This window comes from Rhinoraja longicauda, chromosome 35 (assembly GCF_053455715.1).
Source record: "Rhinoraja longicauda isolate Sanriku21f chromosome 35, sRhiLon1.1, whole genome shotgun sequence".
Classification (NCBI taxonomy): domain Eukaryota; kingdom Metazoa; phylum Chordata; class Chondrichthyes; order Rajiformes; family Arhynchobatidae; genus Rhinoraja; species Rhinoraja longicauda.
In genome coordinates this window covers 12,559,412-12,846,006 of record NC_135987.1, presented here as the reverse complement: position 1 = coordinate 12,846,006, position 286,595 = coordinate 12,559,412, and the positions used below count along the sequence as shown (strand labels likewise).

Genomic DNA, 286,595 nt, shown 5'->3' with positions numbered 1-286,595 from the left:
CCAGAGACTCAGGTTCGATCCTGACTACGGGCGCTGTCTGTACGGAGTTTGTACGTTCTCCCCGTGACCTGCGTGGGTTTTCTCCGAGATCTTCGGTTTCCTCCCACACTCCAAAGACGTACAGGTATGTAGGTTAATTGACTGGGTAAATGAAAAAATTGTCCCTAGTGGGTGTAGGATAGTGTTAATGTGCGGGGATCGCTGGGCGGCGCGGACTCGGTGGTCCGAAGGGCCTGTTTCCGCGCTGTATATCTAAATCTAAATCTAAAAATTTCACTCATACTATTTTCCCTCCTCAAAAACTTTTCCATTTCATGTATATTTTTGATTACCCACTGACAATGTTATTGGATCTGCTTTAACTATCGCTCCTGGTGAACAAATATCTAAGATATCTAATACACTGTTTAAAAAAAACAAGCATGGGAAATAGCAGGGGTACAGGCAATAGCAATTCAATTGGGTCACAACTGATCTTCTCTTGGTCTTAGTTCCACTTCCCTGCCCAATCTTCTTATCCCATTGTCCAAATATCTATCTACCTTAGAGTCCAATGTATTGATTGACGGCCTTTGTGGTTGAGAGATTTGTGTGCGGTAGAAAAATTAGATTCTTCTGTGAGGTAGAATAATCCAAAGGATCACTTTGAGCGAAAACAAAATCCTCCTCTCCTCCATTCTAATGGATAACCCCACATTTTTGAACTATGCCTTTGTTCCAGATAAATTTCCTCTTCGCAGTCAATTCAGTCATACCCATGAGGAATCTTACATATATCAATAAAATTATTTTTATTCTTCTAAAGTCCAATAGAATTAGGCCCTACCTGCTCAACTCTTTCTCCAAAGACAATCATTTAACTCAAGAATCAACCCGGTGAAATTTCACTTCACAGTTTAAATATTTCCCAATTTAAATAAGGCTACAATTTTTCACAACGCCCCAGGTGTGGTCTCATCTTGTGTACCTAATAATAATAATAATAATAATAATATTCATTTATTGTCATTGCAACGAGTACAACGAAATTAAAAAATAGCCAATCCTGACGGTGCGTAAAAACATATATGCAATAAATGCAAAAACAAATAAATACAATTATATTAAGTACAAAAGTTTTAATAGTGTTGGCTAGTGCAGAAGGTAGTGTTCAGTTCTCGTATGGCCCTGGGGTAAAAACTGTTCTTAAGTCTGTTTGTTCGGGATTTGATCGACCTGAAACGTCGACCAGAGGGCAGATGAACAAACAGACGGTGGCCGGGGTGGGATGGATCTTTTATTATTTTGCCTGCTCTACTGAGGCAGCGTAGGCTGAAAAGGTGCTCCAGGGAGGGCAGTGAGCAGCCGATGATCTTCTGGGCCGTCGTGATGACCCTCTGAAGGGCCTTCCTGTCCTTTTCTGAGCAGCTGGCATACCATGTGGTTATACAGTATGCCAGCACACTCTCGATGGAGCAGCGATAGAAGGACATCATGAGCTTCTCCTGCAGGTTGGTCTTCCTGAGGATCCTCAGGAAGTGGAGTCTCTGCTGTGCCTTCTTCACTGTGGTGATGGTGTTGGTAGACCAGGTAAGATCCTCTGCGATGTGCATACCCAGGAACCTGAAAACGGGTACCCTTTCCACACAGACCCCATTGATGTAGAGTGGGTCGTATTCTGCACTGGTTTTCCTGAAGTCTATTATGAGTTCCTTTGTTTTGGAGGAGTTCAGGACAAGATTGTTCACTGAACACCATGCTGCCAGCCTTTGGATTTCATCCCTGTAGGCTGTCTCATCTCCTCCTGAGATGAGTCCAACCACAGTCGTGTCATCCGCGAACTTGATGATGGTGTTGGTGGGATGGGTGGGGGCGCAGTCGTGAGTGTAGAGGGAGTAAAGGATGGGGCTCAACACACAGCCCTGTGGTGAGCCGGTGCTCAGCGTAATGGTGGAGGAGAGGTGAGGGCCTATTTTGACGGTCTGGGGGCGGTTGGTCAGGAAGTCCTTGATCCATTGGCAGATGGTTTGGGAAAATCCAAGGTCAGAAAGTTTGGTGACCAGTCTGCTCGGGAGGAAGAGCATCCTCACATAGCTCCCCTGGTGTTCAAGGTGGGTCAGTGCAATGTGAAGAGCAGTGTCGATGGCATCCCCTGTAGACCTATTTGCTCTGTAGGCAAACTGGTATGGGTCGAAGGTGGGTGGGAGGCTGGCTTTGATGTGCTGCAGGACCAATCTCTCGAAGCACTTTGTGATGACCGGTGTGAGTGCTACCGGACGGTAGTCGTTAAGGCCACTGATGACAGACTTTTTCGGCAGTGGGATGATTATGGCGGACTTCAGGCAGGGAGGGATGGTGGATTTTAAAAGGGACAGGTTGAAGATTTTTGTGAAGACCTCAGATAATTGGTCTGCACATTCCCTCAGCACTCTGCCCGTCACACCATCGGGGCCTGAAGTAGATTTCCCAATTGTTATACTTTATACTTCTTGGAATACAGATCAACACTTAATTTGTCTTCCTGATTTTCATGCACAAGGATATCCTGATTCTTTTGTGCAGCAATGTATAGTCTTTCTCATTTAGACAATACGCAGCCTTTCAATTATCCCTATCAAAGCATGTATTCACAATTTCTCACATATTCCTTCTGCTATATCTTCGCCCACTCACCTTCCTCGATTTCTTTACAGACTCTCTACTCTCTTGCATTTCTTAATCTCTTAGTTTAAAAATACTAGATCCACTAGTTCCTCTTTATCCATCATCAAAGAATTGATTAATTAAAAATAATTTCCCTTTTAGAAATTCATGTTGACTCCACTCAAGTATATTATTTTCTAAGTGACTTAATTTACCCTTTATTATAAATTTTGGTACTGATGGCATTTAATAAGTGAATAGCCCTCTATATATTCCCACTCCTTTCTTTAATTGCAAGGTCACATTTCCACATTCATAAACTCTCCTGTGTCCAGGATCCAAATTTGCCCTCACTTTTTACATATCTATTGAAGCTATTACAATCTTTTTATATTTCTCACTAGTTTGCTCTCACATTCTTTCTTCCCCACTCTTCGTCAATTTCTTGTGCATCTTTTGCTGCTTTCCAAAACCCTCGCAATCTTTAAGCTCACTGCTTTACCTCGCAACTTCATAGACCAATCCCTTAGATTTAATATCTTTACATTCTCCGCTAATCTATGGTTCCACCACAACTCTCTTGTGTTTTCGTGCATTTAAAAAATGTATATTTGTTGCAAGTCATATATTCTTTCTTAAAAGCCTTGCTATTGCCTGTCCTCAATTGTACCTCTTGAAAGTAGTTTTCAAATATCCCCCAACCAACCTGCCTCTCCAGGCTTCATAATTATCTTTGTTTGGATTGATAATCTTGGTTTCAAATAAAATGGTATGGCGAGTCCGAAACTTGTTGGTTGTAGAAGAAGTTTATTGCAGCCGCAATATTCGAATACAGAGTTAAACAACAAGGTAAAGGACAACCATTACAAACTTACTGTCTTCCTTGAAGACTTCGCCGAACTGACTAAATCGGGCGCCAAACGCGCACATGACATCGCTGGCCAATCAGCGATGTCGCTCCCTGGACCAATCCACATGGTCGCGTTCCCACGTGACCTCGCTGGCCAATCCGAGGGTTCGACGACCTGGACCATTCTCTATGGTCGCTACATGACCCCCCCCAGAACCCGAGGTGCGGAACCTAGCAGGGAGCCGGATTTCGCGACCATAACGAGTACGGAGAGGGACAGCCTGAACCACAGGAGCCGGGGGTTCCGGACTTGGCGGAACAGCCGGAACGGGAGGTCCTGGAGGAACTACCGGAATGGGGGGTCCTGGAGGAGCTGCCGGAACGGGGGGTCCTGGAGGAGCTGCCGGAACGGGGGGTCCTGGAGGAACTGTCGGAACGGGGGGTCCTGGACTGAGCGGAACTAACGGAGGTCGGCCTCTCCTAGGGGTTTGACCGACCAGGACTGGTTGATCCGGATCCAAATGGGCAGGTTTTAGCCGGGACACCGAGACGAGCTCACTCTTGCCGCCCATGTCTAAGGTGAAGGTAGCCGTTCCCTTACGCAAAACCCGGAACGGCCCTTGATAGACCCTCTGCAACGGGGCGCGATGGGAATCTTTTCGCAGAAAAACGAACTCACAGTCCTTCAGGGAAGGCGGTTCATGTACCATGGGACACCCATGACGTGAAGTCGGAATTGGAGCCAGGGAGCCCACCCGTTCCCGGAGAGACGCTAACACTGATGGGACTGTAGGCAGCTGGTCTGAAGGGTCCGGAAACAGATCTCCGGGTACTCGAAGTGTCGAGCCATATACTAGCTCTGCGGACGACGCACCGAGATCTAGCTTGGGAGCAGTCCGGATGCCCAGCAGAACCCAAGGGAGCTGGTCTACCCAGTCCGGGCCTTCAAGCCTTGCACTGAGGGACGCCTTAAGTTGGCGGTGGAACCTTTCTACGAGTCCATTCGCCTGGGGGTGATATGCAGTCGTGGGTTGTAACTTGGACCCGTACAGTTCTGCAAGCGCGGCCCAGAGGGACGAAGTGAACTGTGGCCCTCTGTCAGTGGTAATAACTGCCGGGACCCCGAAACGAGCTACCCAATGAAGGGCCAAAGTCCTAGCACAAGACGCTGACGAAATATCAAACAATGGGAAAGCCTCTGGCCACCGGGTGAACCGATCCACCACCGTGAGGAGGTGGGTGTAGCCCCGGGAGGAAGGCAAGGGCCCGACCAAATCCACGTGGATGTGGAAAAAACGAACAGCCGGGACCTCGAAATCCTGTACGGGGGGCTGGACATGGCGCTGGACTTTAGCGGTCTGACAGGGCACGCAGGAACGTGCCCACCCCGCCACCTGTTTCCGTAGGCCATGCCAGACAAACCTCGCTCCTACCAAGGCAGAGGTGGAGCGGATGGACGGGTGCGCCAGCCCATGAATGGCATCGAAAACCCGGCGCTGAAGGGAGGGCGGTACTACCGGCCTGGGACGGGGAAGAGAAACATCGCACCAGACTTTCGTGCCCTCCGACCCACAAGCTACCTGGGCCAACTTCAATCCCGAAGTGGTGGACTGGTATGCCGAAGCGGTATCCGCCAGAAGCTGTGCCTCCGCAAGCTCCTGGGGATCCACTTCGCAGTCCACCGCCGAAATAGGGGAACAAGCAGGTCTAGACAGGGCGTCAGCAACGGCATTAAGCTTACCCGCGACATGACGGACATCGGTGGTAAATTCGGAGATAGCAGTCAGGTGCCGCTGCTGGCGGGCCGACCATGGGTCAGACAATTTCAAAAAAGCAAATGTTAATGGTTTGTGGTCCGTAAAGGCCACAAATGGGCGGCCCTCGAGGAAGTACCTGAAATGACGAACAGCTAAATAGAGAGCCAGAAGCTCTCGGTCAAATGCACTATACTTCAGCTCGGCCGAATTTAGTTGCCGGCTGAAAAACGCTAAAGGCTGCCAACGGCCACCGACCTGCTGCTCCAGAACCCCGCCCACCGCCACGTCAGAGGCGTCAACCGTCAGGGCCGTGGGGGCGGAGGGGCTCGGATGGACCAACATGGTGGCGTCTGCCAAGGCTGCCTTAGCTGCTGTAAAAGCCGACTCAGCGGTCGGGGACCACAATAACTCTACCGGATTCCCTGCCAGGCATTGGAAGAGTGGGCGCATGACTCGCGCAGCTGCCGGAACGAACCTATGGTAGAAATTAACCATGCCTACGAACTCCTGTAGCCCTTTTACTGTGGTGGGCCTAGGAAATGCCCGGATAGCCTCCACCTTTTCGGGCAAAGGGGAGGCGCCGGCAGGGGTAATTCTGTGCCCCAGAAAATCAAGAGCAGGAAGGCCGAATTGACATTTGGAGGGTTGGATTATGAGCCCGTGGTCTTGGAGCCGCTGGAACACGGTCCGCAAATGGGCCTGGTGTTCCTGCACGGAGGGGCTGGCTACCAGGATGTCGTCTAAATAAATAAACAAAAACGGTAAACCCCGTCCCACGCGGTCCATCAGTCGCTGGAAAGCCTGTGCCGCGTTCTTTAAACCGAAAGGCATACGCAACCATTCAAACAACCCGAACGGAGTAATTGTTGCAGTTTTCTGTATGTCCTCCGGTCGCACCGGAATTTGATGGTATCCTCGCACCAAATCGATTTTGGAAAACACCACCGCTCCTTCCAGCCCAGATGAAAAATCCTGTAGGTGCGGTATGGGGTAGCGATCAGCCGTGGTGACAGCATTGAGACGCCGATAATCGCCACATGGTCTCCACCCCCCAGATGCTTTGGAGACCATGTGTAACGGCGAGGCCCACGGGCTGTCAGACTGACGGACAATTCCCATTTCCTCCATTTTCCTGAACTCCGCCCTTGCCACCACCAGTTTGTCTGGCGGTAGTCTCCTGGCCCGAGCGAAAACGGGAGGGCCTTCGGTGCGGATGTGATGGACCACACCGTGCTTAGTCGAAGGTGTGTCAAAACGTTGGACGAGCAGCTCCGGAAACTCTGCCAGAATCGCAGCATACGAGTCGGGGGCCGCGACGATGGCCTGGACAGTAGGGCTGGGCGGGGAGGCGATTGTCGGAGCGACGTGCTCATCTTCGGCGGAGGGTCGGAGGTCATTACTGCGGACATCAGGAACCAGTGAAAAAGCCCAGAGAAAATCTGCGCCCAGGATCGCTTGGTTGACGTCGGCTATGATGAATGGCCATTCGTACGTGCGGAGGCCTAACACAAGGGACATCTTCCGTGTACCGAAAGTGCGAATTGGGCTACCATTAACCGCGATGAGGGTGGGACCTGTCTTACCCGATCTGGTTTCGAGGTCGGTCGGCGGCACTATGCTGACGATGGCTCCTGTGTCTACCAAAAATTCTGTGTCCGTGAATCGATCATGGACATAGAGGTGCCGGTTCTGGCCAATCGTAACTGCCCCTATGTACGATCGGCCGAGGCATTTCCCGCGAAGGTACAAGGCAAACGGCAGTTGCGGGATTCGTTACCCCATCGTAGGTGATAATAGCACCAGCCGCGCTTGTGCGGATCTTTTTGGCGGGCTTTCGGAGAATTGGCGGGAGACGTGGCGCCATCTTGCCGTCGCTGTGGCGTGGTCACTGATGTCGAGACTTTGTTGATCGAACCACTCGCCTTGTTTTTTGCCGCTATGAGCGCGTCCGCTTTCGCTGCATATGCTTCGGGGTCCTTAAAAGAACAATCCGTGAGCAGCAGTCGGACATCCTCGGGGAGTTTCTCGCGGAATGCCTGTTCGAACATAGGGCAATCCGTATGCTCACCGGCTAGCATCATCATTTCGGCCATGAGGACGGAAGGCAGTTGGTCTCCAAGATCTGGTAGGTGCAGAAGTTTTGCCGCACCACCATGCTTATTAAACCCGAAGGTTCGCAGTAATACCTTCTTCATGGCCTCGTACTTGTTTTCCGCAGGTAGATCCACGATGAACCGCATCACGCGCTTGGTTGTGTCCGGCGATAGAGCGCTGACGAGGTAGTAGTACTTCGTGGATTCGTCCGACACCTTCTTTATATGAAATTGAGCCTCGGTGTGGATAAACCAAGCTTGCGGTGCGTGCGTCCAAAACAACGGAAGATGAACGCTTCCGGCGCTTGACTCCGGTGTGCCCGGCTCGGTCATCGTCAACGAGGCGTCGGGTTCCTGCTCAGTCGGTGATCGTCCAGATCACGTCGGGGTCACCAATATGGCGAGTCCGAAACTTGTTGGTTGTAGAAGAAGTTTATTGCAGCCGCAATATTCGAATACAGAGTTAAACAACAAGGTAAAGGACAACCATTACAAACTTACTGTCTTCCTTGAAGACTTCGCCGAACTGACTAAATCGGGCGCCAAACGCGCACATGACATCGCTGGCCAATCAGCGATGTCGCTCCCTGGACCAATCCCCATGGTCGCGTTCCCACGTGACCTCGCTGGCCAATCCGAGGGTTCGACGACCTGGACCATTCTCTATGGTCGCTACAATGGCATTATTTTTTAACAGTGTAATTTTCCATTATATTGTGGGTTACTGTATCCTGGAGATTCTTTACTAACAATAGGATTCAATATTACACAGTGCTAGATCCAAAATAACATGTTCCCTTGTGGTTTCCCGAACATGCTGGTCTAGAAATCCATCTCACTTACATTCCAAGAATTTATCCTCTGTCATATTACTATTAATTTGATTTGCCCAGTCTGTATGTAATTTAAAGTCTCCAGGATCATGGCATCATATCTGTTCCATGCACCTCTAAATTCCTCATTATCCAAAGCCCTATATTTCTAATTTCCACTTGCAACTCCCGACTCCATTCATTGTTCCTAGCTGTTTTATCATATCATATATATACAGCCGGAAACAGGCCTTTTCGGCCCTCCAAGTCCGTGCCGCCCAGTGATCCCCGTACATTAACACTATCCTACACCCACTAGGGACAATTTTTTACATTTTCCCAGCCAATTAACCTACATACCTGTACGTCTTTGGGGTGTGGGAGGAAACCGAAGATCTCGGAGAAAACCCACGCAGGTCGCGGGGAGAACGTACAAACTCCTTACAGTGCAGCACCCGTAGTCAGGATCGAACCTGAGTCTCCGGCGCTGCATTCGCTGTAAAGCAGCAACTCTACCGCTGCGCTACCGTGCCGCCAACCCTCCACCAAAAGCACAAAGAGAAGAATAACACCTCTCAACACCTTCGCTCAGTCCGCCTTAAACAACCTGATCTCCCGGTGGCTCAGCACTTCAACTCCCCCTCCCACTCCCAGTCTGACCTTTCTGTCACGGGCCTCCTCCATTGTCATAGTGAGGCCCAGTGCAAATTGGAGGAACAGCATCTCATATTTTGCTTGGGCAGCTTACACCCCAGTGGTATGAACATTGACTTCTCTAACTTCAGATAGTTCCTCTATCCCTCTCTTTCCCCTCCCCTTTCTCAGTTCTCCCACTGCCTTCCGGTCTCCTACTACATCCTACCTTTGTCCCTCCCCTGACATCAGTCTGAAGAAGGGTCTCGACCAGAAATGTCACCCATTCCTTCTCTCCTGAGATGCTGCCTGACCCACTGAGTTACTCCAACATTCTAGCTTCGATTTGAACCGGCATCTGCAGTTATTTTGCAACACAAGAGAAGAATATTGGTCTGTCGGACTGGAGTGCAACGCACCCAGCTTCAATAGGTCCAGCCAACCTCAGAAACACTCTCTGAGTCACTGATATTAAAAATATATATTTTCCTCCGACCTCCACCATCTCTCCAGCCACACATTCAATTCTTGTACTCTTCTCTCTCTCTCTCTGTGCTCATTGACACCCAGTCCTCTGTTTACTCGCTTTGAGTTCATGCTTTTTAACTTCTTTCCAAGTTCCCTAAAATCTACTTGCAGGAGTCATTCCTCATTCTACCTCGGACACTGACACAAACAAGCAATATACTATCCGTGTTCAAAATGTACAGTCACTTCCTGCCTCCTCCTTAATGACTGCATTCTCTATCACTATTTCCCGCTCACTCTTCTTCCATCCGTGCCGTGCTGCTGAGCTATTCATGGCACCATGCACCCTACCCTGTCTGCACTCCCCAGAGCCACCAACACCATCACCAGCATCCAAATAGGGAAATCTCAGGAATGAAATGGTCTCACGGGACTCCTGGAATAGCTGTCTGTCCCTCCTTGCCTGCCTGGCATTCACCCATTCCCTCTCCATCAGCAGATCCTTAAGCTGTAGCCTTACCACTTCCCAAACACACCTCAGTGTATTCCCGAATTACGAAGGGGTTGCATTCCTAGAGGTTTCTCGGTATTATCACTTTCTATAAAGCGAACAACATAAATCTAAAGATGGGTCCCGACCCGACACATTGCTCTGTCTGTTTCCTTCCACACGCATTGTCTGATCTGCTGACTTCTTCCGACAGTTTGCATTTTGCCTAAAATTCCAGCAGCAGCAGTCTCTTTTATTTCTCTTGACTAACTTTGTTGTTTCTTTTGTGTTTCATGTTTATTTTGTTACTTTTTCCAACATAAATTCCATAAGAGCAAATCTTTATTAGATCCATAGAGATACAGCATGGAAACAGGCCTTCCGGCCCAATTCATCCAAGGCGACCAAGATGCCCCATCTAAGCTGGTATCATTTGCCTGCGTTTGACCCATGTCCCAATTTTATTATGGCAAATATAATTATTTATATATTAATTTATTGATATAAAGCACATTTTTATTTCGTATCTCAGTTTTTTTGGTGGTGATTTGTAAATTCCATTTGCAATGAATATCCTCTCCCAAACTGCTGCAATGTGGCGTCAACAAAATACTCAATCTTGTGGCTGCACCACGCTGTCTCCAGCCATCTCTCCAGCTCTGAAACCTGGAGTTGAAGCTGCTGCAAATGAAGACCCAGTTGTCCAACTTACCAAAGCTGGACACAAAATGCTGGAGTCACTCAGTGGGACAGGCAGCATCTCTGGAGAAAAGGAATAGGTGGTGTTTCGGGTCCAGACCCTTCATCAGAATGAGGGTGACTGTCTAACTCATCGGAAGAGTTTGCAACTTCCCACATGGCACAGGATGCTAATTGCCCTCAGCCGAGCTGCCCTACCATGCCTCTCCTTCAGAGATCATTAATAAATTACCAGGTCTTTATCCCATTGCATTTTTGTGCAACCATGCTGTGTGTAAATCGTTGCATTCCCCAGAATGTAAACATATCTAAATTATACCAATGACTACTTCACAAACGACTTCATTATCCATTGCTCAACAGGAGTATAGGGAAGACCAAGTTTACACAAGCAGTGGCCACAGTTCCAGTGACCTGCATTGAATCCTGCCCTCTGCTACTTCTGTGTGGACTTTGCACATTCTCCCTGTGACGGCATAGTTTCCTCTGAATGCTCCACATTCAAAAAGGAGGCAGATCGGGACGTTAATTGGCCATTTTAAATTATCCAATGTACGTAGATGAATGGTGGAATCTGGAGGGAGGTAACGAGAATGTGGGGAGAATAGATTGCTGTGTGATTGGTGTAGATGGGGCTTGATGGTCAGTGGGACTTGGTGAGCCAACAGCCTGTTTCTGTGCTCCATGACGCAGACACTAATCACCATGTGTTTGGGGTACATGAGAGCTCTGGAGTAGCAGCAGCAAGATCTACTATCCATATTCAAAATTCAGTTCTGAGGCACTGCTGACAGAATCTAGATTTATGGACAAGCATTTCCAGAACTTCCTCCTCAAGGGAAACATGAATAACAATGATACTGGAAGACCAGGTTAGATGGACCAAAAGGCTGTTGCATTTCTAAATCATACAACAGTAGCAAGAAGTTAAAAAATTGCCACAGTGTGTTGTGGGCCAGATCAACAATACAAGTCCATGCACCAGTTGCTGCCATTTGGGCCAATTCCAAATTAGCCTCATCAGGTGTTTCCTTGGATCTCATCATCCTTGATTATGAAACTTTGCCAAAGAATGATGGCTTCATTACCTGTTAAGTGCCCTGGAAAGCCTTCAGTTTGAAAAACCTCAATGTATATCTGTGTGTTTTCTTTATTTATTAGCCTATTCTTCATTCTTTGGAAACTCCTGGTTGTGTCTTAAGCTTTGCAGTCAGCAGATAATGCGCCCATGCAAGTCTGTCAGGGGGGGACTCATCGTCAGCCGCGTTTGCGGTTTCTTTACACCTCGTGTTCAGACCTTGCATCAGTTGGTGGGAGTGGCAAGCCTGGAGCTGTTGGGTCTGGTTTCAAAAGCTGTAATTCCATTTAAAATACTGACGGTAAAAGAATAGAACATCTGCACATTCCATCACTGCCACACCAAACCACATCAATGTCGCCAGTGTGTTCAATCGTGCTGTTGTTTTTAGCCGAGCACTACCAGATTCAATCCCTTTTTTGCTTTCCATTTGAGAAAGTGGAAAGTGTGAGTGCAGTCTAAATGTGCAATTAATATTAGAATTCATTGTCTATCACAGCACAAACTTCATTTCAATGTGAAACTAGTTTTAGAAATTCATGTTGACTCCACTCAAGTATATTATTTTCTAAGTGACTTAATTTAGCCTTTATTATAAATTTTGGTACTGATGGCGTTTAATAAGTGAATAGCCCTCTATATATTCCCACTCCTTTCTTTAATTGCAGGGTCACATTTGCCACATTCATAAACTCTCCTGTGTCCAGGATCCAAATTTGCCCTCACTTTTTGCATATCTATTGAAGCTATTACAATCTTTTTATATTTCTCACTAGTTTGCTCTCACATTCTCTCTTCGTCAATTTCTTGTGCATCTTTTGCGGCTTTCCAAAACCCTCACAATCTTTCTGCATGGAATGATTCACAACGATTTAATTCAGAGACTAGGGTCCTCATCCCGACGTGACAGTCGGCAGCGCCGACCGCGGGTGAACAAAGAGGAAGATGTTTAAACTATATTACCTCCCATCACAGTGAGGAATGTGGAGTCTGCTGTGGTGGATGTTTATATTAAATTTTATTTTATGGAGTTGTGTGTCTTGTTGCTTTTTACTTAGTATGGGACCAAGTGGACCCATTGGACCCAAACCTCTCCTGCATTGGTATAGCACCCTCTCCTCCTCCCTTCCCCTCTCCCCCCTACCTTCCCCCCTCCCCCTCCCTCCCCTCCCCTCCCCTTCCCCTCTTTCACTCCCCCTTCCCCTCCCCCCACGCCATCCCCGTCAACCCCCTTATCCTCCCTCCTCCCCCCTCCCTCCCTAGGAGATAGATTTAAACTTTAAAATGTGAATAACTTAAAAAATATAAGACCGATTTCAATGAAACTTCTTCCATTAGCACCAAAGGGACGATGGTGAGTAAGGTGGGCCAAAATTGTCGTGCTATCGTGTACCGTTTCGGCTGTAGTTCAGGAACAAACAAACAAATGAGTTTTAGTATATGGATGGCTGTATGGTAACTCTAATTTCACTGTACCTTAATTGGTACATGCGACAATTAAATTGAATCTTGAATCTTGAATCTTGAATCTTGAATCTTGAATCTGGAACTTAAAGAAAGGAGACTTTGAAGGTATGAGATGGGAATTGGCTCGGATAGACTAGCAAATTATACTTAAAGGGTTGACAGCAGAGATGCAATGGCAAAGATTTAAAGACCACATGGATGAACTCCAAAAATTGTTCATCCCTGTCTGGGCACACGGTAGCGCAGCAGTAGAGTTGCTGCTTTACAGCGAATGCAGCGCCGGAGACTCAGGTTCGATCCTGATTACGGGTGCTGTACTGTAAGGAGTTTGTACGTTCTCCCCGTGACCTGCGTGGGTTTTCTCCGAGATCTTCGGTTTCCTCCCACACTCCAAAGACGTACAGGTATGTAGGTTAATTGGCTGGGTAAATGTAAAAATTGTCCCTAGTGGGTGTAGGATAGTGTTAATGTACGGGGATCGCTGGGCGGCATGGACTTGGAGGGCCGAAAAGGCCTGTTTCCGGCTGTATATATATGATATGATATGAAAATGGGGAAGGCGGCTCAACCGTGGCTGACGAGGGAAATCAAGGATAGTGTTAAATCCAAGGAAAAGGGATATAAATTGGCCAGAGGAAACAGCAAACAGGAGGACTGGGAAAAAATTTAGAACTCAACAGAGGAGGACAAAGGGGTTAATTAAGAGGGGGGAAAGAGCATGAAAGAAAACATGCAGGGAATATAAAAACTGACTCTAAAAGACTCCTTAGATATGTAAAAAGGAAAAGATTAGTAAAGACAAATATAGGTCCCTTACAATCAGAGACAGGTGAATTTATAATGGGAAACAAAGAAATGGCAGAACAGTTAAACGACTACTTCTGTCTTCACTGAGGAAGACACAAACAATCGCCCAGAAATACTAGGGGACCGAGGATCTAGTGGGAGGGAGGAACTGAAGGGAATCCACATTAGTCAGGAAATGGTGTTCAGTAAACTGTTGGGACTGAAGGCAGATAAATCCCCAGGACATGATGGTCTGCATCCCGGAGTACTCAAGGAGGTGGCGCTAGAAATCGTGGATGCATTGGTGATCATTTTCCAAAGTTCTCTCGACTCTGGATCAGTTCCTGTGAACTGGAGGGTAGCCAATGTAACTCCACTTTTTAAGAAAGGAGAGAGAAAACGGGGAATTATAGACCGGTTAGCCTGGCATCGGTAATGGGGAAGATGCTTGAATCGATTGTTAAAGATGTTATAGCAGCGCATTTGGAAAGCAGAGACAGGATCGGTCAAAGTCAGCATGGATTTATGAAGGGGAAATCATGCTTGACTAATCTTCCGGAATGTTTTGAGGATGTAACAAGTAGAATGGATAAGGAAGATCTGGACTTTCAAAAAGCCTTTGATAAGGTCCCACACAAGAGATTAGTGTGCAAAATTAGAGCACATGGTATTGGGGATAGGGTGTTGGCATGGATAGAGAACTGGTTGACAGTCAGGAAGCAGAGTAGGAATTAACGGGTCCTTTTCAGAATGGCAGGTAGTGACTAGTGGGGTGCCACAACGCTCAGTGCTGGGACCCCAGTTATTTACAATATATATTAATGATTTAGACGAGGGAATTAAATGTGAGAACTCCAATTTTGCGGATGACACAAAGCTGTGTGGTAGTGTGAGCTGCGATGAGGATGCTATGAGGCTGCTGACTTGGATAGGTTGGGTGAGTGAGCAGATGCATGGCAGATGCAGCATAATGTTGATAAATGTGAGGTTATCCACTTTGGTGGCAAGAACAGGAGGGCAGATTGTTATCTGAATGGTACAAAAAGCTGGAGTAGCTCAGCAGCACAGGCAGCATCTCTGGAGAGAAGGAATGGGTGACGTTTCGGGTCGAGGCCCTTCTTCAGAGCTTTCTTCACTGCCTGCTGTATCTGCATGCTTACTTTCAGTTACCGATGTACAAGCATACCCAGGTCTCGTTGCCCTCCCCTTTTCCTAATCTGACACATAGAAACATAGAAACATAGAAAATAGGTGCAGGAGTAGGCCATTCGGCCCATCGAGCCTGCACCGCCATTCAATATGATCATGGCTGATCATCCAGCTCAGTAGCCTGTACCTGCCTTCTCTCCATACCCCCTGATCCCTTTAGCAAAAAGGGCCACATCTAACTCCATCTTAAATATAGCCAATGAACTGGCCTCAACTACCTTCTGTGGCAGAGAATTCCACAGACTCACCACTCTCTGTGTGAAGAAATGTTTTCTCATCTCGGTCCTAAAAGACTTCCCCCTTATCCTTAAGCTGTGACCCCTGGTTCTGGACTCCCCCAACATCGGGAACAATCTTCCCGCATCTAGCCTCTCCAACCCCTTAAGAATTTTATATGTTTCTATAAGATCCCCCCTCAGTCTTCTAAATTCCAGCGAGTACAAGCCCAGTCTATCCAGTCTTTCCTCATATGCAAGTCCCGCCATCCCAGGGATTAATCTGGTGAACCTTCTCTGTACTCCCTCTAAGGCAAGAATGTCTTTCCTCAGGTTAGGAGACCAAAACTGCACACAATACTCCAGGTGCGGTCTCACCAAGGCCCTGTACAACTGCAGCAGAACCTCCCTGCTCCTAAACTCAAATCCTCTTGCTATGAATGCCAACATACCATTCGCTTTCTTCACTGCCTGCTGCACCTGCATGCTTGCTTTCAATGACTGGTGCACCATGACACCCAGGTCACGTTGCATCTCCCCTTCTCCCAATCGGTCACCATTCAGGTAATACTCTGCTTTCCTGTTCTTGTCGCCAAAGTGGATAACCTCACATTTATCCACATTATATTGCATCTGCCATGCATTTGCCCACTCGCCTAATCTATCCAAGTCACTCTGCAGCCTCCTAGCATCCTCCTCGCAGCTAACACTGCCACCCAGCTTCGTGTCATCCGCAAACTTAGAGATGTTGCATTCAATTCCCTCGTCCAAATCATTAATATACACTGTAAATAACTGGGGTCCCAGCACTGAGCCTTGCGGTACCCCACTAGTCACTGCCTGCCATTCCGAAAAGGACCCGTTTATTCCTACTCTTTGCTTCCTGTCCGCCAACCAATTTTCTATCCACCTCAAAACTGAACCCTCAATACGGTGTGCTTTAAGTTTGTACACCAATCTCCTATGTGGGACCTTGTCGAAGGCCTTCTGAAAGTCCAGATATAACACATCGACTGGTTCTCCCTTATCCACTCTACTAGTTACATCCTCGAAAAATTCTATAAGATTCGTCAGACATGATTTGCCTTTGGTAAATCCATGTTGACTTTGTCCGATGATTTCACCACTTTCCAAATGTGATGCTATCACATCTTTAATAACTGAGGTCCCAGATAATGTGTAAGAAGAAACTGCAGATGCTGGTTTAAACAGAAGATAGACACAAAAAGCTGGAATAACTCAGCGGGGTAACTCTGAAGAAGGGTCTCGACCCGAAATGTCACCCATTCCTTCTCTCCAGAAATGCTGCCTGACCCGCTGAGTTACTCCAGCTTTTTGTGTCTACTTTGATTTAAACCAGCGTCTGCAGTTTATTTTCCTACACAACCTGCCGCCCGGCTCGGGCGGCCGCCATTGATGGAACGGGAACACGTGGCCGCTGGCTGGATGAGGTCACTTGGGGCACGGGGCAGTGACATCACCCTGTCCCGTATTTGAGAGTGCTATACTTGGCAACCCTAGTGGTCATGCACCTCAGCGTCATCTACCATCTCTGTTCCACACATCTTCATACTCTTATCTAAAATGGATGTAAAACCAGCATCAGTGTTCTCTATCTCTTTGGGTTCTACACCATTTGTAGGGTTTTGAGGCACAGGAAGGCACAGAGATGATTCACAAGGTGATTTCTTAGTCCAAGGAAATATCTCAGGATCGAACCTTGGTGTCTGGCACTGTAAGCCAGCAGTATCTGCAGCATCTATCATCTGCACCACTGTGCTAAATTAAAGGAGGGAAAAGAGCTTTCTGCCTTACTTAGATCGATTTAGTCACAGTGCCCTGTCAGGTCTTGCTGATTTAAATCTTATTTTCAGTTGCTATTTCCACTGTTCAATCATTTGAATGGTTGAAGCCATTTCTGATGGATCCCGCAATTTTGAAGTGCACTGTGCTCTTGTGAGTGACTTTAGTTCATATGAAGAAAGCCTGATAAAGTATGAATGGAAATGTATGTTAATTGTTTTATATGTCTCTACCTTCCTTGTGTTTGGGGCCTTTTTAGAAAACTGTTTGACCTCCCTGAGCATCATTTTTAGGTCAGGCATGAGAAAGGTCAAAGGTAATGTTGAGAAAATCCTGCACCTCACTGCCATTTCTGTGAAATGTTGAATTGGAAGAGTTAGCTTCTGGATTCAATTTATTTCTAATTGGTTACAGCTGTCCATGGTTGCAGATTATCATTCCCTTTTCCCAAGTGGCACCGCAGAGGAGCAAGTAGTTTCCTTATGGTTTCAGCAAAAGGGAGAAGATGTGGCCTTTTGACTATCGATCGGTGAAATGCACCATCTCACAGCTTGCCGAAGAAAGCTAATGACATGTTGGCCTTCATAACAAGAGGATTTGAGTATAGGAGTAAAGAGGTTCTTCTGCAGTTGTATAGGGCCCTGGTGAGACCACATCTGGAGTATTGTGTGTAGTTTTGGTCTCCTAATTTGAGGAAGGACGTCCTTGCTATTGAGGCAGTGCAGCGTAGGTTCACGAGGTTAATCCCCGGGGTGGCGGGACTGTCATATGAGGAAAGATTGGAAAGACTGGGCTTGTATTCACTGGAATTTAGAAGAATGAGAGGGGATCTTATAGAGACGTATGAAATTATAAAAGGACTGGACAAGCTAGATGCAGGATAAATGTTCCCAATGTTGGGGGAGTCCAGAACCAAGGGCCACAGTCTAAGAATAAAGGGAAGGTCATTTAAAACTGAGGTGAGAAGAAACTTTTTCACCCAGAGAGTTGTGAATTTGTGGAATTCTCTGCCACAGAAAGCAGAGGAGGCCAATTCGCTGGATTAATTTAAAAGAGAGTTAGATAGAGCTCTCGGGGCTAGTGAAATCAAGGGATATGGGAAGAAGGCAGGCACAGGTTACTGATTGTGGAGGATCAGCCGTGATCACAATGAATGGCGGTGCTGGCTCGAAGGGCCGAATGGCCTCCTCCTGCACCTATTTTCTATGTTTCCATGACTGCTCTGGCAATAAGAAGATACATCTCCAAGATCCACTGCAATAACTCTCCAGAGTTTCTCTAACAGCGCCGATGTCCCTCACCAACAAGGATAGCATCCGAAGGCTGATGGAAAAACCAACATCTTCAAGTTTCCTTCTCCCGGATGTCCTCGTAACTTGGATACATCTCACCCTTCCTCCACTGTCACTGGGTCAGAATGCTAGAGTTTCCTATTTTATAAAACTGAGGATGTAACGTTTCCAGATGAACCCCTGTGCTTTGAAAAGGTAGATCAGCTTCGTCAGGAAAATTAAGGATGGACATTAAGTGCCCATTTTGCATGAGGACAGCCTCTTTTATATGGGAAGGAAGGCTGGCTCCACTGCCCACAGTTACAATGTACTGTCTTGAGTACTGTCAGTGTAGAGTTTGCATGTTCCTTACCTGATCATTTGCTCGGGTTTTCTCCCCCATCCCAAAGACCTGCTGGTTGGTTAAATAGCTACAGAAAATTAGCCTTATCTTATGTAGCAAAGACTCAAAAAGACTCAATATGGAGAGAAAAATGGAGCTGAAGAAGTTGGCAGACTTCTTGAAAGGACTGCCAGCCTCTGATGAAAGCAATTTCAGCCAGTTTCACGCAGACCCTGTTTGCAAAGCTTCGATTAGACCATCTGTATACCTCCCAACATGACAGTACCCCATCGGAACAGGTCATTATGGCAGAGGAGACCAACATTTTGCTTCGATATCTCCATCAGCAACGGGACAAAAAGAATGCAGCAAAGATGCTGATGGATTGGGATTGCTCTACAGGGATCTGATGTGGAGCTGATGGGCTGTATGGTCTCCTTCGGTGTTAAACTAAGTAGGTAACATGAGCAAAAAGAGATCACTCAGCCTGTTGACCATATTCCAGCATTGAAAGAGATGTCACTAATCTGCCAGGATCTATGTACCTTTCTCAATCTGTCTCCGACCCATTTTTCCCAACCACATCCAATATAATATCATTGTCTCCATTCCATCTTCACCCCACCCCACCCCTCCCTATTCCTGTACTCTCCTCTCTTACTTCTTTCTCTCTCATTATCACCCCTTATTTACCAACATCTCTGTTCTCCTTTCTGCATTCTTTCCATCACTGCAGTGATTTATTTTCGCCTCTCTTTTCCAGTTTTCAACACAGCTAAAATTTAAAAGTAGAGTCCACTCAATGGAGAAAGGCTCCCACAAATACTCACCATTTTGGATCGTCCATGTAGATCTAAGAATGTGTCAGGTGAAGAACCGTAGTCAGACCCTTACATTGTGGTGTACCACAACACTCACATGAGTTCACTGTGTGCATATACATCATATCTCCAGCCCAGAGAGAATAACTTATTCTGCTGGAAGTAATTGAAATCAAGAGCACTTTCTTCAAAAGGATGTGTGGGTGCATGAGAACAAGTAAAAATTTTCAGGACTTCACCATTTTTTGGTGATTAATTATGCCAGGAGACGTCAGTCAAAGTTCGAAAGAATTACATGACAGATGAGGTATTTATTCACAAAATGCTGGAGTAACTCAGCAGGTCAGGCAGCATCTCGGGAGAGAAGGAATGGGTGACGTTTCGGGTCGAGACCCTTCTTCAGACTGATGAACCTGACAGATGAACCTGATGATCTTTCCTGGGCCCAGCACATTGATGAAATCACAAAGAAAGCTCTCCAACGCCTCTACTTCCTTGGACCTTTGAGGACATTTGCCATGTTGCCGCACTTCCACGGTGTGCAGTAGAGATCAAATGCCCAAGAATATAGGAGGCTGCTGATAGTGGCGGACATTGCCTGGTCCATCACAGATACAGACCTTCCCATATCGAAGGGACTACAAGGAAGCGCTGCCCAAAGAAGGCAGCTAATATCATCAGACCAACACTACCCTGGCTATGCTCATATACCATTCGGAGCCTGTGAACCGTGACCGCCAGGTCAAGAACAGCTTCTTCCCATCAACTATAAAGGCTTGTGATCCACACTGCATAACCTCAAGCACAACCCTCCCTCACCACCAAACTACTATAGACTTTGGAAAGGTCATACCACATACCTCAGGCTGCAACATTGTGGTCTGGATACCCAGCATAACTGATAACAATTGTATTATTGTTTATTTATTTGTCAGGCAGTTACATTAATATGCCTGTAAAATTGCAACAGGTAAGAATTTCATTGTTCCAGTCCCAATGCATATGACAACTAAACATCTTGGTTTATTCACAAAATGCTGGAGTAACTCAGCAGGTCAGGCAGCATAACAGGAATAACAGGTATAACAGAGCTTTATTTGTCGTTCGGTACCGAAGTACCGAACGAAACTACATAGCAGTCATAGAAAGAAAAAAAAGAACACAAGACACATGACCCCAACACAAACGTCCATCACAGTGACTCCAAACACCCCCTCACTGTGATGGAGGCAACAAAACTTCCACTCTCTTCCCCACGCCCACGGACAGACAGCTCGTCCCCGACCGACCCGCACAGTCCCCACACCGGGCGCTGAAACGTCTCGCGGCCGAACCGGGCGATGAAAGGCCCGCGACCAAGCCTTGCGTAGCTAAGTCCCGTGGTCGAGCCGCACCGGGCGATGTTAAGTCCGCAGCCGAGCCGCACCAGCGGTGAAAAGTCCCGCAGCCGAGCCGCACCGGGCGATGTAAAGCCCCGCGGCCGAGCCGCACCGGGCGATGTTAAGTCCCGCAGCCGAGCCGCACCAGCGATGTAAAGCCCCGCAGCCGAGTTGCACCGGGCGGTGTTCAGCCCCGCAGCCAAGCTGCACCGGGCGGTGTTAAGCCCCGCAGCCGAGCTGCACCGGGCGATGTTAAGCCCCGCAGCCGAGCTGCACCGGGCGATGTTAAGCCCCGCAGCCGAGCTGCACCGGGCACTGTTAAGTCCAGCGGCCAAGCCGCACCGGGCGATGTAAAGTCCAGCGGCCAACCCGCACCGGGGGATGTTAGGCCCCGCAGCCGAGCCGCACCCCGCGCCGTGAGGAAGAGAAAAGTTCCCCCCCCCCACACCCACCCACACTACCACCCCCTCCCACACATACACAACCAAAAAAATATATATAAAAACCATCCCAACACCGACACACAACAAAAAAAAGGAAAAAAAAAGACGGACAGACTGCTAGTCAGCCGCTGCCGTTAGGCGCCGCCATTAGAAGAGAGAAGGAATGGGTGACGTTTCGGGTCGAGACCCTTCTTCAGACTGATGTCGGGGGTTGTTGAACAATCTATTGAGTGGCCCCAACTAGTTTATGTCTTTTGTTCCTAAGTTTGGGAAAATAAATGTTTAGTTTAGTTTAGTTGAAAGGTACAACGTAGAAAAACAGGCCCTTCGGCCCACCGAGTCTGCACTGACCATCAATCCCCACATATGAACACTACCCTACACACACTCGGGATAATTTTACATTTATACATTTTTACTGAAGCCAATTAACCTACAAACCTGTACGTCTTTGGAGTGTGGGAGGAAACTGAAAATGTCGGAGACAACCCATGTAGGTCACGGGGAGAACGTACAACTCCGTACAGACAAGCACTCGTGGTCAGGATCGACCCAGGGTCTCTGGCGCTGTAAGGCAGTAGCTCTACCGCTGTGCCACTGTTATAAACTGGTAAGACATCGGGATGGAAGGGCTTGTTTTACAAACAGATCACAATAGCCAGTTCATAAAATAGTAGTTCAGAATATTCCCAAAGAAAAGTTGAACATCGACAGTAAATTTGAAAAGAACATTTCACGATTAAACACAATGTTGGCGCCGAAATATATCATCAAGTCTTGGAGTTTGACTTTCAAACATGCATATACAAAGCATCAATCTGAAGAAATGTCCCAACCCGAAATGTCGCCCATCTAGTCCCTCTATGGATGTTGCCTGACCCACTAAGTTCCACCAGCAGTTTGTTTCAAGATTGTAGCATCTGCAGTTTTTTGTGACTCCACATAAAAATCAGTGCAAACTGCCACCTGATGATGGAACATTGAGGTGATCGTATTCTGGAGAGGAGGTGATGTGGGTTGAGCAGTTGCAAACTTGTTTACCCTCATTCCAATGAGATGTTTGCTGGAGGTGAGCTGAAGAACTGAGGCCAAAACAAGTGAGAAAATTGTATGTCAATCTGTACTGAGTTTGGCTCTGTTGCGAGACCCATGATAGAGTAATCGAAAAATGCCATGGGCAATCAAGGGATACTTAAAGATGGCATTTTGAGATTAGAAAAAGGCCATATATAGTTGTCATAAGTGAGTAGGATTCGGCCCATCAAGTCTACTCTACCATTCAATCATGGATGATCTATCTCCCCTCCTAACCCCATTCTCCTGCCTTCTCACCATAACCCCTGACACCCGTACTAATCAAGATTCTATCTATCTCTGCCTTAAAAATATCCATTGAATGGACCTCTACAGTCTTCTGCGGCAAAGAATTCCACAGATTCACCTCCCTCTGACTTGAAGGAACACCCTTTAATTCTTCACCCTTTAATGACCTCGAGTCCTAGACTCTCCCACTTTTAGTGTTGCTCCACCCATTTCTATTGGAATTAACACATGGTGAAGATAATGTTCATTCGACCTCAAGGTAAAGGAAATCAATGTTGTGATTATGGGAGCAGCTCTGGGATGAGGTGGTTGAAATAGAAATGATTGTATTGCTTTCAGCTGGACAGAGTCGATGGAAGAACCAAAACTCCTTTAATTCTAATTATTTTCATTGCAATGTACCATCCCCCACTTCACGAGGGATTCAGATTTCTTGATGCTAACAAGATGAGTCTGCTTCTTCAAGTCCCCCGGGACCATTCAATCTATCTTCCACCTGTATGAAATTTAGAAAATTGATTTGAGACTAGCAGGTTAGGCTAATTAACAGAGGTGCAGTAAAAGGCATTCAATTGTAACACTACTTGTAACATTACTACAAAGTACTGCACGTTAAATGAAGCTTAGTCACCAAGAGTAAGCTGATCCATACAGGGCTGCCTTAAAATGTTTACTACTTTTGGCGTAGCTTTAAACTGCTAATATACCATCATTATACAACAACAGTTTGAACATAAATACTCCTCCACAAAGCCCTGGGTTTTTGAGTGAGGTCAAGGGCATAATTATATCGTTTCTGTAAATTGATGCATGCTTGAAAAATCCTACATTGTAGATTTGAGTCACAAGAGACCCAGATTGTTACAGGCAGAAGGGGGCATGCACAGCTATTCCACTTGGCTTTGCAAAGGTACATTGAATTTATACCAAATGTTGGAGGTGCAGCTACAAATGATCGTCTTGTCCTTGTAACGCCCTGCTGATCCAACATAAATGGGCCGATGCAGCGGTGACTTTAAATCTAGCTGTACTCTCATTCATCACAAGGAAGAATCTGCAGAGGCACAAACTTCGTCCATCCCCTGATCTTGATGCTTTTGAGCTATATTGAGTCCAGACGTGGGAGTCCAGAATTCTTCGATATATCTTTCATTCAAGGCGACATTATCTGAGCGCAAAAACTTGGAGACTTTCATCATCAGGACACAAAGTGCTGAGTAACTCAGCAGGTCAGGCCGCATCTCTGGAGAACATGGATAGGTGACGTTTCTGGTCGAGACCCTTCTTTAGACACGACCCGAAACATACCCTACCCATGTTCTCCCGTGATGTTGCCTGACTTGCTGAGTTACTCCAGGACTTTGTGTCCTTTTGTGTATTAATCAGCATCTGCAGTTCTTTGTTTCGAGACTTTCTTTGGTGCCTTCAGGTGGGAATAGATGAATATTTGGGTTCCCTGTGGCTCAGTGGCAGTTATGTTACAAATCTAGAGAACCAGAAAGTACTAAATTGATGTGTGCAAACTAAATTGCAAATTGGACTGTTTTGTCATTTGGGACCATTTTTCATTAGAACAGAGTGAATCATAAAATAATTCACAATTCAGAGTTGGAAGCAATCATCTCCCGGTGATTGGCAATAGAGCGACATAGATAAATGATTAAAGATAAGTGCTTTGACAAAGTATAATTCTTCAAAAGGTGAAGCGACAATGGCCCATTAATTTATGTATTTTGCCATGCAAAAGGCAGGGAACAAATATTGAGGAAAATAATCCCACTGAGCTTTGATGTTAAAGCATAAAACTGTTCACCTCCATGTGTGAGAGTTTAATGTCTCCAACAGTGCACAACTCTGTCAGGTGCAACTTTGCATTCTCCAACTAGAGGTGACTAGTTCTTTCCATCTGTATTAAACGAGTCGTTTATTATGTAAGTCGTCCATTCTGTGAGTGTGACAGTTTTGCTCCCTTTGTCCACGCTGCCCTGCGGGGTATGTCCCACAGCTCTGGTATGAGCAACACATAACACAAGGAATCATAATCACTCCATAAAAGTCCCATTCTTCCTTCTAATCCGGTCTCACCCATGACAGATTTTCTCTTTGTTATTTCCATCCCTCCCACAAACTTGGCGCAGCGGTACAGTTGCCGCCTTACAGCGAATGCAGCGCTGGAGACTCAGGTTCGATCCTGACTACGGGCGCCGTCTGTACGGAGTTTGTACGTTCTCCCCGTGACCTGCGTGGGGTTTCTCCGAGATCTTCGGTTTCCTCCCACACTCCAAAGACGTACAGGTTTGTAGGTTAATTGACCGGGTAAAATGTAAAAAATTGTCCCTAGTGTGTGTAGGATAGTGTTAATGTGTGGGGATCGCTGGGCGGCGCAGACTCGGTGGGCCGAAGGGCCTGTTTCCGCGCTGTATCTCTAAATCTAAATCTAAAACTTCTCAGCAACGTATACATTTTCCTTCTTTATCTTTCTTCCCCAGTTCTCACAAAGAAATATTAACGTTTTCCTCATTCCACAGATGCTGCCTGACCTGCTGCGTGTTTTTGGTCATTTCTGTTTTCAATTCAGCACCGTGAACACTGCATTGAGAGTGTAAACATTAGATTATTCAACTGAATATCCACAAATGTCTGACTCCCTCGGAAAAAAAAATCTGCCTCTTGAACGCCAACTGACAAGGAAGGAACTGCATGCTGAGAAAATGAGTGTAAGTTTAGTAGTTGGGGTTTGTCTATTCAGAGGACATCACAGTCTGTCTCAAAACTCCTTAATCTGAAGCTCATCCACAATTGGCTGTCAGCACAAATCTCACACATTCTTCTGTTGAAACCTTATCTGTATCTCTGCAATGCTCTGAGAATTCCCATGTTCTCCAGTGATGTTCCAATTCTGACCTCTTTTCCATCCAATGCAGGTGGTGACTAATCTTTAAGCTATCTAGTTCCCAAGCTCAGGAATTCTCATAACCTATTTGCCTTGTTCATCGGGATCGCTGTAAAACTCACCCCACAGGTACAGTATATCTCTGTTAACTATTGGCCGGCATTTGTTTTCATAGAATTATTTTTACAACATGGGGCATTTTGCTCTGCTCAAGGCAATGCAACAAGAAAAAACAAATTAGAGGTGCAATGAGGGAGAGCGCTTCAAAAGAAGCCATGAGTTCTTTGTGTTGACAAGGTTTTACTCACTGTGTTGGACCCCAGGTACCTGCCCATGGAAACAACAGTAGATCAGGCAGATAGCTGGCTTCTACATTAACCAGGGTAAGAGGTACTTCCTGGATAACAGCATGTCACTGATACTTTTGCTATTTCCAATCCAGCGTGACCAAATGCTTCAAATTTTAATGGATACAAATAAAATGGTAACAGCGGGAACTGTAAAGACCCCAGGACAGAGCACATATATTTTCTGACTTTATTGGTGAGAGCACATTGCCTTCATTTGATGACTCTTCAGAGTCATCTGAATGCAAGATTGTGTTACAGGGAAAAACTGAGTGCTGACCAGATGGTTTCGCAAAGGGTGATAATGTCGCATGCCTGTCATCAGATCGACCGCTGTTCCATTGGCGGAAAGTTTTACAGCAGACCTAAATTTCACCAGCCGCTAATTGCAGTAACGGTGCTGGGATCACGAGCTGAGGCTCATCGCTGACCCACACAAGCGTTCGCACAATATTGCTGGAGGAGCACCCACGGGCAATTAATCACTGTGAGGGATACTTGGAGCGAGTCTTTGGCCGTGAAAATATGGTCACCGCAGAAGAACAAGAAGAACATGAGGCCTTTCCATCCTCAAGCCACTTCTGCTATACAATAACACCTGAGCTAAACTGTTGCTTGACTCCATAAACCTGCCTTTTCCTCTTAATTAGAAAGAATCTGCCAACTCAGAATAAATAGTAACAAATGACCAAGGATCAATTTCTGGCCAAATGTTGACCAAACTCTACATGTCTAAAGAAAGAAAGAGTCAAGGACTCGTTTCTCCAGCATCTTTAATTGTCCTTTTGGTCCATGTCAAAGGACTTTACAACCAATGAAATAATTTCCATGTGTAAAGAGTTGTAATATAGGAAACACAATTGTGTCAATTTGCACAAAACAGTTTGCACGCTAAATAGCATTGGAATGATTATGTGTTTCAATGATGTTGATTGAAAAATAACTGTGAGCCAGCGAGAAGGTCGTGCGTTCCTTCCAAATTGTGCCATGACATCTTTTACTTTCACCTGAGAAAGCTGATGGATTTCCTCAGTCTTTCCTCTCCAGTAAGCCGCCTCTAAATGTGATGTTTTCAAATAAAAAAGCTGATTAAAATGAACAAAAACGCATCAACTTTTGCAAATAATTAAAAACATTTCAACAATTTTTTTTTTTTTTAAAACAAACTTTCGTTTTGCCTCCTAAACCTTTACCCTACAATCCCAATTGAAAATTAAGGGGGACAGGGAAAAGGTCTAGCTGGCACAGGATTCAAGAAGTAATTCCTCAACACAATGCACGGGATTCCAAGTAAGTCAATGCAAAGTCCAATCGCTGAGTGAAAAGACGTATTCGCCTCTCTCCGCCTCCTGCCCATCCCACCGGTCACTCAACTCTATCAGTAGATCTCAGACTTCCATCTTTCACAAGATACACACTGGCCAAGAGTGTTTGTTATATGTATTAACAATGGAACAGTGAAATCCTTACTTGCAGAAACATAACGGACCTGTAAACACAATGCTCATAGATAACCTAGAAGAAACAACAACAAAAAAATTAATTGATAATCCTAAAAAAATACAGTGCAAACAAAAGGCCAAAGTCCTTAGTTCCAGCAAGAGATTCCTTAGTTCATAGTTTAGTTAGTGTTTTCTGGTGTTAAAGAACTTGATGGTGGTCGGGTAGAAGCTGTTCTTGAACCTGGAGGTCATAGTTTTAGTTTAGGTTAGTTAGTTTTGTTTATTGTCTCGTGTACCGAGGTACAGTGAGAAGCTTTTAATGCACACGATCCAATCAGTAGAAAGACAATACATGATTATAATCGAGCCATTCAGACTCTTGTACCTTCTTCCCAATAGTTGGAGTGAAATGAGAGGTTAGCCAGGGTGGGATGGGTCTTAGATGATGCTGGCTCTCATTTTGAGGGAACGCCTCCTGTATATCTCTTTGATGGTGGGATGGTCAGCAATATTGGAAACTTGATGGCTTGAAAGATACAGAGAGAGAGAGAGAGAGAGATTATTTTTTGGTTGCCAGCACAAAATGTGCGAGAGGCTACCAGCCTTGGGCTATGGTCACCTTCACACATTTGCTTCCATAGACATCAACAGAACTCAAAGTGTGAGAGGTGAGTGCAACCAGTGTTCAAGACTCTTCCATGCACTTAGTATGACCAAGCAGAGCAACACTTCTTCCCAATTGTATTTATGGTTAATGCATCAATAAAAGAACAGTCTGTGTCATCTACCTACTTCCTCTACCATACTTGGAATTAGGTTCAATAGGGCAGGAGGCAAGTGAGCAATTCTATTCACCCTTGGGATATGGGAATTTCCTTCAACTGTCCCTGACCCATGGATTTTCCGACTGCACTGAAAACAAACAGCTCCCTGAAAGCAGGTCAAGTTAGAGCATGTTCCCTACCCCATATCTGAATTAATCATTCAACAATAAAGCTCAAATGTAAAAGCCGAGTAGCGCAGATCTGAATTCTGAAATAAGAACAGAAATGCTGGAAACAATGGAGAAACAGAGTTGATTATGTTTTCTGTTGAAGATGAAAGGTGTTTAATCTGAAAAGCAAAGCTGTAGGTTTAGTGCATCATTTGTACATTGCAATTTATCACTGCAGTGTTCCCGAAGATAAAATAGTATTCAACAAGCAACATCATTGTTCGGAACTGCATTTCTTTAGATCCACTAACACTCCTATCTATTTCACCAGCTTTGTTCAATAGAACAGTTCAGTAAGAGTCCCCCCCCCCCCCCAGTCGTCGTCGTCCCCCCCCCCCCCCCCCCCCCTCCCCCCCCCCACTTTCTCCAGCTTATAAATTTGCCCTTACCAGTGTCACTCAAATCCTGGGAAAGGATTAAAAAGAAACACTTCCCAATGACTGGAATGATACCAAAATAACATGCAGCGTTGCTAAACAACACACGCAAGCTCAGATAATAAATATAAACGCTTCTTGGTACAATATAAAGAATAAAAACAAGGCTGTCAAGGATACGAGGCACTAATTCAATCTACAAGTTCCAGTGACATTGAATACCACACGTGCTTTACCCTTGATTCATGACACCAGTGGAATCCTTTTGATTCATTCCTGTCAGTATCGCACCATAGGTCATCCATTATCTTGTACAAAGGATGCAGCCCCTCATTACATGGCAGGGACATCACACAGAGACAAGAAATTAACAGTAACTAATATTCTTTAATTTTTTTAAACCTCTGATTAACTGATGCTCTGTTGATGAGTTATGAAACTATTATTCCCAACAACATCACCCTCAGTCAGTGGATGATTTTATCACAATATTTTCAAATAGTATTTTCAGTCCAGTAGTTTAGAAATATGATTCTGTTGTAAGGGTCTGCTGTGTTGATATTGTAAAGGAAAGGAACAAAATGGTCAACGTTTAGAAAAACATGCATTTATCAGTAGGCAAGCACTCAGCAGGTCAGGCGATATCTGCGGAAAGCAACTGGGTTAATGCTTCAGGTCGATGATCATTTATCAGATCAACCTGATTTTTCACTGATCCTCTCTCTCCACAGACTTCAGATTGTTGTCAGCACCTTCCCGTTTTAAAATACAAAGTGCTGGAGGAACTCGGCGATTCAGACGGCCCTGTTGCTATCCAGAGATATTGCCAGGCCTGCAGAGAGTTTCAATGCAGATAAATTGGTGTTTGTCAAGTTGAATTTATTAAAGTTGTTCTAATTGTTGAAAGTTTTGTTCCTTTCCTTTGCAAAACTATCAGGGCACATGATATCATAAGAAGACTCTTATCACAATGATGTTCGCAAACTACAAGAGTGAAAATGATGCTTTATTAGGAAAACCCGCTGAATTCTTTCAATAATTAGTGTTTTCCTTAAGATTCCACCATCTGCAGTTTCTTGTGTCTCCATCTTTCTGTTTTAATTTAAGGTTTGCATCGACGATAATATTTTGCTTCTGCATTTATACACTGCTCTTTCATGTGGAAATTCATGGGGGTCAAAGGAAGTAATAGACCCTGAACCAAAGAGTAAAAGATTAGGAGAAATAACTAAAACATATGTGATCAAAGGGGAAGAGGTGGAGATTTTAGATTTAGATTTAGAGATACAGCGCAGAAACAGGCCCTTCGGCCCACCGGGTCCGCGCCACCCAGCGATCCTCGCACACTAACACTATCCTACACACACTAGGGACAATTGGTACATTTGCCCAGCCAATTAACCTACATACCTGTATGTCCTTGGAGTGTGGGAGGAAACCGAAGATCTCGGAGAAAACCCACGCAGGTCACGGGGGAACGTACAAACTCTGTACAGACAGCGCCCGTAGTCAGGATCGAACCTGAGTCTCCGGCGCTACATTCACTGTAAGGCAGCACCTCTACCGCTGCGCCACCGTGCCGCCCATTTTAGAAATAGAATTCCTATTGATAATTTGTGCAAGTATAATGCACACCAGCCATGGCTCTGAGATTGGGAGCAACGCTATCAAAATGAACACAAAGGCAAATTTCATTGAAATGTCTGCAAGTTTCACTTGAGTCCTTTCTTCAACTGGGAAGACGAGTAATCCCCTTGAAAATTGCATGGACCTGGTCCAATGCCTTAAAATGCTTTTAAATTGATCCATTTTACAAGCGGCTGAGGATATATGAATTCCACACTGAAAGAATTTTGTTGTAAATAAATAGAGCCTTCTATAAGATTTTTACATCAGATAGTTTGTACTTTCACAATTAACTAAATAGTACATGGCTGAGACCCAATTGAAACGTTACCTATCCAAGTTCTTCAGAGTTGCTGCCTGGCCCACTGAGTTACTCCAGCACTTTGTGCCTTTTTTTTCGTATCTCACTAACCTGAATTTGGAGTTAGTGGATCAGGTTTTTGTTTTCCTTGGACATATTTACCCAGCATCATTTGTCTGCCTCAAAGGAATTTATAATATAATTCCAGGGTCAGATCTGATCAGAGTCGAGCGATGTAAGTCAGGTCCTCCCCATTGCCACGGAGGCTATTCCCTAAACACCCATACGAGTGTCAAGGGTTATGGGGTGAAGGCAGGAGAATGGGATTAGGAGGGAGAGATAGATCAGCCATGAATGAATGGCAGAGTAGACTTGATGGGCCGAATAGCCAAATTGTGCTCCGATCACTTATGATCTTATGACCCAATTTCCTACTGGATCACATTTCTTGGGGTGTGTCAGATTTAAAGGTGTTTGGGTGGACTGCACATAGCAAAGCACATGGTCACAGCTACATTCTGGGCAGAGTGATCAATGACTAGGAACTGGAAATTCACGGGAAGTGATAGATGTATTAGAACGGAGTTTAATTCAGCCTGAACATAGTTGGGGGTGTGGAACACGCTGCAGAAAGTAGGGTGAATGTAGAGGGGGCATAGACAGTCACTTAGTGTGACATAACTGTTGCACTATAACTCAAAGGCAGGGAATTGAGGTCAGACTGAATGGTTTCTTTAGACTGGCATGGACACAAGGGGCCAAATGGTCCTTTCTGTGTTGCCAATGTCGTGTTTTTATGCGTAGGAAAGAACTGCAGACGCTGGTTTAAATCAAAGGTAGACACAAAATGCTGGAGTAACTCAGCAGGACAGGCAGCATCTCTGGAGAGAAGGAATGGGTGATGTTTCGGGTCGAGACCCTTCTTCAGATCAGATCTTAAAGAAGGGTCTCGACCCGAAATGTCACCCATTCCTTCTCTCCAGAGATGCTGCCTGTCCCGCTGAGTTACTCCAGCATTTTGTGCCTACCTTCTTGTGTTTCTATGATCTTTAAGTCTTATCAGCTGACTATCAGAGTCAAATTTTAAACCAGATATAAAAACAAGCTATAAATTAACTCCAGTGCAGATCTGAGATTGGCAGCCCGTATATAAGTAGTCTCTATAGAAGTACACAACAGCAAATTTAGTGCAATTCCTTATAAGATCGAAAGGATGTAAATTTCCATAAACATTGCACAGATTTAGGTGGATGTCTTTAAATGTCTTTGTGCGTTATTTCAAACCAAAGTCCGATCATTGGGGCTTCGGGATATGAAAATTCCAAAGTTCACTTTCTTAGTTCCTTTCTTGCTTTGTGTTTACAAAATTACAGCAAAGGAGCTTAACACCTTTTCGTGCCGTCCCATCTTCATGCCCTTCTCACACAGAAAGCCAACAGTAGGATTGTCTGCTTCCCTCTAATCCAGCTTGTCCTGACAAGCAACTCACTGCTGCCTGCATTATGCAGGACCACCCCAGAAAGACAAATGGTTTGAACAAGACAGTGACTTACCTAATCCCCAGAAAGTAACATAAACAGACTAATCCTCTCCCTATCTCTCCATCTACTAATGTACAATCTACCTGTTGTACATCGTCTACTGCATTTAACTCTTGTCTTATGACATTTTGGTTGAAAAGCTGAAAAAAAACACGCTGAAACATTTGAAAGCCTCACATCTCAATTATAAACCTATTGAACAAACTCAACCCAACATTAATAACTCATTTGAACTATTGGAATGTTGCATTAGCCGAATAACAGAATACCTGATCACACCATTGCAGGCAAGCTGAATCTTCTCACTCTTATGTATGTTGCTCCAACTCTTGTCATTTGTCCATCCTTCACTTCTTTAGCCCGAGATCCTAAGTTATGGAATTCAAACCTCTCTCTCCCCCCTTTAAAAGTGCTGAAAACATACCTCTGGCCAAAGATTTTGATATTTTCCACCAATTAACCTTTGGCCCATTTATTTTGTGCAGTGACTGGTCGTGCTTAGAAACATAGAAACATAGAAACATAGAAAATAGATGCAGGAGTAGGCCATTCGGCCCTTCGAGTCTGCACCGCCATTCAATATGATCATGGCTGATCATCCAGCTCAGTATCCCGTACCTGCCTTCTCTCCATACCCCCTGATCCCTTTAGCAAAAAGGGCCAAATCTAACTCCCTCTTAAATATAGCCAATGAACTGGCCTCAACTACCTTCTGTGGCAGAGAATTCCACAGACTCACCACTCTCTGTGTGAAGAAATGTTTTCTCATCTCGGTCCTAAAAGACTTCCCCCTTATCCTTAAGCTGTGACCCCTGGTTCTGGACTCCCCCAACATCGGGAACAATCTTCCCGCATCTAGCCTCTCCAACCCCTTAAGAATTTTATATGTTTCTATAAGATCATCAGATTAGGAGCCCAAAACTGCACACAATACTCCAGGTGCGGTCTCACCAAGGCCCTGTACAACTGCAGTAGAACCTCCCTGCTCCTAAACTCAAATTCTCTTGCTATGAATGCCAACATACCATTCGCTTTCTTCACTGCCTGCTGCACCTGCACGCTTGCTTTCAATGACTGGTGCACCATGACACCCAGGTCAGCTAGAATTTTTTACAGCATGAGAAGTATTGCACAAATGTAAGTTATCATCTAAGCTATCATCATTATATGACCAGCTGACCAAATGGATAAGCTCTTGGTTTTATTGAATGACTGTCTTGGTTGCAACAGGAGCCTTAGAGTGAAACTCCAAACCATGAGAAGGTGGATGAAGCTCGCACAACTACAAGTAAAGGCTCCTTTGGATGTAACCGTGTAAAGAAATGAATTACGAAGCCAAACATGACCCTGCCTGGTGTTTTATTTGCAACTGAGTTCTGCTTGTTTTAGTCTCTTGTAGACAGAGTGTTGGGCCTCGATGTTCAATTAAAAACCTGGCGAGTTCAGAGAGAGGAAGGGAGAGAGGGAAGAAGAAAAGAAGGGATTGCAAAATAGAGGAACAAAAGTAGAAAACCATGGGAAAAAATAAAGGGAGAAAGGAGAAACCACTTGTTGAAGACCAGGGAAAAAATGAGGGAGAGAATAAGCCATCTGATGAATCTCATGAGAACCAAAACAGTGCAGGGGAACCAACATCCAAAGAGCCATTTTGGATTTAATGTACTCAATCATAGCAAATTGTGCTTTTGTATGGGCAAATGGTTGCAGCACCAATAAATGGATATGGAATGAAACATATCCATGCAAATTATCAGCAGAACATTGAAGTCAATTGCAATTGACTGGACTCCCACAGATATGAACATCCTTATCCCAAATACTGGAAGGCAAAGCTTTTGTCACCTATTTCACTGATTACATTCCTGCAAACCTGATTAACCAATCCACCTGGATATGCCAGAATTGTGGTTCAAATCAAAGAAGCCAACATAAGAGAAACTCCAGTGATAAATCTTGATGAATGGTAGGGCAACAAGGAAAATCTAAATGAAACAATATAAATGGCCGAAACAAAAACTTCATTAGAAATCAATACTTCTACAGTACAGCTGTGACTTCAGAAACAAGAGTCAAACAAGGAAGCATATCATCAAGGGGATTAGACTGCCCCTCCAGTCATTAGTGACATTTTTCGCAGGTTCATCGGATCCATAGCTGTTTCCAAAAACTCGACATCAATGTGTAAGTTGTTCCCACTAGCATACAAGAAAAGTAAACAGGGTATCTCAAAGAGCTACAAAGGCAACCTAGTACCTCTCCTTTTGATCTATAGTCATTGTTTTCATATAATGAAAGGAAGTCACTTTGTACACAGCAAGCTCCAACAAAGAGCATTGAAGTAAACGGATAATTCAGAATTGTACTTGCTGTTTGAGAGCCAAATATCAGTTTAATCATTAGGAAATCACTGTGCTCATCTTCCAAGTTTGACATGGATATTTTACATTTGTCTGGGATGGCAGATGGGGCTTTAGTTCAACTCTCAGCCGTAAAATATCACCACCAACAGTGCAGTACTCCCAGAATAGAATAAAGTGGCGCTGGATTCTTAGTATATGACAGGGACCCGTTGACATTCAAAAATGAAAAGGATGCAAACCTCTGATGTTACTGCCCTAACACTTCACAAATGAGGTCGTGTCTGGTGTCAGCCGCATATCTATCAATGCTGATCTGAAATGTTATGTTCCATTGAGGTACAAGGTCATAATTTCTCAGTAAACTGTTCTAAATGGGAACCATGAAAGCACACAGAGATGACCTGAAACTGAATGAGTTAATGTGGGTTAGCAAGACATGAATGAGTACAGTTTCAAGTCTTTTCAGGGAATGCATTGGTATGAGTGTGTCTTAATGAATCCAGATGCTTTTTGTCTTCCAAATTGGATCTGACATTCATTGCACATTGAACTACTGGATAATTCAATTAGGGGTGGGGGGCAAGATTTGTTCAAAATAAATCATTTTAAAAGTAATTAACTATTGCATATACTCCATTTAATTGGTACAAAATTGGCGTACCATCCTGTGAAAAGATATATTGATCTTTAATTCAGGAGATTAAGTCCAAAGCTTACTTTTGTTGTGTCAATTTATAACAGGTTCTACTTCCAATTGTGTGCTGGTTATTAGTTGCAACTGCTGCTGGACATGAGGTGTATTAAAAAGGTTAGCAACCAGTACATCATGAAAAATAAGCACATTCTGGAGTAACCTAATGGACCTCAAGTGTACTGGGAAGACACTCAATCATCTGTCTTCTCACTAATCCTACTCCTCACCATTTTACCTCGCCTTTTGTGTATTGGATTGTCTAAATGCTCACAATTTGTTCGGCGATGCAGATAAACCAGGAGGAACTTCGAACGGCTGTCAAGTTAATTCAGGCCATCTGCATCCCAGTGACACACAGAGCGCTTTGCTCATCAATCAGGAATGGAAAGAAAGTAAAAGAGAAAAAAAAAAGGGAAACGCTAACATGACAATTTAAGAACAGAAACATTTGAGGAACCGTGCAACAGGCAAAAATCCCACGATTAGGAGAACGGAACAAGTGAAAGATAAAAAGACAGACTGCCTTGAAAGATTCAAAGCAAGGAATAGCAGAGACAAACAATGCATCGTGAGTAATAATCAGGACAAATTGTGGTCTGGACCACTGAATAAGATGAATTCCAACATGATTACAGGACTTCTATCACTCTTTTTGGGGTCATGTCACATGGTTCTCTTTATTTCTAAATATTTTCTTCAGCTGTGGTTGAGGATGGCTTGACTCTGTCACAGCTCAGGAGTGTCTGAGCTCGCTGATGAGTTTGATGCAAGAAATGCTGGTTTTGTCACAGCTGGGGCAGATGGAACAGCTGGAGCTTGCCGGATTAGGAGGATGGGCTACTCAGGATGTTGTGCTTTTTCTCTGACTTTTCTTGCACATGGTCTCTGCATCCTCCCATCAAAGATGGTCAAGTGGCCCAGTACCTCCCTGGTCCATCTGCATGGTCACAGGCCAGGAAATCCCACGAGACAGTGGGAGTTACATTTTATTCATGAGACTTTTAGAACACAAGCAGCACGGTGGCGCAGCGGTAGAGTCATTGCCTTACCTCGCTCGCAGAGCCGGAGACCCGGGTTCGATCCTGACTAAGGGTGCTGTCTGTACGGAGTTTGTATGTTCTCCCCGAGACCGCGTGGGTTTTCTCTCAGATCCAGTTTCCTCCCACGCTCCAAAGATGTACAGGTTTGTAGATTAATTGGCTTGGTATAAGTATAAATTGTTCCTAGTGTGTGTTGGATAGTGTTAATGTGCGGGTTTCGCTGGTCAGTGCGGACTAGGTGGGCCAAAGGTCCTATTTCCACGCTGTATGTCTCAACTAAACTAAAGTAAACATTTGGAGCATTTTCTCCACCATCTTATGTCACGTGTGCTTTCTTTAGGGGTCTTGTGTCAGACATCGGGATGGTGTACCTCACCAACCAATGCTGGTTGAACCTGATTAGAGGTCTTTGTTGACCTGGGAGAGGGTGCGGACTTGGTTTGCCTATGCTGGCATTGGAGTTAAAGGGATTTTGCTGAGCCAACATTGTTGAAACTTTTCCAGAGCTTTGAAGTGCCTATTCTACGTTATCCATGCCTCCAATGCGTACTGGAAGACTGCTTGGTAGACTGTGACCTTAGTATGTAGCAAGGGATCTCTGTGCTGTCTGCGATAGGGAAAGTTATCAGAAGGAGCATCTTCAACCATTTCTAAAGGAGCTCCACAATGGATATGGTCTTCACATGTGACTGACACATGAAAAATGTAAAGAGCCAGGAATTTTTTGATCTCACAAAAGCTCTTCACTCTGTCAACAATTCTTCTCAGCTTAAGAAAATAACTGCAGATGCTGGTACAAATCGATTTATTCACAAAATGCTGGAGTAAATCAGCAGGTCAGGCAGCATCTCGGGAGAGAAAGAATGGGTGACTTTTCGGGTCGAGACCCTTCTTCAGACTGATGTCAGGGGGGCGGGACAAAGGAAGGATATAGGTGGAGACAGGAAGACAGAGGGAGATCTGGGAAGGAGGAGGGGAAGGGAGGGACAGAGGGACTATCTAAAGTTGGAGAAGTCGACGTTCATACCACTGGGCTGCAAACTGCCCAGGCAAAATATGAGGTGCTGTTCCTACAATTTCCGGTGGGCCTCACTATGGCACTGGAGGAGGCCCATGACAGAAAGGTCAGACTGGGAATGGGAGGGGGAATTGAAGTGCTCGGCCACCGGGAGATCAGTTTTGTTTTGCGACCGAGCGGGGAGGTAAAGGGACAGGTGTTGCATCTCGTGCGGTTGCTCCTGGACTATCTCCAACATCTCCCTCCCGTTTCTGGACCTCACCATCTCCATCACAGGAGACAGACTAGTGACGGACATTTACTATAAACCCACTGACTCGCACAGCTATCTGGACTACACTTCTTCCCACCCGGTCCCCTGCAAAAAGTCTATCCCCTACTCCCAATTCCTCCGTCTGTGCCCGGGATGAGGTGTTTCACACTAGGGCTTCCGAGATGTCCTCGTTCTTCAGAAAACGGGGCTTCCCCTCCTCCATTATAGATGAGGCTCTCACTAGGGTCTCTTCTACATCCCGCAGCTCCGCTCTTGCTCCCCCTCCCCCCACTCGCAACAAGGACAGAATCCCCCTCGTTCTCACCTTCCACCCCACCAGCCAGCGGATCCAACATATCATCCACCAACATTTCCGTCACCTACAACGGGACCCCACCACTGGCCATATCTTCCCATCCCCTCCCCTCTCTGCGCTCCGCAGAGTCCGTTCCCTCCGTAACTCCCTGGTCCACTCGTCCCTTCCTACCCAAACCACCCCAACCCCGGGCACTTTCCCCTGCAACCGCACGAGATGCAACACCTGTCCCTTTACCTCCCCCCTCAACTCCATCCAAGGATCCAAACAGTCTTTCCATGTGAGACAAAGGTTCACCTGCACCTCCTCCAACCTCATCTATTGCATCCGCTGCTCTAGATGTCAACTTATTTACATCGGCGAAACCAAGCGCAGGCTCGGCGATCGCTTCGCTGAACACCTGCGCTCAGTCCGCATTAACAAAACTGATCTCCCGGTGGCCGAGCACTTCAACTCCCCCTCCCATTCCCAGTCTGATCTTTCTGTCATGGGCCTCCTCCAGTGCCATAGTGAGGCCCACCGGAAATTGGAGGAACAGCACCTCATATTTCGCCTGGGCAGTTTGCAGCCCAGTGGTATGAACGTCGACTTCTCCAACTTTAGATAGTCCCTCTGTCCCTCCCTTGCCCTCCCCCTTCCCAGATCTCCATCTATCTTCCTGTCTCCACCTATATCCTTCCTTTGTCCCGCCCCCCTGACATCAGTCTGAAGAAGAGTCTCGACCCGAAACGTCACCCATTCCTTCTCTCCCGAGATGCTGCTTGACCTGCTGAGTTACTCCAGCATTTTGTGAATAAATTCTTCTCAGCTTGTCTGTCTTCATAAATTTGTTGCTATTCATAATTATAAATGGTTCTGAGGTGGTTGAATAAATTGTTCCTGTTTTATTCTGTAAATTATGTGATTTTGGGCATCCTAATTCTTAATAAGTATCTTAACCATGAAGGATACAGTAGCAACTTGAATCATCCCATGTACAACCCCAAACATACGTTCATAACCACAAAGGCCAGTGTGCGAATGGGAGGGGGAGTTAGTGTTGAGCAACCGAGAGATCAGGTAGGTTTAGGCGGACTGAGCGGAGGTGTTCAGCGCAACGATCGCCGAGCCTGAGCTTGGTCTCGCCGATATACAGGAGTCCACACCTGGAACAGCGGATACAGTAGATGAGGTTGGAGGAGGTGCAAGTGAACCTTTGCCTCACGTGAAAAGACTGTCGGTACAGTCTGATAAGCTGCAGGCTGGTGAAGTCAAGTGTTAGACTAACTTATTTCAGAAAATACTGGAGTTGTCTCAAGTGGGTATACAACATATTTCTTATCAAGTGTGTAAACAAACTTCTGAATAACATGTCTCCACTTGAGGGATATGATTATTATGTGTGGGTTAAAAGACCAATAGACCATGATTGGTGGAGCAATCATAATTTTAGAACTTTGTATATGCATAGCTTAGAACTTTGTATATGCATAGCTTTGTACATTGAATCTGGTACATTCAGAAAGATTTAAATTCTTTAATGATTCATCACATATAAATCATCTGTACTTGGTTACCATGACAGTGAGTTTGAATATAACTAACCATTGGGGATAACTAATTGGAATAATAATATTCTTGCTTATTTTCTGTCTGAGGTCACAGAAACTTACCTGAAAGTCGTATAGTTTTCAACCTTGAAGTTATCCTTTCCACTGGCTAAATGATCTGATAAGATAATTACAGTTTCATTACCCATAGTCTTTGTGTTCAATCCCATTTGTCATTTCTTAGCCCACTTCCCCTGTTCAACCATATCCTGCAATGTCATTACACTGTCAAGTAAGTTCCATTTTCTTCTATTAGATGTTCCAAATTCCAGACTACAACCCATCTCAACTGCAATGATCCCCTTCCATCTACCTTGCAGCTCAATTCATTGATGATTAAATATTATCCCAAAAAATCTGTATTGTTCTAATGTAAAAATAACCAATACTTTTCCTTCTTCACGATTCTTAATATCTATCAGCATCATAGTGTATACTCTCTAACATCAAACTCATATTCACAGTATGAAGATTAACAGTATACCCATTGTGTGTACAGTATTCCTTCAAAACTGTGGCCTCATGGTTTTTAATCCTTACGGTCTCTCCTTTTTTATTTCTTTTCTTCAAAGCAGTGTAATTATGTAAAGTCCTGTTGGTACATCTACACCCATACTTCTCTATCTTGACTTGTCAAAGGTGTACCAAAGGCATGTTGAGTCTTTCCATCACTTGTTGCTTTTTAAAAAAAATTGTTGCATAATGTGTCTTAGCTGGTATTGCACGGGTGCTCAGGATAGATCATGATCCATCGGGAATCTCTGCTTCATTCCAATCTAAATCAAGATTCAGCATTTGAAGCCAAGGAAAGGGTTGGGATGTCATTATAGACCACTTGATTTGACACATGCAGTGTTGATCCAGGGTAGTTTGTAAAAGGCTGAAGAGACAGATTTTGGTCTGCCCTTAATGGTAATATTCAGACAGTAAGTATTCTTCACTTCTGTCTCATTTCCTAAGAATGCAGTCATGTTACATCTGTCATTGGTTTTTGCTTTCAGTCACATGGAGAAGTTATGGTGCATGTGCTGCTTTAATCCAACATCCAGGATTATAGCAAACTGTCAGCACATGGAGAAAAATTCTCCCTCAACTTCACAGCTGAGACCTTTCGCCGGCACCACCCTGACATCAAATGAGGTGAGCACCTGACTGACCAGCAGATGAGTTTAGACCCAGTCAAACCAAAATGGCTTCCTACTTATATTGGAGAGACACAATTGACTTTTATCTGATCTATCTGGGCCACTATCTAGACTTGCACAAAGCTCCTTTGGAAAACAAGCCTGTTATGATTCCAGCAGGAGGCAGCTGTGCAAATAGAGCTTGGCCTGGCGATAAAACTGAACTGCACCCCTTGGTCTCAGATCAAGAGCTGGAGATTAAATGCATGCAGTGATCATCAAATTTGCTGCAAAAATCTCAGCATTGCCTACCTTGAAGCAAACTGTACATCAAATGAATTATCCGCGTCATCTATTTACAAAAACCAGAGAGAATATGTTTAGCAAGAAATTTGTATTAAAATACCAGAAGGATGTAATCACAGGGCAATATTCCCTTCGGACACTTAAATGTTTAAATATTAGGAATAAACAGGCAATCAAAAAGCCTTGAGGTTTAAACAAATGCTCACATATATTGCAAAGATTGTGGTTCTCCACCCTCTGTCCAGAATGTAAATAAATTCATTGAGTGTGTTTGCTTTCAGCCAAATATGTCATGGTAGTTTACTCAGTCCAATATATTAACACAAAACATCTGAGCTATCGATTGTCTTAATCATGCCCAATCCCTTTCTTAAGGTCCGCACTTATTGATTATTGATGATTGAGTTATTGATTCATCAACTGCTTGAGTTCAACTTCATGTTATCACATGAACACCACAAACATCAAAGTTCTGGGTTACTAGCTATGTGCTTCTTTCCATTTATTTATTTTGTCCGCCATAATTAATTCATTTAAATTAACATGGACGTTAAAATTATTAATTAGCCTCCTTTCGTGCTTTGCCCTGCTTGGAAAGATCGACTAACTGTTTAATAGTGAATTTTGTTTCCTAAACTGCAAGCCAGAAGCTCAAATCAGACCCCATGTCGCTCAGAACTGCAAGGAACAGATTATTAAGGCATCTTAATCAATTCTGAAAGAATCACAGAGAATTTACAGCATAGAAATGGCCTCGTCATCAATCGTGTCCATGCCAGTCATTATTTACCTCACAGGATTACATTCTACTTTCTTCATCTCACCCTATTGGCATAACCATCGCCTCATATTTTTCTTACTTTGCTCAAATTTACCTAAGCTCACGTTGCCTGTGGTATAGAGGGAAAAAATTGTGTTTGCATAAAGCTGTTGGCATCTCTTTACAGGTTTGCTGTGGTTTGCTCTTTCATGCTTCCCTGATAACCCATATTCAGTCAACAAACATCGGCTGGTTGGAATCCAGAAGATCATATAGTGCGAATAGGCTCTTGATAGCTTTTACTGGAACATTTCTAAACTAATCCCACTGCCCGTCATAGCCTGCTACCTTACCGTTCTTCAAATATCCCTCCAGTTTTCTTCTCAGATGCAATGATCTCTCCCTCAACCACTCCCACTGAACTATTGTTGTACATTCTCAAAGGCAAGGGTATCCTTCCTCGAGAAAGAAACCAAACATCTCCATGGTCCTGTAGGAAAGTAACTGCAGATGTTGGTACAAATCGAAGGTATCACAAAATGCTGGAGTAACTCAACGGGTCAGGCAGCATCTCTGGAGAGAAGGAATGGGAGGGTCTCAACCCGAAACATCACCCATTCCTTCTCTCCAGAGTTGCTGCCTGACCCGTTGAGTTACTCCAGCATTTTTTGATATCTTCCATAGTCCAGTAATACTAAAATAAAAGAAGGGTCTCGACCCGAGACGTCACCCATTCCTTCTCTCCTGAGATGCTGCCTGACCTGCTGGGTTACTCCAGCATTTTGTGAAAAAATAAAATTGGCAAGTACTTTCTGTAACCAGGCCAGATTGCTAAATTTATAATGAAGCACTCAAATATAAACATTATTATTCATCATTTCTGAGTCATGCCAGTGTTCTGACACAATCCGAGCACCAGTTATTTGTGTCAATAATTTCTACGTGGGGGTAAGGTTTATCCGCCCTCCCCCGGATAGAAAGAACATTTCTTTTAACAGCAGCCAAGAAAAATAATTATTTCATTTGATGTTGCAGCAACATTTCATTTAGACTTTGCTCAACCGTAAATCACCCAGGCATACCACATTAAAAGCAAATATCAAAGATGATTTCCAAGCTAGTGTTACAAAAATAACTCATCCAACTATGTTATCCTGTTGAAAATAAACTCTGGTACAACCTACCACTGATCAAATTGCTTCTGAACTTGAGTTTCAGCGCATACAGAGCATTGCCTTAAGTATTCTTCAGATAGTTTATGGAAATTAATTTAATTCTATGATGAAACAATAAAATGGCTAAATAAAGAAAGATTTAAACATAACATAAACACGAACTGCTGGCGTAACTCAACATCTTTGGAGAAAATGGATAGGTGACCTTTCAGGTCGGGACCCATCTTCAGACAGATTGTGGGGGAGAGGGGGGGTGGGTGGGGGGGGTAACTGGAATCAAAGACCAGGACAAATCAGAGCCAGTAACAGATGACCTCAGGCTGGGACGGTGTGCTTCCAAGAGGGATACATCATTGAGAACTGTGAAACTGGTTAACTGACTTTTAGGGGAGGAAAGGGCCAAAGAGGAGGGTGGGGGTGGAGGTTGAGGGGAGGAGTGGGGAAAGATGAGTGAGGTGGAAGGGGAATGTTTGTAGAGGTTATCAAAAAGTAGAGAATCCAACATTCAAACCGCTGGGAAATAATTTACTTTGGCATTTGGGCCCATTTCCTTGAATAAGGACTGTTCGACATAACCAACAAAAAGGCAGGGGTAGCTGGGGCCCATGCAAGTGCTCACGGCTGTATCGTTAACTTGGATAAAGTGAGAGGAGTCAAAAGAGAAGTTGTTGAGGGTGAGGACAAGTTACGCAGGGTGGAGGAGCATGTTAGAAGAGGAAAATTGTCTCCTAATCCTTTCTTCAAGAGATGATGCCTGACCCGCTGAGTTACTCCAGCATTTTGTATCTATCTTCGGTGCAAACAAGCATCTGCAGTTCCTTCCTACACATGGTTACTTATATTCACTGATTGAGAAAGGGCAGGAGAATAGAGCAAAGTTAGTTGATTTATTGAGCACCAACATGAAACAGGTACAAAAAACATTTGTGAAGGTTAGAATATTAGGGTATTGCATCCAATTCTGAGGGACAGATTTTGGGAAAAAGCGTTAATATTTTGGTGAGGATAAACAGAATTTTTACTAGAATGGTACAGTTTGCTTCAAATAAATGAATCACTTCAATTACTTGGAGAGACTTCGGAATCAGGGATGGTTCTCCTACAGGTGGGGAAGGATCGATAGGTTCAAAACTGCAAAAGGTTTCGATAGAACAGGTGTTTCCACTGACAAAATGATTGGCACTCAAAAATTCCAAATTTGAAGCAATTAGCAAAAGAACTAACAGGTGACTTCAAAGAATGAAAATTCAGTATACTTGAGGAATAATTTCAATCTGAAATCTTCTGCTTGAATGGATGGTGGGGGCAGACTCACTGGTAACTTTCTAATAGGTTGAATGGGTGGCTCTGGAATTGATTCACTGTACCATTCTATGAAAAGGTTTTCGCTTACATTGCAATCTTTGAAGAATAACATTATTAATAACATAATGAAACAATCTGGGCTCATAATTAAATCAAGTTATCTTAACTATTACATTGAAACGGGGTTCCGACATTCAAATGAGACACTAAGCCTAGCCAAAATGCATGTGAAAGATCTCACAATGCCATCTTGGAGAAGGGAAGGGAAGTTCAACCATCCTTATTCAAAGAGATGAAAGCTCGGAAAACTGGAAATATTGAGGCAGATGACGTGGATAGATGAACAGAGTTATAGTTTCAGATCAATGCCCTTTCATCAGAGTTGGAAAAGTTAGAAACCATGCATATAGCAGATGCAGGTGTCGGAGGAGAGGTAGTTGAGGTAAAAAGAAATGTGTGTGAAGGATGGAAACCAAGAAACGGTGAATGATTCAAGTAAGATAACGATGTTGCTTGAAATCTCAGCTGATCATTCTGGGGAGATGTAAATAGGAAATGAATAAAAATTAAGGTAGAGAGGCAAAAGAAAACAAGATTGAAACAGTTAAATGCCACTGAATGTCACTTTAACTCTTTACCGTCTAGCTCTGACATCTCTGTCTTTGGCCTCTGACTCTGTTCCAACCAAACCCTGCACATTCTTAAAGAGCAACAATTCATCTCCTAATGTGGCATGTTACACAGCGATATAAACACTTTTGGAGCGGGAACAGTCTGTAAGTCCTACAGTGCTCAGGACTTAATATTGAGTTCAACAACTTCAGATACCTCGTCTTTGCAGTTGGTTTCACAGTTGGCCAGTTCAACTTGTTAACTTAACTCTGTTTTTCTCTCTCTGTGGATGCTGCCTGACTCCCTGAATATTACCTCCACCTTCTGTTTGAATTACAGTTTTGCTGCATCTGCAGTTTTATTTTGCTGAGATTCTAAAATTATTTTTTAAATCCCATCTTTAACTCAAAAGCGCTTCGGGGCACATAAAAGATGGCATAGAAGTGGAAGTTGTTTTTGCTTGGCTAAAGCCACAAAACCAAATATTATCATGCTTGATCTTTGTTTGGGCCTGTGTGATTTTAACACAAAACCAACCATGGGCGCATGTTGTGATAAAGCCAGAAATGAAGGCAGGGGATGAGAAAAAACAACCAGCTCAGTCCACTTCTCACTGTGACAGCTAATAAATGAAGCAACTAAATTATCACAATTACATTTGGACTTTTCTCTGCCTTACAGGATCATTCCAAACATTTGTCACTTTTTGGGTAAAGCAATTTTTTTTTTTTCTGGGTTTCTGTTCTAAATATACTTTCCATTTGTTTCCACTTACAGCCCCCAGGTTAATAAATTATCTGACAATATTTAAGATTGTTTAAGTAATCTGCCTGTTGTAACTAAACACTGAAATTAGTTAGGTCGACCTGCAATGGTAATGTGTGGCATAGTGTGAATTTCCTCCAGTAATAAGTCAACGGTAGGATGGAATAGATAAGTGCCTGGTGTAATCCTTGTCAGGGCACAGGTTGGTTCACATCACTCAAACAGAAGACTGTCCTTCACTAACCTATGTCAACATTATTATAAACTCCCTACATGTTTCTCGTCTGTTTTTACTACCATATTAAAATGGTGGCAGTGAACATTTGTGTCAAATCCAATTTACGTTGATGTTTGAATTAAATATACAGACTTATATACTACTGGAGTGCATGTAGCAAACATTATTAACTCTTTGCAGTCCCCTTAAGGCCCATTTTCTTTAAAAATGAACTGTGGAGTGATTTTATTTTGGATGGGGGTAGGATAAATTGGAGATTAAGAGGTAAACCTGATATGGGTCTTTAAAACCGTGTAGAGAGAAGAACTAATTCCATGTGCGTGAGACGGTGGTTAGGGGGGTTACTTCATAATCTTTGTAACCAGCAGAACGGAGGAGCACACCTCCAAAGACGTGCAGGTCTGCGGGTGAATTGACTTCTGTAAAATTGCCCCTCGTGTGTGGGATGCGAAAGTGGGATTAACTAGAAATTGGATACGGATGACGGATGGTCGGCGTGAACTCGGTGGACCAGAGGTCCCGTTTCTATCCTGTAAATTCAAAACAATTACAGAATATGGGAGCAAATCCCTGCGGTAGAGAGCGGCCAAGTGGAGTGTTCCGGTTAAAGGGGAAGCCACGCAAATAGAGGAATAATGTAGAAAAAAATACTCTGAGAAGCGAGGGTGTGAACACGAAACATCGCCAACTATGTGTCCCGCTTGTTGACCAGGGATTCTGTCACAATGTACGTGCGCGTCAAGATTGACACCCGTTCTGAGAGATTGACATGGTTTGGTCATGGGGGTCGTAGAGTTATACAGCACGCTTGCCTAACATGTTCATGCCAAGCGAGGTCCTTCCTGGAGGGTTTGGGCTGCAAGGAGAAGGTGGACCGACTGGATCACCAATGAACTGCCACTACATCGGTGACAACGCATTTGGGGAACTTGGGAAAAGAGATCATTCAGCGAGTGGTCAAGTTAAATGGAGAATGATATGGTTCAGTTCCATCCCAAGTCCCAGAGAGATTGTCAACAACGGAATAAACGGACGTCCGAAACTGCGACGAGTTCGAAAGCCAAGATTAAAAAAAGCTTTAAGGCGAGTGGAGCAAAATTTAAAAGAGATCTGTGGGCGAATGTTTTTACGCAGAGGGTAGTGGGCGCCTGAATCGCTTGCAGGGGTGATGCTGGAAACAGATACCATAATGGCATTTAAGAGACCTTTAGATCGGCACATGAATATGCAGGGGCTGGCGGAATATGGATCACGCCCAGGCAGAGGAGATTCGTTTAACTTGGCATTAAGTTCAGCACGGTGTGGGCCGAAGGGCCTGTTCCCGTGCTGTACTGTTCTGTGGTCCAGTGTTCCGTGTAATCTAACAGCAGCTTGTGTTATCTGATAGCAGTCTCTGGGATATTTAGAGACAATATTTGTTTAAAAAAGATCTTGCTGCATTACAGTCAAATGCCGTGTTGGTGGATAGGACATGTTTAGAGGGATATGGGCCAAACGCAGGCAGGTGGGACGAGGGTGGATGCACCATGTTCGTCAGTGCCGGCAAATTGGGCCGAAGGGCCTTTTTCCACGCTGTATGACTTTGAGACTCGAGTCATCAGCCGCGTTTCACTGGTTTAACAATACATCACAGACAGTCCGTCGGCTGTTCACCCGCAAGACGCATTGCAAACAAGCCTGATGCCACCTCCCCTGTGTTCGCCGTTGACTTGTGAGGTCTCGCTTCAGCTATCTTTTCCGTTGGCCCCGTTGGGATTGACAAATGTAGAGATATAAACCAGACAGTTAGCTTCTTGCAGCCAGTGTGCGCTTTTTGGCAACAGATCCAGCAGAAATCCAAGGACATTGTAAAAACAAAACTACAGCGATGAGTTCGATTCCAAAAAACGTTTTAGTCACAATGTACAAGCTGAGCCAAATTGGCTAATTTACACTCCTTTTTTAAAGCTTCGCGTCACAGGAATGAATTCCACTTCCATTCGACCCCGAACTTCTGAGAGAATCTGATATCCAACGATAATTAAAGAGGCCATTAGTCTGACACTACACAATGTTAACTCCCGCACTGCAGTCGGCCTATCAAAACAAAAACTACTTGGGGCATCGTTTCAACCTTCCGCAGACGTTATAAACAAATCGGTTTATTTATACGTTTTAAAAATGTTTTATTTTCCAGAAAAAATATCCTCCAATCAATTAAACAAAAACACTAAGTACAATAATAAATACGTTACTGCTAAACCTTTACAAATTACTGGTGAGGCATAAGCTCAATGTTGCAACGACGCTTTAGGATGGATGCAGAGGTTTAAAATGGTAGACACAAAATGCTGGGAGTACCTCAGCGGGACAGGCAGCATCTCCGCAGTAGTGCCATCAACAGAGGACAAAGTTTTCAAATTAGCAAGTGAACCAAAGGCAGCTTGGGAACCATTTTGGAAACTAGGAACTGCAGATGCTGGTTTACAAAAGAGTGCTGGAGTAGCTCAATGGGTCAGGCAGCATCTCAGGAGAACGCAGGAAGGCGACGTTTCGTGTCTTCTATGGGAACCAGTACTTCCACACAGTAGACTGTTATGATGTAGAATGCATGCCAGAAAAGGTAGTGGAAGCAGATTCAGTTAGAACTTTCCAAAGGGAATTTAATAAATATATGAAATACTTGAAAAAAAAACTGAAAATGCCGAGCAATGTGAAAGGAGATTGATGAACGGACCTAACTGGAGTTAGATACAAAATGCTGGAGTGATTCAGCGGGTAAGGCAGCATCTTTGGAGAGAAGGAATGGGTGGCGTTTCGGGTCGAGACCCTTCTTCAGACTGATGTCATGGGAGGGGGCGGGATAAAGATAGGATGTAGTCGGAGAAAGGAAGACTAGTGGGAGAACTGGGAAGGGGGGGGGGGATAGAGAGGGAAAGCAGGTATGGTTAGAGAAATCAATGTTCATACCGCTGGGGTGTAAACTGCCCAAGCGAAATATGAGGTGCTGTTCCTCCAATTTGCGCTGGGCCCCTCACTCTGACATTGGAGGAGGCCCAGGACAGAAAGGTCAGATTGGGAATGGGAGGGGGAGTTGAAGTGCTGAGCCACCGGGAGATCAGGTTGGTTGAGACGGACTGAGCGGACGTGTTGAGCGAAACGATCGCCGAGCCTGCGCTGGGGTAGCAGAGATATGATGGGTGGAACCCTACCCTCGTGCACAGAAAGGATGAACACGTTGCTGTCTTGAGATGTGACGAATAAATCCAAAGCTTTACATCAGTCTGAAGAAAGATCCCGACCCGAAACGTCACCCATTCCTTCTCTCCCGAGATGCTGCCTGACCCGCTGAGTTACTCCAGCATTTTGTGAAATAAATACCTTCGATTTGTACCAGCATCTGCAGTTATTTTATTACATTGGTTTTGCATGACCCTTGGTCAATGGCGCAGTCTAACTCGGGGGCTTGTGGCAGCTCCAGAATTCCCATTCCATTGAAAATTACCCAACAGTGAAGTGCTGGATAGAGTGCGTGTGCAAAGGGTGTTTCCACTAGTGAGAGAGTGGAGAATCAGAGGGCGATCCGAAACGTCACCCATCCTTTTTATCCAGAGATGCAGCCTGACCCGCTGTTACACCAGCATTTTGTATCTATCTTCGGTATAACCCACCACCTGCAACCACCACCACCACCTGTCTGTGCAAAATGGGTCACTCTGCCTGAAAGTGGGGGGAAAAAATTGCAGATGCTGAAAATCAGAAATATAAACAAAAAATGCTGGAAACGTTCGGCGGGTCGGGCAGCCACCGAGGAGAAAGAAACAGAGTTAATATTTTAAGTTCGTGAAAACTATGCATCGAAGAAGGTTCTCGACCAGAAACGTCACCCATTTCTTTCGTCCATAGATGCTGTCTGTCCCGCTGAGTTACTCCAGCATTTTGTGTCCATTCCGAAAGAGAAGTGGCAGCGAATTAAACAGAAATCTAAAGTCTTTATTTTTCAGAAAAACTCCAAATGCTGAAAATCTGGAGTGAAACCTCCAGATGTTTAATTTGAAGAGATGTCCTGGCAGAAATGTCTTGGGATGGGCTCAACTGGGGAGATCTCGAAAGAACGGCCAACAACTGAGTTGACATTTGTCAATGGCCTAAGCTGCCTTGAGGACCAAAGGGCTTAGGAAGAAGAGAGGAGTGTAAATTGAGAGCAAGAGACCGTGGGTGTGAGTCTGATCGTGAGTCTGATCGGTACAAAGCAACGATTCAGGCAGGCAATGTTGGGTATATTATCACTGATCTGAACGGGGAGTCCACTGTTTCACTCTCCACTGACCTGCTGCGTATCCACAACATGTTCAACTCTTCCTTCACGCTGGCTGAAGTAAGGCTTTCGTTCAGGGGGAAAAAAAGTCGACACTCAGGGAGCTTGAGACGTTACGCTTATTTGAGCGAATTTCACAGTGAAGAAAACTCAAAAATGCAGAGTATTGTTTTTTCCATTCGACCTGTTTCCCCGCTCTCCCCCCGTCTCAAGGCACAGAAAGGCACAGAATACCTGCAGAGGCTTTGTGACACCATTCGCAGGAACGATACCGATTTCAGAAGGATCCCGGGAGTGCAACATATCCACTGTGAGACCGCTAGACGATGCAGGGTCGAGCGTTCAATCAAGGCGAGAAGCTTTAAATGACCGAAGTAAGGATGCTGATGCCATATTCAATTAGTTGTTATCGCCGAAGCAACAATATTTTTGCTGGTCATCAAAGTGTTGAGGAATTTGAACTTCGGGGGGATTATCCAGTCCAAATATTTAAAGAACGACTAGAGATTTCACCGGACGCTGCCTGGTTAACCAAAGGCCAATTCCATGCTGAAAATTTCAAAGCAAAGAATCGAAGGTGGAGTTAGTTCTAATGGCTGAAGTATGGCCCCGACCAGAAACGTCGCCTGTCCGTTTCTTATACCGATGCTGCGTGACCCGAGTTACCCGAGCCCTTCGATTTTACGGTGGAGTTTTAACAATGGCCTCAGGTATGGAGCCCGAACAGATATAGTAGTTTCCAGTCGATACATGCACGCCTTAAGGGGTGATAGTCAGGTGCGGTGCCGCGGGAGGACTGCATCTCTGTGGGGTCTCGCTCTTGGATGAACGATGCTCCAGGAGTAATCATCCTCGGGCATTATTCAAAGAAGGCTGGACGTTTAGAAGAAGTTGAGACGAGGGACCGCGGATTCCTGTTTACAAAAATAAGACGCAAAAGGACGCAGTAACTCAGCAGGTCAGGCATCATCTCTGGAAAGCACGTATAGGTGACATTTCGGGTCGAGATCCTTCTTCAGACAAGACACACCTTTGACCCGTGGACTTGCCAAGCACGCCACAAACCAGATCATCCTCCTCGTTGCAATCAGTCGAATTCCGACCAGCACACCGCGTTTTCTCACACCGCCTTTCAGTCGTAACTAATTGGACGGGAAGTATTTGTTTCTATGATGTGACACCACTATCCAAATACAGTTGACACAAGAAACTGCAGGTGCTGGAATCCTGAGCATAAAACACAAAGCGCTGGAGTAATCCAGCATCTATGGACTGGCGATGTTTCGGGTCGGGACCTTTCCTGATACTTAGATAGAAGGATCCCGACTTGTAACGCCGTTTGCCCATTCCCTCCCCAGATGCTTCCTGACCCGCTGAGGTATTCCGGCACCATGTCAACAGAAAGACGTTATTTTCTTGTATAGGAAGGAACTGCAGATGCTGGTTTCAACCGAAGATAGACACAAAAAGCTGGAGTAACTCTGAAAAAGGGTCTCGACCCGAAACGTCACCCATTCCTTCTCTCCCAAGATGCTGCGTGTCCGGCTGAGTTACTCCAGCATTTTGTGTCTTATTTTCTTGTATAACGCTTCACCCTGATTGTCAAAGAACTTGTAGTTTGGCCCGGTTATATTTCAGCAATAGGGTGAGGATTAAAATCCTTAAACGAGCAATTATCGTGAAATCGTCGAAAAGCAATATCGTTGGTTTTCTGGGAAATGTAATATTTGATCTGTGACAGCTCTGATGATAAAATCGAGGTATGAATAGAACGGATAATGCATTGTTTCAATCAAAGATGGGGTATTCATATATTAGGTTGCTGACTGAGATTCTAAGAATTTGGCTCAGTTTAGTTTAGCGATACAGCGAGCCCACCCAGTCCTCAGCATCGACCAGCGACACCCACACATTAACACAAGCCTGCGCACACTAGGGACAATCTACACTTATACCAAGTATCTTTGGAGTGTGGGAGAATACCCACGCGGTCACGGGGAGAACATACAAACGCCGTACAGACAGCATCCGTAGTCGGGATCGAACCCGGGTCTCTGGCACCTTTACCGCTGTGCCACGCTTCTCTTAAAGTTTCCTCAGTTCAACGACTGTACAAAATGCTGTTCTCGTGCGTAGATTAACACTTGCTACTTCTTCCTTTATGTCACATGTTAGGACCTCAGCTCATTCAGCAAGCTATCTCATGTAACTTTCAACGTAGTGCGTCGGCACGTTGTGGCAGAGGGAATCCGCTGCGGATTGCTGGCCTTACTTCCTGAATTGTTCCAGTAAACAATGCAAACTGCTTGAAGCTGCTCCGTTTGTTTAGACACAAGACACATACAATATTTCCCATTTCACTTCAACGCGGACAACAAAGCGGGCGACTCAGAAAGATAGATAAATCTTTCCTAATGTTTCAGGTAAGAAGTGATTTCAGATCAGAACAATGTAAAACAAAAATCCAAACCCCAGGCATGATTGGTGTTTGCATGGGATTCGCAGTTTCTCATTTTGGGATTAGAACGATAGTTAACTTTGCGGCGGTTACATAAGAGATGACTTTTACGATATGGCGCCCTCTTCCTCCCATTGTTAATGAGTTGGAACTAAAATTAACAGGACATTTCCAGCAATATGTTTGGCCTCTTATTAAAATCCTTCACGAATTAAGGGTCCCAGCAAGAAAATAGCGTACACTGACATTGCAGAATCTGTTTATTAAGCATTAGACAGAGTGCAAATCAAGCTGTCTTTACTGTAAACTTTGGGCTTTTAGAGAAAGTTGCGCACAGTAGATTAGAATGAGAAACGCGATATAGCTGTCAGCTTCAAGCGACAAGGCACACCGTTACACATATGAGAATCCGACAGATTTAAATAAACCACAGAAAAAAATGATTATAAAAGCCTACAGGGGAGGGGGGGGGGGTGTCTGAGATCACGGATGGAGAGGCATTAAAGGGGATTCGGTCTAATGCCTCACGATTGATAATAAAAGATCTTGGTTCTTGAAGGGGAATGACGCCGACTGGTGGGCCATGAATGCAGGATGTAAGCATGTAGGGTGCAAGGGTATATAACAGTGAATATTCACCGCAGGTCATTCTGTACGTTCCTAATCTAACCAAGGCGCGCCAAATGCTCAGATATACTGTTAGAGGACATGCGTTATTTTTACATGTTAAAACACTATACAGATAATCAATTCACATACAAAAAGGAAAACAAGAAAAGTTCATTATATACATTATATCCCGCGTTACAACCTGTAAGCCGGAGTTGTAATGGTCATGCATATTTTGGATTGTATATTAACTGGATCAGCAAATATGTGTCTACAAGTTATGTGCCTAACACTTTTTCATGAAAGCTTTCGAAACAGGTCCAAATGAAAGGGGATTTTTTGTCTTCTCGTGTGAATGGGTATTGTTTTAGCCAGCTCTGCCAAGAAGCTGGTCGTATGTGTTGATGGTCATATTTAAGGTTAGTCGATTTTTTTTAAAAAGACATAAGGCTCATACGGGTCTGTCCACAGCATACTGACACGGATTTAGGTTGGACACTTGGTTCTGAACTCCCGGGTAACCGAAATTGGCGTGTTGCTTAGCCTTGAGCCTGAGACTGGCGAGACTGGAGTTACAGGTGTCCCGGTACATATATGGACTAGCATTCGATGCGTAAGGACAGGCGCCACCAGACATGGCCGAGTTGAGGGAGGGGCCGTTGAGATTATTCAGATTGCTTAAATTATTCAGGCTGGTCCCGGGCACCCCAGTCACAGCCGAAGGGACCATGGAGGTCGGCATGGTCATTGAGGAGATGGAGTTGGGGGGAGAGAACATGGGCGGCGTGGAAAGGGGACTAACGTTCATCGAGTTGAAGAATTGAAAGCTCTTGGCCGAGAGAGAGCTGGTCGTCAAACTCTTGGTGGCCCAGTTGTTGTAGGAATATCCCGAGTACATATCATCGTAAGGCTGCATGAGTCCATTAAACTGCGCGCCAAAGCCATTTTTACAAAACTCAGCCTGTTGGTTGCGTTCCCTCTTCCTCCACTTGGCTCTGCGATTCTTAAACCACACCTAGAACAGAAATACGTTATTAACTGCAGCCTTTCCCAGGTGTGTGTGTGTGTGTGTGTGTGTGTGTGTGTGTGTGTGTGTGTGTGTGTGTGTGTGTGTGTGTGTGTGTGTGTGGCTGTGTGTGTTTGAGTGTGAGTATGTTGTGTGTGTGTGTTTGTTTATGTGTGTTCATATGCGTGTTGTGTGTGTGTGTGTGTGTGTGTGTGTGTGTTTGTTGTATGTGTGTGTGTGATTGCCTGTGTGTGTGTTTGTTTGTGTGTGTGTGTGTGTTTGCGTGTGTGTGTGTGTGAGCGTGTGTGTCTGTGTGTGTATTCCTGTATCAAGTGGTCGTTAAACAGATCCTTACTTGTTTTACCCAAGGGATGATTATTATTCCCAATGAATTTTTACTAAAGGCTAACTCTCAGATTCAGATCTCAACTCTCATCTATCCACATATTGCTAAAGATTATCCGATATTTTATTATGCTTTAACAAAAAATGCGTCTATTTCAAAATAAAACCCAACTGAAAATGAATCACAATGTATAATTCATATATTAAAGACGGAGCCTATCAAGAAACGAACAGACAATTCGGACCACATTTTTCTTCTTACATTATATCCCTGCATTTTCTTTTCTTTTCAAGAATTTTGCCAATTTCCTTTGCACGCAAAGATTGAATCGTTTGTCACCTTCGTGCTCCTTGATCGCAGCTCTCTGCCTCAAAACGTAGCTGTTCCCTTCTCCCCGCATCTGTCTCTAATTCTACTCAAATCTGCCTTGCAACTTGGTTGTTAAAATAACCTGGTGATATTATGCTGCAACCCGAGTAATTTCTCAACTACGTGACTCCTTGCATGGAATTAACACGAGGTTTTCCTGCAACATATTAATTCTGAAAAATACTTTCGCACTCACATATTGGCCGCCACTGAGATAGACAGAGCCAAAACACAAAGAAACTAGGGGGGGGACTTCTCTCGTTTAAAGCACATAGCTGACAACACGTGCCCGGTGTTAATTGCTTACAGCAAATCTAAACAGTTAATCCAAGCTGCATATCTGTGATTGATGAGTAAATGCTTCAGAAAAACGAACATCGACGTCCTACAAGATATCCACGGCTACAAGATTCCCTTTCACGCGGCTATTGCTTTACTTATATTATTCTTTATCATATTAGAAGATTCTTATTCGTATATTACTCAACCTTGCAGTCATTCTTAACGGATTTTTGATGGCTCTCATGCTGGAGTTAGGTTTATAGAGATAGAAAATCAAATGCCGATTTACAGTATTATCAATGGTTTTAATTACTGCAGCTCTGAGAATTCGAAATCAAATGCAACGTCTGATATATTAACGGAAACTTGGTGAAATATGGAAAAAATGTATTTTCAGGACACAAGGTATCACAAAAAATAATGGGTTCCGCTTCTAATTGTGCTTCTCGGTAATGTGTAAAGATGGAATGTCTTTAGGTTTTACATTTTGTTTTGAACTCAAACTAGTGACAATAGTTTTGAGATCCAATATGAATCACTAGATGAATTGATCGATTGTGGAATACATTGTGTAGTTGGCATCGGTTTTTGCCGATGGGATCAGATATGTCTTTCGCATCAGGCATGCTGTTCTAATTGGGGATAAACTCAAAATGCTGGAGTAACTCAGCGGGTCAGGCAGCATCTCCGGAGAGAAGGAATGGGTGACGTTTCGGGTCGACACCTTCAGAATCCCCCTCTGTGATTCCTTGTTCTAATTGGGATCGCTCTCTTTTTCAGTCATTTGGCTCTGTGAGATATGAAACCCTCATTATAGTTTTAACGGAACAAAATTTGCAATTTGGGCGGCGATGGCAAAATAAATTAAATGTTTAGTTTCCATTCTGTGCCTGAAATTAGACCTTCACTCGAGACAACCTTTACTGTTAAAAAAAAAGGAGTTGGAGATACGAACCAGACTGGGGAAATGGTGCAGATGTTTAACAAGGCAGAAAGGACCATTTCAAGTTAATAACCTCCGGTCTTACCCGCACTCGTGCCTCCGTTAGGTTTGTCCACACAGCGATCTCCTCTCTGGTTGACATATCAGGGTACCGGTTTCTTTGAAAAGTTGCCTCCAGCTCCTGAAGTTGTTGGCTTGTGAAATGTGTGCGTTGGCGTCTCTGTTTCTTCTTGATTGTTGGGTCCTTTGAATCTGAATCGTCGGTCTGATTTTGCTGCGATTTCTCATTATCTGCAAAGTAAATACAAGGGTCGAAATTAATCTTCCACTTCTTTCCCCAAATCTCCGACCTTATAAACAGATATATTTCAAACACTTCCATAAATCCTGCTGTTTATTTTGTGGATTGTTGATAAACGCAATCACACTCACACTCGAACAGACACACACACTCACACTCGTACAGACACACACAAACACACACACACACACACACACACACACACACACACACACACACACACACACACATACACACACACACACACACACACACACACACACACACACACTCACACACTCATACTCTCTCACACACACACACACACTCACACACACACGCTCACACTCACACACACACTCACACACACACACGCTCATACTCACACACACGCTCACGCTCACACTCACACACACAGGCTCACACTCACACGCACACACACACTCACACTCACACACACACGCTCATACTCACACACACGCTCACACTCACACGCTCACACTCACACACACACACACACACGCTCATACTCACACACACGCTCACACTCACACGCTCACACTCACACACACACAGGCTCACACTCACACACACACACAGGCTCACACTCACACACACACACACACACACAGGCTCACACTCACACACACTCACACTCACACACACACACACGCTCACACTCACACACACAGGCTCACACTCACACACACGCTCACACACACACGCTCACACTCACACTCACACACAGGCTCACACTCACACACACACACATACACACACACGGTCACACTCACACACAGGCTCACACTCACACACACGCTCACACTCACACGCGCGCGCACACACACACACACACACACACACTCACACGCACACACACACACACACACACACACGGTAAATAAATAACAAAAGCTTTTCACTGTACCTCGGTACACGTGACAATAAACTGAACTGAACTAAATATCATTACCCACCCCGCTTTTCTCAGCAATATTCTGTTTCCATTCTGTATTTCGGACTGACTTCGAATTGTTCTTTCACAGTTTGATCGCTGCAAAATTTTGTTTTTAAAACATACGCTCAACTTTATCTTGCCGTGTTAAAGTTGAGCGAGTAAAACCGACAAGTTCAAGGGATTGCTTTGCAAAGACGCCCGGGCAGCGGCCAAGAAGCGACATTATTTCTTCTCTTTCCCCAAATATTGCCTCTAACGTGCCGCTGTTTTTACCTTTTTTTGTCTACCGATGCATTCCGAGCAGATCAAGAATGGTGTGTAATTTCTAAATATCTAAAAAAATATTTAACATCGCCTTGACGTCGTTTGGAGCACCGTGTTAAAGTAGATTAACAACGTTAAAACGTTAATTACCTTTCTCCTCGAGCCCCTTTCCCCTTCCCACGGTAGAATATTTAATCAGAGATACATAGAGGAAGGCGAAGGCCTCTTGATAAACAATCGAATATTCCTTAACAGATTTTGACACGTATTTTGTTTTCAATCCAGGATTGTATCGAGCGCCTACCTGGGCATTGACTGGTCGTGGTACCAGCCAGATCTCTCAGATGAGCGGCGTATTGTCCTTTCGGGACCCGAAGCATGTGGACATTAGATAACATTGCAGAGCTGAACACCAAGCAAATAAATCTCAAATCTAGTTGTTTTTTTAATCTCCCACCAAAACAGTCCGGGGGGGCAATTTGTCTTAGAACGCTCCCTGCGCTGTATATCTTCCCAAGCCAATAAGCCTCTCCCAATCCCCGGACCCCACAGAAAGCATCAATTTAGTTGCTGCTAAATCCCCAGCTCAGACAAGCTCACAAGACCAGGTATGAAGACCCCCTGGTCGTCACCTTGCCTTTAACTCTTGTTTGTTAAAGGCTTAGCTTTTGGGCGGTTATAAATGGGCAATAGATTAACTTTCGGACCCCTCCTTATTTAGAGGACAGTTACGTCTAGGCGGGTCCGCCTGTGATGCAGAATGTAAACTGACACAGGGAGGCCCGTCAGAACCCCCGTACATCCCCAACGTGCGAACAAAACAAAAAAAATACCACGCACGTCGGAAAAAAGGGCAGACAATTCCGAATAACCAGCTTTTTTTTGGAATCTGGGATGGGATTGAAAGAGAATGTAGGCAACACCGACTGGAGTTCAAGAACTATTTTATAAGTCAGGTTTTGGAGGCACACAGGAGTCTGAGAAACCTTCATAGTTTAGATTCTCCTGGGCAACGAGTAACTCTTGCTCCTTTACAATGTGTTCAATTATTCGAGGAAATGCAGCATTTAATTTTACATAGCAGCATTGGGTCTAACGCCCGACATTGTGAGGTTTGATCTTATTTCTTCGTATACTCATTCACACGAGTTCATTAAACTCGACCTGATATCATCAACTGGAATTAGTAGCCTTGAGTGCGCGGCCAATGATACTAATTTATGTTAAGCGATCGTAAATGCATAAAGATCTCTCTTAACCCGAGCCAAGAAGAGTCGTCAAGCAATATATTAATGGCATCCTTGTGGTTTATAAATCCAGAAGTCAAAGTGTAAAATATTACGGAATTAAAAGCTTCCTGAGGAGAAAAGTGTGTTCAGAATTTAGTGTTGAATTGGCGAGGAGGTGGTGAACTGCCTTCCTCTCGTGTTGTTTTTTACATAATTCGTTCATGCGGATACAAGGAAGCTCTTGTACGCAAACACTAAATACATATACGCCTTATTTGGGAAACAAATGTTATTCGACAGCACTTCAGGTACATCAACGTCGATTGGTAATAACATGGGCGGGGGTGGATAGGTGGATGTATACACGTCAAGTTAAAATTAACGTACGAAACTTCTGCTCGATATGTTCACACTTTGGATCTGTGCCGGCTGCTGGGCCGTTCAGTGTCGCGTTTAAGGAGTGGGAAACCCAATAGAAAAATGAACTTCTGTCTGTGGTGGAGAATGTCAATGACGACCGATTATAGGGCAGGAGGTTGGGCTTCCTGCCGATCAGTTGACCCTGTCCTGGTTAAAATTTAAACATAGAAACATAGAAAACATAGAAACATAGGCTCTTAGCCTCTTTGGCAAGTGGATTTTATGACATCAGAAGTCACACCCTATCAGTAAAAGGTGCGAAATCTCCCAGTGTGTATTAGCTTCCCAATAATTAATGGTGAAAGTCCTCGGTGCCGCGTAAAACATTTACAAGTTGGAAAGATAGCGATCTCTTGAGTTGATTCCATTTTTAAAAAAACATGAATTTCGCCAACACTAGACCGCCGCCCTCGTTGGCTCGATGTGTTTTATGGATGATTTTATTTTTTAATTAAGTGTGAGCACACCAAATTTCGTTTATTTTCCTTTGGAAAAAAAATACCCGACCCACAAGTTGAATTATCCGAGTACCTTGGGTGGAAACCTAGCTGTACGTGAGAGCAGAGCGCGAGTTAATATTCCCGGTGCTTAATTACAATACTTGGTGTGTGTATATGAATGGGAGGGAGGGAGAGGGGTGGGCACTTGTAAATATTCCGAAATGCCAATATCCCCGGGTTGTGACTATTTTTGCAAGCCGGCGCAAAATCTTCCCGTTCAATATTTGCTACTGTGTCTGTGAGTGTGTACTCACTCTCGAGACTGGTTTTGAGCATTTCTCTTAAACTGGAGGCTACCACTATACTCCATAATAGCCTTCACATTCCAACCTCTTGGTGGATGTATGTATACGGGCTATCAAACCACATGGAAAGCGTGACATGGAGAGCTGATATGTACAAGAAGCCAATGATAAAGTACGGGTAGCAGTGTGCGATCAAAAGAGGCCGGGTTTAATTGTTCCAGCCTCTGCTATCAGCAACAGACTTTGCATGTTGGTCTTCGCGTGAACATGACTACTATCTTATGTTTAATTTTGTTGAAAGTGAGGAATAAAATAATCAGCATAATTTATAATCACATTAAATTAAAATTTATAGTACGCAGTTAATATAAATTATCGCATAAAAGCTGTTATGTAGAGAAGTGTTTGGGACTAATCGTTGGGTGCTACTTGTGGAACAAATGACACCGAGTGCCAGGAATGAGCCGCGTTAATAAACGTTCATTAAACAAAATTGCAAAGATATAAACACGGCGTTTAAAAACGATAAGAATATATCCCTCAGGGATATTCAGTGTAAAATTGTCATTATTGAAAATAAATCCCTGCAGACAGGGTGCTTTACCAAACTGGAGTAAACGAAAGCATTTTAATCTTGTGATTGCAAGCGCACATTGAATAGCCAGAACAGATGAATAGTTATTATTTTTCTTAGGACCTGAAGGCATATAACTGCGATATTTGTAATGAAATGCCTGAATAATTCTCTCTCTTTCTCTCTTTCTCTCTTTCTTTCTCTCTCTCTCTCTCTCTCTCTCTCTCTCTCTCTCTCTCTCTCTCTCTCTCTCTCTCTCTCTCTCTCTCTCTCTCTCTCTCTCTCTCTCTCTCTCTCTCTCTCTCTCTCTCTCTCTTTTCCTCCCCCCTCTCTCTCCCACTCTCAACTCTCTCTCTCTCTCTCCCTCCCCCTCCTCCCTCCCTCTATCTCTCTCTCCCTCTCTCTCGCCCCTCTCCTATATGTCTCACAGAGGGGTCAGCATGATTACAGTGAAGAATTTGTTCACATTCATCAGGATTTAAAAGTTGGAATATATGGTTTATTAATGAAAGAACTCCCTACAATTACTGGAGCCATGCCTACGTTCTGATACTTTAAAAAACTCGTCTCGATAAACATTTATTGATATCTAGCCGTTGGAAGGATTACGTACGAAGGATTCTCTCCTTTTTTTACACGCAGCAATTTGTCGGTGCTATTTCTTTGTGCCAAATAATTGCATCCCATTTTACATTTCTGTAGGAATGTATGCATTGTCACTGTTTTTCAGCGTCATTTTATAAAAATATATCAATCAGCAGCGGTGCCCAAAACGTGAGAGATAATTTGAGACCAAAATGTGCTGTATTGAAAAAAATATTTACAAAATAATCCACATTGTTTCAGTTTTGTGAAATGCGTGTAAATAACTGTATTAAACTATTCATTGGCACATCTCTATCCATAATGTGATCAGTTTCTATCATTTGTATGACTCGTTCATGAATGTGGCGTACACAATAGATATTTACGCAGCTTTCAATGTTCGAGTACTGGTCCATAAATGTAAACAATGTTAACAACGCGTCCACACAATTTTCAAAAACACACACACAAACAGCCCAAATCCTCAACACAATTCCAGAATAAAAAAAATCATGCAAAGGAGTTAACGCAAGTCTTATTTATCTACCGTGCTCTGATTGATTTACAAATATAGTAAACTGGTCAATATTTCAAATGGCATTCACGAATAAAGACAAGTAAGCCATCAAATCAGCGCAAACGTAAGGGCCGATTGGCGGACTTTGATAAAATTGATTTAATGTGGAACATGTGACAGTCCGCCCCTTGTAACCCGGCCCCAGACCCTACATACACGCCCACTCCCTGTATGTTTTTTTTAGCACTTTTCGTTTTCTTTCCGTCTCACTTTTCTTTTTTTTTGTGTGTGCTCAGAAGTCCAACAAATAAAGATGTGACTGATCTGTCAGTGAAAGATTAGCTTTTGGAAAGTAAATATTTTGATGGTTTTTAAACAGAGATCCCGTTGCGTGCCAGATCGCGGCGCCGCCAATCCCTTTTTAATCAACTCGTTCCAATTCAATTAAATGTCCTCCTTCCAAAAGCCGGGAAGGACAGTATATGCACATTTCCCCTCACCTCACGGCTGGGCATTAGGGAGAGGAGGGGGAGGTGGGGTATCCAAAATGTGGTGCTATCTGTGTTTGCAAGCGGAAATTGTCCGCTCCGGTTTGATCTTTGTTGAAATGTATGCTTTATACTACTCACGAAGTCTGGTTAATCCCCAGTCAAACTCAGGAGACCATTCCCCCAAGACAAAACGAAAAGGCGCTCGGCTAGACCCCGCAAGCAAGTGTTCGGTATAAACTGATAATATGAAGGAGGTTTATATAATTTTATAAAACACTGCAAACTTTAACCTTCATTTAGTGGAAACCAACTGGTCACGTTGGGAATATGTTACTTTTGAACTCTTTAGGAGGGGGCAGCAATTATTTTACTTCCAATTTGCTCAAGAAAAACAGCGCCAATGGCTCTTTAAAAAGGAGAATCTACCCTTTCTCCGGGCAGTGAAGAACTTAAGTTTTCCAGTTATAGGAAAATCGTAATTACGTTGATTGAGTGCTCTCAATTGTTCTGAATGGGAATCCAGTTCGAACTTCGGAACGAAGTGCAGTTGTTTCAAAATATTTAGCTGTGTTTTTTTAAGTAGCACATGGACTTCTTTTTAAATTTGCATTGTTAGGGATGTAAACAAAATAGCCAGATGTATTTCCGACCTGGGGAAATATCGCTGCAAACTGTTAGCATGAACCATCGCCAGTCAGGAAATGTGACTTCGGTTTTTTGTATTATGGTCTGATTACCCATTGTTACTGATTATTGATTTATTGTATTATTAATTATTGTATGTTATTGAGTTCATGGGCCCGCGGAGCTGCAGCGTGTAGTACATGGAATAATTTCATTGTTCTATAGCTGGGCCGCATGCCAGTTAAAAAAACACTTCAGTCTCGTCTTTGGCGGTATTAACGCATGTGAGCGAAAACAACACTGGCGTGCTGGAAATTACCCCCAGAGAGGCCCGCGGACAGGCTGATAATACCGAGTAACGCACTGTGCAGTTACAATTAATTTGGCGGTTCTGGAGATTCTTTGGGGGAATTCGTGCGACTTAGACCGAGATTTACCCCCACTTTGTATTTGATGTCTTTATCCATATCCATTCCCGGGAGTGGGGATGGGAGGGGGAGGGGGAGGGGGAGGGGGAGGGGGTGGTGGCGCGGGTCAAGTTTAAACACATCTCGGCCACATTCCTCCTTGCTACATTATCGAGTAACAATATAAATTTAATCATGCTCGCTACAAAACTATCCAAAGATCTCCCGCGATTTATACTCTTTCTCGCTTAATTGAATATATTTACACGAATATATTTTGTTACGGTGCGTATTTATCAATATTTCTGTACATAAAAGGGCGATTGACCGGAAAATTCTGATCTTTGCAAATGTTTCGGTGCTCAATAGGTATCTCTATTTATCTGTAATAGTATCATCATATAACAGATATTGTTACAGTAATAATATTTATCATCCATAACGTGATAGTTACGATGTAGACACAAGCAACTGCAGATGCATGTCTGCCAAGTTGCGATTATGTTGTTATAGGAATAAACGATTTGGTGGCTTTTTTTCAAACGATTTTTAACGTTACGAACTTTGGTAAATCCAAAGTAATTTGTCCAAGAAACTACTTTGCACGGTTACTTGTCAACTGCTCACGAAAAACGTGCCCAGTTTACGTGCCAGGCATTTACAAAATAAATGTAAAGATATGGCCACTGGCATAACATATCAAGGAATGATGGTACCTGCACTAATAAGGTCCTGTTTTACTATTTGACAAAATGCGATTCACAAGCGGCCGACCAAATTAAAAAGCAGTTTCAATACGGACACTCAGGGCTATTTATTCCCTGAGTATGTGATCCAGCTCGGAAGTAATTAACCATGGGTGTTCTCGTTCTGCTTAATCGTGAATTACAAGAGTGTGATGGCGCGCTGAAATTGACCCCGGACAGATGTTTTGACGCGTCCAGACTAGGTAGCATGAAACCTAGCGTGACACGATGTTAAATTAATATTGTGATAAGGCACCAGCTCATCCTGTCTCCTAACCCTGCAGAATCTCCTCTTTCAATTTGCTGATTTTTAGTTGTAACGTGAATGAGTGAAGGGAATGCTCATTGCAGCCTTGTGTCAACCCGACTAGATTATCAAAACCTTTGTTTAAAACTTAGCAGTCAGGGGTAGGTCAGGGGGGGAAGTGACAGGCAGGGTTGGTAATATTCATTGAGAACAATGGACCTCCGTTTGTTGCTTCACTGAGGGTCCTTCATCGCCCGAACGACCACTAGATGTCGCGTGATCTAACATAATTGATTCTATTGCAATCATTGACTGTTAGACACATTTTTCTTCCAAATTGTCGCCCTCTCTGATTGCGATTTAGCATCTTCTTTATGGAGTTGCTCGTCTCTCGTCTTCTCCCCCCCCCCCCCCCCCCCTCCCTCTTCCCCTCACCCCTTCCAAACCTTGCCTCTGAGAAGTTGCATCCATTCGCAAGTCAGAAAACGACCAGCTTACCGCTGCTCTCCTGGTGTGCCTTGCAGATGGCTTCTCTTTGTGGGGTCCCGGAATCCGAAAGAGTCATAGGGCTGTGATCAGGAGCATCCGAGTCGGTCAGAACTCCGCTCGACAAGTTATATTCCATTCGATGCGTCTGTGCTGCAAAAGTAAAACGCGATGTGAAGTCAAGTCAACGTGTATTTGCAAACCTAACCTAAACAAAGACTCTCCCTTCTGTGATTCTCTCTGCGCCGGCTTACTGCCTTTGTTGGAACTGTGATTTTGTTTTTGATTGGGCAGCTACAATCTTCATCTGGGAATTCATCATTTAAAAAAAATTCTAACTCAAAATAAAGTTAATAACATACATCACGCCAAGTTCCTGGTTTGGAAATGTCATTAGATGCTCGAAACAGGATGGTTATAATATTATTTGTTATATAAATCCGAGCGCGGTTTTGTGGCATCCGTTTTCACTCTTTTTTTAATCTTAATCTTTCCCGTTCGATTTACAGTGATTTCGCAGCGGAGACACCATCTCATTGAAAGTTCAAACTGGATGGGTCTCCCATTCTATGCGAATCGTGACGAGAATTACTAATCGATTGCCCTCCTTGTCTATAAAAACTATCTTAATCGTCTTGCGATATTTTAGTAAAATACCACTTTCCTCACTCTTAAGAAGGATCCCGACCCGAAACATTGCCGTTCCATGTCCTCCAGAGATGCTACCTGGACCGCTGTTACTCCAGCACTTTGTGTTTTTTTAAACTCAATTTATCTTTCCTTAACAAAACAAAACTGCAAGCAACGCCCGGACTTACAGTTCACTCTAATGTGGGTTTCATTGGATCTTATTCAGCACTTCACAACAACACGATTGCACTAAAATCCGAGCAAACACACATTCTACTTGCAGTTAAATACGACATTAACTTTGATAAATTGTGGTCCTATAATTACATTGATGAAGAGAGTTGTGTATATTTCACTTTTTTACTGACTATCAAGAAAGCAGAGACTTATTTATTTTGCCACGGCGAATCTTATTTCCTAAGCACACATGTCTATAGTTTGTCTATATATTAGACAATAAATTCCGTGAAACAAGTTATTGACGATACAGCGTTTTGAGATGTCGCTCGAGACGTGATAAAAACGATGCAAATATATGTGATTTCTGCCAAGGTGTAAACCCAGACTACTGTCAAGGAGGTGTCACCAGGCAGATCCAATGTTTGAGGAGAAGCATTACTTACAAACAATGTGCAGGAAGGAACTGCAGATGCTGGTTTAAACCGAAGATAGACACAAAAAGCTGGAGTAACTCAACGAGACGGGCAGCATCTCTGGAGAGAAGGAATGGGTGACGTTTCGGGTCGAGATCTCGCCACGTTCCTGGTTTGGAAATGTCATTAGATCCTCGAAACAAGATGGTTATAATACCGTCGTTATTTGTTAAATAAATCCGAGCGCGGTTTTGTAACATCCGTTTTCACTCTTCTTCGAGAAAGAGGGGGAGTGAGAGAGGGATACAGAGAAAGAGAACGAGGGAGACAGAGAGAAGGGCAGAGACAGACAGAGAAAGAGGGAGAGAGTGATCTCGACCCGAAACGTCACCCATTCCTTCTCTCCAGTGATGATGCCTGTCTCGCTGAATTACTCCAGCTTTTTGTGTCTATCTTTACTTACAAACAATGCATTTCAACCATGGGAACTTTTGGTTCATTTAGTGAATTATGGGGGTCCGAAACATAGGCAAACGATGCGCCCTAACCCCCTAACCCCCTTCCCCCTGACAATGTATCCAGCAGCAACTTTGTTCTGTTCAGTGAAACTTTATTGCAAACGCAAGGACATTTAATTAACTTCTAAACAGATCGTAATTAAGTTTTATCGAACTCGTAGCTATGCGGCCCATTAAAGACTGAACGCGAGGCAAAGACGTGGATTTATTTCCTGCATATTCACAATTTCAGGCCGATTTCGAGCCGTTGGAGTCGTTAAGATTCGTCTCTTGCCATTGCTATTTTCATGGTCAGTCTTCTGCCTAACTTCGGTGACGTGAATTTTCTGGTTTTATTTTTGGGGTTTTTTGGTACAAAATTATGTTGATTCTACACTTCCCCTTCCCTCCAAACTCCGATCCAATTTTCAGTTGTGAAAATCAGCACATTCTATTCGTATCTCGAGCACAAACGTTGATGTTATTTAAATAAATCTCAAGAAAAGCCTATTGCACTGAAATTCTACATCACCATATCTGGCGCCTTAACTTCAGGCAAATGAATGAGAAGGGATTCTAAACGTGTTGTTTATAACCCAAGTTTAGCCCAGGCTTAACGCGCTAATTGCTAAAATCAAATCCACGCCCGTTAAATAATATATCCTCCAATTCATAAGTCAGATACCTCACTCTATGACGAAATACATATCTATGGTTTTATACAGTCTGATAACATTCTCCATGTAAGAGACAGAGAAAGATGGAGAGAGAGAGAGAGAGAGAGAGAGAGAGAGAGAGAGAGAGAGAGAGAGAGAGAGAGAGAGAGAGAGAGAGAGAGAGAGAGAGAGAGAGAGAGAGGGAGAGAGAGAGGGAGAGAAGGGGGGGGGGGAGACAGAGAACGAGAGAAAGACAGAGAGACATAAACGCGCTGTGAATTAATTTCTTGGATTAACATTTGATTAAGATGTGTGTCAATTTGCCGTCCCATAACTTATTAAGATGCGGCGGCTTCTCGTCAGTCCCTATATATACACAGATAGATATAGATATAGAGGGAAGCAGATGGAATTTTGACGGAATGTTTGTAGATGATAATTTCAGCTCTTCTGCCCCCATTTGCATCTGATTGCATCTGTCAGGCGCATTTCCTTTCTCAGCAACTGCCTGTCTTCGCGTGGAGCGGGTGGGAGTCGGGTCATGTAGATCAGCAACAGCTTCATTTAATGCCAAGTCACATTTATTATCCAATCTGTTTGGTCGCATTAATATTCAATATCAAGTCGAGTCGGAGCTTTATCCGTGTTACTGGGCGGTATGGAGTTAATTTAATGCACTAAAAGAAAAGAGCTTGTCCCAGTCGCCCTACCGTTGTGTTGGACGATAGTGAACACTTTTCAGGGTTCAAACAGGAACATCAGAATCTAGCTTTAAGGAAAGGCTTCTCCTCCTTTGCTCTATCGTGTCTTTGGAAGTACACTTTGATTTGAAAATAGAAGTTGATTTACTGACTGAATAATCAGTTAGTAATTTAATAGCAGTAAAACAGACAAATGATGGACATCAAAGGTGACCTTTTTTTCGTGGTTATCGCTCACCTTGGACATTTTCTCTGTAATGTTTTATTCCCATTCAGTGCTTTCTATCCGAGGACTGGTGGTATTATAGAGCGCCCTCCATATGCACACGATCACAGACCATGAACAAGCCCGATTTACCTCAATGCACAATATCTGGGCATCATTCGAATTTAACCGAACCACCGAGAGAGACTAATGTGACTGATTTCGGAATGTTACCATTTCATGCAATCTGCCCTCCCTTGCTGGTGTGACGTTCAAAACACCTTCGGGAACAGAAGAGGCCCAAAATTGACAAGTGGGGCCATGTGGATTTCCTAATTAATATCAATTTCATAATTCACGTTCATTTTTCTTATTAAATAGCGGGTGTCATGACGCATAGAACTAAGAAAATTCAGGTAGTTTGGCTTATCATTCAAGAGCATTTATCTTTTTTAAAGGAAAACATCTGCTTCTTGGTCGAAAGGTAACAAAATGCTTTCTAGTTTAAGGATGAAATGTTTCATCTCACGGCAGACTATGATTCATTAAAAAAAAATTATTATGCTGAAAAAATAACCCGCTTACATAACTATTCTGGCATTACATTTACGCGGGTGTTTCATTTCTTCCAACCGGCAGTTATTCGCAGTCAAAATAAAGGATAGCTCGTCGGAAAATAATTTGGAGAAATATTTTACATGCTGTTCATCCATTTCTTACTAGTGATCTCTTTAATCTGTATGGACAATTAATTTCGTTAAGTGTCGGGAGCACAATCTATCCGTTTAAACCTTTCCCGTGACAAGTTCGTTACAATTTTATATATATATTGTTTAGTTGCGTTCGTTTATGCCGTCATCTACTTCCAAATGTAGATTTTAATTTCTGCTTGTGCAGATATAAACTAGTACAAGACATACATTTCTTACCATAAACTGATCTTTTTATGCTTTAAGCTTTAGACACTAGCCTCTCAACATGTTTTGAGTCTATGCATGCAGAGCAATCGAACTGTGCCGAGATACCGTTTATGCTTGACAAAAATACAGCTTTACAATTAACTTAAAAACTACTTATATCTTCTCGTGAAAACACAGATATTGAGCACGCAGGATCATTGGAAAGTTTATTTAAAATTAGGACTGGCGGAGGCGTTCTATCGACCCCATCCTCCCCTTTATTTTAGAACAAATGCCCGTGTTTGTCTCTGGTACTTTTTCCAAGCTGAATGTTGCCGCTTGCAGTGAACGTGCGGAAAGTCTGCCGATCTTGTACAGGGGTCTCCAGTGGCTCGGGCGCACCTGCTAGCCATCAATTTTCCACCCGAACCCACCCGGCACAATCGTGAAAGATTTCTTTTGTTCGCCGTCCAGCCGCACCAGGACAGCGGGATATATTTGTACGTTATTTGAAGAATATCTTTCTCGGGCCTACCTGGACTGGATCTGAAGGTGAGTGTCAGGAACCTACCCGCCCTGACTCAGTTGTGTTCAGTGACACTTGGAATTCGTCCGAAATAAGGCAGCAGCTGCTTCTTCCACAGACAACCCCATTAATTGTTCGAAAGGAAGCAAAAATCTTTCACAACCGTTGAAGAATGCCAAACATTTTTTAAAGTATTTCAGCCCAATTTTTGTTCTCGGTGTCTTCACATTTAATTAATAGTTTTAAATTCCTGGGCCCAATGTCATTTTTTTTTTAGAAATCGAGATTTAGGTAAACTAATGTCAGGAAAGGGATAATCATTCAAATCCTGGTCGTGAGTTTGGCGGCTCTTGTTGTGTATGAGATGGAAGAATGCACACTGTTTGATTCGCAGCTGCCCAGTTACAGAGTGACATAATTTCAAGAGAATGTTACTTTTGAACAAACAGCACTCTCGTATTCCACTAAGTAATGGAACAGCAATGTAAATCGCTGCGTTTTACCATCACAAATGTTTTCATCCTTCTTCATCTCATCAGTTCTGACATATTTGTCGTATTTGTTATAACTTTTCATAACTCCGCGTCGAAGTTATTGGAGGCTAAGTTATTTCCTGATACATTGGTTTACTTCACGTAGATTCTGTACCTGGAAACCAAACAGATCCCAGAGTTCACATCGCCCCTTAGTTTTAAGAATAAGATGACAGTTCCCAATCTAAACCTGTTTCTGGTTATGTGCTCAATTAATTGGACGGGGTTCGTAAAATCGTTTCCTTCCTGCTGTCGCTATATCTCATTTTAAAAGATATTAGACTTGACACGCGGAACCGATCGCACCGGCCATGACAGTGTTAGGTAGTAAAAAGATGGGGCATGCAGTTAAATAAAAACAATCAACTTGGAAACCTTTTTAAAATGTTTACCCTGTTGCCAAGAGATGTAAATTTCGCTCCCAATCTAGATAGAGAGAGCGTTGTAAAAACCGTGCTTCATTAATCATTCTCAAAATATCCCCCTGTTAACACGCCTTCGATATCAAGCCCTGGGCAGAAGGGAATAGGTCATTCGGGCTTTACGGGGGGTAAATCAGGGACGATGTCGCGCAGTTGGATCACTGCTAACAGGGTCAGACTTCAAAAATAGAAGCGTAAGATCTCGCAAAAAAAACTGTGAATCCAAACACCGTTAAACCACACACACACACACACACAGACACACACACACACACACACACACACACACACACTGGCCCAAACATTAGCCTAAAATGCATTTAATGCGGGCTGCAGCTGAACTACATATCGTGGATTAAGGGGATTTCCTGTTTGAGAAATAACGCATTGTATTATATACATTATATAGATGCAAATATCAATTCTTGAGATGACAGTACAGGCACAGGGCAAGGCAACTCGGGAAAGAAAAACGAATCTCAAACATTCGAAGGTCGATACTGATAATCACTTACAGCAAATTCCTCTTTAAATGAATAAATCCAGGGATAGGATAAGTTTACCGAAGATTAAAGATTCCTGGAGCTGTCAGTATTAAGAGTTCCTTCGAAAACACGCGGCAGGTCCTTGCAGTTGCTCGGAGAGTCTCAGTGAAACCCAAGCTGTGCGATCCCATTTGCTGGAAGGATTGATTTTATGCCAATACCATCGGCTGCTGCGAAACGACGCGACCACTGTGCGAGCGGAGAGGTCCGGCCCACCGGAGTACGCTCCGTTCCAGCTACCACCCCCTTCTCTCCCCGCCCCCACCTTACCCATCCCCGATTCATTCAGAAGAGTTGAGGGAGATTGGATTGGATCTCTGAATATACATACACGGATCCACCGGGCTGAAAATTAACAAGTTCACAATAGGGGGAAAATGGCCACTTCTGGACTGAGCATCTTACATTTTGCAGATAAAGAAGCGTTTGATCTGCAAACTGTTCTACATCAGAAATCCAATGTCGAGCGGCGCTATGAAGATTTAAAACTAATTTAAAAACTGATTATTTAAAATTTAAACCATAAATTCTGGAAAGGCGGTAAAAGAAATTTGCATCGCAGTTAATCTCGCTGGGGACAACTGGTAGGCGTGTGTTAAATATTGCATGGTGCATATACCCAACACAAAGCACGAGGCAGTGGACAGAGTCAAAAGTTTCAAGTCAATGTTATTCTTAAATGTTCTTTGCAAACTTGATTTAAATTACTTTGAATTACGCTGTATTTTAACTGTGGGATAAAATGTAAACCAATCAACCTGGCGTTAACCTTTCAATTGATTTATTTTCAAATATCTATCTTGACATTTTCATTTCGGATTGTTCGAAAAATGGTCCACACCATCATAAAACCTTTTAGTATCAGACTGTGCCACGCTGTAAAGAATGGCTAGCATTTGCATGCCAACTTTCACATTACTTTGAAATGGTCGCGGAACATTTATTCAACTTATGAACAATATGTACACACAGCAAAGTCGCAAACCCGCGGGCCAATTTGCACACAGCAAGCTTCCTCGAATAGAAACATGGTCATGCCAAGATAATCAATTTTATGACAGTGGCTGGGTTTAAATAGTAACGCTGTTCATGTCCACTTTTTTTTCCCCCCAAGGCAGAACAAGGGAATCCGAAAGACAGGATCTGTGCCCTTTCTGGATTTTTGTGTACAAGAAGCTGGAATGGGGTTGAAGTCGGAGCGTTCAGATTACAGGATTCACTGAAGAGGTGAGCAGTGTTTGCAGTTGTTTAGATTGATTCCACCAATACGTCTTATGTTTATTGATTATTGCTTATATTGGTGCATTGCAAAAAAATGGCACGGGCAATATTTCATAATGTGCCACGTCATTCCCTAAAGTGCCAACATAGACTGCTCAGAGTTCAAGGTTCACTGTGGAGTGAACAGAGTTCACAGCTGGGGCATTGGATCAGACATAAACAAAACAAACAAAATAATGCAATGCAAGAGAAGTTCTAGGCAGTGAGTGCGCGGTCTGGTATGAGCTGGAGAGGTTGCACGATGCATTCTAAGATCCATGCCCGGGATCTGATCTTGTCCCAGTGTCTGGGCGAGTTTGAGGAAATACCAATTGAAGTGCCTTGTCCCAACGGCCTTTGCGAAGCGCTCTCGGGTCAATCAAACTTGATCCAAAGATCTCGCCTCCTCTCGGCGGTGATTGGTTACTACCGCCCGGTCCGCTGGCTGGGGCAGCGTTCGATTGGCTCGCCGGGCCGTCAGTCAGAGCGGCCGCCAGCAAGTTGGGTGGGTGTCCGCGCTACACGTCACGCAGGCCGTGCCGGTATCCCAGGCAGCCCGTCCGCCTAACCGGTCCTCACCAACCCTGCTGGGGCCAGGCGCTGAGGTTGGCAACGGCCCGCCGCTGCGCTGGGTTTAATGTCCGAGGCCGTCAGTGAGGTAGGGTGTCTCGGTGTGCCCGCTGCCCACCGGCAGCCGCTGCGGTATCCAGGCCGCCATTTTGGATGTGTTGGAAGCTGCCCTGGGGGGTAAGTCGGTCACTTTCACCCTCCTCGCCTTGTTATTCCAGCTGCTCTCCCCACTTGCCATCTCGCAACCCCTTGCACGGCGGCAGTGCCGGTTATACGGTTTAATTTGCCTCTCTGTTACTGTTTTCACCCGCCAGCAGCACCTCCATCCAAGGTAGAGAGGATTGGGAAGTGGCAAAGGCCTACTGACATCAGCTGAGAGTATTTCCTATATCTTGTAAGAGGCCCTAGTTGCTGTGGACGTGTAGAAAATGTTATGGGCTATTCTTTAAGGATGTGGGACTGCCTTTACAAGGAGAGAGTGGAGGTTTCAGTTGATCTCCAGCTCCTGATTTAAACTAATGGTCAGAGAAGCAACTTGGTTATTTCAAAGATGGAATGGGAAGGAAAGTCAATGCTGACTGTCCTTGTCATCTGTAGAGAATGAATCATAAAAGTTGTGAAGTGTGGGATTTAATAGATTTTCTTTGAAGCCATAAATGGTTTTGATAAGGTTAGGTGAAAAGGACCAATTCCTCTCGCTGAAGGGTCAGTAACTGCTAGTTAATTAATTGGTTTGGTTTATTGTCATGTGTACTGAGGTACAGTGAAAAGCTTTTGTTGTATGCTTTCCAGTCAGCTTTGACAGGAACTTTCTAACTGAATTGGACAGATATTTCAATGGGAAGAAATTGACATGTATTGGGGAAAGAGGAATAAAGTAGGGATAATTGGGTAATTTTATCAATAACAGTGGAATGTGCAGAATGGCATGCTGTTATTTGTTCTATTATGACAGCAACTTAAAGTTTATAATGTGCTATTAATGAAATGAAGCACCACAAGATTCTTGCCTAAAGTATGCTAACATTGTTTACAGTGCCACCTGATTTATACTTCAGACAAACTTCTTTTGCACTTTGCAGAGCCATAGAGTGATACGGTGTGGAAACAGGCCCTTCGGCCCAATTTGCCCGCACTGTCCAACATGTCGAAGCTACACTACTCCCACCTGCCTGAGCTTGGTGCATGTCCCTCCAAATCTGTCCTATCCACGTACCTGTCAACTGTTTCTTAAAAGTTGGGATAGTCCTAGCCTCAACTACCTACTCTGGCAGCTTGTTCCATACACCCACCACCCTTTGTGTGTAAAAGTTACCCTTCGGATTCCGATTAAACAATTTTGCCTTTAACCAATGTCCTCTGGTCCTTGATTCCCCTACTCTGGGCACGAGATTCTGTGCATATACCTGATCTATTCCTCTCATGACTTTATACACCAAATAGCACTTAATCACAATATCACTAGCTACTTAAAAAAATCAATCCAATCATTTAATCCACACATGTCAATGCAGAATAAACGATTGCTTTTAAAACTTAGATACAAAATGCTGGAGTAACTCAGCAGTTCTGGCAGCATCTCTGGAGAAAAAGAGTAGTTGATGTTTCGGGTTGGAACCCTTCTCCAGCATCTGAAGAAGGGTTCCAACCCGAAATGTCAAGTGTTCTTTTTCTGCAGAGATGCTGCCTCATCTGCTGTTAATCTTGCATTTTGTGTCTAACTTCAGAATAAACCAGCAATTGCAGTTCATTCTTTCACAGCTTTAAAAAGCTTGATAATTCATATTTATGTGTCCTCATGAATAGCTCTCCAGACAGCACCCTCGTCTTTGAGGCTGAACATTGTTCATTTAATACCCAGCACAAAATCTCGATTGACACTTTAATCTATGCCATCTAAGATAGGCCTTCAAATAAAACTTTCTCGGCTCTTGGCTCTATTTAAGGAAGAGTTGAGGAATTGTACTGGCATAGGCCAATATTGTTGTCTTATCAACGCTGCATTAACAAATTATTTGACTATTCGCACATGGACTTTGTACTTATTGAGGCTGCACCTTGTATTCTTTTACAGTTCAAAAGACTACCTTTGACTTAAGAGTTTTTTGCGACATGCTGAAAATGTAAAAGTTGTGAAATGTTATCTTGGCTACTATACAGCCCTGTATTTGTTATTTAGATAGATGGGGTTATCGTTGATTGCTTTTGGCTTTACCGACGAACATGGCAAGCTACCCTATGATTCTCAAGCTGAAGCATCTCCGCCCACTTAGACATGTAAACAGGGTGGAAAATGAGTGCATCCTGAAAGATGTGCCTTATGGAGAGGTCTTCAATGCACAGAGGCCAAGAGGACGACCAAAACTTTGCTACAAGGATATGATTAAAAGAGAGATGACAAATTTGAATATTGGCAGTGACAACTAGGAAGTGGCTGCTGAGGACCGGGGGACATTGAGGAAGGACTTCCACGAGGTTATGAAACATCAGTACAGCGTACAGTTCAAGATCCTGCTGGCTAGGTGTCAACGCCACAGAATAATCAATGGCAACATCAACACACTCCCCAATCCAACAGCCAGGTTCATCTTTATTTGTGGAAGCTATAGAAGGGTCTGCTTGTCAAGGATAGGCCTAGTCAGCCACAGCAGAAAATGCAACCATGGATGAGACATTCCCCTCCAAACCGGACGACATCAAAGCCGCACCATCGTCACTCGTAGATGGATGGATGCCCACAGAAGATCACCCTGAAGCTTCAGTTCAGTTCAATTCAGTTTAGTTTATTGTCATGTGTACCGAGGTACAGTCAAAAGTTTTTGTTGCGTGCTATCCAGCCAGCAGAAAGACGATACATGATTACAATCGAGCCCTTTACAGTGTATAGTTACATGATGTGGGAGTAACGTTTAGTGCAAGGTAAAGCCAGGAAAGTCTGATCAAGGAAAGTCCGAGAGTCAGGAAAGGGGTAGGTAGTAGTTCAGCACTGCTCTTTGGTTGTGGTAAAATGATTCAGTTGCTTGATAACAGACTGGCCCTGAATCTGGAGGTGTGTGTTTTCACACTTCTATATCTTTTGCCAGAGGGGAGATGAGGGAGTGGCCAGGGTGCAACTCGTTCTTGATTATGCTGCTGGCCTTGCTGAGGCAGCATGAGGTATAAATTTAGAGCTTCCTGTGATCTAAAGAATTAAATCTTAGCCCGCCTAACCTCTCCTTATAGCTTAGGGTCTTGTGTCCTGGCAATATCCTCGTAAGTCTTCTCTGCACTCTTTCCAGCTTTTTGGATTGTGTCTTTGCCCAATCTTTCCTCCTTCCTGAAGGAGCTATGCCACAAATTTTCATTTTTCAGATCTTGACTAACTGGCAAGGCCGCATTTATTATCCAACAGTTGTGATGGTGAGCTGTACCTCCAACCGCTGCAATTCTTTTGGGGAAGAATGACCGCAGTGCTAATGGGTAGGCAGTTCCAGGATTTAGACCCAAGAACGATGAAGGACTGACAATATATATTTCCATGTCAGGATGAAATGTAATTATCTTGTTTAATAAGTTTTGTTGGAATAGGCTGGGGAGAAATTGCAGCTCATTTTGTAGATAGCACACTGCACCCACTGCGGATGGTGGAGGAAACAAATTTTAGGGTTGTTGTGGCCTTGGAGAAGCAAACTACTTTGTCCTGCATCATGTAGAGCCTCTTGAGAATTGTTGGTGATGCAATTATCTGTTCAGAGTACAGTGTTTCAGCATTTGCTGATGTGCCTTATCGATGGTAGAAAAGCCCTGTAGGAAAATAACTGCAGATGCTGGTACAAATCGAAGGTATCACAAAATGCTGGTGTAACTCAGCAGGTGAGGCAGCATCTCAGGAGAGAAGGAATGGGTGACATTTCGGGTCTTCAGTCTGAAGAAGGGTCTCGACCCGAAACATCACCCATTCCTTCTCTCCTGAGATGCTGCCTCACCTGCTGAGTTACTCCAGCATTTTGTGATACCGTGGAAAAGCCTTGCTTCACTTGAGTCACTTGCCATTAGTACTTGTCCTCTGATCTGCTCTTTAGCCATAGTATTCTAGACCTGACCCAATTGAGTTTCTGGTGAATGGTGTTGATGATGGGAGAATTGGTGATCCTGATGCTGTTGAATGTCGAGGGTAGATGGTTCTAATTTTTTCTTGTTGATGGTTATTGTTTAGAACGTCTGTGGCATGAATGTTCTTTGCCATTGACCTGCCTTAGCTTGAATGTTGTTTAGTTCCTGCTGCATGCAACATGGGCTGCTTTATCTGTTGAGTTGAGAATGGAATTCAAGAATGGGCAATAATTTGATCATCAGCAAGCATGTTCCCACGGCTTTCACATGGTCTGAAGAATGTCATTGTTGAAGACACTGAAGATCTAAATGCTGCAATCATTTACAATTGCATTTAATTTTTAACTTGTCAGAGGTTGTTGTTCTGCCATTTACCGCAGTCTTTCCAAGGCATTTGTTGAAAGTTTGTGCATGATATGTGAAGGAGACTTCTCACCAGGTGAGCAATAGTAGACAATGTACAGAATGAACCTGAATACTTTGTCCAATTGATGTCAAGAACAACTATTCAAGGACATATTAAGCTGTGCCCAGAAGCTACAGTAACTGGAAAAAAAAACATCCATGCAAAAACCTTCCATGCAAAATCTCAGTGAAGATGTTTACTCAGTCATTGTGCATTTGAGTATTGCTGAAGTGGCACAACATGTATATAGTAGTTTAGTATTGAGATGCAGCGTGGAAACGTCTCCTTTAGCCCACTGAGTCCGCACCAATGTGTGTTCACCCGCACACCTGTTTTATTCTCCGCACTGGGGACAACTTGAAGAAGTCACTTACCAACAAACTGCACATCTTTGAAATGTGGGAGGAAACCGTAGCAACCAGAGAAGTCCCACGTGGTCATAAAGAGAACATACAAATTCTGTACAGACAGCACCCATAGTCATGATCGAACCCGGGTCTCTGGCATTGTAAGGCAGTAACTCTACTGCTGTGCCACTGTGTCGCCTCTGTGCCGTTTAGTAAGTTTAGGGCGAATGTTTGCACCAATGTCTAAATTTCAAAACTGGTAAACATTTATCTTTAAGAAGTGATTTGCAAATAGGTTGAAACAGAATAGGAATGTTGAAGATTTATCATTAACTTAAATTTAGCAAAAACCGTAGTAATTCACTACATTAAAATATTAAGAAATAACTAATTGCAGCCTAAAACTAAAGCATTTCAGTGTTGTTTACAAATAGATCTTTTGTTACATTTATCACTATGTTATTATAAGTTATAGAAACTGTAGGTAAAAATATCTTTAAAGGTGATAATGACACAAGGCTTAGACCCTAGCCTAGACCATGGAGTAAGTAGAAGAATACTAGTTTTAAAATTACTTGTTTCTAGCAGCACATTACATTTACCTTCATCAGAAAAATGACTGCTTGGAGAAATTATGTGACACAACCTTTCCTTTAAATAGCACCATTAATGGTGGGAGAAAAGGTCATAAGGCATCTACCCTTGGACTATTCTTGATCGGGCTTTGCTGGCTTTACCTTGCACTATACGTTATTCCCTTATGTATTTATACACTGTAAATGGGTCAATTGTAAGCATGAATTTATCTGCTGGCTGGATAGCACATAACAAAAGCTTTTCACTGTACCTTGGTATACGAGACAATAAATTAAACTAACTGCAGAACTTGTAATCAGTAAATACACACAATGCCTGCGGATTAAAAATAAATGTTAATGTTACTAATTCTTTTCAAAGAAACACAGTTTTTTAATTACCCAAAATTAACATTTTCCCCCAAGCTCCATGTGTTTGGTATAAAATTTGTGGAAGAATGTGCTTGGTGGTTAGATAACTTTGCTCCAAGAATTTTAGAAGCACTTCTTAGTAAGTTAATTACTTTTGAAGTTTAGTACCTAAAATGATTTAGTCGAACTTGGCGAGTTTGTCTAAGGATACTTGGAGCTCTCCCCTTTGGGTATCTCAGTGGAGGTTCACTGTTAATGGAGTGTTGGATAAGGAAAGGAGGAATGAAATCAAAAGCCAGAGGTGGGAACATGTGTGAAAGAGGAGGGAAAGGGGATGTCAAAGGGAAATATGGAGTCGGGGATGGGAGACGATCATACAGAGGAGGGCGAACAAGCGTGGTGACTAGCTTGGTGGGAGATCTGTGTGGAAAAAGTGCGGGAGGGTATATTACATGAAATTGGAAAATTCAATGATCATACTGTTGGACTGTAGTCTACCCAAGTGGGATACGAGGTGCTGTTCTTCTCAGTTTGTGTGTGACCTCACTCTGGCAATACAGAAGTACAAGGACTATGTTGTCTATAACAAGGTCGCTATGGAATTTGGAGTGTTAAACTGTTCTCAGAAAGAACCTGGCTTAATCTATAAATTGAAAGGGACAGAATGTTTTGACCTGTGACGATGGGCAATGTACTTTGCATTGGCAGGATAGGTGATCCAACAATTTACAAGGGCAGTAGTCCCATACATGAAGTTGTGTCACACTCAACTAGCTGTCGGGAGGGCTACATCATGGTAGGTGACACTACACTTTCAAAATGTGTTTCAACACAATAAGTGATTTAGAGGAAGATGGGAAAGTACATCAAGAGATTCTTCATGACTACTTGGAAAAACAAAGCGGATCTCTACAAATCTTGGGAACTCTGGCGTATGATTGTTCAAAACGGCTGTCAGACGTTATGGGGAGAAGGCAGGAGAATAGGGTTAGGAGGGAGCGATAGATCAGCCATGGGTGACTGGTGTAGACGATCGGCTGAATGGCCTAATTCTACTTCTGTCACTTATGATCTTCTGAAAATGGTAGAAAGAGCATCTAGCTGGCACTGTACAAACAGAAGCAACACGCCAAGCAGTCCTTGCGCCATCCCGATTAAGAACCACCAGCCCACCTGCATTAGATGCAACAGTGATGTCAGTAACCACATGAATGGATAAAATTCATCCTTGATCCTGAAGGTCTGCCTAAGAAGGAAGGTGGAAACTTAAAGATGCTTTCGTTGGCCTTATCATCTGAGGAGGAAAGTGAATGGTAGTAACTGCAACTTTCAAAACAGGTTAATCGTCATAATTTACAATGCCAGCTTGAAAACCATGTTCTTTTGAACTCGAAGGGATAGTAAAGAATCCATATTGAATTATTATCAATGGATGTTGTTGTATATCCTGTTTGAAGTAAAGTTAAATGATTCTCTTGGAATGCAGCAAGACATTTGGTTTATTACCGTTAATGGTGAAATGGGCAGTGGTGCTGAATTTTTTTTCCATCTTTGAAAGTGATTTTGAAATAATATATAATGAATAAAATTCTTATTTTGGGGTTTTCCTGCCAATTTACAACCTTGATTTTTTTTTTTTGCAGATTCATCACAATGATCGATAAAGGCATTTATGTTGTGCAAGGTGAAATAAATAGTGTTGTTGGTGCCATTAAACGAAATTCAAGATGGACTACGCATACTCCATTGGTAAGTTGTAGTATTATGTTTGCTGCTCTCATAGCTCATAAAAACAAAATGCACAAAACTATGCACTGTTGCAAACAACGTGAACTGATTATTGCGTGGGTGCTTATCCATGAATCTGATTTTAGGGTTGGCACTAGATTTGTTTTTGTCTGCTGGTCATTGTCTTGGGATTGTTTTGAGTCATAACTTTAGGTCTCTATGTAAAAGGTTGTGTCATGCTTAAATGGTCTGGTAGGCATTACTGGTCTGCTCTCAGGTCATTGACCTTAAAAGCCGAGACTATACTTCAGAACCAAACTTTATGATTCACCCCGTGTGAGAAATATTTTTGTTAACTGGGCAATTTATTCCCAATGTTGCATTTGACATTGAGCTCAAACGTTCACTTACCACCATCTCAGTAGGATGAGTGGAATGAGGAACCAGGAATAGTTGATTTTTTTTTTCCTTCTTGCCCAGTCCCAATGGATCTCTATGTGCTGTCCTGTGCTAGGTGAATTTAGTAATGTAGTTCACAACCACTGGGCATGACCAAAGAAGTAAAAGCTCTTATTTCCACCATCTGCTAACATATGCTCTTTAAACTTCAGAAAGAACCCCCAAACTGATCATCTATTTGGATGAAGTTGTTCTTATTTAAGTTCAGAGTTGTATGCCAATTTTAATTTTTGATATATTTATTCTTTTTCCTTGATGGCCATATACTTTGAATTGGTGCTGGGTTGTGAAGAGAGTAATTAATGTATTGTAACTGTAATAACATTGTCCAGCTGTGAGCAGCAATTTGTTTATTTAACACCTGAAATAAAAGGCTTCAACAGGGTGGTCCCTCATTTTTTAAAACACAGCACTCACTGCCCATTATCCCTTTTTCTCCCGCTGCCACTGTCTTCCATTCTTTCTGAAGGATACTGATGTCTGGGATTGTTGTACAGGTGTTGGCCATTATTGGCTATTTCATTTAAACACACTATTCATCATGAGCTCAGAAATGAAAGCTGTGACTGAGCCCATGTGCAATGACATTGAAACTTTACAACAGAAACAATTTGATAGAATAGTATTTTCTGCTTCTTGCTGGATCCTGAAGCTTTGGTTACTTTTGCTGTCCTTAATAGTGTCTAAGATTTTCATGAATAGCTTTTCATTGGGTTGAGAGAGAGTTTTTTTGTTTCTTTGGGTACTTGTACATCGCTGTTAATTCAGGAGCAAATAATTTGTTTGCTTATTTATTTGTGAATAAGCTCCATTTGACTGATAGTTAAATTTTATTTGTATATATTCAAAAGGATGTGTTGGGACAGGATGGGAGTCCCTCTTTATTGGCACATTTCTTTACTCAAAAGTCACATTGCTGATACAGTTGGAAGGTGCAAGCTTTTCCTGTTGTTCAAGCGGACTATGCAGCCATTATGACCACCGCAGTGGAAGATGCCAAGAGAAACTACATGCTTCCAAACTGGAAGAGGAAAATATATTGTCAGATATTTCATGGTCAAGGTTCCTGAGGGGCATAGGAAGCCATCCACTATTTGTCATTGTTGTTAAATGATGGATTTCACATTGGTATTTGAAGAAATGCAAACTGGGGGTATTCTTAAAGATGTGAATCATTTTGGTTTACTGATTTTTAATCTGAAAGTGGCAGATAATTGTAACAGGAAAATCCTGTATTCAAATCGACTGGAAGCTGTTCATTTTAAATTGGTTCTTTGATGTTTTTATGGAAATCATTAATGTAATTGCATCCAAAAATGTTCTTGATAGAGAAGTGAATTTGTATTTAAGGGGGACAGTCACTCAAACTCTGCAATTACAGAAATTGAAATGAAAAGATAATCTTGATGTTGCTGGTTAGAACTTCTATGTTATTTTAAAATGTAAAATCTGATCTTTAAGTTACAGCTCAAAGTGAGAGAAGGGACATGGTGTGAAACTGCACTAAATTAATTGAAAATTTTACTTCAGATAGGCAATTGTTAAACTTTGGTTTCATGATTTCATCTGCAAATTCAGTTTACAGTCATTGGAAAACGATCACTTGGTGGAATTGTTGAAAAGTAGAGTAAAACGTAATCAATTACAATTTAAATGTATCACTTTAGAATTTATTGATTATGGAGACCCCTTATGCTTTGATAGTAACCATATGTATTTAAGCAAGTTTCTGCCTTTTTGGAAGTCTGCACATTACCTGGAAATATTTTCATACGCAGTCACATTTGATCATATTTGGTTTTAACTGCATTTCAGTCTCTTAGCCGAGGATGCTTTTTTATTTTTTGTTGAACTTTTTACAACTGGCTTTGAATATTACATTTGAGTACCTGCTACACTGATATAACTGCTGTATGCAGCTTACTTTTATAGTTTTCCTACTGGTGAACGATATGTATTTTTAATACTTCCTTTCCTTATCTCAAGTATTTCCACATTAATGTTATGTTCTGTATTCTTTCCTCTTTGCTCTTTCGTGTGCGAGACAAGATCCCATTTGGTGCTGTTCCCTTGTAGCAGAAATTAGTCTTTTCCTTGATGTTTGCACAAGAATAGTTTCCATACAATTAGAAACAGGAATCCTGTCTTGTATTTTATTCCAACGGGAATCATGCCTTCTATTTTATTCCTCATTTCTTTGGAAGCATTTGAGGTCAATTAAGCTGTCCTTTTGGTTGTCTTGGATGTTATTAGCTCAGCTTAAAGAGGGTGACAATTGAAACCTCTGTGCCCAATGAGATCCAACTATGTGTTGGTTGGATTGAACAGAGTATATTAAATCCTTGGGTTCACAAAATCAGGATGAATGAGAAAGTGCTGGTGATATTGAAAGTGGTTCCTATGTGACTTCATTTCAAAGCTTGACAAACTGATGTGAGCTGGATGAGACCTGAGTGGATGTGACTGGTGCAAACAAAAGAATTGATTCCTCTGATTTGGATTGACCATGGCCAGGTTGGGATTTAATTTTTATATAAGTACACTTTGAAAACCTAAGTTCTTTTAGCTTGTCTTTAAAAAAAAAGTACATATAATATGTATGGCTAAATAACTTGCATGGTTTAGAAATGACTACCATCAGCTCTATCATGCGTTTTGTCTCTGATTTTGTTTTCACAGTAAAGATAACATTCATCTGGTCTCGCGTGTTCTTTTTGGATAGTCACACGTTATGTAAAAAACAATACTATTTTGTTTCTCAGGCAATCTGTCTAGCTCTTTGCTCCTGCCTTCTATTTTTTACTGCTTTGTCTTCCATTTCTTTTGCTGCTGCAGACTGTATTTCTGGGAGAGAGCAAACCAACCAGGCCGTATCAGGTATGTCATAGTATTTTTACTGTGATGTATCTGCTGCGTGCTTGTTACTTAAGTGTAGCATCAGGTGGGTGCCAGATGTTTGATGTAAAATTGCTTGTATGTTGCACTGTTATGTTCATGGCTGCAAGCTCTACATTGTGGGCCATTTTGAAGTTTAGACTTTATTTTTGTTGGAAGATGTGTTGAGCTAGCATGTTAAAACATGTTGTGCAAGAAGGTGACACTGGCAGATCAGGGACCGTACGTTTCGACTGGCAGTGTAAGTCAAAGTCTCGATTGGCACCAAATTCTTAACCAATAATTATACATTTTGGGAAGAATGTTTAGATTTCCTTGGAACCATTTATACCTTTTTTGTTTTGGAACTTGCTTTTTATGTGGCATTGATGATTTGTGATAAATGATGAGCTTGTACTGGTGCTCAGTTTTTAATATGTAGGAATTAATTGGAATAATGGAAGTCTTTGGGCCTGATCTGTTGTTCATTGGGATCATGGTTGATCTGTATATTAATTATATTTGTCTCATTGACTCTTTCACAATTTTATAAAAGGTATGGATAACCATATTTATTAACCTCTGATAAAATAAATTATTTGAAATCATTTTCACTACCTTTTGTGTGAGTGAGTTTAAATAGATTGGTTAAAAATTAATAATAGAGACAAAAAATTATTATTGCTCCATTTTTGACAGAGGTTATTCATCCTGGTTAGATTACCCAGCATTTTGGAATCCCTAGTTGCAGTTTAGTTTTTTAAAAAAAGCAGACTATGGAACATCTACGGCATTGACAGCCAGACATCATGATCAGAAGCCCATTCTGTGAATGAGCCATTGTCCGTAGAAGATAATAGATTTTATTTCTTTGTGACTGATTTTAAATTTGCTGATGTTGCCATGCAGTATAGTCTTTGGCTTATATACTATTCACTTTGAACTAGGATTTACCGTAACTACCCAGGAAAAAGTCTCAAGTGTAAACTAATGTAAAAAATTATAGAGCTAAATGGCACAGAAATAGACCTTTCGGCCCAAATCATCCATGACGACCAAGTTGACTAACCAAGCTAGTCCCACCTTGCCTGTGCCTGGCCCATTTCCCTTCAAACCTTCCCTATTCGTGGCTGTCCAAGTATTGTTTGAATGTCATAATTATACCTCCCTCTACCACTTCCTCAGGCAGCACGTTCCATCCTCCTGTGAGAAAGGTGCCCCTCACACCCTTTTTAAATCTTTCTACTCTTACCTTGAAACATTGTCCTCCAGTTTTCAGAATCACCTACCCTGGATAAAAGACTGTGTTTATTTACCTTGTTTATGCCCCTTGTGGTTTTGGAAACCTCTATATTAATCATCCCTCAGCCTGCTATGCTCCAGAGGAAAAAAGACACAGTCTCTCTCAGTAAGTCAATCCTGCCAAATCTGGCAACATCCCCATAAATCTCCTCCGCACTCTTTCCAGTTTATTGACATCCTTCCGATAGCAGAGTGATCAGAACTGTGTAGACTAATCCAAATGTGGGCATAACATCATACTGTAAGCTGTAACATGGCACCCCAACTCCTGTACTCTATACACTGTCTGATGAAAGCAAATGTGCCAAACAACACTCCATAGGGCTCTACAATTTACTGTGTCAGGCCAGTGCATCTACTTTCAATGGCCAAAAAAGCACACAAAAACCTCTACTTCCTAAGAAGGCTAAGGAAGTTTGGCATGTCCCCAACAACTCTCACCAGCTTCTATAAATGTACCGTAGAAATCATTTTATTGGGATGCATAGTTCGGGAACAATTTGAGAACGGTTCCATCGAAGACTGCAAGTAATTGCAGAGAATTGTGGATGTAGCCCAGACCATCAAACTGACCAGTCTCGCCTCCATTTACACCTCGTGCTACCTCAGCAAGGCCACCAGCATAATCAAGGACTAGTCACACCCCGGCCACTCTCCTCCCCTCTCCCATCAGGCAAGAGGTATAGAAGTGTGAAAACACACACCTCCAGCTTCAGGGATAGTTGCTTCCCAGCTGTTATCGGGCAACTGAACCATCCTACCAACAATTAGAGAGCAGCCCTGAACTACTATCTACCTCATTGGAGACCCTCGGACTATCTTTAAATGGACTTTACTGGACTTTATCTTGCACTAAATGTTATTCCCTTTATTGTGCATCTATACATTGTGGATGGTTCGATTGTAATCATGTACTGTCTTTCTGCTGACTGGTTAGCATGCAACAAAAGCTTTTCACTGTACTTCTGTACATGCGACAATAAACTAAGTCAAACGAAACATTTCTTGGTTTTAGTATATCCTTGCAGTTAATGCTCTTAACTTGGGAATAAATGTTATAATTTACATTGTTCTATTATCTGTTTTTACTTCAGGAAGAAGACCAAGATCCGCTTCTAAATTGTTTCAACCATCTTAAAGAAGTGCTGAACCATATAACAGGTACCGACTAGTTTGCTGCTGTATAAGATACCGTCATTTATTTTCAAGTAGGCCATTTTAAACATTTGACATCATGTGATGCAACCTAACCTTCCTAGTATTTTTAGTACTTCCTAGTAACCTAACATCAGTATTTTTTATAAAGAATTTAAGTTTAGGTAAAATAAATTGTTTGACAGAGGTATAATAGTAAACAAAGTTGCCTTTCAAGTAACTAAATAAATGTCAAAAATACTGGAAATACTCAGCAAGTCAGACCGAATCTGTGGAGAGAAACAGTCAACTTTACAGGTTGATTAACCTTTATCAGAACTAGACAAAGTTAGAAATCAAACATGCTAAGAACTAGGAGACTCCTTGAAAAATATAGACAGTACTGGCGAGTACTTAAAATGGGAATTAGAAGAGATTGCAGGGGCCCTGATAGATTGTTGCATCTTGATTAGCTGAGGTATAAGAAGACTGGAGGATAGTGAATGTTTCTTTCTTCAAGAAGGGCAGTATGGATATGCCAGGTAACTTAAAGGTAACATAAAGTCGTACAGTGTGGAACGTTGACCAAGCTTTATAGCTGAGCTGGTCTAATTTGCATCCGTTTAGCCCATATGCTCCTTTCCTATCCATGTTCCTGTCTATCTGTCTTGGACGTCAATGGTAGGCCGCTGGGAGTGTTGTAGATGTCAGAGTATAGGTCATACCTCCCAGAAAGTGGTGTCACAGGTAGATAGGATGGTCAAGAAAGCTTTTGGTGCATGTAGGAAGGAACTGCAGATGCTGGTTTAAACCAAAGAATGTCCTGTGGCTAGTCCGATATGTGGTTGACCTTGTTAAGGGACACAATGCACCACTTTGGAGTTATGTTTGTTGCCACTAAATCTCCTGTCTGTGCCCCCTAACTATAGAGTCCCCTATTACTCTTGCTAACCTAGTCTTTGCCCTTCCCTGCTTTACAATAGGAACAGAATGAAGATGCTGTTTCTGTGTTCTATGATTTAATTCTTGTTCAAGAAGATGTCCATAGCAGGGTGGAGAATGGGAGACTGAATGATGCAAGTGATATTGATGTTGGCTGAAAGAGGATGATTAATGCTTAATTGCAGAGTTTGTGATGAAGCAAATGAGAAGAAAAATTTGCTGGAAATGAGTTCCGAACCATTTCAGTTCCTGGAAATCTGAAATACATGACATTTCTGGTAATGACAGAAGGTCGCACAGCAGTTTACAGATAATTTTACAGATTGACCTTGCAATGAAACTGTCCTGATCTGATACAGACTGGGAAGTCTGATTATCTGAAGTTAATAGTTAAATAATACAGAATCATGAGAGCTGTAGCGTGTAATTTTGACAGTTTGTCTGCTGTTCCTTGAGCTCGCATTCGGCTTTGTTGGAACAGTGTAAGAGGTCAAACACTGAGGTCATTGTGGGCAGGAGAAATGTTAAAGAAGGCTAGAAATTCAGGGTCAACCTAGCAGTTATTGGAAGTGTCCGTTTTTTTAGTTTACTGGTGCTACTTCTTGCTCTTGTAAAGAACTCGAACATTTCAAAAGATTTGCCACCAGATTTTTAAATGCCTGATGATCATAATACATAGGAGAAGAATTAGGCCATTCAATCATGACTGATCTATTTTTCCCTCTCAACCCCATTCTCCCTGTAACCTTTTACGCCCTTACTGATGAAGGACCTATCAATTCCCACTTTTAAAATACTCAATGTCTTGGCCTCCACCACCATCTGTGGCAATGAATTCCACCAGTCTCTGGCTAAAGAAAATTTTCCTCAGCTCCATTCTAAAGGTACATCCTTTTATTCTGAGGTTGTGCCCTCTGGTTCTGGACTCTCCCGTTACTGGAAACAGTCTTTCCAAATTCAATGACACCTTCCGTTTGTGCTCTGAGTTGTCTTCCTGTTCCCTATCTACTGTGGTTGATAGGGCTTTGAAGAATGCCCATTCCTTTTCCCATATTTCAACTCTCACCCCTTCTGCTCAACATGGTTAGAATTTCCCATGTCCTTCCTTTATCCCGCCCTCAACCCCCTCCCCCCACATGCAGGATGTACGCTCAATATAATTTCAACCATCTTCCCTGTGTTGTCTCGTATTAGATATACAAAACAGGTTGGGTGACTGCCGTTCAGAATCTTTCTGTTAAGTCTGCAACGGTGATACAGAGGCTCAAATTGCCTTCCACTTTAATCATCCATTGCACTCTCCCTCTGAGTTTACCCTATTGCATTGTTACAAAAAGGTAAGCATTTCCATTGCACGAGTTATGGCACTCAGGATAAACATTTGAATTTAGCAATTGAAAAGCAAAAACCTGCATTTGTGAATATTGGAAATGTTCAGAATCAGGCAGTGTGCAGGGTGAGAAATAGAGTTGCTGTTTCAGGTCAATGACCATAGTTTTGATGAAAGCTCATTATACTGCAACATCAGCCATGCCTGTCATTCCCTTGGTACGACCTAACCTCCGAGCATTGCCTGATTTATGTCAAATTTATAGCAACTTTAGCAGTGTTTTGTAGCTAATTTCTTGCGTTGTTCCAGTATTGTATCTGCAGCATTTTCTTTGTAGAAAAATAGGTGTCAATAGGCATATCGTTGTCCCTGTTGATGTCTATGGTGGATCATCGTCCTGTAAATTGTTTAAGCTGTTTGGGAATCTGACTACCTAACCTAATCAACACATTTCATTTTAGTAATATTTTTTATTATAAAACTGATTGCATTAGAAAGTCTAGTTTTTAAACTTTGTCGAGGTGCTTCTACGCTATTCTGGCATGCACCGTTACAAAACTAGCACTGCTTATCTTTCTATTCACAAAATGCTGGAGTAACTCAGCAGGTCAGGCAGCATCTCGGGAGAGAAGGAATGGGTGACGTTTCGGGTCGAGACCCTTCTTCAGACTGATGTCAGGGGTGGGACAAAGGAAGGATATAGGTGGAGACAGGAAGATAGAGGGAGATCTGGGAAGGAGGAGGGGAAGGGAGGGACAGAGGAGCTATCTGAAGTTGGAGAAGTCGACGTTCATACCACCGGGCTGCAAACTGCCCAGGCGAAATATGAGGTGCTGCTCCTCCAATTTCCGGCGGGCCTCACTATGGCACTGGAGGAGGCCCATGACAGAGAGGTCAGACTGGGAATGGGAGGGGGAGTTGAAGTGCTGGGCCACCGGGAGATCAGTTGCGTTAATGCGGACCGAGCGCAGGTGTTCAGCGAAGCGATCGCCGAGCCTGCGCTTGGTTTCGCCGATATAAATAAGTTGACATCTAGAGCAGCGGATGCAATAGATGAGGTTGCAGGAGGTGCAGGTGAACCTCTGTCTCACCTGGAAAGACTGTTTGGGTCCTTTGATGGAGTTGAGGGGGGAGGTAAAGGGACAGGTGTTGCATCTCGTGCGGTTGCAAGGGAAAGTGCCCAGGGTTGGGGTGGTTTGGGTAGGAAGGGACGAGTGGACCAGGGAGTTACGGAGGGAACGGTCTCTGCGGAACGCAGAGAGGGGAGGGGATGGGAAGATATGGCCAGTGGTGGGGTCCCGTTGTACGTGACGGAAATGTTGGTGGATGATATATTGGATCCGGTGGGGTGGAAGGTGAGAACGAGGGGGATCCTGTCCTTGTTGCGAGTGGGGGGAGGGGGAGCAAGAGCGGAGCTGCGGGATGTAGAAGAGACCCTAGTGAGAGCCTCATCTATAATGGAGGAGGGGAAGCCCCGTTTTCTGAAGAACGAGGGCATCTCGGAAGCCCTAGTCTGAAACACCTCATCCCGGGCGCAGATGCGGCGTAGACGGAGGAATTGGGAGTAGGGGATAGACTTTTTGCAGGGGACCGGGTGGGAAGAAGTGTAGTCCAGATAGCTGTGCGAGTCGGTGGGCTTGTAGTAAATGTCCGTCACCAGTCTGTCTCCTGTGATGGAGATGGTGAGGTCCAGAAACGGGAGGGAGATGTCAGAGATAGTCCAGGTATATTTAAGGGCAGGATGGAAATTGGAGGTGAAGTGTATGAAGTCAGTGAGTTCTGCATGGGTGCAAGAGGTAGCACCAATGCAGTCGTCGATGTAGCGGAGGTAGAGTTCGGGGATGGGGCCAGTGTACGTCTGGAACAGGGATTGTTCGACGTACCCGACAAAGAGGCAGGCGTAGCTAGGGCCCATGCGAGTGCCCATAGCTACGCCTCTGGTTTGGAGGAAGTGGGAGGAGTCAAAGGAGAAGTTGTTGAGGGTAAGAACCAGCTCTGCTAGGCAGAGGAGAGTGTTGGTCGATGGGGATTGGCTGGTTCTACGGTCGAGGAAGAAACGGAGGGCTTCGAGATCATCCTTGCTCTTTCCCCTGTCCTTTGTTCTTATTCTTCTACCATTTATATTGCTTTGAGGCAGACAGTCTACAGAACCCTCCCGCAGCCAGCACCACCATTACTGATCATTCAATATATCTTGGCATATCTGTGATAGGGAAGAGATGCTTTGTTGTCTTCACCCTCCCAATTCCCAATCCTGACGGAAGGTCATTGATCTGAGATGTTAAATGTGATTTTTTTTTTTCCTCGTGGATGTTGCAATGTATCTGTTGGAAAATAACTGCAGATGGTGGTACAAATCGAAGGTATCACAAAATGCTGGAGTAACTCAGCGGGTCAGGCAGCAACTCTGGAGAGAAGGAATGGGTGACGTTTCGGGTCTGAAAAAGAGTCTCGACCTGAAATGTCACATATTCCTTCTCTCCAGAGATGCTGCCTTACCTGCTGAGTTACTCCAGCATTTTGCAATGTTCTAGTAATTTCTATTTTTCTTTTGGATTTCTTTAGTTTTTTCCCCCCATGATAATTAATTTGCAATCACTTCATGTTCATCACAACATGTTATCCATTGCATTGATGATTAACATGAAGGAACCAAAGGATGATATAACAGGTCTTTTTTGATATGACAAGCTTCAGTTGTTTAGATACCAGAATGAAAATGGAAACTAACAATTTGCATCGTGCAATTTGCAGTCTTCCAAAATGTTTTGATTACATAGAGCAAGGTGGAGAGAAATCAAGGAAATGGCATTGAAATATGGATACATTTTAACAAATGGTAACTTGTAAGATTTTCACTTGTACTATATTATGCATTTCTTGAAGGTTGACCAGTGTTCCTTTTGCAATTAAGGACATTGTGAAGAACCAGATCTATATTCCCGTATTTGGGTTATCTGCGTAAAACTGCAAAAATATTTATGGGGTTGACAGTTTAGCTGCAGGGAGATTTGTATGGGGTGGGGGGGGGGGGCAGGGTATTAGAATTACCTATTTGGAATAGTGAGTGCTGAGCATAAATTTCTTCAGAGCTGACCATCTTTACCATACTCAACTATTATGCATATTGGAAACAGTAAGTAATAGATTTTGGGTTACCAAGGGAATAAAGGGTATGAAAGCAAACACTGAATGGCTTACTGCTATGCTTATTTCATACATTCGTAGCAGTCAACATTTGATAAAGATTTTTTCAGCAAATAAATGGCATGATTTTAATGTACTTTTATATAGCATGTTAGTCAAGTTAATATTCTCTTGAAGGTTTGGTCTTTTTTAAGGTTGGTAGAATATAATTCAATAATTTTTTCTAATCAAATGAGCCGCATTGTAATAAATTCCAACATGGTTTGAAATGCTTTTTTTTTTGCACCAAGACTCTGAACTGAAATATTTGATCAGGTGTGGGAGAAATATCCATTGTGAAGCAGTGTTCTTTAGATTTGTCAATATTATCTCTTTTTCCCATTTTATGGATTTCAGAGTTTATTTATAATTTTCAGATTCCCTCAGGAAGTCATAACATGGTTTGTTCATTATTTAACCAAAAATTGTAATGAACTGAGTGAGGCAGTGTAAATGTTAAGCAGGGTTCCTGTAGTGCACAGTTTGCTCCTGTGTGTTGCCTCATGGTATCTCTGTGCAAAGTGCTTCCCGTAATCCCTGACCCACCTGCACAGAGCTGTGCTTCAGTGCTGCAAATTGTGGAACAGATGCTTACTGTAGCAGAGCACACATTTAATAGAGTTTATAATGTTTATGCTGGATAAACAAACCTGGTTAAAATAGATGTATTTTTCTGCAGATTACTCTTGCAGAACCCATTTTAATATTTTAAAATGTTAATTGTGGTTTGGGAAGTTTATTTTTTGTTGTCTTGAATGGTGGTGTTAAAAGATTAGGAGAAAACATTTTTGATATCTAGCACTTGTATTGTCTATGACGTTAAATATTGTTTAGTTCAACATCCTGTCTTTATGTAAAAAAAACAAGTTAACTGGTTTATTTATTTCCCAATTTGATCTGTCTTCAGTGATTTCAAACAATGTTCTGATCGGATACTTTCACTGACAATTACTCGTGTCCCTTTTCAATGATTTACAGTGATTACAATGCTTTGTTGCATCATTTTCCAGCTAGCTCTGCGAACATGCAGAAGGGCCTGTTCCTAAGGGCTTGTTGCCATACCATATCTCTAAACGAAACGTTACATTATAGAAATTAGTGTCATTAAAACAATTGTGTCAATGGGGAAAAGGGAAATTAGGGGCTTGAGAGTTTCAGACTTTGCAATTACAAAGTTATTTTTTCCCCCCCAATAATAAATATGCTTGTAATAGATACATTGAACTTGTTGCTGCAAGCTAAAAATACAAATGCTAAATGCATGTTTCATTGTTTTATAGTATAGTTATACAAGCATGAATAAAGTGATTAGTTGTCAATTTCCAAGTAACTCTCTAAAACCAGCCTCCTGGAGTGAAAGTGGCAGTCTGTGTTTCTTAAGAGGCAATGGTGGTTGATACTGTGGGGCTTGTTCATGATTGAAATTGTGTAACCAATTTGACCCACTTAATACCAGTGGTGTTCCCCAGATCATCAATGAGTTACATCCAATTTGTGTGGGGAAAATGTGCATTATAGCAGAACCACATGTTTAAATACAGGCGAGGAAAATAATATACTGTACCTCAAAGTCTAAATTTGAAGTTTCCTAGTTGATGTTAGCATACCATATTTTCAGTTGAGAAGAAGCTGAATGTTTTGCTGATAATATGACATCAATGTAGATTATATGCAAATATAATACGTTCTTAATCATTGGCTTCAGTACCATAAATAAGCTTCATTTTTATGCAGTTCTGATCAGGCCATTCACAGGAAGATGTGGAAACTTTGGAGAAGGAGCTGAAGAGATTAACCAGGATGCTGCCTGCATTAGAATATATTAGTTATGAGAAGTCGGATAAGCATGGAATGTTTTTTCCCCTGGAATATCTGAGGTTGAGGGAGACCTGATATAAGTATATAAAATTATGAGAGGCATTGATAGGGTAGACGGTCAAAATCTTTTTCCCAGAGTGGAAATGTCAAATGCTAGAGCGAGTAGCTTTAAAGACTGGCGATGTCATGGAATGAGACAGCATGGAAACCAACCCTTTGGCTCAACTCATCTAAGCTGACAAGATGCCTAATCTAAGCTGACAAGATGCCTCCATCTGTTGCATGTTCGATTCGCTGTCCGACCTGGGTGCAGTGGCAGTGGTAGAATTGCTATGTTATAGCGCCGGAATGGTTCGACCCTGACCAAGGCTGCTGTCTGTATGAAGTTTGCATGTTCTCTGGGTGCTCCAGTTTCCTTTCACTCTTGAAAGACATACAGATTCGTAGCTTAATTGGCTTGTGTAAAATTGTAAATTGTCCCGAGTGTATAGGATAGTGTTGGTGTACGGGTGATCGCTGGTCGGCATGGACTTGTGGGGCTGAAGGGCTTGTTTCTGCGCTGTATCTCTAAAGTCTGAGCTAGTCCTAGTTGCCCACATTTGGTTAATATCCCTCTAAACCTTTCCTATCCATGTACCTGAACAAATGCTTTTTAAATGTCGTAGTTGTGCTTGGCAATGGTTTTTTGATTTTCCAGTGTTTGGTGCCAGGAATGTGCCGCCAGAGGTAGTAGTGGTTTCTGCCTGGACTGCTTTATTTGTTTTAAGGCGTTGCAAATAGAATTGAAGGTTCCACATTATCTCCACTTCTGACTTTCTAGTGAAAAGACAATGAATGAAAGTGCTGAACATGATTGTCCCCAGGGTACTGCTCAGAAGAGCTGCTGCAATGATGTTTTGGGACTAGGATGATTAACCTTCAACAATTGCCGGCATGTTCCTTTGTGTGAGATGTGACTCAAACGAGTGGAATGCATTCCCCTTGATGTCCATTGAACTCTGCTTTAACAGAGCTGCAGTCAATCAAATGCTGTGTTAACGTAAAACACAATGACTTCCATGTTGTCTCTGAAATTCAGCGCTTTGGATCACATTGAGACAAACTTGAGACATTGTCGGTTTTAAAATCCAAATTGCGCATCGATCAGCAGGCTTCTGATGAGTGGGTACTGCTTGGTAGCACTACTTATCCCTTCCTCTGCTTTGCTGATGATTTAGAAATAGATTGATTTGGGCATTAATTATCTGGCTCCAGTGTTGGGTACGTTTGGGTGGAACTCAGAAATGAGAAAGGTTTAGCAACACTTATAGGGGTGTATTATAGACCGCCAAATAGGGAACGAGAAATGGAAGAGCAAATATGTAAGGAGATAGCAGATATTAGTAGTAAGCACAGAGTGGTGATTGTGGGTGATTTCAATTTTCCGTATATAGACTGGGAATCACATTCTGTTAAAGGGCTGGATGGTTTGGAGTTTGTAAAATGTGTGCAGGATAGTTTTTTGCAGCAATACGTAGAGGTGCCTACCAGAGAAGGGGCAGTGTTGGACCTCCTGTTAGGAAATGAGATGGGTCAGGTGACGGAGGTATGTGTTGAGGAGCACTTTGGGTCTAGTGATCATAATGCCATTAGTTTCAATATCATTATGGAGAAGGTCAAATCTGGACCAAGGGTTGAGATTTTGGATTGGAGAAAGGCTAATTTTGAGGAGATGAGAAAGGATTTAAAAGGAGTGAAATGGAAATTGTTGTTTTATGAAAAGGATATAATAGAGAAATGGAGGATATTTAAAGGTGAAATTTTGAGAGTACAGAGTCTTTATGTCCCTGTTCGGTGGAAGGGAAAGAATAATAATTTGAAAGAGCCGTGGTTTTCCAGGGAAATTGGACACTTGGTTCGGAAAAAGAGGGAGATATACAATAAATATAAGCGGCAGGGAGTAAATGAGGTTCTTGAGGAATATAAAGAATGTAAAAGGAATCTTAAAAAGGAAATTAGAAAAGCGAAAAAAAGATATGAGGCTGCTTTGGCAAGTAATGTAAAAGTAAACCCCAAGGGGTTCTACAGATATGTCAATAGCAAAAGGATAGTGAGGGATAAAATTGGTCCATTAGAGAGTCAGAGTGGACAGCTATGTGCTGAGCCGGAAGAAATGGGGGAGATATTAAACAATTTCTTTTCTTCGGTATTTACCGAGGAGAAGGATATTGAATTATGTGAGGTAAGCGAAACAAGTAGAGTAGTGATGGAAATTAGGAGGATTAAAGAAGAGGAGGTACGTACACTTTTGAAGAATATAAAAGTGGATAAGTCTCCAGGTCCTGATAGGATATTCCCTAGGACATTGAGGGAAGTTAGTGCAGAAATAGCAGGGGCTATGACGGAAATATTTCAAACGTCATTAGAAACAGGGATGGTGCCGGAAGATTGGCGCATTGCGCATGTTGTGCCTTTGTTTAAAAAAGGTTCTAAAAGTAAACCTAGCAATTATAGACCTATTAGTTTGACGTCTGTGGTGGGAAAATTAATGGAAAAGATACTTAGGGACAATATATATAATTATTTGGATAATCAAGGCCTGATTAGAAACAGTCAACATGGATTTGTGCCTGGAAGGTCATGTTTGACTAATCTTCTTGAATTTTTTGAAGAGGTTACCAGGGAAATTGATAAGGGCAAGGCTGTGGATGTTGTCTATATGGACTTCAGTAAGGCATTTGACAAGGTTCCACATGGAAGGTTGATTAAGAAGGTTAAATCGTTGGGTATTAATAGTGAGGTTGCAAGATGGATTCAACAATGGCTGAATGGGAGATACCAGAGGGTAACGGTTGACAATTGTATGTCATGTTGGAGGCCAGTGTCTAGTGGAGTGCCCCAAGGATCTGTGTTGGGTCCACTGTTGTTTGTCATTTATATTAATGATCTGGATGATGGTGTGGCAAATCGGATTAGTAAATATGCAGATGATACTAAGATAGGTGGAGTAGTTGATAGTGAGGTAGATTTTCAAAGTCTACAGAGAGACTTGGGCCTTTTGGAAGGGTGGGCTGAAAGATGGCAGATGGAGTTTAATGCTGATAAGTGTGAGGTGCTGCATTTTGGTAGGACAAATCAAAATAGGACGTACAGGGTAAATGGTAGGGAATTGAGGAATGCAGTGGAACAGAGGGATCTGGGAATAACTGCATTGTTCCCTGAAGGTGGAATCTCATGTGGATAGGGTGGTGAAGAAGGCGTTTGGTATGCTTGCCTTTATAAATCAGAGCATCGAGTATAGAAGTTGGGATGTAATGTTGAAATTGTACAGGGCATTGGTGAGGCCGAATCTGGAGTATGGTGTGCAGTTCTGGTCGCCAAATTATAGGAAGGATGTCGACAAAATGGAGAGGGTACAGAGGAGATTTACTAGAATGTTGCCTGGGTTTCAGCACTTAGGCTACAGAGAGAGGTTGAACAGGTTGGGTCTTTATTCTTTGGAGCGTAGAAGGTTGAGGGGGGACTTGATAGAGGTTTTTAAAATTTTGAGAGGGACGGACAGAGTTGACGTGGGTAGGCTTTTCCCTTTGAGAGTGGGGAAGATTCCAACAAGGGGACATAGCTTCAGAATTGAGGGACAAAGGTTTAGGGGTAACATGAGGGGGAACTTCTTTACTCAGAGGGTTGTGGCTGTATGGAATGGGCTTCCGGTGGAAGTGGTGGAGGCTGGCTCGATTTTATTATTTAAGAGTAAATTGGATAGGTATATGGATAAGAGGGGATTAGAGGGTTATGGTCTGAGTGCAGGTAGATGAGACTAGGTCAGGGAGAATGGTCGGCGTGGACTGGTAGGGCCGGACAGGCCTATTTCCATGCTGTAGTTGTTATATGTTATATTTCAGATTTAGCCATTTTGCAGCAGCTTCGCTTGAGCCAGCTAATGCAGGCGTTCAAGTCTCTTGCACACAGCTGGGATATTGGGATGCTGGGTGTAAAGTGGATGGAAACCATGGGATACATTGGATGGAGCTGGTGTAGCATGGTTGTATGTTAAGAAAGTATTTTTGTTGCGTGGTTCCTCTGCAGCACCTGCAAGTAGGATAGCTTCCTTTGATAGTCTATCTGTCTGCCTGATCAAAATTGCGGTAAGTTGTTTTCTGTGGCAGGCATGTGCAGACTACCAGTCAGTTAAATCATTGTTGCCTATTGGAGCGAAGGGAAAAGATCTAACCTCTGCTGCCTCGTAATCAAGTATATTTTAAAAGAACCAAAGTGTGCCCGATTTTGCAAAATCTGTTATTTAATGCAATGCAAGTGTATATGAGCGGCACGGTGGCGCAGCGGTAGAGTTGTTGCCTTACAGCGAATGCAGCGCCGGAGACTCGTGTTCGATCATGACTGCGGGTGCCATCTGTACGGAGTTTGTACGTTCTCCCCGTGACCTGCGTGGGTTTTCTCCGAGATCTTCGGTTTCCTCCCACACTCCAAAGACGTACAGATATGTAGGTTAATTGACTGGGTAAATGTAAAAATTGTCCCTAGTGTGTGTAGGATAGTGTTAATGTGCGGGGATCGCTGGGCGGCGCGGACTCGGTGGGCTGAAGGGCCTGTTTCCACGCTGTATCTCTAAATCTAAAATCTAAATCTAATAATTGTCTGCATAAACAGTCCAGTGTTTAATTGTCATGCACACCAGCAACGGAACATTGAAATTCTTGCTTGTTGCAGCTTACAGGCTGCTTAATGCAATAACAAATCAATAAATAGCCTCCTCCATCCCCATTCCCCAACGCCTTTCCCTTTTTAATACAAGAAATGCTGTACGAATAGAAATAAGAAATTGATTATGACTGGATGAATGAAAAGGGAAGACTCATTTCTAAGTGCATTCAAGCCAATCAAAAAACATATAAGGAAATTTTACATTTAGTTTGTTTGATCCATTTTTGATGTAAACGGCAGAAGTTTCCTCCAACTTAATGATTTGAAATACAGATAAATGTGCTGTTGCATAATTAAACCAATATGTTTATTGTAGTAGGCAACTGGATTGCCTCTTGTGGATTGCTTTGCACCATGTTCAGCACAGCTGGCTCCACAGGAAAGGCATTAGATGGACAAGCACTTGTGGCAGTGACAAGCCAGGCATCCTACAATAGAGTCTTATTCAACAGCAAAATCCTTGCTATTCTGAAGAATTGCCACATGTGTACAACTCTGGACTGTTTCTCTTTTATTTTTTGCTCATGTAATGATAGCCATCAATTGCTCGTGTCCGTCATTTCTACGGCAGAATGTTAATATTTCACAGTGAAGAATTGCTGCTGTATGTAGAATCTATGCATTCATGAATTTTTATTTTATTTTTGATGGAGTGGGCGAGGACAGTGGAGAGCAATTTACTTTGTAACTTTACCATTGGTCGTGGAAAACAAGATGCAAAGGCTTGGGAAACTTGAATTTGGTTTATAATACTGCAGTTTCCCAACCATATGCCTTGGTCACCATCAAGTGCATTTTACCAAATGTTTTACGTTGATAAGTCAATGTAGTATTGATGACAAAAGTGAATGCAGATGCTGGGATCTGGAACAACAAGCAGAACACGAAGAATTCAGCAGGAGGAAGCAGCAAACATAGAAGCAGAAGGTTTAGGTCAATGTTTTGGGTGGCGATCCTGCATCCAGACTGAGAGGGAAGGGGGAAAGATTGCTAATATATAACAGCGCGATGGGGATTTGGGATAGAGGCTGGTAGAACTAAGTGAAAAATGGATGATGAACAGGTGGTACCTGTTGGAGGAAGATAGGGTTGGAAGAGGAGAAAAAAAGGTGAAAAAAAGGTGGATGTGTGTGTGGGAGGAAGATGCCATTGAAAAATTCAACGTTCATAACTTTTTGGGCTTTAAACTATGCAATCAAACCTCTGGAGGTCTCCTTCCATACACATTTGCCTAGTTTTCTTCTCCCTTTGTTAATCTCTCTCTCCCCCTACCCCAGTCTAACTCGTTCACGCTGAGAAAGATACCTATCTAAACTAATCCCGTTTACCCTCGTTTGACCCATATCCGTCTAGATCTTTTCTATCTACCTGCCTGTGAAAATGTCTTTTAAAATGTTGTAATTGTAAATGTGGTTTGTTCCACCACCCTGCAATCTCCTGTAAGTCTTTCCACTCTCACCGTAAACCTATAGGGTGGCACAGTAGCGCAGCTAGTTGAGGTATTGTCTCACAGCGCTAGAGAAGTCTGAAGAAGGGTCTCAACCCGAAACGTCACCCATTCCTTCTCTCCTGAGATGCTGCCTGACCTGCTGAGTTACTCCAGCATTTTGTGAAATAAATACCTTTGATTTGTACCAGCATCTACAGTTATTTTCTTACAGCACGAGAGATGCTGGTACCATCCTGACCTCGGGCGCTGTTTGCACATTCTCTCCATGATTGCTTGGGTTTCTCTGGAAGCTCTGGTTTCCCCCCACGCCCCAAAGACGTGCAGGTTGTAGGTTTGTTGGCCTCCGTTTTTAAACCAAAAGCCCCTAATCTGTAGGGAGTGGATACAAAAGTTGGATAAGATAGAACCAATGCAAATGGGTGATCGATTGTTGGCATGAGATTTGAAGTGCCTATTTCAATGTTGTATCTCTAAACTATGCCATCTAGGTTTAGACACTCCAACCCTGAGGAAATGACTGTCTATTACCCGATCTATGCCTCTCGCCCCGCAGCAGCTGTTGCTCACGGAGAACAGTTCCAGCCTATCCAATCTCTCCTTATAACTCAAGTCTTCCAGTCTTGGCAGTATTCTTGTGTATCTTGTCTGCATCCTCTGTAGCTTAATGACATCCTTCCAAAGCATGGAGACCAGAACTACATTCATTCTTCCGTATGATCTAAACAACATTTTGTATAACTGCAGATCACTCTTCTCTTATACTCAATGGTTTAATTTTCCAGAAAGCATCACTTCACACCTGTCTGAGATAAATTGCAACTGCCATTGAAATCTGCTTGCCTTCCCAGTTGAACAATGTCCATTCATAACCTCCTTTATTGTCCAAATTTTTGTGATATCTGCCAACTTGCTAATCGTGGCACTATACTCTTATCCAAGTCATTTATTTTAAACAAATAGGAGATTGAGCATCAATCCATCTAACTCACTGCTCAAAGACCTTCAATGTGAGAAGCAATCTTCTACTCCCAATCTCTGCCTCCCACCACCAATCCAATTTTGTATCCACTTCTTTTAAGCTGCTTTGTGTTACATTCAACCATCTGACTTAATAAAACGTGTATTAAAAACAGATCCTCCCAAACAATATAATTTTTTTTGTTGTATGTTTTGCATTTGTATGGAAAATAATCTTGGGGCTGATCAAGCCTTAGTTTTAAAGATGTGTGTTATATAAAATTGAAGCAGTAATACAATAAGCTGGAAAGAGACTTTTAACAAGAGGCCACATTAGAGGGTTGTACAACTAAGAAAAGTGCACAAGCAAAGGGCATTCGGTTTCTTATCAATATTACCTTTTTTATCAATATTATCACCTGGTCGTGAATAAAGTCTGCTTCATTCATTGCGTGGCCCATCAGTCAAGAATTTGACTTTATTAATTTGTAATGCTACTGAATGACATAGTGGGATGTCTCACACCAGGAACTTTCAAAAGGTTTGATTGTCCCATTATTTTTTTTTGGGGGGGGCATACAAATGGAGGATTTATTGATCATTAACATCTAATGTTTTGTAAGTGAAAAGCTAAGCTAGTATTAAGCAATGTGTGATCATTTAGAAGCTGATCCATTCCTTGGTTTAATATATTTCTTGCAAGTACTGCACATTGAGTAGTTCTATAGTACAATCTAAATTCTGTTTAATTTTGCCGAGTGCATTTAGCATCGTGATTATGGTTTAACACAAACTAATTTCAACTGTGAACTCTGCTGTCAGCAATGGACATTCATTGCAGCAGCGATTTAATTTATTTCTGTTGATTGAACTGGCATTGGGTTTTGTCCGTTTAAATTGTACTTGCGGAGCACATGATCGTGTTCGGAGAGTTACAGTAATGTCATTTTGAAGAATTGTCCTTGTTATGAATTTAGTTACCGGGTCATTTCCTAGTATACCATTCCCTGTCTTCTCCAGCAAGTGATTGACAGGGACATGTGTATATTGTGCAGCTGGAAGTATATCATCTGCAAATTCGGTTGGGTAAATATAGTAGACAGTCTGTCCAGTTGAGAGATGGATTGTTCTGGGAAAGGAAGTGCTGTCTATATTCTGAAAATAATTTCCTTCACTTCAGGGACTATATATTTTACAAAGACAATACAGTGAGGGAATTGGCAAGTCTGTGCGCAATTGAAGAATCTCTTGCGGATGTCTTGATTTGGGGAGGGGGGAGAAATTATTGAAGTTAGAAGACAACTGGTTTGTTCTCCGAACAGGTTTCCTTAGGTGTAATTTTGCAATGTAGCTGCTGACATTATTTCCCAGAGAAATTTAATCGCCACTTAACAAGGAGATTTTTTCTGAAGTAATTTCAGTCTTTTCATTCCAAGGCACCGACCGGTACTATAAAACAATAGGTGGGCACTGCTCTTGTGAAATGTGTTTAAAAAAAATAAATCATTTTCTTGCTACAAAGGTCAAAGTTTGATAGCTTTGTGGAGGAACAGTGCTGCTAAATCCCCTCATTTTTATTCATACAAATACAAGCATTTAGTGAATCCCAGACAACCACAAGACTCGGTGGCAGGTTGGATTTTGAGTGACAGCTGCAACAGGCTCCCCTTTCTTTCCCCCTTACATGTTTGAATTAAATTTACAGGCACATATCTTTTATTGAGAAAAATGCAATTAATGGATTTTTTTTCCCCTGACAGAGCAGATGTTAGTTGGTCATTTTAAACATTTCTTGCTGTTTTGATTGTGATTGTTTTAAGTGTGGCTGCACAACAGACCTTTATTTGTAAAAACGTTCAAGGGCACATATATAATTGTCACAATTGGGGATGAGCTCAGCAACCAGGTTGGTTATGCCAGGCCATTTTGTTTGCTTTGGACAGGGTTTACATTTACACTTTCTTTGAGTATTGCCAGATAAGATTTCGGACAGAGCATGTGGTGTTTTCTGGGGCTTTGACTGTTGCTTTAAAGCAATAGCCCAACTTGTGCAAGAATTATTTATCTCGAAATTAAAATTGTCTTTTGTTTTAAAATGTCTTATTGATTTCTGTTATCAGAAAGTAAAACTTTTAGATCATTTGAGGATTAAAAATTTGCATGCAGATTGAATATAGAAAAAAATCAGTTCCTCTCTCTTATAACTGGTTTCATCTTCATAATCATGTATTAATTGAGCAAATATTTCAACATAAGGAATAGTACATGGAATAAATGTTACTTATCACTTCAGTTAACTCGGTAGGCAGAATGCTGTTTACTACTTTAATCTATATTTTGCATTGAGTAGTGGCCTAATAATGAGGTTCAGATTTTTTTGTCAGGAAAGGGAAATTATGAGTGAGAATTATCATATACTTTTAAATGGACTGGAGTGTGATCTGTATGACTTGTCAATACATTGAAAAATATCTTATTTCTTTCTTTGAAAAGCTGGATGTAGCTTCAATGCTATACCTAGTCAGGTGGTGATTATAGGATAATCTGTCATTCATGTTTGGTGACCATATTGATGTAAGTGCCTGAAATTCATTTGAAGTACTTTGTTTGTATGTAGCTCTCCTATAATGACTGCCTTTTACTGGAAAAGTGACCCTGCTATTTTGGGGCAGTTTCTGTTTCACCAGCTGACGAGAACCCCACTTTGTTTCCAACATATTGGTAGTGACTACCCTTTTACCAAATCCTTTTAGACTACCCTTTTACACAACGTCAATTGAAAGCAATAGCAACTCTTGTCCACTTGATTAAATAGTGAAAATAACAAAATGTGTTTACGTGTGAACGCTTATAAAATCAGGAATTTGCTGTTGACTTTTTGGGAAGTGTTTGAAACCAACAAGTTAAACCTCTAACTTTAGAGTATTAAATACTGTACGCATATTTGAAAAAATCTAGCTGTCAAGTATAATGGCTTCCTTAAATTGAGCCATGACTCCACTTTCAAGCATTCAAAATCTTGTGTTCTGATTACTTCCCTCCTCCCTCCCCCTCCAACACAAAACCACCTGGCTTGGCAGTGCTCGAGTTTTTTTTTCCTGATTATACCTGAATAATGCCTGTGAAATGTCATCATACTCAATTTTTTATTGATATTGCATCAGTGAAATGTTTTTTGAGTTAAGGGCATAAGAAGTACAACTTATTTAGAAAGCTATAAAAATGTATGTTTTCATTGCAAAATATTTGGGTTGTTGCAGTCAAAATGAAATATTTTATGTATGTTTTAACAACTTAATCACTTGGTAAAAGCATCACCTCTTATTTACACACCTTAATGATGACCAATGTGACAATCTTTCTAAAATTAACTTAATTATTAATCCAGATAAAAATAAAGATGTATAAACTGTGGCCAAGAAAACATGCTTCAGGCTATAAATCTTAATCATTAGTAGTGGTTTAAATGAGTACTGGCAGATCAACTTGCGAATGGTGTGAGGGAGGATGTACATTTTTTTAAATGCATGGTTCATGTATATGTGCTGAATAATTTAAGTATCTCAGCAGGAAGTAATTAATCACCGAACTATGAAGTTGTTGACAGAAGTATTGTGTAAAACATTTACAGAGTAAACTCTTGAACTTCAGAGGCATTATGATGGTCATTGAGTTTCATTGAGTAATGAATGGTGTACTCCTGTTGTTTCATAGCTGTAGTAGTAAACACATTAATGTTAGAATATGTTTTTGGTTGTATAAGAATTAGGAATTAAAACTAATTTAAAGCACCATATTCAAATGCATTTCAAGAGAGAGTTCGATTTAGTTCTTCGGGCTAAAGGAATCAAGGGATTCCCTTAAAAGCTGGAACGGGTTACTGATTTTGGGTGATCAGCCACGATCATATTGAATGGCGGTACTGGCTCGAAGGGCTGAATGGCCCACTCCTGCTCCTATTTTCTATGTTTCTATGCATTACTTGCACTGCAGTTTAATTCTCAGATCAGAGTTTTTTTTGTGCTGAATTCTCAGATCACCTTTTTACTTGAAGCGATCAACCATCTCTACTCCGCTACAAGTTATTAGGATTTATTATCACCAACAATTTGTCTTGAACAAGCCACATCAAAGAAATGACAAAGAAAGCACACCAACGCCTCTACTTCCTTAGAAGGCTAAGAAAGGTCGACATGTTACCAACAACCCTCATCAACGTCTACATATGCGCCATAGAAAGCAGTTTAACGGGATGCTTCAGATCATGGTTTGGGAACCACTCCATCGAAGAGCACAGGAAGTTGCAGAAGGTTGTGGATACAACCCAGTTCATCATGCAAACCAACCTCCCTTCCATTGATTCCATCTACACCTCCTGCTGCCTCAGCAAGGCCACCAACATAATCAAGGACCAGTCTCGCCCCGGTCACTCCCTCTTCTCCCCTCTCCCACCAGGCAAGAGGTACAGAAGTTCCTTGTGCTTCTACAAAAGAAACGCATACCTTTTCGTAATGTATCTTCAGCTTGGATGACACAAAACATGCTAATAAGAACAATCTTGAAGTATTTCTGAGTTGATCTACATCCATACTGGTGTAAAACCTGTTGGTGTTTTTTTTTTAAGTGCCATGTGCACTCTCAGTAGACTTGTTGGAGAGGAGAAAGTCCATGGGAAATAGTGAAACTGATTGTAATTAGCAATAATTGGAATAGAGTCATATTCCAACCATGGTCTGAAAATATGACTGCAGAGTTCATACAAATGATTGAACTTTCAGACAACTGAATGTATGTGGGGGAATTTGATCCCTCAACTAACAAATAGAATGTTTGGGATTTCATGCAGTAAAAACTACATTTTCTTTTTAAAAATCTTAAGCCTATTTTAAAAAGAGAATTTGACTTATTCTGTCCAGGGTACAAGTTAAATGGTCAGCTGGATCAGAAAATTGATCAAGATGAGTGCAGAGTAGACATTACCAGATTTTTTAGTAATTTCTGTAACTTTGAGATCAATAATTTGCTGCTGTTAACTGTATCGGTATTATTGGTATGCTGTCAGTCAATCTTTCTACTTGGACAGGTTATAATTCAGTTGAGATGTGTTGAACAAATCACTTCAGAAATCTGCACCATGGGATATGATTAAACCTGAATTGCCTTTTGTGTTTCCTAATGCTTTCATTAAAGTTTTCACTTCAAGTTCTTAGCCTATTCCAAAAGGGTAGCCCTTGGAGTTGATATTTTCTTCCACAGCCATATTGCTGTAAGCTGAAAAGATTGTGCAGTGTGTGCATGTGTAATGCACCCAGTTTCCCAGGATACCACTGTGCTAATCAGCTAGAGCAAGTGACATGTTCTTCATTGCAGCTGTTTCTGCCAGACATTCTTTCAAAGTATTTGCAAGAAGAATTGTTCATTTAAAAAATGATTTGCTAAGGAAAGTCGAGTGAATGCCGAGAAATGGCCGAATTGGTATCAAAATAAAATCAAACGGTGCAGTGGCACGGCGGTAGAGTTGCTGTTTTACAGCGTCAGAAACCCGTTTGATCTTGACAACGGGTGCTGTCTGGAAAGAGTTTGTACGTTCTCCCGGTGACCGTGTGGATTTTCTCTAGGTATCCTCCCACACTCCAAAGTTGTACAGATTTGTAGGTTAGTTGGCCTCTGAGTTGTGAAAATTGGCTCCAGTGTGTGGGATAGTGCTAGTGTACGGAGTGAGCGCCGGTCGGCGCAAACTTGGTGGGCTGAAAGTCTTCATACTGTAGAGATACAGCTGTTTCTACGCTGTATCTCTAAAATCCAAAGATTATGAAATAATTTTATAGGTTGAGATGAGAAATGTTTCCTTCAGATGGAGATCAGGGTTAGGGACCATGAATAACAAATTCATTAAGGAATTTCTTTATCCAAAGTGGGGGAAAATAATTGGAGTCTAAACATTGGAAATAAATGGTCTTGTGTAATATCAAGTACGGCCAATGAAAGTATGTTAAAAAAAGCCTTTGTGTAAAATGCACCTCCCTTTGGTCTTCAACAGAGCAACCTAAGACGCCAAGAACAAAAGTCAGAAAAGGCATGGGATGGGCAATATCATGTTCAGGGATTGAACAGACTTTTTAAAGTGGCAGTTTAATATTTATTTGAATTAACTGCTGCATGGCAAGTGAAGTACCTGTAACACTACTGGTGATCATTGCCGGTTATACAATTTCTTCGATTTGCCATATCATGATCAAACCAATTGCAATAATGTCAAAGTTCTGAAATCTTTTTTTTGGATTAAAGTAATCTGTCCTGCAAATCTGTATGAATAATTTGCAAGTTGATATGTTGGCCGTTGAACTATTTGTAGAGATTTTACATGATATCATAGTTTAATTTATTCAGCCAACTTTGTTCCACAGTTGCCAGTGGTATATTGGTTTATAGGAAATGTTTGGCATTGTAGGTTAAAGTTTATTTAACACTTGGTCACAGATCATCAATCTTTTTATGAGGTGTGTGTGTGGCACAAATATTTATAAGTATTTTTAGAAGCAAAATTTTGGGAATTAAAACATAACAGTTTAGCTTCTGCTATTTATATAAAAATAAGCCAGTATGTACTTTTATTCTTATTTTTGATCGAGGTACAGATTTGGAAAGCAGTGAGAGGATCGGTCTAGGTCCACATGGATTTATGTAGGGGAAATCATGCTTGACTAATCCGGATTTTTTTGCAGCAAATAGAATGCAGCAAGTAGAATGAATAAGGGAGAGCCAATGGATGTGGTGTATCTGGACTTTCAAAAAACCTTTGACAAGGTCCCACACAAGAGATTAGTGTGCAAAATTAGAGCACATTGTAATGGGGGGTAGGGTATTGACATGGATAGAGAACTGGCTGGCAGACAGGAAGCAAAGAGTAGGAATTAACGGGTCCTTTCCAGAATGGCAGGCAGTGACTAGTGGGGTGCTGCAAGTCTCAGTGCTGGGACCCCAATTATTTACAATATATATTAACGATTTAGACAAGGGAATTAAATGACACAAAGCTAGGTGGCAGTGTGAGCTGCGATGAGAATGCTCTGAGGCTGCAGGGTGACTTGAATAGGTTGGGTGAGTGGGCAGATGCATGGCAGATGCAGTATAATGTGGATAAATGTGAGTTTATCCACTTTGGTGGCAAGAACAGGAAGGCAGATTATTATCTCAATGGTAGGTAGACACAAAATGCTGGAGTAACTCAGCGATAACCAGGTTTAATCCCGGGATGGTGGGATTAACATATTATGAAAGAATGGGTCGACTGGGCTTGTATTCATTGAAATTTAGAAGGATGAGAGGGGATCTCGTATCCAATTCTTAAAGGATGGGACAGGCTAGATGCAGCAATAATGTTCCCGATGGTGGGGGAGTCCAGAACCTGGGGTCACAGTTTAAGAATAAGGGGTAGGCCATTTAGGGCTGAGATGAGGAGAAAAAAATTCACCCAGAAAGTTGTGAATCTGTAGAATTCTCTGTCACAGAAGGCAGTGGAGGCCAATTCATTAAATGTTTTCAAGAGAGTTAGATTTAGCACTTGGGGCTAAAGGAATCAAATGATATGGGGGAAAAGCAGGAACGGGGTACTGATTTTAGATGATCATATTGAATGGTGGTGCCGGCTCGAAGGGCCGATTGGCCTACTCCTGCACCTATCTTTCTATGTTTCTATAGTAATCAAGGCTGGAGCTATTAAATGGAGGAGACTAAAGGGGGAAAGAGAGAAAGAGAGGAAGAAAAATCGTGACCTGGTATTGGGAGGGGTGGAAAATGAGTGGATGGAGGCGAGGAAAGGAATTGGGTGATGGGGTGGAGTGAGGGAATTGATTGATTATTTACAACATGGATATCTTTTGTCCCAAGATCTCTGCAAATCTGGCTTTTTGCTATACCGATGAGCGATTTGCCAGAGATGTCCTTTCAATGATCCATGATGCAATGCATGTTTGTCTTTGCCATATGTTAAAATGTAATATTGGAATCCCCACTACAGAATCTTTACTGAATGCTTCCACTCCTTTGAATGTTATGCATTTTGAGTTTTTACTCGTATAGATTTCCAGGTCATAACTCTGTAATTTGTTTTTACCTGGTATCTTTCGCACCACAGATCTGGAAAGTGTTTTCTTTCAAAGCGAGTCTGAAATGTGTTCCCCATCTTTCTAGTTAAAATCTGGAGGAATATTGCTTAAGTTGTGGATTTACACAGTTATTATTAGGATTGCTGCCATGCAACAGGGTTGGAGAAAATATATGGCACTGACTTGCATTTTTGCTCAGTGCAAGAATGTCTCATATCTTTGGCAGAAATTCATTCCCCTTCTGCAAGAGAAATATTGGGTCTCTTCCTCAGCTTGTTGTCACAATATGTACAAACTATGATTTGATTGATGTTATTTTCTAACAGATGCCTACTTGAATTGCTCTTTCATCGATACTACTAACCAGGATGATAATATAATTGTAAGCAATCCAGATAATGTTATTTTTGTCCCAGATTAGATTGATATGTGATTCACTGCCATATGCTCATCTTTTCCATGAAGCTACACAACTAGGTAAGTAGTTTGCAAGACAAATGGTATGTTGGCCTTTACTGGAAGAGGTTTTGAGAGCATGAATAGAGAGAGATGTCTTGATCCAGGCCTACAGCGCTGTGGAGAGACTGTATTTGAATTTCTGCTAATGTCCATCTAAGTCTTCCATGCCCAAGGAAAGATGTACGTATGATAAGAGAAGACACCCTGTAGGTTCACCAGATTGATTCTTGATGTTGTCATACGACAGCCTAAACATTCTAGAAACTTTTGGTGGAAAAAAAGGAAATAATTGAACCAAATAACTTTGTTAAGAGAGATACAAGCCATTGGAAGCTTGCAACTCTTCAATCGGCCTGTCTCACATTTCCTGCTTTAATTTCTGACCTTTGTTCCAACCATCTGCCTATCAAAAAAAAACCTTGCCTATGTCCACCGATTATTTACCACGCTTTGTCCTGCCTCCTCTTTTACAGCTTTCTTGCCCCCCCCCCCACAATCAGTCTGAAGAAATGTCCTGACGTGAAAAGTCACCTACCCATGTTCTTCAGGGATGCTGCCTGACCTGCTGAGTTACTCCAGCACTTGGTGTCTTTGCTGGAGGATCTCAGCAGGCCAGACAAAGGAGGGACTGAAGGGTCCTGACCTGAATCATTTTTAAGCCCTTGGCAGAGGTGGTATTTCCCCTGACTGGGGTTGTCTAAACAAGGGTCACATTCTCAAAAGGAGTTGACCATTCAGACAGAGATAAGAAGAAAGTTCTTCACACATAGGGAATCTTTGGAAATTCTTACCCTTGGTGGAGGTAGAGAAACAATTGCTGTATGTTTTCAAGGCAGAGGCAAGCGATTTTTACATACTAAATTATGTCGAGGATACCGAAAAGTGACGTTAAAAGATCATTCAGGATTTTAATGAATGGTGGAAAATATTCTACTTCTATTTATGTTCTTGTTCCTAAGTATGGTTTTCAAAATCTCTCAATCGGAGATTTAAAATATAAGAATTGACCCAGCAGCATCTGTTGTTTCCTAACAAATATTTGAAATTTCAACTCTTCTTTACAGATGTATTAGTTTTCCATGAAGCTTGAAATTAAATGGTGTACTTCATTCTGTGTAGGATAGAATGATTAAATGATGGAGATGTGAAAACTGCAGACAATTTCTCTTATGACCAATTCAGAATATTTCTTGGGAAACTGGTTTTGTATTGTAGTTAGATTTAAGAGCCTTAAACTGTCATACTCCGGACTTTGCGTGGGGAACTATACTATCTTTAGATTTTCACATGGTTGACCTTTTCCAACCAAACGGGACTTGGCTGCTTCATATGACAAAAGATAGGAAATAATTATTATTCTCAAATTCATTTTCATGGTCATGTTAAATTGGGAAAATCTCTCCAATTTTTTAAGCTGTTTAAGGTTAACAAAAAATTGATTTATTAATTAGTCCAACTTAAATCCAAATTACAGTCTATTGAAATTCATTTTTCCAGGTCACTCAACTTGTCATGCACTGTAAATCCATTTGCTTACTGGCAAATTGACCATGAAAATAGCAGCTTTGCTACCCATGACCAGACCAGATGTCTTTGGTTGTTATTGCAGTACACACATTTTGCTTATGAAAATTGTATAGCAGGCAATTTTTCATCTGAAAGATTTCATTAACATTGTTATACAAATCAATTTGTTCCATGCAGCAATGATTTAGTTTCTTTAAATAAACTGTGCACTAAAATTTACAAGAATTGTGGTGTATTGATGATTTAGTGCAGTCTTAGCTGGCAATCCTTCCCAATAACGTTGCCCATGAATATTATTAGAGTAGGAAGATTTGTTTAATTTAAACAATTAGTTTCCTGGCCACATGCACTTTAGAAATATCACAATGTTGGAAGCAAATGCATTCCAACAAAAGTCACTGAATTTGCTACTCCATACCATGAATCTGATCTGCATTCTTGAAATAGCGAGCTTAATACCTCAAAGAATCTAAAATCATTATTGTTTCTGTTAATCCATACCCTCCTTGCACATGCATTTGGTTTTCATTTGTTCACTTGAGAACATCCATACAGGTGAGACTAATTCACTTTCCGCTTTGATGTTTCTGTTCAAGGTTGCAGGGCTTTCCATGAAGGAACATGTTGTCTGGCCTCACAAAATGCTGGAGTAACTCAGCAGGTCAGGCAGCATCTCTGGAGAGAAGGAATGGGTGACGTTTCGGGTAGAGACCCTTCAGACAGGGGTGTCTGGCCTAATAATTTGGGTGTTTGAATCCAAAGGTTCTAAGAATATACATTTTGCTAAGTCACACTGAGATAGAATATATATATATAGTGAATAGAAGCACATTAAGGAATATTTATGAACAGAGGTATGTCTGTACGGAGTTTGTATGTTCTCCCCGTGACCTGCTTGGGTTTTCTCAGATCTTCGGTTTCCGCCCACACTCAAAAGAGGTACAGGTTTGTACGTTAATTGGCTTGGTGTAAATGTAAAAATGAACACGGGTGGGTGTAGGATAGTGTTAATGTGCAGGCATCGCTGGTGGGCCAAAGGGCCGGTTTCTGCGCTATATCTCTAAACTAAACTACGAGACCAAGAGGTTCATGTCCTTGGGTCTCTGAAATTGGCCATAGGCCATCTGGTGATGAAGGCTGTGTATGGCATTCTTAACTTTATAAACTGGGGCACAGAATATAAAAGCACGAGAAGTTATTTTGCAAGTCTACAAATCAATAGCTAGGCCACACTTGGAATACTGTGTGCAGTTCTGATTGCCGCACTGTCGGAAGGATGCGATTGTGGCAGAGAGTGCAGAGGATTCATCAGGATGTTGCCCCGAATAAAGAACTTTAGATATGACAAGAGATGCAGAGGCTTGGCTTGCTTGCTGTGGAAGAATGAAGTCCAGGTGTGACCTGATAAAGGTTTAGAAGATTGAGAGGCATAGACAGGTTAGATAGTCAAGATATTTTTTTCCTGTGATAGGGGTGTCAAAAATAAGAGAGCATAGATTTAACACGAGGGGATGGATTTTAAAGAAGATCTGAGGAATAAAATGTTATATACCGGGTGCCTGATATCTGAAATGCCAGAGGAGGTGGCGGAATTAGATAAAAGTACCATGTTTAAGAGGCTTTTAGGCAGGCACTTAAATAGGCACAGTAAAGATGGATATGGGATTCATGTAGATGGGCAACAAGGTCAGCATGGATGTGGGTCAAAGATCTTTTATGCTGTATGGCTTTATCAATCAATTTGTACATTCCTTGCCCCATTTAAAACTTTTCTTGCTTCTACAAATTATGAGTGACAGAACTGATGGATTGTCATGAAAAGAAAACGAATAATTTGAGTTTGTAAGTTTCCAATTTTTAATTCATGTATGGTATTGTAAATTACCATAGGGATCTTGAACTACCCTGCATAATTCTAACCACAAACCTACCATAGCACCGAACTCCAATGGACTTTGTACTGCTGTTGAACTGTGTACCTTGATTTGCACTATTTTGGTATGGTTTACCTAGTAAAACTGATAATTTATTGTCTCGTTATTTGTTGTGTTGTTGCATTTAATGTGCCTATAAAGCTGCAGCATGTAAGAATTTTATTGTTCTGGTCCCTTTGCAAATGACTCTTGACCCTTAATTGTTGACTTTTTATGGTAGCAGAATATTTTTACTACAACTTAATTCGTTTTCTTTAGTGTAGCTTCTACACATGACAACACACACCATTGACGCAAAAGTTCTCAGATCTTTACCATGTTTTTCCCAATATTGGTGTTCAGAGAATGTTTTCTTGGAACAACACCTGACAGTTTATAAGTTTCACCACTCACACTATCACTTGCATTGTTGGCCAGAACTTTTATTAAGTCTGCATTGCCTGCAGACTATTTCTGGAATATGTTGCTATATTTACTCACTGTGTCATTCAAAACAATAAATACATTTGACCTATTATGTCCAATAAATTATTTTTGTTACTTGATTATGCACCAGATTATAACCCCTTGCAACTAATCTTTGAACATGCACATTTCACAATTTAAGCAATTCTGGACATTTATTACTGAGATTTTTTTTGGAAAAGTATTCCCCATAGTTCCAGATTTGCAAAAACTATTTTAATATTACTGAGCCTTCAATATAAATTATTTGGGATATTTTTTTAGGCAGCAGGGCTAATGTGTTCCAGGTACTGATTATCATGCAAATATACAACAATTATAATGACTGGACTTGAATATCTAGAAACCACTGAATCTGAAGCTGTTGGTTTTGCGATAAGTAGATGCACGATCCAAAACGAACCATATTATAGTTGTTTTGCAATCTTTGTGAAACCTTTTTGTATGAGTGAAATATTTGGCATTGTGACAGGTATTCCAATAACTAGGGTATTGTGTAAATATAAAAGGTCTACATCATGCATAGAGAATTTGAAGCCAATGCCATGCAATTTTGGAAGTGCTGTGCTTTGATCATGATGCTTACAAACAAAAAGAAACACTTCACTCATACTGACAGGTATGTCAGAACATTTGCCAGCTGACCAGAGTGCTGTTCGGAACGAGTTGATAATTGTTGTGATTAAGGCAGTAATAATTTTACTTAAAACTAGTTTAGTTTATTGTCATGTGTATCAAGGTACAGTGAAAAGCTTTTGTTGTATGGCACCCAGTCAGTGGAAAGACTATACATGATTACAATCGAGCAATCCATAATGTACTGATGCATGATAAAGGGAATTATGTTTAATACAAGATAAAGTCCAATTAAAGATAGTCCGAGGGTCTCCAATGAGGTAGATAGTAGCTCAAGACTGCTCTCCAGTTGTTGATAAGAAGGTTTTGTAGCCTGATAACAGCTGTAAAGAAACTGTCCCTGAAACTGGAGTTATGAGTTTTCACACTTCTGCACCTCTTGCCTGATGGGAGAGGGAAGAAGAGGGAGTGACCGGGATGAAACTCTTCCTTGCTTATGCTGGTGGTCTTGCTGAGGCAGCAGGAAGTGTAAATGGAGTCAATGGAAGGGAGGTTGGTTTGTGTGATGGTCTGGGATGCGTCTACAATTGTGCGACCACGATGCTTATGCAACTCCGAGGACTGATAGACATCATCCTTCCAGGTATTATGGCTTCTCCGAGAGGCTTTTTAAGAGAACCTGGAGTGTGAAGGCATGACTTTCTTGTTTTACTCAATAAACCTTGCAGAGAAATACCTAAACTTCCACTTAATTTAGTCCAAATCAGAAACGCACGAGTGTGATTGCGAGCATGTGCCTTTGGCTTGGTAGCATATACTATAATCAACATGCTTGTTGGTTCAGTCTAAAAACGTTTTTAATAAAATGCCATAAATCTCTGAACAGGAGGACAGAAATTTACTTATTTGGTTTGGATGTACAGATATAAAATCTGCCCATACACGAATATAAATTTAAAGGTAAGACATGAACTGAGAAATGCTCTGATTTACACTCGGTCTTGAGAAACCTATAGTACTTGTACGGGATGCTTTCCCAAATTGTCTAGAGTGCCTTGTCACCATTCAATTTTACATCACTTATACTCAACGAAGTTGGAAAGATAGCATAAAAACTACAATCTCGCGTCCAAATATCAAATAAATAAGTTATTGAGCCATACTACAGGGAAAGTCCTCAATTTGAATCAACGCTGTGTTGAGCTTATCCACAGCATGCATTTCTTTTATCGGACATAAGCATAATCATAATAAGCACAAATAATTCTAATGGTTTAATTGAATTTTGTTGAAGTCCTAGAAGGTGCTTAGTTCCTTTGGAACTTAGATTTGCATGTCTCCATGCATTTATGAGAGGAGTAGTTGAAAGAAAACGTGGACATAGCAGTCATCTAGTGGTCGAACCATGCATGCAATGGCTTTTGTAGCACATCCTGAAATGTTTTAATTCCTCATTCTAACTTCCTACTTTAGCCTAAAGAAAAGCCACATGTAATGTTCTTGCCTGTTTTATATTACTTGCACTGACTTTATTGCCAAAATACACATTGTAAGTTGTCACTTTAAACAGTCTATGATGCAATATTAGACACAAAATGCTAGAGTAACTCAGCAGGAGAGGCAGCATCTCCGGAGAGAAGCAATGGGTGATGTTTCGGGTCGAGACCCTTCTTCAGACTTGTTGCAGTGTTGTCAGAATAACATTGCTATTGTAACTAGTATCGGAAGGACTGATCAATATAACTTTGATGGAAGATAATAGTGATAGGTATATATGGATGATTTATGTGCTCTGGATGATGTTAAAATGTTTTGCTGCTAAAATCGTGCCTTATACATATTGACAGCCGGGCCTGGTTGTGGGAAGAAAACAATGTTTTTCTGAGATCTGCTTCGGGATTGTTTTTGTGTTTGTTGTACGTGGCATGATTGTTGGTGCAATGGCAGGACTGTGTTGCCATTGCTAAATATACATACTTGACAGCTTTATAATGGGTTCCAGGAAGTTCATTGGAAAATAAAAACAAAGCACCATTTATAGCTGATTGAACTTGAAAAGCTTTTTTTCCTCGTTGAATAGAAAATATGTGCACTTCAGCATTCCATGTCTCTGATGCAGTCAGGTTGGATGGGTTGACCTTGTATATGCAAAATGAACCGTAGACCAGTCTGCATGAGGTTTATTCCTTGCAACTCCTTTACAGCAGAGTATGACAATTTATGAAAAGTGTTCTGTTCATAAAATGTTTTTCACCGTACCATTTTCAACTGATCTGTTCTGCCGGCAACACTCAAACATTTTTGACTCGCTTTGATTAAATTGTATTCCAAAGATGGTTTCTGTCATTTACTGTGTGAATAGCAATGATTCATGATGGATATGTTTTCCTTGTGTTAGATTTAATTAGCTTAGTTTACTTTTTAAAGTAAATTATGTCTGTTGAAAATGGAAGATATACACTAATATGATTTGTATATAATATTAAATACACACTGGTGCTGGAAAATTGCTCATCAGTTAAGCCAGGAGTAAGCTACTTGCCAGCTTTGAATTAAACCACACAGCTTGCCAGCTTCCTCATCCACATGAAGTAACTTTGGTGTATTTTTAAATTCCCATTTTCAATACATATTTCTCTACCACCATTTATCGCGTTTAACGAACAACACAGAAACTAAGAGTTTAAAGACAAAAATATTTATCCAGGACTTCTCTCACAAGCTGATGATTGTGCTCAAATAAAGTTTTATGCACCTGCATCCGTTGTGTATCTGATCCTAATGTGGGTCATTCTTGTGTACATTGTAAAACTGTCAGCTTGCTGTCCAGGGTTAGTGATGTCATGAATGAATGTGTCCCTTTTATTAAAGATGGAATGAATAATTATTGTTTGCTGAATTTGGTGTAGTATTACATATTGTAAATGTAAAAGCGTATATTAAAATTTCTTGCAGGCACTTCAGTTACTGTGGCACTGATAATGTCATGTGAATAACAGAGCACAGTTATATAAACATACATGAGAGCTTTCCAATATGAAAGTGTGTATCCTATAATGAATGAAGCTCTTAATTTTACTTGACCGAAGAGTAACCCTCATTGATACATCTGGGACATATAAACAAAGAGGCCAGCACTGAGTTATCCGCGCATGTAGTTCACAGTGTTAACTGAATAAGTGCAAAAGGGAATTGCTTAGTTTGGTGATGGAGGAGGGGGTCGGAGGAGCATGTGGTGGGGAGGGAAAAGAAGAGGGGAAGGAAGCAAATTAAGCAATGATGAATAGTTTGCATCACTGGAGAGTGGGCAATATAGTTCCCTTTTAAATGAATGTCCCCAACCATCCAATAAAAGCACATGGAGTTCGAACAGGAATAGGCCATTTGGCCCCTTGAGAGTTCCCATTCAGTAAGTTCATGGGTAATCCAAATTTCAAGTCCACTTTTTGCCCTTTGTCCATTACACTTGATTCTCATACACATTGAAAATCTATCTATCTCAGCCTTAAATATATTCAGGCGTTCAACTGTTTTTAATTAAAAAAAAAAAATTCTGGGGCAAGGAGTTCTGAGGAGTTGCAAACCTTTGATGTTTCTTCCTTATTTTGTTCTTAAATTCACGTCTCCTTATGTTGGGACCATCCCATGAGGGAAAACATACAACATTTACTCTAACAAGCACCTGAAGAGTCTTGCATTTTTCATGAACCACTCATTGAACATTAGAATTTTCCTGGAAACGATGTACTTTTCATACATTGTGCTTTCAGGCCAGTCTCAGTATTTTTTCCAAGGATAATTTCATCAAGGTGAAACACTGATTTGAGAAGGTTCTTTAGTTGAAAATGATACGATGAGTACTTTATAATTCCCTTCCAAAAAATGCAGTTAAACATGGAATGGTACAGCACAGGAACAGGGCCTTTGGCCCATGATGTTTGTGCCAATCATGATGCGAATTGAAACTATTCTCTTCTGTCTGCACATGGCCTACATCCCTCCATTCCCTACCTGTTCATGTGCTTGTCTAAATGTGTCTATCCTATCCCCTAACATCACCTCCCTTAGGAGCACATCCAAGCACCTCCTACTCTGTGGTTAAAATATCCTTTAAACTTTTCTGCCTCTCACCTTAAATTCATGCCCTCCAGTATTTGACATTTTCATCCTGGGGGAAAAAGAATACTATCTACCCAATCTATGCCTCGAATATTTTTTATATACTTCTATCAGTTTGCTCCTCAGTTTCGAATGCTCCAGAGAAAACATTCCAAGTTTGTACAAACTCTCCTTATAACTAATACCCTTGAATTCAGGTGCCTTCTCCATATCTTCCTTATCCTGTAATGTGGGACCAGAACTGCAGATGATACTCCAAATATGGCCCAACATGCGTTTGTTTGCATTTATAGCATTGTCGGTACTGTTTTATTGTGCGTGGGTTGTTAAATCCTTTTCCCACATGGAGTTTCAGTTATCCATCCTCTGAGTCCATTCTGATTGAATTGTTGTAATTTATAATTGCAACCAGCTTTAAACTTTAGAAACTGGTCTTTAATTCAAAATTTATTTAAAAATCTCTTCCTATTAGTTTCTAATTATCTGCAATTTCCCTGAATAGAAACGTGTAAAAAGGAAATCACAACGGCATTATGTAATTGATGTTAACTCCAATGAAATGGTGCAGTAGTTAATCAATATGAATATAATTACTTCTTTGAATTAATGTCCCCTTCGCAGATTACTACCAACCATTACAATTGTGACTGTGATAATGAATAATGTGCCTTTATTTTATTCTCGTTTTGTTTCATTTATTTGAACTATTTTGTTGCTCTAGCAGGATCATACTTTCCATTCATCTGGTTGATGCTGAAATGTAACATCCTTCAAATATTCAATTTCATCAATCTCTATCAAATCAAATTTTGCTTCAGAGGGATAATCCTTTGTAGCTGCATCACTACCTCAATACGTTTGACAATCAACTGAACTGATCTACTGGTTCTCTTTCCCAAGATGTTGCCTGACTTGAGTGTTTCCAACATATTCTGTTTTGATTTTTAAATTTCCAGCTTTTTACATAGAAACATAGAAAGTAGGTGCAGGAGTGGACCATCCGGCCCTTCATGGCAGATCATCCAGAATCAGTACCCTGTTCCTGCTTTTTCTCCATATCCCTTGATTCCGTTAGCCCTAAAAGCTCTATCTAACAGAGACCCAAAAAGCTGAAGTAACTCAGCGGGACTGGCAACATCTCTGGAGAGCAGGAATGGGTGAGGTTTCGTGTCGAGATCCTTCTTCAGACTGGTTAGGGATAAGCGAAACGAGAGATATAGACGATGAAGTGGAGAGATAAAGAACAATTATTAAAATATATGTAAAAAAGTAACAATGATAAAGGAAACAGGCCATTGTTAGCTGTTTGTTGAGTGAAAACGAGAAGCTAGTGCGATTTGGGTGTGGGAGGGATATAGAAAGGGAATGCTGGGGCTACCTGAAATGAGAGAAATCAATATTCATATCACTGGGCTGTAAGCTGCCCAAGCGAAATATGAGATGCTGTTCCTCCAATTTGCATTTAGCCTCACTCTGACAATGGGGGATACCTAGGACAGAAAGGTCTATGTAGGAATGGGAAGGAGAATTAAAGTGTTTAGCAACCAGATCAGGTCAGTTCAGATGGGCTGAGTGAATGTGTTCAGCGAAACGATTGCCCAGTCTACGTTTGGTCTCACCGATGTATAAGAGTCCATATCTTGAACAATGGATACAGTAGATGAGGAAGTGCAAGTGAACCTCTGTCTAACCTGAAAGGACTGTCTGGGTCACTGGACAGTGTCGAGGGAGGATGTATAGGGACAGGTGTTGCATCTTCTGTGGTTGCAGGGGAAGGTGCATGGGGAGATGCATGGGGAGGGGGTGGTTTGGGTGGGAAGGGATGAGTTAACCAGGGAGTTGTGGAGGGAACGGTCTCTGCGAAAGGCAGAGCAATGCCTCGCTCTCTTGAATACATCTATGGAATAATTTTTGAATTTCATTAGAGTCGTTAAGTTATGGCTCAAGTCCATTGTAGTTTAAGGACACAGTTAAGGTGACATGGTGCCCCGCTGAAAGTGTTGCACCTAGTAGTGCTATCGTTCAGATGAAACAAATGTCAAACCTGCTTCCTTGAGTTATGGTAAAATGTCCTCTGGTTTGATTCCATGAGGGGAGTTCTGTTGGTACCTTGCCTAGTGTTTATCCTTCAATCATGATATGCTAGATTATCTAATTATGAATGGTCTTGTTTATGGGAACCATTTTGTGCACAGATATGGTTTCTGAGTTTTTGTACCTTACAGCATTGATTACATTCCATGGATAATTAACACACGGTATCTTGAACTTGTGAAATCAACTAATTAATACAATTTCTCTGCATGTTTCAGTTGGCCTTGGTGACATTCCTGGATAGTTGGATATGCATTAAATTTCCTCCAATTAAGCTTAAACTCTGTGCCACTGCATTCTGGGAATATGTAGACTGGGCAATTGTTTCGCTGAACACCTTCACTCAGTCCACCTGAACCGACCTGATCTCCTGGTTGCTAAGCACTTTAATATGTTATCTGTTAATGTCATTTGATTCAGCTGAATTTGACAGTACAAAAAAAATCTGTCACCTTGGATATTACAGGTGTAAACTATGCAGAAAATCAATTTTTGAAATTTGTGTTGAATTATTGCAATCTGTTCAGTACATGATTTCAGTGAGCTATTAATCTTTGATTTATTTTCAACTTCGCTGTTTCTGTATCCAAACTCATGATACAATTGTATATCCTCAAAACCAATCCAGATCTCTTGTAATTGATTTGCCTCTGATAACTGTTTTGAAACCTCACTCCTCTGCCTTTTAACCTTAGTGAACAGCTATTTTTTTCCATACTCCCTTCCAAGAGTATAAATAAAGCACTGGACATTTCTGTAATGGGATCATTGGTAGATTCTTGTATAGTGTTTACTCTGCAATAGGAAAAAAATAAAGACCATCTCATCTTTGCAATGGGCTTTGCATGTGATTGGGTCCAAAGGGCTAAGTCAGTATATTGGTCATCATTTATTGTGGGGAAGCACCACATGCCAGGAAGCATCTCTTGTGTTATTTTTAACTGGCTGGGGGGGGGGGGGGGGGGGGGGGGGGGGGGGAATTACAGCACTTGTGTTTTAACTTTTAATCATGCTCAAGAGATGTCTTGCTGTGAATTATATATCTCTGGTCAAATATATATTTTGTGTTTAACCTGGAAAAAACATGATATTCAGACATTGAAAATGCAGCTGTTATTCAATTTACTAACATTCTTTTTACGAGCCTTTGTACTGGAAACATATCCTAAATGATTCACTTATAGAGTCAGAGAGTGATACAGAGTGGAAACAGGCCCTTGGGCCAACTCGCCCACACTGGCCAACAATGTCCCAATTACCCCTCTCATTTCTATTAAATCTCTTCCCCTTCACCTTGAACCTATGTCCTCTGATCGTCGATTCCCCAACTCTGGGCAAAAGACTCTGTGCATCTACCCAATCTATTCCTCTCATGATTTTGGTAACCCCTTTTCCTCCTGCGCTCAATGGAATAGAGACCCAGCCTACACAACCTCTCCCTATAGCTCGCACCCTCTAGTCCTGGCAACATCCTCGTGAATCTCTTCTGAACCCTTTCAAGCGTGACAATATATTTCCTATAACATAGTGCCCAGAACTGAAGACACTTGTGTTGAAAGCTTTAGTGTGGCTATTATGACATCTGGATTGCACACATGCTTTAAAATTCATGTTTTTGATTTTCCTTTCATTCGGGACAACTTTGCAGCCTGTTAACGGAAATGTTAGTAGACATGGATTTTGACTGCTTTTGGCCTCTGTTAGTATGCAGTATTGTATTTATCTTGATGGTTGTGTCAATGCTACCTTAAATATAGGGCCTCTTTTCAGATGATACTACTGCTTTTATTAGCATTCTGAGTTTACTGCCAATGGCGATCTACACTGGTGGCAATTATTCACAAAATGCTGGAGTAACTCAGCAGGTCAGGCAGCATCTCAGGAGAGAAGGAATGGGCGACATTTCGGGTCGAGACCCTTCTTCAGACTGGTGGCAAACTCCTTCTACAGGTGGAGTGTAAATGTCGGCAAGTTTGTGTGCAGAATTATATTTACTGTGTGTTTTATTATTATCGGTTATCTGAATTTTTTATCATGTAGGGAATGGTCAGTAAATCCTTGGCCATCTTGGTCTTTCCAATGCAAATTAAAATTGCTTTGTGGGATTGATGATCCATAAATAGTTGGGGAAGAGTAACCATATAAAGGGTACAATTGGATTTAGCATCTTTCGATTTTTGGTTTCTGCTTGGCATTTATGGAATTGCTAACGCTTTGAATAAGCCAAATTAAAAACAGTCCTTTCATGCTTTGTCAAGTGGATTTGAATATTATTAGCATATAAACAGTGAATGCTATATCATCAAATATAAAACCCCATCAAATAGCGAAGAAACAAGAATAAATTGAGATTATTTTGGGGCTGTGATAGTTATTCAGGAGGTAGGGAGACATCTTCAATTTCCACCCTGTTAGGAGTTTGTGTTTTGTACATCCTAGCAAAATTCTGACACAGCTTTAGAATGTACTTCTGAGGGTTCCACAGTGGAAGTAACAAAGTCCAATCAGGACCTTACATTGGCCCAGTGGTGGGTCTGGGGAGGTGGTGAGAGTCAGCGGCAGCGGTTCGGTGGCCCTGAGGAGGTGGTGAGAGTCAGTGGCGGCAGTTTCAGTGGTCCGTGCCTAAAGTGGTCAATGTGTTGACCATATTGATAGGAATACCATGGGTGGCTTGAAGTTATTAGTTAACTAGAATTGAAATTAATCAATGTACAAAATGAATTTAAATGATGAAAATATTGTTGATATAAACAGGAAGTTTGATCTAAAATATTTATGCAGAAACTATGGGCTTGAGCATTCAAAGTTAGTAAATGAAGAAGGAATAAACATTATAACTTTCACAGATGAACAAGGCCAAGGATATTGACCCAGTTCATGTCAATTTTGTAAGTTGTGATTTAAAAAAAAAAAGTCAAGATAATCAGTGAAAGACTTTGAAACTGGTTAAAAAAATCTCCAGTAAACTTGTGTTTAACTAAGATGTGGAAATGTCTACAATACTCTTGAATACTAAGTGCAGTTCAAGCCAGTTTTGCTTTTCAGCCTGATTGTGATGTCTAATGTGCTTTGTTAAAACATATAAAATAAGGGGAACCATTTGGCAGATGTATTCTGGATGTGCAACCTACATTCTCATGTGAAACTGTCTGAAACTGTTTACAGCACTTAAGTTTAAATTAAATCTGTGGTTGATTATACCATAACAATTTTTTCGGTAATGCATCTATTGGATTGCTTCCCATTTGTTGTCATATTCTTTTTCATCGTCTCTAAGTAAAATCACAGTTTTCCATGAAAATATCGGCATTGCTTGCTCTGGTCCCTGGCCTTGTATGTAATTCTACACTCTATTTTTTACTGCTTGTTTCTGGAATGCAATTCACCATATTGCTTTAGATAATTGTAAAAAATATGTTTTTCGACTACTGGTTGCATCTTACTATTTTACTATTGACTTTTATGAAATGTATACATTGAATATCAATATAAATATTTTCGATTTGTGCAAGTGAGAATAGTGAAATAAAAAATTAGACATAAAACCAATTTAGTAGTTGGGGGAAAAAGATGTGTATAGCAATAGAAACTGTTTTAATGGAAATCTACTGACAAATGAGGGGATGCAGATTTTAATTAACATTGATTTTTAAAGATAATTTCCTCTGTAGACTTTTTAAAATCTTGATTAAAACCAAGTTGCTGGCTCTGATAGTTAACACCAAATCCTCTTATTTTATTTACTTTGTTGTCTGTAACACAATGTAGTCATGATCATATGCAGCTGTTTTTTTTCCATCCCAGTCCATCGAATGTCAAAGGATGACTTTTTGGATTGTGAAATAAGGAATTTGATGTTTCTAAAGTATCTCTAAACTATCTGTATCTCTAAACTAAAGTAATTTCCAGAAGTCAGAAAATATATGCCAGATCGATTTTATGGAATTTACTGTTTACCTTGGGATCTCATCATTCATCCAGGTTTGAAGGAAAACACATTTTTTGTGAAGTTGCAGTTAACATGGGCAGAAATCTGACACTGAAGTGGGTGTCATGGAGATGAAGACTTGTTATTGTACAGTGCCATTTACATTGTCAGGATGTCCCAAAATATTTTACGACCAGTTAAACTGTTGAAAGGTGGTCACTATTTAATGGAGGAGACGGCTGTCAATTTTTGCACAATAATCTCCCACTAATTGTTACATTATGATAACGAGATAGTCGTCTTGTACAACATATTGACCGAGGAATAAATATTGCCAAGGAACAAGAGAGTAATTCCCTTGCTTATATTCACAAAATAATTCCATGGCACCCTTCCATCGACCCTAGAGAATAGATATGATTTAAGGATCTCATCATCACCTTGGGATATTTGATACAATTACTGTCTCCACATTTTAGTTTAGAGATACAGCGCGGAAACAGGCCCTTTTGGCCCACCGGGTCCGTGCCGACCAGCGATCCCCACACATTAACACTATCCTACACCCACTAGGAACAATTTTTACTTTTACCAAGCCAATTAACCTACAAACCTGTACGTCTTTGGAGTGTGGGAGGAAACCGTAGATCTTGGAGAAAACCCACGCCGGTCGCAGGGAGAACGTACAAACTCCGTACAGACACCACCTGTAGTCGGGGATCTAACCCGGGTCTCCGGCGCTGCATTCGCTGTAAGACAGCAACTCTACCGCTGCGCCACCCTTAGTTGGGTTAGGGATGCGGCTGACCTCTCGAGGCAAAGTATGTCCTTCTGAAAATCTGATGTTGAGAATTGGCGGTACACATTTGTGAAACGTCCCACCGAGTGCTCTCTCCCGAAAGAGATCAAGATTTATCATGCACACCAAATGTGATCTGGAACACTGAAAGTTTTAATTGCTGCAGCTTTGCATGTACATTAGAAGCAACAACAATAACAAAATAAACTTACAATCAATTATCAATTATTCTAAAAAAACACCAGAGCCCCGTTAAGGATGTGTACCCAGCCCCTTACTATACGATCTATACACTCACAAATGTGAGGCCAAATTTTGCTCAAACTCCATAGGTTTGCAGATGACACCACCGCAGTGGGCTAAATCTTAGAAATGGTGAGACTGAGTACAGAAAGGAGATAGAGAGCTTATTAATATGGTATCAAGACAACAATCTCCCATTCTGTCAACAGGATAAAAGAGCTAGTTATTGACTTCAGAAAACATGGTGGTTTACATGTTCCAGTCAACATCAATGGTGCCAAAGTGGAGTGAAATATCACAAGCAATTTGGCCTGACAATAGACAATAGGTGCAGGAGTAGGCCATTCAGCCCTTCGAGCCAGCACCGCCATTCAATGCGATCATGGCTGATCACTCTCAATCAGTACCCCGTTCCTGCCTTCTCCCCATACCCCCTCACTCCGCTATCCTTAAGAGCTCTATCCAGCTCTCTCTTGAAAGCATCCAACGAACTGGCCTCCACCGCCTTTTGAGGCAGAGAATTCCACACCTTCACCACTCTCTGACTGAAAAAGTTCTTCCTCATCTCCGTTCTAAATGGCCTACCCCTTATTCTTAAACTGTGGCCCCTTGGGAACATGTTTCCTGCCTCTAATGTGTCCAATCCCCTATTATCTTATATGTTTCAATAAGATCCCCCCTCATCCTTCTAAATTCCAGTGTATACAAGCCCAATCGCTCCAGCCTTTCAACATACGACAGTCCCGCCATTCCGGGAATTAACCTAGTGAACCTACGCTGCACGCCCTCCATAGCAAGAATATCCTTCCTCAAATTTGGAGACCAAAACTGCACACAGTACTCCAGGTGCGGTCTCACCAGGGCCCGGTACAACTGTAGAAGGACCTCTTTGCTCCTATACTCAACTCCTCTTGTTACGAAGGCCAACATTCCATTGGCTTTCTTCACTGCCTGCTGTACCTGCATGCTTCCTTTCATTGACTGATGCACTAGGACACCCAGATCTCGTTGAACTCCCCCTCCTCCTAACTTGACACCATTCAGCTAATAATCTGCCTTTCTATTCTTACTTCCAAAGTGAATAACCTCACACTTATCTACATTAAACTGCATCTGCCATGTATCCGCCCACTCACACAACCTATCCAAGTCACCCTGCAGCCTTATTGCATCTTCCTCACAATTCACACTACCCCCCAGCTTAGTATCATCTGCAAATTTGCTAATGGTACTTTTAATCCCTTCGTCTAAGTCATTAATGTATATCGTAAATAGCTGGGGTCCCAGCCTGTACCAACCACATTGAAGTTTATGACCAAGAAAGCAGATCAGGGTCTCTACTTCCTAAGAAGGAGACTAAGAAGGTTTGGCATGTCTTTAATGGTTCTCACCACCTTCTACAGATGCATACTATCAGGTTGCATCCCAACTTGGTTTGACAATAGCTCTGCCCAAGACAGCAAGAGATCGCAGAAAGTTGCAGATGTACCAAGTCCACCTTAAGATTGACACACAAAGTTGGAGTAACTCAGCAGGACAGGCAGCATCTCAGGAGAGAAGGAATGGGTGATGTTTTGGGTCGAGACCATACTTCAGACTAGCCTCCTCCCCTCTCCCATTTACTCCAACTACACTTCATGCTGCCTCTGGAATGCAGCCAACATAATCAAAGCCTATTTAACCCAGTCATTCTTTTTTAGTCCCCCAGTTGAGCAGTAGGTACAAATGCTTGAAAGCACGTACCATCAGATTCTGGAATATCTTCTTCCCTGTTGTTGTGAGACGACTGATAAGCCAGGAGTGCAGTCCGGATTTCCCCCCACCTACCTACTTACAACCCTTGCTCTTTAAAAAAAAAATCTGTACTTTCTCTGTAGCTGTAATTCTGCATGCTGGTATTTTTTTATCTTTGTACCTGTTGTATTTGTGTATTGGTTGATTGTACCTGTGTATAAAATGTATAGCATGTAGGAAAATAACTGCAGATGCTGGTACAAATCGAAGGTATTTATTCACAAAATGCTGGAGTAACTCAGCAGGTCGGGCAGCATCTCAGGAGAGAAGGAATGGGTGACGTTTCGGGTCGAGACCCTTCTTCAGACTGATGTCAGGGGGGCGGGACAAGGGAAGGATATAGGTGGAGACAGGAAGATAGAGGGAGAACTGGGAAGGGGGAAGGGAAGAGAGGGACAGAGGAACTATCTAAAGTTGGAGAAGTCTAAAGAGGGAGGAGGGGGGGGGGGGGAGTAAATGACATAATATGTACTTTGCTTAATCAAGAAAATGGCATAAGCTGTGGTCAGTGCAACATTAGTGATGAGCAGTCAATAGTTTAGTATGGAGACACGGCATGGAAACAGGGCCTTCGGCCCACCAAGTCCACACTGACCAGCGATCCCCGCACTGTCCTTCACACAGTAGGGACAATTTTACCGAGCAAATTAACCTACAAACCTAAACCTTTGGAGTGTGGGAGGAAACCAGAGCTCCATTAGAAAATCCACGTTGGTCACGGGGAGAACGTACCACCACCCCACTGAAAGGACCTCTAATCAGGATTGAACACGGGTCTCTGGCGCTGTAAGGCAGCACCTCCACCGCTGTGCCACCGTGCGGAATTGAAATGTATTCAGTTTACAGCTATAGAATGGGGAAAAATCATTTTATGGTTTCCTGAAACGCTATTCAGTTATCTTAATTTTCTTCATTTATCTTTCATGTAAAGGAAAAGCTATTATACTTTTCACCACCTCGGACGAGTTCTCACTTGTTTGAGAATTTTTAATTTATTTTTTGACGGATGATCATTGTAATAAGGGAAATATGGGAGCCAATTTGCGCACGCACTGATTAATAGCAATGAGACGAATGATAGGATACTGTGTTAGTGAAGTTGGCTGAGGATGAGTCGGGAGACGAGTGAACTTGCCACGAAATGTTTTGGGATAGAGGAACTGGTCCTATTCTTCGATCAGACTGCTCTATCTTTTCAATGCAGAGCAATTGACTTAAACTGGCATCATTTGGTATGATTAAGTGAGTAAGATAAGATTGCATTTGCGTCTTGCTGGAATTCCATGGCGGCGATATTAGTGATATTAAAAACAGTAGAAATATTGTGAATTAATGGCTAATACTAGGATCAGCTATCTGAGACTTGCTATGTGTTTATTCATGGACTGAATTGCAATATGCACTGGGCTTTACTGTTTCATTTGGTAAATTAAAACTCGCAGGCGGAATGCTAAAGCTCTCATTAATCTTTTGCTTCAGTTTTGGATTACTTGTGGTGCTGCTGTTGCTGTCAGCGCTGTGGACAATCTGCACCAGTTAGCTGAAACAACTCAGATTAATATTAATCCTTTTAATACTGCTGCTCATAATATAGTCATTAGGTGACTTGTAACTAATCCTGCCCACCTAACCAGGATGATTTATTAAATACACATAGCAGATTACCCATAATACAGCTTTATATGAATGGGCATCAAATAAATGCACCCATCATTTCTCTATTTTTAACTGGTGTCTTGAATAATATGCATTTTACATCTTTGGATTTATCTTGAAGCTCAAGTGTATTTTACTAACAAAGTGTATTCTGTGAAGATGACTTGGTTTGTCGGTATCCTGTGTAGTCCTGACTGCAGAAGGAAAATAATGAACTTGCCTGTATAAAAGTAAGAAATTTCACATTTCAAGTAATTGGTCATTTCATTGTAAAATTGTCAAATAGGAGTTTGCTGCATGAACCTGAAGGAGGCTCTAAATTGCAACGCCAATTTGTACTATCTGGCACCAGCATCAAGATTCTTGGAGGGAAAGCATACAGATGAGCTTACCCTGCAGCTTACTGTACAGTTTCAGCCATGCTCAGCTCATTTGTGCACTGCTTTTTACTGCTCGTTTCTAATGCAGAAATGCTGTCTACAAATAAGTCTGCTGTGCGTGGTTGAGGATTCTCACAATCCCACAGGCATGCCATTAGTGGGCCTGAAGGGACTGAGCAGGTGAAACAAATAAGGAGGAGGTTATTGCACAGTTGTGGATACTGGAACTTATCAGGACTGGTGTGAAATGTTGTCAGAGCTGGAGCATGTGGGGATTTTCTATGCAAACTACACACCAGCTGTGGTTAAGTGAGAACATGAATAGCACTGGGAATTGCTCTGGTTGCTGCTGCTTGTTTCTCCACTTTGTGTGATAAGGCATCAGTTATTTGTAAGTTGCTGAAGCATAAAATACTGCATTATAAAAAATGACCATCTATCACGTTGTGATATAATGGAGGCCTGCAAAAGGCATTAACTGTATGCTTTGCCTGACATTTTAATCCGTTAGAATAATATAGCTTCTGTTTCAAATGTGCAGCATAAAAAATGAATCCACTGTCCAAAAAAAAAACAGGTGGTGGTTTGCAGCATAATATTCTTTTCCTTCTTTTTCTTCCCTGAGTTTGTGTTTCACATCCTTTGTGCTATTTTTGCAGTGTGCTTCGCAATCTTTTGCTGGTTCTTCGGTGTCCTACCCAAGTAGTTCAGCAGTCCGTACATTAGGAATTGGAATACTTTGTGAATGATTATTGTGACGTGCGTAGGTGGGTCGGTGTGATTTTCTGAGATTTGAATATAGCCTTGATAGTATACGAAGTGTGGGTTAATGTGGTAGTTGTGTTGGGAATGGCCAGTTTTCACGCACAGCATGTTTTATAGTTCTACTTTCCTGAAATGTCTGTAGGTGTACCTTTCGGCAATGGAATAAAAAATTGTTGATTCCACCCAAATGTATCGAACAGATGATTAAAAACAAATTCTAAAGTATTTCTTGCTTCACAGTGTGAAAATAAAACCAGTTTGTTTTCTGCAGAAATGCTATGATTTTGTTGGTTAACGGTGAAATATATGATCTCGAGCTTTAAACTATTAATCTTGGGGCATAAAAAAACCATGCCTTTATTGCTGGAGGTTTTGCTATTTGTTTAAAGACCAAATTTGGAAATTTATGACTGGATAAATCATTATGACTGGATAACTCTTAATTCTAATGCCAAGCACTGAAATATTTGCATGTCTTTATCTGTTTTATGTTTTTAAATTAATTAAAAATACATTGGAATGCTTCCTACGTTTAAGGCAATATATAAATATTAGTTATGAAATAGGTTTTCTTTGTACTTGTCAAAGGCACATGATGTTTCTTGTCTGAATCACAATGACAACATTCTTTTTAAAGCCTGCAAACTGTAGTTAATTTCACCTGTGTCCGTTTTCTTTAATATAGCTTGCAATATAGGTCTTTATATTCTGACAGTAAATATCCGAAACATTAAAAAATGTTTCCTTGTGCCCACTCATTCTGCCGTCTCTGGAAAGGCAGCATAATAAATTGTTGAAAAGACTTGGCAAAGGAGCTGCCAAAATATATTCTATAAAGCTTTTCCATATTTTGTCAATGATATGTTCATGATTATGCAGAATAGTCAAGACCATATTCATGTAATGCAATGCACAGTGGGCAGGTTGGACAGTTGTTTTATTAATTACATCTGTCAAAGTGGCTATTTTTATTTGCACCTTTGACTGCATAGCAAATTTCTGTGATGTTGAACAATCCCTTCAAAATCAAATTTCCATTTGTAAAATGTGTGAGGAAATAATTAATCAATAGCCCAGATGACAAAATGGCATATTTCCCCAGCCAATGGTATTGTGTGTACACAAGTGTGGAATATTGTGTGCCGTGTGGAACAAATCACAGATCTCTGGTCACTCCATGAAATTTTACGTTCCTTACCCTCTCCTGGCATTCTGTTTCTTGCAGAATTAGTACCTGCCGATTTTCTCCTTTTATTTACTTGACCTCTTGGCTGTCATCAAGAGGTGATGTCAGGAACGCACAAAAAGTATGAAAACTCTACCTTTAAAAAAAAAAAAAAAACATCCAAAACAACCTTCAGTAATGAGATTGAAAAGTTTGTTTGGCTTGGCAAGTGTGTTGAGGGTTTCACCAGACTGGTAGAATGGATTTGGGACATGTTGGCCATGACTTCATTGAAGATGAAATAGCATTGTATGAATAGCATGCATATCTTGTATTCACATGATCACAAATCACCCGAGCTAGGCACCAGGAGATCCTTGCACCTCAAATATTTTCTCCTTCCCTCCAACCATCTATGGGGTGACAAACTGGGTTCTCAGTGTTTACCATCTTGCACGATGCATCTCGAGTTTAGAGAATATTGGAATCAAAACCTTTATATTTGCTTTTAAGTCATGAGCAATGGGCGGATTTCTCACCGTGAGGGATCTTTAACCAAGTTAATTCGGTGACTTTGCTATTCCTATGTTCCACATGTTCCCTGCAGATGGTGCCAATCTTGGAAAGCAAGATCATTGGTGAATATCCACCATTTCATAAGTTATAGGAGCAGAATTAGGCCATTCAGCCCATCAAGGCTCCAATTAGCTTCACTATTTATTTGTTACTACCACTAACCACCACTCCCTCCCCTATCAGCGCCATCATCTTAAAGATTTCTACTAAGTCTAATTTCTCACCTGATTTCAGGTTGGACCTGCTGCTCATGACTTCCAGCTCTATCTATTGCAAGCCCTCTGATATTGGTTGATCTATCCATTCCACTGCAGGTTCTTTCTCTTGAACGAGAGGAATATTTTTGTTGTAAAAAACCTTAAGGCTTTATTTCATTATTACCAATTTTGTTGTTTTGATTAGCCACCTGTGCAGACTAAATCAGATTATACTCGGCCTTTGTTGGTCACTGAGATGACATTTCCGTGTCCTGTCTGTCTGCAAAGACAGCATTGCACCACTGGCCACTCATTCATTTGCCTCAGGTTATCTATTGCTGAAATCTTCAGCCATACATTTTATTACCTCCTTGATTATTATTTCCCTTGCTGCCATCATCATCATCATCATGGATGCAAGCAGATAACTAATTCCACTCTGGTTCTGTGGGATCTGAGTTGACATTGCACAACTCCGTTCCAAGCCATCTTCAACTGAAATCTGTGTGAGGATGGACCTAGCATTCAATGCCTGCAAGATAGTCCTCGACTTAGAAGTTCCCTCTGTGCAACATCCTAATCAAAGACATAACACTGAAGAAAATGTGGGCAACTTCTTATCCCTTGACATTTAGATGTCCTCTTCCGGTGAAGAAAGACATGGATTGACTTCATTGTGCAACTACATTGTGCTTCGTTTGTATCTTGATTTTAGAAATTCAAGCTCTTGCTCGGGTCTAGAAATGTTATGTCCAATTGTTGCTTATGTCTCTATTTTTATGCTTCTGCCCCTTTGTGTGGCAATACGGTTTTCATGAAATTATAGTTACCTTGCAGTGGAATACCAAAGAGAAAAAAAAAATTGTCGTTCATCGAGCAGAATCCAAAGGATTAGTTTCAGTGGATTGCAAAGGATGGTGGGATGATTATAGTAGGGACATACTGGAATAATGTGTGAGAGGCCAAGTGGGCCTTATTCAAGAGGAATTCAAACTTGAGGTTGTGTGAACTCCTGCATTTGACTATTAACTGTGGATGAAAGTTGCAATTTTGCTGCCCATTTTGCTGTGAACTGATTGCCATCATAACATTTAGGAATAAAATGTTGAAATTACTTCTGTTATTTGACCAGGATCATGAAATGACATACTATTGAAATGTGTGAAATATATATTTTATATCTACTGTGATATGGCACTGATTTAATAAAAACAATTATATACACACTTGATTTTTCTTATGGTATTTTACAGAAAAAAATAATATTAATGCTAAATTTTCTTTTGAAGTTTTGTATTTTGGATGTTTAAAATTTTTTTAAAACTCATTCATGCTTCGTGCAGAGTATCAACTGCCAAATTCAAGTCTGAGAGTGCATTTTAATGGTGATTTTTTTTTTGTCCATGGAAAAGTAATAAGTAAACCACAAGTTTCAGCAACACCTGGTCTATATTCCAGACATAGCCATTTTCAATACAATAAAGGACCAATGTCACTGAATCATCAGCATGTTGCATCTCCACACATTGGTTTGATTTGGTGGTTTTCAAATTCAGATATCCTGTATCACTCGGGTCTGAAATATTGTGCAACTAATACGTGTGTTCTATGGCATAAATGTGCTTCATTTTGTAAAGGTATTGCACACAAAATTATAGGTTATATAATGTAGTGACCTGAGAGAACTGATTGAGGTATTGTGCGTGTCGATTGCATAGACGGAGAGAGACCCGAACTGATTAAACAGCTGCTGTTTATCTAGTTGAAGCTTATGCTGTGTTGTCACTTTTAGGTCAGATTTGATTGTGGTTTGTCCAACAAATAACAGCATTATTGAGAGCGTGAACAAGGTCACCCAGAAGAGTAACCAAGGCAATCTCACGGAGGGTGTTGAGCAGTTGCTTTAATGACTGTGAGGATAATAAGAAAAAAAATATCATCTTGTAAGCATTAATGACCACTCCAAATGTCAGACAGATCACACATACTGATAGAACCCACTTCAAGCTACTTGCTAAAGTTTGGATTTTAGTGCAATGACCTTGTCATTTCCTGAAAGATTGATTAGTTCATAATCACACATAACCTGGCTGTTCAAAACTTGATCTAAAGGCTTACTTATTTTGCAATACAGCTAAGGTGACTGATAAATAATCACTGGTTACCTGCTTCATAGAGCACATGTGGCAGTCTTGATATCTTGATCTTCTTGGGTTTACCACAATTATACATGATGCCCAAACTATTTGTGTAGTTATTTGCCATTGTTTGTAAGGTAAAATATGTTGTGCTGAGAAATGGTTGTCTCAACTGCATTTGTTTTCTTTAATTTTTTTTATCAATGTTTTTTTCATGTTGCAAGAAAACATGAAATACTGAATATTCTGGAAGGCTGGAGATTAGTAAAATAATTACCTTGGACGTTAAGACCTTTAATATATTAGCTTGGGTATTGATGTTCTGAGGAATATTTTTAATATGTTTAAAACAAAGATTTGCAAGTGGTCAATTGGATGGAGAGTCCATTTTATGTCCATTTTACTGACACGCCAGCCATGTGGTCTTGAGCATCCTGCAACATTCCAGTGAAACTCAGTCGCAGCTCGTTTTCTGACTGGAAGCACCACAATCTTTCAAACTTAATATTCAGTTCAACAGTTTAAATAATCACTTCCATCACTTTTATTCCAAATTTCCAAAGTTCCTTCCTTCAATAATTTTAGAAGCTTCCCTGCATGTTCACCTAGTCTGGACTGCAGCCACTTTGCATTTTTACAGGTGATGCCTGCGATTTGGGTTATGGAAATGGGTCCTCCAGAATTCACAAATTGCTATCCAAAAATTTGGGATGTGTAATGAAATTCACTCTCATGGAATTTATGAGGAAACAAAAAGTAAATATAATTAATTATTCACTCATTTCCTGATGCATGTGCAGATTATGTAATATGCACTGTTTTAAAGAAATGCAACCCCCACGTAAATTGAGGGCCCTCTCTGCAACCTAGTTTGTTTTCCTTGGTGTCATAAACCTTGATTTCTTTCTTTACTCCCCTCTCCCTTTCTCGTAAAACTTGGTATCTTTTAACTTTTTCTAGTTCTGATAAATTTATTTTGACTCTAATGTCATTTCCAGCACAGTTTCTTAGCCCAAGTGACACTCTCTGCAGGAATTTCATTATTCTTTTTCATCCTTACTGGCTTCAGGCTGTGGCCTTTTGAGGTTAGGGGGTGGTGGGAAGGCTGGAAGAGATCTGGCTCAATTAAATAGTTCCCACAAGAATTGATTCTCACTAAGAGTTCATTGATTTCCAATATTTCTGCTGCAAATTATATTTTCCATATCAATTAAATATTTTGTTGTCACTAAATTCAGTCTTTAGAAATAAACTTTTTGTTGTGAAATTGCTCTACGGCCTTGTTTCTTTTAATTCTGTTAAAAAAATATTAGGGTCACAGAATTATGATTTTTTTCTTGTTTCAAATTTATCACTAAGACATTTCTAATGACAAATTTCCTTTCATAGCATTTCCGATAATGAAAGTAATGCATTTTGACATGTGTTAATTTTCTTGTGTTAATTAACGTGTTAATTCTCTTGCTATCTACTTTACTGCTGTAACACTAAATTTCCCCGGTGTGGGACGAATAAAGGAATATGTTATTAATTTTAAGTCCTCCTGCAGAAACTTACCAGTACATCAGACCTGTCACTTGGGTGCAATACCAAATGAGAGCTACAGTGTTAGATGTACAGTTTTTAAATGAGACTCTAAAAGAGAGATTTGTGAATGTTTCTATGACATTGGAAGTCTACAATGATCATAAAGATTCAATGACATTTCAAACAAGGCGTGGTAAAGTTGCATTAGGTTCATCAATCAGCATAATTAAAACGAATTATCTGGCCATTATTATTTTCCTGTTTACGAGAACTCTGTGTGCACAAATTAAATCATTTCTCATTGCTCAACAGTGATGTTTGATTGTGTCAACATTATGGCTGCTGAATGTTGAGCAAAATAGGAGCAGACGTGGGCTTCAGTTTCTTCATTCCATTATCTCATTGCTGGGCTGATATTGGCCTCTAATTTCCTAATTCTTTTCCATGACATTCATTTCCTTAAAGTCCAAATATCTTTCTGAGTCTTGAATGTGTTCAGTGACTCGACCTTCACACCTCTGATGTAGAAAACGGCTAAGATTCCAAAACCCTTGATGGTTGGTCTAAATGATTATGCCCTATTGAGGAAGATGCCCCTTTGAGGGAAAGCAGCTTCTCTCTCATCACCATTCCATGCAGCATCCGTGAGATCATCACTCATTCTTTTCAACTTAAATGTACAGACCTGACCCCACAATTGTTCCTCACAATCAATTATTCATATCAGGAATCAATTGCGTTAACATTCCTAAATCCGAATACAAGTTTCCTGCAGATAGTCCTCCTAATTATTTTCTTTGTACCTGCATGCATGAAGATACCCAGATCCACCTGAATGATACATTCTATTTTTTACAAATCATTTTCTATCTGAACCTGGGTAACATTACTAGTTTCACTTTGGCCACTGTTACTGTCTTGGTCTGGGAGTCTTGCATGACCCACTGCTCTACATGGTCCTCTTGGTACAGTGTGCCTTCTGCAATCGCAGAACCGGTGAGGCCTTGACCTTAGGATCACCAATTTGTCAGAAGAATCAGTGGCACTGATTGTTCGTTAATGTCAAAGATTATGTTTTCAGCCATTTGAAGAAAATAAAATCTATTGTTAAAATCTTAGAAATAATATTCTCTTTTCTATAAATCACCAGGCAGTAAAAATCAACTAAAAGTAGTTAAACTAACCAATAATGGTAGAAACATTTGTCAGGACAGGCAGTATTTGTGGAAAAAGCAAGATTAACATTTAAGGTTGAAGAGTCTTATTATCTTAAACCCAGCAACTGACTGCGCCAACTTTAGCCTAGAACAGGCTCACCAAATACACTTTTCTTTGTGAGAGCTGAGGTTCTGGAATATTGTGCTATCCTGTTGAACTCTCTGAGAATACCTGGTCTGAAGAAGGGTTCTGATCCGAAACGTTACCTGTTCCTTTTCTCCAGCGATGCTGTCTGACCCACTGAGTTACTCTAGCTTTTTGTGTCTATATTTGGTTTAAACCAGCATCTGCAGTTCCTTGCTGCACACCTGAATAAGTATGTTGGCTTTGTTGGAAGAAGACAATAAAGCACCATTGAATCATTGAAAGATTTAAGCATCAGATTTAAAAAGGTCATCTTAAAATAACATTGGCCTTGATGAGGCTGTACCTGGATTAACATGTACAGATATGGTCTCTGTGCTCAGGAAGTGTGGAGGCCAATCTGTTCATGTTATTGCAGGTAGTCTCTTCAAGATTTCTAGCATTTTTCCAAAGGTGAGTGCAAATGCATTATTTAAGCTTTCCCATATTATCGCTAAATGCCAAAAATAATATTTCCCATATTATTATCACTAAAAGCATCCTTTGCTTCCTCCAAAAATGAATGCTTCCTGATGTGTTTACATTTGTTTTTGTTGTTGAACCCCAAGTACCTGGATTAAAGTACAGAATAATATGTATACCAATTGAAAAGTTGCTATTTTCTACAAAATTAACACGAAAAGCATAATGCATTATTTGAAACTATAAAAAATGTGTTTTATTGCACCATTCATCAGGGTAGGAATCTTGCATTGCCATATCTGGAATCCAACTACTAGGCAGACACAATGCTGGAGTAACTCAGCGGGACAGGCAGCATCTCTGGAGAGAAGGAATGGGTGACGTTTTGTGTTGAGACCCTTCTTCAGAGTGATGTCAGGGGAGTGGGTGGGACAGAGATAGAATGTAGTTGGGGACAGTAAGACTGGGGGGAGGGGATGGAGTCAAAGGGAAAGCAAGGGCTATTTGAAGCTGGAGAAGTCAATGTTCATACCACTGGGGTGTAAGCTACCCAAGCGAAATATGAGGTGCTGTTGTCAAACTACTAATCTTTCCAGCAGTAAGGCATTCATTAACACTTACCTTTTGCTGGTCTAATTTCTCCCTATATGTTTGTATTTAAATTTGCGGTATCTTTAGATGTTTCATTGTGCTTTTTAAATTCCAGTTGTTTATGTACAAATCGTGATGTGATACGTGCCAGAATAAGGAAAAGCCAGCAGTGTGTGTGTTTCACATTATCTTTATGAATTTTTGCGCTAGTTTCCGAATCGGAAATAATTAATAATAAGCTTCCTGCCCACTCTTTTGATTGTGCAAAATATGTTGTTAATATGATTTAAGTTTGGAAACAACAGGTATGGCTGTTGGTAAATTAGTCCGTTTCAGATGTTACAATTTTAAAATGTTGCAAGAATGTTTAAAAGCTTCAAAGCTTTGTCTTTCTCATTTCCACTGATCTGAGAGTTGTTTAAACCTGAAGCATGTAATTTGTATAATAAAATCTTTTGATGTGAGAAACATAATGTAAGGTCACATCATTGCGAGCAGAGGAAATCTAAGAAATGTCCGTTATCCCCTCCAGACCAGTGTGGTCCCCATCTCTTCCGAAGGTGGTTGCTGTTGTCACGCTCGTTTTGTCCAGGTGGTGATTTGTTTAGTCCAAATTATAACACTTGTTTCTATAGACCTTTGATAAAGAAGGCATCATACCAAAGTAAGCTATATTTTCACCTAATGTCTGTGGGTAACCAACTTCCAGCAGGAGTAATCTGATTGTTATAAGGAATGCATTAAAACTGTGATGTGGAAACAGGGCTAACAGGCAATTGGTTCATGTTAGTCTATGTCCTCCATATAAATGATTGTAGTAATACCATGTGCCGACTATACTTCTATATATATTTTTATACTCTGGGATCTTGAGACCAATTATAATGTTCCTATCACTAGCCTGCCTTCTTATAACTAATTTCTGTACCGTAGGAATGGCGATCATCTTGATTTTTATGGCTAAGTAGAATGCAGGAAAATGTACCTGTATGCTCAGCTCCTCTTGATTAAAATATATATATATATCGTTGTAATCATTCACTGGCAACAATTTAAAACATTTCTGTGTTGTGTTTTACAGTTTAAGTACACAATGTTCAGTTGTTCCACGAAGAAGCTGCCTTATAATCGACATTTAGGCGCTTACTGTGATGTTAGAAGAAAATTACTGGCTTTTCCGGCATAAAAATCATTGAGACGTCGAACTGCTGAATATTATTCAATGCTGCATGCTGCACATTAGCTGTGCACAAATGTGAATTACTTTAAATTGCATTTGGTCAAAACTTTGGGATAATACAGTAACTACTGTAACGAGGCTATTGAAGGCACTGGCAAAAAGGTTTAATTTCCCAAGGGCTTTTAAATTGCTAGTTTTGTTCAATGTTGCTACTTAGTCTGTTGAGGACTCTTGGAAGCGTAGATAAAATAGCATAGTCAGATGTGCGGCATAACCATATATTGCAGAGCACTATAACATGTGAACAAGCCGACAATCTAATTGCTTTGTTTGACAAGTGCCAATTTCCTTTAGACAGAGTGCTTAAAGTTGACATGCATCAAAGTTCTCGGATATAAGACAGATGGATCTGAATGTCCTCCAGACTTTTGCTGGTGAATTGAAATTCTCTCTGGATTTTATTTAGTCTAGCCAACCTTGTTAACCAGTCTTTCTATGCATTAGAAGTGGGTTTCAGAACCTGACTTAAATTCACAATGGAGCTAGAGATCAATATCTATCAGTGTTTGGTTTTGGGCCAATGAATTTGTCATGGGGTGACTGCTTTACTTTGATTTAGTTTTATTTAGTAATTTCGTATTGAGTCTGAAGTAACTGGGATTGTCGTGATTGGTCCCACGAAGGGCAAAGGCAACGAAGCCTAGTATCTCAGTATCAGTTCAATCTGGGGTATCTAAGATCTCTTCAACCTGCCATGTTATATTTACATACGTTACAGCTACAACACAACCATGGCAATCAGGTGAAACTGATTTGTAATTAAACATCATAATTACACCTGTTTAATGTTGTGCTTAAATACTTCCCAAGTATGTTCACTTGAGAAGTATCTGAGGCATGAACTGGCTGCTGTAGATTTATTTATTAATCCTTCTCCAGGTGACCGTAAGCCTTTTCATGCAAAATCGCAACAAAATTCAGTTTTAATGCCCTCTTTTCTGAGCTGGGCCCTCAAAATATGAGCCCCTGCAAATTGCATGTCAGTTAAAGCTTTAGAAACATTTTAAATGTAATTCCTAATACCTTGGGCTTTGGGAGTTCCTTGATATATGTTCTAACAACTGTTGTATAATTGTCACTGCACATACAAAAAACTCAAACTGTCCTATTTCTGTATCCTACCATCTTGCTCAGTATCACATAAAGTATGTTTAGGATCCTATTTTCCCCATAAAGTTTCTCTAATCTTGTGATGCCTGCATATGACTAATCCATATTATCGACTTGAATACCTTTACTTTTAGAAACATAGAAACATCGAAAATAGGTGCAGGAGTAGGCCATTCGGCCCTTCAAGTCTGATCCCTTTAGCAAAAAGGGCCACATCTAACTCCCTCTTAAATATAGCCAATGAACTGGCCTCAACTACCTTCTGTGGCAGAGAATTCCACAGACTCACCACTCTCTGTGTGAAGAAATGTTTTCTCATCTCGGTCCTAAAAGACTTCCCCCTTATCCTTAAGCTGTGACCCCTGGTTCTGGACTCCCCCAACATTGGGAACAATCTTCCCTCATCTAGCCTCTCCAACCCCTTAAGAATTTTATATGTTTCTATAAGATTAATTTAATATGTTTCTATAAGATCAATTTTATATGTTTCTATAAGATTAATTTTATATGTTTCTATAAGATGTTTTTGATGATGATAAAGCTGAATGAATGATTTTGTTTAACAAGATCCATACACACCTTTGAAATCAGCACATTCCAAGATGTACCTTTCCCCAAAAGAAGATTGGTGTGATTTGCAATGAAATGGTCACTTGCCTACTACGGTAATGCATTAAAGTGTAAAGAGTGCATTTTAGAGCAGCACGTACCACATGGTATGACCTTGATACATTGTTGTACTGAACATTGTTGTTGGTTGAGAGTGACTGTCTTCAATTAAAGAATGTCTTGTTGATAATTGCTTCTTTGCTTATGCAAATTACAACACCAAGATCTGCAGAATTATGCATGTGAACTTTGTACTGTAAATGTTGCATATTCAGGAAACAACAAATTTAGTTTTGCCCAGTAATGCTCTAGAACCTGTAAATACTAAATTCCGCTTCGGCCTCCGAAAGAGTGGATTAGTTTGGCAACTTCTCTGCCGGAGACTACAAGAAATTGGGGAATTGTGGACACAGATGAGGGCATCACACAAACCAGCCTCTCCCCTCTTTGTCCCCATTGTCGTCGTCCCCCCCCCCCCACCAATCCATTGATTCTATCTACACTGTCCCGGGAAAGGAGACAAGATAATCATGATTTTCACATCTAGGTAATTCTCCCGCTCCTCTTCATTTGGGCAGAAGATCCAATAGCTTCATCGCACATGGCATCGGATTCAAGAAAACCTTCCAAGGTTATCGGACTCTTGAACTGAGCTCTCATAAGCTAAAGATGTATTTCAGTTCTCCCAATCTACCTTGTTGCAGCCCTTGCACGTTTTAAATCTGCACTTTCTATGTAGCTGTGACACTATATTCTGAACTCTGTATCCTTTCTCTTTGTATTACCTGTTGTACTTGTATGTTTATATAAGAAAATAACTGCAGATGCTGGTACAAATCGATTTATTTACAAAATGCTGGAGTAACTCAGCAGATCAGGCAGCATCTCGGGAGAGAAGGAATGGGTGACGTTTCGGGTCGAGACCCTTCTTCAGACTGAAGAACTTCAGTACTTGTATGTTTGTTTGATTGTAATCATGTATGGATGACTTGCCTGGAGAGCAAGCAAAGCAAAGTTTTTTGCTGCGCTGTGTCTCAGTACACGTGAATTGTGCTTGTTATATTTTTTTAAGAGTTAATCTGAGACCATTAAGTTTGGCATGGGTAAATTTAAAAAAAATCAGGATCAGAAATATTACTTTCCAATTGTTTAGTTTTTGCAGCTCAAATCTTTGGCATAACCTACACACCTCAGCTTATGTGATGACTCTGATTAGCATGAGCTTCAGAACTTCAACCAATGGACTTGAGTAGATTCCAGTCAACCACAGGGTGCTGTATATTTCTGAAAGGACTGAATGGTTGAAGTAGTACCCAGGAGATACAAGAACTGCAGATGCTGGAATCTTGAGCAAAACACAAAGTGCTGTAGGAATTACGTGGATCAAGCAGCATCTGTGGAGGGCCCCAACTCAAAATATCGTCTGTCCATTTACTCCACATATGCTGCTTGACCAGCTGAATTCCTGCAGAACTTTGTATTTTGAAGAAGTACTTACCTTTCTTAAACATTAACATGAGCAAAATATAAAAAATACATCTGCAGTTCCTTCTGACTAAAGTATCCTAAAGTTGCCTGCATAACAGTTGTCTCTAGTCATTTTTCTGAGCACTGTTTTAAGATATTTTGGCTTGATAACATGCTACTTGTATTAAAGTTATTGTAAAGAAAGCAAATCGCATTATATGAAAGTTGATTTTGGTATTTGGTGGTGGGAAATGACCTGATGTGACATAGTAGGTGTTTCAAAAGCAAGCTATTTGCTCAAATGTAATTGAATTAAGCAAATACAATAGCATGACCAGTTTGGTGCCATCTGTCAAGTTGCATTCTCTTTCCAGTGCCATTAATGTGCTCTGTTGAATAGCTGCCTTCATTGTAGGCATTTCATTGGTTAGGTTGTGAAGTTGTTTTTATTTTCTGTGCTTGCATTCCACGGTTCACATAATAAAATTTGTCTTTTCCATTGTAACTTCCATCTCGGTTCATTTCAAAAAGGCATTTGTAAAATACGATATCTATCCTACATGTTTGGGTTTCTTTCATCAATTCAAAAATTTTATGGCAATTCCAGGGAGGAATTATTACTGGATGCTTCTATTTAATTGTACTTTCGATGTTTGAAAAATATTTAATGTGTGCCAAAAAATTGTAATGCAAGGGTGCAGCTACCATCCAATAGCATTATTGTAATGTGTAGGAAGGAACTGCAGATGCTAGTTTATACCGAATATAGACACAAAATGCTGGAGTGGCGCACAGGCAGCATCTCTGGATAGAAGGAATGGGTGAAGTTTTGGATCAAGACCCTACTTCAGACCATTATATAATGATGTATAAGAAAATAACTGCAGATGCTGGTACAAATCGAAGGTATTTATTCACAAAATGCTGGAGTAACTCAGCAGGTCAGGCAGCATCTCAGGAGAGAAGGAATGGGTGACGTTTCGGGTCGAGACCCTTCTTTAGACTAATTATATAATGATGTTTCAGTTACATTGTCAAAGTAGCTGTGACATGATGAAAGTGTGAAACTGTATCTCCATTCACCACACATTGCAATTCTGATATGGTGCTGGGCCAACTGTCATTTTAGGCTTTCTACGTTTATACTACGTTGCTACAAAGCAAAACCGTAGCTTACACAATACAGCATGGGAACAGCCCAAAGTTGTCATGACAATTAATTGCAAAAAAAGGGTTGAGACAGAAGTGAAGAAAATAAATAAATTGAAACAATGTTAGTTTGTGGAGCGAGGAGAAAAAGGACAAATTATGTTCCCCGATTTGTTAAATTCAGTATTGAGCTCCAAGGGATGGAACATTCCTGGAGAGAAGTTGAGGTGTTGTTCCTTGAGCTCACAGTGCAAACTGATGGAGGGATGAGTGGAGGCCTAAGACAATGAGTGCAGAGTTTGGCAGAAATTTAAATACGACCAGTGACTGAAAGTTCGGGGTTGCCTTTTTCGAACACTTGAATGGACCTCCATTTAAGATGTGAAAGATGATGCATCTGACTGCAGCACTCCCTCAATAGCCATTGAGAGCATTCACCTTGGCATTTGTGTTCATATGTTGGGTGTGGTTATTGACCTCCTAAGACTTGACAAAAGGGCAATTAAATGAGCTGACTATAAAGGGAAAGGAAATTGATGTCTATCTTCGGTTTAAGCCAGCATCTGCAGTTCCTTCTTACAATTGAGTCCTTGTAATTCAAGAAGAACAAATTGCTGTACCACTCAGTGTCTGTTATTTAAAAATAAATTAAATTATGATACATAACATTCAAAGTTAACCTAGATAATTATTTCACCGTTGTTTGATAAATCAAAGTTTGATCATATGTATTTGCAGAGTTCCTTCAACAGAGCCATAAAAAAAAAAGTCTCTGAAATGACAGGGTGGCAAGTTTGGAGGACAATCCACTCTAGAAGTGCAGTGAAGCAATTGCTTCGTAGTAGACCGTTAAATCATTACGAATGTTGTACACAGGTCATTGTGTTTGACCTTAAGAATTTGAAAGGTCTTTCTCATTGTTAGCTTGTTTGTCTTGCTGAATCTCGTTCTTTTCTGTGGTATTGAAAATTGATTTTAAGTATAGTGTCTTATTCTGCCAATATTGAAGAAGATTGGGAGGTTGTTAGAGGCAGCCTACTGAAAGTGCCCCAGGGTAGTGGATCAATATAGTAGAAATCGTTTCATATCTCATAGATGCATAGTGTGGCCAATTTTTGTTTCTTCTGAATTTTGATACTTAATAGGTGTTGATCTTTGAGCTCTTCATTATCTATCGTTAACAGTTTTTTCTCCACCCATTATCAATCTCAGACATCATCATCATATCATATCATATATCTACAGCCGGAAACAGGCCTTTTCGGCCCTCCAAGTCCGTGCCGCCCAGTGATCCCCGTACATTAACACTATCCTACACCCACTAGGGACAATTTTTACATTTACCCAGCCAATTAACCTACATACCTGTACGTCTTTGGAGTGTGGGAGGAAACCGAAGATCTCGGAGAAAACCCACGCAGGTCACGGGGAGAACGTACAAACTCCTTACAGTGCAGCACCCGTAGTCAGGATCGAACCTGTGTCTCCGGCGCTGCATTCGCTGTAAAGCAGCAACTCTACCGCTGCGCTACCGTGCCTCCTTCCTGAATATAAAATTATATTCCAAGTGCCATAAATACTTTTCTATACCTCAATTAGATGGTCTGCACAACATTTCTCTTCAAAGCTAAAATCACAATCAATTCAGTTTTCTTGCCATTCAATCATGACAGAGCAGTACACAGGACGTCCCAGAGTAACAAATGCCCCACTTACGAGGAACTCATACATGCAGAAAAGCTCCAATATTAAATTCAAAAGTCCAATGTATATACATAGGTTAATTTCTAGGAACGTCAGAACTAGTTTTGTCTCTTTTAATTGTTCCTTCTTGTCAGCATTATTTGTTTTTTAATGACATTCATTACAAAATGCAGTAGAAAGGTTACCATAGAGTAACTTTTGCCTATTGGGGGCGTGGCTGTGTTCTGCAGCTGCGGCTCACCGGCAGTCTCTCTGGTTTTTTTTCATCTCCATTTATCACCAGTTTCTTCCCTACCACTACACATGCACGCATGCGCACATACAGAGACTCACACATGCAGAGAGGTGTTTATATGCAGAGAGACACATGCATGGACACAAAGACAGACATACACGCATGCATACAAGCCGAAAAACGCACAGAGACTGACAGATGCACGCACACGGAGACAGACAGACACACACGCACACAGAGACAGACACACAGAGACACGCACGCACACAGAGACATGCAGAGACAGAAAGAGAACGCACGCAGACAGAGACCACGAGCTCTGTAGTGTCTGACTTTGAAACTTAATGCTCAGAATTGTCCTTGGATAGTTTGGCCTGGATTTTAAAATGGAGAATATTTGATATCGTGTGCAACCATATGCACAGCAAAATGCAAACCTGAAATTGTCCAGAAGAGATATCCCAGGTTGTTCACAAAGTACTACGTTTACATGTCTGTTGTGCTGCTGCAAATAAGAATTTAATTGTTCTGTTTTGGGACATATGATAATAAAACACTCTTGACTGTCTGTTGACTGTTGAGACAAGGGAGGGGATTGCAGGCAGATTGATGAAGATCTTTGTATCTTGAGCCACAGGCGAAGTCCTGAAGAACTGGAGGCTAATCAATGATATTCCTTTGTTTAGATTTTTTTTTTATAGATACAGCGTGGAAACAGGCCCTTCGGCCCACCGGGTCCACGCCGCCCAGCGATCCCCGTACATTAACACTATCCTACACACACTAGGGACAATTTTTTACATTTGCCCAGCCAATTAACCTACGTACCTGTATGTCTTTGGAGTGTGGGAGGAAACCGAATATCTCGGAGAAAACCCACGCAGGTCCATACATATGGAGTCTGTATGGAGTACAAACTCCATACAGACGGCGCCCGTAGTCAGGATCGAACCTGAGGGTTTAAAACGGGATGTTGAGATAATCCAGGAAATTAAAGTGAGCCTCATGTCAGTGACGCGGAAGTTATTGGAAATAATTCTTTGGGATAAGATTGACTCACATAAAGAAATGATTGAGCTAATTAGCAACAGTCAGTATGACTTTGCCCATGGCGGGGCAAGTCTTGTGAGCATAAGGCGGTGACTAAGATGATCGATGAGGGTAGGGCAGTGAATGTTGTTTACATAGATTTTAGTGAGACATTTGGTAAAGTCCCTCTTAGTAGATTCCTCCAGAAGATTAAAATGTAGTGACTCAGTTGTTTAGGATTCAGAACTGGTTTACTTACAGAAGATGGAGGATTACGATGGAAGGCGTTATTCTGGCTGTAGGTTTGTGACCGGTGGAGTTCTGCAAGGAATTGTGCTGGGATCTCTATTGTTTGTGAGAGATATAAATGACTTGGACGTTAATTTTGATGGGTTAATTAGTAGGTTAGCAGACAGCACCCAAATTAGTGGAGTGGTGGACAGCGAGGAAGGCTGACAAAGTATGCAGTGGGATATATTTCCACTATAGGAATGGGTGGAGAAATTGCAGATGGGAGTTTAATCTGAGCAAGTGTGAGATGTTCCACTTTGGGAGGTCGAATATAAGGGGAAGATATACAGTTAATGGCAAAACCCAGAACAGTGTTGATATGTAAAGGGATGTGGGGTCCAAGATCATGGCTCGCTGAAAGTGGCAACACCAGGAGAAAGAGAGGTAAAGAAGGCGTACGATATGCTTGCCTTCGTTAGACAAAGGCTTGAGCATAAGAGTCAGGAAGACATGTTGCAGCTTTATAAAAAAATTGAGAAATTGAGAAATTGCCCATCTATAAGCGAAGTTGGGCAAGCTTGGATTGTGTTCTCTAGAGCTTTGGAGGTTGAGGGGTGATCTGATAGCAATTTGTAAAATTATGAGATGCATAGTTAGGTTGAATAATTTTCCCAGGGTAGGAATGTCACAGACTGGAGGGCATAGCTTTCGCATGAGAGGGAGAAAATTCAAATGAGATATGCAGAACAAGTTTTTAGACATAATGATGGGTGCCTGGTGCACACTGCCAGGAGTGGTAGTGCAGGCAGATGCAACAGTGGCATTTAGGAAGCTTTTGGATAGGCACATGGATATGCAGCGAATGGAGGGTTATGAATCACAAACAGGTTAACTTAGTTTAACTTGGTATCATGGTCCACATGGACATTGTGGGTCAATAGACCTGTTCCCATGCTGCACTGTTCTATGTTCAAAAACAAGGTACTTGGATCTTGCCAATAGACTCCCAATTTGAATTTATTTTGTATTTAGGCAGTTACACACAAATGTGGCTAAGGAAGTTGGCTTATGTGGCTTAGGCAGTTAGGCACAAATGTGGCTAAGGAAGTTGGAAATTAACAGCAATTTTTTAATTAGGCAGAAAACAACTTGGATAAATGTTGGTTTTGTTTTTACGTCAGATTTACAGAATGGACTGATAATGGGTCCATTGATGTCTGCATCTTCTACTTAACTAAATGCACAAAAATGCAATAAACCTAATTAATAAATCAGCCACCAAATAAAGCAGAGGTTCCAGAGAGATTATATTTTTATATTATTGTTTGATGGATTTTTATATGCTTTTCATGATACGCAGTTACCGATGAATTGTCTGCCCCACATTCCTAAATTTGTGCAATCCTGAAAACGCAATGCAATAATAAATTTCAATTTCCATTTCAAAAGCGTCATATTTTGTTTAAAATAGTTTGCATTTATATGTCATCCAATGACTTTCATACGTTACAAAATGATCTACAGAAAATGCTTTACTTCTATGGGATAGTTTATTTGATAGTTTTTGCAGATTTCAGATTAGTTCTGGTCACATGCACCAGAATGCAATGAAATTCTTTGTTCACATGAAGCGATATTACAGTTATATTGTTAACTAGATTCTATGTCTGTTGAGTGAGAGGCCACAATAATAATGTCATAATAAGATGGTAAAGGCCCACCAGTTTGCAGCAGACAAATTGAGTATCCGTGCTGTTGATGAAAATGTGCTTTGTGTTCAGCTTTTTAAATTCTTTGACACAGGAGGTCAGGTTAGCCTTTGAAGTCTCTTATTGCATCATGGCATAATTAAGCTATGTATGGCTTTTAATGGGTTCATTTCTTTCAAATTGCTGTTTGCAGTCCATCTGTGTGAAGCTGGATCAGGTCATTCAGTGGTTCGTGACTTTCAAAATTCTTGAATGTTGTTCATACCTGTTTTATATTTTTCTGTGCACTTTATCTGTTTTTATTAAATGACTGTTATTAGTGGCCAATAGCCCCAAGATATTTTTCATGAAATTAAATATAGTCTGCTTAATGTAGCTTACTAAAAGTAAAATCAAAGGATTTATCAAATCATTCCCACAAACGAGTGATAATTATTTTGACATAATATCAACCTAAATCTTTGCTCTAAACTGAAAAGTAGCAACAAAGAAAGGAGTGGTTTTAAGCAAAGTTACTGCAAACTTTAGAGGGCTATTGTCTGACTTGTTGGAGAAAAAAAAGAAGTGAAAATCCATTTAATTTCATAATGTTGACATTGATTTAGAACATTAGTGATGGCTCTTGGTTGCAGAAGGGGAAGCAACTCGACAAAGAGGAAAAAGGGAAAAAATCACATAATTGGTGATTTCTGCTACTCTTCCAAATCACGTTTTTTGTTGACAGCCGTGTCCAGTACTTCGTTAATAAATGACCAACTTGGACCTTCCTTTGTATTTGTCACGTTTGAACTGAGGTCGTGGTAGGGCACCTTCATTGATCGGCGGCTCTATTCTGCTTCTGTTGTGTAAAGTTTTTCATGTTGCAATGTGCGCTTACTTTTACACATCTATAATATAATTTATCTCGAGTCCTTCAAAGCCAACTGTAGGTAAAAATATTAATGCTTGGAACATTTGGCAGGCAACGTCTGTGGAAAGAGAAATGAAGGTGATAATTTGGGTGAAAGACCATTCATCTAAACTAAAAGTTTTGATAAACGTACTTAGACTTGAAGCAATAACTCTTTCCAGAGATGCTCCTTAACCTTCTGACTGTTTCCAGTATCTATTTTTTTAAATTTTCAATAGTTTCTGCACGAGTCTGCAGGTGATGTTTGTCGCAACCTCAGTGCAGAGCCTGTTGTGAAGCATCTAAAGCAAAACCATGCAAATCTAAATATTGTACTTCCAATATATAATGGAAGCTTTTGCATGAAATTTTACAATATTGCTAAGATGAAATCTTCAGTTTTATTTTTATCCTTAATTTCAGTTTAAGATCCTGACACTAACACAGTTAAATTCAGAAGTTTCTAAGAAGGCACAGTTACCTGGATTGTCTGGTTACAGCACTTAAAATTTGGAACACTAGATCTGAAATGATGAGGTCATCACTGTAGTTCAGGACAGATTTGGAAGGATATGGAGCAAATGCAGGCAGGTGGGACTAGTGTGACTGGGAAATGTTGGCCAGTGTGGGCAAATTGGGCCAAGGGGCCTTTTCCCACACTGTCCATGACCTGAATAATGTGATCAAATACCAGAATTTGGTATTTTCTGCATGGTAAAAATTTCTCATCTTGTTTAAATGGCTGATGTATTATGGTGAGATTATGTACCCAGGTACCAGACTTTACAGTTGGAGAAATAGCCCTTTAACATCCTCCTTTGAGAGACTCTTCTGAGATCACCTCTCATTCTTCTAACCTCTTCTGAGTATTGGTCTCCGTACTCAAACTCTGTTCAGAGAACATCACTTAATCAAAGGAATCTGTCTAGCAAATCCACATTGCCAGGCTTACAAGACAAGTAAGCATTTGCTCGGATGCGGAAATCAAAAGTGAGTGTCAACTAACCAAGCCCCTTACAGTCACAAGATTTCCTTCTAGGAGATCCAACTTGTTTGTTTAACATTTTTTGAGATCTATTATGACCCGAGGATGCATAAAGGGTTAGTATGTGGATCAAATTTGATTTGACTACTTTGTGTAAATAATTAGACCTTCATTTGCTGCTTGATACTGTGGCTCAGTTTTTTCACATGTTAATTTGCTAAAATGACTGGTGGCTGGCCTTGTATTTAGTAACAGAACAGAGGTTGTAGTAAAAGACTTAGTCAATAAAATTGATGGAGGGAAATGATTACTGTAAAAATTGAACTTTTCAGTGCTTTGACAGAGTATATTCCCATACAGCACAATGATTATGAAGCTCCTGGGGGCGGGGAGGAGCCTTCAGCAGAAATATGTAGACCTTGAATTCTGTTTCAGTCAGAAATTGTTACTGTATAAAGTGTTTTATTCCTGAGGGGATTGCATTTGTTGTAATTTACAGGTTTCAGCTATTCACAGTGGGAAAATCGTCCAGAACGTCCATTAATAAGCATACTTGGAAAGTTAGACTGGAGGGGGGAAATACCCTGTCCACTTGTTTACTGTAAATGTATTTATTGGTTGAAAGTTAATTATTTAAAAAATGCATTTCACTCAGTTTAACCAGGTGAAAGGAAGATCTAGTATTGCTGAATGTGTATCCGAGTGTGAAATCGCTACATTTTCAGCCGGGATCTTAACCCTTTATGTATCAGCACATTTGCTTTATGGGCCATACTCTTTTATTTCACAGTTGAATTATGATTATGCCATGGGATATGTTTTTGTTCTTTACTGACTTTTAACCTTTTGCTCCTCTGAGCATTTGTATTTCAGATGTTTTGTTATCATTGTGGGTTTTCTCATTGCACTGATCTCACCATTTTCTTTGGGTGTTTTTTCTCTTCGGATTGCGTGCCTCTCTCTCTCTATCATTTCTGGAATAAAGCAGTTGGCTCTATCTGTTATCCGCACCATTTAACTCTTTGTCTTTCACCTCTGCTAAAATTGGAATATTTGGTTATCATCACGTGGTTCTTTGCAGCAGCTCGATCGACACTTTGGTTGTGATTCCCACAGGGTTGTGGTGATTAGCCTTCAGATGTTGTTTGATGGCATTTTGAAATTCAATTATAAGTGTGATACATAGATACATGGATACAAAGACAATAGGTGCAGGAGTAGGCCATTTGGCCCTTGGAGCCAGCACTGCCATTCAATGTGATCATGGCTGATCATCCACAATCAGTACCCCGTTCCTGCCTTCCAGTATCCCTTGATTCCGTTAGTCCTAAGAGCTCTATCTAACTCTCTTTTGAATGCATCCCGTGAATCGGCTTCCACTGCCTTCTGAGGCAGAGAATTCCACAAATTCACAACTCTGTGTGAAAAAGGTTTTCCTAATCTCAGTTCTAAATGGCCTACCCCTTATTCTTAAACCGTGACCCCTGGTTCTGGACTCGCCCCACATCGGGAACATGTTTCCTGCATCTAGCGTGTTCTGCGATACGCATTGTTTAAATAAAGATATTTCTTTCCTCTATTTTGAAGTAAATGTTGTATGTCTATTGTACAGGTGCATGCTATCACTTGGGAGACTTAAACCATGACTGTCTAGTTATTCATATGAATGATAGATATAAAATGCTGGAGTAACTCAGCAGGACAGGCAGCATCTCTGGAGAGAATGAATGGGAGACATTTTGGGTCGAGACCATTCAGACTGAGCATTTAATTGAAACTTCAGACTATGCCAATCTGCAGTGCTTAATCAGCTATTTTAAGGGTCAATGCTTGCCCCTGTAATATATCAAGACTCCTGTGGAAACTTGACTAAGAGGTGACAAGACGGTTAAAGTGACATCTGACAACAGCTATGGGCCTGCAATGTAACTGGGATTCCATCTAATTTTGATAAGTGTGATAGAGCGCGCGCGTTACATGGTTGCGGTTTGTTTGGGTACAACAAATCGCCGATGATGTTATGTGGCCACTTTAAATGCCACACACGTTAATGGGCCAGACACATCTGTTTTTCACTCCTGTACTGCACGGTAATGAGGTTCACTACAGTTATGTCCAAACCCCATGATTGGCAGACATCTCCAAATGTAAATGCCAGTAATCCATCAGGGGAAAATAAAGCATAGTTTACATTGCAATATTGCTTGAATTCAATGAAATTGACTATCTTATTTCATTCTGTGCTTTAAACAGACGATTGCAAGAGAAATATGCCCTTTCCAATTTTTCTGATGTAAAAAATCTTTCATTTCCTGCATGCTTGTGCAAAAATAATTGTTGCATTAATTATATTTGTTATGATCAGAAAATACATTTTGCAAGTCACTTCCAGCTTGTGTACACTAACTATTTAAGTATCTCTTTTAATTTTTTTTCTTTCATTACAAATGGCAGAAACAAGTAACATTTAAACTATAAGACACAAAATACTGGAGTAACTCAGCAGGACAGGCAGCATCTCTGGAGAGAAGGAATGGGTGACGCTTCAGGTCAAGTCCCTTCTTCAGACTGAGAGTCAAGGGAGAGGGGAACTAGCGATATGGAAGCGGGCAAAGTGCATGTGAGGTGTGAAAAGGACAGATCCAGGCAGACGATGATCAAGGAAATGTTTTATACTAGTTCTAGCTCGGGTACAAGACCAAAGTGGGAATTCTTCAAATGGGCCAATAAATTGAGGCCCATTTTGCCTCTTTCTGCAGTTGAGGTATTAATTGAAGAGCAAGACATACTTTGATCCACTTTCCTCATTAGCAACATTGAAAATAAATGAAGTAGTCATTCATTGCATTGTTGAATATGGATCTTGCTGCGTGAAGAATGATCGCTGTATTTTCCCACACAATAGTTGGTTTTCTGTGAAAACCCATTGTTTTGTTAAAGGTACATTAAGATGCTGTAGGTATAAGGGTGCACAAAGCAATGTATTTTAGAAAATATTAGTAAGTGCCATGCAAAATACATTACAAGTGTAATATGCATTTGAAATCTGATATTAGAAAAACGTTACAACAAAAGTATGATTTTTAATAATCCTTTAATAAATCTTGCTTGAGTTTGATTATTTGGAACTTATAGTTGGTTTTCATTTTCTCTTGTAGAGCTTTCAGTGATTGAACCAAATATATTTCTTCGACCTTTTCTGGAGGTGATCAGATCAGAAGATACAACTGGACCTATCACTGGGTTGGCACTAACGTCTGTTAACAAGTTCCTCTCTTATGAATTGATAGGTAAGTGTACTTTGGCACTAAATTATAAACTTAACTCTGTTTGAGTACGCAGGGTACCCTGCCATCATGAATTTATGACTGATCACAATTTTTCAAAATGTAATTATCAGTGTATTTTGAAAATAAGGCCCAAGGTTTAGATTTTATCATTTCGGTAAAAATGTCTCCCAACAGAAAAAATAAGGGAAAAGGGAACAAAAAATAACGCGTATTATTGCAGAAGATAATTTTCCCAGTATCTCTAAAATAGGTTTTGGGGTTGTCTTTGTCGGTAGTCGTTGTCAATTAAACAATTTGATAGTAGATACAAGTGGTTTAATATGACGTTTTCTGCAGCATTTTAGTAAACCTGATTTAGCTGGTAGCTTAGATCATTATTGAAGTGGAAGACGAACAACTTGCTCTGCAAATAAATTACTGTATGTACCAGTTTTTTTAGGGGAGAATTTTGAGAATAGTGAGAAGTCAGAACAATGAAATTCTTACTTGCTGCAGCTCAACAGAATAGGTAAACGTGGGACACTGTAAACAATATAATAAACGAGAGAGAAGTATTACATTTGAATAATATATTTTTCTTTTCTTGAATGTCTTAGTGTGGGTTTTAATTGTCATAAAAATGTTTTTTTTTAAATAAATTTACACAGGGCGATTTCAATTTGCAATGACATTTACTTATCTTTGTGTATTTTTCTTTTCATCAGTTCCACAGTCCCCAGATGGGGAATTAACTGGTGTACTTTGTCAGTGAAAGAAATTTGGATTTTCTTAATTGACAGTCTATATGTTATCTCTGTGTGTGTGTGTGTGTGTGTGTGTGTGTGTGTGTGTGTGTGTGTGTGTGTGTGTGTGTGTGTGTGTGTGTGTGTGTGCGTGTGTGTGTGTGCGCGTGTGTGTGTATTTTATATAATATACAAATGCTGTGTATAAGGCTCCGTGTCAGAATGCCGATATTATTGCCAAACAAAGCACGATTCATAGGATCCTGTAAGAGAATTTTGATGAGAAGGGCAAACCCTAATTTATTTGCCTGCAATACCAATGAAGTGATGAATAAACATTCTGCAGGAGTGCCTGGGTGATTGCACATAATATTTCCTGAAGAATTTCTGTCGTGCAGTTTAATATTTTGACTTTCTATGGTAGGTGTAGTGAATTAGGAGAGAATCATATGATATTCAAATACAGATGAAAAGAAGGAAAAGCCCATCCAATCTGTTCCAAGCTCTCAAGGTGCAACCTAACCATTCCTTGAATGTCCTGCACCCCCCATGCACCAGAACATATTTGTTTCTATAGTGGGAGAAATACATGTGAGAGAAACTCATTTGACATACTTATCAGTGTTTACAATGAGCTGAAACCTGTCTAAGCTGCTTGCTTGTTCCATTGTTTGAAAATAAATAGGTCCTGATCTCTCCTAACCTAGTTCTGTAGGAAAATAACTGCAGATGCTGGTACAAACCGAAGGTATCACAACATGCTGGAGTAACTCAGCAGGTCAGGCAGCATCTAGGAGAGAGGGAATGGGTGTCTGTAGTTGTTTTACCCTGTCCTCCCTTACCTATTTAAAGTAAATTGCTCAGCCACTTGGACGGAATATAATTCTTTCATAATTTAAAAGGGAAACTGAATGTGTAAAATTAAACTTGCAATGATATCTGTGAAGGGGGTTCAGAAAGTTAATGGTGACCTGAATTAGATTAAATTAGTGGTTCATTCAAAATGAGTTACAGTTTGCCTAATTTGGAATTATAAAACTTCACATCCAAGCCTATTTTCATTGAATAAGAAAACAAGTATTAATGGCCGCGAGTTGTATGTAAAGATTACATTTGTATTTACATTTTTTGAAATTAAAAATATATATATTCTTGTACTTTAGTATTAGAATTGATGTGGCTTTAAGAATGTACTTCCTTGCAGGCACAGTTTTGTAAATTTAGTTTCATGGCCATGTATTGTATTTTTTTTTAAGGGCCACAATTCTTGACAGATCTGGGATTTTCTTTTTTAAAGAGGCACAGGGAAATCAAGTGAATCCTTTTATAAATGAGTCTCTATGGGGGGAAATAGTGAAAAGGGAAGGGGGTATGAGACGTTTTACATTTTTTCTTGAATCCTTTTTTTTATAGCTTAAATTAGTCTGAAGCACAAACTGAATCTCTGCATTAAAATGAAGATGCTGTCTAAAGGTTAAAATATTAGACTTGGGAGGTAGACTGATAGATCTGCAAAAGCACAACTCTCCCATGGTAAGTGGGGAGAGTCTTCTTCATTCTTGTTCAGCAGTCGCAGTTGCTGAGTCTAACTCTGTCTCTCAGTCAACAGCATAGCAGTAATGATCTTCTGTGATTTGCATTGTTTGCATATATAGTGGATATCTGCAGCATTGCGTTCTCATATCAGCTTTGACTTGTGCTGTTTTAACTTTTTAATCTTTGAATACCAACAATTTTAGCTTGAGTTAGTTTGAAAACTTTTAATTTTGTGCAAATCTGGGAGTAAGTCAAAGGATCCATTCTGAAATTGTCAAAATGTCTGAGCTTTTTACGTCTATGCAAGTATAGACGTGCATAGGAATGCATTCGGATGCATAGGTTCGTATTCTCACTCACTTGCTCGAAAACCATTTCCATATCTTCTGTGACATCAATCAAGTTAAAAAGAGTTCCCATTAAAGTAACCCTTTTAATACATAGCCTTGTTGTAATTGTCTTGAGGGTGAAATTTCTTTCAAGGCTATTGGTTGAGGCATACAAAGGAAGAGATGAGAAATAACCCATAATCTGTATGTAGTCGTTGTTAGGTCACTGTAGGACAAGATGCATGTTACAGTGCAAAAGAAGGAATGGAACCACACAAGGATGTTACCAAGTTTAAAGTTGTTAATTTTGAGGAAAGATGCTGTTTTTGAACCAAGATGGTTCAGGGTGAGTTGGGGATATTAGCTAAGCTGTATACAATTGAGAGATTTATTTGGATCAAATAGGAAGGATTGGTTTGCCCGAGTAGAAAGGTCAGTAAAAATTTAAGATAATTAGAGAAGGAAGAGTGAGAAATTGAATAAAATCTCTTCACTGTCTGGCAGTGGGTGACTTTAATTTGATGCCAAAGAGAGTTTCTTCATGAGACCTACAAGGCTACAGACCAAAGATGGGAAACGGGGTTAAATCAGGTAGTTCCTAATTAGCTCTTGTGACTATCTTGGTCCAAATCCTGCTTACTGTGCTGTTAATTTATTTGGTTCCACAAAATCATAGGATCAATCTGATTCTAATTGTTTTTGAGGAGGGAGATTTTTAGCTTGGAATGAATGTAATTTTCTAACAAGCATATGCAACAAACTGCTTTGCATTTTCATCAATATGCCCTCCAAAAACATTGGTCCTTAACAATTCAGTGTTAACTCTTAGTACTACATTGTCTCTGAGAATATAATTGTTGCTGAGATGTGTGTCTGCAGTGAAAACATTGATTTTTAATTTTCCTTGCAGTGGTTATTCTACAGCTTTGGTGATGGTATTTCAACATAATATGGCGAGGGATATCTCCTTCAGATTGAGTCACTTGGGGCTCGTTTGTTGAAGGATAATAGTACATTGTTGCCAGCCATCAGTAATCCTTTTTGAGGGATGTGTACTAGTGAAGTCCAATTCCATTTTTAAGTAAAATTTTGTGTGTGTGTATTAGAGAGAAAGAGCGAGAGAGAAAGAACATTTGCTGTTTTTAAGTGCCTATTGAGCAAGAAAATTAAAAGTTGGGAGTTTACTCAAAGATATTTACTCAAATCTGGTTAGTTGATATAAATTATGAAAAGATCTTGGATTCAATTCAGGCATCATTACTGAAAGAAATTGGTTAATAGTCTTTTTTTCCTATTTGAACAAAATGTACTTGAGATGTATTTTATTACCCATTCTCCTATTAGATGTTGCCATTGCAGACCTTGTTAGTTTGAAAGCGGTGGTTGGACACCAAATGGAAGATGTATTATGGGGCGGGACTGAGATTTTATTAAACAGAAGCAATTAATTTTGCAGACGAATGACTGTAAGGAACATAATTTTTTGGTTAAAGAGGCAACGTGCAATTAAACAACTTAAAAATGGCAACAAAGGATATTCTAAAATGGGTTGAAGCACCGCCTTGCCAAACAAGTGTGTTGCAGGCTATTGAACAGAGGGACATGGGTTGCTCTACGATTGGTTTTGTGCACTAGGAACACATTTGTTCATGCAGACCTGGTTAAATGTGGAGATCTTCGGTATGCAAATGGTAACAGACTATAGAGACACCAATCAATTGTGTGAAAAGCATGTCTCTGAGAAACCAATAGCTGGGTATTGGGTATTGGCTTTATTTCTGATTTCAGTCTGTTGCTCATGAGTTAAGCATGTTGCAGGTTGTTGTAGCAACATGGAGCTTTGATGCAGTTTTTCAGATGAAATTTTAAATCAAAGCACAGTTTCTATTTTAGAGATGAACAATGGAGTTCTCCAAAGTGCTGGTTGGTAGCTATCCCCTTGTAAAACAATGAAGATAGACACAAAATGCTGGAGTACCTCAGCGGGTCAGGCAACATGTCGAGAGGAAAAAAGGAATAGGTGATGTTTTGGGTCAAGACCCTTCTTCAGATTCTCCTTTTCTCTAGAGATCTTGCCTGACCCATTGAGTTATGTTGTGTCTATCTTCAGTGTAAACCAGCATCTGCAGTTCCCTCCTACACCTCAGTAAAACACATTTGGCATGTTCTGAATGGTCATTGTGGGCTGATAAGGCCTGTTCTTGCTGAAGAATATCATAAAAATATAAAAGTATATTCAAGAAAGATCTGTTACTATTTGTGAATTGTCGTATCAAGTTGTCTTTTGAGTTTTTTCCTCGCGGGAGAGCATTCAGTACACTTTTAAAATATTTAATTAAACTACTTGGGCATCATCCTGAAATTGATAAAATATGATTAATAAATGCATATTCGTTCTCAGCAGTAGAGAAAATAAAACTTTTAACATTTTTTTGCCATTGGTGTTAGCAGTGCAGTGAAGTCCTTTTCGCGAACTTGAAGAGCTTCAATTAATCCTACCTCGCTGCTCTTTCTGTGTCTTCCTGTAATTTCAAAAATCTTTAATATTTTTGAGATGGCACAGTGGGGCATCAAGCAGAGTTAGGCCTCACAGTTGTGGTGACTGAAGTTCAATCCTGACCTTGGGTGGTGTCTGTGTGGAGTTTGCTTGTTCTCCCTGTGACTGGGGTTTTTCTGCATTTCTCTACAGTATCTGATCATTTAGATAATATGCAATTTTATTTTTCGAACTAGATGACCGAATTCACATTTTCCCACCTTGTACTCCTGTTACCACTCATTTAATTCATCTACATCTCTTTATAACTTCCTCATATCCTGATTTTTGACATAAGGAGAACAACCCTGTTTGTCAGAAAGCGTTAAATCTTTGGAGTTCCACTGTAATATTTCATACAAATTTAATTCTAATTTCATATGGATGTTCTTGGTATGTTTTTGTACTTCCTTCAAATGGAATCCTTCCATTAAAAGCAAAATGTTTGATCCTAATGTCTTGGAACAGTCCTGTTTTACTTACTATTGTTTGTTCTTTTTGTTATTTGGAATTAGAATGGGTTTCTTTGAGAATAGAGATGATCTTTTATGCTTTAGAGTAGGGTATGTCAACTATCTGCCCTGAACATGAATTTGATAAAGAAACAGTTCGGTGTGATTATTTCTGTGGGTTGACAGCTGTTCTTATTTGAGCTTTGGATTTAGTTCTTTGTACTTCCTTCAATTGCCATATGAACAGGAAATGACGTTGATCATTTTCTTCGCAGTCATGTGATAGCTGTTTCCGTGAATGTCTTACTGTAGGTTGATTGTTTAGTGACTAATCGTGAGGAGAGGTGAGATTCATTCCCTCTGTACAGCAGGGTTTCAAAGAATGGAGACTCGTGCTTTGGAGTTTCTCAAAGCAGATTATGACGATGATATTGTTTGTTGGTGGCTTTCAAAAAGAAATACTCAAAGCAATTGTACTGAGAAGTAACTAAGCAGTAATAGTTTTCACATTGAAGATAGATCTTTAAATATAACCACTTCTCTTTAAAGGCTCACTGTAGGAAAACCAAATCTCCAGAAACCCAGATCAAATTATAAAAAAATATGTCCGATAGCATGAAAATGGTGTGGCACCAGGGCCTTGATTGTTGCCTCGATTCACACTATTGAGTTTGCTTGTTGATATTTTTACAGAAGTTTTTTCAGTACACAAATGGAGACTTTTACCAGTGTGTAGGGAGGAACTGCAGATGCTGGTTTAAAACGAAGACAGACAGAAAAAGCTGGAGTAACTTAGCGGCTCAGGCAGCATCTCTGGAGAAAAGGAATGGGTGACATTTTGATCTTATTTCGGTCATGTTACACACCGTTTTTGCCTGCTACAGTGGTGGGGCATGAACATGATGGAATTCTTATACAAAAAGTCTGACATTTTTTATGATTTCCTTCGTCACTTTGTTGTATGTTGAAAGGCATCTGAACCACCTAAATCCTTGTGTAGACAAATAAAAGTGAGCAGGATGATTTATTGATAAATTATGCAGGGCTGACCTCAGGTTACATATCCCAAAATAGAAGAAATTTTGCACAAATAGTTAAACTGAATTGAAATTCCTCAATTTCCACGGCAGGATTATTCGCCCTGACCCAGCCATCTTAAATCTTGACAGGTGGCTTTTTAAATCAGTTGAGGCCTGTGAATAATGACCTCATTTAATGGACTGCTTTAATTTCGCTGTACTTTGTGTAGTGACAATAAAGGTTTTTTACATTTTACATTTACATTTTGGTGGTCTGGGACACGATTTTCAATGTGGCAACTCCATCAGAAATCAAGGGAGCTGCATGAACCACGAGACACATGCATTTCATTCTGCCAACGAAGGGGACTGTTGAACATCTTTCTCAAATTTTGGCTGCAAGCAGACATTGATGTGGGATGTAATCTTAACCAATAGTTCCAATGTTGCCACATTGCTTCCCATTGGAGTAGAGCTCATCTACTGGAATAGGGCTAATGAAGACTATTCAACTTCAATCACCTCTACTCCAGAATTGAAGTCACCTCAACTTTATTCACAAAATGCTGGAGTAACTCAGCAGGTCAGGCAGCATCTCGGGAGAGAAGGAATGGGTGACGTTTCGGGTCGAGACCCTTCTTCAGACATGGAGTTGCAGTACACTGACAACATGCACAGTGGGAACTGACCCCACCATCTCAACGTTGACTCGTGTGAGAGAATCCGCTTTGATGAAATTTTTTACAAAAGGAAATAGTCAACCTGTCCCGCTGTCTAATGCTGCACTCTAATTATAAAGGCCAACTCAGGAAAACGTGGACTCCTTTGCATAACTTTTAGGAAGAACCTGCCAATGAAATTAAATCATGGACAGAAGATTCAAGAAATCTTTGAAATGAAACACTCCCATATGCTGGTTAGGACCACTTGAAATGGAGGAGCACTTGGGGTGGCATTTAAATCCTTGAGCCAATACATTTGGTGCCTGGAGCCAGTTGAGGATGAGCATCTCTTCCCAAACTACCCACCTGCGTTCTCTGAATGCATTCAAGAGAGAGCTAGATAGAGCTCTAAAGGATAGCGGAGTCAGGGGGTATGGGAAGAAGGCAGGAACAGGGTACTGATTGAGAATGATCAGCCATGATCACATTGAATGGTGGTGCTGGCTCGAAGGGCTGAATGGCCTCCTCCTGCACCTATTGTCTATTGTCTATCAGGTTTCCAGAGGGTGTGGTGGAATCAGATACAATCACTAATTTTAGGAGACATTAATGTACATATTTTGATATGCAAGGTAGAGAATAATGTTGACCTAATGTGGTCAAATCAGAGATGTGTAGATGGTCAAAATGGTTAGCTTGGACATGCTAGGCTGAAGGGCCTGTTTCTTTGTCTATAAGACTCTGATTCTATTAGCACCATTAACCACCTATGAATATACAGAACTGGAACGCAGGGAAGTCATTGCTGATCCCAAGGAAAATGAGAAATAGCATAATTTTATCATGTCTGTTTGATCCATGCACAGCTATTGTTTTGGTCATTGCTTGAAAGCTTCAATTTCAGAGGAACATGGACGAGAGCACTGATTCTACTGAGAATTGCTGACATAGATTAAGCATCCTTTGTGGCTGTAATATTCCAAACTGGCCTGAAGGATTAGGACCCTGGAAACCTGACATGTTTTGTTATAGTCATATGTACATAGAGCTTTCCACAAATCACTTGAATCAATTATTGTTATTTGATTGAAGTTTAAGCTTGACCCAGAAAGCTCCTATCTTGCTTATCTTTTTAAACCTGACATGATGATTCTTTCATAGAATCAACAAATTGTTTTGTTACTTTGAGCTGTCTCGTTGTCTGCTCTTGGGGATCTCTGCAGAAGGCGATGTCTGCTCTGAATTGCCTTATGGAAGAGTTTAATACCTGCTAACTGTAAAAGAAGTAGAAAAATTCCAGGATAATTTATCTCCTGATGATTGTAATTTATCCAAATATGCACAGAGCTAGCATGTGGCCAAAGGATGTGAAAGATTATACTTACGGTTAAGTAACAACCAAATATTTTGTAACAGAATATTTCCGCGAGGGATTTATTTCTTGGACGTAGAGTTTTGTTTGAAGCCTTATTTCTGTTGTCATTTCCGCAACCTTCCATTTCTTTTCCTGCTAAACCGCATTCCTTACGCCTTATGCTTTGTACAACACCCACTAAGTCTGAAATCTATAATAATTGCCGTTGCTATTCTTTGACTTTCCACTCTTCAGGCCAGATATGATGCTATAAACCCATATCTTTATACTGTACATTTTTTTAAAAATGGAGCTCTGTGAATAAAGCAGGCTTTTTGTTTTACACAGTGAACCAACAACTTGACTTTGCTTGTTTCCACACTAGCAGGCATAGCTTCAAATCAAAATGTCTGACCTCATAAATTTCAATTAAAGTCTCTATGGAGATGTGACTAAACAAACAGACCTGACTTGGAAAATTAAAAATGGCTGTGAACACATTGCTTAAACCCATTGGCTTCCTAACCTATTTATTCAACACAATGATCATTTTACGTAGGACAGTGTTTTTGTGGTGTGCACGGTATTTGTACTGAAGCTACAGTGCCCTCCATAATGTTTGGGACAAAGACCCATCATTTATTTATTTGCCTCTGTACTCCACAATTTGAGGTTTGTAATAGAAAATAATCACATGGTTAAAGTGCACATTGTCCGATTTTATTAGAGGCTATTTTTATACATTTTGGTTTCACCATGTACAAATTACAGCTGTGTTTATACATAGTCCCTCCATTCCAGGGCAACATAATGTTTGGGACACATAGCTTCACAGGTGTTTAATTGCCTCCTTAATGCAGGTATAAGAGAGCACTCAGCATCTAATCTTCCTTCCAGTCTTTCCATCACCTTTGGAAACTTTTATCGTTGTTTATCAACATGAGGACCAAAGTTATGCCAATGAAAGTCAAAGAAGCCATTATGAGACTGAGAAACAAGAATAAAACTGTTAGAGACATCAGTCAAACCTTAGGCTTTCCAAAATCAACTGTTTGGATTTGGAACATCATTAAGAAGAAAGAGAGCACTGGTGAGCTTACTAATCGCAAAGGGACTGGCAGACCAAGGAAACCTCCACAGCTGATGACAGAAGAATTCTCTCTATAATAAAGAAGAATCTCCAAACACCTGTCCAACAGATCAGAAACATTCTTCAGGAGTCAGGTGTGGATTTGTCAATGACCACTGTCCGCAGAAGACTTCATGAACAGAAATACAGAGGCTGCATTGCAAAATGCAAACCACTGGTTAGCTGCAAAAATAGAATGGCCAAGTTACAGTTTGCCAAGAAGTACTTAAAAGAGCAACCATAGTTCTGGAAAAAGGTCTTGTGGACAGATGAGACGAAGATTAACGTGTCTCAGAGTGATGGCAAGAGCAAAGTATGGAGGAGAGAAGGAACTGCCCAAGATCCAAAGCATACCACCTCATCTGTGAAACACGGTGGTGGCGGTGTTTTGGCCTGGGCATGTATGGCTGCTGAAGGTACTCACTTATCTTCACTGATGATACAACTGCTGATGGTAGTAGCATAATTAATTCTGAAGTGTACAGACACATCCAATCTACTCGTTCAAAGAAATGCCTCAAAAACTCATTGGCAGACGGTTCATTCTACAGCAAGACAATGATCCCTAACATACTGCTAAAGCAACAGAGGAGTTTTTCAAAGCTAAAAAATGGTCAATTCTTGAGTGGCCAACCCAATTGAGTATGCCTTTTACATGCTGAAGAGAAAACTGAGGGGTCTTGCCCACAAAAACAAGCATAAGCTAAAGATGGCTGCAATAAAGGCCTGGCAGAGCATCACCAGAGAAGACACCCAGCAACTGGTGATGTCCATGAATCACAGACTTCAAGCAGTCATTGCATGCAAAGGATATGCAACAAAATATTAAACATGACTACTTTCATTTACATGACATTGCTGTGTCCCAAACATTATAGTGCCCTGAAATGGGAGGACTACGTATAAACACTGCTGTAATTTCTACATGGTGAAACCAAAATGTTTAAAATGGCCTTTAATAAAATCTGACAATGTGCACTTTAACCACGTGTGATTTTATCAATCACAAATCTCAAACTGTGGAGTACAGAGGCAAATAAATAAATGATGGGTCTTTGTCCCAAACATTATGGAGGGCACTGTACATGTGCTTCTCATGAGGTTTGATAGTCCATGAGTTTAAACAGGTTATAATTCTGCATGGTTAGTAAGCATAACTGTTTGATGAGGAGGTTATCATTCTGGAATTTTGACGCATTGCTTATGAATTGTTGCTTTTCTAACGGAACAGAAATTTCATACAAAAACACAAATATTTTATCAATGATTTGCCACTTTTCTGAAAGGAAAATCAGCCTCTGATAAATTCGCAATTTGATCTTAAATGAATTCTTACAGAGAAAAATCAAGATCAAGGATGGAATAAAATGCTCAGTTTTACATTTTGTCAAATCTAAAGCTGCAGGTTTCTCACAAAATATATATTAAATACCACAATTTAATACAAGGATTCAGCATGATTAGATCTTGTTTGGAGATACAGTAAGGTTGCTATTTTGAGAATTGTAGGTTTTTTGGATGTGCGATTTTATTGATGATTTAATTTTGTGGTACTTTGAAAAATTTACAAGACATTTTGTGGAGCATATTGTCCGTGCTTGTATATAGTGCCACCTATAGGTTAACTGGAATTTTCACTGAAGGTGCATCATTGACTTGATTTAAATATTAAGTGAAATGAAGTTCCATCCTGGATTAAATGATTACATAAGTGTTTTTATTTGGACATATTAACAATTTTGCAATGATTAATATTTGAACACGATTAAATGTTAATCTTTATTTGGATGAAGTTAGAACAATTTAAAGATAAATTTGTAAAGTGTTGTGTAGCTATTAATATTTTACATTTTAGAAGATATTTGTGTAAATAAGTGAAATTGTCTGATTTCCCACAATTGTTATACTTGTATTATGATCATATACTTTTGAAAGAGTTTAAGTAGCATTATTCTTTGGACTTTTAGCTAAAGTGGAAGGTTCTTAATTGAAAGTAAATTACTGATCTGAAGATAAAATTGGCAAAAGGATGAAACCACAGTAGGAGTAAATTGCAGATAACCAAGTTGGTAGGGCATGACTAATGCTGCAAGGATGTTCTTTGAGAAAAGATGAGTTAATTAAAAAATTAAGTAATATAAATGATTTTTGACTAAACCAATTATTGATGATGTAGTTATTAACATTATGTTTTTACTTTCAAATTAAGCATTTTTGAAAGTCATGAAAATGCAACTTAATACACTATTCCTTTCAGCTTGTCCTTTTCCTTTCAAAATTTGGAAATTGTATATCAATTGTTCACTTTAGGTGCTGAATTTCTTTTATTGGTATTCTAGGTGCAAATTGAGTCCCTGTTCATGGTGGGGTTTAGATTTCTCCATTCAAAACATATCTTTTAAGAAGTGTTATTTCACGGAGTATGAGTGTCAATTTTAGAGGAGTTAATTGTAGTTTATGGTATGTGCGAGGAAAAGCAGTCATTGCTCGAGCAAGTGGAACTAGTTTGTGTCTGAAAGAGCATCCCCAATGCCAAGTTTTAGTGATTGCATATCTTTCAGTTCATTCATTGTTGGCTTTTGTATCATGCCAGACACAAATAAAAAAGGAATTAGTTTAAGAAAACAAATGTCTCTACATGCCCAAGTCATAATATCCCTGAAAGTTTTGCTGCTTTTTGCAAAGTTATCATTAATACTGTCTTTGTTCACTGGTTAACTGATGTGCATTCAAATTCAAGATGGGGAAAAGATTACCTGTAATCACTTTAACGGTGAGTGCTAAAATATGACATTGCTTCACAACTTTTTTTGTCTTGATAATATGACTCGCTCTTTGCAATCTACAGTAACGCTTAGCAAATAATTTTCATTGTTCCTTTTCAATGGACAGCAAGAGATTCTTGCATCTTCAGTGAATTGAGTTCATACAAAATTCAGATCCCTGCACTTTCATCACCCATCAAGTGAATTCCAGGCCTTCACTATTTAGATTTAAATATTCTCATTCTTGTTTCTAGACACCACCATGTCCTCACCTCTCTGTCCTTTTCCCTCCACTTTTTTTGTAGCCTCCCTGACCAAGTCACTCATCCTGTTCTGGCCTCTTGTTCAACCAGAATTTTATGACCGTATTGCTGCCAACTGTGCCTTCAGTCACCCAAGTCTGAGGCTTTAGAATTGCCTTTCTGGACCTTAATCCTTTTGGTCATCGGTTCAACTTAATTTCATTGTGAAGTTGGTTTGTTTTGTATCATTTCTGTAAAATGGGTTGATGTTTTAATATCATGGGTGTTGTATATATGTAAATTATTATAATATAAATGTTTTTTGTATTGATAAGTGTATTTTTGTTTCCTGTATTTACTTTGTACTTGGGCAGAGTTTAGCCGATCAGTGACATGGAAGTTGAAAAAGATCCATGCACTTTGAAAACATTATACCAATATATGTCAATATCTAAGTGCTTCTTGCAATGATTTTTCTTTGTGAAAACGAGCCGATGACAGTGGCATGAGTTAATTCACCTGTTTTCGGTTGAATCTGGACAAGAGAACTGTTTTTTGAGATGGTCTTCGAACATTTACTCAAAGTTGTTGATTGACAGTGGTTCCAAGCTTAATTTTCCTTTTAATGAACAGCATCAATATTCCAAGGTGATGTACTGCTAGAGGCAAAAGATGTTGCTGCACCACATTGCTTTGAATTTTCTAGTTAAAATCTGAATTTCATTTTTAATGTTTGTTGTAATTTCAATTTTCTCTGATTTAACAAAAGATTTTGAATAGGAATATAAATACTTGGATACAGTTTCTGTGCACATGAGAAATGATGATCAGAATAGCTCAAATAACCAAGGGGACATTTCTGTTGCTTTGCTAAGAGCTGGTATGTTAGATTTGGTGATTTTAGTTATTAAATGGTGCATTCTGATCATCTCTGCAATCAAGAAAAGTGACCTTTTTGTTTTTGTGACCTTTGCTCTCAACATTGTTCAGGTTCAGCATCTGAAAATGTTTCCTTAGATTTGGTGTATCTTTAGATGTCCAATGCCGTGGTAATTCTTAGCAAGTCTCTAATTGAATGGAAAATATGAAGCTCGTACATTGCTTTGCTGCTCACAGCATTCCTTCAGTGTGGTATTTACTTTAAAAAGAATTTCCTCGATATCCTGCAGCTCTGCTCTTGCTCCCCCTCCCCCATTCGTAACATGGTCAGAGTCCCCCCTGTCCTCACCTTCCACCCCATCAGCCGTCGCATACAGCATATAATCCTCCAACATTTTCGCCACCTCCAACGTGATCCCACTACTGGCCACATCTTCCCATATCAGCCCCTTTCTGCTTTCTGCAGAGACCGTTCCCTCCGAAACTCCCTGGTCAACTCTTCCCTTCCCACCCAAACCACCCCCTCCCCAGGTACTTTCCCCAGCAATCGCAGGAGATGCAATACCTGTCCCTTTACCTCCCCCCTCGACTCCATCCAAGCACCCCGACAGTCTTTTCAGATGAGGCAGAGGTTCACTTGCGTCTCCTCCAACCTCATCTACTGTATCCACTGTTCCAGGTATCAACTTCTGTACCTGCAAGCATGATTACATAAGATATAGGCACCAGTTTTGTTATGCTGTATTAATTGCTGAATGTAGTAAATTGATGGCATAACAAAAATGAGTGCACAAAATTGTTTTGGAGTTCAGTCCTTGATGTTTGAAGATATCTGAAAAACCATTTAAAAAAAGTTGACCCAGTTATCAACACGTTTGTTGGATCTTCGTGATTACCATTGCTCATTGCTGGAGTTGCTGTTGGGTGAACATTAAGCTTCAATAAGATAAAGATAAAATAGTTTGTAAAGATAGTGAGTACTGGAATCAGATTAGTGTTGTTCAGTAGTCACACAAGTAATTTGCCCAAGTGATGAATGTATTTTCAGCATGCAAAACCAAAATTTAAATTCCTATTATATTTTTGGTATAAATTGTCAGTAAGGAAGTTGTTAATAACTGTGCTAACAGCTGGAACGATTGTACTTTTCAGAAAAGGGCAAAGTTTTAGCTGGTTTGGAGAATGGTACAGCTTTGAACCACAAGATCTCAACCAGCTGCTTTATATGTTAATCTAATTTATAAACTATATCTTGGTATTTTTATTCATTTCTTCTCTTGCTGCCAGTTTTAGATTTCTTAGTAATGAGAAGAGTGTCCTGTGACAAATAGATAAATTATGCCCTTGCAATGGAGTACTGCTAAAATAATCTAAAGATGAACAGTAATAAATGATGGCATTGTTGCCTAATGCCATGTTGCCAGCATAAGTTGGGGCAGAACCTTCACATCAAATTACTGCCTGGAGTTGTGCCAAATTGTTGCTAAACTTAAAGAAAGTAGCATTTTTTTGGGGGGGGGGGTTTAATGCTACTGGTAGGAAATGATTACCTGCCCCTTGTCTATCTGTGACAATTTATTCCCATATTTTATGCTGTAAAATCAACGATGGAAAAAAATAAATGGCACCTCCCATATTACTGTGGTCCATCCTTGGTGCTATAAGTTTTGCTATTCGCTTAGCTGTTGTGGTCATTGTCAGTGCCTTTGTGTAAAAGTTGTGTAGAGCATCATCCTTGGCAATGCTGGACACAAGGGAAGTGTTCAACTTTGAACTGTCATTACTCATTAGTTATATCACAACCCGTTAGTATTCCATTTCTTATCTGAAAACATTTGAGGAAGTTAGTTACATTCTGTGCAGTTTAACTATGTAATGCAGTGCTCGGGAATATTGTCTCCTCACAGCCAAGCCGTGTAGCAGCTTTTAACTTGGGCAAACATCATTACATTTCCTTTTAGCCACATCAACTAAGTCAAAACAAAACCTCTGTTCTGCTTCCAGCCAGCATGAAAATTGCTTTTACTTAGCTCTACTATTGATTACACGATTCCTTCCTTATCAATGGCAATTACTTTAATCAATTAGGCCTTATGTGACAGTGGTGTGAGTTTTATTGTTTTTCAGTTCTTTCATTGTAAAGTTATGAGCTTCAGCTTTCCAACCTGAAACTGTAATTGTCTATATTTTTCCATAAATTACTCTTAAATTTCAGAGTGCTCAATGCTGTTGAAGCAGTAAGATTCATTAGTCAGGTATTTTCTCTGATGTAATCTAAAACCTTTTATTCTGCCAATTCTCCCTTTGTCTAAGCTTTCAAAGTTGACCATTTTGTCTTGACGTATATATCCACAGAGTACACAGCTAATTATTGCCATTGCTAAGGTACTTGACAGCAGCATCTTAAATCTATTCTTCATCCACACGCTAAGGAAGGATAATTTGAAAGATTATGTAAAGTCTATGTACTTAGCAGGAATGTGAAAAATACATTGATGTTAAAGATGCACAGTGGCATATGGTAGTCCCTGTTTGGATAAAACCCCAGGACCTAGACCACAATATTGTCAGTTTGTTTCATCCCAGTCAGAAGATTATATTTCCTACTAAGGACATGAGGTTGTGAAAAGTCCATGACAAAAGTGTCCAAAAGCTACGGTCTCTATGTTTAACCCTATTTTAGGTTTGTTCCAGGAGTTGATCCAAAATTTAAAAAAATAAAAAGCCAGTGCACATTGACAAATAATGAAATTAATCCTGAATCACTCTTATCGTTGTAAAGAAATGATGGCGGATCATTGGTTTTATTAACAGCGTTAAACTCTGAAACATAGTGGTGCAAATTTTAAGCTGACTAATTAGAAGTAGCCTGAATTTGCTCAATGTTGTTAATTAAAAGTTTAGGGATGTTAATACTGAAGTGTTCTTTTGCAGACCCTAATCACGAAGGTGCAGCAGAGGGAATTGAAAATATGGCTGATGCTGTCACACATGCTCGTTTTGTGGGCACAGACCCTGCGAGTGACGAAGTTGTCCTGATGAAAATCTTGCAGGTAATGCCGCCTGTTAGGTAATGTTAAGAAAAACAGCGGAACTAATTAGTACTGGTATTAAAACGAAATCTGGTTACTTGGCCAGTAATTAGTGTAATGATGTATTCAATTTCATTCAAATCCATGTGGGGATTCCATGTTTTGGCTTCAAGATTTCTCCTTTGTCTCTGTTGTGAACCAGGGGATTACATAGTACTCTACATTGTTCTGATTAATTCCTTCTCTTGTCCTCAGTTTACTTTGTCTTTTTGGTAAATTCTTCCTCTCTACTCCTAAGTTACATGGGCACAGTGGATTCCATACTTCAGCCATTTGCTTGGCATTCTAAATATATAAGTCGGGTTAAAATGGGCGCATCGTACAATACATGGCATGATATCACTTGCTTGATATCACATGACATGATATGGTGGCCAATATATGATTTACACTGGTGATTTCATATCCTAACAATCTCTTACTCCCAACAAAACTTCTGCACCTTATGCTTGTTAGTTAAAAGGGTAACCACATGAACACAAAAGTGAATGCAAAATGAGCATTTCTTTCAGCTTCCACAACACCGAGTGAAGAGATCTTGAGGTAGAGGCACCTGAAACTGGCAATAGAGGCAGATAGAGTACATCAGTTACTGAAAGTAAGCATGCAGGTACAGCAAGCAGTGAAGAAAGCTAATAGCATGTTGGCCTTCAAAGCGAGAGGATTTGAGTTTAGGAGCAAGGAGGTCCTACCGGGCCCTGGTGAGACCGCACCTGGAGAATTATGTGCAATTCTGGTCTCCTAATTTGAGGAAGGACATTGTTGCTATTGAGGGAGTGCAGCTTAGGTTCACCGGGTTAATTCTGGGATGGCGGGACTGACATATGATGAAAGAATGGGTCGACTGGGCTTGTATTCACTGGAATTTAGAAGGATAAGAGGGGATCTGAAAGAAACATATAAAATTCTTAAAGGATTGGACTGGCTAGATGCAGGAAAACTGTTCCCAATGTTGGGGCAGACTAGAACAAGGGGTCACAGTTTAAGAATAAGGGGTATGCCATTTGAGATGAGGAAAAACTTTTTCACCCAGTGAGTTGTGAATCTGTGGAATTCTCTGCCACAGAATGCAGTGGAGGCCAATTCACTGGATGTTTTCAAGAGCGATTTAGCTCTTGGGCCTAATGGAATTAAGGGATATGGGTAAAAAGCTGGAACGGGGTACTGATTTTAGATGATCAGCCATGATCATATTGAATGGCAGTGCTAGTTCAAAGGGCCGAATGGCGTATACGGCACCTATTTTTCTAGGTGTTTGCTGTATTTTGGAATGGATTCTTTTAAAAGTTGCTGGATTTTTTTTTTGCATTTCCCCCAAAATATATTGGAACTTTTTGGAACAACTCGGACTAATGAATGGGGGGGGGGGTTGCTGTTGATCATAGGTAGGTAGTAATCACAATTGAAAATACATCAAGTATATTGATGTCAGCTTTTAAAATTGGCTTGTTGATGAGCTATCACAGCAGGTTTATAAAATTAACAAAGGATTCCGATTGATCTATTTTAATACAGTGCAGGATAAAGCGTGCATAATTCTTGAATTAAGCATTTGTGTTTATTTCGGGGGAATACATGGATTGAAACAGCATTTTGCTTTATCATTTTTTTTAGGTCTTGAGAACCTTACTCCTCACTCCTGTTGGTGCTCATCTGACTAATGAATCTGTTTGTGAAATTATGCAGTCATGTTTTCGAATATGCTTCGAAATGAGGCTCAGTGGTGAGTTTTCTTGGATGTGTGCCTGTTTCTATTATCTTTTTAACTTTTGTATTCTTGTTTTATGGTGACTAAGTGAACTAATTAATTGGCAACTTTACCGGATCACACAAGCAGTTTATCCCACACAGATTAATTTATTTTTAATCAAATTTTGATTTTTAAATAATTTGTATCTATATACATAGTTTATGAATGTCCCTTTCAGTGACACTTAAAAATATTTTAAAAGCCTGTCAAATGTTATTGAGGTGTTTGAGAATGGGGTTTTGTGATACAATATGGAAGGAGACCATTTGGCCCATTGGGTTGATGAAGGCTTCCAATAGAGTGAACCCAGGAGTCTCATTTCAGTCTTAAAGCCTGCTCTCAACTTGGAGTGTGCTCTGTCTTGTTGATGAGTGAGGTGTGACTGCATGAAGACCCAGGATGTGAATCCATAACACCCGCTACACTTTGCGAACCTTCCCCCTTTCTTCCGGTGTTCTCTTTAGTTTCGTTTTTAATCAGAATGTACAGTGTGGACCCAGGCCCTTCGATCCACTGAGTACACGCCGACCAGCGATCATCCCGTACATTAGTTCTATCCTACACACTAGGGACAATTTACAGAGGCCAATTAACCTGCAAACCGGAGCACCCGGAGGAAACCCACACGGTCACAGGGAGAACGTGCAAACACCATACAGATAGCACCCGTAGTCAGAATCGAACCCGGATCCCTGGCACTGTAAGGCAGCAACTCTACCGATGCTCATCTGTACCACCCACAGTGGGTTAACAACCGAATCACTTTTTTGTTGATCTGAAGCCTGGTGGCCTGCTTCCTGTTCCCTTCTCAGCTGTGCAGATTGAATTCACCAGAAGACCCACCCCTTTAAAAATTGTTCGATTCGTATATCAATGCAGCACCAAACCAGGCCCTTCAGCCCTACTCGTCCATACTGATCAAGTTACCGAGCCAGACTGCACATATCCCTGAAGTATGCAAGTAGGGAAAGTGGGCTTTGTGGCAGCTCATCAGCATAAGTAACCCACAGTTTAAGAGTACTGTATATAGTGCCAAACAATTGTAATGATGTTTATATAGAGAGGTACTGATGGTATGCTGTTTCCTTCACTCTTATCGTACAGTTTGTGGTAAAATCTAGATACAATTATTTGAATAAAACTAGTCTTAATCATGAATTGGAGGTGAAACATATTTTGTGTATTACACATGGAACTTTATAGCAGTTCCACAATCCACAATCAATAATTATTTTGTGGGAAAGACTAGAGTGATCAGTTGTTCTTGCTGGTAGTTTTACTTCATTGAAAGAATCCAAGCATAAAACTGGGACAAAGCACTATTTAATTAACAGTTAATTAATAAACTAATCAGAGCAAGTAGTTTGTTTTTCTTAATTAGAAAACATACTAAATTTGCAGCCGACTGGCAGACAGACTTATTTCATGGGCTGGGTCATCCAACCAAACACACCAGCCACTCAACTTCTAGTCGTGATTGCAACAGCACGAAATGTCCCACTCAGTCCCGTTAAAATTCCTTCTATGTTTGTAGGCTTATTCCATGGTGGATTCAATGTTGCCCTCACGCATGAAGGATGGTGGTGGTGATGAGGGAGGGGAGGGGAGTACTCCTAGTTACTGCAGATCAGGCAATCTAACCCCTTAAATGACTCACAAACTAGCTGTTCCCACTGAACTGCTCAAACTGAATTCTTAAAGCTATGTTGGGATTCTGGCAGAATATTTTGTGTTTTCTCATGGTCACTCTTCATCCTTTGTCCCATCCCATTGTGCTTTAAAAAGGTCTAGCTTTTGATGTCACCACTTTTTATGCAGTTCACTTGCTCGGTTTAGCTATTTGCTGTTTAGTGAGGAACCTTCTTAAATTCTTGGAGTTCTTGCAAAACCAGTTGCAAAGTAGATTTTATTGCAGCTGGATTTAATGTTTCTATGCACTTTTATCCCACTAGGTTCATAAAAGACGTAGTGTTTGAAAATATAAATAACTAAGTTAAATAAGTTGAGTGAGGGTGCCGCTGGTAAATTACTAAGCTCAAGTGGAACAAATTCGTAGTGCCACATGTTAGGAATATTTGTTTCATGATATTTAACTAACCTGCAATGTGGTTGGCGCAAGAAATATTTTGCACAAAAGGTGCATTGCTGGTTGGTGGTGTGAAGTGTTTGGTTGCATTTCACACAGGCCATTAAAGGACCTTTGCAGCATCAAGATGATCCAAGTTTTCCATTCTAGCTGCCTGTAGAAGATTTAACCCTCTGTGATAGAACATTTCTTCACTTTAAAGTCTTAGAAATTCGAGATTAGAAATGGCTTTGTATTTCATCAAGATTTGGCTTTATCTGTGTCTGTTGGAACTATATAAGTTATGGATGTGTGTTCAGAAATGTGTGCCTTATATTAAAAGCAGTAAAAGGGCATCTTGTGCTGTAAAGGGTGTAAACAGACAGCTGCTCGCAAGGACTGACAGTGCTGCAGTGCCATCTTCCTTCTGTTTGTGTCTGACAAATGCATTGAGTTTAATTTAAAATGGTTTAATAAGCTCTGCTTAATCCTTAGTAAACAAAACTAGGAGGGAGGTCTACTTGTTGGAGCCTCTTGATAATATCACAATGCATAATGACACCTGTGTTATTTGTTTTTTCTCTCTGCAGAGTTATTGAGGAAATCTGCTGAACACACACTGGTAGACATGGTGCAGCTGCTGTTCTCAAGGTAGAAATACTGAGATTAACCTGTCATAGTTCTCCTTTGGGGCTAGCCAAGGGCAACTATTTTGTGTGTTGATACCTTAATATCAAAAAAGTGGACTTGTTTCATTACTGTTTAGATTTCATTAGTGCAAATATAAAACCTCTATTGATCTAAAATGGTCTCTTAAATTTTCGATTGAACAGTCGTATTGTCGAGCTATAATTATTTGGAAATGAGTTATTTTTTTCCTGTTTATGGTGGTGTAAAATGCTTTGAAGATCTATGCGATGTTGTTTGTTAATATCTTTTGAACATATTTGGGTTGTGTGAATCAGTTTTTGTTGAGTAACAGTTTTATCATCCTAGCCTTCTATCACAGAATTTCACAGCTTCACATTTCCTCTTTCCATTCTCTCTGGCTGTACATTAGTTGAACTGACACGTAGCCCCTCTGCCTCCCAGATTACTGAGCAGGCCATTAGGTTGCATATACGAGTATTGGGTCAATTTTGTCCTCTGACACAGTGGTTTTTTATGTATGAACAATGTAAGCTGACTTTAATGGACTGGATATCCACAGGTATTTTGTCAGTGCAAAGCAGCTGCCTAATCTATTCAAAGCATAATAAACCTAGCAACTTAACATTCATTCTCGGGATCAGCTGGGGTAAGCCAGTATCTCATCTGCAGCTCCTTCTGCAACTCATTCTGAATCTCAAATTTAAGTTTCTATGTAAATTGTGGCAGAATGTGATACTGTTGCATTGTACCCTTTGCACACCAAGATGACCATCTGGAGAGCGATTTAGCAAGTTCGTGACCAAGTGGATTTGGAATTGCCTGCACTATTGCTGGCAGGGTCATTTGATGTAGCTACTGCCCAGCTGATCCTCCCCAGCTCTCTTTATGTGATGTTTCATTCCACACAAATCAGTTGCTGTTTTTTTCCAGTGACACTATTATTTCGTGTCCAATGCAAGTAATACTTTTGATATTGAAGATCAAGAAATTGATCTGCATTTCAAATTTGTCCATTGTAAATGCTTATCCACAGTCGCTGCTATACTTTGCCCCCCTTTGTGGTTTTTCTCTGTCCCTGTGAAGGAGTATCTTTCTTTTGCGGCCTCAGGAAAAAAAATATTGGAAACACAAGCTTTTACAGGCATGATCTGCCTCTTTAGCATGCAGCTATAGTCCTGTCATATATTTGTTCTTGTGTCATTTTTTGTCCATTAAAAAAAAAGTTCGTATTCTTTCTCTTAAAATGTTGCACGCACACTGTCAATAAGATTTCTGTTCAGGTGAGCAGATATGGTTTCAAATTTATATAAATTACTAGAAGAAGTGCAGCCATGTCTGCTGTGCAGACAGAAATCTCAGAAAGCAGTGGGGAATTACTGTAAACTGATTGACAGTATGCGTGCAGCATTTAAAAGATAAACCATTTCTTTAAAAAGTCTGACTATCTGGCGATAATCAATGAAATAAGAGAAACTGGTATCTTTAGTTTGTCCATAGAGTTTAAGTTCTGTCCATTTTCTTATGTAATCTTAAATTGGTTTTAATATACAATTTAATATTGTGTATTTTATATGTCCAAAACTCTCATTGCTTAATTTTTCCGATATAGCATGGTTCATTTTAAGGCAGCTGCACTTTGTTACAAAGAAACTCAGTCCCTGATATCGATCTTAATCCCATTTGCCTGCATTCGGCCAAACCCCTTTATTCCTCCATTTCCAGACTCTAACTTGGGAAAAGGTTGTGACCATTCACTTATCTGTGCCCCTTATAATTTTGTGTACCACTTTAAATGTCACCCCTCCAACTCCTTTGCTTCAGAGAAAACTCCAAGTCTATCCAATCTCTCTTTATAACTCAAGCCCTCCAGTCCAGGTAACATTCCTGTGAATCTTTTCTGCACCCTTTCAAGCTTAATCTCATTCTTCCTATAACTTGGCAACAAGAACTGCACTCAATATCCCAAGTGTGGTCTAAGCAACAATTTATACAACTGTATTGTGAAGTGCCAACTCCTATACTTAGTGGTTCAGCCAATGGAGGCAAGGATACCGAACACCACCTTCAATAGTCTGTCTGTATTGCCACTTTCTGGGTACCTCTACCTCAAGGTCTTTTCACTCAGTGTTGTGGAAGCTGAAAGAGATGCTCATTTTGAATTCACTTTTGTGTTCATGTGGTTACCCTTTTAACTAATGTTCCAAGCATAAGATGTAGAATCAGTTATGTTGGGAGTAAAAGATAGTTAGGATATACATTTGCAGTATTTGCATTGTAGGACAGAGCATGAATAGAAAAAAATGGGGAGTTGACAAATGTAACCTTGAGGACAAATTTGTTGATATTTGCTATGGCGACAGCAATAATACTGTGAGGAACCAACCCGAATCAGACTATTTGATATCCATTATTGTGTAATCAGACAGGATTCATTTATCTTTAGCAGAAAATGCCCTCGGAAGGAGGAATAATGTTGAATTCCAAATTCAGTTCATGTCCTAAATTTTAATCGTAATTATTAGCCAAGTATGTTTTGCAACATATACAAGGCATTTGGTTTGCCATACAGTCATACCAAAAAAGCACAAGACACACAATGACATAACGATTTGACATAAACATCCACCACAGCGGCTCCTCCCCATTCCCCACGGTGATGGGAGGCAATAAAGGCTTGTCTTCTTTCCTCCTTTTCTCCCGCGGTCGGGGGAGTCGAACCATCTGCAGTCGTGGCGATTGAAGCTCCCGCAGCCGGCGATCGAAGCTCCCACGTCGGGGCGATCGAAGCTCCTGCGATCGGGGCGGTCGAAGCTCCTGCGGGTTGGAACTCCCGAAGTCGGTCCCGAACCACGGACCGCCTCCTCCACGTAAAAGTCCGCAGGCTCCCGCGGTTGGAGCTCCCGAGGTCTCAGCAAGAGGCCGCCAGCGCCACGATGTTAGGCCGCAGTGCAGACGGTGATACGACACGGAAAAAGTCTCATCTCCGTCGAGGGAAGGGGAAGAAAGTGTCTCCCCATCATCCCCCACATAATCCAAAACTAAAGATAAACTAAAACATACATTTTACACCAAACTAAAAACACGAAGGAGAAAGACGAGACAGACCGTTGGCGAGGCTGCCATCGTACGGCGCCCCCTCAATGATCTAAGGATAGTGTGGGCTAACGTGGACCATTGCTGTTCTATTTGCAGCATGCGGAGCATAAAGCCTTGGAAGTGTAATAAGTAGTGCAAAGGATAATAAAAGACTGAGACTACTGACTGGCTGGTGGAATGGGCTGATGCATGACTGTTGAAATTCAACCCAGTTTTAATGTGAAGTGATATAGTTTCAAAGTAACACAAACAAAACCAATTCTATTTTGTATAAATCTTTGGAAGAGTGTTTCATAAATGAAGGATTTTGATGAAGTAATTAGAGAAACATCTGACTGGTAGCAGAAAGAGGAGACACATCTAAAGTAATTAGCAAAAATATAAGTGGCAACATGACAAATAATATTTATCACAAGTGGTTGGGATCTGAAATTTACTGCCTGGTGGTATAGAGGTGTAAATTGATTAAATAATGACTAGAAGAGATGAAACTATTGAGGTATTGGGGGTGTGTGGGATGGGGAAGAAAAGTGTGATTCCTTGCAATACTTTTCAAGTGCACCAGTAACTTTTGATGTGCCAAATGACACCTCCTTGCCCTGTACCATCCCAACATTTGTTATATGTAAATGTTTGAGACAGAAAGGATATTCATTACTGAAACTGTTCTGTGGATTTTGCTTTTATACTTTCTAACATTTGTTAATGTTCTGCAGGTTACCTCAATTTAAAGAAGAAGCCAAAAGTTTTGTGGGAACCAGTATGAAGAAGGTAGACTAATATTTTATTTTCCGTTGATTCCATGGTGGCTTTTTTGCTTAAATAGGGCTGTGTGTTTAATTTACTTCATCCTGTTTTTGTGTGTTTCCTTTGCTTGTATGCATTATGATCTTGTTTTGACTGCTTTGTGCCTGGCAATGCTTATTTAATGTTTCTCAAAGAGTTCAGAATTTTAAAGAAAAACATTTAAAAGTTTGCAATGACACTAAATCATTATTTGACAGGAAATTGAGGCTTGAGTGTTCTTTTGGAATTTTCCCAATATGTGGAAAACACCCCTTTCATAAATGGGAAACTGTCGTTTGCACAGTCTCAACAATTAATTTGGGCATCCATTAGTTTAGTTACTTTCTGCACTTTTGGGAAAGTCTGTCCGAGTACTGGTGAAGGGTGCTACACAGAAGATCAATCTCCTTTATTGCTCTCGAAATATTAAAACTGCAGATGCTGAAAACCTGAAACAAAAGCCGAACTCTGTGGAAACATTCAGCAGGACAGGCAACATCTGTGGAGGGAGAACCCTAATCAAAGTTTTGGGTTAGTGATCCCACATAGAATGGGAAAGTGAGATGACAGTTTTATGTTGCTGACAATTGTGTATTTAAGGTTTTAGTTGTTTTAAGATTGGGAATATGTTAAGTGATTGTGAGTATGAAAGGAATTTGGAGAAACGCACAACTGTGCATCCACTTTGGCTTAGTCTGTTCCTGTTAAACTGGCTGATTTTATTTGCATTAGCAGAGCATTGTGAGCCATCTTGGGAGTCTTTGAGGTCGACGTTTTGCATTTTAAATTCCATTGCTGCCTGCCCCAGAAAGTTCTGCTGCATTTATTTTCAAATTATATATTTGATGTTGGAACTTTGCACTTCCGGACACTTTTGTTTAATTTAAAGACATTGACTAAGTAAGCAAGAAATAAGTGCAGTTCACGGAAATCTTCAAACTATTTTGTTCTTAGTTTCTCAACATCGTTTTTCTTTTGTCCTCTCCTCCCGTGCCTCACCGTGTTTTTTTTACACAATTTCTCAAATGCACACGTGTACTGCACCTTTCGAAGGTATCACAAAATGCTGGAGTAACTCAGCGGGTCAGGCAGCATCTCAGGAGAGAAGGAATGGGTGACGTTTGGGGTCGAGACACTTCTTCTGAAGACCCGAAATGTCACCCATTCCTTCTCTCCTGAGATGCTGCCTGACCCGCTAAGTTATTATTTTTTATTTTATTTTATTTTTAAGTTATTTTGTGATACCTTCCACGTGTACTGTACCTTTTATTCGTTTTCCGAGAGGCAGATCCATGATTAGGCCATTAAATCAATACCTCAAATAAAGGCCACTCGTCAGTTAGAGTCAAGAACTATAGACCTGATTGTCAAGTTCGGGCTGATGTTGACTGGACAACTTAAGTCTTTTACTGTGGTGTTAATTATCAGAGCATATTAACCCGCTGACAGGAGATTTACCTATACAGTTGATCTCGCTGGTTTCCATCCCAATGTTGTCGGGTTTGTTTAATCTTAAAAATAAAGTTTTTAATACGAAGATCATAGAGGTATAATTATACTTTAACCAATGTGACATAAGCATCATTATTATTATGTTCTGTGTCCTTCACAAAATTGTGGCACAAAATAGACCCAGGAACTGCAGATGTGGGAACCTTGAGCAAAACTCGAAGTGCTGGAGGAACTCAGTGGGTCGGACAACATTTGTGAAGGGAAATGGACAGCGGCTCGAAGGATCCCAACCTGAAACATCGCCTGTCCATTTCCCTTCATAGATGTTGCCTGACCAGCTGAGTTCCTCCAGCACTTTGTTTTGCTGTTGTACAGGATACTTGGCTATGAATAAATCATTTTTCCTATCGATAAATATAAAATGAAATGGGATTTTAAAAATGGAAGTGTGAGCATGCTGAAAACTTTTAAGAAGTTTGGCGCATGTGTAAGATGGAAAGTAATCAGGAGTAATGTGCAAGCTTCTCCCTGTGAAGGTTGAATACATGGTTTCTGTGCACAACGTGACTGTCTAGCAGTGCAAGAAATGGATATGCAGAAATGCAAATACTTTTTTCAAAATACCATTTCCAAAACATAAACGTTTGTTGAATGCCCAATTAAAACTCTTTGATGTTTGGCTTTTTGGAATGCAGGTAATTAGTAAATCCAAATAAATCTGTAGACTTTGAAGTGATCTAAGGTGTCCTCATTATAAAGTATTTGATTATGTTGCATGGTTTGCATCAAGCACTGCATGAGGTGATGGTTATGTTTTGAAGTTCCTCTTACAAATGGTTTAGATGGACATCCTAAGGCATGAATTTGTGTCTTAAAATTCATACATGGCTATATTTATAAAGAGGATCCTTAGTTTTGTATGCTTTCAAATGTGAAATAATTAAAATGTAGTTGAAAGTTTAATTGAGATTTAAAAAAAATCCCTCATCACAATTATTTTACAACTTTTTAATTTACTATTTACTGGCAACTGCAATTTTTTCCCCCCTGAGGCTTACACTATCATGTGGAAAAACAAACGAGTGCAGGTAAGGATATTAGACTGATGCAAGCTTTGTCAGTGGAAGGAAGGTCACAGTCTGAATACTATTCACACTAGTATGGGACTTGGGATTCTGCATATATGTAATTTCATCAAATAACATTTACAATTTTGCAATTAAAGAATTTTTAAAAAGGTTAAAGTAAATCAAACACATTAGTGAAAATGTTATGTTGTTTTCTCCCATAAATTCAAAAATGGCTATAGGTAGAAAACATATTTTTCATCAAATTGATGAGATCTCGTGCCATTTCCTTAAGAAAATTATTTCTTCAGGGTGTCAGTTCTAATTATGAATATATATAATGTTTGGAGTTACCTAATATGCACATAGTTGGTCCTAAAGCAACAGATGCTGGTCGCTTGAAACAATTGTTTGTTGCACTGTGAACTGATCGTATGATACCTCCCTTTCTATACACTAGGAGATATGGAGAACAAAATCTGATGTTTCTTGCTATAATTTCTGACAAGCAACAGTATGTAGATGGAGTTTGGTTTGTTCACAGCTGCGATACCATAATGTGCCAACAAATCAGACCTTCAGTATATTATGAACTATTCAAAATATAAGTTTGGTTCTTCCATTGTGCATTTGTGGAACATATTATAAGCATTATGATCCTTTGCTGTTGTACTTTAACTGGTCTTCCATTTTCTCCATCAAATTTGATTTTTATTCATTTGCAGAGACTTAGGATCAGTTTATATATTTGTGTACATCAATATTACTGACATTCTCATTTCTATCTTGAATGCCTTTTATTTCCATAATATTACCAAACAGCCCATTTAAAGAATATGGGGTATTCCTGATAATTTCACTTTTATTATATTTGGTGGCATCCCCACATAGCACCATTATTGATGGATCTTTCAGAAATCTTTTCCTATCATTCCTCCATATGCATTGTGATTTACTGCTGCAGTGATGTGTGGCGTAGAAAGATATTTGTAACTTGGGTGGTTAATGTTTGGTAATTTTCATCCTTGGACCAGGACCTGACCTGTGTAGCTTGGTGAAGATTTTGCAAGGGAAGTAGTGGGGGTGATCAGTTAAATGACTGTTTACTTTCAGTTTTGCTCTGGATCAAAATGAATTGGTGCAATAGCCTAAGTTGTGTTATTTCTGTCTGTAGTGCCCTGCTTTTCTCTCCCCATGTATGCTTGGCATGTTTATCCAGAACTAATTAACCTAGCCAAGATTCCATTGTTGGGGTTGGAATGCTCTTAATGATGATGTGAATAAGCCCTACTGGATAAGTAATATTTCACCTTTAGATTGCATGCAAGAAAGTCTGGGTATAAGTTTAATGTATTAAAAATATTAACGAGTGAAAGTCTGTTGCAGGAATTTCCTTCATAATTAGCAGTAGACAGAGAACTTAGTTTTCAGAACCACATCAAAGTTTTGAAAAATGAACATAACCTTTTGATCAATTCCATGTCAGTGTTGTACCTCATCATTGTTATTAATTGTTGTTTAGGCATGGGGCAAATTTCATTCCTTAATATTGGTTTAGTATGAATAAATAAGTGGCCATTTTGTTTTTCATTTTATGCTGTGAGCTTCACTTGAAGTGATAAACTGAACAGGGAAGTTTGCAAACAAAAAATATAATTAGCTGGATTTGAATCTCAGTATTTTAAAGCAGTGCTTGCATTAGAATATGTTCACGTTCAACTTGCAGCTTAAAATGAGGGCTGGAGGAATGAGTGACTCATCCAAGTGGAAAAAGCAGAAGAAATCACCACGACCTTCTCGTCATGCCAACAAACTTGCACTTGCGTCCGATCAGCAGTCAGTTCCTGGCCAGGTCTTGCACGGTTCAATCGGTTCTGTACCTCAGCTCTTGAACAATCATCCAGGTATGTTTTGTTTGGCTCGTCGTTCCTGAGAAAGGAAATCTTGCAAACAATTTTCCTGGTGAAAGGTTCAGAGAATTTAAGTTTAAAAATATTAGCCTTTCAAAAAATATATATTTTTCCTTCAGCACCACTATTCTGCATGAACATTAGCTTTGAGATATAGCATAAAGTGAGTTTGCAACAACACTAAATTTGAACACGGGTGAAAATGCAGGCACAGATTCATTTACAAATGTTTGATTAATTTGCGCATAAGTTCAACCCATAATAGGTTATACGTTTGAAGTCGCTGGCTCTTGTTTTGGATTTCTCTGCTAATGCAGCAGTAACAACACTCAAGAAACCTGGAAAATAGCGATAAGAAATCGAAAACCTGTACCTTGAGGCATATGAATGCAAAATAGCCCATATCCATAATTTAAACATTAAAAAAAATATTGCATATAGGGAGTTGAAAGAACAAATAGATAATAAAGGCTGTATTCTTGTCATCTCGATGTTTGATATATTTATTCGTCTAAAGGTGAAACATCCTTCCTGGAACATTCGGTGGTACCTGTGAACAGTGCAAGTTCAACGACTATTTCTGAAAATGCATCAATTCTTTTAAGCCCTGCCACAGACAGTGGTGTGGAATTTTCTTCAAAGACAGCATCAAAAGAAGACCTCACTGATCTTGATCAGGTCACTCCAGCAAGCACCCCTTCCGGTGAACCAGCTGAAGAAAAAAATATAGAGTTGCTTGCTCAGCAAGAGTCTCAGGTAAATGCCACTATTAATTTTGAGGAATTTTTATTATTTTACATCCTGTTCAATTATTATTCTGAATCCTTCTGGTGTGTACTTCATTGTTTTAATCTTGTTCGTAACAGCTTATTATGGTGCAAACATTGGAATTTTCTTAGAGTGTAAAAGCAAAATGCATATCAGTTCAGCCAATATATTTTCATGTCATAGCATTGCATACATCACCCACTGCTTTGAACAAGGAGTCTTTACACAATCCTTTGAAACCTCAGCTCCCTAATCCAGAACGTGTTAAATCTCTCCTGTCAGGTTACGTGGAAGGAGAAGAAAGTGGAGGAGACATCCTGTTTGTTTATGACAGATAACTTTTCCCATCATCTTTCTTAACTTATACGCTACATTTGATGTGGTTCATCACATCATCCTCAAGTCTTTCATTAATTGTCTAACTGTTTGTAACAAAAGTCAGCTTGTTCTATTCCGACCTAGTCAGCTGTAGTTTACTCATTTAGCAGCACAGAAATAAGTCCTTCGGCCGAACTCGTCCATGCTGTCCATTAACTCATTGTCTTCAGAGTTTGTCTACTGCTTTTAGGTTTACACATCATGATTATATGAGACTTTTTAAAATCCATGCCTTTTAGACTAGTTTATATGTTTTCCACTTACAGTCATGTAAAGTTGTGGATAATTAAATTTTAAAAAAACTGATTAACACTGATTACTCGTTTGCTGTTCATGGGTAGTGGACTTTCCCAATGCCCAATTTGATGCAGTTCCCACTACTGTACCGTTGTGATACAGTGGCTCAGCTAGTAGAGCTGCTGCCTCACAACTCCAGCAACCTGGATTCAATCCTGACTCTGCTGTCTCTGAAGAGTTTGCAATATCTCCCTGTGACCACACGGGTTTCCTCTTACACTCCAGAAACGTGCGGGTTGGTAGGGTCATTAACCACTGTAAATTGCCCGAGTGTGCAAGTTAGTGGTACGATCTTAAAGTTGTTAATGTGCATGTGGGGAGAATAAAAACATGGGAATTAAGGTAGGATGGGTGTTTGATGCTCCAGGCGATTGAATGACATGTTTCTATGACTCTATATATAGGAAGTTTGAACCTTGTTCTGAAATTATTATTACAATGTACCTTTGGGTACTAAGTAAGCTAGTTGAATTGAAGCTTGCTAATTTTTTTTTGAAGGGCGGAAGATTGGATGAATTTTTGGCAAAGGAAGAGAAGGCTCAATTCACATCTGTGGAATCTATTCCAGAAGTGTTAGAAGATCGTGACTCACTCACAGAAATATCTGACACTGCTTCAATCCATGAAGTACATGATATGGACTACGTTAACCCTCGTGGGGTTAGGTTTACACAGTCAACGCAGAAGGAAGGTTTGTGTTAGTGCTTGTATATGTTGGAATGAAACAAGATTAATCAAAGAACAACGGAAGGGTTCATTTTAATTTTAGTCATGAAACAAATGTAACTTTTTTTTTACCATAATGTCTGAACTGGAAACTTGTAAATAATTCAGTCAATTTGGTGTGTGCCGAATGAGACCACGTGTAAACTGGAGGAACAACACCTCATATTCCACTTGTGTAACTTACAACCCTACCATATGAATATTGAATTCTTCACTTTTAGGTAACCCCTCACAACAACCCTTCCCCAATTTCCCTCACCCTTCCTTCCCCCATCTTCCCTCTGCTTTGTCCCACCTTGACTCCCACCTATTTTCCTCTTCCATTCCACCCTCTCCTGCTACTTTCCTCCTGCTGGATTTACTTAACAAACCTGCCCCACACTTTCGTTTATTATCTAAAGGAAAACATATTGTACAGAAGTAACTCAGCAGGTCAGGCAGTATTTGGGGAGGGAATGGGCAGGCAATCCGGGAAATCCAAGGGCAGAGGAGTCTGCTTCTTGACCAATAATAACTGGTGTAATCCTGGAAATATTAAGACGCTTTCTCGTTCCTGCTCGCCGGACCTGGAACATCTAACTATCTTATGCCGACCATTCTACCTACCCCGGGAGTTCAGCTCGGTGATCATCACAGCCATCTATATCCCACCGCATGCGGACACCGACGTGGCACTGTCCACCCTACACGATGTGTTGTGTCAACACCAAAACAAGAACCCTGATGCGGCTGTGCTGGTGGCTGGAGACTTCAATAGGGGAAATCTCAAAAAGGTCATGCCCAACTTCTACCAACACATCACGTGTGTCACCAGGGAGGAAAGAACTTTGGACCACTGCTACACGCCGTTCAGGAAAGGCTACAAGGCCGTTTCTCTCCCTCCTTTTGGGAAATCTGACCACGCTGCCATTTTCCTGCTGCCGGAGTACAAACAACGGATAGTACGGGAAGCGACAGTGACGAGGGACGTAAAGCGGTGGGCTGACCATTCAGAGGCCATGCTGCAGGATGCACTGAGCGAAGTCGACTGGAACATGTTCCAAGCAAGTTCCAGAGACGTAAATGAGTTTGCGGAAGCGGTTATGGACTTCATTGCCACAATAGCCGATACCATCATCCCCACGGTAAGGGTCAGTATCTTCCCTAACCAAAAACCCTGGGTGGACAGGTCTATTCGCGTGGCCTTGAATGCTCGCACCGCTGCTTACAACTCCGGCCTGGCATCCGGCAACATGGACGACTACAAGGGAGAGTCCTACCGACTGCGAAGGGCAGTGAAGGATGCAAAAAAGAGGTACCGGGACAAGATGGAGTCACAAATGGAGCAGCAGGACACCAGGCGCCTTTGGCAGGGGCTACGGACTATAACTAGCTACAGGTCCAGCACCCCCTCAACCGGAAGTGCCGGCTCCTCCTTAGCTGATGACCTGAACTCTTTTTACGCACGGTTTGAGACGGGTAACACCACCAGCTCGCCGTCTAAAAACAGCACCGAAGGGGCGCTGGCTTGCGAGGCTGGAGGGGGATCCACCGTCGGGGATGTGCACACATTCTCGGTGTCTGAGCATGAGGTGAGGTGGGCTCTGACGCGTGTGAACACGAGGAAAGCTGGAGGCCCAGATGGTATATCTGGGCGAGTATTAAAGTCTTGTGCTACTCAGCTTGCTCCAGTGCTCACCACAATATTCAACCTCTCCTTGGCAAAGTCCGTGGTCCCTGCATGCTTCAAAAGATCCATCATTGTACCGGTGCCAAAGAATGCCTCTCCAGCGTGTTTAAATGACTACCGACCGGTGGCCCTCACCTCGGTTGTCATGAAATGCTTTGAGAGGCTAGTTAAGAAGCACATCTGCGCCCTCCTTCCTCGCAACATGGACCCACTACAGTTCGCATACCGTCCGAACAGGTCCACGGATGATGCGGTCTCCCAGGTTCTACACACCGCTCTCTCTCATCTGGACAGCCAGGGGGGCTATGTGAGGATGCTGTTCATTGACTTTAGTTCAGCATTCAACACAATAGTCCCCAGCAGACTGGTTGAGAAGCTGCTGGAACTGGGGCTTAGCACCCCTCTGTGTGCCTGGGTCCTGGACTTTCTCACTGCCAGGCCCCAAGTGGTCAGGATGGGGGAACACACATCTAGCTCCCTCACCCTGAACATAGGATCCCCCCAGGGCTGCGTCCTTAGCCCCCTACTGTACTCCCTGTACACACATGACTGTGGGGCCAGGTTCAGCTCAAACTCCATCATCAAGTTTGCTGATGACACTGTGGTGGTGGGCCGGATCTCCAACAACGATGAGAAGGCCTACCGGGAGGAGGTGGCTGATCTGGCACTCTGGTGTCAGGACAATAACCTCCTCTTGAATGTCACTAAGCAGCGCCTTTACCACCTTAGACAACTGAGGAAATTCAGAGTGTCGCTGAGGATCCTTCATTGCTTCTACTCTGGGGCTGTAGAGAGCATCCTGTCCGGCAACATTACAGTCTGGTTTGGGAACAGCTCTGCCCAGGACAGGATGGCCCTGCAGAGAGTAGTGCGTTCGGCAGAACGCACCATGGGAACTACACTCGTCCCCCTGCAGGACCTATACATCAGGAGGTGCAGATCCAGAGCAAGCAAGATCATGAGGGACCCCTGCCACCCCAGTAACGGACTGTTCCAGATGCTACGATCAGGCAAACGTCTCCGCTGTCACGCTGTGAAAACGGAGAGGATGAGACGGAGCTTCTTCCCACAGGCCATCAGGACTGTCAACTTTTATAACCCCAGAGACTACATTTTTGTCGACACTTTTTGTGCTATGTTTAGTAACTCATTAACTTTATTTATATGCTGTAACTAATTCTTTTTGTGCACAACCCGCAGGCATTGCCACTTTCATTTCACTGCACATCGAGTATGTGTATGTGACAAATAAATTTGACTTGACTTGACTTGACTTGATCCATCTTCAGACTTTGAGTCTCTGAGATAAAATTAAACCCTAGAAATATAGATTGATAATACAATTCAATACAATATATCTTTATTGTCATTGTACAGGGGTACAATGAGATTGGGAATGCACCTCCCATATGATGCAATAATTTAATTAGCTAGTCAGTATTAATTTAAACAACCCAATTAAACAAATTGTAACAGTTTTAAAACAGAATAAAGTGCAAGTAAATCTGTGCCGGATCACTGCGATGTGACCATCCGGCTCAGCAGGACTGGTTCATAGCAGCTATGGCCCTGTGGATGAAGCTGTTCCTGAGTCTGGAGGTGTGGGCGTAGAAGGCCTTGTATCGTCTGCCCGATGGTAGAAGTTCGAACAGACTGTTGCAGGGGTGTGAAGAGTCTTTGTGGATGCTGGTGGCTTTTACGAGGCATCGTGTGTTGTAGATGCCCTCCAAGGCTGGTAGCTGTGTTCTGATGGTCCTCTGAGCTCTATGGACTACCCGCTGAAGAGCTTTCCTCTCTGCCTCCGTGCAGCTGAGATATCACACAGGGATGCCATGTGTTAGGATACTCTCTATGGTGCAGCGGTAGAATGTCGTCAGCAGCTGTTGGGGTAGACCAGACTTCTTTAGTGTTCTTAGGTAGAACAGTCGTTGCTGTGCCTTCTTGACCAGCGCAGCAGTGTTATTGGACCATGTTAGGTCCTCCGAAATGTGAGTGTCCAGAAACTTGAAGCTGGACACTCTCTCCACACTGTCCCTGTTGATAAAGATCGGGGCGTATTCCCCGTTGTGTGACCATCATAATGTCAATGATTGAAAGATGTTAAAAATTCTGCATATTATGAAAAGATGGGAGGGTAAATAGAGATAGGCAACATTGTTAAAAAGAGTTGGAATGGATACCAAAATGCTAAGAAATATTTAACAAACATTCCAGAATTCATTAAAGTGAAGTAAAATAAGGTGATGCCATTAGTAGTAAAAACTTCAACATCAACACCTTAGCATTGGTTACAACAAGAGGCTTAGGTGTCTTTGAAACAAAATAAGTATGTGAGAATAAAGGAATAGAAAGATGTGCTGAATGGTTGAGATGACGTAGATGGAAGGACTGAGGTTTTATATGGGGCATTATGTGTAACGTGGACTAATGTGCAAGTCTCCCTCTCAGGTGCTGCTTTGGTTCCATATGGTTTGCCATGTATCCGGGAGCTCTTCCGTTTCCTTATATCCCTCACCAATCCACATGATCGCCACAATTCTGATGTGATGATCCATATGGGTTTGCAGTTGCTCACCATCGCATTGGAATCAGCGGCAATTGCTAATTACACATCATTGCTGGGTCTTATTAAAGATGAGCTCTGCCGGCACCTGTTCCAGGTAGGAATTTTTAATTTCATAAACGTTTTGTGACCGTGCACATTTAGTGGCTTTGCATCACAGAAATAAGTGTTTCATGTCATTTGCTTTTCAGCTGTTAATTGTGGAACGTCTTAATTTATACGCCACTTCCCTCCGGCTATGTTTCCTTTTATTTGAAAGTATGAGGCAACATCTTAAGTTCCAACTTGAGGTAGGTGAAATTTAATGTATTTCAACCTAGAATCCCTGGTAGTTGAACCTGCTTCACACGACTGTAATGGCAACCAACAATAATGGCCATTTTAATACCTCTTTTAACCCTGATGCAGAGATCTTGTCGTTTTTCAGTTCTGGGCGTCAAATTTCTGGGCATTACTTTTAAAATATTCATTTTGAACTCCGTGGTGAACAAATTGGCTTACCTTTATCTACATGTTGTATGATGATGGACACAATGCTGGAGTAACTCAGTGGGACAGGCACCATCTCTGGAGAGAAACGTCATCTCTGATGACGTTTCGGGTCAAGACCCTTCTTCAGACTGAGTCAGTATGATGAATTGTGTCATTCATATTGAACCGTGCTCACCTGTGCAGCTGGCTAAACAGAAGAGACTTGAATTCAGAATACACGGATCATAAAATTTATCTCCACAATAATTAATATAATGTTTTGAATGTTTGAGCAGCAAAAAAAATAAATTATAATGGATGGCACTCCAACTAATTTTCCTGTCTTGATCTCCAAAAATATCCTCGGTGTTTACATTTATGTTGCTTTTTAAAAGGTACAAAATATTTAATTATTTTCCAGTTGCATTTTGTTTAAGAATATAATTGTGGGCACCCAAACAATTCTGAGTCTTTTTGGTACCAGCAAAGAACTTAAATTGGGCTTGTCTTGTATTTTATTTAGAATTGCACTCTGTCTTTCGGCTATGCTATTGGGTGGCACAGTGGGGTAGTTGGTAGAGCTGCTTCCTTACAGTGTCAGAAGCCCGGGCTCTATCCTGAGTTTGGATGCTGTCTGTGGAATTTGCACATTCTCCCTGTGACTGCATGGGTTTCCTCCGAATCCCTGGTTTCCTTCCACATCCCAAAAATGTGAAAGGAAGGTTAATTGGCCTGTGGAAATTGCTCGTAGTCTGTAGGAATTGATGAAAAAGTGAGACAACATAGAATGAGTGTGATGGGTGATTGATGGCCAGCATGGACATGGCCTGTTTCCATACTGAATCTTTAAACTAAACTGGCAGATTTTCATTTGATGTGACAAACATCAATTTGTTTGAATGGCTTTGCTTTTGACTGAGATGTCTTTTTCTTGTAGGTTCAGAATTGAGGGACAAAAGTTTAGGGGTAACATGAGGGGTGACTTCTTTACTCAGAGGGTGGTGACTGTATGGAATGGGCTTCCGGTGGAAGTGGTGGAGGCAGGCTCGATTTTATTATTTAAGAGTAAATTGGATAGGTATATGGATAAGAGGGGATTAGAGGGTTATGGTCTGAGTGCAGGTCGATGAGACTAGGTCAGGGAGAGTGGTCGGCGTGGACTGGTAGGGCCGAACGGGCCTGTTTCCGTGCTGTAGTTGTTATATGGTTATATGGTTATATGGTTGGCTTGGTATCAGAAATCATATTTGGGTAGCTGTTCCAGCAAGCTAAAAAAACTTTCTAGTTTAGATATAGATATCTGTAATGTGACATGATTTTTTACTCTTGAAGTTTATAGGAGTGATATCTTTTCCCCTAGATGTATTTAAAGAAACTAATGGATTTGGTCACTTCAGAGAATCCCAAGATGCCCTATGAAATGAAAGAAATGGCTTTGGAGGCATTAGTTCAACTCTGGCGAATCCCAAGCTTTGCCACAGAATTGTACATCAACTTCGATTGTGATTTCTACTGTTGTAATCTTTTTGAAGATCTTACCAAACTTCTTTCTAAGGTACATTTTGGTACATTCACTCTGTTGAATTATTGATTCTGTTCATCTCTCATCTCATTGTAGTAGTATTTCTCAATTTAATTTATCGAGGAAAAAGATTGATTAAGAAATTCATAATCAGTACTATGATAATTGCCTGGATGATAGAAGTGAGGAGATGTAAACAAAACATGCTTTTGAAAATGTGTATCAGGCAAGCACTAGTGTATGCTAGGTTCAAGAAAAGGCCAACATAATAATGAGTTTGTTAAACTACGTTATATTTTGAAATAAAACATTAATTATGCAATTCAATTATAGAATATAAAATATAGAATTATAGAACTATAGGAAGTTAGATAAGAATTGGGGCAATTGTTCCCCTTTTCAGCATTACTCTGGGCCATGTCTACTTTGTGGGAGACAGCTTCAGCCCCACCAGAATATGTTTGTTATTTAACTTTGTGCTGCATTTTACAATTGTAAACTTTTATGGGTTATCGTACAAACTGGCTTGTTGAAACATTTATGGAAATGTGATTTATTTGGCAGATTTGTATTCACAGTTACACTGAACTACTTTGTCCCTTCTGTGTAGAATGCTTTTCCTGTATCTGGACAACTGTACACCACTCACTTGTTGTCACTCGAGGCCTTGTTAACAGTTATCGACAGCACGGAGGCTCACTGCCAAGCCCGAGTTCTCAATAATGCTCTCCAACAGGACAAGGATGGAAGTACACTGACAATGGAAACGAATCACAACAAAGAGAACTCTAATGGTGAGGACTACTTCCTTTATAGATTGTCTGCAGGTGGTTGAGGGCCACCTAAATGAGTGTGTTTTTTTTGATAAGCTTAATGAAAACTCTGTTGTGGAATAATAATGTTCACGCATCTAACCATCAATATTAGGTGGAGCTAATTACAACATAAGGAAACTATTGAAGATCAATTTCGGTCAAACTATAATTTCAATGTTTGTTCCTTACTTTGCAACTGCAGCTTGCTCCCTGCGTGTCCTATCAGATATTATCATATATTAATGTTGCAGTTGCACTGCTCAAGTTTTCTTGCAATTCCTTTCTTAAAACCATGCAATTATTGTGGCTATCTGGGGGTGACCCCTTATGATCAGTCAGAATAAATAATCTTTCAAAAGAAAATTGGGGCTATTTCTGAGGGAAAAGAGCCAGGGGATGGGACACTTTTGTTGGTTTAGAGTCACCGCAGCCACAATGGTTTCAGTATTAATTTATTATTGTCACACATACTGTGATAGAGTAAAAAAGTTTGTGAGCCATCCAGTCAAATCATACCATACATGAGTACGATCAAGCCGTACACAAGTTCAAGTAGTGCAAAGTGTAAATGATCAGAATCCAGAATATAGTGCTACGGCGTGATAGCATTATAGTTGCAGAGAAAGCACAGATAAAATAAGTGCAAGATTGTAATAGGTTGGGAGATGGGACTAAACCCTAGCTTATGGGAGGGTCGTTCAGTAGTCTGGTCATGGCAGGGAAGAATCTGTTTATGCATCTGACGGTATTCATAAGCCTCTGTATTTTCTGCCTGTTGGGAGAGGGGAAAAGATGGAATGACAGGGTGAAAATGGTCCTTGATTGTGTTGATGCTTTTCCTGAGACATTGGGATGTATTGATGGAGAGGGGTGGAGGTGGGGACGGTTAATCTGCTGGATGATCTCATGTTTTGCAAAATTATTTTCAATAAAGAAATAATTGTGTGTCTTTTCTGCTCGTATATCAGCTGCCCTGTCAAAAACACAAAAGATTAAAAATTACAGCTGTTTTTGGCATTGAATTTCATTGTCCTTGTTGTAAAGATTGTGTTACTTGACCATGTTTGCAATTGACTCAAGTTTGATCATAAATTACTTGAGAAGGGCTCAAGTTGCTTGAGAAGGGCTCAAGAGAATTGGCTGCACTGGAGAAAAAATAAGCCGATGCCACATTCTGCTTAAATAACTATGGAAATATTTTATTGGGGAGTGGGATCGTATCCCATATCAGTATTCTCATTTCAGTGATGGAAAGAAATGACCATCTTATTTTATGGTTGACTATTTAAAGAAGTCAATAAGTATTTTACTCGGAAGCACTGGCAGTGCTCCACATTAGAATGGCAGATAGTCTGCTTAACAGATCAGAGTCCACACGAACATTGTTCTGGTTGCAGGGTTTGTGTTGGGTTTTTGTCCTAATAAAACCATTCGAGGTTTGGGTCGAGTCTGGCTATGGCTGCCAAGTCTGAGAGAGGCTGGCATTTGTTGTGTGTAAGAAGGAATTGGAGGGAGAGGGCAGGCAATCTGAAAATGATGGGTTAGATTGGGGAAAATGTCTTGAGTACTTGGCTTGGTTTTGGATCACATTAGGTAATGCTAGATCTAATTTTTATATCAGACCACCCAACTAGAGTGACATCCTTTACGATCAAGTGAGCAGCAAATGAAGGAATGATTCTCATTTGCATGCCTTGAAAGTGAGTTAAAAAAAGCCACAGCATACTTAATGTCAAGACACAATTTAGTAAGATGTGCAATCTAAATAATATTGCAATTATCTGAAAGGTGTTTTATTATCTTTTCATGCACTAGTTAGAAAGATCACCTAATACTCTACTTAATTATCCCTGCAGGGAATATGTGATTTACCATTGTATTTTTGTAAGCCCTTGGTATTATCTATTATTTTGTACCTTGGACAGTTGAAGTAGTGTTCTTAAGATAGCATTTGGAATTTTTATTGGTGGTAAATGCCAATGTGTTAGTGAACACCTGCATGCCATCAAGTTATGTGTTTAAGGATTTCAGGGCAAGCCTTAAGTAAATAATAATGCAATTGCTGAACAAAAATATTTGCCGTAAATAAATGCACGGCTGTGAAATGCATCTCTCTATTCTTTGCTAGAACAAAGTACAGCTGAATCAGTTTGGTTGGTACAAAAATTACCAGGTTACATTTTGAGGATTTGAATTTCAATGAAGATGCGTGACAAATCACTCAATTCGAACATTTAAAATAGTTAATGATGCTGAATATTTGCACCTTTTGACATTTCATTGCTTCTGAAGGATTCTAAAGGAAGTTTATTTAGTGGACATTTCATCCATAAAAATTCCCACTTGAGGTGGGTGAGGTTATAATTTCATTATGTGCCATGGTTTTGAAACTTGCCGTGCGAGGAGAGGGATAACAGTTTGTGCCCCGATCCGGTTCATGGCAACAGCTGCAAAAGGTCTTTGGGGCCAGCTGCTTCTGGGACTTTGAAATGGTGCCAAAACCTGGCGAATCTTACATATGGACGGTGGACGGTGGACTGTTTCTAGGCATTCTACACTTAATTGGGGCTGTACTTATCCATGGCAATAATCTTACTGATCTGTATGCAAAAAAACGTATTTCACTATACCTCGGGACATGTGATAAACATAGAATAGGTGCAGGAGGAGGCCATTTGCCCCTTCGAGCCAGCGCCACCATACATTGTGATCATGGCTGATCATCCACAATCAGTAATCCGTGCCTGCCTTCTCCCATATCCCTTGATTCCGCTAGCTCAATCACCTCAAGTGGGAATTTTTCTGGATATAATAAAGAACCATTGAGCTGTAACTTTGCTGACTGAGCTCTGTTGGTAATTGCTTGGCTGCGATTCACGGCTCGGTTACTCTGGTACAGCAGAAGCTCGCTGGAGATCTGCTCTCACATCTTCCAACTTGTTAGATCATGTTAACAATATTTCTGAAAACACTATAAAATCTCTCACCTGTAAGAGCACATTTGTATAAGTGGAGATGTAACCAGTTTGAGGTATTGTGTGGTTTCAAGTGTTTGGGTTTGCAATTATTCAGGTAATATCCACAGGTGGGGCGTATCTGGTCCAGCCCATGTGTTGTGATGTGATCGCATGAGATTCTCCTCAATGTCTTTCCACTCGGCTCAAGACTCTAATCAGTCAAATGAGTTTTCCTTTCTGGAACTGACAATGCATATCGATGCAATACAGCAGTGAGTGAAAACAGTGCATCTCAGTGAAAACCGGCCCAATTAATTGAAAACAAAAATATATTTTCTACACAGCTGATGGAAATAATTGATTTTGCATCATGTGGTTTCTGTGAAATTTTGAGATGCTTTGTTGTTTGTGGCTGAAAGATAGTACCCATGTCCTTGAGTTAGATGTTTAATGATTTGGCTGCACTCCAGAGAGCTGAACACAGGAACACAGAGACTGACAATCCAATGTACTAAAAGAATGGTGTACTTCCAAAGGAGGTGGTAAACTAAGAGCAGTGGAGAGGATAGAGGAATATCTGTTGCTTGGTGTGGACTGGAGCTTTTGTAACAACTACTCTATAAATTAGCACGTAAAAACCGAAGGGGAAAAAAAGAAAAACAATTTGCAGTTAAACCTGTGGAGAGAAGGAATGAAATTTTAAATTCAATATTGAGTTCTCAAGGAATGTGCAGACAGAAGACAAAATGCAGTATTTTAATGTACAAACAAGGAACTGCAGATGTTGATTTACAAAAAAAGATTCAAGTGCTGGAGTAACCCAGCAGGTCAGGCAGTATCTCTGGAGAACCTCAATTGGTGATGTTTTGGGTAAGGACCCCTTTTCAGACTGATTATAATGGTGGGGGTGGGGGGAGGGGGGCAGGATAAAGTCTGGCAAGTGATAGGTGGTTACAGGCGAGGGAGGGTTTTAAGAGGCAGATGGTTGGACAAAAGCATGGCAGATGGTTGGATGAATAGACAAATAGTGCGAGGAATGGAAAGAAGAGTTGCAAATTGTGAAACCAGAGGTTGAAATGGAGGGGAGGGGAGAAATGGCCACGAGTCCAGGTGGGGTCCAAGGAAGAGATGAGGAAAAGAAAGGTGGGGTTGTTTGCAAGTCACCTAAAATTCAAGAATTCATTGTTTATGCCATTAAGATGTAAGCTACCCAAGTGGGGCTGTCCCTCCAGTATGGGGCTGTCCCACTAGTTTCAGTGTTGCTTCACTCTGGCAATGGAGGAGGCCCAGGACATAAAGGTCATCATGGGAATGGGAAGAGGAGTTAAAATAGTTACCAAGTGGGCGATTGAGTAAGCCGTCGCCTGGTCTACCCTCTCCCTCACCGATGTAAAGGAGGCCACATGAGGAACGGATGCTGTAGTTGAGGTTACAGAAGGTGCATGTGAACCTCGGTCTCGCCTGGAAGGATTGCTTGGGGTCCCTGGATGGATGCGAGGGAGTAGGTATCCCCCTCTCTTCTCCCAGCAGAATTAGGATAGGTTCTCCCTGGCCCTCAGCTTCCACCCTTATGCCTCCAGGTTCGGTGGCTTCTCGTTCAATATATATTGTTCATCTTCACAGGGCAACCCTGTTTCCAGTCACCTGACACTCGATTTTGCAATCCCACTCTCACCACAATCTCTCTACGTTTGTCAACTAAGCCCTCCAATCTACTCAGTAGAAGCTTCTAGAAGAGCACCTCATCTTTCACCATGGCATGTTGCAACCTTGGCATTTGGCAATTTTGGATAACCACCAATTATTCTCCATCTTGAAGTGGCTGGAGATTGTATATATTGCCCCCCCTCTTCTGTTTCTAATTGCTGTTTTTTTTAATGTAATGGATGTAATTTGGATGTGTACCATCTATGCTGCATCTGTCTCTACAAATTAAAATTTCTTGTTTTCTCAGCTATCAAATTCTGCTGATAAGAAACATTGATTCTGGTTCTGTTCTCACTATGGTCTTTGGCCTGCAATGAGCTTCTACCATTTTCTGCTTTTGTTTCAGACTGCCAGCATCTGCAGTTTTTGACTCCAGTTATCACATCAGTCTTTGCAGGACCTTACACTGCCCATTTATTACATAATAAATTTTAGATATCGCACAACAGTGAAAATCGTCTACATGTATTTGAGTGTGAAGCTCTTTTTGAACACTGAGGTTGTGAGTAAAATGTAATGGAAGTTTGCTGTCTTTTGTTTTTCTGCAGGCAGTGAAAGGGCAGGAGTTAGTGCTGTATCAGCTCCTTCAGACGTGGAACCATCACTACCTCATCCTCCTACCAGTGGTCACCTTATGGCTCAGAAAATGAAACTAGGTCGGCAACTTGAGGAAAATGAAACAGGTAAAGGTGCTGTAATGGCAACTTTCTGACTTTTTCCAATGACTTCTTTTACAATTGCCATTACTACACAGGGAGTAGGAATGATCTTGCGCAGATCCAACAGAACAGATCTTCCAGTCATTATTTCCAGTTTAATTGGTGACAGTGAAGCAACAATGCTAGCTTGCCAGATACTTGATTAGTAAGGGTATCAAGGGCGATGGGAAGCCGACAGGAGAATGGGGTTGAGAGGGAAGGATAGATCAGCATGATTGAATGGCGGAGTAGACTCGATGGGCCAAATGGCCTAATTCTGCTTCTATGACCTATGGAAAAAGTTCAACTTTGTATTTTTCACATGTAATTCATCATTTTTCATTTTCTGTATGTCAATGTTGCTGGCATTTATCGCCATTCTAAAATTCCCCTTAAATATCTTGTGAACTGCCATCTTGAACCATTTACATTCTGTGTATATTTTTAATTGTCAATGGTTTCTTTATTAGAAAGAAATAATTTTTAAGATTTGAATTTAGGAATAAAGCTGAAAGCCTTTTTTTGCAGATTGTTTTATTATTGTATGGCTTGAAAAGAGCTAGAAAGCCAGATGTTAAAATGGATTCTTTACCGTGTATGTAGACAAGCTTTCAATGTTAATAAATTCTGGTGCTTAATTATAGTAGAGAAAAAGACGCCTAAGAAGCCATCGCGATTCTCTTCTTTCCTACCAACTGCACAAGAATTGTTGAAGATAAAAGGCAAGAAGAAGGTAATGGAGAGCATTTGTTACAAACTTGAGAGTAAACATTTCAGACAGTGCCCTCCATAATGTTTGGGACGAAGACCCATCATTTATTTATTTGCCTCTGTACCTCACAATTTGGGATTTGTAATTTTAAAAAAATCACGTGGTTAAAGTGCACATTGTCAGATTTTATTAAAGGGTATTTTTATACATTTTGGTTTCACCATGTAGAAATTACAGCTGTTTATATACATAGTCCCCCCCATTTCAGGGCACCATAATATTTGGGACACAAGGCTTCACAGGCGTTTGTAATTGCTCAGGTGTGGAGTACAGAGGCAAATAAATAAATGATGGATCTTTGTCCCAAACATTATGGAGGGCACTGTATATTGGGTCAGAATAATATGCATGTTCCATTACAATTTACACATAAGCTTCTGAAATTGCTTCTCTTGGTCTACAACTGCTCTGCTTAAAAGATTTGTCACATTAACGCTGGATTAGTACTGACATCAGATTAATAGTTAATTAGACTTTGTAATTCTTGAATTCATTTGGGTAAATTTGTGTGGTGCGGATGAATTGTGCCAATCATTGTCTTGGTCTTTGTCCTACAACTTCAAACTCTCTTCCAAATATGTCTGCTATTTGGAGCGATTTTACTTTTTGCTCCATAATCAGACTTCTTTCATACTTTTTTCACAGTATCATAGGTAAGTTATGTAACTGGGCCAACGCATTCAGTTTTCCTTTGCATTTGCTTCCCTCAAATGAACCTTAGTTTGGAGCATAGTGAAGGAAACTCTTCAGTGTTTACAGCCTGTGCTTCTGTGAAATATATCCAATGGTAATAACATGGAGCATGCATAAAGTGCCTGTTAACTACCTTGGTGGTGGTAAAGACACAACTGAATAAGCACAGCATGAATAAATCCATTTTTATGGCTATCTCTCTCCATATTGCTGTGTATTGCATTGGCCATACACCTGAAATCTGTAAACTCCACATTCCTCTGATACTGGCTCCCTGCGCAATACTTTCCATTCGCCTACCAATTGCAGTTTTGCCTTGAGGCATCTGGTTGCTACTGTCCAGTCCCATTTCCACTATTCCTTAATCTGAAAGAACAGGTGTGAGATCTTATCATGTTTTTGTATCTTTTCTCTTCTCAAGCTTCTTATCACTGGAACGGAACAGTTTAACCAGAAATCAAAGAAAGGCATTCAGTTTCTTCAGGAAAAGGGCTTGCTTGCATCTCCCATGGATAATCGCGAGGTAGCTCAGTGGCTGCGGGAAAATCCACGCCTGGACAAGAAAATGATTGGCGAGTTTATCAGTGATCGGAAAAGTATTGAACTTCTGGACAGTTTTGTTGGGTATTGAAATGCATTTTCAAAACATCTTTAGAAAAATAATTTCAGTACATTATGTCATTGAAATTGGGGAAATGGATCAGGGGATCTTATCGAAACGTATAAGATTATTAAGGGGTTGGACACATTAGAGGCAGGAAACATGGTCCCAATGTTGGGGGAGTCCAGAACCAGGGGTCACAGTTTAAGAATAAGGGGTAGGCCATTTAGAACGGAGATGAGAAAAAACATTTCAGTCAGAGAGTTGTGAATCTGTGGAATTCTCTGCCTCAGAAGGCAGTGGAGGCCAATTCTCTGAATGCATTCAAGAGACAGCAAGATAGAGCTCTTAAGGATAGCGGAGTCAGGGGGTATGGGGAGAAGGCGGGAACGGGGTACTGATTGAGAATGATCAGCCATGATCACATTGAATGGCGGTGCTGGCTCGAAGGGCCGAATGGCCTACTCCTGCACCTATTGTCTATTGTCTATTGCATATCCCTAGAGAATGGGTCAAAAGTAAAAATAGTTATTTATTGGCTGTTACTTAGCATTATGAGTGCAATGATCAGTAGAGTGATCTGCTAGCATGATCCGCCAAAGCTGAGGTTTTAGGGGAGGAGCAAACTATTAATTGTATCAAATACTTATTTCCTTGCAAACATAATTAGTTACTGTTTAACAAAACCAGCTTTCAATTTTTCAGTGCATGGTATACAATTGCTGTTAACGTCATAACCCGGATGGAATCCATTTCTCCAATTTCAATGATAAATATATATTTTGCATTTATTTGGGTCAAATGATTTAGCTGGCTTCCCAGTAATCTTTTCCCAGAAACATATATTTTCCTTTGGTGCTCACTTAACAATCTGATCCAAGAGTTAAGGTGTCTTTGAGATTTTGTCTTTGAGATTTTTGTGCATAGCTGAACTCTTTTTGATCCATTGACATTAAACATTGGCCTCGAGTAATTGCTTCAAATTTATTCCAAAACTATACAATATATATAGCATAATTCCACATCAATGTTTGTTCAAGACTGAGAACTAATTTACCTGTGATTAGAAAAAGATTCTCATTTGGCCTTTAGTTTAAGAAGGAACTGCAGATGCTGGTTTAAACCGAAGATAGACACAAAAAGCTGGAGTAACTCAGCGGGACAGGCAGCATCTCCGGAGAGAAGGAATGGTGACGTTTCGGGTCGAGACCCTTCTTCTGACTGGTTAGGGATAAGGGAAATGAGAGATATGGACAATGATGTGGAGAGATAAAAAACAATGAATGAAAGATATGCAAAAAAAGTAACAATGTTAAAGGAAACAGGCCATTGTAAGCTGTTTGTAGGGTGAAAATGAGAAGGTAGTGCGAATTGGATGGGGGAAGGATAGAGAGAGAAGGAATGCCGTGGCTACCTGAAGTGAGAGAAACTAGTGGTATGAATATTGATTTCTCTCATTTCAGGTAGCCCCAGTTTACAATTATCCTTTAAAAAAAAAATGTTTTTCTATAGCAAAGCCAAACATTTCCGTTTGGTTATTTTCCATTGAAGTAAACCCACCACACAGCCAATTCTCTGTCTTGCATGTAATAATTGGCAGGTCCTTCTCCAATATCTGCATTAATAATTAAATGAAGAAGAAACAACTTTTCTGCTCTTTTAGATATTTTGTTTAGTTTATAAGTAGATTTCAGTTATTCTCATTTTGTTTATTAGAGAAAAATCTGGGTTTTATAACTGGTCTAAAATGACTACCATTGGAATTATGTTGGCTATTGCAGTGAAATTAACAGTCAGTGAAACTTTTTCAAATTGTAAAGAGGCTATGTTGATAATTTGTGCTCTTATTTTACAATTAGGACATTTACATTCCAAGGATTGAGAATCGATGAAGCACTGCGCTCATATCTAGAAGCTTTCAGACTTCCTGGTGAAGCCCCTGTAATTCACAGATTATTAGAAGTCTTCACAGATCATTGGCATGTATGTACTTTGAAAACAAAATAAAAATGTAATAAATTGTGGATATGGATAAAAATAATACGGAGGAATAATAATGTACGGCTACTGTTCGGCAACAACTAACAGCACTTTGGAGACCATTTGCATACTATTAGTCTCTGTTATTGGTGTATCTTGCAGAATGATTGCTGGCAGATTTCTGCTAAATTAATTATTAGTAGCAGCGATTGGAAATCCATGGTTACATTTTAATGCCATTTACAGAGTGGTAAAAGTTCCCGCTGTGGAAAGCTAGTCCCTGTGTTGCTAAGTGAGATGCTTTACCCCAAGATACACTCATGAACTTGTTCTCTTGATTTCATTGCAACTTTTGGTGGAGAATAGAGGGGTATTTTATCTGTAGTTTTCGTTTATTATTGTTACGTGTACCGAGGTACAGCGGAAAGGTTTTGTTGCGTGTGATCCAGTCAGCAGAGAGACCATACATGATATATTTTTACGCATTATATTCTTAGCTGAGAGAAATAATGCAAAAGATTTGGGGGGGAAACTGAAAAATATTTTGATGGCCTTTTAATTCAGAGGTGATAAACTCAATTTTCATTCTAATGAAAATAATTTTTAAAGAGCTTGCAGTATTTCACACAACATTTAATTTGAACTGATTTTGATTAATTTTAATATATGGATTTAGATTTATGACTGTTTTAATGTGTTTTCTCATTGTAAAATTTGTTTTTCCCTGTTTCTCCACCTGGTTGCAATAAAAAAAAATGTCATTGACACCATGGAAGGAGAAGAGGAAACATGTATATGGGTGTCTCTCAATGTTTATTCACCTGGTTATCTGCATGATGATGCTAATTGAAAATTATGCATTTGAACCAGTTTTTGCATTTACTGAGTGGTAAATCTCTGCATTTGTCTCTTACTCTACAGAAAATTAATGGATCACCATTTGTGAACAATGATGCCTGCTTTGCGCTTGCTTATGCTGTAATAATGCTCAATACGGATCAACACAATTACAACGTTCGTAAGCAAAATGTGCCAATGACACTGGAGGTAGGTACTTCAGGAGCTTTGGTGAATCAGTTTTGAAAATATTTACTCCTCACTATTACATTGCATTATTAATTGTTGAAATAATAATAGAATGTAAAGACACAAGACAAAGATGAAAGGGTTTACTGTTCAATCTCCTAGCACAACGCCGACATGAAACCTGCGTCATTAGCATTTATAATTGCCATAGTAATCATGTCATAACTTGCACCTCATATTATTTTTGAAACCATTCCTTCGTTTTCATTATTAGAATTTGATTTTGTGCATGACTGACTTTGGAATTGTACGCAATCAAGTGTAGAACATGTTCTATTACCACCTTAACCTGTGCCTGGTTGGTAGTGAAAGGGTGTTGGGTCGTCAGGTGACGCACCTTTACAAGGGCACCCAGCTTCTAACCTGCTTTTCAAACTATCACATTTATGTGGCTGGCACAGTTAAGGTTCTGATCACAATGGTGACCCTATTTGATATTGAGGGTGAGAGTTTTAGTAATGGTGCTGCGGCAAGATGTCACGGTTAGGTGGTCAACACTCCTATTGGAAAGGTTCAATGATGAGCACTTGCATGGCTTCAATGTCGCCACACTTTGACCGTGTCTGAAGTCTTCAGCATTATTACTTTTTGTTTTGATGAAAGACAAAATTGTGGTGGTAATTGTTAATACTGGTGCTTTGTTACTGAAAATATAATCTCGTTCTTGTACAGGATATATTATGATAAAATTGAGTTTTAATTGACTGCTAAATATTATTCCCTGCCTTGATTTTTATAGTTTATTTGTGAGGCTGTTGAGAAAATAGTACCATATCATGTCAGATTAAGGCCACCTACCTGATTCTATCCATTTTAAATGCTATTATTATTTTAACAATAGGGTCTTTAAATGTCCCCTAAGGGTTTGATGCCTAATTAAGATTTTAAGGACCACTTAACTAATTGGTATCTTGTTGCCGTTGCCATAATAGAAATCACTCACATTAATGACTTGGGTTTAAAGCAGTTAGGCATGCAATACTTCTCGACATTAATGATAAATTAATGCCTGTCTGTGGCAGGGTAATTTGAAAGCTGCCTTGAGATTTAATCTAATAACACTGCAATGTAGCTGGTTTAAAAGTAAAAAAAATTTGAAGTTGATCATATTTTGTAGTGTGGTTCTCAAAATTGATTTTCCTGATTTCAATGCCATAAATTAATCAGTGTTTCTGTATCTCTTATTATCAATTAGATGTATTTTCTCAACTGAATTTGGCTGGTAATGCCTTCAGTTTAAAAACTCATTCATATCATACCTTTCCCATGTAAAGGCCAATGTGATTTGGACCCAATCAATTACATTTGCCGTTGTTCTGTTGGCATAAGCATTGGGCAGTAAATTTGCACGGCTCACAGTTCCATAAACAGATTAAAGTAACGGTCAGTTCCATCTGTTTTACAAATGGGACATTTTAGGATATCGCTTCTGAACTTCATATTGACAGAAAGGGTTTGTCCTGATTGTGCAAGTTAATTAATTATACCATTAAATAAAATGTTCATTACTTTCTGAAGGAAGAAACTTTACATTTTACTGATGTGTCAAAGTCAACCTTTTAAAACTTGAAGTGAAACAAGCCTTTTGGCAAAAGTCAACAGTAATTATATGTTCACTGTAAAATAAACCTTTAAATCCCTTTAGATTCCATGGATCATACTGTGTTTCATCAGATAGTCTGCTTGACCTATTCGCTGAAATCAGTTTAATAAACTGAATGTTAAAATATGTACCAGCACTGTACTTATATCTCATGATAATTTTAGTAAGGATAGTGATTGATTATTTTCAATGCCAATGCAAATTTGTGATTTTAGACTTTCCATCCACCCTTTTGTTTTCTCTATTGATTAAAGGCACTGTTAATTATCATGCAATCATACCATAAATTCTTGATCATAATTTGCTTTATGGTCTTTTTCTTTGTAGCAATTCAAAAAGAATTTGAAAGGAGTTAATGGCTCCAAAGATTTTGACCAAGATATGTTAGAAGACATCTACAATGGAATAAAGTAAGTTTGTTTAACCAAATATTTTACCTAGTCAGCTTTATAGCTTCCTTAATATATTTAGTTTTAATAACAATCTATTGAATAAGCTACAGGCAGCGAGTAACTGCGCTTCATTTTATAAAACGATATTTGCAATTCAGGGTTTTGGAAATGATTGCGACAAAATGGAGTTAATCAAAATTTCAGGTTGAAACTCTCTGGTCTGGCAACCTTGAGACCAGACTGATGCCAGATCACAGAAGACCCAGACATCAGAAATGTCCTCTGATCATCTTTCTCTGAACAGGTGCTTCCTGGGTCACAGAAGGGTTCTGAGAGAACTATACACAACCCGATGTTTCCATAAGTCAGAAGTGTTGTTGGCTAAGACTGCAAATGTTGCACTGATAGGTTAATGATTAGTACAGATCTTAGTTGATTTTAGGTATTGGATATTTATTATTTAGAATTAGTTAATTAGTATAGATCTGTGCTACAGATTCAAGCCATGCTGGACCATTGGAATTGATGAGCCACAGAATCCCAGAAGAGAGAGTTTCAACCTGTAGTTTATTTTCATTGATCATATTTAATCAGAGATTGGTTCATGGTAATGTTCAAAAAATATATATTTAAAATATCACGCAATTATCACTTGCCACAGGAAACATGGGAATATCTATCAGATGGAAAATTATTAATGCCTTCTATTAAATACTGGCACAGAGTTAAAATTTGTAATGACAATATTTCCTCTTAAAAAATTTGCAGTGAACTTAAGGTCATAATTGATAGGAGCAAAATTAGGCCCATCAAGTCTACTCTGCCATTCGATCATGGCTGATCTATCTCTCCCTCCTAACCCCATTCTCCTGCCTTCTCCCCATAACCCCTGACAGCTGTACTAATCAAGAATCTGTCTATGCCTTAAAAATATCCATTGACTTGGTCTCCACAGCCTTCTGGGCAAAGAATTCCACAGATTCACCATCCTCTGACTAAAGAAATTCCTTCTCACCTCCTTCCTAAAGGAAGGTCTTTTAATTCTGAGGCTACGACCTCTAGTCCTCGACGTTCCCACTAGTGGAGACATCCTCTCCACATCCAGTCTATGCAATTAGAGCAAAAAAGATCTTAAGAGATGTTGTTTTAATGCACTGTATTAGTGGGTTAGCTGGTTCAAAGATTAAGCTTGAGCTGCCTGAGATCCAGAATGTTTCCTCATTTTTCTTGGTTGTTTCATCATGGGAAATTATGATGTTAATTATTGAAAGTTGGTTTTACATGGATTCAGTGTTAAAAAACATTCAATTTAAATCAAAAATGGTGATGAATGGAAAGTGTATCTGATTCATGGAATCATTTCATATTTCCATAAGTAACTAGAAAGAAAGAACAAAGCAGTTGTTAATCAAGGTCACATCTTCTGAGCAAACCAAAGGCTTTTACATTCAATTAATTACTTTCTATTTAGCTGCTCTTATTTTGGAGAGATGCATAATTTACTCGTCAGGATACTCATTTATGTGAATTTGGAAAACTGCAAATGTAACAGACGATGACATTGAAACAAGCTTTAACATTCAAAAATAAAAAGGCCAGCAATTCAAAAGCAGCTGTACGTGAACAGGTGACCAAGGTTATTGGCTTATTGCTACTGATTAGTTAATTTCTTGTTATTGAATGGGGTTCTCAGATTTTACCAGTACATCTGGTCCTTTTATCTCTGGAGATTGAAATCTGAAAGGCATGTTGGAGTGATCTTTCTAAGAAAAAGTTGATCCCTGTCAACAAATCTTGCGAGCAATTCTGAGGAATTGGTTTTCATCTTGTATGTAACTCGGTATCACAGCAGACGGTACACTTACCCGGCGAAATACTCGTATTTCTTGATCATATCTTTATTAATTAACTTGTTTGTTACTGTTGATCAAAATAGCAACTAATGGGAAATAAAAGACAAATGGGATTAAAGAGATGGTAAGGTTATAAAATCATACAATGTGGTAATGAGATTTTACATTTGCAATTATAGCTTTTTTTATTTTAGCAGAAACTAGATTTTATGATAAAATTTCATGTTGAAACATATTGGGGATTTCTTTTGAACTGCACAAATGTTAGCTATACCTAATTTACTGACAAAAGCTGACATAGTGGTACAGAAAATCAAAAATGCACTAGTCACCAGAATATTTTTTCCTCCTGTGCAATATTTAAAGAAAGCAATAAGTTTACCATTGTGGATAAAGTGTAGATTAGAAAAAGAGACTCAAACTAAATTTACAGAATCAAATGTAAATAGCTCCCTGTTGTTCTCTGTGCAATTGAAATATCTGAAAGAAAAACATTGTTATACCTTAGGAATGATGAGATTGTGATGCCTGAGGAACAAACGGGGTTTGTAAGAGAAAACTATATATGGAACGTACTTTTGAATCGTGGGAACTCGTCAGAAGGCATCTTCCTCCATGTGCCTCCAGGAAGCTTTGATCATGACCTATTCACCATGACGTGGGGTCCTACTATAGCTGCACTTTCCTATGTTTTTGACAAGAGTTTAGATGAAACAATAATACAGAAGGCAATATCTGGATTCAGGTAAAATATTACCAAATGCTAATCAATTATATATTTTAATGTTAACGTGTACAGGAAAGATCTCTGAAAGCAAGTTTTATGCTTGGCAGAAGGGTGTGTATAGAACATGTGTGCCAAGAGTGTAATCATATTGGAATTAATTCTGTGCAGAAGAGTGATGGCCTAGGTTTTTGTGTGTTCGATATTAAAATGAAGATTTTCAACAAAGTCAAGCATGTTGATTTATCTTTGACTTGAATCAACTTTATTGCTTTTTCTAATGCGGGTCGGATTCCTTTGGTGGCTATTCTTAACTTGAGTTGATTCCCCTTCTGTTGAGTGCTATTTAAAAGTCATAGTTGTAGTTAATCTTCAATAAATTAGAATGAAATTGGATGAGCTCTTGATTTTTGTCCTTAGCTGTTGCTTTTTCTTAAATTAGTACTTTGATAATTTCAGAAAGTAGAAAGCTGGTTAATTTGGGTATACTTATACCTGTGCTCATCGACATTGTTCACTGAAGTTGTAACAGATTTATTTGTCGAAACCTGTATTTCCTTGAAATTATACAAACCGTTTTAGGACCATCAACCAATAAATGTATGTTCAAATTATAACTCAATGATTTTTAACCTTTGATGTAGTTAGAGCAATATTGAGTTGTTATGTTAGTGATCATTTTTCCTTTCTCCTCCACAGGAAATGTGCCATGATTTCAGCTCATTATGGACTAAGTGATGTGTTTGACAATCTTATTATTTCCCTGTGCAAATTTACAACTCTTAGCAGTGAGGTTGGTGCTTTGTAATACTTAATTATTTCATAAGACTCCTGAGACTGTATCTTTGCTTTTTTTAAATAAAATCAGCTTGCTTTTTTTTGGGATAAAATCTGCAAAGAAGAATTTATTTGCAGAAATATAAGATGTAATTTTTATAATGTCATTCCATTCAAACCTTTTAATTCCTCATGTGATTAATAGCAGTTGTTTAAATTATTGTGACCATTATTCATGAGTATTTTCCGAACCACCTGAAGTATAATATCATGCCATGCATCTTGTAGACATAGGATTCTAAACAGTTCAGTGTTGTACGGAACATTCTGTGTTTGAAATGAAAACTGCCTTGTTTGGCATCAATGTGGGATGTCAGTTTTCCCTTGAAACAACAGAAGACTAGAAATCTCCAGCAGTACCCCAAATCATTTCTCTGAAGCCTTCTGTTGGGTGGTGGTCATGGGAAGTGCCTTCAGCATTGCCCTGAGGCCCACTTTCTGGTTGCAGTAGGCCCTGGGCTCATGCCACCAGGAACCTAGTTGAGCCAGGTCCTTTCTATAGAGTCCAAGCATTTATCCAACACGCGACCCAGGGCTTCCATAATGTTTCGTATAGATCTGTCACAATTTCTTTAGATTTAGAGATACAGCGCAGAAACAGGCCCTTCAGTCCGCGCCGCCCAGCGATCCCCGCACACTATCACTATTCTACACCCACTAGGGATAATTTTTACATTTGCCCAGCCAATTAACCTACATACCTGTATGTCTTTGGAGTGTGGGAGGAAACCGAAGATCTCGGAGAACGTACAAACTCCGTACAGACGGCGCCTGTAGTCAGGATCGAACCTGAGTCTCCGGCGCTGCATTCGCTGTAAGGCAGCAACTCTACCGCTGTGCCACCGTGCCGCCCTTCGAGCACTATAACATTGGGATCAATATAATGGGTACACACCGCTCTCATTGGCACTACCGGAATTTAAAGGGTCCCAGAGCTGTTGTAGGCATGGTGAACTGTAAGATCATTTAAATTACAATTCCTTCGCTAGCTGCCCTCCAAGATTTAATTCTTGTTAAAAACAAGTATATTGTATGAACTTGGGATATCCTTCAGTAGCAAGAAGATTTGGTCTGATCTATGGAAAATATTCACCCTGTCACAGGAAGGCGAGTTCAGCTCGCTTTGAGGGGGAAGAAACCTTGCCATTTATGTTTTAATTTTGACATGGCTCGAGTGTTACCTTTAGATTTTAACTTTGAAAGTAATAGCTCGTACTTTGGGGAACACATTACTTTCAAAGAAAAGGATCCGATTTCGGGAATGGGTTTAGGCAGATTTACACTGTTTCCTTTGCCCCTTTAATAGCACCAAGATGTATTTTATCCACGTGTTATACATAATATGCTCGTCGATTTATTATATCACAAGCTACATTTTTCAAATTTGCAACTAGCTGTCATTTAATTTGTGTCTTCCTGCTCTCTGCAATATTTTAGTTGCTCTATATATATATATATTAGACAAACTTCTTTGGCTGAATCTTTCTCCTTCTGTTTTTCATATGTTCTTAACTATGTCAATTTGATCCCAGCCCTTTTAATTAAATCAACCATTGGCATTGGGCTGCTTTGATGTTAATCAGCTGTATTGTGCTCTATTCCTGCAGTCTGTGGAGAATCTTCCAAATGTTTTTGGTAGCAATGCGAAAGCTCAACTGGCAGCCAAGACGGTATTTAATTTGTCACATCGTCATGGCGACATTCTTAGAGAAGGGTGGAAGAACATTATGGACGCGATGCTGCAACTTTTCCGTGCCGAGCTTTTGCCCAAAGCCATGATAGAAGTAAGTATTTCCTCCAGAACTACTTCCGACTGTTAAAGTATGGTGAATATGTGAGGCGACTTCTTCAAATACAGTAATGCCTATGGCTATTTATGCTCATCGTGATGTTGTTATATGCAATAAAGAAATACATTTTTCCAAGCAAAAAGATGAAGACATTATTGTGGCAGATACTAGCTCATGTACATTTTTTGTAAAATAAATCCTAACACATATTAAAATGAGATGATAATATTGGTGAGAGACGGTATGGCTAAAATTGCTCCCTTTAGGTTACTAACTTCATGCTGCACAGACGTTCGGACAAAAAGGAATCTGTTAATGGTCCTCATACATGATGGGGAGGGCCATATTTATTGTTTGAGACTGAAAGACATTTTTGATCCATCGAATAATAAGGAATAAATACGTCTTGATAGGTGGTAGGAATCCTCATCTCCGTTGTGGGAGTAACTTCACTACAGAGACGGTAATATTTTAAGAACATGGGGTAAAACCATTTTTTCCTAAAGTAATTGAGGATGGTCTATCAAAGAAGGCCTTGTTATTCATGCAGTCTTGTGAGAATAATGGGGGGAAAATCAAAAAAAAAAAAAAAAAAGGGCATGATTCAGATGAATTTTAGTTTATGGTCCTTCTTGAAAGCCTCCAATCTTGACCCTGTTCATCCAGACCCTAACAGTGCATTTAATCATGAAACTGGTGATGTCTGAAATACACACTCATTCGGATAACTATTGGGAGACTTGATGCACAAGAATGCTTTTTGCTTTGAACAATTTTGTTGACTGTATTATTCCTTTGATATTAAGAAACATTCCAGTTTCCAAAACAGAAAATTGTGCTGAAAATTTCTACTTGTGCAAGTATGGGAAAATATAACATGTTGAATAAATGTTCTTCTTGCAAATGCTCTGAAAGCGTGCAATGCCCATGCATTGACCAAGGTTGTTAATTTTGCATGGAAGTACTCAATTACAACTAGGAGAAAACAAAAGAAGTCATTTTTAGGATTGGTCTGCACAAAGAGGGAGGGAACAAAAAATGGTGAAGTCAGCTGTGTTGATTGTTACAAAAAGGTGATTAATAAATTTATTTGCAGTGTTTAAAAACTATAAGGGCACAAAGTTCTAGGTAGCAATCAGCCTGTGGGAAAAATATTGGAAAAACACAAGATGAGTAATAAATGAGAACATTGACTGGGTGGGGAAAAAAATGAGACAAGTTGAAATTTGTAAAATTAGTATTTGACTATTGCAAGAGCAGCAATAGAAGTGTTGAGATGTTGTTGCAATAAGCTACTGTGCAGTAGTCATTGTAACAGGTAATTTTCATTAGCGACTGGAATGATGTACTGTCCATGAAATAACTGGGAAAAGTAGACTTGAAGCGAGAGATTGAAGATATTGTTGAAAACTAACCAGTTCATTGGCGCGCAATTTCAAAATCACCATCTGCTTAATGGAAACCTACATCATTCCAATTTTCAAGAAACATAAAGTGACCTGTCTCTACCATCCACTCCATCTGACAGTTAAACGCTCATGATCTACACTTCACACCGCCTCGGGAATGCAGCCAACATAATTAAGGACCTTTTTAACGCCGGTCATTCACTCTTCTCCCTTCGGGCAGAAGATACAAATGCTTGAAACCGCATACCACCAGATTCAGGAACAACTACTTCCCCTCTGTCATAAGAGTACTGGATGATCCTCCCATAAGTTAGGGTGTAGTCCCGATCTCCCAACCTACATAATTGCATACATTGGACTTTTTTCCTTTGGAACTGTAATGTTGCAATACTGTAACATTATATTCTGTACTCTGGTATTTTTCCCTTTGCAGTACCTGCGTACTTGTGTAGGACTTGATGGTAGTCATATATGGCATGATTTGACTTGACTGGATAGAACACACAGTTTTTCATTGTATCTTGGTGCAAGTGACAATACCATACCAAACACTATTGTCCAGTCGCTCATTGCAAACGTATCTCTATTTTCATTCCTGCTCTTCCAACAGCCCAAACACTAATTTTACAAATTCCAACCTGTCCCATTTTCCCCACCCAGTCTCTTCTATTACTCAACTTGTGTTCCAATATTTTTTCCACAGGCTGACTCTAATCAGTAGGGTGTGCTGCCTAGAACTTTGCACCTTTTCAGCTTTTAACACTGCCATTAAATTTATTAATGACCTTTTTATAAAGTCAAGGATGGCACGCTGGTTATCGGAATGAGTAGAAACAATCAACCTTTTACTTCTGGGACATTGTGGTCACATTGAGTGGAAATGTTTAATGAACAATAATCCAATTTGTGTTTTGTGAACAGGAAGACTTGTGGAAGCAAAGCACGTTCATTCAAAATACAAGTAAATTATTTTGGAGTGGCATTAGTATTGAAACTGTAGTTACATCAGTTTCCCTTCATCTCTTTGTGATTACCTGCTTGTTCATTGCCTTGTGCACCAGCGAATAAGCATTGAACTTTCATGAATTACTGCTTTAGAATGCTACTTTTATTATTCTGGTGAAATCTGAGCTAGATGTTAATCTCAGATTCATTAACAAATTGTTGTGACGTGAAATTTTGTTAAGCACTAACTTACCGTTAAGTAGTTCTTTTTACTCCACCTTGACAAGTCAGAGATTAGAGAAAAGCTTGTCGTCAGAAATGAGAATGTAATTTGTGATTTCAATGACAGCAGCTTCCATTTCCCCATCAGGATCACAAAACCATTAATTTTTTCACTTAAATTTCATGCTGTGACAATCATGGTCTTGGGGAGGGGAAAAAAATCCATATTTTTTTTCTGAGTTTAATTTGACTGTTGGGCTGGCATTACAGATTTATTTGAAAGTGTTGAGTCAGCATTTTCTTTTCAGTTAGAATGATTGAAGCATGAATTGACAAAGTACAAGTCATCTCTTTCATTTTTGTGGTGTGGCAGAAATTCTTTGTGCATAGCGTAAATTCTGGATTACTACATACGTCTGAACTTTGAACTGTAAGTTTTTGCAAAGAGTTGGTACTGTGCTGGAGACAACCCTCTCCTCCTTCAATCCTGCTGTGCCCAACCCAAGCTGGAGTGTATATGTCACAAACTTGCCTTATAATTGAGGAGCTTGAGATTACTAAGTTCAGAACAGTAGTGAGTTCCACTGAGACTTTGACAAGGGGTTATTAAAATAAAACAATGTTTGAATAAAGCCCTTGTGCCTTGTTTCATTGGACAATGAGAGGTGAACTTTGACTACATTATATATGCACCAGGCAGGGTGAAGGTGTAGAACTGTGAATGACTAGTAGATTTCCGCACGTGACATTTGGTATTCGGTTTCACTTTTAGAGGGTTTGGAGAGTGGAGGAATCCCAAGTTGGGAAATCTACAAATATGTTTGTTAATACCCCAAGTTTTCAATTAATTTCTGTTTATTTCTTTCCTTTCTGGTTGAATATTTCTAAATAAGACATGGAAATAACAGTAAGGTCTGTAATAATGAAAAGATCCTAATAAAATTAGGCCTATTAATGTTTGTCTATTTGTGATAAAATTGAGGCAATACTGCCACCTGCTGGTCACAATTAATCAATTTTTAAAGCCATGGATGACGTTTTGGGTCGAGACCCTTCTTCAGACTGATGTCAGGGAGGCTGACCCCCTGACATCAGTCTGAAGAAGGGTCTCGACCCGAAACATCACCCATTCCTTCTCTCCTGAGATGCTGCCTGACCTGCTGAGTTACTCCAGCATTTTGTGAATAAATACCGTCGATTTGTACCAGCATCTGCAGTTATTTTCATTCACAATTTTTAAAGCCAGTTTGAAATTTTATTCAAATGCATTACCTGCACTCAATAGGCTATAATTTCTTACCCTATTGACTGCAAGTCATATTAATGTCCTTGCTTGGAGGATCAGAGAGATGGCAAAAGCAAAATACTATGAGTTATGGAAATCTGCAGGAACAACAATGAATCTTGGAACTGCTCAGGTCAGGTGGTATCTGTCAAACGTGAAAGAGTTCATAGTTTAGGTCAAGGAAGTGAATGAATACTTGATCACATGTGACAAGTCACAGTGAAATTATTTGCTTGCATACCCAAGGTATGCAAATAGTCGCCACTAAATTGTTAACAAGTACATTTCCAGCATGGTAACCACACAATATACCCATGTTTTTTTATGTTTGAAAACAATTAATTTTGTATTGGAGTATCTTGCCTTTATATATAGTCTCATATTACTTTCCTAGCTATTACACCTGTTTGATGTATGCATGATTACTACTTTTAAACACACAAAAATTAGTATCACTTTCTCTAACCTGAATTCTGAAAGTATTTAGATTAAGTTGATCAATTATTATTCTGGAGTTTTGTTAACAAGTGAATCTTTGTTTGTGCAGGTAGAAGACTTTGTGGAACCCAATGGAAAAATCTCACTCCAGCGGGAAGAAACACCCTCAAATCGGTAGGAAGAATATTTAGAGACACGAGACAGCAGATGTTTGAATCTTGAACAAAGAAAATTGCTGGAGGAGCTCAACGGGTCAGGCAGCTGCCTGACCCATCAAGTTTCTTCAGCAGTCTGTTGTCTGCTCGGGATGTATCTTTATATGGCAGACTGATGAGATGATTTTTGATCTTGGAATAACAATTCATTTGAAGCCACCACTGCGTTGTTAATATGTGGCATATAAACATGTTTATTTACCATGATGTTGCTTTTGTGAATTTGAGGCCAAATCAAAGTTACGAAGGGTAAAATATCCTTGGATAAGGATGAAGGATTGGCAGAGAGAAGGGCATCCGTCAGAAGGGAAGAAAAGAAAGGGATTTGGGGGACGCTGTTGGAAGATGGGTTGGGAGGAGGAGCACATCGTGAATCTAATGAGGGTTGAGAATCTGAACGAGGAATGCAAGAAATGATAAATGGTGGCCTAAAAGTTAAACTGGATGAGAATAATTGGATAATTACTGTAGTGTAAAATTGCTAACTCTGGCCGTAAACCAGGAGTTTCACCACAACACACAGCTTCACTCCATCCAGTTACAATTTTTTCTACGTCTCTGAGATTTCAACAGATTACCTTATTTTTAAAGTATACCCATTTTTGTAATGCCTCTTTGAGACCATGGGACAATTTGACAGGATAAATTACCATAGAGGCAGAAAAAGAGTCAAGAGTGTTTTATTGTCCTATGTCCCAAATAGAACAATTAAATTCTTTCTTGCAGCAGAATAATAAAATATGTAAACATAGTGCTCTCTAAATAATATATTAAATGGAAAAAAAAGTCCAGTATTTATTTTTATATACAAACAAACAAAGTGCAAAAAGACAAAACTAATGCCCCCATCTATGTAGTTCAGAGCTTATTTGGATGTTGTAGTGTTTAGTAGCCTGATGGCTGTGAGAAGAAGCTGTTCCTGAACGTGGCCGTTACAGTTTTCAGGTTCCTATATCATCTTCCCAATGGCAGGAGTGAAATTTGTGTGTGGCCAGGATGGTGTGGGTCTCTGATGCCCTTTATACCTCTTGCCATGAGCAATGTAGTATCTTAAAATTTAACGAATGAATGGGTCAGACATTAAGCTGGTCTCGCATTTTAAAGCTACAGTTTCAAATAAGTAATTTCTTCCAATTCTGTTACAAATAGAAACTGATACTAAAATGGTTTGTTCTACTGGGTCATCGTAAACGGTGCAGTTCATCAATATTAAATAGTTTTGTGTAATACTAACTTACTTTAAATATTTGCAGCTGAACTAAATTGTTTTGTATTGAAATGCAGTGGTGAATCCACGGTCCTGAGTTTCGTTAGTTGGCTCACACTAAGTGGAAATGAACAGTCTGGACTGAGGGGACCCTCTATAGAGAATGAAGAGGCCAAACAAGCAGCTCTGGAATGCATTAAGGTAAATTAAAGTTAATGCTGCTTAACTGCCTGGAAAAAGTATACGTTTTTCTTTGCAAGATGTTTTACATTTGGTAGACTTTCATGACTTCTAATATATTGAAAGTCACTTATCCTTTAAGAAAAGATTTATTGTGGAAATGGAAAAATATTGATTTTTAAAATTAGTTTGCCTACACAAGTGTTGCTTTCATTCTTATAGACTATTACCATTTTCCATTTTGTTCTCCTTTTGTTCTATTTGTTGGTAGTATTTCTCAATGTTTTACTAGATTAGTCAGAGGATAAAATTGATTTTTCCCTTCTGGTTACACCATTATTAATATCCGTAAAGAACTGAAATGGGCCTTGCAGTTGCCTACATTAAAAATTGATCAATGATGAAATAGATCATGTGCAGGCAGAGGAGATTTGCTTCACCTGGCATCGTTTGGCACAGACATGTTGGGCTGAAGGGCCTGTTCCTGTACTATACTGTTCTGTGCTAACGAATGGTTAACTTGCATTAATGGCAGACTCCAAAATAACTATGTACATTTTGGCCTGTGATGGCCATCATATGAAGATGAACTTGAATTCTGGAAATGGAATTTCCCAAATGCCATTATATAAATGTAATTTGGCTATAAGTTCAATAGCTCTTTAATAGAGATCCAAATCAGCAATAACACTGTATCTTTGACCTAATACTCCGCTGCTGTTCTTCTGTAGAATCTTTCAGCTCAACGTCAGTTCCCCATCCTTCAGGCTTAGAGGGGCCACCTTCCCACAGTGTGTTAGCATTCTTTTACTGTGTTAATACTGTAAAGAGAACTGGCCTGGCTTCAATTTTATTTTTTCTTTATGTAAATTGCGCTGTGTGGTTGCGGTATTTACTAGAAATCTTGATGGTATTCCGGTCATTCCAATATCATGAGATTTTCAAATTGTTTGAATTATGTCTCAGACACTACAGTGTCGTTAAGATTTATCATCTGGGTATTTATTGGTTAAATATTGTTTAATGATCAGCAGTGATGTTACCTCGGCCCCATTGGTCATGACGTGACTTTGAACTTTTTTTAAATTCCAGCAATGTGACCCTGAGAAGCTGATCACTGAGAGCAAATTCCTACAGTTGGAGTCACTTCAAGAGCTGATGAAGGTTCGATGATTATAAAGTAAACAATCCAAATCTCATGCTCTTGTCATTGATTATCATGTCTCTTGCCCATAGTTATTGCGTTTCACTGTTGATCTTTTCTATTCGGTTAAGAGTTTTGCTGTGATGAGGCAAATCCAGGTCATTTTAATAACTTGTGGAAGACCCAGATTCTTTGGAGGGCTGTGAATCTGCTAGAGACATTATATGAATCTCTTTCATCAATTTATGCCCTGTAACTATCCCACATGCATCTACCAAACGACAATTTCCTCAAAAGCTGTTAGATTGATGATGAATTCTTAATGCAATGTTCATTTACCTTGGTATGGTGTTATTATACCAACTTTACCAGCTTCCTTTAGTTTGGTCATCTTTCCTTGAAAACATTTAAATTTAACTTGTAATTTCCTTAGGCCCTCATTTCTGTTACACCAGACGAGGAGACCTATGATGAGGAAGATGCCGCTTTTTGCCTTGAGATGCTGCTCCGGATAGTGCTGGAAAACAGGTACAAGAAAGTGTCTGGGCTGCCTCGCGGTTGAACAACTGGTCACTCTCAGAAGCCGAATATGGGCCAGATATCAAGGCAGTGTTCATTGGATCAAGCAGCATGGATGGAACTACAAAATTAATGTCTACAGTCAATGACTTTCTGTCAGAACTGTGGAAAGTTGGAGATCATGCAGGGAATGTTGGAGGCAGGGTGAAGACCAGCTTTTGGATTGTATGATGCAAGTGGTGGTGTCAGTCGAGAGTGTGGTAAAGGTTTGAAGATCTCTTGAGTATTTGTATGTTGGAGGTGTTTTATTGGAACAGAGCAAAAACTAAGAAGAAAGTACAGGAACTTTGAGCTGCAGTGTGGAGAAGCAGGATTTTAGTTCAGATGCTGAAGATCTGAAATAAAAACAGGCTCTGCTTGCAAATACTCGGCAGGTCGGGCAACAACTGTGATGAGAGATATAGTATTAACATTGCAGGTTAAGAATGCTTTTACAGAATTTACCAGTTCCAATACAATCTGGAAAGACTAACGAGCTGATATTGTTGAATTTGGCGTTGTTCCAAGGTCTGTAATGCAGTGTTCCTCGAGTTTATATTGGGCTTATGTGGAACAACAGTAAGAGACCGCAAGTGGTAATTCAGAGTGGGATTGGGATAGAAAATTGAGGTGATAAGCGACTTGATGTTCAAAGTTATCCTTGTGGACTGAATAGAAATGTGCTTCAAAAAAGATATCCAATATAGAGGAATCCATAGCACTGTAAATGAAATTGGAAGAAATGCTTCATCTGGGCCCCATCAATGCAGGGACAGGGTAAAACTAGAAGGGCAGCTGTTTCATCTTCCACCTTCGTGGATTTCTCAAGCAACTTCACATGTGAAAGACTTCTATTTTTTATTTGATGCTTCTCTTTCCTGCAGAGATCGCGTCTCCTGTGTCTGGCAAACTGTAAGAGACCATCTGTACAATTTGACTGTTCATGCCACAGAGCATTGCTTCCTTGTCGAAAGAGCCATTGTCGGTCTCCTGAGGCTGGCAATACGGTTGCTACGCAGAGAGGAGATCAGTTCACAGGTATGAGGAATTGCAGGGCCAAGCTCAAAAAAGACTATTAAAAAAAATAAGGTAAAAAATGGGAACGAAATCCAATTTGTATATGAACATTCAAGGAATCATTGAATTTACCTGGCAACATCAAGACACAAATTTACGACACAGCAGATTATCACTGGCTTGTTTAGTTCCTTTTAAATCATATTTGTTGTATTCATTTGCCTTTATTATCATGTACAGAATCCAAGAAGTAAAGTGACAAATATGGTATTTAAAATCTGTGCGCAAGTCTGGGTTGTTGTAGTTTGACAGTTCATGTGTAGATGTTTTGGACAATGGTGTTTAAACATCGAACACCAGAGATTGGATTTTGAACAATGGAATTAGCCCGTGAAATCTGGTCTAATGTTATTTTTTCTTTGGTAGATGTAAATTCCTGCAAAAAAAAGGAGCATTATTGTAAACTTAGTGCTCAACGGTATTCAGTGTGGATTCTGCCATTGCCGCTTCTCAAGAAGTATCTCAAGAAGTTCTCAAGATGGTTCTAATTGCACTTTAAATAATAGAATGAAATAACATGAATTATATTTTTGTCGAACATATTTTGATTTATTTTTCAGGTGCTTCTCTCCTTGAGAGTCCTGCTCATGATGAAACCAGTTGTCTTATCAAGAGTGAGCCGACAAATTGCATACGGCTTGCATGAGCTGCTGAAGACCAATGCTGCCAACATCCACTCGTGTGATGACTGGTGTACCTTGTTTACGCTCCTAGAATGTATTGGTGCAGGAGTCAAACCTCCACCTGCTCTACAGATAGCATCTGGAGCCGATGGCCATGATGCAGGTTAATTTCCAGAATTACCTTTTATTGAGCAGCCTCTCAGATGAAGGCATATCCACTAACAAGCAACTGGTGTTTACTTCATTTAAGTTAATCATTCCGTTTCAGTTTCAGTTTATTGTCACGTGTACAGAGGTGCAGTGAAAAGCTTTTGTTGTGTGCCAACCAGTCAGCGGAAAGACAATACATGATTACAATTGAGCCATTCACAATGCACAGATGCATGATAAGGGAACAACATTTAGTGCAAGGTAAAGCCTGTAAAGTCTGATCAAAGATAGTCCGATGGTCCCCAATGAGGTAGATAGTAGTTCAGGACTGGTCTCCAGTTGCGGTAGGATGGTTCATTCGTGACCAAACAGAAGCAGGGAAGATAGTGGAGAAGGAAACAAACTGAAAATAAGGATGCAAAGTGAAATTGGATGCCCGTAGTTCAGCTGCTTACTGTAAATGAACCCTTTTTAATTAACGCTCGAATATATTCTGTAAATCTCATTGATCTCGCAATAGGTCCATTAATGAAACAGTGTATTGAATTTCATTCATTGCTAAAAACACTGAGCTTGAGCTGAGCTTATTATAAGTTAACAAAAAGTGATAAATGTCACACATGGGTAGGTGGGCTTTGCTAATTAGGTACTTTAAAAATAGGAAATCCTGCTCTTTTGCGGGCTTTCTAACAGGAAATTGGCATTATGTTGTGGCAAAGTATTTCTAAATGGTCTTGTAATCTTATAGCAGGAATTAAAATTGCAGTTATTTAGAATTATTGCAGAAAAATGTGCACCCACGCTCAACGTTGATTAATATTTGTGAAAGATGTTCTGCTGTAATAGAGAATTGCTGGCATTTTTAACTAACAGAAACATCTTTAAACATTGCGATCATCTCGAAAGGGTGTTTTCCCCATCACATTCAGAATTTAGGCGATTTATTCTGAAGTATGTAGATTTGTTGAATTCCTTAAAATATTAGCTCCTTCATTCTTCAATGTAACACTCACACTACATATTAATAGGCAGGGTGAGCTGGTCTCAGAGAAGTGGACCTACAGAGCCAAAGGAAATTTGTAAGTAGCCCAAGATATCTGAATACTCAATCTTTTCTTTTTTTTTGAGGGATGAATTCCTGCAGGAGATGCATAGGGTTTGTTCTCAAAAATCACATATTCAGTGTTTGATTATATAATTATCCAATGATTGGTTAAGTACAATGCATCAAAACCAAATGAGGTTGCAACAGATTAAGATGCATGGGGTTTCCTCCAGTGGCTTCACTCCCAGATTTGGGCAACTAACTACATTGTCAATGTGGGCTCATCAGGTGCCAAACAGAACTACAGTTTCAGATGAACCTTTCATCACTTTCATCAAAATGAACAAAGTGTTTAATGTTGCAGAAAACGGGCGTGTTTAATGTTGCAGCAAATTGGAGAGGGCTTCGTAGTGGAGAGGGAGCAGAGGTCAAAATTACCCAGGTGATATCTGAGTGAATGGCAGACTCAAAATGCTGGAGTAACTCAGCGGGTCAGGCATCTTTTCTGGAGAAAAGGAATAGGTGATGTTTTGGGTCGAGACTTCTTCAGGCTGAGATTTCGTTGTAAGCCAACATCTGCAGTTCCTTCCTACACATTTTGAGTGATGGCGGTGTAGGATCCAGAGGCTAATTGGCCAACTCATTCTTCTTGGGGACACAAGACACTGCAGATGTTGGAACCTTGAGCAAAACACAAAGTGCTAGAGGAACTCAGCAGACAGGCAGCATCCAAATTCATCCGAAGAACGGTTCCGATCTGAAACATCTATCCAGTCCCTCCACAGATGACACCTCAGTCTCTGAATTCCCCCAGCACTTGGTTTTCACTGGTTTTGCTTGTTCTTGTGCAACATGCAAAATTTGAATAAATTGCTGCCATCTGGCATCTGCCTCGATTTGCACTGCAGAGCAATCAATGCTCACCAACATCTCCTAGACATTGCCTACAGCATTCTGTCACCTGGACAATTGGCAGTCATCTTGTGGCAGATATCCCCTTTGTTCTCTACACCGACACCAAATAATGCTTATTTTCCACTCTGTTGGTTCTGATGAACTGTTATGGATCTAAAATTTTAGCTTGGGGTTACAGCGCGGAAACGGGCCCTTTGGCCCACCGTGTCCACACCGACCAGCGATCCCTGCACACCATTACCCTAAACACACGAGGGACAATTTTACATTCATACCCAGCCAATTAACCTACAAACCTGTATGCCTTTGGAGTGTGGGAGGATCTCGGAGAAAACCCACGCAGGTCATGGGGAGAACGTATAAATTCTGTACAGACAAGCACCTGTAGTCAGGATCGAACCCGGATCTCTGACTGCTGTAAGGCAGCAGCTCTACCGCTATGCCACCATGCCACCCGTGATATGTTAACCATATCCTGCACAGATATTGTTGAAACTGTAGAGAATCTTTATGATTTTGTTATTAATTTGGATTTTAAGCATCTATACTTCAGTGTACGTGATCTTACAGTAAAGAATGTTGTGCTTCTCTAAAAGGTGCGCAATCTGACAGTGAAATTGCATCCTACCATCCCAGTGAAGTTAATTCAGATCGTGGCTACACCTCAGACTCTGAAGTGTATGCAGAGCATGGGAAGCAGACCAAGGTACACCGTTCTGCCACTGATGTTGACATTGCCGGCAGTGGCTGGCTGGTGGTGAGTCGTGCACGAGTGAACTGTACGCATTTTCACTTCTTGCTTCCAAGAGTCGAGAGTGTTTTATTGTCATGTATCCTGAAAGGGAACAATGGAATTCTTACTTGCAGCAGCACAACAGATAAGTAAACATAGAACTCCGTAAACATGATAATCAATAACAAAGAAGTTCAGTATGTATAAGAAAAATAAACCAACAATGGTAAAACACAGTAATAATAATGTTTGGAAATTATTAAAATTCATTTACTGCAACAATTCTGCAGTGAGTATTTAATAGAGAATCATAGAATAATGCAATATGAAACAGCTTTGGACCAAAGCGACCATGCCAAGACCAACCAAGTTGCCGAATCAAGCTGGCCCCTCTTGCCTCACCTGGCCTGTATCTCTCCAAACCTTTTCTATCTACGTACCTGTCCTTGTGTCCTTAAAATGTCAGAATTTAACTCTTCTTTACCAGTTCTTCTGGCAGCTTGTTCCATGTTTCCACTACCCTCTGCGAAGAAGTTGCCTCTCGGGTTCATTTTCAATCTTTCCCCTCTTGCCTTAAACCTATGCCCTCTGGATTTAGACTACCCTTTGCTGGGGAACAGACTGTGGCAATTCACCTTCTCATTGCCCCTCATGATTTTATAAACCTCTATCAGGTCACCCCTTGGTCTCCAATACTCCAGGGAAAGAAGACTTGGCAGACCCATCCTCTTCTGGCCAGCCCAACAATATCCTTGTAAATCTGTTTTGCATCATTTGAAGTTTAATAACATCTTACCAACAGCAGGGCGAATCAAACCATACACAGTACTCCAACCGGTCCTTAACAATGTCTGTGGATTAAGGAAACTGAGTACCTTAGTGTATGCATTGTCCATGATACAGTAGCTTAGAAGGGTCGATGTACTTATTCTATTTCTTTCAGAAGGACAATTCAATCAACTTTGTTTTCAGAATTCTATATATTCCACCTCAAACCTAAATGCATTTTCATTTTGCAAGTTATTATTGAATCTGTTTCTATATTCCAGATGGTAAGAAACCATACTTTCAAACAATGTCTTCTCAGGATCTTCGGCCAATTCATTTCAACATGTTTCTTTCAATTTAAATTGTTGCTACACATCAAAAGGAAAGTAATTGTTTATCTCAGCCTTGGAAAACTCGACTTTTTGCTCACTGACTATCTGACCTAGTGCACAATATAAAGCACAACGTGCTGGAGGAACACAACAGGTCAGGCTGCTTGTGGAGCGAATGCTCGGACAACCTTTCGAGTTGGAACCTTTCTAACTGACTAAAGATCTGCAGTTTCTTGTGTCTCCAAATCCCAGTGCACATTTAATAATTCAAAATATTTTGCAGTATGTTAAATGCACAAATGACACAGCTGTATGGTAGGACGTTGATTAAGATGCTGTTTAATCCAAGAGTTCACGTACTTGGATACTGATACATGATTATGAAACAACCTAATGCCATATACCTAAAAGAAGCAATAATGCAAGAATGTTTTTGTATATATTTCTAAACTTCTAAATCTTATTGCTCACAATGTTGATGGTATTTTTGGCAGGTGGGGAGAGACGACTTGGATACCAACAAAACCTCTGGCCAAGGCATGAAGCCAGGATGCTCTCCTCTAGTCAATCAGTACAGCCTAACCTTGGGACAGGATCTGGGCTCACACGATACTAAGTCACTTATCAAGTGTGTGGAATCACTGTCGTTTATTATAAGAGATGCTGCCCATGTCACACCAGAAAATTTTGAACTTTGTGTAAAAACAATTCGCATCTTTGTAGAAGCAAATCTCAACGGTGGTAAGTTGTGGAAGTGTTTCCTTTTCCTTGATCCACACTAAAAATCTGCATTTCACATTAATCAGCAAATTGTGATTAATAAATTAAAATTTTATGCGTTATAGTTTTAGAATTTTAAACCCCTTGGGTCTTTCAAAAATCAACCCAGGCATAGACATGCAAAACATTGGTAATAACTAAGGAGTCCAGCTGTTTTTCATTGCATCATATCACTCAGTAAAGATTAATATGCAGCTATGATCTCAGTACCCATTCTTGCATGGTATGCATGTGATCGTCTGCATGTTTGTGAAATGGTAAGGTAAGAAGCAGTGTACAGGGGTGGAAGATGATGTTTTGCAGACTGCCACTTGTATATTTCTTTTCAGAATTATTTGAGACCAGGTAAGGTATGATCTACTAAAGTACATATGGCTAAAATTGTGGCGTTTCCATCCTCATGGCTTATCGATCATTGGATTGGATTTTTTCCTTCAACATTGGTTTGCTGATATCACAGTTGGTATTTTTGTAATTTGGGGCTTGTTGCAGGGTACAAAACACATGAAAGGAAATCTAAAACATACAAATTTGACAAATCAAACCGACTAAAGAAGAAGCAAAAGGAAAAGGAGAGTTCGATGAAGCGGTCCAAGTCTTTTAACCATCGTCCATCAAAGTTGCACAGTGACGATGATGAAGATGACAGTGTACCAGCAAGTTATCACACTGTGTCATTGCAGGTTAGTCAGGATGTAAGTATAGCAGGTCTTTCCCATTCCTCACCTTGCCTCATGCTGCCTGTTCTCAATGAGACTGTTCTGTCGAACTTGTAATCCTATTTTTAAAAATTCCTTTTCCTTAGTTTTTCAGAGTTCCTTATGAAATTTCCACCGTTTGAATTGACCAAGAGTAACTCGGTAAACTTGCCTTCCCACGATCTTTCTGTTCTAACACCTCCCTCTCCATCTTGGATCAAGCTTTGTCTTATTGGGGGCTGATTTAAATTAGCAATGCACCTTTTGGGGAATGTCCTACACAACTCCCTTAATCTTCTCAGTTAACTTTTTGCGGGCTGGTGTTTGAGACTTAAAATCTCAATTTTGTTTTGGGTGACTATAAATTTTATTGATTATATTTACACTCTTTTATTTCTCCCCCCCCCCCCCCCTGTTCTCAGTGAAATATGTCCTCCATGTTTATTTAGACCTCAATTTTATACATTTTAATTGTCTCCCCTCAGCTGTCTTTGTTTCAAAGTAAACAATCTTAGCTTATCCAACATTTTCTCCGTGGCAACATTTTCTCCGTTAGCTTATCCAACGTTTTCTTAGCTCTTATTCGACATTTTCTCAGTCTTTTCAGCATCCTTGTAAATCTGGTCTGTGGCACATTTGCGTCTTTTCCAGTCTATGGTTATCTGAACTGTAGTAGTTGCTGTGCCTTCGGGTGTACGTGATCCTAGAGGGACTTTCTGTTCTTTGTTCTGTATGTTAACCAATGAAGGAAACTATCTTGTATGCCTTATATATATGTATGAATGTATACTCCAAAATCCCCTTCCCTACACTACACAAGTCCTATTTTTGTGTATGTTCCCCTGTAGATATGTCGACAGGAGGTAGGTCCTGTCTGGTAAATACGTCGGTGCAGTGTTCAAATCTGGGTACACCGCTTGGAAGTGTGTTACTCAAGTGTAACATTGCTACCAGAATAATACTGGGGCTCAGGTTAAATTGTAAAATTAGTGGTTTGTATTTTTCTAAGTTTTGGAAAGTTAACGGGTGATCAAATTATTTTTTTTAGGGTGATAGGATTTAATGGACTAAATCGAGATATCTGTGTTTTAGTTGGGATTATCTCAAACCCTGAGTTAGGGCACTCGGGTGATGTCGAGAAGCACAACTTCGTGCAGTAGTTGTCTTCGATAGAAGCTTCAAAGCTACGTTTCAGTTTAAGGTTTGAAAATTCACCTTTGTTGCACAAAGGTATTAAAGATAACCAAAGTGAATAAATGGAGTTAAGAGCTAGCCATGATTTAATTGAATGATGGATCAAGCTCAAGGGTCCTTATGTTATGTTTTATGTTCTTATGTTTTAAAAGATACTTTGTGGTTTCTATATAAAATGCCTACAAGATATCCAGCTAACTTGCCCGTATCTCTTGATTCAGCTTCTGGATTTGATGCACACACTACACACCAGAGCTGCCAACATTTACAGCTCTTGGGCTGAGGAACAGCGCCACCTGGAGCCGGCAGGAAAGAAAATTGTTGCTGACGCCAGAACTTTGTGGTTGAACTGCTGGTGTCCGCTGTTGCAAGGTGAGCCATTACGATGGGATTGTGTGGAGATGGTTCATAAGCTGAGTATGTTTAGCTAATGAGCTCTTGGAGCTCGTGCTTTCAAAGTAATGAGAAGAAATGAGAGTCAAGTCAGGAGTGTTTTATTGTCATGTTCCAGATAGAACAATTAAATTCTGACTTGCAGCAGCACAGCAGAATATGTAAACATAGTACACTGTAAAAATATATAATAAATGGGGAAAAAAGTTCACTATATCAAGTATTGTGGAGAAAACAGGGACTCTGCAGATGGACTTGGACAGGTTGAGAGAGTGGGCAGAGAAGTGGCAGATGGAATATAGTGTTGCAAAGTGTGGAGTCATGCATTTTCATAGTAGGAATAAAGGTGTAAACTATTTTCCAAATGGGGAGAGAATCCAGAAATCGGAGGTGCAAAGGGACTTGGGAGTGCTGGTGTAGGATTCCCAAAAAGTTAATCTGCAAGTTGAATCAGTAGTAAATAAGGCAAACTCAATGATAGTATTTATTAAAAAAATACAAAAACGGATTTATTGCTGAGGCTCTGGTCAGGCCGCATGTGGTGCATTGTGAGCAATTATGCGGCTCGGCCGGGGGGGCTTCCATCCCCTTGCGGGGGCTGTGCGTGTCGGTTGCCTCGGTAGGGGTCGAGCTGTCTGTCCGTGGGTGCGGGGGGAGGAGAGGGGAAGTTTTGTTGCCTCCATCACAGTGAGGGGGTGTTTGGAGTCACTGTGATGGATGTTTGTGTTGGGGTCGTGTGTCCTGTGTTCTTTTCTTTTTTTGCTGTGACTGCTGAAATTTCGTTCGGTGTTGTGCCGAGTGACAATAAAGTTTTGTTATGTTATGTTATGTTTAGGAAGAAGATGAGGAGGAATTTCTTTAGTCAGAGGGTGATGAATCTGTGGAATTCTTTGCCACCGAAGGCTGTGGTGGCCGACAATGGATATTTTTAAAGCAGGGATAGATAAATTCTTGATTAGTACGGGTGTCAGGGGTTATGGGGAAAATGCAAGAGAATAGGGTTGGGACAGAGAGATAGCCATGATTGAATGGAGGAGTAGACTTGATAGGCTGAATGGCCTAATTCTGCTCCTATCACTTATGACATTACTAGAGGGAACAGCTTTAAAGTCAGAGGGGAATAGGAGATATGTGGGCAAGTTTCTTTTTATACACCATGAGCCTGGAATGCACTGCCAAGGGGAATTATGGAAGCAGATATGTTACTGGTGTTTAAGAGGCTTTTTAATAAACATACGAATATGCAGGGAATGGAGTCATGTGGTGATGGAACACATGCGGACAGAAGACGTTATCATGTTGGGCACACACATTGTGGACAAAGGACCAGTTCCTGTGCTGCACTTTTTAATGTCCTATGTTGTTCTCTTAAACTACCTGGTTGCAGTTGGATTGGATAGCCCTGTATTTCTTATCAATATAGCTTGATCCTCAGAAGTGAAGTCTCATTCCTGTTTTGTCTATATTTGGTTTGTTTCTTATGCTGAAAATGGGAGAGTTACCAAGGAAAGATCATTCTATACCAGGGCACGTGTCATTGTTAACTCCATCATTTGCTTGAACAATGTATGCCTTTTAAGAGTAATAATTCTGACAAAGCACAAGTTTAACGGTATGAACATTGACCTTTAATTGTAAGTAACTTCTTCTTGCACTCCCTCCCTCCTTCCTGGTCGTTTTATCAGTTCCACAGTTCTCCACACTTTTTCTGTCTTGAGATTCCATCCTCCCTTGCCATCATTGGGTAGGTGGGGTATGGCCCTGCCTGAGGTCGTTTATGGCTGGCCCTGATTGGTCCTGGTCTTACCTGCAGCTCTTCCCCCTCCCCCCACCCTACTTTCAGTCTGAAGAAGGGTCCCGACCCGAAAAGTCACCAATCCTTTTTGTCCAGATGCATGCCTGACCCGCAGAATTACTCCAGCACTTTTGTCTTTGCTATAAACCAGCATCTGCAGTTCTTTGTTTCTAAGATTTTTAAATTGCATCCATATTAATCCTTTGTGTATGTTTTTGTTTTGTTCCATTTAAAAGTCTAGTGAACCATTACAATTTCCAAATGTAGATTGTTGGAGAACAAAATGGTCATGCATTAAAGTGCTTATTGATGGATCTCGAAACAATCTCAGAGGAGAAATAAGAGATTTCAGACAGATTGTGGTGCTTTGTACAATGCATTAAAAACCAATGTCTGCAGGAGTTTTAGGTGGGCTTCCAATCCATCTTTGTACATTGTCTCTTCAGGCATTGCGTGGCTTTGTTGTGATGCCAGGCGCCAAGTCAGAATGCAAGCACTTACTTACCTACAGAGAGCACTTTTGGTGCATGATCTGCAAACACTGGATGCTTTAGAATGGGAATCCTGCTTTAACAAGGTACAAAGCAGCCTCACCACTAACAATTAAAAAAAAAAAATCCATGTATAAAACAGATTAAAATAAAATACCAGTTGCTTAATCATGTTATTTGTTTGTTAAGGTATTGTTTCCATTACTGACCAAGCTTTTGGAGAATATCAGCCCAGCTGACGTCGGAGGGATGGAAGAGACGAGAATGCGAGCTTCAACCTTGCTTTGCAAAGTGAGTTTGTCGTCCTTGTTTTGATGAGAACCAAGCATAGTTTGGGGCTGTGGTATGTCGTCCACTGTCCACTTGGGCAGTGCACGTGCAATATAGTATTTTGGCACACTGGTGACAAAGATTTGATTTTGTGTGTAAATTATTCAAAATTGATTAATGACTCAGAAATATAGACTCAGAAATATAAACGTGTTCCATGAGTGGCTACTGGTGATGTATCTTCTTATATCCACATTGTTCAGGCAGCTCTCGTACGATTTATTTGGAGAATTGCTTTAGGTGATTTTTTCAGCTAATTATTAGTTATCTATATAACGAATGAGATGTTGTTGAACTGGAAGCCAGTAGGCACAACAAAATAGGGATAACTGCATTATACTGAATATAAGGTAGTAGGCAGGGATGGGAAGGACAACCGTAATATTTTATGGTAAGTTTCTACCTTTGTAGAAAGCTACTTCACAGACAGTGTACTTTTCTCTTACCAACCAGCATGGACGCTGGCAAGTCAAATAAACTAACATCATTGAGTGATTTTTACTTTTGTTCAAAATTCAGCTCAATCTGTTGGCTGTTAATGTCAAGCTCTGCATCTCACATTAGATCCTAATTCACATTAACAAATGCATCCACTAAATGTGATTTACATTGAAATTGTATGCAATTAGGGGCGGCACGGTAGCGCAGCGGTAGAGTTGCTGCTTTACAGCGAATGCAGCGCCGGAGACTCAGGTTCGATCCTGACTACGGGTGCTGCACTGTAAGGAGTTTGTACGTTCTCCCCGTGACCTGCGTGGGTTTTCATCGAGATCTTCGGTTTCCTCCCACACTCCAAAGACGTACAGGTATGTAGGTTAATTGGCTGGGTAAATGTAAAAAAAAAATTAAAAATAAATAAAAATTGTCCCTAGTGGGTGTAGGATAGTGTTAATGTGCGGGGATCGCTGGGCGGCACGGACTTGGTGGGCCGAAAAGGCCTGTTTCCGGCTGTATATATGATATGATATGATATGATATAGTTAAGTAAAATTAAAGATTTAAATCTTCAGACAATCTATGTTGGACTGATTAAAACGTGTACCAATGTGTTCATTTCGTGAGTGATGGGCCTGAGTTGTTAGCGACCTTTCATTTGAAAGAAGGCTGACATTTTCAAATAATTGAAACACAGGAGCTACTAAATGAACTTGACTGGCCATTTTGCTTGGATGCATTTACCTTGTACAATTATGTTTTGGACTCATTTGACAACATTGACTTTCTAATGTAACAATCTTTCTCCTTTTCTGCCCACCTATAGGTTTTCCTCCAACATTTGTCTCCGTTGCTGTCTCTACCAACATTTGCTGCTCTCTGGTTAACGATCCTGGATTTCATGGACAAGTATATGCATGCAGGATCCAGTGACTTGCTGGTAAGAGAATCTATCTCGTTTCAAAGTCTCCCCAAATTCCACTTCAAAATCACGTTTAAGTTCTGGTCCAGTTTTTTTTCTTAGTGACAATTCAACAATTTGTTTTAGCATCCAATGATTTTCTTGGATCCTTTCTGTCGATAAGTTGGAGATACAGCATGGGAACGGGCCTTCACCTCACCGGGTGTAGAAGAAATTAATTTAGAGGGAAATTAATGGAAAATTAAAAGCGGAGACTTCTCCGATTTGCTTCGAGATTTTATTGCACGATATCATGGAGAGATGGCAGCAGTAAACTGCTGAACAGTTCTCTGACTTCACAGCAGAATTAGCCGACAGTTATACTGTGCAGTAAACAACTTTTGTTTCTTATTAGATACAACTATACAAAAATATTCTATCAATTACATGTGTACCAATTATTTCATTAGTCATAACATACTTATTTATGTTAATTTTATTCAACAACAAATGGTTAATACAAGTCAAACACCATACAAGGCCATCTTGACATTATTCTATCTCACCTTTCAGGTGGGCCACTCCACCATCCCCTCTCCGAGCCAATCATACGCCCCCCATTTACAGTGACATTTCTATGCCACTAGCGGTAGGGGGCGCGGGTGGCCGACTGTAGCTTCTCACAGGAGTGTAAACAAGTTTCGTTATCTCCTCCACTATTTCATATCATATCATATATATACAGCCGGAAACAGGCCTTTTCGGCCCTCCAAGTCCGTGCCGCCCAGTGATCCCCGTACATTAACACTATCCTACACCCACTAGGGACAATTTTTTACATTTTACCCAGCCAATTAACCTACATATTTCATGTTTACATTTACCATCCATCCTTCAACATATTCCCAGACAAGAGGTAATACGTCTAATCTTACTTTGCCGATTCCCACCTACCTCTTCTGCACCTGGTCAACGAGAGATGCCAATTGTCACATCCAAGCACCCTTTCGTCATTTTGTTCAATTCCAATCAAAATTAAGTAAGAAGGATATTAATTTTTCTTCCACAGCAGTCCCCACAGACTAACATTATCCCACACACACTCAAGGGGAAATTTACAATTTTACCAAGCCAATTAATCTACAAACCTGTACGCCTTGGAGTGTGGGTGAAAACTGGAGCACCCTGAGAAAACCCATGCAGGTCACGGGGAGTAACGTACAAACTCTGTACAGACAGTACCCATAGTTAGGATCGAGCCAGGGTCTCGGGCGCTGTAAGGCAGCAACTCTACCGCTGCGTCACTGTGCCGCGCATCTTTGTTTATGCTGTGATTTAAATCCTGATTACTGCTTGGAAGTATCAATAAAAATGATAGTTCCATAATATGTAGAAATTCAATGTGAGGAGTTTAAAGGGGTTTGTTCTTGTCTTGGTCCTGTGCTAGCCATATATTCTGTGACCATGTCTCTGTTTCCTGAATGTCAGTGAAAATAGTGTGGAAAAAGAGCTCAATGATGTCCTGCTCCCCACTCCCAATTTCTGATTTAATTGCTTTGCTTATGAGAGTGCACATAGTTAATCTGTACATTTTAATCACTGCAGTTTGGATCACAAGCGCAGGTTTTGTCATAGAACTGTCACTTCTTCAAGCTTGCTTAGCTTCATACACCTATTCACATTGTGATAGTGCAAATAAATAATTTCCCAACAAACTTGCATAGTTAATCATTTAAAAAAAAAAAAAAAATTATATATTCTCTTTATCTGATACAAAATACTGCTTAATTTTGAAAAATGAAAACCTTTAATGTTCAGCCAGTAAATTCAGGGCATTTTTATAAAATATGATCAAGGTTTATGACCTTGTTTCCTTACGAGTTACCATTGAATGTTATATTTATTCTGAATGTTCAGATTTAGGATCTAATCATCAATAGAGTGACAGCACAGGAACTATTTTTGCCCAAACCTGTTGACTCTAAAATAAAAAAAACAACAGTGGGATCAGTTTTGCATTGAATTCATGCAGACCCAGCATTGAAGCACCTCATTCTCAACGTATCTGTTTTTTGTAAATAAAATGATTATCTTGGGTTTGGGATAGGAATTTGTTCACAGTTCCCAAAACCTGTTACAATGTGTGCTTTTATCTGTCAAGTGAAAATAACTGAATTCCAGTGGAATTTGCTGACAAAGATTCTATTATTTGTACAATTTTCATTCTGCTGTGGAATGTTGATAATGTCTTTCATTTCAGTTGGAAGCAATTCCAGAATCACTAAAGAACATGCTCCTGGTCATGGATACAGCTGGCATTTTCCACTGTGCTGAGTCAAGGACTGGTTATTCCCAGCTTTGGGAGATTACATGGGAAAGAATAGATTGTTTCTTGCCTCGTCTAAAGGATGAACTCTTCAAACAAACAGTTATTCAAGGTGAAGCATGTATGCTCCATGTTTAACTTTTTAATTTGATGCTCCTCTTGCATATAAATTAAGCATATTCATAAATTAAGATGATAGGAAATGCTGATTAAATTATGATCCCACATTTCCAGCAATACTGATATAAAGTAGGATGTGGTCTGGTTGGAAAACAGAATCAATAACAGAAAGAAGTTTGCATTAATTAGCCAGCTCCCTTGGGGGGATCACTCTCAAATGGACCAATTAATATCAGTGAAAGTACAGATAATGCAGTAGAGCTAATGAGAAAGTAGGGATGGCTGAAATGGCAGAGCCAAAAAGTAATGAAAAATTATTTTAATTTTCCTTGCAATTTTTGCCAACATTTTCTGTGAAATATTACAATAACCAGGATGGAAGAAAGCAGTAAACTACACATTAAAGCATCAAACAATTGTTTATGCTTGGTAAGTTCTTAATTTGTGCAACTCGTATATAATAAAAATGCCTTGTAATTTATGGAAATGCAACACAAGATTTGCTCTAAAACAACTAATCAAGTGCTGTTGCATCTACATTTTTCACAGAGAAGTTATAAAGGGACAGGAACTATTCAACAGGTCAGGCAGCTGCTGCAGGAGAGAAATATTATTTTATCAGAACAGGCCACTTCTGATACAAAGTGGAAAGACTTGGATATCTGAAATTCAGTGTTGAATCCCACTGGCTGTTGAGCTGGAGATGAGTTGCTGTTTCTTGAGCAATCATTGGAACAATGCAAGAGACCAAGAAGTCTGAGGGTGGAAGAATTTAAGTAACAGGAAGCTCAGCTCTTATATCCTTACAGACTCAATGGAGGCATTTAGTAATGTGGTCATCAAAATCTGTGCTTGGTTTTACTAACGCAGTCATATTGTGACCTTGAATCCAGTATACTGAATTGGAACAAGTGCAGCGATTGCTGCTTGACCTGAAATGACTGGCTCCCTGGATGGTGGGTAGGAAAGAGATTTAAAAAAAGGAGTTGCTGCATATCTGGTTGGGATGCTGTCATGCGAAGGGAGGTCTGTTGTGGAGATGGAAGGGTGAACCAGAGTATTTCCAAGGGAACAATTCCCATTGCATTTGCTGATTTAGTCCAAAATATGGAAGAAGCCATGGGATAAATTTGTGCAGACATTACTTCAGCATCTTTCTCATCTTTCATGCCAAGAATCAGAATCACGACCGATGAATGGGATTGTGTGTGCATGATTTGAGACAACCTGTTTTTGTGTGGTTTATTTTGCTGCTCAACTTCGGTGTAGAAATGTTATAATAATTTGAAAAGGACTTTTTTCCCCCATTGTTTAATTTCAGAATGCGGTAGTATTTGCTCTTCACTGAGAATGTTAGGGGAGGCTAGATAATCAGAGTTGAAACTCGAGCAAGAACACTAAAATTCATCGAATCTGTGCCTTGAATCATTTTTAGGATTTTGTTAAAACAAATCATTTACATTTTTTTGGAAAGGAATTTCAAACCTTTATTTTCGTGTTGTAAACTGTTAATATTTTATCTGAAAGACAATTACATTCAGATATTCTATGAACAGAATTAATAGAGCAGATGAACAAACTGATATACGATTTTGACATTGTTTCTCAGGCAAACAGTTGAAACCTGTTTTTCAGCAGACAGGATGCTTGTACAATATGTCCCCTAATGCTGCCTCAGTATTTGAATACAGAGCCGTCTGCTATGAGCATTCTTTTGGTTCATGGAAAATTTTTACTTCAATCCACTCGACATTGTATGCAATTAATTTTAGTTGATGTCACCATACTGTGCATGAGGTATCACAAAATGCTGGAGTAACTCAGCAGGTCAGGCAGCATCTAGGAGAGAGGGAATGGGTGACGTTTCGGGTCGAGACCCTTCTTCAGACTGACCTCTCTCATTCCCTCTTACCCATTCCCTCTGTCCTAGATGCTGCCTGACCTGCTGAGTCACTCCAGCATTTTGTGATGCCTTCGATTTGTACCAGCATCTGCAGTTATTTTCCTACAATACTGTGCATGAGTGTGGGCATACACAATTTTTGGTGCGAGTCAGCTAGTAAGAACCAGTACCATTATATTGGCCAATTGTGGAGCTGAAATAGTAATTGGCAATGTCTACAAAAATAATTTAAAAAATCTGTTTAATATTCCCCCTTGACCTGCAGAATTTGGTGACATTGGTTATATTTTACCTCCCAATTTTATTGTTTTCCTCAATAAATCGGGGTTCTGTGTTATAAAGGATACTGTAATGTGCTGTGTTCCAATGGCTATTTTTCAGTGTTTGTTAATCACTGTATGCTTCTGAAACTATAGACATTGATTATTCAGCACATCTCCAGAAGTGTTATCATTGTTGTTGGAATAATATAAAAGGAGTTGCAAAGAATTTTTGGGGTAAAAAGGTAAATATATATATTTTATGCTGATGTTTCTTTTAATTTTGTAGATCCTGTCATTGGTGTACCAGACCCATCTTCTAATTCAATGCAGCATCTTAGTGGACAAGCATCTATACTTCCTGGCTCAGATACAAATCCATCTAGTCAATATACAGCATCTGAAAAACATACAGAGGCTAGTGCCAAAGGTGAGCAAAGTTGAGTAGTTTTCAGGCCAGGAGGGCTTTGGCGTACAAAGTCGTTGAAATGGAACTTTAGATTTGATTTATGGTTTCCTGCCTTAAGTTGTCCAACTTTCTTTTTTTTTCTCCAGCTGACTCTTGCCATCACAATTGTTGCAGGCATTGTTACTCTTAGCACTATTTAGTCCAATCACTCTTGAGGGCAAAGAATTATGCCAACGATTTAATTAAAATTTAGTTCCTTAGAATAAATGGAGCGACTCAAAATATTTTGAAAATCATAGATTTAATAATAGTCAGCCAGTGAGAAACGCAACCGAGTAATGAAAAAAATCAAATTATTGCAATTGATCTGTCAGATCTCTCAGACCTTGCAGCTTTCTGACTGCTTCAAAAACAATAATTAGTCTTTCATCATCATCATCATATATCTACAGCCGGAAACAGGCCTTTTCGGCCCTCCAAGTCCGTGCCGCCCAGTGATCCCCGTACATTAACACTATCCTACACCCACGAGGGACAATTTTTACATTTACCCAGCCAATTAACCTACATACCTGTACGTCTTTGGAGTGTGGGAGGAAACCGAAGATCTCGGAGAAAACCCACGCAGGTCACGGGGAGAACGTACAAACTCCTTACAGTGCAGCACCCGTAGTCAGGATCGAACCCGTGTCTCCGGCGCTGCATTCGCTGTAAAGCAGCAACTCTACCGCTGCGCTACCGTGCCGCCCTAAGCGGTTCCAGAAAAATAGTCCAACAAATCAATGAATTTAACACCCGTGGTGGTGAAACTTTTCTTTCCAAATCATTTTCATTAACACAAATATTACCTTTTAAGTTAATGAAATTGAGTTTGCCATGTAAGAATGTCTTAAATGACTAATAGTTTAATTTAAAATACTATTATTCAAATGAAATTAATTTCACCTAATTATCATTGATTTTGACAATTTTAGTTCTTTTACACTAATCTAACCTTTCTTCATTATCAGGAATGTGTTCTAGTGAAAGAGGATCCTTTTTCAATAAAAGGATAGATTTATTGTTTTTATCCCATGGGAGGTTGGAGCATGTTCACTAAATTAATGTATATATTAACATTTAGTTAGATACATTGAAGATTGTGAATTTGTTTTATAATCTCACTTATGAAATCTAGTCGTTGACACAAAGATATCATTTAAATTAACTGCACCTCCACACCTCAACTAGAAACCTGACTATCTCAGACTTGACATCTGCTTATGAACTATGTTACTTCTGCAGCGATGAGCTGTTTGTGTCAATGTGCGATTTAATGTAGAGCCATCTGAAGCAATGCAAGAGAGGAAATTCGAGCAAAAATATTTTCCTTTACAAATCAAGTTTGTGATCTTTTGTACTCATTTTAAAAGATGCTATTCAAAATCGACAAAACTGGCTCCAGAATGAACTGATCATCCACTAAGTGAACCCATTTGTGGTCTGAATTAAAAGGCACCCTGTATATAATCTAGACCAAATTAAGTTAGTAAATAGCACTGTACGCTTTTTAAAAGCAGCAACAATTACTCAATCATGTGGAGAAATAAGCACTAAAAGATAAAAAATGGGAATAGCGTGGTATTTCATTACATCACTTTAAAACAGGAGACAAAAAATACACTTGGTTAATGAAGATTTTGTTTGAGTAACATGAACATCTCTAATGCTAATGCAATTTTGCCTGTTTCAAACACCACACCTATCACAAATCTCCATTTCTGTGCTTCCATCTGAAGACGAGCAACAATGTCCAATTCCTGCTATGCCATTCAGCAGGAAGTCAACATCTTCAGGTTTTAAAATACAATCTCTGCTGTTAATAATCAATATAATCACGGTGAGTTGGTTTTAACCTATTAAATGATTTTATGTAAAATATGAACTTTAATTATATATATATTTTTATCCTCAGATTCTGAACACATGCAAGTCGGAGGGACTCCCAGTCTTACTCCGCTCTCTACACCAGTGAAGATGAGTGTTGGGCCAGATGTTAATCAGTCTGTTGCACAGTCCCCTTTCATTCTGCACCCTCTTACTTCATCACTTCAAGTTGGTGTTCCACCTATGCCTTTACCAATTATACTTAATCCTGCTTTAATTGAAGCGACATCTCCTGTCCCACTGTTGTCCCCACCCCGCCCTGCCAACACGTCGACGGCATCTGAAGTGAACTAATTCCTCTAAATTAGAAAAGGATCAGTTTATTTAACATGTTCTGTTTTGTATTATGACAATATACTTCCTTTTGTCAAGCTTTGGTTTTTTAATAATTTCTCACCTTTTCAAACCAGTCACTGAACTCTAATGTTCAATTTGTGTGAAGAAGTCATGCATCCATCACTGCAAAGAATGTATTGCTCCACGGATAGCATTATTTATTTTTGAAGCATTAGCCATATTGAGCGCCAAATACTGTCAAACGTTCAATGTAGAGTATGACGAAAGGCAAAAGCCATCTGTGGTGCATTGCAATGTTTTATTCATTATCTGCTCAAGTTATCAATGTTTCTAAAATGCTGTTTGCCACATTATAATAAACATGAAAATGTGTGTTTTTGGCTGTAAACTAACATTTTAAGTCATCTGTATAGTAGCCCTTTATTTAACTGATCTGTTTAAAGTAATTTTCAGAAAACAAGTGACAATGTGAAGGGCTACAACAGGACCCTGATACTCAGGTTGCATAATACAAAAGAACAAGTGATAAACAACTTTGTTACAGTAATAAAATGCATGATTTTTTTAAAATACCAAGCAGCAGGATGGATGTTTTACCTAACCCAAATACGAGTCAAAGTATTCCACCCCTTAAACTCGTTAAGTTCCCTTTCATAGTAGCTGATTTCTTTTCCCAGGACTTGACTCATTTTTGTTGTCAAATGTAAACTTGTCGACTTTAGATTTTCACCCCAATTAATAACTTTCTTTCAATTGTTTTGGTTTATATTTCGTATTGTCTGCAGTTTCTAGGAAGTTTCTATACTGCACATTAAAAGGAAACCTAGTGTAAAACATTAAGTGTATAAATATAAATGCATTTGCAGTGGTTAAGATTTTCACTTGTACCATTATATTTAGAGATGTGCAATTGTAACATAAAAAAATAATGCCAGTGGATATGTTGAGCTTGCTTTACATTCCTGTCCTGTTTGCTTCCCATATAGTCTGAATTAACTGTAAATGACCCAAAACATAAATAGGCATGAAGGCCAAAGCTTGTGTAATTTGAGACCAACAGAATCTATATTTAAAGTCTTTGTTACTTTGTACATTTCACAATGATTTTAATTTAATGTGTGCAAAATGGCAACGAGACTTTCTGTGGTTATGGTAAAACTTAAAATGATCCTGTCCCACATTCTCTGGATGAGAATGGGGGAGGGATAGTGGACATAGGTAATGTATATAAAAAGAATGGTTTAAAGAAAATTTAAATGTACTTTTACAGTAATAAATATCAAAATGTAAAGAAATTTAGCTGTGATTTATTGATTTAACTAGGTGATCTGTGAGAAGTTGTAGCAAGTAGCTTTCATTATTGAATTTATATTGAAAAAGCAAATTAAATTATACGTTACATTTATGCAAAATCTTATTCTGAAACAAATTGCCTGGAAGGTCACAAAGGCACGTTCCAGCTAAAAGACAATTGAAACAGACTATCGAGTGGCATATATCCGGTGATAAATCTTTGGGAACATTTAATGTGGATTTTGTCTACCTGCTGTAAACATGTCTTTTGTCATAGCCTACAGATCTCAGTTGAATGAAATACAGTAGCTAGGATTCAAGGAATTCTTGAATAATAGACAATAGACAATAGGTGCAGGAGTAGGCCATTCAGCCCTTCGAGCCAGCACCGCCATTCAATGCGATCATGGCTGATCACTATCAATCAGTACCCCGTTCCTGCCTTCTCCCCATACCCCCTCACTCCGCTATCCTTAAGAGCTCTATCCAGCTCTCTCTTGAAAGCATCCAACGAACTGGCCTCCACTGCCTTCTGAGGCAGAGAATTCCACACCTTCACCACCCTCTGACTGAAAAAGTTCTTCCTCATCTCCGTTCTAAATGGCCTACCCCTTATTCTCAAACTGTGGCCCCTTGTTCTGGACTCCCCCAACATTGGGAACATGTTATCTGCCTCTAATGTGTCCAATCCCCTAATTATCTTATATGTTTCAATAAGATCCCCCCTCATCCTTCTAAATTCCAGTGTATACAAGCCCAATCGCTCCAGCCTTTCAACATACGACAGTCCCGCCATTCCGGGAATTAATCTAGTGAACCTACGCTGCACGCCCTCCATAGCAAGAATATCCTTCCTCAAATTTGCACTGGCATTTCTAAATTTTCCATTACACACATGATATTTTGTCAAAACATCTAGCCCAAATAAATGGTTATACTTGATTGCGGAAATTTCCCAATTAGGAAAAAATGCTTAGTTTCAGGCTTATGATCTGTCCTTATCTACTTATGCTGCCTAACTGGTTGAGTACTTTCAAAATCTGCAATGTTTGATATCTCTTTACAAATGTGCATGACAAGGTGATTAATCTCCGTTTGTTTCTTTGAAACTTGTCATTGGCTACGTGTACAACTGCTATGAACATGGAGAAAGAAATGTGCTTTATTCTGCCCTTTAATTATAAGAGGAAATTAAAAGTTGGTCAAACTAATCAGTATTACCACACAGCCAGGGTTCCATTGACACAAGGCAGCCATTCAGCCCACTGTTCAACTTCCAGAAGAGCATTCCCATTTAGGTTCCCTTGTGATCTTACAACTTGTTCTAATAGAACTCGCCCTTGTTTCTTTTTACCACTTACCTACACTTGAGATTTTTTTTAAATTAGCACGTGTATAGGGGCTGCTTACAAGAGAGGAGCATCTGAGCTGGATAGAAAAGCTGGAGCTGTGAGGCAACAGCATTCATTAAAGCCCAGTTGAGTAAAACTGGAAACTCGTGCACAGGCTATCAGTTCAAATTGCAGCCACTGAAGCACATTATTCTCATGGCATTAAACAATGACCTTCTTTCCACAATATTCAACATACTTCAAAGAGCCCATGTGTTTCTTTAGAATTACCTGCCTTCCTAGCAGGCTATCTATCTTAACATCAGAACATCCAGTTTTTTTAATAGTTTATTTTATTTTTTTTACAAAGCTGTCACACTATGAAACTACAGCAAATGGTATTGGAGGAAACATATTCAGCCATATTGCTGTTTCAATTTTCTGTTGTTCTTTTACACACTGGAATGTGAAACCAATACACTAGCTTAACAAAAGGACTAATTAAAACCACAATTACATGAAGTCATTTTTCTAGTATGATATATTTTTCACTAGACATAAATGTCACAATTTTCTTAAAAATCTAAACTTTCAATATTTTAGTAAAATCACAACAAAAAAAAACTGTAAAAGATGCACAGTATCAACGTTGTTTTCTGATTTTCCACAAGTAGATTTCAAAACATTTTCCTTATTTGGGAGTGCTATAAAAATGTAATCAAAAGTTTACACTTCAAACATCTGGTTATGTTTGTGAGAACAGAATGCATACTTTGCACCTTCTCATTTACTTTTTGAACACACATTCACACACACTTTTCCGCATTGCTGAACAAAACGCTGTGTAAAATTCCCAGCTTGTCATTAGAAAAAAAAAACAGATCACTTTACTTCAAGCTTTGCCATTTCCTGCACATAGATGCCGATACTTTCACTGTCAAATAAGACAAAAAAGATGTTCTTCAATGATGATGTTGCGTTAACAAAATAATTGGAGATGGCCTTGAGGATGAGCTGTGCTGCAATGTGCTTTGGGAAAGAGTTTCTGAAAGCAAAAAGGATTAACCATTACTTCTCTATTATTGCTTTCTCACATAAGGTAATTGTGCAAAGAGGTCCAAAAGGCAAAATCTTGTAATGCTTCACAGCTGCTCAAGTCTAGTTATTAGTGATTAGGTTAGTTTCAATGCAACATACACATTTTAGACGTTGTTAGGAAACGCCTGGAGCTTTTACGGGAAAAGTGGATAAATATTTGAAGTATATGATAACAATTTAAAACCAACTTCGTTCCCATTTAATTTCCAAGAAGCCACACAACGCTGAGGTTCTCCTGCACTAAATACAAGACTAAATTTTTTATTCCTTGTTGATTTTTTTCTTCTCACCACTACAATCCTATATGTTTAAATTTGTAACAGGCCCATCGACTCAAGGTGACCATCGATCACCAGCTTACTAGTTTTATTATCTCATCTATCCACTCTGCAAAGGTAATTTTACAGAGTCCAATTAACCTACAAACCTGCATATCTTTGGGATGTGGGAGGAAACCCATGTACTCAGAGAATGTGTAAACTCCAGACAGCACCCAAGGTCAGGATCAAACCCAGGTCTCTGGTATTGTGACACAGCAGCTATACCACTGTGCTGCCTATAAAGTAGTTTGTTGGTGGATAGTCTCTTCCATGTTTAAATAATTTACTGCATGTTTATTCTCTTCCATATATTCCTAATACCATGCCTCCGTTGAACTTCCAATGCTGTTGGTTGCTCCGAGGGTCTCTTATCCCTTGCACTTCCCACATCCAAGCCGCCTGGGTAACTGATCCAGATTTTAAAAAATTGAGAGAAAAACGTTGTGCCATTGCTGCTTTCTTCAGTGCAGTGACGAAAAAAGAAATAATAAATCCAGCAAAATTATCAATTCCAAATTAGCAGTCTGAGTGCTTGTCTTCATACTTCACAATTGTTAACAAGAGTTCTGTTTTGTTACGAGATTCGTAAAGTTGTTACCAAGAAATCTTCAGTCTGAACAAGGCAAGATTTGAAGAATGTTGGTAGTGACGGTTTTCTATTCCAGTGGTTGACTTGGCAGTTCGAATTGAGATGAACAGAGACCAAAGGGAAATATCCTAGTGATGTATTTTGTCCTCGACTTCATGTGAAGTCTTCTGGGAGCAACACTTACATAACAGCCCTTGTATTTAACAAACTCTCAGCCATGATGTGATCCACCCTGAACCTGAAATAATCAAATCTGGATGCCAATTTTGTTTCCAGGTGTGCCCTGTCCAGAATAGATGTTCAGCTCCATGAATATGTAGAGATGCCACAAGGTGTTGTAGAAATAGGTAGGGTTGCTCTTCTTGTACCATTCGATTGAGGTTTTCATTAACTACTGCAATGCACACTTTTTTTATCAACAGAAGTGTATTATGAATAATGCTGCCGATTATTCCATGCCAAAATGGTTAATCTACAACAGTGTAGTTAACAGATTCCACTCTATAAATGCTGAGGCATTTGAATTGACGTACTGCTCATAATTCCTGTCCTGGATTATTAGCAGAGCTTTAATTTTCCTGTCTACTAAAATACTGCAACAAAATTAAGATTTTATAACAGGGAAATGTTCATTCGTATGCATAATTTTATCTGAAGATAATGTTAATGGTTACATTCATTCAAACTTATTTGGTGGATCAGGGATTTTCTAACTCACTAAATGGAGTTTATCTACCAAAGAAAAGGAATTGTTGGATACCAATGGTGATGTCATTCAAGGCACCAAATATGGCAACACACCCTTTACCAACAATCTTCATTGAAGGAAAATGTTAAAAGTGGATGACCATCATTGGAGAAGCATTTGAACATCCTACCTTGATTGGTTTGGAGACCGACCTGAAGCTCGAGAGCTGGTCCTGTCCAATGACATGGAAATCAACCCCAAAAGACAAAAGAATTTATTATTAATTTTAGGAGGAGGACCCCCCGCTGGGATGATCTGCATTAAAAGAGCTTCCACAATGAAGCTTCCATAGAATTACAGCACAAAGATGACCAATTGTTGGTATTTGTGCTCTGCACAAGTCATTTCCCATCTTGCCTCTGAGAATGATGGCAGTGCTTAAACTAACTGATAGTGTGGTAATGTTTTTTTCCCCAATGGCAGACCATTGTTGTATCTTAGATCATTAATTAAAGAATTTGTGGGATGTTAGACAAGGAACATAAAAGCTTGGTGCCAAAACTAACCTGATATTAACTGGCTATAAAGCAAAATAATTACATTTGCTGGACAATAGCAGTGAAAGTTTACAATTAAAGCTCCTTCACAAACTTACTATTACCTTACCTTAAACATTGAAATCTCGGTTTAGAGGATGAAACATCCTCCCCCTTATTTATTTCTCAACCACCATTTATTTTAACTACTACAATGGTTGTGGTAGTAATACCTTCCATTATTTTCCTAACTTTTTAGACAACTGTGATGTGACACTAATAATATTTGAATAATTGTAACTGCAGTGCAGTTTTAATTATATTAATTTTAATTTCGAATAGTTAAGACATTCTGCTATTTTTGATGGAACGACATCAACATATTGCTTCTTCATGCCTCCATCGTCTTACCAGGCTATGCATAACTTATTTGCAGGGAGGCTGCATTGACAATCTGGACTGTTTATGCACCCCCTTCCACTACTCAAGGACAAAACAGCATTAGTCAACTTCACTGAACTCAAAATTCGGCGAGGATGGTATGAAGCAATTTTTATCTTTTACTTTGTAACCAACAATTATGAAGCTCAACATTTTTCAGAAATCTCTTCAGTTATCCAGTAAGAGCAGCCTAGATCCACAGTGCTAATGTGAGGAATTGTCTTTCTCGTAATTCTCGAAAATCTTGATTATTTGAAATTACAAATGTCCTTGTTTTATACCTGCAATATACTTGGTGGTTTCACATGTCCTTCAAATATTTACTGTGCGCTGCAAAACAACCCCAGAAACAAGCTTTTGTACATTCGGATAATCTGTAGAATTTGTTTGATTGATACCCATGATCTGCTTAATGTTTTCAGATGAAATTTGCTACATCTAAAAGCATTGTAGCACAATCTTTGATCTGAGGTAACCCAACAGATAGTGAAAGCCCCTTAAGATTTTCCCATCCTCTCAGTTCAGCCTTCAATTCCCAATGATAATACAGCAAATTCACAAGATACCTTGCGTCTAGTTTGAACTATTGTCTTTCAAGCTGCAAATGTAATGTTCATTCCTGCATCATCTGCCATTGCTTGAGAATTGCAGCAAACTAGTGAATCTCTTCAGAATAGTTATTCCGTGAAGAATGGAAGACTTGATGACTTTGCATTAATTAACGTAGTCATGTGTGATTCGTTTAAATCAAAGACTGGCTGAAAGTGTTCTCTTTTTCACCAACCCATTCATTTTCAGACAGTTTAAAGTAGAACCAAGTGATATCCAAGTAATAAACTGTTTTGGTTGCAATCCATGGCTTTAACATCAGTTTTCTGGCAAATCTTCTCCATGGCCTTGAAGCTAAAATTACCATTCTCACAGGCACTGGATGCAATTTTGGCGTCTTGATCCATTCAACATGCATTAATTGCAGGAGAAAGTTTAACTGTAGTTTTGGTTTCTCCCCTACCCCAGAAGATCCAAAGGCAAGTATTTTTTATGCATCACCAGCCGTAACTACTGGCAATCCTGCACCATCAGTAGCCATGGACAAAAAAGGTTGGGCCTTTTTCCTGGAGGCATTAATAGTGCCACAACAGATTAGTTTTAGCTTAATTAATAGCATAGTCAGGAGGTATTGGAACGAAAACTGCAGATGCTGGTTTAAATCGAAGTTAGACACAAAATGCTGGAGTGACTCAGCGGGTCAGGCGGCATCTGTGGAGAAGGAATAGGTGACGAGAAGGATCTCAACCCGAAACAAAACCCAGTTCTCTCCAGAGATGCTGCCTGACCCGCTGAGATACAACAGCATTTTGTGTCTACCTGAGTCAGGAGGTTGTGGGTTCAAGTCCTTCTTCAGGGAAGTTGGTACCCTCTTACACAGAATAAAAGTGCTAACATTTGCTTATTGAAGGCAAGTTTTTTTATCCACAGGATTATTGTCCCTACACTGCAGTACATTTGTCATGCACTCATACAGAAGATACAGTTGTTACTGCATAGATATTTTATAAACCCTGTGTTCACCCTTCACACTTCCCATTTATGCAGAAATAGACATCTTGCATTTTACTTAATAGAAACCCAGCCAAATGATGGCACATCAATTTCTGCCTCTTAGAAATGTCAGTGGAAATTTCGGGTAAATATTAATGATAACCTTTTCAGTAAGCATTTACATATTTCTGTTTTAAAATTAAAAAAATTCTGGTGCAAGTTCCAATCAATCTGAGCAGACGTCTAACTTTTAGACATAAAATACATTTTACCTGCTGCTGGCAATGGACGGGAAAGCAATTGATTTCAGTTTCTTCTCATCTGCCAAAGTCAAGCAATTCTTCACAGTTTTTTCCAGTTGTTCTTCACATTTATCCACTCCCCATTGTGGGATATTACAGTGAATTATGAATTTGGCGGCCAGTCCAGGAGCCTGACCCAAAACAGCTGTAACAAAAACAAAGAATTTAATATGTTTGAACTCAAACAGAACACAAGAATTGTTGAAAAGGCTCATTTAGTAACTGTTCCTAATAGGGCATATGACCAAATCCTGATTCGATTCTTAAATTCTGGAACCATTATAACCTTATGTGAACATGCTCTGATCGCCATATTGGGACAGTGCAACAATAATTTCCAAGTATGATTTTAATGGCATGTTCCAAGCATCTACCACAGTGTAACAAAACAATTGCCTCCCACATCCTCTTAGCTTTCCCCTTCTCACCCTATTGGTATTGGTTTATTATTGTCAAATGCACCAAGATGGAGAACAAAAGAGAACCTCCACATCTCCGCAATTTCTTGTGATGTCTTTGGGAGAGCAGTTGCCAAAGCAATCCACTCTTTAGGAAGTTTCAAAGAGGATCTTAATTGGATTTATAGGTCACATCTGCTCATATATTACTGGACAATACTAAATTTGCTGTTTCCTAAATTTATAACCAATTTGGAACAAAGTTAACCATGTATAGGTCTGCAGGCTCTTTGATGTAGCAACTTGCTCAAGCAAATAAAATAAGGTACATTTATCAAATGGACAACATTCCATTGAAAACAGTGTGAAGTGTAGATGAAATCAATAGGGGTGGAGATGGGAAGAGGCTGATTTGCAGGATGGACTAAGCCGTGTTCACAACTCTGCAATTTCTTAGTCTTTTGCAAAGCAGAGCACTTCCATACCAAGCTGTGGTACATTAGATAAGTTGCTTTCTATGGTGCATCTGTAGAAATCGGTACGTCATTGGAGACAAGCTGAATTTTGTAGTCTTCTGAGCAAGTAAAGCTGTTGGTGCTTTCTTGGCTGTAGCATCAATGTGGTTGGTGAAATTTAAACTTGGAAACTTGGAGCTCTTGACCATCTTCACTTCAGCACCAATGATGCACTTGGGGTTTGTATTTTACCCCCTTCCTGCTGTCAATGAAGCGCCTTTGTTTTGCTGACATTGAGGAAGAGGTTGCCAGCTAGATACCATGTTACTAAGCTTTCAATCTTCTATCTATACTCTGCCTAATCAATGTTTGAGATTCGGCACTATAAGGTGGTGTCATCTGCAATCCTGCAAATGGAATTAGAGCAAAATTTGGCCGTACAATCATGAATGTATAGCAAGGACAAAGGATGCAACCTTAATGTTGACAATTATCATGGAGGATGTTTACTTGTCTCTGATTTTGTTCGGTGCATCAGAAAATCAAGCATTAAAATCAACCATAGATTGGGCAAAAGAGAGGTTAGAGATGCCACAAATACTCCTGGTAGCTGGTGCATGCAGGTTCTGAGGGCACAGTCCCTTTCTGTAGATTCACTCTCTGGAAGGGTGATATGACTTCTGAGATGGCAACCACGAGTACAGGTGCACCAGACAGTGTCGGGGCAAGTGACTCATAAGTAATGGTACTTGTAGGGTTAAAATGCTACAGATTATGCGGGAATATAATTTTCCTGCTGATGTTGCTCCTTTTGTCTCATGCATGTGCAGTTCCGAGCTATTGGATCTGTTCTGAATCTATCTCACTTAACACCATGGTAGAACAACACATTGAAGAATCCCTTAGCCTTATGGCGGACACCTATCTCCATGAGGACTGTGTGGTCGTGACTGATGCTGTTTAATTACCACTAACAAAGATAAGTAATTTTCCTGTCAGCACTTACTGAAAACAAAGCCTTAAAATTCTGTACTTCTGCATTCATTCAGAGCCATTGACTCCCGACTGCGCAACTGCACTGCCACTATATTAACCGTCTAATCGTGTAAGGTATACTCAGGAATGTGAAAGAAAAGTTTGGAATTTGGCCGAAAGCCATGATATTGTAAACAGCATCGGTTAGGCGGGTGCTTGATTTGTTGCAAAATAAGGTTGCATTTTAAAGTTGCAAAATAAGACTGCAAGTTAGACAAGAGGTGCAGGGGTAGGCCCTTCGAGCCAGCACCACCATTCAATGTGATCATGGCTGATCATTCTCAAATCAGTACCCTGTTCCTGCCCTCTCCCCATACCCCCTGACTCTGCTATCATTAAGAGCTCTATCCAGCTCTCTCTTGAATGCATTCAGAGAATTGGCCTCCACTGCCTTCTGAGGCAGTGAATTCCACAGATTTACAACTCTGAATGAAAAAGTTTTTCCTCATCTCTGTTCTAAATGGCCTACCCCTTATTCTTAAACTGTGGCCCCCTGGTTCTGAACTCCCCCAACATTGGGAACATGTTTACTGCCTCTAACGTGTCCAACCCCTTAATAATCTTATATGTTTCGATAAGATCCCCTCTTATCCTTCTAAATTCCAGTGTATACAAGCCTAGCCGCCCCAGTCTTTCAATATATGACAGTCCCGCCATTCCGGGAATTAACCTAGTAAACCTACACTGCATGCCCTCAATAGCAAGAATATCCTTCCTCAAATTTGGAGACCAAAACTGCACACAGTACTCCAGGTGCGGTCTCACTAGGGCCCTATATAACTGCAGAAGGATCTCTTTGCTCCTATACATAACTCCTCTTGTTATGAAGACCAACATTCCATTGGCTTTCTTCACTGCCTGCTGTACCTGCATGCTTCCTTTCAGTGACTGATGCACTAGGACACCCAGATCTCGTTGTACGTCCTCTTTTCCTAACTTGATACCATTCAGATAATAATCTGCTGACTTATTCTTACCACCAAAGTGGATAACCTCACACTTATCCACATTAAACTGCATCTGCCATGCATCCGCCCACTCCCACAACCTGTCCAAGTCACCTCACCTTGCAACCTCATAGCATCTTCCTCACAGCTCACACTATCACCCAGCTTTGTATCATCTGCAAATTTGCTAATGGTACTTTAAATCCCTTCATCCAAGTCATTAATGTATATTGTAAATAGCTGCGGTCCCAACACCGAGCTTTGCGGTACCCCACTAGTCACTGCCTGCCATTCTGACAGGGACCCATTGATCCCCACTCTTTGCTTTCTGACTGTCAACCAATTTTCTATCCATGTCAGTACCCTACCTCCAATACCATGTGCTCTAATTTTGCCCACTAATCTCCTATGTGGAACCTTGTCGTTGGGTTTCTGAAAGTCGAAGTACACCACATCCACCGGCTCTCCCCTGTCAATTTTCCTAGTTACATTCTCAAAAAATTCCAGAAGATTAGTCAAGCATGATTTCCCCATCGTAAATCCATGCTGACTCAGAACGATCCTGTCACTGCTATCCAAATGCTCCGCAATTTTGTCTTTTATAATTGACTCCAGCATTTTCCCCACCACTGATGTCACACTAACTGGTCTAGAATTTCCCGTTTTCTCTCTCCCTCCTTTCTTAAAAAGTGGGATAACATTAGCTACCCTCCAATCCACAGGAAATGATCTTGAATCTATAGAACATTGGAAAATGATCACCAATGCGTCCACAATTTCTAGAGCCACCTCCTTAAGTACCCTGGGATGCAGACCTTCAGTCCCATCAGTCTACCCAACACCATTTCCTGCCTAATGTGAATCTCCTTCAGTTCCTCTGTCACCCTAGGATCTCTGGCCACTAGAACATCTGGGAGATTGTTTGTATCTTAGTGAAGATAAATCCAAAGTACCGGTTCAACTCGTCTGCCACTTCCTTGTTCCCCATAATAAATTCCCCTGCTTCTGACTTCAAAGGACCCACATTTGCCTTGACTATTTTTTTCCTCTTCACGTACCTAAAAAAGCCTTTACTATCCTCCTTTATATTATTGGGTAGCTTACCCTCGTACCTCATCTTTTCTCCCCATATTGCCTTTTTGTTATCTTCGGTTGCTCTTTAAAAGATTCCCAATCCTCTGGCATCCCACTCTTCTTTGCTATGATATACTTCTCTTTTATTTTTATGCTGTCCTTGACTGCCCTTGTCAGGCACTGGTGCCTCTTACTCCAGTACAAGTTGTTCTAAGAATCCATCTCGGAGGCACTCCACAAACTCTTTCCTGAGGTCCATTACCAACCTGATTTTCCCAGTCTACCTGCATGTTGAAATCTCCCATAACCACCGTAGCATTACAAGTCCCCCCACGTTCCTAAGAGTCGCTGATTTAACTCACTGGATGTGCCTTTTATATATCCCAATCCAGTGCCAGGTTGATGCTGAACATGATTATATGCCGATATAGTGGTTTGCTACATGGGATTAGTTGCTCAGACACAAAGAATTGAGCAAACCGTCAAAGGAGGTTTTAAAAAAACTATTTTTTTTAAAAGCACATTAATAAATGATGTGCCTTTTATTCAAATGGTCCCACCAAGTAGCTAACTATTCCTTGCTATCAGAATTATAACTTTCCATTAAAATGTATCTGACACCTGAAAATTACTGGAAGTTACATTTAAATAGCTATGATGCATGTGAACTGAGGCTGTTCTATGAACTGGAGGAAACAAAACACCACATAGATTCATAAACAGCATGGCCCTTTGGCCCGTCTTCAAAGCCGACCAAGTTGCCTACATTTGACTGATATTTTGAAATCATTCCTGTCCAAATGTCTTTAAAATGGTGTAATTGTACCTTTTTCTTCCTCCGGTAGTTCATCCCATTCCTACCACCCTCTGTACAAACAAAGCTGTCCTCAATTCTCCTATCAATCTTTCCCTTCTCACATTATATCTGTTTTAGAGCCCCTTTACCTCGGAAGATGACTGACCATTCACCTTACCTATGCCCCATGTGATTTAATATACCTCTCTAAGATCACCCCTCTCCTAATCTCAAGGGGAAAAACCTCCAGCCCATCTCGTCTCCTTCATAGCTCAAACCATCTAGACCTGGTAATATGCTCAAGAACCTTTTCTATATTCTTTCTATCTCAATGACATCCTTCCGATAGCCAGGATTCTAGAACGGTACACATTACTCCCAGTATGGTCTCACTCACATTTTGTTATGACGTTCCAACTCAATCTCAATATCTTGAAGGCAAGTGTGCCATATGGTCTCTTCTACAGCTCCATACAGCTGAATAAGTAGTAAAATATGCAGTGACCATCAAACTGTTATTGAATTGCAATTAAAATATAGATTAGAGGCATGTTGCCATGGATATTTCGATACATTATTGCCTTATTCTCCCATGATGCCTATTCTGCAAAGAGGATATTGGGGGTAAAATATGAAATCAAACTAGATGAAATTTTGAAATATTTGTAAAATGAGATTGTTAGTCAAAAGTGTCAATGTGTGCATATGTTAATATTTCACTTGTTTTGAATACCACAATATTATATTTCAGGCAGATTCCTCACATATGACAAAGTACAGCTTTATAAATGCCATAACTAAGCTCAATCAATCATAGCAGATAGCTATATATTTTTTTTAAATTATAAATTATTACTTGCCCCCAGTTACTTCCAAAGGTCCGTTGGATTTCCGGAGCTCTTTCACAGCATCTAAAAACTCCTTTCCACCTGCTTTTTCCAACGCGTTGCCTGAAATTACAATTATTATTCAGAAGATTCATAGGCTATTGGTTGATCTGCTTAAAGTGGTCAAACTAATGAACCTAACTGGAACTCCATTTGCAAAGTTCAACATGTGGGAGGGTAGGGCATCATAATACAGATTTAATTACATCTTAAAATGAAAAAGGTAAAATAAATGCATGGGACCAGCACTTGTAAGTATACTTCAAAAAAGACTTGAATGCATCATTTGCTCATTCAAATTGGAAGATTGCTTTATGCAATAATTCCCATTTATATTGCAACTTTAATTTTGCTGGAATTCCCAAGCAGTTTTCAAACAAAACAGAAGATAAGGATATATTAGGGCAAAAGGGTTGGTACAAGAATAGGTCATAAAGAGCATCTTAAACAAGAAAGCAAGTGGCAAATAGGTTCACAGAAAGAATTCAAGAGTGCCAGGGCTTTGCAGATGAAAGCATAGGGATGAGCAGACTACAGGAGCACACTATTATCCATTACCATCTTTCCAGAAAAGTTATTTTAATAATTTCAAAACGTGTTTGTCATAATGATTTTTCAGTGCATTTTTGATTTACATTTGATAGATTTTATTTGGAGCTTTGATAAATTAACCTTTTATTTGAGGAAACAATTAAAAAAAAAATCAGAGCTGACAATGAATCATCTAATTATGTACTCAGCTCAAAGTTTGTGCCTTTTGTATTTTCAAGCAACTTTATTTATATTAGTTGCTTCATGAAAATGCATTCAGCAGACTTAATTGTTATTTTTAAAAATTCCCTCAACCAAAAGCAAAAATTAGGAACCAGGAACAAAAACACCAAAATACAACTTACCAACATCCTCTTTAAGGTCTATTTCAGCATTGGTTGGGTTAATGATGCACTCAACCTTAACTGAACCAATGTCACTGATTTCACTCTGTGTTAATGACAGCTGAAAAAAAAGATAAGATTGAATAAACTACAGCAACAATCAGATTGGCAATAAAAATTTCGAGCAGGACATTAAGCCCTTCATGTCTTTACCTCTCCCTTAATTTCATACATTCTTCCCCATACTCCTGGATACCTTAAATATATTTGGCAAGCTTCACAAATTCATCACCCTCCCTGGAAAGAAATTTCACCTCATATTAAAGTCTTAATCCTGAGAATGTGATCCCCAATTCATGAACTTCATTCCACTGCATCCCAGCCAAGGAAAACACCTTTGTACACCCCGTCATACATTTCAATGTGATTTCCTCTCAACCGTCTAATGACTTCAATCCAATCTCTCCTCTAATGACAGTGTCACCATCTCAGAAATAGTCTGGTGAACTTCACTGCATCTCCTCTAGGGAAAATATCTCTTTTATTTGAAAAGACCAAAACTGCATAGACCACCTGTGGTCTCAGAAAGGACGTTTAAAAATGTAACAAGACAGCCTTGCTCCTGTACTCAAAACATTTCTGAACAAAGGTTGACATGCCTGTTACTTTTCAAAGACTTGGTACACATATATTCTCATCGCTTTGTACATTGCCATTTTCTAATCAAATCTATTGCCATTTAAGTAATGCTCCCTGCATCTGCCATGCATTTGTCGAATCACTCAACTTGACGCATACTCCTTACAACCCACAATCCCCACCGCTTTTTTATTGTTAGTAAACTTAAAACATTACAATTAAATTAAAACCAGATTTAATATTGACATTTATATTATGCTAAATCAATAATTTGCCATCAGTTCTCAAAGTAGAAAAGCAGAGACTTGATAATGTATTGTGTGCACTTAATTGAAATTGATACAACCCAGGGGTACACATTTACCTATATCCAATTTTGAATTAAAATACCACATAACTTACCTTTTGTCCCAGAAAGAGGCTCTTCGTTGAAAGAATTGTGAAACCTTCACCAGGTACATCATCTGAAGTGGAACTGGATGCTCCTTCCTTATTGCTTTCTATTCGTTTACCCTAATTTTAAAAAAGCGTTTGAAACTTTCATTTTGTTTTTAAAATAATGACCCAATTACATTTCCCAGCACTACTTTTATTTGTTCTGTACTAGTGCAGTCACCAATAAAACACTGATAACAATTACTAATGTAGTCTATTTGTTTTTCATACAAGTATGTGACCTACTAACCTTAGCATGAATACAAATCTGTCTTTCCACTTTTAGACAGATGGTTTTATAAATTTTGGATAGCTTGTGAATATTTGAATGATTAAATCATGTTCAGGTTTTGATTAATTTTAAACATACCTGAACATACTAATGTTGGCATAGAGATCTGTGTATAGCATTAGTCTATGAAAATGGAATGTTCTTAAAGGTCTTTGATTAAATTGTGACCTTGTCCACTGTCAGTCGTGAATTGCCCTATCTGTGTAATGTGATTTATCATGTCTCGCATACACACACAGTGATGTCATTACCAAGGAAACTCTCTTAAATCATTGAATCATAAATTAGTTTACTTTTATGAAAAGTTCACTTGTCACCAAGCAATTTCAGAATAATTTTATTTGAGCTACCCCCCCTAGTAGATCCCTGCCCAGACTGGGAAATACACTTGGATAAGTGTAAGGGCTTCCGAGATGTCCTCGTTTTTCAGAAAACGGGGCTTCCCCTCCTCCATTATAGATGAGGCTCTCACTAGGGTCTCTTCTACATCCCGCAGCTCCGCTCTTGCTCCCCATCCCCCCACTCGCAACAAGAACAGGATCTCCCTCGTTCTCACCTTCCACCCCACCAGCCAGCAGATCCAACATATCATCCACCAACATTTCCGTCACCTACAACAGACCCCACCGCTGGCCATATCTTCCCATCCCCTCCCCTCTCTGCGTTCCGCAGAGACCGTTCCCTCCGCAACTCCCTGGTCCACTCGTCCCTTCCTACCCAAACCACCCTAACCCCGGGCACTTTCCCTTGCAACCGCACGAGATGCAACACCTGTCCCTTTACCTCCCCCCTCAACTCCATCAAAGGACCCAAACATTCTTTCCAGGTGAGACAGAGGTTCACCTGCACCTCCTCCAACCTCATCTATTGCATCCGCTGCTCTAGATGTCAACTTATCTATATCGGCGAAACCAAGCGCAGGCTCGGCGATCGCTTCACTGAACACCTGCGCTCGGTCCGCATTAACGCAACTGATCTCCCGGTGGCCCAGCACTTTAACTCCCCCTCCCATTCCCAGTCTGACCTCTCTGTCATGGGCCTCCTCCAGTGCCATAGTGAGGCCCGCCGGAAATTGGAGGAGCAGCACCTCATATTTCGCCTGGGCAGTTTGCGGCCCGGATGGTATGAATGTCGACTTCTCCAACTTCAGATAGCTCCTCTGTCCCTCCCGTCCCCTCCTCCTTCCCAGATCTCCCTCTATCTTCCTGTCTCCACCTATATCCTTCCTTTGTCCCACCCCCGACATCAGTCTGAAGAAGGGTCTCGACCCGAAACGTCACCCATTCCTTCTCTCCCGAGATGCTGCCTGACCTGCTGAGTTACTCCAGCATTTTGTGAATAAAACACTTGGATAAGTTCTTTACTTATCACCTAACCTTCTCAGCTCCCCATGGTCCCACCTCAGGTTCACCAATCTCATCCCAATGCCATTCAATTTCCCACAACTCTTGATGTTCCCTCTCATTAGCTTGTTTCTTACCAATTTCAGAAATAGTCATGTTTCAGGCAAGGTATGGTAAATTGAATGCTAAGTTTGTCTGCACTAATAAACTCAAAAATTCTATGGAACTAATACACTACAATGCCACAAACTATATTCTGCACTCTGTATCTTCCGCTTTGTTCTTTCTATTGCATTTGACTTTGACTTGATTGTATTTATGGATAGTATTATCCGATCCATTTGACAGCATGCAAAATTAAACTTTTCTGTATCTCGGAAGATTGCTCTGGAAGGTTAGATCGCATGGGATCGAAGGATAGCAGAATGGATAGAAAATTGGCTTCATGGATTTTGCAAGGACCTGAAGGACTGAGCTATGGGGAGAGATTGAGCAGGCTGGGGCTTTGTTCCGTGAAGCGCAGGGAAATGAGGGGCGATCATTTTGAGGTGTACAAAATTATGAGAGGAATAGATTGGGTAAACAGACAGTCTTTTGCCCAGAGTAAGGGAATAGAGAACCAGAGGATATAGGTTTAAGGTGAGGGGGATTGATTTAATGGGAACCTGAGGGGCACCTTTTGTTTTTTACACAAAGGGGAATGGTTGTATGGAACAAGCTGCCGGAGGAGGTAGTTGAGGCAGGTACTATCACAAAGTTTAAGAGACATTTGGACAGGTACATGGATAGGATTGGCTTAGAGGGATATAGGCCATAAGCAGGAAGATGGGACTCATGTTGGTCAGCAAGTTAGGTGGAAGGGCCTGTTGCAACCTGGAGTAACGTTTGGGTAATAGATTGTCTGACAAAGAATCACATTGGTGGATTTGATGTGACGGGTTCACAAGTCAAATTTCCACACCCGCTACATCACTCCTTTCTTCCCCAAGTCAAGTTTAATGCATTAAAAATGAACTAATATTGCAGATTTTAATTGTAGGGAGCTGTCTCAATTATTTATTAAATATTTAGGGAAACATTTTTAATTAAGTGTCAATGCAAATGTCTTTAAATTAATTTAGTCAGTAACCTACATTTTCACATGCAGATACTTAATTTAGATTAGACCCCTCAAAAACCTAAATCAGCATCAAATTGTGATATTTCAGAAAAATCTACATTAGCTTCTCACTCTACCTTTCACTGATTTAATGGCAGAAGTGCGATGTCAGAGCTAGAAATGAAAACAAAATTGCACAATTTAAATTGAGGTCCATTTGGAACTCAAGTAGTTAGGTTTGATAAAACTCCAATAATCTGGCACATTTGAGACATTGGTGGTGCCAGACTTGCACATTTTCTAGATCATTGGACATCATTTGAAGCAACTCCCCAACACACTTAGTTGTTATAAAAGATGTTACTCAGTTGAAACATATTTTGCAATGAAGACAGGCAAATTTAACAAGAATGTTGGAGCCAGGGTGTTTGGGGAGTTAAGAAGTGTGGAAACAGATTCCCACAAGCAGGAAGTGAGATGAGAGGAGGGACCGGGTGCAAAGTGAGCTGGCAAGAAGCTCACCTTTGATGCAGGTGCTTAACCATCAGTATTTCCAAATCATCATGATGTAATCAGAGTTTCACTGCATATTAATTGGCACCACAAGTTAAAGTTTCTAAAGATAATAGCTGACTGTTTCCTAATCCACATCGATTGTAGTACAATGCGTATGTCTCTCTTAGAAAGCAGGAATCGTGTTGCTTGATACAAACCTTTCTGGGCGATTTGGATTTTGTCGCCCTTTTGACGGTTGCTTTCTTGGCAGCTTTTTTGACTGGTGTTGGCTTTGCTTTCTTTGCCTTCTTTTCTGGCGGTGTAGAAAGAATGGTTTCCACTTTACTTCTGGCACCACGTTTCTTTGCTAACAGCTCAGGATGAATTCGAGGCAGCACACCACCACTCGCAATTGTCACTCCTTTTAATAACTACAGGCACAAAATTAATTATATATAGGCAAAGCTTTTCAATAAAATGATCCTGCATTGAAATACTGTTCTTCTAGAAAACTGCACCCGAAATTAATATATTTCAGAATGAAGGTCAGTTTGTTTTTGGTTCTTTACATTATGTGGACCACTTTGTGGGAAGATGTACTATTGAGTGAAATACTTTATTTGTCTAAAGGATCAATGCATAAAGTTGGATGGAAGTTTATCAAACTAAATGGATGGAAATCTCATGTGTCTACTATTTCACTGCACCTTCCAGTTGCTCTAATAGCAGCCAATTTATCAAAGATACAAATTTTAGTTTGTAGCAATGTTGGTAATTACATGTTTAATATTTCAACCATTACTCGTGTTTTTGATGGTACTGGTTTTCAGGCGAAACTTCATTATGACAGTTCTCGTTGCATCTGTATTCTAAATTAAAAATGGGAAACATGATAAAACTATTAAAAATAATTAACTCATAGCTTTACGCAGTGCCCCTTAAATACGCCAAGCGTATCAATCTGGAGTCGATTAAAGAGTTTTCAGCTAGTCACTGCTATATTGACAAATACAGGAACATCCAAGAATGTAGATGCCATAAGATTTTTTACACACTCGAATAAACTTAAAACCATCTCCAAAAGTACAGCATTGATTATGCGCTCAAATTATTTCTTGGACTGGAATTAAAGCTGTCTTGATTCACAAAAGTGCTCCCATTGGGCCATGACAACAAATGTTACTTCATGGATTATTAAAGTTTATATTACACTCAAAGCCACAACTCTTCAAAATCTGTACACATGTATAACTGTATTTGATGAAAGGAAAGGCATGTTGCAATTCTCAAGAAGATTTTGCAGTGGGCGGCATGGCAAAAAGCATCTTGCCTTTGAAATCAGTTCAATTCTAGATACATGCATGACAGTACCAGAGATCAGTAGAACTAGCAGATGCTTTTCACACCTGCTTAATTTATTCTCATTATTAATGTATCCATATTTTCATATTAGAATCAGTACAGAAAGAAATGTTTCATGCCTTCATTCAGTTCTAATGAAAGATTCATTGCCTCGTGATGTTAAGTGTTTCTTTTTCCATGTGCGCTGGCTGGCCTGCGTTATGTTTCTAGCTTATCCCATTTCCTTTCAGATTTACAACAATCTGTATTTTTTTTCTCACACCCCTTGATACAACCTCCAGTTTCCTTCCAGTACTCAAAAATGTGCCAGTAGGTTAAATGACTATTGTAAATAAATTTACTGTAAGTAAATAAATAAATACCCAGTGTCAAAGTATGTGGGAGAAAAATCACAGGGAAAAAAGGATGGGATTGAAGGAGCGTGCTGCAAGAAACCATTATGGTCCCAATGGGCTGAATGAAGTCCTTCTGCACTCTCCAAAGCTTCGCAAATCCTCCAAGTATCTCTCCTTTGAAAATTAAAGATTTCTAAAAGCACCAAGAAAACTCATGAATTGGGTTTCAAATAGATCAAGACAACTAACACCATGAGCCTTACCTGGTTTAATTCTTCATCATTTGCCACTGCCAGCAGAATGTGCCTTGGAGTTATTCTACTCTTTTTGTTATCCCTGGCTGCATTTCCAGCCAGTTCCAGAATTTCAGCTGCACAAGAATAAATGTGTGTTATTAAGTTTAAAACAACTTAGACCAGAAATACTGTATTTGCCAAAAAAGTGCCAAAATAAAACTTCTTCCAAAATTAAGATACATTTTGATTCCTCAAATGATTTGTTTTTGTGCTTTGCACTTTAACCTGGTTTTCATGTTGTAAATTTACTTTTTACCTGCTAGGTACTCTATGACTGCAGCCAGGTAAACAGGTGCTCCCATTCCAATACGATATTTGAATGTTGCTTTCCGCAAGTAACGCATCATTCTGCCAACGGGGAAAATGACCCCTGCTCTGGTTGAGCGTGACAACTTGGACATTTTCTTTTTTCCACTTCGGGCAGACATCTTGCAATTTGTGTGTTAGAAAAATACCACCTGTAGATCTGAAAAAGATATTATCGGTCACTTAGACATTGAATCTTGTAGCACAGCAGGATATTTGGCTCATCTGGGACATACCAGCCTTCTTCCTACTCTCCCATTCATTCCTTTATTATCCTGCAAATATTTGTATATTAGAATTAAATTAGCAAGTGGCGGCACGGTGGCGCAGCAATAGAGTTGCTGCCTTACAGCGAATGCAGCGCAGGTTCGATCCCGACTATGGGCGCCGTCTGTACGGAGTTTGTACGTTCTCCCCGTGACCTGCGTGGGTTTTCTCCGAGATCTTCAGTTTCCTCCCACACTCCAAAGACGTACAGGTTTGTAGGTTAATTGGCTGGGCAAATGTAAAAATTGTCCCTAGTGTGTGTAGGATAGTGTTAGTATGTGCGGGGATCGCTGGGCGGCACGGACCCGGTGGGCCGAAGGGCCTGTTTCCGCGCTGTATCTCTAAATCTAAAAAAAACATTTTAAAAGGTGTTTAATGTGCATGATACGCCAGCAACTAAAATCTTTCTTTGAGCATTATCAAACAAATTAAACAGCTGCAGACAGGTTTCTGGATATAGCAATAAGTAGATATGGTGGGAAGCTAAAACAAATTGAGAGGAAGGGTCAGCAAGTTTGACAGTAGGATAGTGTTAGTATGTGCGGGGATCGCTGGGCGGCACGGACTTGGTGGGCCGAAAAGGCCTGTTTCCGGCTGTATATATATGATATGATATGATAAAAAAAATGTTGAATGGCAATCCTTATCCATCACTCAGGATTTTCAAATTTTTATCAATATTTTGGGGCCACAAAGCTTAAACATTACTACTTCGGCACAGGTCTACACCACAATTTTGTAGCACATTAAATCTCTAATCTTTAAACATTAGCTTGAATTATTAAAAAATTGAATAAAGTAGCTACCTGAAACACAAAACAGAATCTAAGTATGCATTAAATAATAATGAAAATAAATTTGAAAAATTTGACAAATTTGGCTTTAGGAAACCAAAATGTAGAAAAAGGTCAAAAACTATAATTAATAATGAGTGGCTGAAGAATCATATTAAGAAATGTTGGCATGACAAAATCAACAGCTGAGATTATTGCTTAAGATTTTAACTCACTTTTCATGCTCACTGATTATATGAACTATATTTAAACATGGTATTGCCTAGACCATTTACAGTCTTATCATCAACTAGTCATGACAAGTAACTTGGCAATTAGCAAAGTATTTTCAATCAGGGTGACCACCGGGTGGCGCCAGCAATTGTTGCCTCACCAACAGTCTGTCCTTTCCTTCATTGTGTTTTAATTGTATGTTAAATGTATGTTTTTAGTGTTCTTTAGCTTGTTTTATGTGGGGGGAGTTGGGGGAAACTTTTTCTAATCTCGTACCTTGACGGAAATGTTGACGCAATTTTGTTTCCAAAAGTCCCTTAAATGCTATTAGTCCACCTGTTTATACCACCACCCCAGACAACATGTTCCAGGCATTCGCCACCCTCTAAAACAAAAAAATACTCCTTTAAGCTGTGCCCCTCTCACCTTAAAGCTCTGCCCTCTGGTAATTGAAATTGGGAAAATAGTTTTCACCATCTATGCCTCTCATAATCTTATATTAGATACCCCCTCAATCTACAGCATTCCAGAGAAAACAATCCAAGTCTGTCCAAACTCTCCCTGTTACCAATACTTCCTAATACAAACAGCATTCTCTTAAACTTCTGCAAAGCCTCTACCTCTTCCTTGTATTCAGGCATGCGAGTGAGGTAAAAAAAAAGAAGAGGAAATAAACCGAGCGCTTGTGGGGGTCAAAAAGTTGGAACATTTTTTTAAGTTTACTCACAAAATTACCAGTTTCAAGCCTCTTTTAGTGCATTTCAAAGTAAAAACGGACATTGCAAAATAAAGTGAATGTCACTGTACACTAATAACATTTTAATTATTTTAATTAATTTAGTTATATAATCTTGCACTTAAATTAATTTATTGCTCATTACAGTCCCACCACTGATTTTCTGGCACTCTTGATTCCAGAACGTTGCTGGTTTATCGGCTGGAAGTCGGCTATGGGGATAGATGTGCTGGCTCCAGCTCCAGACTGCAAATTTAACCCACCGATTGGCCATGGAAGTCCTGATGAAGTCGAGATTGGCTGCCTTGCCTAGCCTAGGTGCCACATGTTTGGGGAGACTTCCAGGGCAGGGGGGATTTCAAGTGGGCTCTCATAATTTTGTCCGGATTTCAATGATTAGCGGCTATTTCTCACGGAACCCCCAGTGACCTCTAGCAGAACCCTAGTGTTCTGGGGAAACCTGGTTGAGAAAAGCTGCTATGCATCGTTTATTTTCTTTTTTTCCTTTCTTTTTTTCGATCCGATTTCTCCATTGGTACACGCGATTTTGGCAAAGTGAAAAACGCGTAAATCATGCAAAAAAGCACAGAAAATTGATTTAAAAAATGCGTAAATCTGCGGAAAATTCACATGTCTGTGTATTGGGGCTACCAGAATGCACACAATTATCCAACTGAGGCCCAATCAAAGTTCTACGAAGCTACATCATGAGTTCCTGACTCTTATACTCAATGACCTGACCAATGAAAGCAAGCAAACCACATGTCTCTTTACTACTCCATCTACTTGTGTTGCCACTTTCAGGGAGTCATGGACCCCCCAAGATCAGTCTGTACATCAGCGCTGTTAAGGATCTTGCCATTGATTGCATACTTTCCCCTTAGTATTCTCCACATAAAATCAGGTCAGGCAGCACGTGTAAAGAAAAGCAGTTGGAATGATTGAAAGGTCTCCCTGACCAGCTGCATTCCTGAATCAGAATTTTAAGTTCAATAGCCCAGCTAAAAATATTTTGGATTACTTTCCCTACTAAAATAGACAACTTCACATTTATTTCCCACCCATTTGATCCATCTATAATTACTGCTTTAAAATATCAATCACCGTATACTTTTCTGTTTTATTTTCAGTGTTCAATGAATGTCGCAGTTTGCACCCTATAGGGCTTGTCCCAGTTAGGCGATTTTAAGGCGACTGCCGGCAACTAGGCTGACGCCGCACGTTCGCCGGGGTGTCGCGGGCATGATCGTGAGTAGTCTTCAGTGAGTCGTAGCAGATCTCGGCTCGTTGCAGAAAAAGTTACCTGTTCTAAATTTTTCGCCGACAACTGGCTTGTCGCCAATGATCGTAGCTTGTCGTGGGCGCTGTCGCAGGTTATCGCCTACTATCAAAACTGACAGAACTGTCAAAACCCGTCCACATAAGTTCAGCTGCAACAGCCAGCTGTGGAATGGGAGCAGAGACCGCGATGCTGTCAAAGCGGGGCGGACAACTGTCCTGGAGATAAACTCAAGAAATGTACCCGAGGAAAACGGCCTTTGGTGTTAGGGAAGAACAGAAGATTATTTGAAGATAGACACAAAATGCTGGAGTAACTCAGCAGGACAGGCAACATCTCTGGAGAGCAGGAATGGGTGATGTTTCGGGTCGGAAGAAGGGTCTCGACCCGAAACGTCACCCATTCCTTCTCACCAGAGATGCTGCCTGAGTTACTCCAGCATTTTGCATCTATCTTTGGCCCCCACAGCCGTCTGTGGCAATGAATTGAACTAATTCAGTCTGAATGACAGAGAGCAACCACACTGACGCGTATTGTGCGTGGATGGATAGGGCAAGTACAATGAATTGTATATCCTGCATTATAACTTATTTTGTCACTCCATCTAGGTTTTACGAGTTACCATAACTTCATTGCTTTTCAATTGTCACTCAATTGCGGTTGCTAATTTTAATGAGCTGAGGGGCTGGAAACAGATGTTATTCCCAGTCATTTAAAAGGGGTTGCCAACCTTCAAAAAAATGAAGGTGTTTAATTTTTTAAAATTAGGTAATGTCTTCAATCAATTTACATCAAAATATATTTTAATAGAAATTAATTATCAATTGTTCTAATTTTAAGCTTAATTTTCACCATTACTAATTTCTTTGTTCAGGAGGCTTTGGGCAATCCAAAATCAAGGCCTCAATTTTGCCTTCCAAAACCCACTTGGGCCTTTCAGCTTGCGCCATCTTGTGGGCAGCTGCAATGGTGTGGTTATTGTGCTGCAAGAAAAGTTCAAGATCATGTTTATTTAAATCCAGATACTAGCTGACATACTAATTTACAATAGAAAAGAGGAGAGTTATTTTGACTCAAAACCGCATTGTTAAACAGGTTGATCAGGTTTTTAAATTATTGTTTGCTTAAAGCTGAAAGAAAAATGTGGCCGACAAAAATTTCTGCAGCAATACAATCTTCAATAGTGCAAAAAGAATATATGACGAACAATTAAAAAGAAACACAAGTTTCTTTCATTCATTCATACATAGGGGTTGGACATGACCAGCATCTTTTTCTCATTTCTAATTGCCACAGAGCAGTGTTTTTCTGAGGCCAGTTATTATAAACTACATTGTTGTGGGACAGAAGTCGCACATGTTCCGCTCTTATTTTACAGGCAGTCTAAAATGGGTATCTAATTAGATCCACCGCCCCTACAATTTTGTCCATAACCATAATTTTCTCTTGCATGTTTTAAATTATACTTTCAGCAAAAGAAAAATGTTTCTTTTCCGTGATAAGCCAAGGCCATGTACACGTGGGTCCAGATTTGTGTGAAGGAGAACAAGGCCATAAATATTCCATTAATGAAGAAATTGAGCAGCTCCTTCCACCCAACCAGAAATAAGTATCGTCATTCAAGGAGCCTCAGGATCTATGTGGAAGAGACAGTATGGTTCTTGAAGGTATAAACCATTTATCTCCTTGAGGAAACCAGAGGCAGGAATCTCTAGAAACAACAGATGTTAAGCACACGGTATTGTGGGTTCAGTATTGATGTGGATAGAGAACTGGCTGGCAGACAGGAAGCAAAGAGTAGGAATAAACGGGTCCTTTTCAGAATGGCAGGCAGTGACTAGTGGGGTACCGCAAGGCTCAGTGCTGGGACCCCAGCTATTTACAATATATATTAATGATTTGGACGATGGAATTGAATGCAACATCTCCAAGTTTGCGGATGACACGAAGCTGGGGGGCAGTGTTAGCTGTGAGGAGAATGCTAGGAGGCTGCAACGTGACTTGGATAGGTTAGGTGAGTGGGCAAATGCATGGCAGATGCAGTATAATGTGGATAAATGTGAGGTTATCCACTTTGGTGGCAAGAACAGGAAAGCAGACTATTACCTGAATGGTGGCCGATTAGGAGAAGGGGAGATGCAATGAGACCTGGGTGTCGTGGTACACCAGTCATTGAAAGTAGGCATGCAGGTGCAGCAGGCAGTGAACAAAGCGAATGGTATGTTGGCATTCATAGCGAGGGGATTTGAGTATAGGAGCAGGGAGGTTCTGCTGCAGTTGTACAGGGCATTGGTGAGACCACACCTGGAGTATTGCGTACAGTTTTGGTCTCCTAATCTGAGGAAAGACATTCTTGCCATAGAGGGAGTACAGAGAAGGTTCATCAGATTGATTCCTGGGATGGCAGGACTTTCATATGAAGAAAGACTGGATAGACTCGGCTTGTACTCGCTGGAATTTACAAGATTGAGGGGGGATCTTATAGAAACTTACAAAATTCTTAAGGGGTTGGACAGGCTAGATACAGGAAGATTGTTCCCGATGTTGGGGAAGTCCAGAACAAGGGGTCACAGTTTAAGGATAAGGGGGAAGTCTTTTAGGACCGAGATGAGTGTTTTTTTTCACACAGAGAGTGGTGAATCTGTGGAATTCTCTGCCACAGAAGGTAGTTGAGGCCAGTTCATTGGCTATATTTAAGAGGGAGTTAGATGTGGCCCCAGTGGCTAAAGGGATCAGGGGGTATGGAGAGAAGGCAGGTACGGAATACTGAGTTGGATGATTAGCCATGACCATATTGATCATGATCGGTGCAGGCTCGAAGGGCCGAATGGCCTACTCCTGCACCTATTTTCTATGTTGCTCTTTAAAACATGTATATTCTTACACCCATCTCTCTTGCAATATAAAACAAACAATTTCTCCCAAATTGTTTATTGTTCCTGCATTTTAATTTTGGGATCCGTTCCAGATACCCAAATTCCATTTCCCCACTTCCATCAAAGGCCGGTAGAACAAACACAGGAGTCAATAGGCAGATTCCCAGTCAACAGATTGTTTCTTGTTGCATGCCACAAAGATCAATATTGTATAGTCAACTATTCACAATTTATCTCAATGCCCTAGATGGGAAGAGAGTGCAAGGTATTCATGCTTGCTTATGTCAAAGCACAGCGAGAAAGTGAATTGTAAAAAGGACAGAGTCTGAAAAAGGCACCAATGTTTTAAGCAAATGGACTGGACGGTGGAGATGGCGTATTATGTGTGTGTGAGGCTAAATACTTTTGCAGGAAGAATAAATGAATAAGTTTATTGGCCAAGTATGTGCATATACAAGGAATGTGCCTTGGTGCTCCGCTCACAAATGACAACACAAACATACAGTTAACAATTAAGCGGGTTGCCCATAGAGCTCAGAAGACTATCGGAACACAGCTACCAGCCTTGGAGGGCATCTACCACACACGATGCCTCAGAAAAGCCACCAGCATTCACAAAGACTCCTCACACCCCTGCAATAGTCTGTTTGAAATTCTACCACCGGGCAGACGCTACAAGGCCTTCTACGCACCTCCAGACTCAGGAGGAACAGCTTCATCCCCAGGGGCATAGCCGCTTTTTAAAAAAGATTTTAGATTTAGAGATACCGGGTCCGCGCTGCCCACACTAACACTATCCTACACCCACTAGGGACATTTTTTTTTAACATTTGCCCAGCCAATTAACCTCCATACCTGTACGTCTTTGGAGTGTGGGAGGAAACCGAATATCTCGGAGAAAACCCACGCAGGTCACGGGGAGAACGTACAAACTCCGTACAGACGGCGCCCATAGTCAGGATCGAACCCGAGTCTCCGGCGCTGCATTCGCTGTAAGGCAGCAACTCTACCGCTGCGCCATCGTGCCGCCCTCTGACCTATGAACCGGTCCTGCTGAGTCGGATGGTCACATCGCACAGTGAACCGGCACAGACCTACTTGAACTTTATACTGTTTTAAAACGGTTTCTAATTTTGTTTCACTGGGTTGTATAAATTTAGCGAATTAATTTATTGCATCGTATGGAAGGAAGGCGCATTCCCAATCTCGTTGTACTCCTGTACAATGACAATAAAGATATATTGTATTGTATTAACCATATAACAACTACAGCACAGAAACAGGCCCGTTCGGCCCTACCAGTCCACGCCGACCACTCTCTCTGACCTAGTCTCATCTACCTGCTCTCAGACCATAACCCTCTAATCCCCTCTTATCCATATACCTATCCAATTTACTCTTAAATAATAAAATAATAAAATCGAGCCTGCCTCCACCACTTCCACCGGAAGCCCATTCCATACAGCCACCACCCTCTGAGTAAAGAAGTTACCCCTCATGTTACCCATAAACTTTTGTCCCTCAATTCTGAAGCTATGTCCCCTTGTTGGAATCTTCCCCACTCTCAAAGGAAAAAGCCTACCCACGTCAACTCTGTAAAAGAATAAAGCATAACCACATCAAAACAAAAAGGATACAACATAACGGTGAAAATAAACCAGAGCAATAAAGAGACTACAGACTTTGGTTATTGAGAACTACTACTCTGTTTTTATGTCTGGCTGTGGCTGCTTTGACTGTCTGGAGTCGCCTTCCAGAGGGAAGTGCTTCAAAGATTTTGTGGCCAGGGTGAGAGGGGTCAAAGATGATCTTGCCCGCTCGCTTCCTGGCCCTTGCAGTGTACAGTTCGTCAATGGGGGAGGGGGGGGGATGTTGCAGCCAACAACATTCTCAGCTGATCGAACGATCCATTGCAGCCTCCGGATGTCGTGCTTGGTGGCTGAGTCAAACCAGACCATGATGGAGAAGGTGAGGATGGACTCAATGATAACAGTATAGAATTGGACCATCATTGCCTGTGGCAGATTGTGGTTCCTCAGTTGCCGCAGATAGTACATTCTCTGTGGGGCCTTAAAAAGACAATGTTTTTTTCTAAACTGAAGTTTGAATCCAGCATATGTTCATGAATTGAGAGATTTAAGTGTTCTTTCTGATTACAGAAATGCAAAAAATATGTTGGTACAACAAAGCAAATGGAACATTTGCCTTTACTGCAAAGTATAAATGCAGTGCTGAGATTATATAGATATTTTGCAAGAGCACATTTGTACATTATATTAGTTTCTGTATCAGAGGATGAAGTTTGTGCTATGTAATTTTACAAGTCCGATTATGAAAAATTGGAATTGTCCTACAAAAGGCAACTGAGGAAGCTTGCCTTATGCTCACTGGATTTTAGAAGATCAGATGTGATCTAACCAAGGTATACATGAAGAAGGATTAATGGAATTGATGACAAGTTCACAATGGAGTGTCCAAAGTTGAGGGGCAGTCTCTAAGGAAATCAGCTACTTGCGACCAGTGAAACATTCCTTTGCACACGTTGTTGCAAGTCTTTTGAATTATCCATTTCAAACGTTCTGCACACACTCACTGAGTACATTCAAGACTGAGATCAAAAGATTGTTATGATCCAAGGGGATAAGACAGGAAACCGGACAAGCTATTCGATCAATAACATGTTGAATGGTGGAGCTGATACAAGGGGCATTTCCATTCAGTTTTATTAAAAAATCTAAACCATTGAAAAGAAAATTCTGTTTTCCTGCAAAATTAATATCTTCACATTCCCTCATATTACGCTCATCTCTGAACATATTCCTCACTTGTTTAGCACCTTTGTAAAAACCGCCTCTCCCTCCAAGCTTTCGACCTTTATTTAACCCAGATGTGTTAATGTATCCATTTAAATCATTTATTTGTCAACAAGACTGATCATTCTAGCACTTCAGTCCTACAACGACCCATTGATTACTTCCGCAAAAGTAAAACATGGCAAATGCTGAAAATCTGCAATAAACAAAAAATATTGCAAATACTCAATGGATCAGTTAGCATCTGTGGAAGTTGGACAAAGTATTTTAAGTCAATGATCGGTCGCAATTAAAGCCCATGGACCCATAATACTAATCACTCTCTCTTTGCAGATGTTGCTTGATCAGCTTATTACTTTTAGCTTTTTCTTTTATTCCATCTATTTTGTGTCCTTTATCAATCCTTCCTCCATGCTTTATATATAACCCCGGCCCTTCCAAAAGCCAAACACCCAGCATTCATAGATCTCCTGCATCTACTCTAAAATAAAAGTCCAAACCTGATCTCTTTCTCATAAAACTATCTTGGACTTTGCTCATTCATAATTGCCATTAATGCCGAATTCGGGCATTTTCATTTGCAGGCAATGAAGCTGGATTTGAAACGCAATCCCCTTAAAGCGGGAAACAAGACGTCGTCGATTTCGCATAAGCAAGTTCACACAAACAAACATGAAACATTATCTCCGTCGTGCACCAAACACGTTTCAATTATACTTTGTCCAAGTCGGACTTTTAAAAATAGATTTACATTAAGTATCTCTGAATATCCCGCAACCCTCAAATCGTAGTGAGTGGCCCGACAAAAGAAGATGGCAACAGAACGAAAATGAAAGGTAGGAACAAGACTAGCCGCGATTTTTATTTTAAACCTGAGAAAAATGCGGAGAGTCCCGTCCATCTTGAGCAGCAGCAGTAGCGGCGGCGGCGGCGGCGAGGCGCCCTGCGGCAGAGGCGGGAAGGGAAGCAAGGTGAGCGTTGGGCGCCTTCTGCCGAATGGAACGCGGCGCCGTTCAAACTGCGAGCCCGAGCGGCCCCGCTCAACCGTCGCCCCAGAGCGGCTCGTAGTCAGGGCCTCGGCTCCCAGGCCTCCGAACCGGGCCCCCCTCTCCCCAACACACACACACACAAACCCCGCGTCTTCCGAACAACAGTCTCCGCACGGTAAGCCTTCTTAATTCCGCAATTAGGATCTGGGTTTTATTTTTTGTTTTCGTTTTACTGATTGTACATTTACACGCAGAGTTGCGAGGCCGTGTCGACAGCTTTTTATTCTGGATGTATCGCCTCTCAACTGTTCCTCAGAACGGCGAGCAGAAAAATGAATCGGCGACTTAAACAAAACATGCCCTCCTCTCTATTTAAACACTTTCAAAAATAAAGACAAAACCTCGAGGCCTAGGAAAATAAACGCGTAAAACACAGGATGAAGCCCCTAGGCCGAGCGTCCCCATTCCCGCCGGAAAAAAATGTCAGCAAACGAAATAAATGAACACAGGTTTTATAAATAAAATACAATGATTCATATTTTAAAAACACGGCGGAAATAAAACCTCTAACATCCACAAGGTATAAGAGATAAGTCTGAATTGCCGATGTAATTTTTTTTTCTTGGTGGGGGGGGGGCTTTGGGCAACATTCGTTCTTGTCAAGGTGAACCTACTATTGTTTATTTGTAAAACATATTTAATAGCGTGTTGTGCTTACCTCTTTTGAAGCGCGGCAAAGGGGTCTGCAGATCGTTGTCGTCCGTTAATCCAGTGTACGGAGCAGGAAAAGGAAGCTCTCTGGCTCTCGCAAAACCCATTTGAAAATACAAACCCAGCCTATCAGCAAAGTAAAATGATCAGAGCAGCGGAGGATAGGTTAGCAGAGGGGCGAATTACAAAAGACCCGAGTTTCCCCACACACAAAAACAAATTAAACCCAACCGTCGGTATGCATTTCGTCACCAGAGATGTGGCATTGCAGGACAAGTTATCACCTGCTCTGTGCCACTTAGTCGGGTATAGCTGATGAATCATATTGTAAGTTTCTATCCGAGTCACCTCTGCGTCGAAATGGTTCTGCCTTTGCTTAATAAAACTGGGTGGGATCAATGGAGCAACAAAAAAAAAAATCAAACCGAACGTGCTTTCTTGAGCGAGGGGGTTCAACTATGCAAAACAAAGGAAAACGTACCAATTTGGTGGTGGTTGAGTTTGCAGACGTCTGAACAAGTCTTTTGCAGCTGTGAATTTTAAATTCGGATTAATAATCTGTAATTTAAAATTATTCTATATAATAATGGTAACCACATAACATTTATCAGTGTCTCTCATGTATGACACGTGATTCCAGATCAGTTTCAAGAAATACAGACAAAGCAATTTGAACTGCAAGGATATTGCATCCCAAAGAGTGCATTGATCACTTTTGTAGATAATAATAAAAAGCAATAACTTTTAACTGTCCTCTAAAACGTAAACCATTTATTTGCATCAAATTAAGCAACCAACCTTTCAACGAATTTGAACACAGTTCCTATCCCAGTTGAAAAATGTTTATTTACAAACATCTGGGAACAGGTATCAATATAAGAGACTTCACCACTGCAGTATCCTGTGGCTATGCCCTGTCCCACGAGAGATATATTTTTCCCAAAAATTAACTTTCTTCAGAATAAAAGTATATCCAAACCAAAAACTACGTGAAGACTCTTCAGACATTCTCAGTCTATACCTTCATTCAAGTCATACTCTGCAGTGTTCCACCCATGTGGTCCCTGGGGTGATATCCCTTCCCTTGTTTTAGGCGTGTCCCCACCAGATTCTGCTCCTCAATGTCCAGCGGTGGAAGGAGCCTTGACTGTGGTCCATCCCCACAGAGCCTTGACTTTGCCTGCAACAAGCTTCAGTGAGTACGTCAGCACACAGTCCTGCAATCTGCATTGGGCCCTGTCAGCAACATTCCCTGACGGACATCTTACTGTGCTGGAGGCCAACAAGGTTCAGGCAGACCGTGTACACCAACACTATCACCAGGGACAAATTAGAATTTTAACCAAAGCCAATTAACCTACAAACCTGTATGTCTTTGGAATGTGGGAGGAAACCGGACCACCCAGCGAAAACCCACGTGGTCACAAAGAGACCATACAAATTCTGTAAAAACAGCACTCGTCAGACCGAACGTTGACCAAGAACTGTGCTGCGCAAATAGAGCTGTTTGGGATGAACCGTGACAAGGACACTTGCATTATTCGCCAAACCCTTTTTGCAATTCCACACTCTGCGAAGAGGTGGGCAACCAGCTTCTCTTTAGCAGCCATCCCGAGGGCAGTGTGCCTCAGTAGTAAGATTCCAACAGTGCAGGAAGGATCTGACTGGGAGGGCCCTTCTCAGCACCAGCTAAGCGAGGTCTTGGTGCTTGTTGGCGAGTTCTGGTGATGAGGCATTTCACCAGACAAACTGGACAGTCTGCACAGAGAGCCATGCCACAAAATCCATTGAGTCATTGTCTTGCATTGCTTGCAGGATGTTCCATGCTGACCACTGCCCGATAGACTTGTGGTCAAAGGTGTTGGGCTGGAAGAACCTTTCCACAATAGATAAGCGGTGTAGCAATTTTACCTGATTTTCATATTGTATGGCATTGGTGCTGGGCCCATCCTTTGCACACTGTGGACAGGTAGAGCCTTAGACGGTAATGACACTTGGTACCCATGTGCTTTGGCTCTATGCACAGCTTGATGCAGCTGCATACGAAGGTGGCCATCTAGATGAGGGCGATGTTGGGCAAGCTGTCGCACACGTTGTGCATCGTTACCTGTCGGACCTGCTCCATCTTTGATCTGCAGGTGAACTGGAAGACAGTCTGGGTGATCGTAGAAGCAGAGGAGCAGGTTATTGGCCACATCAGTGCGAAGTATAGCAGCCCTGAAAGCACCTCACACCTCCTGACCACATTTGTTCTGGTTATTGGGAGTCCTGCTTCCACAGATCTAAATTTTGCTTGACCGTGGCAATCCGCTCCAGCCAATTCTTGTTGCATCCTTGCCCCCTCGGAACCAGATCACCAGCACCTTCAGGTAGTCAGACCTGATGGTGAAGAGGATGGAGGATTGATCAGGTCAGTTACCGAAGAGCATGGGCTCATTCTTCCTGTAGTTGACTCTGGATCTTGCTGCCAACTCAAACTGATGACATGCAGATCAATCTGCAGACTGACTATGGATCGGAGCAAAAGACGGCGACATTGTCTAGTTACAGGGAGATTTCTGAGTGTCCCCACTGCCCAGTAATGTCGCCCCTCTTACACTTGTCCTTCCTGATGGATTTGCCAAAGGGTTCTATACAGCATACAAACAAGACATGGGAGAGTGGACAACTCTGCCTGACTCCAGACCTCATGAGGAAGTTATGCATTAACCACCCATCGATTTAGATTACACTATGGATATTAATGTAGAGCAATTGGGTCCAGTTCCCAATTCCCTCCCAAATGCACACATCATGTACGTTGCAATATCCTGTTGAAGGCCTTCTCCTGGTCTAAGCTGACCAGGCGGATGTCCACCACTGTCCTACACACAAGCGATCGCATCCCTGAGCAGTGCCAGGTTGCCCAAGATTTTCCTGGCAGGTACAGCACAGATTTGGTCTATGAGGATCACCTGGCCAGAGCAGACTTGATTCAGTTGGTGATGGCCTTGGACTGGATCTTATAGTGCACATTTAGCAAGGAGATGGGTCTCCAATTCTTTATGTCATCATTCTCCCCCTTCTGCTCTTGACGTCATCATTCTCCCCCTTCCTTAGCATTGAGCTAATGGACTAGGACCTTCAAGAGAATTTTTGGGCAATTAAATTGCCCCAAGTAAACTAAGCCTTGCTTCAATGCTTTCAAGCTTGCTCTTCCATTCTTCAAGATCATGTCTGATCCTCTACCACAGCACTATTTACTAGCACAATGCTCATATCCCTTGATTTCCTTATGGTCTCGAAATCTATCAATCTCTATTTTAAATGAACTCAACAACTGAGTCTCCATTACTCTTGGGGTAGAGGGATAGAATTCCAAATGTTCACCACCCTCTGAATGAAGAAATGTCTTCATATCTCAGTCCCAAATGGCCTTCTTCTGAAACTCTACTGCTTGATCAAAGATGATTCAACCAGGAGAAATGTATTCCCTTCATCTATTCTGAAAAACCTTAAAAAAATATTGTTGAGATGAAATCGTGTTTCATTCCTCTAAATTTTAAAACTGCAGTCCCAGTCTAATTAGTTTCTCTTCACGGGGCAATCCTGATATCCATGGAACCATGGCGAGTGAATCTTCACTGCACTCCCTCTATAACCTTTCTTAGATAATTGTGATCAAACTGTGCACAATATTCCAAGTATAGTCACATCAAGGCCCAATATAAATGCAATAAGACTTTTTACACTGATGTTAGCTTAACAGTTTGTCAAATTCCTGTTTTATTCTCTCTTTTATTAAACAATGAAATCACATTTGCTACTTTTCAATCCACACATGCAATTTGAGGGTTTACAGAACTTTTAGCAGATGATAACCAGACCATCCACTATTTCTAAGGCCACCTTTTTCTAATCTCCTAATCTCTAATTCCCCTCTTCCTAACTTGACACCTATTATCTGAATGGTGTCAAGTTAGGAAGAGGGGATGTTCAACGAGATCTGGGTGTCCTAGTGCATCAGTCACTGAAAGGAAGCATGCAGGTACAGCAGGCAGTGAAGAAAGCCAATGGAATGTTGGCCTTCATAACAAGAGGAGTTGAGTATAGGAGCAAAGAGGTCCTTCTACAGTTGTACCGGGCCCTGGTGAGACCGCACCTGGAGTACTGTGTGCAGTTTTGGTCTCCAAATTTGAGGAAGGATATTCTTGCTATTGAGGGCGTGCAGCGTAGGTTCACTAGGTTAATTCCCGGAATGGCGGGACTGTTGTATGTTGAAAGGCTGGAGCAATTAGGCTTGTATACACTGGAATTTAGAAGGATGAGGGGGGATCTTATTGAAACATATAAGATAATTAGGGGATTGGACACATTAGAGGCAGGAAACATGTTCCCAATGTTGGGGGAGTTCAGAACAAGGGGCCACAGTTTAAGAATAAGGGGTAGGCCATTTAGAACGGAGATGAGGAAGAACTTTTTCAGTCAGAGAGTGGTGAAGGTGTGGAATTCTCTGCCTCAGAAGGCAGTGGAGGCCAGTTCGTTGGATGCGTTCAAGAGAGAGCTAGATAGAGCTCTTAAGGATAGCGGAGTGAGGGGGTATGGGGAGAAGGCAGGAACGGGGTACTGATTGAGAGTGATCAGCCATGATCGCATTGAATGGCGGTGCTGGCTCGAAGGGCTGAATGGCCTACTCCTGCACCTATTGTCTATTGTCTATTGGTCCTTGAGATTTGTCAACTTTCAAGCTCATCAATTTCTCTAATACCATTTTTTTATAATACTTAGTTATTTCAGTTACACATGGTCTGCCTGGATGAATTCCCTGGAAGGCTTTGAAATTGTGCGCTAATCAATTGGCCACAGTCTTTACACATATCTTTGACCTACCACTTCAACTGTCTACTGTCCCCATCTGTTTCAAGGAAACCTCCATCATGCCAATCCCCAAGAAAAATAGAGTAACCTGTCTCAATGACTATCATCTAGTAGCTCTAACATCACCCACAATGAAGTGCTTTGAAAGATTGGTAATGGACCACATTTTCACCAGTCTTCCGGACAATCTAGATTGCCCCTGCAATTTGCGTAAGGAAAAATAGGCTGAGAGAAGGTCTCCTCTCTCCTGTAGTACATTCAATCCTGGATCAGCTTGATAATAAGAACATCATGGTATTCACTAGGACATAAGAACACCAGGGCGGCATGGTGGCACAGCGGTAGAGTTGCTGCCTTACAGCACTTGCATTGCCAGAGACCCAGGTTCAATCCCGACGATGGGTGCTGTCTGTATGGAGTTTGTACGTTCTCCCCTTGACCACGTGGGATTTCTCCGAGATCTTCGTTTTCCTCCCACACCCCAAAGATGTACAGGTATGTAGGTTAATTGGCTTGGTGTAGGTGTAAATTGTCCTTAGTGTGTGTAGGATAGTGTTAATGTGTGGGAATCACTGGTTGGCGTGGACTCAGTGGGCTGAAAGGCCTATTTCCATGCTGTATCTCTAAAGTAAACTAAACCTATGCCATGATGCTATTCATTGACCACAGCTCAGCTATTAATACTAAACACTGAATAAGCTCATCCCTAAATATCTGGAACTTGAACTTGGTGCTCCAACTGCAACTGACTTACAACTTCTTGACTGGCAGACCTCAGTTAGTTAGAATTGTTAATAACATTTTCTCCATCCTGATCCTCAATACTGGTACCGGCCATTGTTGTATGCTCAGCCCCATCCTTTACTGTCTGTACACCCATGACTGTGGCCGTCCAACTTAAGTCGATCTTTAAGTTTGCCAATGATAGCAATGTTGTCAGCCAGATCTACAGCAATGATGAGATGAAGTATAGCTAAGAGATCACAAACATGATGTCATGGTGTCAGAACAATACTTAACTCAGCAAGACGATAGAGTTGGTTGTTGTCCTCAAAATTCTCAAGGCATTCAGAACTGTCATGGGCCAATGATGCCAGAAATGAAAGTATGCATCCTTTATTTATCATTCAGCCCAGGAAATGCTAACTACTTCATGATCTCTGAAGCATAACATTCAATTTAGAGTAAGCAGTTAGATGATGAGAGAGGAAAGTAAGCTGATTTTCCATCACAAGTGTCACTGCTGAAACCAAATGAATCACATTATTAAGAAGAATAGTAGAGAATAGCAAACAGTTGACATGATCCTTTGAGGTGAAGATGGGAGACACTGATACTTAGGTATCAGATATATCTGAGGGCACCATAGGAACTTAATGAAGAAATTCCAGGGTGCCCTGGCTGAAATATATGAATCATCATTAGACATGGGTGAGGTGCTGGAGGTGGGTGGCTAATGTTGTGCCTCTATTTAAGAAGGGCTGTAAGGAAAAGCCTGGGTACTATGGATGGTAAGCTTAACATCTGCAAGTCACTGAAAAGTATTCTGAGATAAGATATTTGGATAGATGGGTTGAATAGGGATAGCCAGCATGGTTTTGTACATACAATCTGATTGAGAACTAATGGAAGATTTATTGCAATCCCTTCTGCAGAATAAGAACATCCTGATTGAATAGTGAAAAACTGTTTACGAAATGAATCACCCCACAGATTTTGCATTGGAATTTAATAGGTCTATTTGATGTTGGATTAGAAACATATCAAAAGTACAGTAGTAAGTTGCATGAATAGGAATCCAGATTGTTTTTTAGGAACAGTTGGAGTGTGGCTTCTTTGTTGTATGACTGTTGATATCAAAACAATCTTAATATAAAAGGAAGAATGTAAAATGCATTGTGTGAGAGTGCCAGAAAAAATTGTAACTGAAATTATAAATATATGTAATTGTGACAGTGATAACAAAAAATAAATAATATGAGTTTATTCAAGAACCTTAGAAAGGGATGACTATTACCTATAGGGGCATAATGGAAAAAAAGAGTTGTTAGGGCATTAAGAAGATACTTCTAGTAGTTTTGAAGGCCAGAGAAATGATGAATCAGTTTTAACAATGTTAGCAAACACTGAATCCAGGAATAGTTGTTGAGTAGATAATACTTAAGGTGGGTGAAGAAAATTGCTGATAAATATCAGAATTGTTATAGGACATAGATAATAGAAAAGTACTGCTCAAGAACAGGCCAGTCAGCCCACAATGTCTGCTGAACATAATGCCAAGATAAACATGATCTCTATTCCTCCATTGCCTATACATCCATTTGTCTATCTAACAGCCTCTTAAATAAACTATTGTATCTCCCTCCATCACCACCTCTGGTCTCTCTCACCTTAAAGCTATGTTCTCTAGTCTTTGACATTTCCAACTTGGGAAAAAGGTTCTGACTGTCTACCATATCTATGTCTCTCATAATTTTATGTACTTCCAGCAGGTCAGTGAGTTTGTGGAAGCGGTTATGGACTTCATTGCAACAATAGCTGATAACATCGTCCCCATGGCAAGGGTTAGTATCTTTCCTAATCAAAAACCCTGGGTGAACAGGTCTATTCGCGTTGCCTTGAATGCTCGCATTGCTGCTTACAACTCCGGCCTGGCATCAGGCAATATGGACGACTATAAGGTAGAGTCCTACTGACTGCGAAGGGTGGTGAAGGACGCAAAAAGGAGGTACAGGGACAGGATGGAGTCGAAGATGGAGCAGCAGGACACCAGGCGCCTTTGGCAGGGGCTACGGACTATAACTAACTACCGGAGCAGCCCCCCCTCAACCGGAAGTGCCGGCGCCTCCTTAGCTGATGACCTGAACTCTTTTTACGTACAGTTCGAGACGGGTAACATCATCCCTAGTTCGCCGTCTAAAAACAACACTGACAGGGCGCTGGCTAGCGAGACTGGAGGGGGATCCACCGCCGGGGATGTGCACACATTCTCGGTGTCCGAGCACAACGTGAGGAGGGCTCTGACCCGTGTGAACACGAGGAAAGCTGGAGGCCCAGATGGTATAGCTGGGCGAGTACCAAAGTCTTGTGCTACTCAGCTTGCTCCAGTGCTCACCACAATATTTAACCTCTCCTTGGCAAAGTCCGTGGTCACTGCATGCTTCAAAAGATCCATTATTGTACCGGTGCCCAAGAATGTCTCTCCAGCTTGTTTGAATGACTACCGACCGGTGGCCCTCACCTCGGTTGTCATGAAATGCTTCGAGAGACTAATCAAGAAGCACATCTGTGCCCTCCTTCCTCGCAACATGGACCCACTACAGTTCGCATACCGTCCGAACAGATCCACGGATGATGCGGACTCCCAGGTTCTGCTCACCGCTCTCTCTTATCTGGATAGCCAGAAGGGGGGCTATGTGAGGATGCTGTTCATTGACTTTAGTTCAGCTTTCAATACCATAGTTCCCATCAGACTGGCTGAGAAGCTGCTGGAACTGGGGCTTAACACTCCTCTGTGTGCCTGGTCCTGGACTTTCTCACCGCCAGGCCCCAAGTGGTCAGGATGGGGGAACACACATCTAGCCCCCTCACCCTGAACATAGGATCCCCCCAGGGTTGCGTCCTTAGCCCCCTACTGTACTCCCTGTACACACATGACTGTGTGGCCAGGTTCAGCTCAAACTCCATCATCAAGTTTGCTGATGACACCATGGTGGTGGGCCGGATCTCCGACAACGATGAGAAGGCCTACCGGGACGAGGTGGCTGATCTGGCACTCTGGTGTCAGGACAATAGCCTCCTCTTGAATGTCAAAAAAACTAACGAGCTGATTGTGGACTTTAGAAGGGCTCAACATCCAAGGACGTACACGCCACTGGAAATAAATGGGTCTACTGTGGATAGGGTGAGCAGTTTTAAATACCTGGGAGTCCACATCAAAGAGGATCTGACATAGACAACGCACATTGCCGCACTGGTGGGTAAGGCAAAGCAGCGCTTTTACCACATTAGACAGCTGAGGAAATTCAGAGTGTCTCTGAGGATCCTTCAATGCTTCTACTCTGGGGCTGTAGAGAGTATCCTGTCCGGCAACATCACAGTCTGGTTTGGGAACAGCTCTGCCCAGGACAGGAAGGCCCTGCAGAGAGTAGTGCGTTCGGCAGATCGCACCATGGGAACCACACTCGCCCCCCTGCAGGACCTATACATCAGGAGGTGCAGATCGAGAGCAAGCAAGATTATGAGGGACCCCAGCAACGGACTGTTCCAGCTGCTACGGTCAGGCAAATGCCTCCGCTGTCATGCTGTGAAAACGGAGAGGATGAAACGGAGTTTCTTCCCACAGGCCATCAGGACTGTTAACTATTATAACTCCAGAGACTAAATTTTTCTTTTCTGTATTAACTTTAATTTCATCATCATCATCATCATATATATACAGCCGGAAACAGGCCTTTTCGGCCCTCCAAGTCCGTGCCGCCCAGTGATCCCCATACATTAACACTATCCTATATGCTGTAATTGTAATTCTTTTTTTGCACAATCCGCAGGCATTGTCACTTTCATTTCACTGCACATCGTGTATGTGTATGTGCAAATAAAATTAACTTGACTTGACTTGACTTGAAAGTGGTCTGCCTAGTCTTAAACATTGAAATTCTGAAACAATATTGCATGAACAACAGAAACTTAAAAAAATTCACAGAATAAAATGTCCTTTCTTTAAAATAACTCAACAGTGTGTTTAACTCCTGTGTGTTTAGAAGAGTGGGACTTGAATTCTTGTGAAATTTGAGGCTTAAAAAAAGCTAAAAAGATTCAACAGAGTAACTGATTTAAGAATCCACCAACTTAAGTCACACAATTATTTATGATAAAGACTGCTCCTTTGTGGAATATCATGATGCTCTTTGTATTGTGTACACTTCCGCATTGCTATGTATCAATATAAAATTAATGATGTAAAAAACAAGTTGGAAAAAAATTCTGTAATCACCAATTCACTGTCCTCCATCTCTGCTCAACCAACAACTTGAGTTTTCAATGATTCAAGAAAATATATTGTCTTACACTAGAGGTCAGCATTGTCCAAAAGTTAAAATTGTGATTCCTTTTATAATCAGTCTGTACAAGCAGTCTATCCCCCAAAAAGTTCAATGCCTCCTCAAAAGTATGCAGGAATGGCACAATGATCATTTTGATTGCTATACCAATTTATTAAAACTCAGTTTAATTCACAATAGAACTGACATTTGTGGGCAAAAAAAAGCAACTTTGTCCTTCAATTCCAAGACATGGGTGGAGAGGTTTTCTTTGTGCTCCATCAGGGCAGGATGATGGTCATGATAGGGGAGGGGGGGGGGGGGGGGGGGGTAGAGAAAGGCTACGTGGAAAGCATGTGGGGAATGTCATAAATTCCTGTTTCTTGTGATTGGCCAACCCTTTCATCCCATAAATTAGCTTGACCAATCTCATTTGGACTATCTCCAATGCTATTATATCCTTATTTTAGGTAAGGGAACCAAAATGGTGTACAGAATGTCAGGTGTCATCTCACCAACATATTGTGGAACTATAACAAAATCTCCTTATTTATAAATTTAAATTTGGCTTTTCATTCTACTTACCAAATTGAATAACCTTGTGCTCTCCACATTAAATTCCATTTGGCAGGTTTTCACCCAGAGACCTATTATGACTTGAGAAAATGCCACAACTATGAAACTGGGATGTATAATACCTCTTTTTCCAAAGTTAAGGTTTCCAATTTGTTTCCAGTCTCATCAATGCCTCCTTCTATATTTGTTACATTATGAACCACTTTTTCACCTTTAGTCCTTAGCGATGCATTTCATCATTTTTATTGCATAAGAAAATCAGGGTGCCTGCTCATGTAATTGTTCAATAAAAGGGTCTGAAGAAGGGTCCTGACCTGAAACCTCATGTTCTCCAGAGATGTTGCCTGACCTGGTGTTACTTTCTGCCTTTTTTCATAAACCAACAATTGCAGTTCTTGGCATCTCGTATTTATTTATCATTTAAAAAAACAAATTTCAATAAGCACCCGGTTAACACTGTCCAGATGCTTCAAATATTTCTTTTAAACTTGTAGGTTTTCCTTTTTGCAGTGTGCTTCAGCAGCTCTTAAGAAAAACTACAAAGCAAAAATGACTGGAACTACTCAATAGTTCAGTAATCACCTACAGAGCGAGAAACAGAATTTATATCTAAGGTCAATAACTTTTCCAAAAGGTTTGTTGGATGGTGATAGGATCGGTAAGGGAAGAAGAAAGAAAACCGATCATCTGTTGAAGATGAAACCAAAAAAAAACAATGATGGCATAAAGGAAAAGAACTGGTGAAATAAAAATTCAAGTTGACTCCAGAATAAATATAAATGAGAATAACAACATTGTTAACTGTTTTTTAAAATCTCACACTGACTCCAGAAGGCTGCTATATTGTTAACTGAAAAATTGTTCTTCAAGTTTAATTTGAGAAGCACAGTAACTGAGCAAGAGCAGACTATGAATGGGATGACCAATTCATGTAGACTGGAAATGTTAGCAGCATATCAATAGGTAAACTTGAGGACATCAAGCCTAAAGCCTACTGGCTTAACTTGGGATAAACATCTTTTGAAATAGTTCCAAATATAGATCCATGTTAGCTTGTCCAAGATGCTTGGCTCCAGCTCCAGCTAACGCTAGGAATGCCATCTCTTACATTTTTGCTTACTGTCATTGTACGGTAGATCCATTTGAACTGTGAGGCCTGGTTTGAACAAGAGATCAATTGCAATGATGTAATTATACCTTAAAACCAACCACTAGTTTATCTTTTGAAAAAAGTAAATTCTGACAGAATATTACACCACATCTTTAATATGCCTTTGGAATTTAAATAACAATATCACTTTAATACTATTGACGGTTTTTGACTCTCTAAAGACCACAAGAATCCCAATTTGTTACTATTCCTCTGTATGGCCGTGTTCTTGTTTATGTTAAGTTTGAAGCAATTGTGAGTCATTGTTGTGATTACCATGTAAAAAAAACAGCCATTCCCCATACCCTGAACAGTTACTGAGGATAGAAGGTGTTAGTGTCAAGTATAACACTCGGTATGACACTCCTGTAGTGTCAGGTACATCAACATCACGCAAATAAACTATGTTACCGTGTTATTGCAGAACATTTCTAAGATCAAGTTCAAAGCATAAGCTGAAATTTGATCTTAAGCTGTAATGTGATCCAAACAAGAATCATCAGCCAACAGATTATTCTACTAGATGTATCCGAGGTCACTTGCAGTTGTAATTATGTATGTAACATAAACCTATGTCCATAAACCTAAACCTTATTTCAGGCAACAATCAATGGATACTCAAATACATCATCTGAGTATTTATTACAGATGACAACGGGTGAAAGTGATTCAATTAAAAGGCTTCAGGTATTCCATAGATTTAAAAAAACATTGCTGAGATATTTAATTGCAGGAAAATTTAGAGTAATTATGGCACAGAATGAAGATTATTCTGCCTTTTGTGTCAATTTCACATTCTGCTGAGAAGTTCAGTGCCATTCCCTATCTCCAATTTTCTTTTGAAATCATTGATCACACCCTTTCGACAGATCTTGTAGGCAGCTAGGTCCAAGTGTACAAATCCATTTTTCTTCACATGTTGGTGTATCTTTTGTTTCCTTCTGCCATCGGATAATCGGAAGGGCTTTTCTTTTCCACAATCTTGAACACATTTATCAAGTTAAAATTGTGTATTTTCTTTTTAAATAATATGTTTCTTTTGTTCTTCCAGCTGCCCCAGTGTAGATTGGGTGTAGTTATTTACTGGGTTAAGAAATAAATGGCACATGAATTGGAGAATGCCATGCCACTCATGGACCAAAACATAAAAGGATTTAAGAGGAGAGAAGGAGAAAAATATATGGTCTTCTGTAAACTGCAGCTTTTGACGGAAATATTTGGCTAATCCAGGAGATTATAATGGAAACTTTGGTTTAAAAATATTTTTTTAGGATAAAACAATTGTTAATATGAACAAGCAAATTAGTGTTACTTGAGAAGAAGAACCTTTAAACATAGGTGAGATGGTGAAAACATTATTTCATTTGTAAATAATGTATAGATGATTCTTTTGCTTATACATATTCATTTTCTTGACCTCAAGATTATTTTTGCGGTTTGGAATGAAAACATTGATCATGAATTAACTATGGTCATGTTGGAAGTGAGTTTCTTTGGATTTATAGAGCATAAAACTTTGATTAGGGAGTACCATCTGCAAGGTTTGAAATTCTCTTGCAGTCAGTAGAATCGGTTTTAAATTCAATATTAATATATATCCCAATGTACCACCATTTGTTGGCAAAAGCGGTGGCCGGAAATGAGTTCTGCTCTGTCCTTAATGTGCCCTCACTTTAGAATGCTATATTAAAATAAGACAGTGATGCATAGCTTATGCAGAGGAAACAGCAAAGATTACTGAAACATCTTTGATGATTAAGTGAAGCTATCAAATTGTGAACTACAGTGGCTGAAGTTGAGAAATATCTGTGAGACAGACATTTAAAAATAGTCTTTTTTTGTGGGAGATTTAAATAGCTAGTAAAAAATCAAAATGAATATGACTTAAATTTGTGTATAATACTTAAAACTATTTACAACATTTATGCAGTTCCTTATTTTGAACATTTTTACAGCAGGTAACAAACTGACATGGTAAAATAAAGTAAAAATGCAAATGATTTATTTCTTTTGGCATGGAACAATGGGAAATAATTAGAAAAAAATATTTTGCATTCCACCATGCAGAAAAAAAGCTATAAAAGGACAAAAGTCATTTATATTCTGATTAAAAAATGTTTAAAATTACATTTAAAACACAATTTTGTTGACTACATCAGAAGAATATTCAAGGTGAAAACATGTATGCTCTCTGCTTGTGTATGCAATGGATGGGCTGAAAATTAGTTGAAGTTTAATAATATTGCTGAATTTTAGGAATTTACAGACCATGATTTTTTATAGTAAAAATGTACTATATACTATATTTGTACTATATTTGTAAATGTACTATATTTAGTACATTTTAGTACTAAAATGTACTATATTTATAAATGTACTATATTTCCCTGTAAAGCGTCTTTGAGTGTTTGAAAAGCGCTATATAAATGTAATGCATTATAATTATTATTATTATATAAAAATAAATACAAAATATTTTTTACAGTTCAAAATATTATAGACCATAAGACCAAAAGACATAATTAGAAAGTAGTCTACGCCTTTATCCCTTTTACCAAAGTGCATGACGGTACACATTGCTATGCTATAATTCCATTTGCCTCTTTTTTTGTACATTCTCCCAACCTTTCCAAGTCCACTTGCAGCCTTCCTGTTTCTTCCACAGTACCTGGCCCTCCACCTATCCTCTTTTACATTATTGGCTAGCCTACCTTCATATTTCATCTTTTCTCCCCTTATTGCTTTTTTGGTTACATTCCCAATCATCCAGCTTCCCACTAATATTTGCTTAGTTAAAGGTGATACTGATTCAAGTGTCAGGCTTGTGTAGATGATAAAAAAGAAAAACTATTCTGTGAATTCTGATAGCTTAAGAAGGAATGAGAATTTTATTTTTGTCTATTGTATATTTATCTTTGAAATTAGTGATACAAACATACTTCTGTCCCTCAGTAAATACACAAATATAAACAATAAAGCTTGGTCTAGAATTCCAGGGCACCCAGGGATGCTAAGTAAGCATTACAGCATAATGGCAATAACCATTTTGATCATTACCTCTCCCAGTAACCCCATCTTCCATTACTGTAGACTCTGTTGCGCCTGATAAATAATTAAAGTTGTACCTGAGGAACACAGCCAGGCATTGCACATGCTGAAGATCGAATCTCTGTTGCCTGTTTCCAGTACTTAAGCAGGTATCAGGATGGATGGTAGCCACAAGCATGATTGGACCTACAGTGTCAGTGGGGTGATGGGGTGAGGATTGAAGTCTGGCATTTAGGTCATGGCTGGGGTTAAGGCATGGAATCAAGGAAAATAGAGAGTGAAGTTGATGGGGATTTGTGAGATAATTGTGTTGAGTGGTCAGGGTCTGGGATAGTGATGGTCAAGTGTGGAGTGATCTCTGATATTAATGGTTGGTTGGGATTCAGCATTTAGATTCAGTTTTGCTGAAAGTACTGGGAGAACGATGAATGGTACCTGATAGGCACTGACAAATGCTGGAGGAAGATTGGGGCCTTGAAAGATAATGGTGCTGGAGGTCAGTGCATGAATTCAGGGGACGGCAGATGGGAAATCATGGTGGATTATGGCAGTGACATGAGCAGGGGGAGGGGAGGTGATGGTAGGTGCCTGATTTCAGGGAATTAGGTTTCATTTGATAAGTTTGCAGAATTTGGAATTGAGTTTATACCAGATTGATCTGAAATTATTTTTTAGAAATGTTGGCATTGCTGGCAAGACCAATTGCTGTCCCAAATTACCCTTTGAAAGGTGATGGTGAATCACCTTTTTAAACCTTTTCTCTCCCATTGGTGCAAATTGAGTATCCAGCACAAAATAAAAATCATTGCACTGCATGCTTTCTCCTATTTGGAAGGAAGCCTTCTCTCTTGTGCCACTATCTGGAACTTTTAGGCATGACAGCTCAAACATAGGATTAGTATAAAGAGCTAAACAATGTTATTGGACGCTGCATTAGGACTCAGAAGGAGTTTGATATTAACATGAATTTTCCAGTATTCTGTTGCTCTCAATGTCCTCATTAAATGTTAGCACTCAACCAAAGCTTTTCACTGTACCTTGGTATACATGACAATAGACTGAACTCATAAAAAAGGATCTGTATTTCTGCTTGCCCTGTTATGCTGGTTTATTTTAAAAGTTCCAAGGGAGAATAAGCTCATGCATCTTTTCCACCAATGTGATTTCCGTTTACCTATTTTGGTTATGTTCTGAGTTCTGCAAATACTTTAATATTTTTATTAGAGGACACATTAATGCTTCAGGAAATTATGTCATGTCTAGATTGACTGTATTCTCCTGGTCTAAAGACCATAAATATCTGGTTCACAACATCAAAGAGTGTTACAGCTATGTATAGTCCAATGATATCGAGTATCTTGTGCTGATCATCAACTCTTATTATGACTTGGCAGAATATTGAAAGTACTTCATCGAATGGTTTCTCATTTTCATTGTTTCGTAGCATCCTAATAATGTAAGTGACAGATGACTTGAAGTATTCTAATCTTGAGATTGGGTATGGCACATTTTAAGCACCAAAATTTGCTTGAGAGGAAAAAAGGGTTTATTGGCGTCCTCATGATGTTGAATGTTAATTACCTTTGAAAGTTCAATGTGTAATGTTGAAAGAAACCACATCATGTACCTGATTTCCTGGCTAGGTCTTTCAAGTCTTAGTTTAGTTTAGTTTATCGTCACTTGTACCAAGCTACAGCAAAAAGCTTTTGTTGCGTGCTAACCAGTCAGCAGAAAGACAATACATGATTACAATCGAGCCATTCACAGCGTACAGATACATGATAAGGGAATAACGTTTAGTGTAAGAGTAAAGTCCGATCAAAGATAGTCCAAGGATCTCCAAATGAAGTGGATTGTAGTTCAGGACTGCTCTCTAGTTGTGGTAGGTTGGTTCAGTTACTGTTAACAGCTGGGAAGAAACTATCCCTGAATTTGGAAGTGTGCGTTTTCACACATATACCTTTTGCCCGATGGGACGGGGAGAAATGGGAGTGGCCATGGTGCGACTCGTTCTTGATCATGCTACTGGCCTTGCTGGGCAGTGTGAAGTATAAATTAAGTAAATGGAAGGGAGGTTGGTTTGTGTGACGGTCTGGGCTGCGTCCACAATTTTCTGCAATTTCTTGCGGTCTTGGGTGGAGCTGTTCCCAAATCAAGCTGTGATGTACCCTGATGTACCCTGATACTCTGATTTACTCGTTACTTTTTTTTTCTTTGATTTATGAATGCTGTGTGACCTTCTACATCTACTGTTGAAAATTGATCATAGAATAAAGACATAACCAGTACCATATTAATTTTGTACATGATAATAAACCTTCAAAATGAAAAAAAGTGCAGAAATAAAGTTCATTCTCCTTACTTATTGCAGTATGCAGAAACTCAGTAAATGAAGACAAAGCATAATATCTTATTCTGTGATGATCAATATTTACTTGAGTTGATAGATAACAATAAAGTAATCGAATTAATTGCATTGCAACCTCTGATAGCTTTTCTCTTTCAGTTACAAAATTAATATTGCGTCAATCTACTGATATTATGTTGACTGACCAGGTCACCTCTTCTTAACAGCAGAGCCTTCATAGTATAGAGGTTGTTCTTTAAAGGCTAACTATGTGACCCATTATCAGCTTTCTCCCCGACTTGGCCTTTATTCTTCTTTATACTTCAGTCGGTTAGCATAACTGCCTGCAGCCTGACTCAACCCCCTCCACCCTTTCCCACTGCTCAACCCTATTCAGCTATAGCCTACAGATCTTGCTTGTCAAGTCTCCACCAGATGACCTAGCCTTGACTTTGCAAAAATTCAGCTTTAACCGTATGATCATCTCTATCCTGTGTCAGCCTCAAACCTGTCTTAATACAAATTAATTCGATCACAGATGGACTGTTCTCCATCCTCAATTTGATTGTGCCTTCTTAATCCTGGTTTAAATGTTGCCATCCGGGAATGCGAGAGTTTCCTGGACAGGACCTACTGTGAGGCTGTCACTCCAAGGGTCCAGGTCGAGCGAAGGTGGGAGACCGTTTCAAAGGGGAGTGAACGCGGAATACAGGAGACCCCGGTGGCTGTGCCTATTGCAAACAGGTACACCCTCTTGGGAGCTGTCGGGGCAGAAGACACTTCCAGTCCGAGTGGCGGACAGGTTGGTGGATCCAATCCAGGCAAGGAGACTCGACCGGGGAGACCGAAGTCAGGAAGAGCTATAGTAGTGGGTGACTCCATTGTCCGAGGAATGGACAGTAGATTCTGTGGCGGCAGGCAGGACTCGAGGATGGTCTGTTGCCTCCCTGGTGCCAGGGTTCAGGACATCACGGACCGGCTTCAGAACATCCTAGAGAGGGAAGTCGATCAACTGGAAGTAGTTGTGCACGTGGGCACGAACGACGTCAGGGAGGAGGAGGAAGAGGAAGGAGGTACTGCAACGTGAGTTTAGAGAGTTGGGAAG

General features: G+C 40.5%; 3 protein-coding genes across 10 annotated transcripts; 1 reads left to right on the top strand and 2 right to left on the bottom strand.

The window, feature by feature from the left end:
* Positions 1-53,453: 53,453 nt before the first annotated feature.
* pitx3 (paired-like homeodomain 3) lies at positions 53,454-67,870 on the bottom strand. The gene is made up of 4 exons (XM_078428310.1): positions 67,837-67,870; positions 64,534-64,674; positions 56,034-56,239; positions 53,454-54,017 (listed from the first exon to the last, which is right to left on the bottom strand). Exons 1-4 carry the CDS (start codon positions 67,868-67,870, stop codon positions 53,454-53,456), a joined length of 945 nt encoding a protein of 314 aa, XP_078284436.1.
* Positions 67,871-72,488: 4,618 nt separating this feature from the next.
* gbf1 (golgi brefeldin A resistant guanine nucleotide exchange factor 1) lies at positions 72,489-237,903 on the top strand. Of its 7 annotated transcripts, none has more exons than XM_078428585.1 (42): positions 72,489-72,735; positions 79,994-80,099; positions 83,373-83,414; positions 85,808-85,874; positions 152,552-152,683; positions 169,243-169,361; positions 171,015-171,123; positions 173,806-173,866; positions 177,679-177,733; positions 180,253-180,288; positions 181,994-182,171; positions 182,695-182,933; positions 184,119-184,311; positions 188,464-188,675; positions 188,770-188,868; positions 190,410-190,604; positions 191,182-191,365; positions 196,599-196,733; positions 197,393-197,481; positions 198,635-198,837; positions 200,674-200,797; positions 201,716-201,841; positions 203,811-203,893; positions 206,237-206,473; positions 207,152-207,245; positions 208,897-209,073; positions 213,488-213,552; positions 214,878-215,001; positions 216,073-216,144; positions 216,558-216,652; positions 217,567-217,720; positions 218,320-218,545; positions 221,089-221,198; positions 222,820-223,066; positions 223,598-223,800; positions 225,219-225,369; positions 227,632-227,762; positions 227,866-227,967; positions 229,268-229,381; positions 231,603-231,780; positions 234,241-234,381; positions 236,315-237,903. In XM_078428585.1, the coding sequence occupies exons 1-42, from the start codon at positions 72,626-72,628 to the stop codon at positions 236,578-236,580; spliced, it is 5,784 nt and encodes a 1,927-aa protein (XP_078284711.1). In that variant the 5' UTR covers positions 72,489-72,625; the 3' UTR covers positions 236,581-237,903. The 7 variants fall into 7 exon arrangements, with proteins under 7 accessions (XP_078284711.1, XP_078284707.1, XP_078284706.1 ...); XM_078428581.1 differs by having other exon boundaries at positions 221,089-221,249; positions 223,598-223,788; XM_078428580.1 differs by having other exon boundaries at positions 221,089-221,249.
* A 680-nt stretch (positions 237,904-238,583) lies between these two features.
* Positions 238,584-268,744, bottom strand: macroh2a2 (macroH2A.2 histone). Of its 2 annotated transcripts, XM_078428381.1 has the most exons (10): positions 268,478-268,744; positions 257,743-257,952; positions 257,454-257,560; positions 255,712-255,924; positions 252,232-252,342; positions 251,212-251,311; positions 250,289-250,378; positions 244,694-244,868; positions 242,093-242,134; positions 238,584-240,252 (listed from the first exon to the last, which is right to left on the bottom strand). In XM_078428381.1, exons 2-10 carry the CDS (start codon positions 257,912-257,914, stop codon positions 240,090-240,092), a joined length of 1,173 nt encoding a protein of 390 aa, XP_078284507.1. In that variant the 5' UTR covers positions 257,915-257,952; positions 268,478-268,744; the 3' UTR covers positions 238,584-240,089. The 2 variants fall into 2 exon arrangements, with proteins under 2 accessions (XP_078284507.1, XP_078284508.1); XM_078428382.1 differs by lacking the exon at positions 242,093-242,134 and having other exon boundaries at positions 238,586-240,252; positions 268,478-268,739.
* Between the last annotated feature and the right edge of the window lie 17,851 nt (positions 268,745-286,595).

Coding starts and splice junctions, on each gene's coding strand:
- pitx3 (XM_078428310.1), bottom strand. CDS start 67,870: ATGGGAATAAAACATTACAGAGAAAATGTCCAAG. Junction 56,240..64,533: donor GGCACACCAGGAGAGCAGCG/GTAAGCTGGTCG, acceptor TTTACTTTGCAG/ATAATGAGAAATCGCAGCAA. Junction 54,018..56,033: donor TAACGGAGGCACGAGTGCGG/GTAAGACCGGAG, acceptor TTTCTGTTCTAG/GTGTGGTTTAAGAATCGCAG.
- gbf1 (XM_078428580.1), top strand. CDS start 72,626: ATGTCCGAGGCCGTCAGTGAGGTAGGGTGTCTCGGTGTGCCCGCTGCC. Junction 215,002..216,072: donor CAGCTCTGGAATGCATTAAG/GTAAATTAAAGT, acceptor TTTAAATTCCAG/CAATGTGACCCTGAGAAGCT. Junction 225,370..227,631: donor CTGGTGTCCGCTGTTGCAAG/GTGAGCCATTAC, acceptor TTGTCTCTTCAG/GCATTGCGTGGCTTTGTTGT.
- macroh2a2 (XM_078428381.1), bottom strand. CDS start 257,914: ATGTCTGCCCGAAGTGGAAAAAAGAAAATGTCCAAGTTGTCACGCTCA. Junction 252,343..255,711: donor AATCCAAATCGCCCAGAAAG/GTTTGTATCAAG, acceptor TTTTAAAATTAG/GGTAAACGAATAGAAAGCAA. Junction 242,135..244,693: donor CCGTCCATTGCCAGCAGCAG/GTAAAATGTATT, acceptor GTCATTGGACAG/GACCAGCTCTCGAGCTTCAG.